The sequence below is a fragment of the Podarcis melisellensis genome (genome assembly GCF_964234715.1).
Source record: "Podarcis melisellensis genome assembly, chromosome: 10".
NCBI lineage: Eukaryota > Metazoa > Chordata > Lepidosauria > Squamata > Lacertidae > Podarcis > Podarcis melisellensis.
This window is the reverse complement of record NC_138542.1, coordinates 31,849,105-32,074,308: the sequence shown is the minus strand read 5'-3', so window position 1 is coordinate 32,074,308 and position 225,204 is coordinate 31,849,105. Positions and strand designations below refer to the sequence as shown.

At 40.8% G+C, this 225,204-nt stretch overlaps 8 protein-coding genes and 5 long non-coding RNA genes across 36 annotated transcripts; 4 read left to right on the top strand and 9 right to left on the bottom strand.

The window, feature by feature from the left end:
* Nucleotides 1-4,566: 4,566 nt before the first annotated feature.
* On the bottom strand, nt 4,567-41,446 carry FRS2 (fibroblast growth factor receptor substrate 2). Of its 2 annotated transcripts, none has more exons than XM_081928062.1 (7): nt 41,290-41,446; nt 18,595-18,694; nt 17,806-17,897; nt 16,904-17,090; nt 12,136-12,294; nt 11,740-11,903; nt 4,567-11,454 (listed from the first exon to the last, which is right to left on the bottom strand). In XM_081928062.1, the coding sequence occupies exons 3-7, from the start codon at nt 17,869-17,871 to the stop codon at nt 10,465-10,467; spliced, it is 1,566 nt and encodes a 521-aa protein (XP_081784188.1). In that variant the 5' UTR covers nt 17,872-17,897; nt 18,595-18,694; nt 41,290-41,446; the 3' UTR covers nt 4,567-10,464. The 2 variants fall into 2 exon arrangements, with proteins under 2 accessions (XP_081784188.1, XP_081784189.1); XM_081928063.1 differs by lacking the exon at nt 41,290-41,446 and adding an exon at nt 25,964-26,102.
* An 11,321-nt stretch (nt 41,447-52,767) lies between these two features.
* YEATS4 (YEATS domain containing 4) lies at nt 52,768-59,311 on the bottom strand. Its single transcript, XM_081928115.1, has 7 exons — nt 59,046-59,311; nt 56,426-56,545; nt 55,872-55,938; nt 55,690-55,784; nt 54,721-54,813; nt 54,557-54,644; nt 52,768-53,543 (listed from the first exon to the last, which is right to left on the bottom strand). The coding sequence occupies exons 1-7, from the start codon at nt 59,094-59,096 to the stop codon at nt 53,374-53,376; spliced, it is 684 nt and encodes a 227-aa protein (XP_081784241.1). The 5' UTR covers nt 59,097-59,311; the 3' UTR covers nt 52,768-53,373.
* Nucleotides 59,312-59,615: 304 nt separating this feature from the next.
* LOC309379515 lies at nt 59,616-60,273 on the bottom strand. The gene is made up of 2 exons (XR_014172524.1): nt 59,945-60,273; nt 59,616-59,894 (listed from the first exon to the last, which is right to left on the bottom strand). It is a non-coding gene; the product is annotated as an uncharacterized lncRNA (long non-coding RNA).
* Nucleotides 60,274-63,328: 3,055 nt separating this feature from the next.
* CPSF6 (cleavage and polyadenylation specific factor 6) lies at nt 63,329-90,918 on the bottom strand. 5 transcript variants are annotated; one of them, XM_081928051.1, is made up of 11 exons: nt 90,760-90,918; nt 87,131-87,340; nt 86,481-86,584; nt 85,815-85,960; nt 85,281-85,454; nt 84,238-84,730; nt 82,190-82,282; nt 80,902-81,017; nt 78,462-78,615; nt 77,517-77,709; nt 63,329-68,140 (listed from the first exon to the last, which is right to left on the bottom strand). In XM_081928051.1, the coding sequence occupies exons 1-10, from the start codon at nt 90,817-90,819 to the stop codon at nt 77,520-77,522; spliced, it is 1,740 nt and encodes a 579-aa protein (XP_081784177.1). In that variant the 5' UTR covers nt 90,820-90,918; the 3' UTR covers nt 63,329-68,140; nt 77,517-77,519. The 5 variants fall into 5 exon arrangements, with proteins under 5 accessions (XP_081784177.1, XP_081784176.1, XP_081784178.1 ...); XM_081928050.1 differs by having other exon boundaries at nt 63,329-68,106; XM_081928052.1 differs by having other exon boundaries at nt 63,329-68,106; nt 77,517-77,706.
* Nucleotides 68,481-76,701, top strand: LOC309379204. The gene is made up of 2 exons (XR_014172398.1): nt 68,481-71,176; nt 71,222-76,701. It is a non-coding gene; the product is annotated as an uncharacterized lncRNA (long non-coding RNA).
* Nucleotides 90,919-91,539: 621 nt separating the features above from the next.
* Nucleotides 91,540-101,962, bottom strand: LOC309379207. 2 transcript variants are annotated; one of them, XR_014172406.1, is made up of 3 exons: nt 101,685-101,956; nt 100,831-100,963; nt 91,540-91,579 (listed from the first exon to the last, which is right to left on the bottom strand). It is a non-coding gene; the product is annotated as an uncharacterized lncRNA (long non-coding RNA). The 2 variants fall into 2 exon arrangements; XR_014172405.1 differs by lacking the exon at nt 91,540-91,579 and having other exon boundaries at nt 100,777-100,963; nt 101,685-101,962.
* A 65-nt stretch (nt 101,963-102,027) lies between these two features.
* On the top strand, nt 102,028-134,691 carry CPM (carboxypeptidase M). 3 transcript variants are annotated; one of them, XM_081928085.1, is made up of 9 exons: nt 102,028-102,068; nt 105,443-105,599; nt 116,320-116,417; nt 124,029-124,201; nt 126,190-126,374; nt 127,391-127,561; nt 129,975-130,127; nt 133,681-133,829; nt 134,341-134,691. In XM_081928085.1, exons 2-9 carry the CDS (start codon nt 105,446-105,448, stop codon nt 134,578-134,580), a joined length of 1,323 nt encoding a protein of 440 aa, XP_081784211.1. In that variant the 5' UTR covers nt 102,028-102,068; nt 105,443-105,445; the 3' UTR covers nt 134,581-134,691. The 3 variants fall into 3 exon arrangements, with proteins under 3 accessions (XP_081784211.1, XP_081784210.1, XP_081784212.1); XM_081928084.1 differs by lacking the exon at nt 102,028-102,068 and adding an exon at nt 105,176-105,297; XM_081928086.1 differs by lacking the exons at nt 102,028-102,068; nt 105,443-105,599 and adding an exon at nt 110,748-110,766.
* A 2,430-nt stretch (nt 134,692-137,121) lies between these two features.
* On the bottom strand, nt 137,122-150,387 carry MDM2 (MDM2 proto-oncogene). 4 transcript variants are annotated; one of them, XM_081928081.1, is made up of 11 exons: nt 150,364-150,387; nt 148,158-148,248; nt 147,847-147,921; nt 147,388-147,521; nt 145,419-145,468; nt 144,197-144,264; nt 144,016-144,076; nt 142,555-142,715; nt 139,718-139,867; nt 138,898-138,975; nt 137,122-137,740 (listed from the first exon to the last, which is right to left on the bottom strand). In XM_081928081.1, the coding sequence occupies exons 2-11, from the start codon at nt 148,224-148,226 to the stop codon at nt 137,189-137,191; spliced, it is 1,398 nt and encodes a 465-aa protein (XP_081784207.1). In that variant the 5' UTR covers nt 148,227-148,248; nt 150,364-150,387; the 3' UTR covers nt 137,122-137,188. The 4 variants fall into 4 exon arrangements, with proteins under 4 accessions (XP_081784207.1, XP_081784206.1, XP_081784204.1 ...); XM_081928080.1 differs by lacking the exon at nt 150,364-150,387 and adding an exon at nt 148,732-149,144; XM_081928078.1 differs by lacking the exon at nt 150,364-150,387 and adding an exon at nt 148,638-149,143.
* Nucleotides 150,388-152,747: 2,360 nt separating this feature from the next.
* SLC35E3 (solute carrier family 35 member E3) lies at nt 152,748-161,793 on the bottom strand. The gene is made up of 5 exons (XM_081928098.1): nt 161,102-161,793; nt 159,552-159,662; nt 157,792-157,950; nt 156,462-156,544; nt 152,748-155,303 (listed from the first exon to the last, which is right to left on the bottom strand). The coding sequence occupies exons 1-5, from the start codon at nt 161,489-161,491 to the stop codon at nt 155,117-155,119; spliced, it is 930 nt and encodes a 309-aa protein (XP_081784224.1). The 5' UTR covers nt 161,492-161,793; the 3' UTR covers nt 152,748-155,116.
* Nucleotides 161,175-170,196, top strand: LOC309379199. Of its 6 annotated transcripts, none has more exons than XR_014172383.1 (5): nt 161,175-161,194; nt 165,994-166,038; nt 166,778-166,920; nt 169,029-169,102; nt 169,302-169,409. It is a non-coding gene; the product is annotated as an uncharacterized lncRNA (long non-coding RNA). The 6 variants fall into 6 exon arrangements; XR_014172384.1 differs by lacking the exon at nt 161,175-161,194 and adding an exon at nt 162,073-162,241; XR_014172382.1 differs by lacking the exons at nt 161,175-161,194; nt 165,994-166,038 and adding exons at nt 162,248-162,431; nt 169,891-170,196 and having other exon boundaries at nt 169,302-169,376.
* On the bottom strand, nt 164,173-188,169 carry NUP107 (nucleoporin 107). Of its 2 annotated transcripts, none has more exons than XM_081928014.1 (28): nt 187,628-188,169; nt 185,545-185,624; nt 184,883-184,975; nt 184,105-184,220; nt 181,954-182,086; nt 180,940-181,043; nt 180,166-180,293; nt 179,179-179,227; nt 178,784-178,855; nt 177,944-178,032; nt 177,289-177,367; nt 176,116-176,229; nt 174,973-175,063; nt 173,909-173,985; nt 173,037-173,096; nt 172,352-172,497; nt 172,191-172,239; nt 171,316-171,385; nt 170,956-171,074; nt 169,503-169,541; nt 169,007-169,157; nt 168,360-168,466; nt 167,443-167,545; nt 167,189-167,349; nt 166,757-166,882; nt 166,152-166,265; nt 165,321-165,488; nt 164,173-164,532 (listed from the first exon to the last, which is right to left on the bottom strand). In XM_081928014.1, the coding sequence occupies exons 1-28, from the start codon at nt 187,651-187,653 to the stop codon at nt 164,425-164,427; spliced, it is 2,772 nt and encodes a 923-aa protein (XP_081784140.1). In that variant the 5' UTR covers nt 187,654-188,169; the 3' UTR covers nt 164,173-164,424. The 2 variants fall into 2 exon arrangements, with proteins under 2 accessions (XP_081784140.1, XP_081784141.1); XM_081928015.1 differs by lacking the exon at nt 187,628-188,169 and adding an exon at nt 187,241-187,466.
* Nucleotides 188,170-191,478: 3,309 nt separating this feature from the next.
* Nucleotides 191,479-215,679, bottom strand: RAP1B (RAP1B, member of RAS oncogene family). 7 transcript variants are annotated; one of them, XM_081928127.1, is made up of 8 exons: nt 215,656-215,679; nt 202,349-202,435; nt 200,492-200,560; nt 199,303-199,359; nt 196,917-197,057; nt 195,771-195,914; nt 193,291-193,406; nt 191,479-192,726 (listed from the first exon to the last, which is right to left on the bottom strand). In XM_081928127.1, exons 2-7 carry the CDS (start codon nt 202,403-202,405, stop codon nt 193,320-193,322), a joined length of 555 nt encoding a protein of 184 aa, XP_081784253.1. In that variant the 5' UTR covers nt 202,406-202,435; nt 215,656-215,679; the 3' UTR covers nt 191,479-192,726; nt 193,291-193,319. The 7 variants fall into 7 exon arrangements, with proteins under 7 accessions (XP_081784253.1, XP_081784252.1, XP_081784248.1 ...); XM_081928126.1 differs by lacking the exon at nt 215,656-215,679 and adding an exon at nt 214,508-214,639; XM_081928122.1 differs by lacking the exon at nt 215,656-215,679 and adding an exon at nt 214,365-214,500.
* On the top strand, nt 214,795-219,049 carry LOC309379210. The gene is made up of 4 exons (XR_014172409.1): nt 214,795-215,347; nt 217,019-217,097; nt 218,650-218,748; nt 218,996-219,049. It is a non-coding gene; the product is annotated as an uncharacterized lncRNA (long non-coding RNA).
* Nucleotides 219,050-225,204: the final 6,155 nt, after the last annotated feature.

The window sequence follows — 225,204 nt, the reverse complement described above, 5'->3', positions numbered from 1 at the left end:
GACTATTGAATAGCTAATTAATGTGATGTGTACTTAAAAGCAGATTATCTTTACAGTTGACTTGACTGTAAGAAAAAGTACAAAATACAAACACCTGAAAACACCCTTCTCCCCATCCTCTCAAGAAGCACTGAACACTTACATAGTAAAAATCAATGTTTTATTGCCATGCTACAATTCGTATGAAGCTGGCACTGGTGAGGGGATGTTTTCAATATTACATAATACATTTTGAAACTGACATCATCTGGTAAGCTCAATGACAAAGCACGCCAAAATTAAATGGTAGTATATGAATCTTGAAAAACAAAACATACTGTGTGTAGTATAAATGTCATTTTTGCTCAAAAGGAAGCATGGAATGTTTGAAACAAACCACAGTCGGGGAGGGGTGGTTTGAAACAAGTTTGTGAATTTTTCAGAAGGATTTTGGCAACTCTTTAGAATTTTTTATTTTTATAAAATAAACTCTAGAAAGCTACTTTTATACAAAGTCGCTATGTAGGATGTCTTTATGTAGGAAAAAAATTATAATGCAAAATTAGAACAAATAACAACAACAAATTTACAGTATTTTACAATGTAATGACAAAAAAGTAACATACAAATACAGTTTTGGCTTTCATAGAAATGTATATTTATGCATTTAATAAATGCATTTGTGGCACACTGGTGATTACAGGACTGTTATTGTCTGTTTTCATGCTAAGATTTTAGCTGGGCTGTACCATAACTTCGGAACCACAGTGCAGGGTTAGAGAAGCAATGTTTCAGAAGACATAGCTGAAGGTGATGCTACAATGAAATGACACGTTTATGTTAAAAAAAGAAAGGCACCATACTTGCTGGTTGGGACATGCCATAATATGGTATACCATACAAACACTATTTCCTTTTAAAAAATGGAAGCATTTCCTATACATTCAGTAGCAATCAATGCCTTACAAACAAGACAACTGCCTGCATTCAAGGTTTGGCAAATATCAGGGGAAATATAGAATCAGTACCATATATGTATCTTTATATAATATTATATATTTATATATATGTATATATTGCATTGGAAATTAACAGGGAGTTCAGGTTGTTGACATCCGTTGCTAAACAAAAAGTATAGAAATTCCTGAGTGAAGGACCTTCTCCATTTTTAAGATCATTTGTTTCACATACAATACCTCAAAAAATCAAAGCACTAAGGAACGTGAAATTCAGAAAGTAACCTCAGGTCTGACCATAAACGGGAACAAAACTTTTTCAGTTACATTTTCAGGTCATTTGCGAATATATCAAAAAGCAACATCATCCTGTTTGATGATGATACCTCATGTTCTCAGCTAAGACAATGTGGACATAAAAGCTCTGCATGAGAAGACTTTAATTCCTAACTCTGCCCCCCTTTTTTCACTGCAAAGAGATTCTGGAACAGAGGGATGTCACTACCAATGCAAACTTGCGGCTCATTTCACACTACTGTGTTAATTTCTTTGAAACAAGAACAAAGTTGTCAGACATGCCTCATGTCTCTCATATATTATGGCCTTAATCAGATTTATATTGATGTGCTCCAGTCCCTAGCCGCAGATCAAGGTTCTGGCCCCATTCACTGACACTTCTGTGGTAGATTTCAAAGGAACTGTTCATGAAGAAAGAAGCTGTTCTATGGTAGGGCCTTTGTGAACATACAGGAAGACTGCCCTGTGCCACAGGAACCAACAATTTCATTCTTAATGACAGTCACGGGACAGATATAGTAGAAGACATGTACATCAAACATATATGTTACCAGCCTTAAACATGATGAGAGTATTTCAACTGTGCTTTGTAAATACAGTTCAAAAAGTAGCTTTGTTTTTAATTAAAATTTCAGGGACAGTAAAAGGAACTTCATCAGATATTAATTTCTACTTTCCTTATTTCACACAAAAGTCTATGTTAAACTGGCGTAAATTTTGGGCAGGATCCAGAAAATTGTGAGGAGGAAGCTTGCAGAAGTGAATATACCCATGCACTCTTCCCTGTTCCACATCTCCTTTAGTCATAAAGGCAGTGCTTTTTTTCTGGGGGGACATAGGTGTACGCATACCCCTAAATATTTTGTGAATCTAAGTTTGGCCTCATTGAGGGACAGTAATTCAATATGAGTAGGAAAATGAGAGTACTCCTAAACATTTTTTAAGAAAAAAAGCACTGCATAAAGGTGATTCTCTTAGTGCTGCAGGTGGTTGTTGGGGGAGATGGGAAACTGCATAATAAACAGAGCAACCACTTGCACAAAGTACCTCTCCTAGGAGGGTCCTCTGAGCCTCAGGTATGGCTTTTCAAGGGGTGGAGGCAGAAGGAAAGTCCTGTTTCATGAGCTTCTTCCCACTCACCGTTCTCTGTACCCAGCTTAGTATACTGTCATAATAGCCCAGCAAAACTATTGACAAACATTTGAGAAAAATCTTGACCATACCTTAAGTCCAAAGTCATTCCACTCACTAGATTTGATAGTTAACACTGGTATGCATCATCTAAAAGAAGTAATTTCAGACTGGATAACAATGCAAGTTCAAGTTACACTTTCTTTCTTTTTTCTTTTTTTTTTACCTTGAAACAAGCATCAGAAACATTCATTTGGAATATTTTAAATTAAAAGAACTGTAAAAAAATAAATTGGGGGACGGAATGTAAAATAAGGTGAACAGTTGTACAGAAGGATAGCATTTTATATGACTGTTAAAGGTGTGGAACTCTTTTATTGATTTTATCAAGTCATGCTACTGTGAAGAGAGAGCAAAAGGTAAATACAGTCACTGATCATTTTACTGCTCGTATTGTTATTATTACTTTTTAAGAGATGGGTTTTAGGTTCCTTGTGTTTTTGGATTTTAAGAGGTGGGTATCTGCTTCAACCTTTACTTGGTAAAATTAAAAGGGATCAGCCTTCAAGAAACAGAAAAAAGGGATTTATGAATCCAACACCGTCACCACAAATGTGTCCTTTTAAAGGGAGATCACAATCAATACTGCTTAGGTCTAGCCCAATATAAATCTGTGTATCATCAAATGCTGTTAGAGAAATAGTACCACTGACAACTGAAATTTCAAGCAAAGTATTTCTATCTTGTCTGTTTAATAAATGAACTTTGTACAATCTATGCACGCTACATGTGTCAGCACCAACACTTTCTCACATTGACTTCCATCTTTCCTTGGCCCACAAATAAAATCTGGGGAAGGAAGTATCCTGTGCATATGTGCTCCCCACATCCAGATTGCATGCAATTGCACCCATATACTTTCTAACTTAATTCCAGGGTGAAGAAAACCCCCAGTAAGCATTAAATAAGAGGAGGAAAGAGAGAACAGGATACAAGACAACTGTGAAACGTGGTTGTACATAGCTGGTGCCTGGGACTGCAGAGTGCTCAGGTGTTCTGCCAGGATCGTGCAGTACTCAGATGCTCTGTTTCTATTATAAGCCTTCCTAATTGTTAGTGACTGCTTGGACACTGAGGAGAGGGCACCAGGAGGGAGGTTGGAGACTGACTTGGAAAGAGATCAGTGATCTGGGGCAGCCTGTAATAGCCAGATCGAGAGTCAGAGGCAGGAGAAGCTGCAGGGTTAGAAAGGAAAGAACAGGTGCAGGAGGAAGACAGGTCAGGCTGGTGTAGAGAAAAGGACTTCCACACCTTCTCCTTCTGCCCTCACCTCTCCTGCTCCACTGTCTCCCAGAACCAGCAGAGGACTGAAGCAGGAGGAGCAGAAACAGGTTACATGAAAGCAGAGTCATTGCCTCTTTGCACACAGGTCGGGAGCGACAACTGCCTCATCCAGTGCAGGCCTAGGAGTAGCTGAGAGATGCAGGGCTGATAGGCATGCATTTTCCTCACTTTTATGTGTACATTTGACAATACAGAGTTAATTCATCACTCTGGACATTCCTTGCCTGACAGGGCCGTGACGCTGATTTTGTCAGAGAAGTGAATGGGTGCAACAATGCAAGTTTGCTGAAAATTGTAATAAAAGTGAACGGAGAATGAGAGGTGAAGCAGCAGTCACAAAGAGGGGAGAACACAAGATTCAATCGGCACCAACCACAGAATATGCTGATATTAACACACAATGTTGTGCAGGAAAATTGAGCACCACCATAGAATTCATAGGACAGTGTTTACTGTGCCCACTTTTGCATGAGTATCCGGTACAGTGGTACCTCGGGTTAAGAACTTAATTTGTTCTGGAGGTCCGTTCTTAACCTGAAACTGTTCTTAACCTGAGGTACCACTTTAGCTAATGGGGCCTCCCGCTGCCACCGCGTGGTTTCTGTTCTCATCCTGAAGCGAAGTTCTTAACCCAAGGTACTATTTCTGGGCTAGCGGAGTCTGTAACCTAAAGCGTCTGTAACCTGAGGTACCACTGTACCACATTGTACAAAGAAAAAACAAAATAACCCCAATACAGCAATCAAGCTTGTAAAGAGTTTTCCCTACACTGATACTTTCTCCACTTATCTGTGTTAGGCGTGGCATTTTTTTGCCTTTAGTATAAAGCACTTTACTGAAAAACAGGTAGATATAAAAAGGTGGTTGGCAATATTATTCTCTTAAATCACATTTTACTAGACTGCTATTCAACTTGGGCTCATCAGCTGATCAATTCAGCAGAGTATCCTGTCCAGGTGATAGGTGGTTAAGGCTGAGTATGTGTTCAGTATCTCTGCATGACTGCTGCACAAGCACAAAAGGTACAATCGGACCCAGAAATCTGGCACCCTGGGAATCAGTACCAGCTTCTTTTATTGTTTTCAAAGAATCTGGTAGCTGAAAAAAAAGCTTGGAAATATGTGAAATCTATGTTATCTAAGGAAAGTCAGGACTTCCTGTGACCTAGGAACCTCATTTTAGTGCCTGCCACAGCTCTTTGCTCCTATTTCTCGACACTTGCGTCTACAAACCTAAATAGCCTCCATCCAATTAGCCCTCCCATTCTATTCTGTTACGGTCTTCCAAAATACAGTTCTGTTAGGAAAGCATGCAAAATCAGCATATGCACATCTGACTGGTGTAACAACAGAATTTGGATTTTGCTGACACACACAAAAAACCCTGGAGATGGAAAATTCAGAGAGTGAGATTTATGAATTTAAAGGTAGTAACTGAGGAGTTTCCAGAATATGCACATGTTCCTTAGCACCTTGTTTTTGTAAGTATGTCAACCTATAACATCATGTCTTGTACTTTTCACAACTAAAATTATTACACTGTAAAGACTTCAAAATGAAGTAGGTGTACCTACTCTGTGCCCTTCTGTGATATCCAAATGACTGGATGATTTACAGCTAATGTTATAATATAAAGACAGCAGAGAAATGGTGTCCTGTGTACTTTTCAGGCAAAAAAAAATGTGGATAGATAGTATTACTGAAAGGTTATTGCCACTTTTTGCAGGATATTGTGGAGGAAATGTCAACATCATGCAAGTTATTTCTCCAAAAAGTATGTGTTCAGTGCTCTCCTACTAAGCACATTGCAGATCCAATGCAAACATTAATACTGATGACAAACAGAGACTCAAATCTGCTAATGATGACTGCATCCCAACTTTGATGAGTCTCCAATAAAGTGCATATCTTGTCATTTGATAGCAGCTAATTAGACACACTGCCTCCCTGAAGAGACAGAGATAAAACCATGAAAGCTATTTCAGATGTCAGAAAAGGATAAAGAGCTACCCTAGTTTCTTTCAAACATACATGCAAGGAGATAGTGTTCAGGTACATAAGACACAAAAGATGATTAAGGGGAACAATGCAAGACAATTGATCACATCTAAGCTTTTCTCAAAAATAAATTATGATCGTATCCTCTTTCCTTTTACATTCTACTGTATATTTCATACTACCTATTTTCCTCAAGCAAAATTATAGAGCTTAACACCATGCAGTACTGCCAATCAGGATCCAGTTAGCTGAAATATATTTTAACAGGATTTCAGATTATCCTGACGCATTCAATGTACAGTTGCTTTCAGAGAGTATCAATACTCCCTTAACTTCTCAAGTACCAGGTTATTTACTTCCAAGCACCATTCATTGATGGACAGAGAAAAAGAAATAATTTGTTTCCAAAACAATTCACAACATCCCATTCCTTCTGTCATTTCCAACATGAAAGATTCTAGCTGTATATCTGACTACATTCTCATATAAATATGAGCAGGAAGGTATTTTTAGGCAGCTGAGTTCTTAAAATGTTATCGAAATGAAGGCAATATTATAACTGAACAGAAAAGCAGCTTTGCCAGAGTCTTTTTTATATACTAAGCCAAAACAATAATTTAAGTGATTTTTTTGGAGGGTTTGTATATGGAACTCAACTTTTTTTGCAAGACACTTAGCTTTTTTTAAAAAAAAAAATATTGATCTGTTAACATAGCTTTGTTCAATTTGAAGGAAATGTATATAGAGACGTGATGGCCTAAAAGAAAAAAACCTGAATTATATGCATTTTTCCTGTATGTTAGTTTCTCATCTACAAGAAAGTTTTGGGAAACATAGAAAAAAATTATGCAGCATTTTCTTTCAGAATGAGGAAAATACTTTTTAAAAACCAGTTTTAAAGTAAAATCACTATGCAGTCAGTTCACAGTGTTGAAAATCTCTCAGACCAAGGTAGTAAATGTTAGTGATAAAAGCACTGCTGCTATGATCGGAAAAGCAACACACTAAGACTTAATTCAAAATTCACAGGAAATTGGTCCTTGTTTGAAGTCCATGAAGTTCCAATTGAAAGTTTATAGATTCAGAACCTATGGATCTTTCAGAGCAAAAAAACCACAATTTATGCTACTATCTGCATACTATATTTACTGAGATCATATGGGCTATAAATAAAACAAGTAACTGTTCAGGAGAGATAATTTTCTCTGCAGTTCCAGTGAATGCTTCAGCTGTTCCTATGCATGTTTACTCAAAAGCAAATTCCACTGAATTCAGTGACGCTCAAGCCAATTAACAGAGAAATCTTTACCCTGGCCAGGTAGGAACAGGGCAGAGCACAGAACTGACCAGAGTGGAAGACAGGATTTTAATTTTTAAGCTACTTTGCTAGTTGTGCCTCCCCCTTTCCTCTAGCAATGTCCTGGTTTGGGCGTCCTACCCTTGGTATCACCAGCAGAAACACCACTAGCATTAACTACTCAATCATCACCATTTCAGCATAGGCCCATCCACTGGTGGAGCCTGGCAATGGGATACCTCCACCATATCATAATCCCTCTTACAGCACAGATCAGGGGGTTGGAGCTGGTCTGTAACTTTGCATGGGTCTGGATTCCAAGTATAGTAACTGTTTAAGTATAATAACCCTATAATATATTATTAACAGACTATCCAAATGTAAAACCGCTATTATATTATAGGAACGTGTACTTCCAGAGCTTCTCTCTTAAAATATAGCATATTCTGTTTCCGCATGAAAATATTTAAGTTTACAAAACTATTTTAAGCCCATGCTTTCCTTTGTTCACTACAATATTGATCGCTTCAATACTGTATTTCATTTCATTTTTTCCTTATTTTTCCAAGTGAACATTGGAAAGGTACCTTCAACATGGAATTTTAAACTGCTGCACCCTAACCCTGGATAGATTTGCAATTATTGTTTAAATAAAATAAAGATGTTTATAACTTTAAATTTCATAAATAAACTAAACAGTACCAATATGTTCTAAAACATACTACGTTTTGTGTTTTTAAAGAAGGAAAGTTTATGTTTGATAAGATAGTATGCTTATATATATATATATCCATTTTTTACATAATTTCTGGAATTCTTTTTCTGGTGAGGAAAACACACCAGAATTCCACCCCTGCCCCCAGGATCCTTTAAAATGTCTTGAAATTGTTAGATCTCTCCATGGTCTCACACCAGTTTTTAACAGCTATTTTTTCCTTTGCAATTGCAGGCTCAGCTACTCTGTGTTGCTGTGATGTTGCTTTGCAAGCTTCTTTTACTGTGAAACTGAGGGACGACGGGATAAATTTACCAGGGAAGATCAGCAGGTGCCAGATATACCAGGAATATTCAGTGATAGTTAAAACTAGCAAACAAAAAGGGTTACATTTATCTATCCAGAGATATTACTTCCAGATATTCTCTGCATATTCAGTAGCTCCTCCATTCAAAGACTTGCTCTGCCGGCAAACAAAACTTATGATGGAACACACTGATGTCAATAACAGAACCATATCACAAAAAGCACATTAGGGCAGCACTGAAAGGATTTCATGCTTAGAACCCTAGGCAGATACCCCATTGCAGATGTTTAGGACTGGGATCTCTGTTTCACAGAACCCAGATGCAGACAGGAACATAGGAAGCTGCCTTATACCAAAAGTCACATTATTGGTCCATCTAGCTCAGCACTGACAGCACAAACTGGAGCAGCTATGCAGGGTTCCAGACAAGACCTATCTGGAAATGTTAGGGACTGAACCTGGCACCTTCTGCAAGCAAAGCATGTGGTCTACCACTGAGCTGTGGCCCTTACCCAACTCAAGCAAACTATTACTTGTACAACCACTTTACCGGCTTGTTTTGGTAAAGCATAGGATATATTCAAGCCCAGCATTCTGACTGCTACATTGACCGGCAAATGTTATCTGGAAGAAGCCAATACATGCTCACATCTCTATACGCCCCTCTCTAAGGTGCCAGGGAACTGTTTGTACTCAAAACATCTATAATGCACCATTCCATTTGTGCAAGTAAAGAAGGGCTTTCTGATAAGGGGCAATATTATACGTGGGCCTCCCCAAAAGCTTTCCCATAACAACATGGAAATTGAACAAGAGGCAACATATAAAACACAATGAACAAGAGCTATATACAGAATTAACAGTACGCAACTTAAAGGCTGTACAGGAGAGATGGCGACGCAAAATGAAAAGCAAGAAAGAGCAAAGACATTTTACAGAATGGAAAGATCTGACCATACATTAAATGTAATTGCGAGTTACTTCACAAATATCTGTACAACTGTACAGGAAGAACCTGAAGCTGCCACTTGGAAGTCTGTAGTGGATCTAAGCCAAGGCCAATTTCAGATTGTGATGAAAGGGAACACTGACGTAAAGAGAACCCTGGTGTGACCTCTCGCATGCGACAGTGGCAAGTCAATCCTGAAGCTCTTTTCTCAGGATGGTCTGAAGAAACAAATCTAAGCTGGAATCCAAAGAGCTCTGTGCAACCGCAGCAGATAGTACTTCTGCATCTACATGGAACGGTTGCTGATTTTTTTCTTTCAGCTGCATGGGATGTTGCTCTCAGTAGGTTTCTGGGAGCAGCCCTTTGTGGGGTGGGGGGCATAATGGGACAAGGAGGGCTCCAGCAGTAAGTAAAGTCAGGAATGCCATCCACTGCATCCTGGCCAAAAACAATTTATAGCTCTTTATCAATTCATTCCCATACCATATTCTTTATGCCACCTTTACACACAAAAAAGTGTGAGTTTATCTTACTTCCCTGCTAAATGGTACACTTTCTTCAGATTAGTCACTGCTACGTTTGATTTGACAAAGCAAAAAGCAAAAAACAAAACCTTGAACTGCAACACAGTGTCTTTCTGAAGTGCAAATGAATCTGTGACAAAACAGCATTTTTAAAAAATTACTACCTGCTGGATTTATGGTCAGTGGTTTTAAAGTGCATCTGGTCATTATTTCAAGGACTGAAACCAAGTGCTAAATGATACTCTAATATATTTATGAAACTGCTGATTTCATCCCTCCCAAGTCAGCCACTCGTAAGTAATGGCACTCTACTCAGTATTAAAATTTCAAATTTAGTAATTGACTTTATTAATAGACTTACACAGTGCAGGACCGTCACAAGCTGCTCCTACTGGAAGGGCTTTAGAGTATGACAGCTGCCTGTCATCCTCTCCCATCAACTAAGCACTGATTTAAGCCCACACATGCTAGATAAAAGGAATTTGTACCCTGTTATGGCTCAACCCAAACTGACCAGAATCTCTCTCGTTGATGCCACATGATGCCATAAATTCAACTGGAATATGTGAATCTACGGACCTATGCTATGAGAGAAAATACTGACCTGCTTGTTAATACGAAGTTTCAGGAGGCATTAGAAAAAGTGTCATAATGCCTTCAGTGACTTTAGGCACATGGCCAAGTCTGCCAGAACTGGCATGTTACCCAACTTTCAGCCAATGCAATAGGCACTATAAGAAGATGGCAACACTGTCTGAAAGCTGTTAACTACCATTGTAAAATGAAACAGTGTTATTCAATACTCTTTCTATCTTAAATTCCCTTTAAATAAGCACATGACATGAAGCATCCAGAAAAAATCTATCAATCTATAACATGTGGTGTAGCACTTTAAAATCAAAACAGAGCATTCATTTTTTAAAAAAACTTCAAAAAGGTGCAAATGATTTAACTAATGCTTTCCAGGCTCACATAGGCAGGTCAGTACTATTATGTCTAGTTTTCCTAGAAGTACCGTCGTCACGTGGCAGTGCTTTCTGCAAGCTTGACATAGCAGCTGTTCTTTCAATGTCTATCACAGCATACAGCTCTGTGCGCCTGGTTGGAGTCTGTGGAAGTGGCGTGGTAGGAGTTTTTGGAGTCTGAGGGTTGTCAGAGTCACTGCCACCTTCCAAATCAACCTGTATATAATTGAGCTGCCTGTGTTCTGAACTTGGTCGCCTAATATCAAAGTTAAAGACCGTTGGGGTACAGTCCCGGCGTCTTGCATATTCCACTTTGTGAGCACTTGATGGCACCGTCACATTCTCTGTATTGACATAATTATGCATGGGGTCTAAATTATTGTGATAGCCATTCAGAGATGGTGTCTTTGGTCCTAAACTGTCATCCTCCTCTTTACTTAGCTTGTGGGCTTCCCAAACTGGAGGCAAAGATGGCAGGTTTTCATAATTTAGCAATGCAGTTCTCCTCTGAGCGGAATTGTTGATATTCTGGGTATCAGAGGTACTGGATGATATCAGACGACCTCTCCTGAGTCCTGGGGCACCAGGGATAGACAACCTATTTACATTTTCATACGCTATTTTGTTACCAGAGGAAACTTCTTTGCGTTCGTCACTGTCGTACCCAGTGTCCCATTCATTGTTACTACTCGCGCTAGCTTGAGTACTGTTGGCACTAGTTTCAGTACTGTTTCCACCACCTTGAGTACTGTTCCCATTGGATTCAGTTTTTTCTTTTTCCATTAACTGCCTCTGGACAGGCGTTGGACCCAAAACAAATTTGACTCCTTCAGGTTCCAGTACAACCTGGGCATCTCTGTCATCTGGACAAGTTTCATCTTCCCTTGCCTTGCTTGTTTCTGCATTAGAAACCCTTCGCTCCAGAGGTGTACGCACACTTGGCCTGTTTTTTCTTTCCTCCTGTACACCTGTTGTATTCACATATGTATGGACCTGCAAAAGACAGAACAGCGTGTCAGCTGTGGGGTCACATGGCTACGTCACACATTGTCCAACTCCATTTTTCCTTATGACCACATTTTCGGTCATATCCCAAAGGGGTAGGTACAAGGCAACATGAACTCAATCCAGAAACCTGCTTCAGAGCACTTCTACCATAGAGAACAAGACTGGCAACAATTTCAATAGAGATTTATATTATCACAGCAAACATGAGAAAGCGGAAGAGAATTAAGACTGGGATATGACAACTGTGAAGTCAAACCCCAAATCACTTACTTGCTCCTCTGCTACAAGCAAGGGATGTGTTGACTCTTCGCCTACTGAAGGAAGACGGGCACTCCCTACGGAAGGGTGTCTGCTGGAGGGATGTGATGAAGCATCTCCATAGGAAGGATACCTTGGATACCCATTGGGTAGACTCTGCCCACTCAACCCAGGTGCTGATTAAAAAGAAAATCCAGTTACCCTATTGTATTGAATGGCACTCTTTTATTATTTGCTGTAACATGGATACTTGGGAAATAATAGCAGATGTGGGTGAATTCACCTGCAATATTCATCATCTGAAATCGATGAGGTCTAAATCTTATGATGACTTTTAAGACACTTCAAATGAGAACATGGCAATTGAGCTCAAGTGTCATATTCAACACTCAGAAAAAATAAACTTACTGGTAGGTGTGCGGGGTGTTCTTGGAACGTCCATCTCTGTTTGATGTGGATTCCTTTCTACTACAGGCTCCTCTACCACATTTATACTATTATTCTGCATGATCTCTTGCAACATATTAAATAATTCTTCAGCACGAGCACACTTGAAGGCAAATATTCCTACAACAACATAGAATCTGTTAGATACCTTTAATGAATAAAGTAAGCTTCCAATAACAGGTGTTGTACAGTCCATTTAAGCACATACCTGTTAATAAAAAAGACCTATCAAACTAAATTATGTTAAACCCCTTTTATATATATATATATATTGAAAAGTTTTAAATTCCTCATGATCACAGATTTAAACAAAAGGTAACGTGAATAAAGCAACAATAACCAGAGAGAGAAAATTCAGGAAACAAAACTTATTGGTAAGCAGTAGTCCCTGAAAGAGCACGGTTTTGCTGCAGCAAAATTGTATTTCAGATTTTCTGCTCGATATTTGTAACAAAATCAATATAAAATTCCTATACAAAGAGGTAAGAAGGATCTGACAAAGGGTACAAGTTTATGTGAAGGTTAAGGGAAGAAGGAATATAAAACAGATTTGGGTGATACAGACAAAGCCAATTTGGTTTAGGTCTCAAGGATAGACACAGAAACAAAGTAGACAATACCATGGATTTTCCTCTAGTATTGTTCCACTTTGTCTTTTGACAGCAGAGGGAGCCCAACTTACCATCATCAGCAAAGAGAACCAGTGCAGTTGGCAGCTTTGGATTATTCTTCCATTGAAAGCATTAAGTTAAAGTTGACATTCTTGTTAACAAGTATGTGTTTTTGCTACTGCTGAGCTTTAGCTTATCTAACATATCAAAACTATTGTCCACTACTCTGTTTCAGCCAACACAATTAGGTGTGGTAGCAGATTGTAAAACCTGAAAATTTTAGTAAATTGGTTGCGCAGGAGTACCTTGAGCAAATTTCAAATATAATAACAAAAAAGTTCTAGACAGTATCTAATTGTGTCATGCACACTCTCAAATATTCATGTATTTAGTAATGAACTAAATTTGGCATTATCTCCACAGTTGTCTAACACTTGCACTCAACAACTCATTTATGCTATAAAACCTATTCAGAGAATGGACTGTGGTCCACAGTGCTACAAAAACTCCATATTTTTCCAAAGTAGCTGCTAAATAAAATAATGAATACACCAAAATTTGTCCACAACAGAAATGGAATCCTTTTCTTAATGGGCTTTGAGTACAATTAGTGGTTCATGGTCAATGTTAGCCATACTTAGAGTAGACCAGTGTTTCTCAAACTTGGGTCTCCAGCTGTTTTTGGACTACAACTCCCATCATCCCTAGCTAGCAGGACCTAGGTCAGGCAGGTAGTCAGAAAACAGCTGGAGACCCAAGTCTGGGAAACAGTGGAGTAGACCTACCAACATCAGTAAATTACTCAAGTCCATTTCAATGGTTCTGCTCTGACTATGAAACACTGGAAGCTCTTGTATTTTATTACAACAGCTTTTGAACTTTCTGTCTTCAGACAACTGACAATTCTTTTCCAACTGAACGTGTACTGACGAACCCTAAGCACTTGCCCTGAACATCTGCAGAGGCATGAACTAAACACAAGCCCTATAACTCATCCAACATTCTTCTGTGGTATAACTGGTACATAGTACACTCATCTAATTATATCCTTTAACATCTGTGAAACTGTGGGTTGTATCCAACCCAGTTGTCCCACTAACATAAGGATTTCCACCTGGCAATGCAACTTTCTTTCCTTTTCCTCTCCCAAATCTGCTCCTGAGGGCTGGGACAACCCCCAAACAGATTTGGAGGACATATGAGAAAAGGAGCTGGAGCTCCATTGCAAAATGCAGAAGCCCTGGCACTAAAAGGTAAACTTTACTGGATACAAAGCATTGTTTTGAATACTGACTTTTGCATTTAGAAACATTTTTAAAAATCAAATTCCTCTTTGTCCCTGCATTTTAGGAAATGACTAGCAAGTTATTTTATAGGAAAGCTCGCCCACCATTACTGATGCTCTCACTGAGGGACACCCAAAACACGGCTTTTACAGCGATGCTTTTGCTTAACTAACATATTAACCTGTTATATAGAAACAAGTTCCATTAATGCAACTTTCATGACAATCCTAAATATGCTTTATGGAACACAATACTACTTTGTATGTGGGCGCAGTGGGGGGCAGAGAGAATGTGACTTTTCCCAGTAGCAACCAGTAGTGTCATCTGAACCTCATTAGGAATCAGGGGGCACATAAGAAAACAGCCATAACTGAACTGATTGAGAAGACGCTCATTCCCCACAGCAATTATTTATGCCTGCTTCAAGAGAAGTTGATCTAAAATGGCAAAATGCACTGAATCTATGTACTTGTGATCATTTTCAGAACAGAATGTAATTGTAAGATTTGTGACATTCCACTGTTATTTGGTAGATATCTTCTTTTTTATGGAGCCCTGCTTTGCATTTTAAGAATTATGGTTCAACTGATACGACCTTTGAAAATGCTTTCATGGTCCACCAACTAGAGATGACACTGTGAAACTGTAGCTCATAATGTTTGGGTACCTTAAATATACGGTACACTGTTGGGAAATTAAATTGTTTTCCTTATGATTGCTATTAAATCGAGAACACTTAACACCACAAATAAACACAGTCCCTCACACAAGTCGGAACACTGATGCTTACACAACAGGCTGGAGAGAAAAAGGATAATTTTTGCTAGTTACAGAAGACAAACCATATAAAGACACTTCATTCTGCCACATTTAGTAATACTTAATGAGGATTAAGTGGGGATCTAAAGCATTGTTAAACAGTTGTCTCCAAATACATATACTTGCTTTCAAAGGTTAACCAAGAATGGTTGAAGATTCTTCTGATAAATTTTAGTACAAACCAACCAACCCATCATGAGCAATAAAAATGGCGCTGCACTTTTGAGGATTTACAAATGTTCCAATTTATATCACTCACCCATACCAAAGTTTTAGGGGAGAGATTAGAGCTGAGATATGATTTACAAAAGGCAATTTATGTGAGTTCCAAAACTCAAACCCACAAACAAGGCATGAAAGCAGCAACCCTCTCCTATTTCTCCCCAACAACTGAGCGTCTTTCAGTGTGGAGAAGAATAGCCAATGACACAACTAGCATCCATGAAGTGGTTCTTAAAAGCAATGTAAAACAATAGCCATCACCAATTATTATAGTATATGATTGTTGCTAGGATAAATGGGAAGGAAGAGAATCATAAGCATCTTGGAGGAAAGGTGGGATATAAATGTAAGATCTAAAAAGTTAAGCACCTTTGAAGAGGGATACTGTAAAGAGCTTTTTGGAATTCCCAGGCATACCAAGCCAACTGGATTACCTACATATTTGCTAAAGCACACCAAAACTTTGAGAGTACTTCCTTTTTCAGAAGCCATACCGAGTCTTCCTCAATTATGTTCTTCTATGGATTGTATCCAATTGTGCCCATGCATGGACTTCTGCTCACAAAACAAGCCTCCACCTTCCACTACTCCCACCAGCATACTCCCATTTGCTTCAGAGACTTCCCCAACCCTCTGGAGCAGATTTGGGGGGCACACAGGAGAGAGGAAATAAAAGTGAGGTCCTTTTGTGCAAAAAGAAGTCTGCTTGTGCAATGCTGGCTTCCAACCAGCATGTTTAATAAGTCTAGGTTTAATTATGCCTTCAACCAATTTACTTGGGATGGAGGTTTGGCTAATAAGCCTGTAATTTCCTGGCTGTCCATTGGTTCCCTTTTTAAAATGTGTGGCATTGGCTTCCTTCTCTAGCAAGGAGGCCCATTTTTAGTGACAAGTTCTCTGCCTATTATTTTTAGATCATCAGTAATATCACATCTGACCTCTTTAAGAGGGTTGTTAATTTTTTGTCAAGTTTCCATATCTTGTCACCTCTATTTCCCTTCTAATCCCCCTTCCCAAAAAACCCTGATTCAGATGTGGATATGTACTAAATAGCCAAGAATGATATCAAACATCCATTAGCTTCTCTGCAATCTTGTTATACTCCTTCAGTTAACCTTCTGTCCAACTGCTTTCCTGTATGTTGATATTCTATTATTGTAAGTAGTTTTGGAGGCCCTGAGGCACAAAGGTAAGCTATTAATATTTTAAAATAAACAAGCAATTTATCCAAGCTTTTGACATAAGTGCTGCAATATATTCAGTATGCAATTGACTGATCTCTGACACACATGATTGTAATCCAGTATCTTCCACCACCAGCACCCCCAAAAAAACCCCAACAAAAACAACCCAGTTTCTGAGCTTCCATGCTACTGGGGAAGTTGATTTAGAAAGTGAGGGGTATTTCAGAAGTATGGCAAGATGGTTAGCAGGTCAAAGTAAACTACAAGGCTAGTGCAATTTCCCTGAGTGAACCAAGTAGCTCCATTTTATACGAGTCAGCATATTCTCATAGACAGGTAAGATATGGGTCACTGCAGAGGTCTTACTAGCATATTGAAGTATTAAGTGATGATTGATCATTTTAAGGTTCCTACTTGGTGATCTGAATAAATCCTTTTCTGATTTCAGAAAGGTAACCTGGATTTCATTAAAATGAAGGGGAGGTTTTTTTGTCTGTTTGTTTTAATTCAGACCAACTGTTGTGCAAAATACAGGTGTTTAGTGACTACTCTCCCTTTCTCTTTTCTAGGTCTTCTATAGGAACAAGCAAAAAGCTATTATACATACCTGGTCCAGTTTGGCATCTTCGACCACTTTCAAATGAGAAAAGATTGGAATCGTAGCCATAACGGCGCAGACAGAGGTAATGCCATTTGACAGAATCCCGTTTACGGGTATACAAGATTAGTTCTGTGTCTGTAAGTTCCATTATACCAGAACCCAACTCATTACCGTCATCATCCACATTAATAACCTATAAAATAAAATTGATACTATATATTAAAAGCAAACATTCATTTATTAAGCCACAGTCATGTAACTTACCTAACTCTACTGAACAAATATTTGATACAAATATTTAAAACTATAAAATAAATCTATAAAACTAACAAATAAATTTGGCTCCCTGATATAATACAGTTCAAATGTATTTTATTTTCCTCTTAACATGGAGCCATGACTATGCAGGCTACATATATTTCCACCCTCCCTCTAGGCATTTCAAGACTGGCTATTAGTGGTGGTTAACTATCTTTAGCTAATAATGCTAAGAGATGTGAAGACAGAAATCTTTTTTTTTTAAATGTTTTTATTGGTTTTTACACATAATAAGAACAAACAAAACAAACATAAACATTAAAAACAAACAACAAAAATTGACTTCCCCATGCCTTCCCTTCGCCACATCCTTGTTTTACCATTTTTTCAAGCAACTCATCGATCAGTCGTGAAGACAGAAATCTAGGCTATCTCTGTGGTAATTAGTCAAGAGTCGGATACTATATGAAATACAAATACTATGGCTTAATTTATTTTTGAACAACCTATCTACTCAAAAAGCAAGTCCACCAAGAGAGAAAGAAAAATCCAAACATTTCCAAATTGCCCTACTGATTTCACATTTTCTGTCCCTAACCTGCCACCACATAATCTGAATTCTGTGCCCATTAAAGGTGACAAGACCCTACCTTGAATTTGTTTCGATGGTTATCAGGGACTGCTTCTTTATCTGGACAGCTACAACAGCTACCCATGACTTCTTTAGAAGACCATGTGATTGCTAAAACCAAAGTAAAAGAGAATGCATTTCAAAAAGAGAAATGAAAACAAACATGCAAATGGCATATAAATTGACTATATACCCAAACCATTAAAGAACATTGGCAGAAGAAAGACAATTGTACATCAATGGAGACAGACAGAATATAAGCATGCATTGTACAAAACTACATTATAGGGTGAGCTCCAACACGGCATGACTGAATGCCCACTAGGGCAGTGGGATTCCCCAGTCTTCCTTCCCCCCTCCAGGCCCCACATCCCCCCAAATCTGCTCCAGGAGTAAATTGGAAGTCCTGTTGCATTAGTTCATTTTATGCAAGTGAGTGGACATAACCGGATCTTACTCACAATAAGATCCTGGAAGTCCTGCTCCTTGCCTTGCTGGTCTATTTCCACCTGGCTTGGGACCTCCAGCTACAAAAGTTGAGGATGCTGAACAGACTTTTGGCCTGGGGATTTGTTTAGTATTTGTTGCTGTTACTGATATTATTTTTTCGTATTTCTTTTTAGATCTTATTATGATTTATTTGAATTGTCCGATTTGGTTGTGAACTTTTCGTAGTGTTTTGGTTACTACATTTGTAATTATATATTTATTTTCATGTTGCAAGCCGCCTTGAACATGGTTTTTAACTATTCAGGCAAGTTCAGAAGGTGGTGAAGAGAAACATCTGGCCAAAGGTACATACACTCACCTAGATTTGGCCATTAATATTTCTAGCCTCTGGTACAGCATCAGTACTTCTGTCATACTTCAAAACATCATGTCGCCCTTCCACATAAATGAGTTACGACCTAAAAATCAAAGTTTTAAAAACAGTCTATTATAGAGGCTCAAGAAAGCTGTTTTGAATAAAAGTTGGTTCCGAAAGCAAAACAAATTAGATAAGTAATATTTGCAGAGAATAAGTGTGCACACATGTGCTGGCCATAACTCATTCTAAAAGGGGTAATTCATAAAAACACTATATTTTTTGCTGTTACAGTATTTTTACCACCATTCTGTTCTTTAACTGAGGATTGCTACTTAATCGAGAAACACAAATAACATAAAAGACAGCATACGATATTGCAAAGATGTCTTCTGCTGGAGGGGTGTGTGGATCAATTATTACATTTACTTTTCAACAATTCCACCAGGTTTCCGGCTGACCGCTTGCAATGTCTACTAGAAAAGCACCCAAGTGGCTAACTGAAGCAGCCAAATTATATACGTAGCTAGCACTGCATTGAAGGGAAAGAGGAGGTCTTTTGACATCACATAAAGCTTCAGAACTGCTCCAAACATCTATCAACTCCTCTCTTCCAGTTTTGAGCTAGATTCGCATACAGATTCTCTGAGTGTAAATTGGGGACTGTTGCCTAGTCTTTTCCTGAAGCAAAGATCTTTCAGCTTCTTGCTTTCTCCTAGCATTTGTTCCCAATATCTTCTCAAAGTCAGCCTCTTACTATGCTTGTTCTGTATGCTGCTATCTTAGAAGAACTACGTCTTCAAAGAATATACTACATATTGGTGCAGTATTATGTAGAAGTTCTTGTTCAAATGTGCAACTAGAGAACATCTCAGATGAGTCTCACATATAGCACTTGCAGTCACCACGTTGCAAAAGCAAATCAGGTCTGGTAAGTGACAGGAAACCTTTGGTATGCTATCTTGGGATCCATGGTGGAAGAAATGTGAGACATAAATGTAAGAAAATTAATATTTAACCAACTCCCCTATAAAAGGTCCTAATATGTACATCCTTTCCCAGACTGGATTATTGTAACTCGCTCTACGTGGGGCTGCCCTTGAGACTGACCCAGAAACTCCAGCGGGTGCAGAATGCCGCGGCAAGACTCCTTATGGGGTCTTCGCTACGAGATCATATTCATCCAGTACTATACAAGCTGCACTGGCTCCCGGTGGAGTACAGGATCAGGTTTAAGGTGCTGGTTTTAACCTTTAAAGCCCTATACGGCCTAGGACCCTCGTACCTACGGGACCGCCTCTCCTGATATGTCCCGCAGAGAAATTTACGGTCTGCAAATAAAAACATCCTAAAGATCCCAGGCCACAGAGAGGTTAGGCTGGCCTCAACTAGAGCCAGGGCTTTCTCGGCCACGGCTCCAATCTGGTGGAACGCTCTGTCACAAGAGACTAGGGCCCTGCGGGACCTGACATCTTTCCGCAGGGCCTGCAAGACAGAGCTGTTCCACCAGGCCTTTGGTCAGGGCGCAGCCTGACCCCCTCCTCTGGCAACCTGCACAGAATTTTGCTTGATGGTTGCCATTAATTTGATTTTAATTAATTTTATAATGAATGTTTTTAGAATGTTGAACTATTTTTGATTGTTGTTAGCCACCCTGAGCCCAGCTTCGGCTGGAGAGGGCGGGATATAAATAAAATTTATTATTATTATTATTATTATTATTATTATTATTATTATTATTAACACAACACAAGGTAGTAATGATGTAACAGGTCTACTTCTCTCAGAAGCAGAATATAATGTGCACACTTTAAAAAGAACAAATGCACCGACTACACGTTAACTTGCATTGCAATATTACAAATATTCATTCTGGGGCAAAAATATGATTCCATTAAATGAAAACCTTTTGATAACTAAAAAAAATGGGTTAACATTGTGCAAATCCAGTGTAGGATCCAAAGCAATGGATTCAAATTTCAAGAAAGGAGATTCCAACTAAACATTTGGAAGAACTTTCTGACGGTAAGAACTGATCGAGCATAGAATGGGCTATCTCAGAAAGTGGTGGACTCTCGCTCTTTCAATATTTTAAAACAGAGGTTGGATGGCCATCTGTCAAATATTCTTTAGCTGATATTCCTCCATTGCAATGATTTGGCTAGAGATGACCCTTGAGGTCCCTTCCAACTCTACAATTCTGCGATTCTCAGCTTCCTTTGATGCTATCCTCCAAAAGAGCTGAAAATATGTGTTGTGGTCACCAACAGTGGTTTACCAAAGCTCCATTCAACATTTTTGTTTCTGCTTCAGTGTCAAGAACTAAGCCCCACCCTTCATTTGTGCAATCTAGTCTGTTTCTATTTAAACAGATACTTGGGTCAGTTCTTTTCATGTTATGTAAATTAAAATCAAGTACTTCTGCTAAGGCTGTAGTAAACATAAATTAATTCAGCACAGATGGACCAAATTATCCAGATCAGAACCTGGCTCTTATTATACAGCCACTGTTATAAGAAGATTTTTTTTCGCTCAAAAAGCTGTTTAATTATGTGTATTAAATAAAGCATTACTGTTTTCTAAAGTAAACATTCCCACTGGGCATTCCTTTCATCTTGCATAATTATATTGCATTGGGAAGACTTCGTTTGTGTTCTCTAAGTTTACATACAGCTATTACTGCTTTTTTTATACAGCTCACACATCTGTTCCACAATTCTAGAGCAGTGTTTCCCAACTGGGGGGCCATATGGCCCCCGGGGGGGGGGCAGGATAATCCAAGGGGGCCACAGGTGAACATTATGTAAATGAGGGGCACAGCAGGGGTCTAGGAGGTCACAGAGGGAAGTGAGAAGAAAAGAAAAGAAATATTTTTTAAAAAAGAAATCCTGATTGGCTGGCTATCTGCTTGGCCAATCACAACCAGGTAAGGGGGCATCCCACCAAGAGGCAGCCTACCTTTTTGCCACCTGCATTTTCTTGGAGCAGTCCTGGTTTGTTTCCAGCAAGAGAGGGTGATTGCTGAGGCTCCCATTTTGCCCACTGCTTGTATCGGCCGCCAGCGCTGGGCCAGGTGGCAGCCTGGGCCTGACTCTGCAAGGCGCGGAGTGTAATCCACCCCAGCGTCTAGCAGATCAGGGCCTTCAGATGTTGCCAAGGGGAACAGCAAAGAACCTGCACAAGCAGCGCTGACACCAAACCCTACATATAGTAAGTAAAATAGAAACATCGCCACCTGATTCCCCCACCTCTTTCTACCAGTAGGATGGGAGGGGGCACAGGAAGGAAACATTTGGAAGGGAGCTATGATCAGAAAAAAATGGGAAACACTGCTCTAGAGCACAGTCTTTCAAAACATCACAAACAGAAAAATATCTATGTCTCCTTTCTTTGTCACCAGAGTCTTCTTAAGGGACTCACAAGAGGGTCCCATTTTCATTGCCAAACCTTACTTAAAGGTTTGGTGAAACAATCTGTTCAGCTTTATCTGTTGCAGAGCACACATAAATTATAGAGTAACAATATGGGCAATAGTTACCATGGATTTAAAAAGCAAATGTTGCTTAATATGAGTCAACCATTCAAAGAATATGCCTATGAAGTTTATCCTACGATAGAGTGCAAATATATTAGTCTGATCCTTGGATAATCAAGTTCTTAACTTTGACTAATTCCTAGATTCATTGTTGCCTACTACAAATGCAAAGCAACAATATTTATTGTAATTGAAGAATACTATAAAGGCTGTGATTATTTATTTTGATAAACCTAAGCACAGATGATGGTAGAGAGCTGGCAACTGAATGTTTGGTTCCATTATACTGCTATAGAAAGTATCCATTTTAAAATGCTGGACCCTGAATGGCAGTTCTGCAAACAAAATGCCTTTTTTTCTTTTAGAAATATATATGGAGTGCCGTCCTATTCACTCAGAACAAAAATAATTTGCATCATTATTGGAGGAAACAAATATCCAGTGGCTAAAAAGGGAGAAACAAATCATGGGCATACTTCCTGGTTCTAGTCACTGAAACTAGGGATACCTAAACTAACAGAAGTGATTGATTTAAAAAAACCTGCTGTCTTAAGCCAACTACATCTCACTAGATCAAAATCTAGCAGACAAGCAGTTAACCACCAATGAACTGAATACTGATTTTAAAGATTGTTTTGTTTCTCAGAGAGGGCCTGGCTCTTCAACCAAGACTTCCTCTTGTGGCTTATTTTGAGAGAAACAAGCCAGGATTCTGGCTTGTTTCATTCTGCCTTGGGAAAAGGAAGAGCAGGGCAAGAGCAATTTGTCCAGCAGCACCCTTGGTCATTCATGGCAAGCCATAGTTTGGCTTCCTATAACATGTGAACCAGGCCACTTTTTCATTCAAAGGCTAAGAAGGAATGCAGGAATTGAAGAAACTTACAAAGATAGTATTAGATTTGCCAGTTTTTAAAGACTTTTTTTTTAACTAGAAGAACTAGCAAAAACAAAAAAACAAGCACACACCACTTTAGTCAGTCTAAAGTTTTAATATACAATAAGTGACTGTTATAATTTTCTTGTACCAGAATACAAAGAAGATGCTTAAACGTACTGTATAATGAATAAGCTGAGAGAAGTCAACAAAATAAGGTATTTACTAAGATTCAGACCGAAGTGCCAAAGCTGCCTGTTTTCAGAACATGAAAGAGAGACTACATTCAGTTTCAAACTTTATGAACACATTCCTCAAATACCAGTAATATTAAAGGTCTTAGTAGAAGCAAGACCTTTTCCCCCAACCTTAACATCACAGTTTAATCCTTGGAACAGCTGATTAAAAAATGCCTGTAGTTTAGTTGAACTTGTCAGTTTGAGGAGAAAATCCAACATTCTGAAGGAGAAAAGCTGAAATCGTGAAACAGCTTTTGCACTATTGATAAGTCTGAAACTTTTAGAAATCTCACTTCCTGTTTGCTCCTTCAAATTCTAACATTTCTGCTGCAACAACATACAGTAATTCTTAAAATGGTTATTTAACTCATTTTCACAAGGCCTGCACCATTTCATCATTTGAAATATTCCTTTGGTTAATATGGGTTACAAACTTCCGACTACAATCACAGAATTGTAGAGTTGGAAGGGACCATAAGGATCATCTAGTCCAACCCCCAGTGTCCTTTCATATTGTCCAGGTTGAGTGCTAATATTTACAGGAGAACCCCGGTTAGTGTCTCCTACCCAATAAGATTGCTATGGTGGGGAATCATGGGTGGGCTTTATGGGTGTGATCCCACGCCTCTGCAATGACATTCCTTCTAAACCATGTTGTATCATGACATTGTTCTCATTTTATCATCGGGTGAATACACACATCAGCAGGGGGAGGGGGCTTTGAGAGAATGGCTATTGCCATTTGGTTTGTATGTAATTTATGTTGGCTTGTTTTAATATAGTTTGTTGATTTTAGTTTTATTTTTTGTATTTCTACCCTTGGACCTGCAGGTGAAGGGTGGTCTGTAAATATGATAGATAGATGATAGATGATAGATAGATAGATAGATAGATAGATAGATAGATAGATGCCTAGTTTATCTTTTCATCTCTATCTTTTGAATATATCGTTTAGAAATAAAATAATTTAGGTAACAAAAAAGCCAGTAATATAAAAAATCCATATGACTAAATCTACAGTTCCTTTTGAGATAAGTGTTATCCGAAGAGGGATTTGAATGTTCCTTGTCCCTGGGAAAGCCAAGTCATCAAAATCCAGAGGTTGGAGGTATCAATTATCTCTGCAGTTACAAACTGCGCAGTGAGTCGCTCATCACTATTCCTCAAAATCACAAATGTACTGTTTTTCATAGTACACTCCAAGTGCTTTGGCTCCTACGAAAATGAAGTAATTGGAAGCCTCACACAAGCTTCAACAGAATTGTAAATTGCTACACACCGCCCACATAGCTTTGAGTGCTTGAGTGTGTGTGATTAGGAGGGCTGATGCATGATCACACCAAATTCCTTCCCTTAACTCACAGATCAAAAACTTGCCCTCTCAGCTACATTCTTCTTTAAACAGTCACTGTTACCCTGGCAACCCTATGCTGCTGACACAGGCAGCTGGTCCATTTAAAGTCAGCCCTAGCTGGCAACCAAAATGTTTGTTCAACCAGTTGGGAATAGTTTCTCTCAATTCCAGAGAAGTTGCTGCTTTGTACTTTTCAACGCCACCCCCATTTAAATGTTTTCATTTTGACACATTTTTTTAAAATACAAACTTAAACTACTCTGATTATTTATGCACTGTTTTATTCTTAGAAATACAAACTTACTGCAAAGCTTTAAATGCTCAAATATAAGAGGGAAGGAGAAGCAATCAGATTCTTTTGTCTTCTGCATACATCTATAGTACAGATTGTTGTAAATATGAATGGAAGCCTTCTGCAAAAAATTATCTGAGTTCAAACCCCGTTTCATGAATTTCTGGTAGCCAAAAAAATGTATTTTTCCTGAATCAAGATTATAGAAACACATTTCAGTTACTTTGTAAGTTATCTCATAGAATACAATTTGTCTGCTTTGACTTTTATTGGTAAAAAGAAGGGGGAAATGCAGTCCAGATATTGAGGTCCTTTCTTAATAAAGATAGGAATGAAATTACAAATCCTCCAACTGTCCCTGCCAGACAAATACAGATAATGCGCCAACTTTATTTCAAGTGCTCAAAGATATCCAGTTCTGCCCATTCACCCTCCCAGTTTAGTGCAATCAAGGCTTTACTTGATTAGGTAGAAATAATTCCTTTTGCTAACCACTTAATTTTATTGCTGAGATAATCAAATGGTACAAGGCCATAGCATGGGCTAACACTCCATGGCTCTGAAAAGAAGGGTGGCCAACTTCTTAAGTCTGTGAAGATCTCTCCATTAACAGTGGTAGAAACACTGGAGAAGATTTTTAACAGGATTTTATGAGGTTAATATCAACTAAGCACTTGTGCGCCACCTGGAAAGCACACAATACAAATGCAAAGAACTTTACAACCTACAAGTAGGCATTGCCAAAGCATTCTGCTTTCTATTTACATGCTTTTTTTGAATATGAAATGTCTTAAGAGTATTTGGGGGGGGGGGGAACCTTCCCACACCTATCATGAGGAAATCTTTATGCTGAGAGTTCTTATACTTTACAGTGCTAGCATACTAATCTTGACTGTTTAAGCAACCAATAATAAAAGCAAACAAGCAATAATCTCTACTGGGTGTGACTGAAACATGTAAACATCGGTACTGAGTCAAACAGGGTTGATTACTATTGCAGTACACAGAAAGAAGTAGCAGCAGACTTAAAATTGGGCCTTATGCCATTTACAATAATGCACACACAAAAGCCAGTCACCTGCTTTTTCTTGTCTCCTGTTCCTAAACCTGGCTGCACATCAGGGAGATCCTCTCCTTCCATTTTGGCAACCATGCCATATCCAATTCAAATCATTCTTACTTGCTTTTCTTATTAGTTTACTGGCAGTCAATACATTTTTCTGTATCAAAAAATTAAATACACAAACTGTTCAGGAAAAAGTAATTGGATGGACAGAATACGTGTCACTATGTTCCACTGTCCATTGCATTTCTCTTGCAATTGAAATTGCTTTCATGCTGCATACAGAGTTGTCTTAGGACATTGACACCTCAAGATAAAAGTAGTTGCCTGGTGGGGAGGGGAATATTTCTTGCTTGGATACTTCTAGAATCCAAAGAGATATTTAAGCTTAGGCTCTGTTGAACTGGATAGGAGGACTAGTGTGTCATCTAACAACAGTGTAAGATTCACAGAATTGGAAGCAGTTCTTTATTTTCACTGCTGGTGCCAGAATCCTCTCGTTGACAGAAATAGCATGCCAAAAGTACTTATTAAGGAGTAAGATAATCCAAGTCAGTTCCCATACAGATATTTTCTTGTAACCCCAAATTTTCTGGAAAGTATTGTTGGCCAAAAGCAGCCTCTACAGAAACTAGTGAGTTAACCTTGTTGGACTGTGATGATGCAAAAGTAGCTCCAACATGCTATCCTACCGCTTGTCCAGCACCTAGTACTACTTGGGAGAGACAAGGGGACTCTTCAAATACCTTGTAGACCTCCAATAAGCTTTCTTTTCCCTGTCTAGCCACAAAAGCATGCCAATCTTTGTTGTTTACATACAGAGCAGAAACCTGCTGGAAATCCCTAGTTCTACAGAAAAAGGTCCATTCTAATATCCCATCTGTGCAATTTCAAATTCTTTAAACAGAACACTGTGAAGGAACACTCACAGACTTATGAACCCCGCTCCTGACAGTCATAAAATCATTGTAAGGAACCCAAGGGTCATCTACTCCAACCCCCTGCAATGCATCCTCCTCTATATAGGTAAAGGTAAAGGGACCCCTGACCATTAGGTCCATTTGTGGCCGACTCTGGGGTTGCGGCGCTCATCTCGCCTTATTGGTCGAGGGAGCCGGCGTACAGCTTCCGGGTCATGTGGCCAGCATGACTAAGCCGCTTCTGGCAAACCAGAGCAGCGCACGGAAACGCCGTTTACCTTCCCACCGGAGTGGTACCTATTTATCTACTTGCAGTTTGATGTGCTTTCGAACTGCTAGGTTGGCAGGAGCAGGACCGAGCAGGACCGAGCAACGGGAGTTCACCTGCGGACCTTCTGATCGGCAAGTCCTAGGCTCTGTGGTTTAGCCCACAGCGCCACCAGCGTCCTACTCCAATTAGTCCAGTGAGACTTCAGGGGTGAGTCTGAGCTGAAATGGGTAGACATGGAGGAACACTTGATATGACTGCAGCAAGCAACTTTTCTTTGTTATCTCCACTCTATAGCTGCCTTTCTACATATAGCACCAAAGGTGGCTAATGGTAATAATAAAAATACAGTAAGTACATTTTATAGTTAGTAGAGAACACAAATCAAAGCCACATCACACATAAGATGAGCTGTAAAACCTATTAAGGCAAGCTGCAAATTAAGAAGTCAAGTCAGCTGAACCGGCCTATCTAGGTTGCTTTTTTAAGTCTTTGTCAAGACAGTGGAAGGGCACCTGAAATTGGCTAAGCAGCCTTCCTAGGGAAGGACTTCCAAGCTTTGGGCACAGCCACCGAAAAGGCCCCAAGCCCTATTCACTAGGAGGTACTGTACATAATTACCAAAGACCTGTTTTTGCTCCCATGGTTCAAAGACAGCCATTGCCACCATAAATATCCCAATCTGTAATGGTCAGGAAAAGTGGGTGGGAAAATTGATGTTCACACTTACCATATCTCTGAGAAAAAACAGCATCTAGGCTCCAAGGAGAATGGAGTGTGTAGTTAAAAGGTATGAGTCTGCCTATCAGCTGAGAGAATTACCGTATTTTTTGCCCTATAGGACGCACTTTTTCCCCTCCAAAAATGAAGGGGAAATGTGTGTGCGTCCTATGGGGCGAATACAGGCTTTCGCTGAAGCCTGGAGAGCACAGCTGTCCGAAAGCCTGGGGAGACCGGCACGGCTCCCTAGGCTTGCGGATAGCAGGCTGTTCTGGGGGCTGGGGTCGGGGCTCGGGCTTCCCCTGCGCCAGCCCCGTGCCTGGGGGGGGGAAAATATTTTTTTCCTTTATTCCCCCCCCCAAAAAAAACAACAACTAGGTGCGTCCTATAGGGCGAAAAATACGGTGCCTTATTTTTTGCACCATAATACTCACTTTTTTCCTCCTAGAAAGTAAGGGGAAATGTCTGTGCGTGTTATGGAGCGAATGCCTACGGGTGGCGGGGGGGAATCTGCTGCAGTCGTGAGCAGAGGATCCATGGCTCCCCTTCCTTCCCTCCTCCGTGGCTCGCTTTGAAACAGCAAAGCGGGAGAGGAGCCGCTTACACAGGTGTAAGCGGCTCCTGTCTGTCTGGTTGGCTGCTTTAAACCGTGCTCTCTGTCCCTCTCTCCTCCCCACTCAGCTCACTAAATAGCAGCAAAGCTTTTCAGCTTTCTAAGCCGGGGAGGAGGGAGAGAAGCAGAGCCTGCTTATTTTAAAGGAGCAAAGCGGGAGAGGAGAGGAGCCTTCTCCGCTTATACCCCTCTTCTGCATTATTAGCAGCATCCTTCTCCACACACCCCACGCATGCTCCTTGTCCCTTGAGTGCTTTTCCTTCCCTCCCCACTTAAAACGTGGTTACAAAGCACGGATCCACATGGATCCTCAGGATTTTTGCATTGGGCTACCCCAAACTCACCGTCAGATCACATGTCTGTGACCACAGTATGAACCACAAAAATCATACATCCACTGTTTCGTTTAGAATATTTTTTTCTTGTTTTCCTCCTCTAAAAACTACGTGCGTGTTATGGTCAAGTGCGTGTTATAGAGCCAAAAATACGGGTACTTACCAGCAAGCATTGCTTAGCTTCAGCACTGAGAATGGAATACGTTCTGGAGAGGTAGAAAACTAACTGGCAACTCCCCTAAGGCAAGTTCTCACCCAACTGTCTTAATAATGGTTCAATTTGCTTGTGGTTTCCAAGATTGCCACCTGGTGAATCTTTAGGAAGCCAATTTTCAAATTATTAATGCTAGTGCAACAAAGTGGAGAATATACCAATAATTCATCTGAAAGGCATCACTTTTAATATTAAGATAAACTTGCTATACTTTTTAAAAAATTGATCATTTAGGGAATAGCAGCAATTCCATGAACTCAACATCAAATCAGCTATATGGAAATGCTGATAAGTCTGCCTCTTACAGGTATTAAGGAAGCTGTTGTTCTGAATGTTTCATGAAACAATCATTTTATTCTTTCTTACTACTGATTTTTGTACACTGCTAATGAGCAGGGTATAAATGCTTCAGATAAATACAATCTGTTTTTATGCAATACAAAAGTTCACAAGAGAGAGAGAGAGAGAGAGAGAGAGAGAGAGAGAGAAAAGAAAAGAAAAGAAAAGAAAAGAAAAGAAAAGAAAAGAAGTTCATGTCTGAAAAATAACCAGAGTGGAGTGCACAAGGTTTTAAACAGAACTTAAGATTGATCCCTTGCAATTTACTTTAGGTGAAAATTTTGCATCATTATTCCTAAACACATGACACAAAGTCAATCTGTTGAAACTAGTGGAACAAACTTCCACATACTGGGGGAGGTGGATTACAGTATTAGTAATTCCACGCTGTACAAGCCTTTAGATCAGAGCTGGAAGAATGTTTCAGATTCTTAGACATGAGCCTCAGATTAAGGACTATTTCTGCACGTAAACATGTTTGAAGCTCACATTTATAAGGTATAATGTACTTTAAGAGTCTTACTAGGCTGTTCCTGGCCCAGAGCTAGCTATGCTTTTGAATAGCCTTACTCTTTTTTTCTTCCAGCCACTAGTAATGTTCCACATATTGCAGAATGATACTTTGAAATTTCAACTCTTTCAAGGCAAGCAGGCAAAAGTGGAAAGAGGCCATTAAGTTGCTGATCAAGAAATGCTTCTAAACCCTCAGCCTAGTGTAGGGGTTCCCAAACTGTGGTTGGCAGGCCACCAGTGATCCATGGGCTTCATTCAGGTAGCCCACAACATCTCTGTTAATAATTTGATACAATAGAAGAAATTAAAGAAGCAAGAAAATACAATAAAAAGCATACAGCATCTAGCAAAATGCACCGTAATTGCTACAGCAGGCAGAAATATCATTAAATGATCCACGAAAACCCTTAGCAATTTTCAAGTGGTCCATGGAGGGGAAGTTTGAGAACTACTAGTCTAGACTCTAGTATGTATAGCCTGCTGAGGAATCAGGCAACAGAACTAAAACAGTCGTGGTTTTATTGTGTGATGCAAGAACATTAGAAAAAGTCTGCTGTTGGACTTGTCTTAAAGCACTGCAATATCTAAACAGCAATTCTCTACACATGGCAGGGCAGTGGGCTTTTGCACCTCCAATATCCTATGCAATTGAGAAGTAAATGTAGTCACTATGCCCCACTGGGCATCATGTCACATCATGTCAAATTAGACATGTAGCTTGTTTGTTTTTAAACTTCCACCACTTTATTTTGAGTCAACTAAGGCACAGTTCTTTTCCATATCAACAGCCCAAATTTCTTCTCAGTCTGATCTTCTACATTTCATGAACACACACTTCATATGCTGATTTCCAGCTTCCACCTATCTTTAAAGAGAAATACAGGAAAAAATCTACCTTTGTCATTCATAGCTGACGCAGACTGATATGAGGCTGTCTGCAAACAATAATTAGGAGCAAAATCCCAAAACCTCCAACTCTGGCCCCAGCGCATACTATCTTCCATGGAAATTCACCTTGCATCATTTCTAATTACTTATTCACTTGCTTTCTCAGTCACATTAACTATACAACTAGCGTATACGGTACACCCACACCTCTACGGAGTACAGGGGTCTTTCTTTGGCTTATCTCTTTAAGCCACTGGTCATGCCAGGTGTGCAAAAGGTTAACTCTGTAACAGACATGCGAGAAACAATTTGTTTTGTACAAACAGTACTCTTAGGGTACATCCAGTGAAGACAATTACACACTATGCACTTTTAAAAAAATAGAATCTCCACACCAAGAAAAAAGTGAACTAGGAATTCACTCTTAATGTTGCACTTCTCCTGCATGTGTGTAATTTACTAAACTCCTATTCTGCATTACTTCTACAAATTTATGGTTTGGGATTTTTTTGTCTGCGCTACACGTCTTTCATGATAAGGAGATGGTGTTAAGAGCAAGGGTGCTAACAACTGTGCAAAACAGTAAGAAGTAACTCTGCATGGCACACAAGCTCACCCACCTAGCCCATTTAGGAGCAACGTAGCTTGTCACAAACAGCATCTGCAAGTGTTCAGATATCTCTAAAATCAGGAGGAGGAGTCTTTTTAAAGATGAGATTCTCAGGACTGTGAATACACTGACATGAAGAGCTGTGCAGTTACTGTGAAGGTTGATAAACTTGTCTCTCATTGAGATTTTTCATATTAATGTAATGTACAGTATCTGTTTTGTAGGAAACCATGGCAAAGTCAAAATCATCATCCTCTGCAAACCCCTTTGAGAAGATGCTATTCAAACTAGCTTAGACATTTACATATTAGGCTTGCTGATCAAAAGGTTGTGAGCTCCCTTTGCTCAGTCCCTGCTCCTGCCAACCTAGCAGTTGAGCACCACAGCCCCAGAGTCGTCTGCGAATGGACTTAACTGTCAGGGGTCCTTTACCTTTTTACAGATTATTCATTTTGAATTAAAAAACATAGTCCCTCTCCTCCCCAAGCTAAATTTGAATTGGTGGGGGTGGGGGGCTTAAAAGACAGAGGGCAGGATCCAAGTAGTTCTGTTACCATAAGAAGAACTTCCTTCCCCCTTCATCTCCCCATGTGCCTGCCACAGTCTCCCCAAATCTGCTCCAGAGGGTTGGGAGAACCCCAATAACATATTTAGGGGATGTACAGGGAGACAAAGTTCCACTGCCTAGCCAGAAGTCCCTACACTAATGGAAGCATTTCACTGGATACTTTGCATATCTTCCACTTGCTGAAATAAAATGGTCTTGTTGTGCTGCCTGAAATATATTCAGAATTATCAGGGCCAATGATTAAGAGTTGCAGAATGGGCTGGAAAAAGGGATAATGGAACGGATTTGACCAAATGAAACTTAAGTAGAGAAGCTTAGAGGGCAAAGCCATAGTTCTAGCAATCATCACTCAGTGCCAGCCATACTATTTATTGTGGTACTGCTGTCAAAACTGGAAATGGCTACATTAATTATTACTAGTTAATACTATTATTCTTTATATGATTTCTTACCCACCATTCACCATGATGTGCCAGGGCAGGTTACAACAATTTAATTTAAGCAAACCTCACCCTTATTGAAATACAACACAATAAAGCCAATAAAGTTAGCTAAGCATCACTGGACTGTCAATATTTCAGTCCCGAGCTGGAAAAATATTGTTCTCTTGCAATATTGTTCTCTTCTCCCATCCCCCCCACCAGAAATTTATTCAATGGGTTGGTATTTTTTTCCTTCAAAATATTCTTTGAGAATGGCAAAATTCATTATGAAAAATTAACTACCCATCAGCTGACACAGAATACCAGAAAAACAAAATAGCTCTGCAAGAAGTGTTCCAAGTTGCTCTGGGTTTCTGTTTGGAAAATAAAATGCAGAGTATAAATAAAAACTTAAAAACACTTTAAACAAAAACTTTAAAAACAAAGCTTTTATTTTCTTACATAAAACTTCTGAAGCATTAGCAGTGTACCCTCAGATGGACTTTGTCAAAATAAATAACTACATAAACAAACAGTATGGTCCCTTGAACAGCCCACTCTTAGCTAACATGTTTGGAACTGACTCAAATAAGGACATTTAAACAGGCAATTAATGAAGTCCATGCATATTATTCCAATAATATTCACACTGAGAGCAGGCTATTGTTCCCTACTCAGACCTTATTGTTTAGGTTTTTCCATGGTTTAGTTTTTTCTCCTCCTAGGAACAAGTCAAACAAACCTAAAACCATTTGCAGCTACATCTTTTTAATTGGTGTAGTATACAACCTACTTTGGAAAAACATTTGGCACAGATGAACCTAAGTGCTTAGTTGCTCAAATACAGTCTCTTATTTATCCCTCCCCACTAGGAAAGCTTGATATTTTTCAGTGCATAAAAGCTAACACTATTTTCAGCTCTTGGGTTAAATCCAAGTTTTGACATTTTCAGTGACTAGCATTTGTACATATTTGTGATGGAAAAGCAAAACACAACCCTGATGAATCACACACATGTATTTAAGTAGTTGGTTAAAAGTGAAATATTTATTTTTTAAAAAGATTATATAATCCAAGGACTTCCATCCTAAAACATGCTTACTCAGAAGAGAACCCCATGCCTATATAGCGGGATCTACTAGAACAGGGATGTCCAACAGGTAGATCGGGATCGACTGGTCGATCCCTGGGAGGCTGCAGTCGATTGCTGTCGATTGCGGGCTCATTTTCCTTTGCTTTTGCCTAAGAGGACCCGGCTCAGATTTTTTTGTATGTTGTCTATTGTGTGTTTGTGAGTACTGGTATGATTATTTTTATCCTGACTTTCCATAGTTGTCCTCTCACCACCATTTTATTCCCACTACTATCCTAACATGTAACGTAAACCGAGAGAAAGTAAGGCAGGTCAGTCACTCATTAAGTCTCTTGGTTAAGCAGGAATTTGAACTTGTGTCTTAATCATCTGAATTCCAGCAGTCTAAATATGCCACCACCCAGGCTGTGACTAGGTGAGTAATTCTCAGGTTAATCACAACAATAACCCAACAAAGGCTTATTGTAACAGAGCTGTTACAGATGTTATTAAAAATAAACAATTAAGCTGAAGTCACAGAAGGAAAAAGGGTAGTAAGTAAATGTTATAATTCCATGAGAAAAGTGAGAAGTAATCATGACTATGGGCTTTGACTTTTGCAAGATAAATGCAGCTACCTGCCACTAAACTAAGGTTGTTGTTTTTATTTTTTAAAAATCACAGTAGCATGTTTTTAACTTGTCACAGATTAGCATGATCTAGTAACTAACAGATCAGTTACTGTAATCTAAAGCATATTATACATGTCAATAATTAAGAAAACTGATTAAGAAAATTGCCCTTCTCTGTAAATATCCCATTTAAAAATGGGAAAGAGAAGAGTGAGTACAGTCCAAATTTCTACTCTAGCTTGGAGAAGTCCCTCAAAACAAGGATCTGAAAATCTTAGGTAGTAGGTATCGGCAAATTGTAAACATATACCTTGAAACATCCACTATGACTTCAAAAACTTTCACCTCACAAAAAACCTGAGCTAAAATCATTCTATGAAACAAGTTTCTGGATGTTACGGTACTTTGCAACTACATAGCAGACATATAGGCAATACATTACAATTGAAACTTATTTGCAACCACACACACTCTTCTGCTTCCCATCTACTACTGCACAGCCAAAGAAGAAGAAAAAATACAGAACCTCAGTTGTTCTATCCTACTGCTCCCAGCTAAACCACTAAAATGTGTAAATGATCTACCGTCTATCCTGCAAAATGACACATCCCTCTCAAAGGTTTGGATGGCAGACCTGTACTTGATTACAGCCAGCCCACCAAGCCAGCCTAAAAAAACTACTTACCAGCAACAACAGGCCACATAACAGACACACAAATAAAGGGACCAAATTTGGCAACAAACTGAGATGCCAACTTTGTCCCCACATGTACTCAGGCAATGAGAATGTCAATCACAACATTATGTTAATAACTGGTGTATCTTCCAATACCCTGCTGCATTCCTTCTTTATGCAAGAAAAATAAACGGACACAATCTGACATCAGAAATGGAAATATCCAAAAACCAGTGAACATTTCAACCCACCAAGACACTCTGAAACTGACCTTAAGATGGCCATATTGAATTAAAAGAAAAAGGAAGACTGCAATGTGAAACCACCAAAATGCAACTCATCAGACAATTCAATTTCATCAGTTCCGGCTTGAATTGAGATTATGATTTGTTATCACACTATATTTGTTAATAAACTTACCAACTCACCAGTAATGCCTGGTTAACTAGACAGGGTAACTATTTTTCCTTTGAGGACATCACCGTTTTCTATTCTCCCTGATCCCATCATCCTCTGAATTCACTCCTCTATATCCACCTTCCCCCATTTATATGTGTGCTTGCCAATTTAGGGTTAGACTTGGCTACCATTCTGGAATCAGCGTAAGAAAAGCTCCAATGCAGACCCACACATTTCTACTTTCTATGCTCACCATTGATGATGCTATTTGGCCACCTTTCTCCCAACATCAGAGTGGTAGTGGTGGGCAATGATCTCAGCCTGCTCGGAGCTTCAACATTAGGTGAAAGAACTGGAGCCAGAGCAACTCAGTCACACAATGGCCAAAACATCAAGCTCCAGACCTTACAGAAGGGGAGATAGAAAGGTTATTTGGCTGCTGTTGGCCAAACAACAGCAATTGAAGGATTTTACATTTTTTTGACTTTGCATCCAAAGCCAGCCAAAAACGGTGGAGCCCCGATAATATGAAATACAATTATATGACTAACATTTTCACAAGTAATAAAAACTGATGTTCCTTAAGTAGCTTTGACAGGCTCACACACCACCTTCTCAAGGAATGACCCATCCAGCTGCCTAAGCATGCTTTCCCCCCAATCTGGCATCACTACTACTGATGTAGGAGCTTTTTCTCTCCCACCCAGCAGCATATTTTTAAAATAAATAAATGAAAGCATTCAACGGATGGTAAAAAATGTTTGCTAGTTACAAACACACAGTTCAGAGTGTTTGCAATTAGACAGGTATGAAAAATAAATTCTCTGCAATCCAATCTGTTTCACTTTCCTGTACCGCTAAACAAACAGCTTGCCACAGCTGCAAATGGCAGATATGGCCATTAAAGTAATGCAGCAAACACTAGATAATTTTTCTTTAAACATTTTTTTACATAAAACTCAATTTGACATTTCTTGGAAAGAAGAGCCAATTTTTCTCTTGCCCTAATATTTCTACCCTCTGATATTTCTTCTTCCATCTCTGAAGTTGGCAAGAGATCACTGAATGACATCTCTGTCTTTACTGACTCAAAGTCAATAAATATTCCATGGCATTAGATGCCCCATAGAAACAGGGGGGAGGGGAATCCATTCCATTTGAAGTCTTTAGGCATTGTTAAAGAGAAGTAACAAGAATAATTCATGCACTTAATGTCACATGTGCAGAGTAATACTATTCTCACATTACACTGAGTGGGACCAAAGATATGACAACCTCTATGATAGTAGAGCAGCTGACTTGTTCAATGCATGCTCATCCCAGGAATAGAGGGGGAAATATACAACCAGGGGGGAAAAACTTAAAGATGCAGAGTTCCTGTAAAAGCATCCACCATTCAGGGACTCTGCTGACAACACCAACATGCCACCCATAAAGGCAACCAATGAACTCACAATGAGGCATACACACCCTGCACCACCAAACACAATATGACCCCATAGCACCAGCAGCACACAGGCAGCATAGATCCTGCTATTGCAAGTTCCCATGCAGCCCAAAAGATAGGAGCTCAAATGGAGTTACCCTTCTCACAAGTACTAATTTATGACACTTAAAGGGAAGGAATAATAAATACAACACAGCACCCTCATAGCTCCCTGGAATAAGGATTTAAGCTCCACCCAGGAAAAACAGGATTGTATCCAATGCAACACTGACTCAACGAAGCTCACACAAAGAGAGTCCATCACTGCACCTCCACCGCAATCCATTGAAAAGCACCTATCAAATGTGGAGGCATTCTCAAGAAAAGACTGGGATGATGGCACAGAGGGCTGAAGCAGGAAGGATGAACAAGGACAATATGGTGGAGATACCCTACCCCACATCCTAGGTCTTACCTAAAGATCTACTGACCCTCAGGAGAAGCTTCTGATGGGTGAAGGGGTTGAAGGAGGCACAGGAGATGGGGAATTCCCCTTATGCTAGCATCCTTTACCAAATGCTGCACGGGATGCAACCCAAATGGTTGTGTCAAGTTTGGGGCAAAGACTTTCCCAGCAACAGAGCTAGGCAAAACAAATATTTTTTAGTAATTAAAATTATGTACATAAAATATTATATTGACTATGAAGTAAAAATGCTTTAGATGAGAAAAATTTAAAACACAAATATATATCCATAATGTTATTTCCTCCCATGCTATCATTCATTAATTTTTATTAATGTAAACATGTAATTCCAAATACACATGAGTATATTTATACCTTTACAACAACTAAAAACAAATAATAATAACAATAATAATAATAATAATACATATTTAAAAAGCTAATTGAGTCCAATTTAGGAAACTGAAGACTACATTAACATTGGATTAGCCTTCAACACAAACAATTTACAAGATCTTACCTCTTTGATTAGTTAATCATATTACATATGAAAATAACCTTTCTACAGGTGTGTAATGTGTATCAGCATAAACTTGCATTGACCTGGTTGTACAAGTTGTACACTGCCAGATGTTCATTCAGCATTCCAAGATTTTAGTGATTATCACTTGGATTATGCCACACCCCTGGCCTTGCCTTTTTAAAAAAAAAATAACGCTGTCATTCTCGAAACAGAAGTCATCTGAAAGACTTACTTTAAACAATTGTAACCAGCCTTAATTTTTTTTAATCAACTTTAGAAAAAGTGCGTATTTAAGTAACACATGCAGTTAATTAAAAATAAGATCAATTTACTTTAGAAATAAGAGTTCAACAGTTAAGGAACATGGGTGCTTTCTGTACCCCCTGTACATAAGAACACAAGAGTCCTACAGGATCAGACCAGAGGCCCTAGCCCAGCATCCTGTCCTCAGACTGGCCAACCAATTGCCCATGGGACACCTGCAAGCAGAACCTGAGCTCAACAGCACTTTTTTCACTAGCAATTCCCAGGAACTGGCATTCTGAGGCACCTTGCCTATAACAGTGGCGGCAGAACATAGCCATCATGGCTAATAGCCACTGATAGCCTTATCCTCCATGTATTAATCTAATCCTCTTTCAAAGCCATCCAAGTTGGTGGCCATCAGTATCCTTTTGTGGAAGCAAATTCCATAGTTTGACTAAGCACTGTGTGAAGAAGTACTTTCTTTTGTCTGTCCTGAATCTACCAACCTGAATCTTCATTGGATCTCCATGAGTTCTAATATTTTCTCTGTCTACTTTTCTCCACACAATGCATGATTTTCATAGAATCAGAGAGTTGTAGCGTTGGAAGAGCCTTTGAGGGTATTTTGTCTAACCCCCTGCAATTAAATGTCTATCATGTCCCCTCTGACTCATCTTTTTTCTAAACTAAAATTCCTGAAATATTGTAACCTATCCTCATATGGGAGTTGCTCGATCCCCTGGATCATTTTGGCTGCCCTCTTCTGAACCTTTCCCAGTTCTGTCATAGCTTTTTGAGGTGAGGCAATCAGATCTGTACACAGTATGCAAAGTGTGACCACACCAAAGATATGTATAATGGCATTATGTTATCAATTTTCAGTGCCCTTCCTAATGAACCCTAGCATAGAATTTGCACTTTCTACAGCTACTGCACATTAAGTCCACATACATCTGCATCCAGTCATCCACTACAATCCCAAGGTTGAGAACGTTAGAGTTATTTAAGAACTTACAAGTAGATGCCATCCAGACGCAGTGATTTGTAAGTTTTTATTTTTGTCAATAAGAACTTTGTCTCATTGCACTGCTATTTGCCATTGTTCCTCAGACTCCCTTTCTGTTACAGGGACCTGCCAAACTATCTTATGCTGTGAAGACAAGATGCAAATAAAATTCATTCAACTTCTCCACAACTTCCTTATCTTCCTTTAGCACAGCTTTGAATCATTTCTCATTAAAAGATTGAACCACCTCCATAGATGGTATCCTGCTATTTAGTGTTTAAGAGCATGCTATTTGATTGCATTTGAACTTGTGCCTACTGCCTTAAGAAATGCCTTTATGGTGCTCAGATGGCCGCTACAATAAGGTTTCATATGACAGACTCTGCATATGTGACCAAGCACAGGTGGGAGACATCACACAATACTTGCCAATCTTTGTGCCTGTCTAGTTGGCCCTGCACATGGAATCAGCAGCATTTCACAAGAATCTACTTCGAAAGTCCTGGCTTTCAAACCCTACCTAGCAATCTAAATTTTATTTCCAGGAACTCTCAACCACATTTCTCCATGTCACTGGTGCCAACATGCACCATGACAACTGACACCCCCCCCAATCCTATCTACCAGACTATCTAGGCAACAGACATCATCTGCAACCTTCATTCGAGACAGGCAAGTCACCCTGTTGTCTGCACATCCACCACAAAACCAGCATCTATGTCAGGCATCCCCAACTTTCGGCCCTCCAGATGTTTTGGACTACAATTTCCATCATCCCTGACCACTGGTCCTGTTAGCTAGGGATCATGGGAGTTGTAGGCCAAAACATCTGGAGGGTTGCAGGTTGGGGATACCTGATCTATGTTCCCAATGATCATCACCCACTACCAGGATCTTCTCCCTGCTTGCAGATAAGTAGCTTCCACCTGTCTTCCCCAAGATTCTCCCTGTCCATGACAGAAGGCAAGCTGTCATCCCAGGCATGGGACACACCAATCACATCCCCAAAGGGGACTCAACTAATACTGATGTGATTAAAGATTAAATTTATATTTCAAATATAAGAAAGAGTTGAACTTGTACCCGTCATTCCAATGTTCAGTATTGCATGGCTCTACTGAATTGCTATTGCATTCTTCCAAGCAAAAATAAATAAATAAATTATACCCCAAATGTATCTCAGTGTGTCCCCAAACATGTTCATGTGTGTGGTGCCAAAAAAAAAAAAGCACTTCAGTATGCTTCCCTGTATCAGTTTTTATAAAAACTTCTATGGGAAACATTTTTTATCATAATACTTTCTATTTGCTGGCGCAGAACAAAATACTGCCAACACCAGGGATCATTTTTTGTCCTCATCTCCTTTTGGTTTTCAGAATAAAGTCTTTGTATGGGCACTTAAATCTTCTTCCCTCAATCCATGTTCTTCTCCTAACACTATACATTAGCTGAGATGAAAAAAGGCCTATATTCTCAAAACAAAATTCAGATTCAATTGGTATTCATTTTGTCCCATAAGTTTTTCATGCACAACGGGGCGCAGGGGACACCCCCCCAAAAAAAAATCTCTAGATGGTAACTACAGTAGCTAAAATGTGAAGGCATTGCTATATTTTATGCAAGTGACAATATTCTGGAAGAATACAGTTCTACTTCTGCGTAAGTTTTGCCATGAAAAGGCAGGTGAAGATTTTCTTCCAGGTGAAAACAATATACATGCACTCACTGCCTTTCTACAGCCAAAACACACATAAGCAACTTTAACCACGGACAAACGGGAAGGAGTGAATGGTCTATGGAGGTTATTCTCCACTCCAGCTAGATAGGATCCAGGAACAAAGTGCCTCTTAACCAAAAAACCAGGAGAAAGAAGCTAGCTGACCCCCGAGACCTACACCTGGGAAAGAAACGCTTGGCGTCAGCACACCTCGACGGTCGCAGCCTCCAAGGCAAATCACCCCGTGTGATTACAGGACCATCCGAGCCCCGGGAGGTGCCCAGCCTTAAACCGCAGTCAGGGCGGCAGACTGTTTACACCAGTCCGCCGCCGCCGCCACTTACTCACCCCACCAGAAGCGCTTCACGTTCTGCACACCAAGCACTTTCTCACACACTCACACACACACACCCTCCCTCAGGCACCCGCCGCCCTTCCCACCCCTCTGCCCCCTCTCCCGAGCCTTGTCCCGGTGTCTGCAAGAGCTGCCGCCGCCTTCCCGCTTCTCTCCCTCGGCTTCTCCTCCTACCCACTGAGGGGGAATGGGCGGGTTTTTTTGGGGGTGGGGGGTGGAAAGAGACACACGCACAGCCCGCCTTCCCACCCCGCCACCTAAAAAAGAAAGCGGCCCCCTCAGCCCGCCAAGCCAGGCCGAGGAAGCGAGCGGAGAAAGCGGAGGGAGCTCCCCGCAATGGAGGCGCCCGGCCCGGGGCAATGGGGGGGGGGGGAGGAACTGCCGCCACCGCCAAGGCAGATTTCGGCGCTTACCTTCGTCATGAGGCCAAGGCACCTCCGGGTGGCCGAAGGGAGCAGCCCGGAGGAGTCCTTCGCTGCCTAGTCTCCAACCCCGAGAGCTGCCGTTTCCCGAGAGCGGCAGCCACAGGCCTCGCTCTGGGCCGGACTCTGCCCAGGACAACTTCCTAGGCCAAGCGGGCAACTCCTTCCGGAGCAAAGGAACAGAAGGGCTGAAGGGAGAAAGAGCGCGAGCGGGGGCGCGGAGGAGGGGCGGGGGGAGAGCGCCGGTCTCCCTCGGTGTGGGGCTCCTCGCCCTGCCCAGCGGGAGAGGGAAGGGGGAAGAAGAGAGGAGGTTGGCGGCGGCAGTAGCAACCGCCACCCACAGACCGCCTAGGCCTCGCCTTCGAGGGCGCCACCTTTCGCCGTTGCTATGCAACGCCTGCTTTAGGGATGGGGGGGGGGTGGAAGGCGTTTTGCAAGCTCCTGGAAATCACAGCACCAGGAAAGGGGGGAGCGTTTTTTTCAGGGCGGGGGGGGGGTCACTGTGAGCGCGACGGTTATCCCCTGATTTGCATGTCAACGAAATCGCCTCCTGAATAAATACGCTCGGGCTGCATTCCTATGCAATTCTCCCTTTGCTGAGGGAATTCAGTCAAGAGTCCTGCGCGGCTCCTTAAAAGAGCCTAGCTAGCGAGTTTTGTTATATCGTGGTTTTGAGTCCACGTAAGTTTATGGCATAATAAATGCGTTGGTCTTCTTACGTTCCACACGGCTCTCAGTTGGTTTTGCTGTAAGACTTACTACCACCATTGATTTCTTCTTCTTTTTTCTTCTTCTTTTGAGCTGCCATGCATAGGGTTGCACTGTTGATAAAACAGTTTACATACAAGTGTACTGGTTTCTGTGGTTGATCTTTGCAGAATCCCTTCTCTCCAAGGGCATGGGGGTCAGTGCTTAGGAAGAAATTGGAGGCTGCATTTTTACCTTAGATTTTACTACAACAAGAATAATAAACAAAAACCACTGGAAACTCAAGAGATAATTTCAGCCACAGCCATTTTATTAGAATCAACTGGCAGTCATATAGTAGTGAATTGCCAATGACTGGTAGAGCAGTAAGCAGGCTGGACTTTGGCTAGGAAGTCCTGCATTCCCATCTCTGATGAGCCATCAAGTTTGCTAGGTGACCTTGGGTCAGTCACTGCCTGAGCCTAGCCTAAGGGATCATGTGCCAAGCCTGAGCAATCCCCCAGCCCCCCAAGTATACAACATTGGTAAATACCATGTCAGCAGATGGTTATCACTGCTGCTGTGACATTGCTCTCCTACGTTCCTGCTTTACTGCTTCCATATGAACCTGTTCAGGCACTATGTCAAGCAACGGAGGCCCTGCTGATTCTACCTACAGTGGTGCCTCGCAAGACGAAATTAATTCGTTCCGTGAGTCTTTTCGTCTTGTGATGTTTTTCGTCTTGCGAAGCACGGTCCGTCGCAACTGCGCCTCTTCAAGCGGCTTTAGGGAAAAAGCGAACAAACTCGCAAGACATTTTCGTCTTGCGAAGCAAGCCCATAGGGAAATTCGTCTTGCGAAGCGACGCAAAAACCGAAAAACCCTTTCGTTTTGTGCGTTTTTCGTTTTGCGAGGCATTCGTCTTGCAGGGCACCACTGTACTCCTCTGAAGAAATAGTAGTGTCTATGCTCACCCCAAAGAGGCTCCCTGCTCATTTTCCATGACTTTCAAATAATAGTTTGGGGCTTAATTTTTATCCGTTGTGGTTGATCTGTTACTCTGTGTTTTATATTTGATGCTTATTGACAGACTGATTTAAAGTCACGTATGGTAAATCTCCTGGAGGTTCATTGATAGAAAGGCAGGATATAACTATTTTAAATAAAACAAAATGACATAATTTTGAAAATAGTCATACTGGCACAATGTGCACAGTGAGCAAAACTAATCACAGTTAATACTGAATTTCACCAAAATGGATTATTATTATTCAAACTAATACTGAATTTCATCTGAATTACTATCCAAATACTGAATTTCATCTGAATTACTATCCAGATTTATTTCCAGTTTTACCACTTGTGATGGCCTGGGACTCGGGCTCGGGCTCAGAACCAGAGGAATCTCAGTCCACACCGGATTCTTTGCCTCAGGCAGTGTCTGAACCAAGTCTGGGGCCTGATTCTGAAGAGCCTCAGTCTGCACAGGTTCCCCTGCAACAAGGACCAGCTGGGCCGAGTCAGGGACCTGAGCCTGCCCTGGCTCCAGATTCAGGGATTACCTCATTACCTCGTTGCCTTCAGCTGGGCAATCACTTATAGCTGCTCCACTACCTGTTGGGTCAGGAGAGGCTGAAGTGACCTCTGGGTCTTGTAACCCACCAACATCTCCTGAGCTGCAGAGACTAAGGTCTGAGAGAAGGAGAGACCTGAGTACTCGCGGGAACAACATTGCTGTTTGCCAGAACCTGCCTGGGAGCCTGTGTCTGACCTTGCCTGGTTTCCTGCTTTGTGTCCTGCCTTGGCCCTGTTGGACTGACTCCTCGTGGAACCTTTGGATTCAGGACCGGACCTGGACCCCGTGGCTCGGACTACCCCCAGACCCAGCACACCACTATTAACTGGCCCAGTTATATTTATAAGATGTGTAAGTTGATCCTTTGTGTGTTGATTCCAAAGTATGCCCTACTGAATTTAATGGGGCCTAGTCCCAAGCAAGTGCACACAGGACTCCTACAGCTGTTACTTTATGCACACATTCATGGAAGAAAGTCTCCTGAATTCAGTGGGACTTGCCATTTTGTAAACATGCATTGGATATGGCTGCTGGTTTGTGCCTGTAATTATTATTTTGTATTATGTTATCTGTCCTATGCCTTCAAAGATTCCAGCAAAGCAATATTGGAGATGAAGAAATGTCCCACAATCTGGTTATGGAATTCTCTGGCACTCTCTGAATTTTGTCATATTGCTAGATCTCTGGTGCTTATATAACCTGAATCTTCCGAGAAAAGTCAAACCAATTGGCATGTGAAAGCTAATTTGTGCTATTAGACGCTTTTGTTCATTAAATGTTGTCTTGGTAGCTATATGCTTTCAACTGCCACATTGTTTTTCCTTACTCTATTTCATAAAGTGTATGAATAAAAACTACTGGGAAATAGCATTAGTAATATGATCAGATTTGAGTTACAAGCTCCGAGTGAATCTGAACTTAGAATACAGTTTATCTTTGCAGATCATGGCATAGGCATAAGATTGAGATAACTATAATATGACACTATATCCTCCATGATACCATCAAACAAGCCTCTATCCACCTGCTGAAAGGCATTCAGGAATATCCTGAGTTCACACACATCTGACTTAAGGATCAACACATGCAAATTTAGTTGTCAAGTGCAGGATACTCAAACTCCTCAATGAAGGTGATTTGGAGGCAGGTCGCAGACAGAGATGCCTAGGTTCAAATAATTGCTCCCTATCAAAGTTTTTCACCCTTTTTGTTAAGCAGACAGGATGGCCAGTTTTAACCATTTGTCACTATTCTGAAAGGACTTATGGAAATTGTTGTTGTTGTTGTTTAGTCAATTAGTCATGTCCGACTCTTTGTGACCCCATGGACTAGAGCATCTTCCACTGTCTCCCAGAGTTTCATCAAATTCATGTTGGTCGCTTCTATAACACTGTCCAACCACTTATTTCACAACCCTCTCCCCTTTCCACTGGCATGCCTTGGCAAAAAGGTATTTAAAAGCCTGGATTCAAAGGCTAGTTGGCTCTTATAGCTCCAACAGGGCAGCCCTTACTCAGTGCTCCCCAGGACTCAGCATACTTAGGCTTCGCTCTAAGGGCAGGTATACTCACCCCTCCTTCTACTAGTGTGGCTTTATTATGGCAAAAGTGTCATGCCCATGCTCCTGAAGGCCTTTAGAATAGTTAGGGAATCTTTTACTCTTTAATTAAGGTGTGTATGTATCGTAATTTGCTACCTGCTTAGACTGTAACTTTGCTGTCTAAAGCAGCATTTTCTGTCACGCCTATTTTCTATAATAAGCCAAGCTTTCTTTATTTCTTTGTGGGTGAGCTTCTTGTGGGCATAAGGGTAAGGGTTAGCACCCATCCATAACAAGCACACATCCTAACTCCAGCAAAAGATCCTAAAACCTCTCAGCAGTGTGTATACAAACATACATGAGCGCTGGCTGTGTACATGTGAGTCCAGGAACGCACGCGTAACAAAGCAACATATCAGATAAACGTTGCTCAGAGTTTTTATATTAGCACAATTTTTGTTATGCCAGAATTATTAAAATTAAATAGACATGTGAATTTATTATTTACCAAAATTACATATTTAGGAAACAATTAACTTCAGAATTTGTTGATAGGGATGTATCTAGTCTACCCGCAAGATTCTTAATATTTTTTAGTACAACTGGGACCATTATTCTATTTCATTGCACAGTGCTGGATAACCAAGGATTAGCTGTTGTTAACAAATAAAAATCTGTATATCATTTATTTCTATCTTGCTTAAGAGTTCATTTTCTAGTAGTTTTGTTAAAAATAAATAAAGCCACAACCAAATATCCTGCAAGAGGGTAGCCTTCTTAGGTCTTTTGTTCTGCATCCTGATTGTAGCCATGTTCTGGTCCGTACTTTTAAGTATGCTTTGCATTGCAGCCTTAAATTGCTCACATATCATTGTCTGTATGGTTGGGGCCTGCATCTGCTTCTCTTTCTCCCAAGGCATCTCAATCTTGACCTGTCATGCCCCTATTATTCCACTCCCTGCACTCTTAAAAGAAAGAACAGCTATTGTGTGGTGCTTTTGTGATGGAGATTAGACTGCATAGACTACATATTTTCACCTGTGACCTATATTGTTTTAGAAAGTAGCCAGCCCTGTAGTCTAAAGAGCAGTCAAGCAGCATAACTTGTTTTTACACTGTGGAATATATCTGCTAAATAAATTGTTCCTTATTCTTTCCCATGTTCTCCTTTAGTTTGCAGGAGTGCCTCATTCCTCACCAGATGATTTCCCACAATCCCTTGTGGCGTGTATCTGAGAGATGCACTCCTGCGCATAAAAACAGGGCTGCATTTAAAGTAGTATAAGCACCCTCCGCATCTTTTCTGGACCCCACACATTACACTTTTCTCTGACGGCAAAAATACACTCAAATAACTGACTGTGAAAGCAGGCAACCTTCCATATCTGGCATGAAATTTACCATTTTTCTCCTATTACAAGCATTGTGGCTGGCGAAACCCAGCCAGATGGGTGGAGTATGAATATTATTATTATTATTATTATTATTATTATTATTATGTTCTTTAGAATACTTTCAGGCAGGTGGGAAGAGAGCCATTCCTTTTATGCCATATGATAAAAAGGTACCACATTCAGAGCTCTGATAAATGCAATTAAATACTTATAGATGATTATTACTCTGCTGCTGTCCCATCCCTGTCCCCGTCCCTGGCAAAGTACTACACTATCACTTACTGAGCATAATGGTTAATTGGTTCCTTGGGAAAGAATTTCCACATATTTTTAAACAATGTTCCTCTCATCTGAAAGTTGCTAACTAGCCAGCAATGTGATCTTAAGTATGGTTACAGTGGTACCTTGGGTTACATACGCTTCAGGTTACATACGCTTCAGGTTACAGACTCCGCTAACCCAGAAATATTACCTCAGGTTAAAAACTTTGCTTCAGGATGAGAACAGAAATCGTGTTCCAGCGGCACGGCGGCAGCAGGAGACCCCATTAGCTAAAGTGGTGCTTCAGGTTAAGAACAGTTTCAGGTTAAGAACAGACCTCCAGAACGAATTAAGTACTTAACCCGAGGTACCACTGTACTTCTAAATTCCACGGGATTAAATGTAGTTACTCCATGGTAAATTTGTTTATGATTGCCATCTAGGAATCCTGTGGAACCAAACCAACAGAGACTATTCTATATAATGGGTATATGCTGAAGCAGCAATATTTCCTATCATGAGAGAGAATGCTGTACTTTTATCCCTGCATGTACCATTCAGATGACACAGTGTATACAATGGTGCATGATGTCTCTTTGGCCAATATATATTTCTCCGCAACTATTTTTACACTTACAAAGGATGATAAGAGCTTATATTACAATATATTACCGAACAGAAAATACAACTGGGAGATATTTATCAATGAATCTATAATAACCTCCTTACAGAGTTAAGATCTACAAACGTTTTCCTCTCTGTGAAATCTGGTAGTGAAGTTCTGTCAGCAGATCAAAGCTCTCACCTCCTTGTGTGCAGCCCCCAGATTTTCCTTCACAGTGCTTTATCATATTCTTTTAGGTTTGCTTTTAAGGTCCTTATTAAACTGCTGCTGGGAAGCATCCATTTTTTGCTGAACTTACTATTGAGATACTTGGTTTTCAAAATCACATGATTGGCTTCATCTTGGCTCGCTCACCAGCTCACAGTTTCTCTCCAGGGAAACAAAAATCCTACACTTTTCTCCAGTGTTGAGCATTCCCTACTTCCCTGTGAAAAGTCTGGTAGCAATGCTACGTTTGTTTCCTTTACAGAATAGTGCACTTGACTAGAGACTTACGGTATAAACTGATTCTTGTTTTATTTAGCTATAAACATACAAATATTGAAAGCAACCGGAGTCCTAAAACCAAGCAGCAAAACTGTAGGTCCTGAATTGCTGGAAAATAACAATAAAGATTTTTTAAAAGAACACTTACCAGTAGTTGGTCTCTAAGGTGCTACTGGAAGGAATTTTTTTTAATTTTATTTTGTTTCAACCACCACCCTGATAATTCTGCATAAAATTCCTGGACACCAGACCCCGCAGTTCTCCCTCCACCCAAGGCTATTCCCAATCCAGGCATAAATTCACATCTCAGAACTCTCAACTATCTCTGCCTCTGTGTTAAAATTGAAATTAAGATCCTATTAAAATAATTTATTCACGTAAGTATTAACATTTTTTTCTTCTTTTTGTTTTGGTAATGCTAAATTAACTAATTTCCTGGCAAACCTCCATGTGATTTAAATGAAGAATTTTTAATTTTTTTTAAGTTTGACCCTTGCTTCTCCATCTTTAAATGTTGCATGTGGGGGAACACCCTGTTGCAACTGTTGCAATGTCGCTTATTTTCCATTGTAGGAAAATGAAATGAACAGTGCATTGAATCCTCTCTCTTTTTTATATATATAAATTTTATTGTTGCAACACAAACACACACAACACTAAAAAGAAAATGCAAATACGAATATAGATACAAATGCTAAACAAATAATAAACATATAACCATATTTCACTTCTTGTTTTCTTCTAATTGACTTCCTTCACCCTCAGCGCAGGTCTACTTTAATATTTAATAAACTGTTTCCTTCTCATTTCATTTTCTCCTACTTTTCTTTTTATTTTAGACTTTTATACCTTAATTTGTTTTGCAAAAGTTAATCAAAACAAGTCCAGGTATTAATTTGAGGGCACTGCTTTTAAAGATAATCTCTCTATTTCCCCCATTCCTTTTGAATTTTTTGTTTAGACTGATCCCTAATTGCAACTGTCATTCTAGCCAACTCAAGGTAATCAATTAATTTTTCTTGCCATTCTTTTTTTTGTTGACTCGTTTTTCCAATTTTTGGCAACTAGGATTCTCACCGCCAATGTTGCATACAGGAATATTTTTTGTTTTCCCATGCGCTTTGATTCTATCTCCAGGGTCAATTTCAGAGAATAGCATTCATTGCTTTTTGGTCCCCTGGCAGTTGTGCCACAGGGTACCATCTTGTCCCCAGTGCTGTTTAACATCTATATAAAGCCGTTGGGAGCATTCATTAGGAGATTTGGGGTGAGGTGCCATTAGTACACTGATGAAACTGTTATAATAATTTTAAGGTCTTATATATATAATAAATGTTCATAAATGTACCAAGCAAAAACATATATAAACCACATGTCTGAAGCAGCACAGGAAGACAGTCCTGAAACCATTTTAACTCCCAAATTGACCTAATGTTTCTCTGCAGGGAAGGAGGAAATGAAAAAATATTCCCATTGTCTCAGGAATTAAGTAATTACCATCTCAAAGGAATGGCCAGACTACCAGAAAAGGCAATCAGTTAAGGCATTACCAGGTAACCTGGCAGACAGGAAAAACAACAACATTCAAATTTCTGTTGTAGACCACCTTTTCTGTGATGTAGGTATGATGTTTGTGGAGGGTGGTCTTGGCCTACACCTTCTGTGATGTATGTATGATGTTTCTGGGGGGTGGTCTAGAGTTTGAGGGTGGGCAATTTGAAAATTCTACATAAGGGCTGGCACACCTTTTTCCTGGGTCCTCCTCCTCTCTGCTGCATGTGGGGGAACACCCTGTTGTAACAGTTAATAAAGATCAGGCTTACTAGCTGCTTTGCTTCTCAATATTCTCTGGTTGGTCTCTGTTATTTTCTCCTACTGATAGAGAACCTACAAAAGGACTCTATATGGGCTCCTGCGTATCCTATAAGGGAAAAAGGAGCATTATTATTATTTTTTACTTACATCAAAACCCAGTTCTGTTTCTCCGTAACATCCAAATGAGAAAGATGGTGCCTAGACTCAGTGGTGAGTTGGATGAAGGCCAACAAACTGAGTTTGAATCCTGGCAAGAGACACTGTGGGTGGGTTGTTCCTGTGTCCAGATAATTGGTCAATTATCTGCTTTGCATGGGTGTGGCCAAAAGTGGATGTCACTATCCCACAATCTCAGGCATGAAGGCAGGACACAAGCACTCAAGGCAGGAACACAGCATCGCCTCTGCTGACTTATGCTGATCAGCTGAAAGGTGATTATTGTTCCCTTTCCACTCATTCAGTGCTCAGTCTGATTGGGGAAAAGGCAACCCCCCCATTAGGGCAATGGGTTTCACCCACCCCAACACAATATCTATTTTAAATATAATTTTTGGCACTTTTGCCAAATTTGGAGGCAAATTTGCCCCAGAACTGATAGTTGACCCTGTGTCATAAACCTCAGGATTAAATCGTATTGAGCATTCAATAATATTTAAACTCTGCCAACTTTTTTTTAACAACCGAACTCTGGAATGCCCAGTTTTGTTGCTTGAGCTCTTTATTTTCTTTTATCAGCGTTAAACAGAGGCTAAAATTCAGCATATCATCACTTTAATAAATTTTTAAGGTACTAAAGCATCTGAATTGTAGAAGCCATTTTATTATGGGCCTTGAGAGAACTTTTGCCCCTTTACCAAAGGTTCCCATTAAAAACAGAACAGCAGTGATTTTGTACACAGCTGCCACCTACTGCACAATGTTGGAACAGCTGATCAAAACTAATGAAGGCGTTTGATGCATAAACACAAATTATTAGAGTAGAACAATGTGGTTAAAAACTGATTCAGTAGTGGTGGGTGGGGCATAGCCATCAGCTTTGAGCCCAGCTGATGGCAAATATCACAAATCTGCACTATGTATGAATGAATTTCTTCTCATTTCTCAACTCTTCTAATTTGGCATCATCCAGATTGGCTCAAAACTCCTACTGCACTAAATAGGATCACATGCAACTGATTTTCTTAAGTACTGTTCTCCCTCTTGAAAGTTTGCCTTTTGGCACAAAGCCATTTATCTTTTCCAATTAGAAAATAGTAGGTATGAAAAACACCCCCCCTCAAAAAAAACCTACATTCCCTAAGAAAACCCAGTAAATACAGTGACACCAAACTAAATAGTATTAAAGAGAGATTAAAGGACTTCCCTGGCTTTTTTTCTGGCCCACGTAGGACCAGTCTGGACAGTTGCCAGTGAAGATTTGATGTTTTTATCTCCAAAAAAGTTTTTGATTTGAGTTTCTACTGAAATGAGGCTGCATTTTAATTTGTACTTAATCTTGTTTTTAAGTTGTATTTTAATCAATTGTTTTTACCTGGTGTTAGCTGCCCTGAGCCCAGTCTTGGCTGGGGAGGGCAGGGTATAAATATTTTTTTTAAATTATTATTATTAGATGGTATGAACAGATATTCAGTTCTAGAAACCCCCAATACATACCAATATATTTAAGGATGTTTTGTACCTTACACACACACCCTTTTATGTTAAGGAATCCAAGGAGGTATACATGTGGTTCCCAATAATCTTCCATCCAGGTACTAAGCACTCAGAACCTGCATAGCTTCAGCATGGGGGTGGCCAGCCCCGATTATAGTACAGCGCATTTTTAAAAAAAGTTTTCCCTTGGGTAAAATGGACTAATGAACCGGGGGCAATGGCTGACTCCATAGCATTTGGCTTAAGTTAGATGGAGCTTTCGTCATCATAAACTTTTTCTGGCCCACCTACTCTCTCAGGTAATACATTCTTTATTATTATGAATCTCTTAGGTGGCCACACAGTTTGTGGGCATAAGTTTTACAAGAAAGAGCTTAAAGTACTCTTGCCAACTTTCATTCATAGTAGACGACAGCATCAGGGAAGTTAACATGCTATGGACACTACAACCCAACTCAATTCTCTTATTCCTCATTTTAGATACTTTATGTTATGCTGTGGTCTGAATTGGGAAAGAATGCAAAGCAGAAAGGGAAGTTTGACTTTAAAAACTGCAAACACAAGCACAAACTCTTAATTGTTTTGATGGATCGATCCAAGGTCCACCTAGTCCAGCGATCTTCGCAAGAATCCCAGCAGTCAGCAGACACTATAGCCAGGAAGACACTTGAACACTTTAAAATGTGGGGATGGAGCAGGCACATGCAGGCAAGACTTACCCGCAGTGCCCATCAGCCCCTGAGGATCCCATGTTTGAGCAAAGGTCTGCAGCAGGCTTTTTTTGTGCCTCTTTCAACACAGAGGGGTCTACTTGCATTCATACACATGTGAATTAAAAAAACCCCACATTGAAACATTTCATGTTCAGGCAACCCCCAGAACACAGCTCAAGTGCTCTATTCAAAATATGCCTTTTGTCCACCTATGCCTAGAGACACCAAACATTTTGGGCCTGTGGACACATTTGAAAATGAGAGAATTCATTTTGGGCAAACCCCAGATATACCACAACCTATTATACTGGATAAAATATGCTTCTTTCTATCCTCGTTTCAGCAGGAGGAAGGGACCTTGTTGGTGGCAGGGATGGCCTCTGCAGGCAGATGTGTGTCCACTGATGTTACACTCATGAACCCTAACCTATGCACTGATCTATCTCTATCTCTGATCTATCCCATGCATAGGGGTGTTTTTGGGTTTTTATTTACACTACACAGAAAATTAGGAATTTGCTAATTTTCATCAAAGTTAGTGGAAGAAAGATATTTAGTAATAGGTATGAGAATTGCACCAGAAAGATTAAATGGAATTATGTTCAAATTGAATACTGTCAGGTGGCATGATAAATCTTACAGATAATTTATGATAAAATAACTTTCTGTCCATATCCTATTATATTTTCAAGTACTAAACGAAAAGTATACAAGATGCTTCCCATACAGTACTTTTATTCAGGAAACTCAAAGCAACAAACATTGTTATTGCCTCCAATACCCCATCAATAATAATCTGATTTATAGTTTGTCAATGTAAAACCCACCAATAATTATTCTTTGTCCAACAGTAGTTTTATCAGATAATTCTGACTAATCTGGAAGCAGAGGCAGACTATATATCAATAGAGTTATGATTTTCCTCTTATATTCAGGTCAATGGAGTGTATCAAGCAATCAAATGTTACTCTCATTAAACACCAATATTGTGAAATATTTTCCTATAAAGCTCAGTAAACTACAATATGAACACACTTGAATGGGGTATAGTGTACCATAAAGGTAACTTGATAAATAAAACTTAAATTTTACATCACGCTATTTAAAGAAAGATGGAAAGACAATTGTAATTTAAACTATGAAAATAACATTTTATTATTAAACATTCAAGTAGTGAAATATAACACACTAAATTTTCCCCTTTCCTCCCCCCCCAAAAAAAACCCTGGAACTTATTTTGCCCTTACAAAATCTTAGAAGATACATTATTGGTTGCATGATATCAACAGGTTTCACTTTTAGTCCTTTAATATGTAGCTATTTATTATATGTCTTTAGACTGATCATCATCCTCAAGTTTTCTGATTTCATTTTTCAAGCAGTTGATCGTTTCACGGCTTGCTTTTAATCTTTCTTTAAGTTCAGCAATCTCAAAACTGGTTTTCTTCTTGGCAGCTTCCAGCTTCTCCCTGGTTTTTACTTCTACATTGGCAACTGAGAGCAAGAAAGACATATGCAGCATTTTGCTAAGTTAGGAGAATTCCAAAGCACAGCTGAATAATTAGAAAGCATAATGAATTCCGTTTGATCCATTGTATATTGTTTAGAATATAATAGATTAAAACAGGGTAGATGGGCATTCAAGTGTGAACTTCTTTGCATGTGTCTGACCAGCTTGATTTCCAAGACAAAATTTGCTCCAGAGAGTAGGACCTGAATCAATGAGACTTCCTGACAGTATTATAAATATATTAAAAATATTTCTAATTGTGTTGCATTTATATATAGCAAAGGGAAGTCTATAGCAATTAGGTATATTTTAATCTAGTCAACTATGTAATAGACTTACGTTACAAAACAAATATGGATTTTGAATTTGATGTTTGTAATTCTTTTTCAGTTTTGGAATAAAGTTTTTTGAAAGCAGAGAGAGAGAGAGAGACTTCCTGACAGTATGAACTGTTTGCCAATAGAGCGGACTGCCTTTGAAAATAGGGCAGTCTCCTTTGTTAGAGGTTTTTAAGCAATGGCTGGGTCACCTATCAGTGATGCTGCAGAGTGGCATTCTTGTGTAGCAAGGGGTTGGACTAGATTACTTTTGAGGTCCTTTCCAACACTCTGAATTCCTACAAAACTATTCAGGTCAGCTGTTGTATATAATTCATATTTAAAGAATCTAGAATTTGTATACTGTTAACAGGACTCTTTGTGGGTAGAAAAACCATGTGCTTTTTAAGTGCTGTAATTCTGCTTTGAGGGCTTACTTTATTGCATTTCAAAATTTCTAGTATACAGAGCTAAGCCATTCACATTTACTGCTCTATATCTGGACTGATAGCAACAGTAAGAATCAGATTTCTTTTTCTAAGGGAACTGGTCACTGTATACTATCCATCATAATAAACATTTCTTTCAAAATATACTTCATGTAAAAGATATAGCAGACAGTTCACAAAAACACGATTTCAAGTAAAGTTCATAGAAAATTCACACCTATTAGCACTTACACTCTGTTTCATGCTTATAAGCACCGAGAGTTAACTGACGAGATGTAGTCAGCAGCTGTTGCATCATAGCAGTAGGATCCTGAAATATCTAATGAAAAAATATTAATAAATTTAATACATCAGCTACAATGGATAATTTCCCCACAATACGTTTATTTTCTTACCATCTCATCATAAAATTCAGAAACTACAGTTTTCTTCCCCAGGATTGCATTAGTGTCAGACTGAAACAGCTTCAGCAAGTGATACAGAGTTACCTGTGCAAGACAAAAATAATAATAACCTGTACAGCTGTTATTGAGTGTTTTAACTGTCTACATTCCATGGTCATAGTGGCCAGCACAAAAGGAGCATTCATTCAGGGTAAGAATTTACCATACTGCTTCTACCCGGACACTGAGGTCCAGCACCGAGGGCCTTCTGGCGGTTCCCTCACTGCGAGAAGCCAAGTTACAGGGAACCAGGTAGAGGGCCTTCTCGGTAGTGGCGCCTCCCTGTGGAATGCCCTCCCACCAGATGTCAAAGAGAACAACTACCAGACTTTTAGAAGACATCTGAAGGCAGCCCTGTTTAGGGAAGCTTTTAATGTTTGATGTATCATAGTATTTTAATATTCTTTTGGAAGCCGCCCAGGGTGGCTGGGGAAGCCCAGCCAGATGGGCGGGGTATAAATAATAAATTATTATTATTATCTAAATAATTCAACTCATTTTTAAAAAAACCAACAGTACTTTGAAAGTATTTCCCCCACATTTAATGCTCTTAAACTGGCCTGGTATAAGCCACTGGATAGATAAAACAACAGTATTTAGAAAACTAGGGTTCTTTACAAACCAATTAAGTGTATAATTAAGTATACAGATACTGCTTAGCACACAAATTAGGGGTGCCACTAATTTTTACACACTGGGCTCTTTTCCCTTTAACAGTGGCTTAAAATACAGAATTTCCATAGGTCTCATTTCTCTCATCATAGGTCAAACTGCATACACTATAAACAACTTTTAAAAAACAAAGGAATCTTTCCCAATGGACTGCTAATCCCTAGTCAAACTGAAACAGAATTTGGCTTCTTCAGAATAACCAGGTATTAAAAATAGATCTTTGCTATTCATGCTAATATGAATACTCACAGGTCTTTCATTAGGATCAATAAAAAATATCTTGATGATGATTTCAAATTCACCCCAGCCTGTTTCAGTGATTTCGTAAGGTGGCTTAGTTACAACTAAGAGAGAGAAAAAAAGTAACATAAGCCATTTCTTCTTTGAAAACTATTTCATATGTTGTATCAACTAAATTTTTTAAGTCATACCTCTTAATGGATTACCATAACTTTCATGTAACTTAAACTGGATTTTCTTTACATATGCAGACATATCCTGGAACAAATAGCCAACCATTACTTACACATTCAATAATATACTTTACAGTGTTTCATTGTGCTCTTCTATCCCGCTTACCACAGAAATACTTATGAGTATTAGCAGTATATAAGCTGCTGATTCTTGTAACATTTGTGTGACCTCTAATCTGATTTCCCCCAAGATGCTTTCTGAAACACGCCATGAGTCTATTTACTGAAAAGTTAAGCACATTCCACACACAATTCAGACAGCAGTCAAATACCCTATTTCTTTAGACTGAAAGCTTTCCAAAGGTATTCCTTATATTTGTTCCTATGTATTCACATTTTTTAAAATTTTACTGTAGAGTTCCTTATATTGAAAGCTGCATACATAGGTATCCTAGTTTGATATCTAAAACATGAGCAGTGTTCAAGAGATCAGGATTGGACAGAAAACAATTAGAATTCACACAGGTGTACACATATGTTATATACAGTTATCCAAGAATGATTCTGTTTACCTCATTTCTGTAAGGCTTAACATAAACTGTCCACTGATGTGTATGTCCATCTTCTTCTCGTTTCTTCCCAAAATAGCGTGCAACATTTCCATAAACAATAGGTTTCACAATAGTAACACCCTTCAAGTGAGGAAAAGAGGCATGACAATGTTTTTCAGAAATCTGCTTAACATAAAAACTTACTTTCTATATAAACTAATCTTTCCTGCATTATCTACCAAAATATATACTCCGAGAATGACAGTAATAATGTCACTGGTTTTTGTTCCAACAAATTCAATGTGCCTAAGTTTAAATCTATTTCTTTCTCTTAAATTTCTAACTAGAGTAACTTTCAAAACTTGCTTCATAGATACAATTTCCAAAATTCACTATAATGTTGAGGAACCAATTGGGTGGTGGGGCAAAAATTACTCCCCTCCCCTAAAATATACACTATGTTTTTGCTAAGGAGATCTGGCTTTGGCTCCCTTCAACAAGTCTGACTGGGAACATGAACACACACACGGAAACTGCCTTGAGCATCATGATGAAAGAAAAGATAGACGTAAGCCAACAAACAATCGTGTTATGGATGAAGACTCAAAACATAATGTGTGTGGTCCAATCCTACAAACACTTAGCCAATTAACTGATTTACAGCCTTCTGAATGACTAAATAACTGCACCCAATTAATGAGACACACAAAAGAAAGATGAAGAAATTCACGTCTAGTTATTTAGGCAGCTATGTTGGGGCAGGATTATTTTTGATTGCTCAGAGATTCCACAGAAGAGGGGCAACTGGACCATGTGAGTACAGGGAAGGAGGTTTCTAACATATTTACAGCAATTCCTGCATTGCAGGGGGTTCGGCTAGATGACCGTCGGGGTCCCTTCCAAATCTACAATTCTATGACTCGCTGGAGACTGAATTTGTGAGGCAGCTGAAGAAACTAGCCAGGAAGCCCTGGCCTGTGAGGGACCAACAACTGTTTGCTTCCGTAATCCATTCTAGGCCAGGAGCTGCAGTGGTACCTATTGGAACATTAAGAGAACTAAGCATTAAGAGAAATAAGAACTTTAGATACACACTTTTGTAACCATCACATCAGTGTCTATTTTAGTATATTTTAAGAATATGCTGTAAGCCGCCTCAAGAACGTTGGATAGTAGGCAGAGTACCAATATTCAAAAAATTTAAAAGCCCCTTACAAACAATGCAGTATGTGCATGAGGTGCCTAAAAATGCAACTAGTTTGATCAATTGGTCCTCAATGATGAAACCTGCATATCTATAAATATTAAGATTCTAGGTCTCTGGAAGGGAGGGAGGGAGGGAGGAAGGGAAAGAAAGAAAGAAAGAAAGAAAGAAAGAAAGAAAGAAAGAAAGAAAGAAAGAAAGAAAGGTTTGAAACGGTTTTGAGGACTCCTTACCTGCAGTGTCTAAAAGCCACTCTCTCTCTCATATATGTGTGTGTTTCAAATTAAATTTTACAAAAATATATAAAATATAAATAATAATAAAAAATTCCAAGGAATCTCCTGGACTTTCATCCTCCCCTTTGTGGGTCCTATCATTAATCTTTTCCTCCCACATCTTTTACGGTACCGTAATTCAAGTCCTTTACCTCTTCCAGAATTTAACCTTAAACTACAAATGATATTCCAAGCCTACTAACGATTGTTTGCAATGGTCTTTAAGGTAAGGTACGTTATAAATTTTCCCCTTAGAAGCCATTATTTAATGGGGTACATACACACAGACCAAGGCAAAGAAATCCAGAATCCATCTCCAAAAGCAGCCACTTATAATGTTATTTGAACGACGCTAGTGGAGAGTAACAGGCAAGTGGGATGGATGGGAATATGCAACAAGAGGAGGCAAGCCCAGAAGCACAGAAAAGCGGCGCTGCCTTGGACCACTTGTCCTCTGCAGCCTTCTCTTGTCTATTGCGATGGACACAAAGAGAATCTCCGTAACACCTGGAATCTTTTTAACTGGCGGCACCAAATCGAACCCAACAAAGGTCCGTATAGTTAAAGCTATGGTTTTCCCAGTAGTGATGTATGGAATTGAGAGCTGGACCATAAAGAAGGCTGATCGCCAAAGAATTGATGCTTTTGAACTATGGTGCTGGAGGAGACTCTTGAGAGTCCCATGGACTGCAAGAAGATCAAACCTCTCCATTCTGAAGGAAATCAGCCCTGAGTGCTCACTGGAAGGACAGATCCTGAAGCTGAGGCTCCAATACTTTGGCCACCTCAAAGACCCTGATGTTGGGAAAGATGGAGGGCATAAGAAGAAGGGAACGACAGAGGATGAGATGGTTGGATACCATCATGAGTTTGACTAAACTGCGGGAGGCAGTGGAAGACAGGAGTGCCTGGCATGCTCTGGTCCATGGGGTCACGAAGAGTCGGACACGACTAAACAACAACCGAATCGAACTCGGGATCTTCTCAACGCAAAGCGAGCGCTCCGCCCACCAACGACTCTCAGCTCCGCACTCCGACGCACCCACAGGGTTTCGGAACCTCCCTGTCACTCAAAAGTAACCGTTAGGGAGGCGCAACGGTTTCGAATCCGAGCGCGCCGAGCTGGCCCCGCCTCAGCCTCCTCCCCGCTCCCGGCTCCTACCTTCACTCTGCCCCCGGAGTCAGGCCCGAACTCAGCCATTCTCTTGAACATATTGCACCGGGGGGGGGGAGGAGTAAGGCTTCCTCACGCCGCTGTCGAGCAGCGAGGCCGAGCTAGTAAGGTCTGGCCTCCGCCACCCGCCAGTTCGCCTCTGGCGGCGGAGAGAAGAACGCGGGGAGCAACGGCTCGCGACGCCCTCGAGCCGCTCTCGGAGGCGCCCATTCACCTCCCCTCGGCGGCCGCTCAGCGCTCAACAACAACTTCCGGGTGAGGAGAGGAGCTGGGGGGGGGGCCGTGTGGCGGCGGCGGCGCCTTCCTGCCTGGGCCTCGTGACCCGGAGGTGAAAGGCGGGCGGGACTAAATCGCTGCTTTCTGAAACAGCAGCAAACGTTTCTGGGTTTTTCTGGGTGTGTGGAACAAAAATGCAAATTAAAAAATGTTTATGAATTGCTAAGCCTTTTGTTTATTGGGGCGGCTTGCTTCAAAGCGCACTTCACCCCAATGGATGTGCAAAACTGTTTTCTTTTCTGACTCCCACAAAACAATGCGGCAACTTTTTGGGGGGCTGCCTTTAAAAAAAACAAAAAAAAAATTGGGACGAGCCTGGGCTGCCCGCATCGCTGTGCTGGGGAGCCAGAGATGTCCTGTCCTTAGCATGCTCATTCAGCAATAAAGCTCTATATAACGGTGCTTGCGCCGAGTTAATTGCGTATCAGACGTGGGGTGGGTGGGTGGGTAGAAGAGGTTCAAGTGCTAATAATTCATCAGTTTTGAGTGATGTTGGGCCTCGACGACTCTCAGCCTAATTTCCTTCAGAAGCATCTGATAAAATAGGAAGAACGGGAGAACCTTTTATATTGTCCTGAACGTCCTGGAGGAAGGATGTACAGTAGAAACACAACTAGCGTCTTAGGCCTCTGCAGCTTTCCGGCGGCTGCAGGATGTAGCGCTATGCCAAGTGAAGACGATTTCCTAAACCATGAGATTGCATACTGGTGCAAGGTTTATCCTCCCTTATATGGTTTGTTTACCTTATTAATACCGTGCCCTTTCCTTAGGAGGCATGCTCAACTGATACTTGGTTGAATTGGTAGCTAAATAGCTTGACTTACTACTAAATTAAATTACTGGATTAAAGACTTTCTGATAGATCAGACACAAACAGTGAGGATTGGATGTGTAACATCTAATTCCTTAAAAATCAGCACAGGCACACCACAGGGATGTGTGCTAAGTCCCTACCTGTATACGATTGTGTATCATCTGACCCGTCTACTGCAATTATTAAGTTTGCAGATGACACCATTGTAATGGGTTTAATAACAGGTGGAGATGAATCAGCGTATAGAGGGGAGGTCCGAAAAATATCTACATGGTGCCTAGGGAACAACTTGCACCTTAATATCAGCAAGACAAAGGAGATGGTGTTGGACTTTCGGAGGAAAAGAGGAGAATTAGCCCCGCTGTACATCAGGGAGGGCTGTGTGGAGAGAGTCTCTTCCTTTAAATTCCTAGGAGTTTATCTCAGTGAAGACCTTACTTGGAAAATAAATACAACCCAGGTGCTTAACAAAGCCCAACAGAGACTCGCATCTCCTCAGAGTACTGCGGAAGAATGATGTCAATCAACATCTGATGACCTCCTTCTACCGTCAACAATAGAAAGTGTCCTTTCATACTGCATCACGGTGTGGTATGCTGGTTTGACATCTGATAGGAAGTGCCTACAGAGGGTGGTGAATACAGCACAAGATATTATGGGCTGTCCTGTGAATCCATTGGATGAAATAGTGGAAGAACATTGCCTCAGGAGAGTGAGGAAAATTCTCAGGGATGATTCACACCCTGGCCAGCACTTTCTTGATCTCCTGCCCTCAGGCAGAAGATATAGAAGCATGATTAGTTGCACCAACAGGGTAAAGAACAGCTTCTGTCTGTGGGCTGTTAAGCTGCTGAACGAAAAGATAACAACAGGGCAACTGATTTTCAGGTTTGGTGGGTGTGCGTCAGTAAAAGAGGGGAATTAAGACTAAGAGAGCTGAGTGGGGGTGCTCGTGTAATCTCACTGTATACAAGTTGTACAAGTGACAAAGTATTTCAATTTAAATCTTGGCAGTGGAAGTGCTGGACAGTTGTCTTGCCTCAGTAATGGACTGGACAAGAGCCAACAAAATGAAGCTCAATCCAGAGAGGACTGAAGCACTGCCAGTGGGTGGTCTCCTAGACTGGATGGATGGGATGTTGCCTGCTCTTTATGGGGTTACACTCCTAAAGGAGCAGGTACACAGCTTGAGGGTACTTCTGGATTATTTGCTGCTGACTGAGGCTCAGCTCCTTTCATCAGCTTCTGCTGGTGGCCCTATCTGGACAGGGATAGCCTAACTACTGTCATATACACTCTAGCAACCTCTAGGTTACAGTCCTATCTTGGAAGTCAAACAGCTTGACTCATGAACATCGCAAACCCGGACGGGACGGTTCCAGTTTGCAAACCCTTTTTGGAAGCTGAACGTCCAACGGGGCTTCCTCAGTTTCCAATTGGCTGCTGTGAGATACACAGGAGTCAGGAATAAGTACTGCATTCAGGTTTCAGAGCAGAAACATACTGCTGCTTTCGGGTGTAAATCAAGAATTGTTGAATTGTAAGGGGTCCCAAGGGTCATCTAGCCCAACTCCCTAATTGTGGTGCTCAATTGTGTATACCCAGCTTCCTCAGAAAGTTCAACTGGTGCTACCCAGAGATGAAGACTCCGACTCATTCTGTGAGTGCTCAGCTACTAACAGCATTTAATAGCTGCACATGGTAGCAGTAGGATTTATCTCATGCATTTTCTCTAAGTGCCCTGGTTATCTAAATTCTCCCTATTAGATATATCAATGCTCTTAAAACCTAATGAGACTGAAAGAACTGCCTACCCCCACATTTGCTATGATACACATAGCTCAAGATGTTAACAAAAAAAACCACCTTAAAAAACCACCTGTTTTTGTTTCCTAGCACTATCATTGCTGGTAGTTTGGAGGAAATTCTTCACCAAATTGTTATCTGCTCTTTGTTGCCTATATGCCTACCTAAAAAAAACCCTTATTTGTAGTTTTACTAATATAATTCTATCCCTTTCATGTGTACAAATAAAGTCATTTTGTTATGCCATCTAGACCTATGTAATATTCCTCTCATTCTATTGTTTTTAATGCCGTTAAATCTACAGGAGTGATGGAACACATTTACTACTCTGTTCACCTAGTGAAAGGTGAACATGTAATGCATGTCTTATTTTTATTTTGATAAATTTTCAATTGAAGGAATGGGTTTCCCAAAACCCAAAAACTGATCTTGCAGTTTTAAACTGCACCCAAATCCCCATTTTTCCTTAGCTAAAATGCATAAACTTGAGCCATTGAGCAAATCCATAACAAGAACAAAGTTCTCTCCCTTATCAGTCCGTGGCGGCAATGAGTGCCAAGTTCCAGAACAGCAGGGATGATGCGTGTGTGCCTTATCTTATGTGCCGACCACAAAGACGTGAGTCGTCCACGTCTGGGAATAACACCAAAGCGTGTTCCCAGAGATGGTGACCTGTGTCCCAGATAAGAGTAGGAAGAGGAAGATCCTTTTATGGTCAGAAGTACAGGAAGGAAGATCCTTTTATGGTTGAGAGTACCAGAGCAGGAACATATGTGATGTCAACCTGCGTACGTAGGCAGACGTGGTTGGGCTCCTAGGGGAGGAGTGAGAGGGTGCCTGCAGGATATATAAACTGCATGAAACCTGTCATTTCTTTGGACTTGCTGTGGACTTGATCACGCAAGTGCCTTCTGCTATCCGGAGAGCAGAATAAACTCTTTCTTTGAACCAACTCGGTGTCATTTGACTTCCTTCCTCCTGTCCCGGAGCAACACAGACCCAATCGGTGAACTCCATTAAGGCTACACAATCAACTTGTTCTTAGTGTTTGGTAAGCTGCTTAGGTCTTTGTTGATTTAGTATATATTACCAACAGCTGAGGCTTTCCCATTCCAGCAGTTAAATAACAGTCAAGTTGGCTGTTTCTATACAGCAGCAGAAACCGATGAAGACTAAAACCTGTCACTAATAGGTACCATAACCTGCTACTGTTTCCATTTTCTCTCTCAAGCTACTTTGTTCAACAGGTGTCATTTTTCATTCCAAGTAAGAACCGCTTCATATTTCACAACCACAATCTTATTAAATAGTGTACACTTTAATTTTTTAAAACGCCATATACTTCGCATAAACATAATACAAGGTAGACTTAAGCTTTCAGCAAAATGCACTTTATTTTTCTTCAATACAAGGTAACTTCTTTTGCAGTTTAAAGACCAATAAATGGATGGACAGCAAATTCCTAATAGTTGCCTAAAGACTGGAAGGAAAGGTAATTTAATTTAAAATATATGGAAGTGAAAAGAATTTTGACAAGCCAAAGTTTGAGATGGAGTTGGCATTTTTAAAAATAAAAAATCACATATGCTAATGTGAAAGGACACCCTCTTCTTACCTTCTGAAGACATTTGAGTGTCCAGAAACTCAACACTACCAAGATGTTCTTTGAGCCTTCAGGTATTAGAAAGGCATTGCCCATTAAAAAAATGGTTTGCTTGCGCATCAATAAACCTAAAACCTGTAATGTAAGCAACTGTTTACAAACTATAGCAAATGGTATTATTCTTTATTTGTGAGTACACATTTGGGCAAAACTTAATGTAGTGAAACCCAACCAAAATCACGTAAAAATCTTTAAGGGAACATAGTTGTTCCACAGGCACTCTGGAAAATAAAACACTGACAAAAATGAATTTTAAATGCAATACACTTGCAATGAATAATCGTAAACCACTGTATTACATTTATAAAGTCAATCAGAAAAAAAACTATCAATGTGAAATTCATCCCGAAAGAAGTGTGAACAACATGCTACTCTCAGTGGTGACCTGGGTTAGTATTTTAGCTGAAGGTTTTGAAAATGATGCTTAGCATGTTCAAGTACTGAAGTGAGAAACTGTCCCTAATGTGGTGTCAGAAAACTCACCCATTTAATGCTACTTGTATAAGACGAGATCACAGATGTGCCCAGACGTGTTTTAGTGCTAGATCCTCCTCCATTACAGCCAAATAGAATTTGGATGCTGAATAGGCTTTTGGATACAAGGGATGTCTCTAACACCAGTCATATTCAGAGAAGATTCATTGACATCAATGAACATTACTGATTTTTGGTCCATTAATTTGCAATGGGCCTACTCTTGAGTAGAGCTTTGGTTGGATACAACACAAAGTTTCTCAGCTGACAGAAACTAAATCGCCTGATGATGGTTGACTAAACCTGGTTTTCAACTGGATATTGAGCCAAAAAGGCTTGAAAGCTAAGCTATTTAAATAGTACACAATACATTATTATGGGCAGTGGCATTCTTTTTGTTTCAAGTTAAAAGTTGAAACTACAAAGAGAGAGCAGCTTGAAATGAGATTCATGGATTCTAGGATATGCATGTGATTGCTCCTGTGTGTGTATAAAATTATAAGGAGCACTAAAGTCCAATATATAAAATACTCCTAACATGTTAAAGCATCTTGCTTGTTTCCTCCCTTCTAAAAATCAGGTTTTTAATAATTTTCTTATTTTCAAAAACTCCAGTCTATTCTACTAACATGTTTCTCAGATTACTAAAAACTATGAATATTTCAAACATTAGAAAATTGTAAGTTTTACAGAGGATGCTTAATGCTGTAACTTTTTAAAGCTGCATTTTAAGGCTATATGTTCTCTGCATCATTAAATACCTACCAAGTAAACAGTGTGACTAAGATCCTATATATAAAACTTGGAAAAGTTTGCTTAAACTGTACATGAGTGAAAAATGAAAGCTTGTCCAATATTTACATGGATTTTTTAACTGAAGTCAATCAATACACAGGACATTTAAAGCTTGCCTTTCATGTTATTGGAGAAAGCACTCAAATATACAACTAAATAGACAGTGAATAGTCAAAAGTTATTTTGGTTTGCAGTGCCAGCTGTAATTTCTAGTTAGTATCAGAAATAGCAACTTCTGCAACACTGCACAACATTGCAAACTTTTATTACAATACCACTGTGGGCAGATGTCAGCACAACTATCCAGGAGGAGGCCACCAGTCAGATAATTTATTTTAAAATAGCTATTAATGCTATCACTTTTATCTATTAAAACCTATATACAGATTATTAAGTACCTCCTGAAATTTATTTACATTTTCTTAACAGAAACAGATTTAATATAGCCACCAAAGCCCACTGCAGTAGCAACCAAGACACTACTCAGATTTTAGTTTACTATCTGGCAACTATTTACAATATTATTTCATCAGGAGCATTGTTTATCAGGCTGGAGATAAATGCACAAACTTCTTTCTAGAGATTATCACAAGTAAAATGCTTTCACTTTTTTTGTCTAAACATCTTTGGGCTCCTTTTTAAAAAAATTACTGAGAAAACTGAGAAGAGTTCTTGAGAAAACAAGTTTTACTCACAAGACAACTACTATGACTCTTTACTACTTACACAAGTTAAATGTTCAGCCTACACATATCAAAAAGTTATTTCATGGTTTGATTTTTGGCAGCTCCATTGCCAGCAATGGAAATCGCTATAGGAGAAAATGTAAGACAATGAATACACAACAGTATCTCCGGGGTTCATACAGAAAGCTAAATTATGACTTTAAATTATTTTAATTTTGGTTACTGAATATTTGAAATTACTACTCAAATAGCATTTGCACGCCTAACTTACCTGTTTTTCCTCCATCTTGAGCCATTTCCAGTACAATTTAATCCAGATTGTCTGCCCACATCCCAGCTAGTTAAAAGCAATACTACATTGGATTTCTTAGAGTTGGAACAACCACCCCAACATGGACATACAATAGCAAGGTACTGCAGCAACATCCAATTTCCTGATTATCTGGAGTTATCCATAGACAGAACTCACATTCATCCCTGCACAAAGCAAACAACCCCAATGTATACATTATCAGGTTTCGTAGGACTAAAAAGTCATGCAAACGAGAAATCCCTGATATTTTGCTTCACTTCACTTTGATTTCTGTGTATAATCAAACCCAAGAGTAAAATGACTTTAGGCGTTATTGTCAGATAAACAAGTTGTGTAAAGCATTGTGGGTTCAAAATAATATTTCAAAGTAAGCCCAACATCTCACATACGAAACGTGGTAAATTAGGAAATCTATTAACAAAGCATGAATGGACCATAAGAAAACTTTCAGCGTACAAAATGGCTAATAGTTAAAATAACCATCTACTCCAGTTATTAAACACAAGTCAAACAATATTGGCCAGGAAAGAGTAAATCAGCTGCATTGACCTGAGCTCTGCAAATGTCAAGCGGATTCTTCCAACTATATAAATCTTTAGTTGTATTGGGATACAGCCTTTGAGACGGTAACTTGAGTGCTTCCATGTTTAGTAAGACACAAACAGTGTGATTTTATACATGTCTCTAAGGTCTGACTGATACACTGTCTTTGTTATACAGTTAAAATATTTTATATGTACACCTAAATAAGTAAAGTGGGAATGTGACGAACATGTTTGTAAACACATCTATTACACAAGTGCACTGGTTAGGAAGTTGGGATTGGTCACGGTTCTGTTAAGGGTATGCTTGATGGTAAACTTGAGTTTGATATTAAAACATGTAAAGTGGTCTTCATTTAATTTAATATCCAAGTATTTGTATACCACAAGTAATTTTACTGAGTATTACATGTCATAATGCTTCAAATATTTGATCAACAAACTTTTAAAACTATAGCTGAAATAATTAGAAAGTAGGCAGGAACTAGCAAAATTTGGGAAAAAAAATATTTTTAAAATAAAACAGTCTACAATCAAGCAACATGTGCTAAACCTATGATTAAAATGTGCTCTCTTTAGTTTGTGGGGTGCATTAGATCACAAACTAGTTGTTAGGGCAAATTATCACACTATTAGTTATACAAGGGATATGTATGCATTTTCTTTTTATGGACAGGGAATTTTGTTGCTCCAAAAAGCTTATTTGAAATCTTGATTATTATTTTTAAGGAGAAACATTTTCTTCAGTTACTTAACTGGCATATATATCTAGGTACAGAATGACTAGTGTTCTAGAGGCAGGACACAGTATTAGCACTAAAAACTGTAAATTATTGCAGCATTATTTAAAAGTGGCCAATTGTATGCTTGAACAAAGTATTGAGTGTTGCATATCGCAACAGACAGGCTTCAGTAAACCAGAATTCAACTTCAGACTTCATATTCTTTAAAGAAAGTTCAGTCTATTTGAATTATTACAGAATGTTAATCTACAGTTTTTACAGATTTGCGCACCTTTCAGCAAATTCACAAGCCATCTATGCAAAAAAGCTACAAATTAAAATAAAATGTAACCATTATTCTAGTATCAATATCAAGTGTTTGACAACTGCTAATCATTCAGCAAATACAACAAGTTGATGCATATGCAAAAAATATGCTATGTTTTGTTAGAGACATTGTTATAACACCATTAAATATTGCTGAACACAAGACGCTCCCTGAGGTGTAAACATCAAATAACTTGGAACAGCTTTACACATCAGCCCCATTAAACAGTTTATTACAACACTACATCTATTGTAATCAGATTGATGCTCTTTACAGACATTATCATTTGAACATTTAAACAAGAACTACTATAAAAACAAGCATTTACTAGACTTTTTTCAATTGCTTGCACATTTTAATTGTCAAATGTATATAACCAGTAATAAAGTTGCAAAAAGCTATACGTTTTAAATCACACAGGTTCCTTCAAATAAAACAGCTAAGCAACATAAAAAGGTAAGAGAGCTACTGGTTACCATGTATGCAGATTTGCCTTATTCAGATCTATTCCTGTTCATTTTATCCATGAATCTTTACAGGCTCTGTTCGATCACAAGAAGCAAACTGCTGGACAAGCCTCTTTCCGTGAAGTTAAGTTTCTTGTCTGGTGAGGTGTTCCTCTTCCTTCAGCTGTAATGTGTCAAAATTTGTGATGTAGATTTTGCTACGTCCCACAGCAAACAAAAAATGTTGGTTTAACTATACATACACAAATCGTGCGCCAATTTCAGAATAATGGAAATGTAAATAATGAGACCGCTGCTACTGGCTCGAAAATAATCTAAACTACAGCTTTCAAGAAAGTAGTCCAAAAATTTACAGCAATGCAGAAAAAAATAATCTTTGGCAGCATTCAGATGTCATGCTAAATCATTAGTTCAGTATGACATGAAAGTGTCTAGGTGAGCCTTAGACATGCATTCTCCACTGGGAATAATAGTTCAGAAGAGTTCACTTCCACCTTTACTTAACCAGTTTTACCATTTCACCCTAACACACATAATTTGTCAGTTTGGATAGAATGGCAATTGTGCTAAGCAAAAGTGGAAACCTTTACATTTCCCCTTCTGACCATGTGGTAGGGATTGGGGGGTGGGAGAGTGTGCATGGGCCTGAGGCTTGCCTAGATTTATTCACATCACACTGAAGTGTGGTTTAGTTTGGCACCCAAGCACAGCCATTGATAACTACAGAAAATGTTCCATTTTACAAAACTAGTAAAGAGGAACATTTCCTCTGCTCAAAAATAAGAAAAAAACAAAGAATAATGCGGTAGCCAAATTGGTGTATTGCATTAGTTTTAGCTGATTTGTAAAATCATAAATGAAGCTATGCAACAGCTAAATAGCACACAAAAAGCCAGAACTTTATCACAAAAATAGTTACATTGATCTCACCCTTTTGTCCACATTCAGTATTGAATAACTAGTGGAAGCCAGAGAGGCGGCAAATAACAGATTCATATACTCAAATATAAATGTGGAAAAAATGAGGGGGGTATGGCTCAGTTTGGTGCATGGCTGGAGGTAATGGGTGACCAGCTTTTACTTGGTTAGAATCTCCATGAGGATGTTTATAACCAACAGCCACATTAGTGATTGCCATTCTTTGGAATGTTTAGACCAGTTCAAATACTGTCACCTTTTATAGCAAGAGATCTGTACAATTTCATCCTGTAACTATTAGCATCTTTCTGTGCTTTGGAAGAGACATTGATGAAGTTTTCATGGGATGAAAGCTACACTAAAATCAATGACCAGGATCCAAAAAGCTATTTTAGGCAAACCCAAGGGCTTCTTTATACACTTTTTTAAAAAACCACTTTGAGCTGCAGACCTCATGTTATAACACAAACATTTTTGAAATCTCCCTGTTTCCAAAGAAACTTGCCCCAGTGCACAAACTGAAGGGATGGTGATGTGGAGGCAGGAACCCAAGTTGAAAGCCACCTTTCAGAGTTCTTTGGATCCTGGCCAATAAGATTAAAGGAAGCTCCACACTTTCTAAAATTGACATTACTGCTGCATATACTACCACCATTACTCTTAGGAAACAAAGTACAGTCATGCCTTGGTTTTTAAACAGAATGCATTCCGGAAGTCTGTTCGACTTCTGAAATGTTCGGAAACCAAGGCGTGGCTTCCGATTGGCTGTAGGAGCATCCTGCAGCCAATCGGAAGTCGCGCCGCACATTCAGCTTCCGAGGCAAAGTTCACAAACTGTAACACCAGGTTTGTGACGTTTGACTTCCAAGTTGTTTGTGAACTAAGCTGTTCAAAAACCAGGGTAGGACTGTATGGATAACATACCTGCATCTCCAATTACCCATATCTGTGCATCAGAGAACCCTAGTTCAATCAGGGTTTCTTTAGATGCAGGTTAATACATGCATACTGGAAAGCAAGTAGTGGCTACAGCAGTCATGCCCGCAGAGCCTTCCTTAAGAACATTATGCCAAAGATATGAGGAGGGGTAAACAGTTACGTATTAAAAACCATCACGTTGAAGAATCAGAACTACTTATGTAAAAACCACAGTAAATAGATAATAGCTCATATGCACAAACATTACTCAGATAACTTTAAACATACATTTTCCATTCCCAACTTTATTTAGAAGCTAGCTCCACTAATTTCAATGGTGCTTACACCCAAGTAAGAGTGCAGCCTTAAACTCTACGCACTCTTCCTCAGTGGTAAGCCATGCTGAACCCAATGGAACATACTTCCAAGAAATGGGTTTAGGATGATGCAAAACCTTTAATAACTACAACGCAGTAAGTAATTTTTCAGTGGTTCACATCTATTTCCAAAAGCTTTTAAAATAGCTTAAAATCAAATTTGCAAAGAAGCACATCAATAAGTCATTTCAAATTCAGGCATATTAATATAGTCAGAACATATAACAGTATGCAGCTGTCATAAAGTCACCCTTAGGGGAAAAAAAACTATTTAGATTAGAAAACAAATTTATGATAATAATGAGAACTTCAGAAGTTTTCCTCTTCCCACATACTGTTTTTAATAAAGTCTAGGCTATATAACTAATCAATATGCAGGATTAGGATAATTTCTTTAGTTTCTCAAGTATTCAGTAATGACTAAGTATTCTGCTTTTTGACATCACCAAATCCTTGGTTCTTTTAAAGCTTTTAACAGTAAGGCGAATCATATTGTTCTTCAGTAGCAGCCAACTGAAAAACAAGTTGGTAGTGCACTTCAGTTTCAGAAGAGTGAAATGACAGCTGCAAAACTGCATACTGGGATTTCCCACTCTTGCAACACTCTTATATTCTGTTGGTATTAAGTGTCTTTACTGCTTCTAAAGGAATTCTGAACAGGAAAAAAAATGTCATTGTTGTACCATAATGTGCTATGTGTCTGTAGCAGTTTTCATTTGAGACAGTAAATACATTTTTTTAAATGACTGTCAACACAAGAAATTTTAGGTTTCATTATGTGGAAAGTATCTTAGGGATTATCATGAATTGATACACATTCTGTTCTTTAAAAGTATTTTAACATAAATAGGTTAATGAAGACTTACTGAATTCCATTGCAGTAATCTATAATAGCTACACCCAAATGAATGGTATAATACAAAATAGGCTACAAGCATAAATTCTTTTTGCAGTGATTTAGACAAGGAGTTAATAGCTTTACATGAATATTGCTATTCAGTGAAGTTGTTCTAGTTTCCTGTTAAAATTATAAAAAAGCACCAATAACTTGATTTTTAATATGAGTTTTGTAGGAAACCAGTCTCCTTTCTTCACAAAGTATTGTCTCGTGTCTAAAAATCAAATTATAAATTTGAATTATAGAACATTTTAATTTAGATTTTTATTGGGTGAATGTGTTCACAAGGTAACTTTTTCTCTGCTGTGATATGCAGATAGAAGCTGTAAAAGCAATGACCTTTTTTGCTATTCAAAGGGATGTGCAATTAACATCACTAAACAGCAATAAAACCCTAGCTACTCCTTTGAGTACCCAAGCAATCCTTATTACTAAATCACCTCAGTGAAGATATAAAAATAAGCTTGGTTTAGGAACTGGAAGTAAGATCACATGCATCTCCTCACCCCTCCCAGCCAATTCCTTGTCTTACATCAATCCCGCCCCCCCTCACTGTAATCTGCGTTAGCAATGACCATTTGTAACCTAGGTAAATGAATCATCCTTGTGCTCCAAAAGTCACCTGAGAACACTGATTAAATTAGGTTGTCAAAAATGAGTTGAAGAGTGTCCCCTGCACTGGCAACAATCTACGTCTGTAGGCCAAATACAGAGAAGAGGCAGGGGAAAATTAATGCAAGGTGAAGGACACTGATGGCCCACACACAACCCCTAAACCTAGTTTATTTTTATATCTGCAGGAGAATGAATTTCCCTTTTACCTTATTCACTAAGTTCAAAGTCCATATCTGTAAATCGAACTTCATACAAAAGAGACTAACATTCATATTATAACACAAGAACTTCGGCTTGTATCCAATGCTACACCAGCGGTGTTCTGCTGGCACAATGGAACTTCTACTTCTCCTCAACCCCCAATCTGCTCTGGTGGGTCCCCTAACTCTCCAGATATGAGTTTGAGGATGGGTGGGTGGGTATGGAGGGGACAAGTTAGAAAGAGAGACTTTGTTGTGTGACAGAAGTCCATTGCACCAGCAGAGCTGCAGCGCTGGACACAAATCTTATTTTTCAATCATACACTGATGCAACAACTTGAAATTGCAAGTCAATATTCTGTGACTCTTTAGGTTTGCACTTTTATTTACAACAAGCTATTTTTCTAATAACTAGTCTTTCATATTTTGGCATCTCTCCCCCTGCAACTATTGTGCTTAATATGTGTATCAGTCTAACCTTAACACTCAACAGCATCTTAGGGGTGTATGGGGAAATGCATCCAACCAACTCCCCAGCTGCTTAAGCTTTCATAAAACCATATCATTACTCAATTTATTAACTAGGCACAGTAATAACTATCAATTTAGTGTTGTGTGTTCCAAGTGAAAAAATGTGCTAATCTGCCTAATAAATTTGGATCACAGTTCTGAAGCTACTTCCACTTACTCTAGTAACAGGAATTTTGCAGATTTGTAGCATTACAATACATTTAGTCAGAAATGCACATTATTTAAACCCTTAGTAGTGACAACCCACTTCAATGCACAAAAATACTCTCATTAAGGGTTTGCTATAAAAGCCATTTTCCCTTTTGCATATGTCACAATTTAGTTATAGTCTATTTTTTATATATATGTTCACACTGAGGCATGACAAAGACTAGTATAACTCAGACTGCAACAAGTAAAATGGTGAATACACAAGTTTCTTTGTTAAAAAAAAACAAAACACAATTTGTTCTCAAACCACAATAAACAAGAGTTTCAGGCCAGGTCACTTCCCAAATAAGGTTTTCCAACAACTTCAATACCCTGCCATCACAAAAATTAAGCCACTTCAAACTAGAAAGGATTGAGGATCTTCAATACAGCTTCTTGTACATCTACTGAACAAAGTATTTTGTACTAACTAACAATTATGAAAAACAGACAATGAGGAAACTGGATTTTCATGAAGCCCATAACACAAACTTAACAGCAAATATTAACACGTTGGGGATTATGCACTATACCAGCAAGTACTTATTTATTTCACAATCAACACTAAAAATTTGTCAGAAATGGTAGGTGGTTTTATCTGCATTATTTACTGAATTATTTACTCTGCAAATGCAATTTGTAACCTATGAGCTCCAAATAGCAGCAGTGCAATCAATACTATAAATAAATGTGTTACAGCAAAAATGATGTTTAACCATATGGCCTCCTACAATGAATTTCAAAAAACAATGTGAGTTTCAAATACAAATAGCAACATGTATTTTAGGAATGAAGATTTTTAAAACCAAGGAAAATATATAAAACTAGTCCTTACAGAAAGTAATTAACTTCCTCTTAATATTGTTGTATTCATTTGACACACAACATATAATTGCCCTACTTCAATGCCTTAATGTGTATAGAGTGTATGCACAGTGCAAAGTGGGACTGGAGTGGTGTGACCTTCACTGCTTGTTTTTGAGAGGCTGGGATCTCACAGATTTGACCTATGGGCTTAGATTTCATACCTGCATAATGTCCAATGAGTGGATGGAAGGCGGGCTCAGGAAGGGTAAACCATGTTCACAAACACTACATATTTTCAACACACATCACAGGGTGTGAACAGGAGCATTCACTCAATTACCTCTCATAAACACAGACTTGTAACAATATTTTTTCAGTATTCTTACTACACATATAAAAGACAGCTTGTGAACACACTTAAAAAAGAACAACAAATCACTTTTTATACAAACTGGCCTCTTGGTTGGCACACTAAAACAACTCTTAGCATTTGAAGAGTTTTGCTTATGGTGGTTTGAGAACAGAATACAGAAAAGTGTTATGTCAAAAAAAGGGCTCAAACTCAACATACAGGTCAATCAACATTAGGGTGCTTCATTCTTTTTCAATTCCATACCAATCTACTTTGACTTTAATAACCACAAATTAACAAATAGTATGTAGCATTTAGACTTCTAAAAACTGACAGTTTAGCTGATGTATTATTTTATTCACATCAGAGCCTAAGATCAATCATTATGAATTTCCTACAGAAGAGCACTTGCTTAGGATAAAGCATGAGATCAGTATGTACCTTATCGCATGTGATTATTTAGTTTTCATGTCTGAAGCAGTCCTAAGATTGTTACTGTTCTATCGCTACACATTCAACCTTTGCTGCTAACGTTTGCTCTAAATATGACCCAACACAAACATGTTCATGATCTGCTTGTGGTTTGCACATAAGTTGCCAAAATTTCTAGCAGATCAGTACAAGAAAATAGGTACATCTGAAAATATTCACAATTTTCTTGTACTTTTATATTGACATTATACAAAAGACGTAACAAAAAATGATAAGAGTTTCATGAACACGTTCAAAATAACCCAGTAGCTAGAAATATGTTGTCAATTCACACATCATGAAGTATAAGCATATTAAAGAGAAACCCCACTATGGGATCATTCAGTGCACCATTCAATAACCACCAAACAAGAAGGATGGAATTGTACATCTGATTTCAGAGATTCAGCTCATCTCTATAAATATACTAAAGTGAGGGTGACAATGGATTGGATCCAAAATATTGTGAGGGAAAACAACATGCATTTGCACTGTTCCATGGACTTTCTTGCAAAAGAAGTAGTGCAAAACTTCTCACAGTGCTCCCCAATGTGACTGATCAAAATATCTGACTGTTCCACTACAGATAAAATTTAGTGAATTGCTACAAATATTCAACAATAAATTCTACTTCGGGTTGGATTTGGAGAAATGTGTAAATAATGGGGCTGGTGGAAGATGACCTCTCCACCCTCTGCAACCCCCCACCCCAGGCTCCCCTGCCAGTTGTGGGATATTAAACAATGGAATAGATTGTGGTGTGGGGGACAGAGAGGAAAGAGGGAGCCCAGCAATCTGGGCAGAAGTAACCTTCATAAGCAAGAGCTCCCACTTACAAAGTTGTCTCTGCCTGTTTTTCGGACATTTCTTCTTTGGTCCCAGCTTGTCATGCTAGAACTCACCCCATTCTGTGATGACCCTTGACCCCTTCCCACAAGGGGTGGAAGCTTCCACCAGCTATGATACATGGACATTTCTCTGGATTCAACCCTTCATAAACTACCTTCACATCATTCACCAATTCAACAAATAATAGGGAGAAAAGTTATGTCATTCTGCTGCCGGAAGCACAGTATATCTACTTAAATCTTTAGTCACTAGAGAACACAGAGATTAAAGCAATAAAGTGACTAGCTTCCACAACAGTGTCTAGTTTAAAAGGGGCATAGATGTGGGTAAAAATCAAATTATGATTTTTAAATTCTCACCTTTACCCTTCCAATGTTATAAAAGTATAATCTTTAAGACAGTGTAATGGAATTTTAGATGAACATACAAATTGGAATGGAAAATTGTATCTCTCACATAAGTAGTGAAAAATAAACCTTATAAGCTTAACTGTGTGTTTATGTGTGTCTATAAAAGTAAATTAAGCAACTGTTCTATGGTCACCTCAGAATATGACTGTTTCCTCAACTTTCTTTATATTAGTTTTGCACCATATAGCACAGATTGTACAAGTACAATAAGTACATGAAATTTAAAGCTTTGCCCAAAATAAACATCTACAAGAGAACACAGGTTTTACTTTACAGAAACAAAATACCATTTTAAGTAACAGATTTTTTTTTTTACAGTGATGTGATTAAAACACAACACTTCATTTGAATCCTATCTCCTTTTAGCAGACATTTTGCATCCCAATTCCTTTTCAAATCAAACTCAAATACTGCTTATTTTGTTATGGGACAAATTTGACTTATATCCATGTATGTAGCGTACGAGTACACAAACATGAAAATGTAGCTATTCTAAAACAAAACCCAACACTGCTTTAGTGTTTTAAACATTCCATGGTTCTTCAATCACCCTCACAATACCCTAGTATTCATGCAAATTAATTCCTCCAGAGTTAAAAGATTGGGACATCAAATTTTATGCTTAGAAATGATGTGTATACTGGTCTGTGACTGGGAAGGTAATTTCATATTTCTGGCACTGATTTTTAAACATGTAACACATTCTTTTGGTTTTAAGTGTCTGTGATAAGAACTCCCATCATCAAATTGAAGATTCCCATTGTTACCATAAGGGCAATGTCATCACTGATTATAACCAAAGAAAATGTATTCTGTCTTAACAGTAACATCAAGAGTTAATGAGCAAAGCTTGGATGTGCTATAAATTGTGTAACTGAAAGGTTTATATAAAATAGTAATTTCAGCTTCATGCTAGTTATAAAACTCAAAGGACACAAAATATTTTAGACCAATTATAAAACTTATTCAAAACTATTATGCCTTCCTTTTAACTGACACCTAGGCCAGGACCCAAAGCTATACTTTAGAAGCCTAATGGAATGGGCAGGCCAGTGGGATTTTTGTTTTTCTTTTAAAAGCAAACCACCCATACCATAAAAAGGGCTTGCCATATCACATTAGGAGGCTACTGTAACAAGAAAGAAATTCAAAGCTACTCCCCGTTAGAAATGCATTAGTATTTTCCTTTGAATCTTGGTACTAGGCTTTCCAATAAAAAGAAATACAAAACAGCTAGAACTTCATTCAATATCTATTGATTTGAATATGCAACTGTATAACCTGCATTCTGGAAACTACAGTTAAGAGGAACAGGAAACCCTAGCGTAACAGCCACACCTAAGGTCTGAATACGTGTGGGTTTTATGTATATTGTGGGCAACTGAAAATGGGCTATGATCCAAGTGTTAAATGATCCATAAAGTTGAGATATACAGGAATTTAGGTACCGATCACACAATTTGTGTAATCTTATTTCCTCTGACTATGATTAATATAAAACCAAGGCCAAATGCTTGGATTAAAGCAATTTAAAATAGACTTGTGGCCTAACTATGTGATTCTGTTTCAAATAATGCAGCACCTCATAGGACTATATGCTGGACTCCACTATCAGTGCAATGTCACAACATGTTGCACTACAATAGTGGCGGCAATTTACCCCGGTCACTGGTGCCATCATAAACCTTCCGAGTAGCCACCTTTGGCATGTTGTTACCATGCAAAGATATATGTAGGCAAGACCACTGTGCTAAATGGTACCCCAAAGCCTGAAAGAAAGTTCATGTAAATTTGAACTGCTAAATTTAATGAGAACCAGGCTGCCATTAAAACAGCAAAATCACACAAAGACATTTCACACACCAGAAGGTATTTCTTCAGTTAGCAAAGGGAGGGAGAGAGAAGAGAAATGACAAGATATTAACACTTACCTGAATATAACATCACTATCAGGAAAGTGTTCAACATACCATAAACCTTTATTCTATAAAACTATAAAGTTTTTTTTAAAGCCTCATTAAAACATGAATATACCTACCTCTTAACGATGACGATACTCTCGTTCTCTATCGCGCTCTCTGTCGCGGTCTCTATCGCGATCACGATGTCTCTCACGTTCACGGCTTCTTTCCCGGTAATAATCATCATGACGATCTCTGCTACGAGATTTGTGGCGCCGGCTCTTCTCTCTTGATCTGCTGTGGTCTCTCTCTCTTGATCGCTCACGTCTTCTAAAAGGAATTACTTCATTAATTCTCTCAAATTGCAACATTTTGCTGCAATAAACACAACACACTGAATTTGTTTACTTCCTTTGGTATGAAGAACCCTGTCTCAATACAAAGAAATTGTTTAGATGAACTCTGGCAATTAGGTTCACTGTGATATTACCATCAAGTAATAGTTCTGCTGCTAATGTTGTTTATATGATTTCATGACTTTTATTCTATTTTTGTCTCGAAGCTACGTTAGGAGCCTTTGCAAAGCCAAAAGGCAGGACAGAAAATTCCTTTAATGATAGTGTGGTACAGGTGTTCAGAATTGAAATTTATTCCATTCCAAGTCCAGCTGATGTTCAAGATAATGGAATTTCTATGCTTTTTCTACTCTTAACTTTCCTACCAGCTATTGTAATTTGTGTCCCTCCTTGATAAAAGTCACTTTAAGAACTTACAATGGTTTTTTCAACAGTTTAATTAGGTTTTAAGATACTGTGAAGTTGTTCAAACCTTGGTTTCATTAGAAACTAACCTTCCAATTACATCTGCATTTTCCTAACCATGAAATTAAGCTTTACAAAAACTAGAGCTACATCAAGTTAATTATTTTAAGTGATATCCAAGTCACACACTGAATAGACCCACTAAAATCCATACACTTAAGTACACTGCATGACAAATAGGTCCATTCCTTAATATAGCCCCACAACTCTTATCTGGAACTTTATTCAAAACTTTCCCCCATTTTTATACAAAAGGTTTACCTTGACCCAGAACCATAAGACTTGGACTCAATTCCATGGAGGCAATCTTGCAGAGAGCTAATAAGTACTTTGCAACGATCATCAGCAGACACTTTGGACTGTTTAATTAATGAAATTGCAGTCACCAAGGTTTCTATAGCACTTCCATACTCCGCTGAAAATTGATAAAACAATGTGAATGAACAGTTTTTAATTAATCCTTAACATCAGAATATCCCTTCCCATTGTCCAGCCTTTTTCAACTGTTCAAACATAGATTGTTCAACTTCATACTGACCTGGTCCGCACATTTCAATAAGCCACAGTTTAAAAACAAACTATGGTTTAATGTGAACAAGTAGTGTGTGAGTTCATGCCATTCAAAAGTTCCCATGACACCCTTCCCCTACTTCCCCAGCTGCCATGCCACAGACAAAACAAACTAGACTCTTTTGACTTGTCACATTGCCGAAACTTGGGCTCATGATTTGCTTCTCTCTGAATGAACCACAAGCAACATGACAAGCCAAACGCTTGTTTCATCTGTGGTGCAGTAGCAGCAAAAGTGGAAAAGAGGAATGGCACAGGAACTTTTGAGCAGTGTGTACCAGCATGCTGCTTGTTCATATTAAACCACAGTTTCAAACGATGGTTTAATGTGATGGGTGAGCTAGACTACTATAGCAGGAGGCTAATATGACTGAATAGTCCTCCATAAAGTATGTGACCATCTACATTAGAAAAAATAGATAGAATGGAAAAGTGTTCTTGCTCTAGCATTTTCATGATATACTACTTTTCTCTGTGTAATTCGTTTTTTGGTAGGGGAGCATTCAATTATGCAGGCCCCACATTCAGTCGGAAGTGGTATAAACCACACATTTACTGCTGTTTGAAGAATCTAGGCACATGCTCTATATTAGACCTTTCCAATTCCAAAATGAAGTGCTTAGGTGGCATTCATAACTAAAGTAAATTACAATAATGTCAATAATCAGCAAAAGCAAAGCTACAAAGCAGCTATAGAAAAATAGCCCATAAAGCTAAGAAAAGTATTATTTTAAGCAACAGATAGTTAAAAGTGTGCTGAAAGCGTAATCTTTTAGCTGATGACAGAACACTAAGATAAGGGAGAGAAATTAACGTCCAGTGGCAGTGAATTCACTTTCTGGGTGCCACAACAGAAAAAGGCCAATCATGTGCTCCCAACACCTGTATTTTATAAAGTGGAAACACACGGTAGGGCCTCATCAGATTATTTTAGTGGACAGGCATATGTATGCATGCATGCAGAGACAATCCTAGATACAGTGGTACCCCGCAAGACGAACGCCTCGCGAGACGAAAAACTCGCAAAACGAAAGGTTTTTTCGTTTTCGAGTTGTCTCGCAAGACGAATTTCCCTATGGGCTTGCTTCGCAAAACGAAGCTTGCCCCGGGGACAGCGGGTCTTCTCTTTTGAAGCAAGGGGCGGCGGGGAGATCGTTTCTCCCCACCGCCCCTTGCTTCAAAAGAGGTCCGGGGGCAGCTCTTCCCGCTGCCCCCGGACCTCTTTTGAAGCAAGCGGCTGCGGGGAGATCGCGTCTCTTCGCAGCCGCTTGCTTCAAAAGAGATCCCGGACCTCTTTTGAAGCAAGCGGCTGCGGGGAGATCGCGTCTCTCCGCAGCCGCTTGCTTCAAAAGAGATCCCGGACCTCTTTTGAAGCAAGCGGCTGCGGGGAGATCGCTTCTCTCCGCAGCCGCTTGCTTCAAAAGAGATCCCGGACCTCTTTTGAAGCAAGCGGCTGCGGGGAGATCGCTTCTCTCCGCAGCCGCTTGCTTCAAAAGAGATCCCGGACACCTGCCCCAGCCGCTGGGCTTCGTAGCGCTGCTGCGAAGCCGGGCGGGGGGGCGGGAACACCTGCCCCAGCCACCCCGCTTCGGAACGCTGCTCCGAAGCGGGGTGGGGGGGGCGGGAACACCTGCCCCAGCCGCCGGGCTTCGTAGCGCTGCTGCGAAGCCGGGCGGGGGGCGGGAACACCTGCCCCAGCCACCCCGCTTCGGAACGCTGCTCCGAAGCGGGGGGGGGGGCGGGAACACCTGCCCCAGCCGCCGGGCTTCGTAGCGCTGCTGCGAAGCCGGGCGGGGGGCGGGAACACCTGCCCCAGCCACCCCGCTTCGGAACGCTGCTCCGAAGCAGGGGGGGGCGGGAACACCTGCCCCAGCCGCCGGGCTTCATAGCGCTGCTGCGAAGCCCGCGCCCCCCAGCCTTCAGAAGAGGTCCGGGGACAGACTGTCCCCGGACCTGGTCTGAAGGCGGTTTCCCTAGGAACGCATTAATTGATTTTCAATGCATTCCTATGGGAAACCGTGCATCGCAAGACGAAAAAACCGCAAGACGAAGAGACTTGCGGAACGAATTAATTTCGTCTTGCGAGGCACCACTGTATCACATCAGACAATCATAAAGAAAATATACTGACCAGCACTTGCATCTGATACAGCTCTTGAAATGGCACTGCTAGAGATAGCTCTGTTTCTATTCATGATTTCTTCAAATTCTGCTTCACTTAAAGGCGTCCTTGCAGCATCTATTTCTCTGCAAACACACACAAGTTCAAAACATTTACCTCCAGCGAGTTAGGGAAGTACAACTGTTTTAACAATTCTAGTATGCAATTTTAAGCAAAACAACAAATCAGAGGAAGCTTTTTCTAAACCAAGATATTTACAATGCAAAACCTGCAGGCTAGAGAGAAAAAGTACACTACCACAGTAGCAACAACTCTGTTATTAGTGTGAAATGTCAGATAATCTACTTATGTTCTGCTTTCCATCTTCAGAAAGCTCCAACAGATAGTTACAAATCTGTCAAGCATGTATATGTATCACTGAGGCAGAGAGATCTGTAGCCTGCTCAAATCAGTAAATGAGTCTTTCAAAGAGTTCTGTCCTCAACGTATACTCTAATCTGTCATAGTGAACATAATGAATAAATGTTGCCAAGCATTAAGAATGCTCTGTTCTCTAAAGATATTCATGCTTTTAACATAAGCATAATGTGCCAGTAGTTAACTGTTTACTTAACTGAAGTTAGTGACAGAAATATACTTATTCTGCTTATGCCCCCTTGAGCTCTGCAACATCTGCCAGTCTCTGCTTTAAACAGAACATCTGGAGAATGACAACAAGACTAGAGAAGGCCTTTCTCCTCCTACAGGCACCTCTACTATGCCTCAGGATGTACCACCCAACTTCCTCCTCCAGTTTCTTTGTGGCACACACTAATCTAGATAATGTAATATATTTGACTGAAGCTAGAAAGGAAGTCATGCCTTAGGATGAGATTTTAATCTTTGCTGGTGGTAACCAGTTGCTGTTCACCTGCTGATGGAAGACATCTGTCAGATGAATGCGAAGGAAATTAATTATCAGCCAGTCTTCAATTCCCCAACCCTCTGGAGAAGATGGGGAGGCGGCAGCTCTAAGGAGTGAGGAAGAATTGCCAAAGGTTGCCTCTCTTCCTGTTCTGCTGATGGATACCTCCGATCAGCAGGGGAACACCAACTGGACTATGTTCTCCATATTCCTTCCAGCACTATAAAATTATATGGCTTTACGTGCTTTTAAGAAATGTTTTCTTGCGAGTGTTAGTTCTTTTGGTAGAAAGAAAATGCAGAATGATAAGCAATGCTATCCTCTTAAGAGCAAGAAGTGGATCAAGATCCTATAGCTGATTTAGCATAAGAGGAAATGTCTAAAAATTCATACCTCCCTGCGTTTTGAGTATTATTTTTCGTTTGTCTCCAATACAATGGCATATGTAATTGTTCTCTTATGGGCATGTTATTTCCAGTGAAACGCCTATGATATATAATTGACAATTTAAATATAGTTATGGACTGTAGTTGAGATCATCATGAAAATATTGGACATTATGTGCAGAGATTCTACTTCTGCTTTCAACCCCCTCAGCCCTCCCTTGTTTATTAGAGTATTATCTTGACATACAAAATATTAAAAAGTTTGGTTTTATAAACTATGGGTTCTCAGCATAGTCTTCCAAGTTATTATGCCAAATGCTCTAAATTTCTAAAAAGCTGAATGATAACATTTTAGACAGTAATTCCATGAACCAATTAACAAAGCAAGAAACAATGTTCTCAAGTAAAAGACTAGGAAGGTTATTTGACAAAAAAATTATCCCAACAAAGCCTCTGTTATATGCCACAACATACAAGTAGATTCTTATATATCACAATCTATAAACGTCTAAAAATGTGGTATAACATGAACATAAGACAAACAGCAACAAAGGGAAATTAGCAGCAAAGGGTAAGCCAACAGGAGTTTATTATGTAAGTCTGGAAAAGAAAAGGTGGATGTAGACAACTGATGCAGCAGCTGACATAAGGTCATCATGGGATTTCTAAGCATTTCACCCATAATAACAACTCGCAAGTTGAGTGAAGACACAGAATTTAACTATCTCCTGAATAAAACTTGATCAACAATCAGGGTTCCTCTTTCACTTAAAAAACAACTCAATGATTCCTCATATTGTCTGCCATCTGATATGGTTGTCTGAATCCATCAGAGTAGTCATACAAAGATTACTCTAGGGCACTGGAGTTGCAAGGAAGATGTAGGTTAAGCAGAAAGTAAAGCAGGACATCTCAAGCTGACAAACAGAGTGTTTTCTTATTAGAGACCAAAATTTGTTCATTTAAAAGAACGTACATTTATATTAATCTTTACACTGTGATTTACTTTAAAGGAACTAAATTGCAACTTTCAGCTGGTGAAGAAAACTTGAATAGCTGAAAAGTTAACTATACATATACATACACACAGAGGTATGAGAAGCTTACAAATGTAGCATTTGTTTAAAGAAATAAAAGAAGCCACCAATGAAAACAAAATAAAACAAATACTAGACATAGCTGATGAAAATGAGGAAGGTCTAAGTACTGTTTTTAACACACTGGTTCTCAAACTGTGCTGTCACCCACACCCCTTGGGAGTTCACAAAACACCTGCAGGGGAGAACATAGGATTAGATCTGAAGCCTTCTTTCATTGTCAGTCAAGATGTTGGTAGGTTAAATATCCTTTAGCAAAGGATACATTTTGCACTGGATTTGTGGGCATGATTTGGCAAAAACCGCTGCCTTGTTCCAATGATGCTTTCTTGGGGTGTAGTTTTAGGACGTACAATCATATAGTCGTACCTTGGAAGCTGAGCAGAATCCTTGGAAGTTGAACAGAATCCGTTCGACTTGCAAAATGTTCAGAAACCAAAGTGTAGCTTCTGATGGGCTGCAGGAAGCTCCTGCAGACCATCAGAAGCCACGGAAGGCCTGTTGGATGTTCGGGTTCCAAAGAACGTTCGCAAACTGGAACACTCACTTCCGGGTTTGTGGCGTTTGGGAGCCAAAATGTCTGAGAATCAAGGCGTTTGGGATCCAAGGTACGACTGTATATTGTTCTATTCTGTTTCCTAACGCCTGGGTTGGATCAGTTCTCCACTTCACAGATCTTTGCACACAGCAGCAAGCTACGTACACTGCAGCAATCAATTATCTCTATACGGTCTGTTGTGGGACTGATGGTTTTTGGGACCCTAGAAATCATGCATTCATAAGAGGGGAGCCAAGCTCAAAACATTTCAGGAACACTGGTTTAATATTATTCCCACATTTGAGAAACACTTTTCTGATGTAACCTTACTTCCTTGAAGGAAATCAAGCCTCCTTATTAAGACTCTTTAAGGGTTTTTAAAGAGGAATAAAGATGCTATCAATGAGGAAAGTAACTCACCTGCCTGGTGGACCATAATCACCTCTGTCATAAGGTGGAGGCCGGCCATATGGGTCTGAAGGTGGTGGACCACGGCTGTCTGATGTAGGTATGCCACTGTTGGCTGGCGGGGGGAAGAAAGCTGGATTCACGTGTGGAGCTGGTGGGGGAGCACCTGGTGGAGGCCCAGGTAAGTGAGGAGGAGGAGCCAATGTCAGGGGTGGGCCTAGCGGACCAGGTGGACGAGGGGGGAAAGGACCTGGAGGTGGAGGAGGGCCCTGTTGTGGGGGTGGAGGACCTGGCGGAGGACCATAGCCTGGAACTGGAGGTGGAGGGCCAGGGGGAAGTGGGCCCAGGGGAGGTTGACCAAAGGGTTGCCCTGGAAACAGAACTGGAGGAGGGGGACGGTCACCACGATTAGGGGGACCCGTTAGTGGAGGAGGTAGAACCTGGCCAGGTGGAGGGCCTGGAGGGCCTGGAGGACCTAGGGGTGGACGTGGAGGTGTCTGTCCAGCTAAATGGGAAGGAAGAAAGAAAAAATAATGCCTTCTACTACTTCTAGCAGAACTTTCTCCAAATTTACAGAAACATTTGTAGAGTATTGAGAAAGCTTAATATGAGTATTAAATATAACAAGAACCCACATGTTATCAAATAATCCGGCAATTCTCATGGTGGAAAGGTAAGAGGTGTCATCTACCCCAGCTACTTGCATTCCACAACACGCCAATGCTAAAAACTACCATAGGTTTCTAATGTTTTACAATAAAGCTTGTAAGTTTTGAGTATAGATTTAGGGGAGAGATGAATGTCCAATGAAAACATCCAATATTTCAGCAACAATTATCAACAGAACTAACACTATACACTTGTGGTTCTGTTTTATTATAGTGTTCTTTTATACTGTGTGTGTTTTAACTTAAGTTTTTTTTTATTCAGTATAGAATGTATGTCATTATAAAATAATCCTACTGTCCAGAAACAAAGTGCAATAACTGGCAAATCAGATTTCAATATCTTCAACTATACATAAAGGCGGTAATGTATAACACAAAACATTTTACCTGGAAAAGGTGGTGGGGGTCCTCCTGGTCCAGCTGGTCCAGGAAATCTATCCCCTCCTGGAAGGGCGCCTGGAAAACGACCCCTCCCTCTGTTACTTGGTGGAAACGTTGCCCGTGAACTGCCTCCAGGAGGACCAGCTTTGCCTTCACCAGACATCTGGCCTGACTGTGTAGCTAAAATAAAAAAAGTGTTCAATATAAAACACTTGGCTTATTTTTATGCTGTTCTTATATTATCAATGTGATGTTTCAAATGTATAGGAACTCAAATTAGCTGGCATCATTCATGTTTTTATCACTAAAAAAATTAGTACTAGAGAAAGTAAGATCCATGTCTTTCTACAATATTCTTAAAAAGTCTACAGAATCTATAGTTTGAGTAGTGTTATTTCATTTCAGTAAACCAAGCCTTAGTCAGCAGATTCTCAGCACTTAATAGCCAAATACAAACACATCCACAATTGCAAAATGGTAATTTTCCCATCCAAAACATGCTCTTTCACTTCACCGTGAGTAGCTGGGAGCAACACTTACTTTTTCTGGACTGCAGCTCAAATTGACTCAGAAACTGCTTATTACAAGGAGTAACAACAGGATTTTGACCATGCAATTCTCGTTTAGGCAACAGATCCATTAGTTTTTTGGAAGATGCCTCAGATCCCACACCTACAAGAGCAAACCTGGAAAGAAATAGACGGGGGAATTATGTATGGTGGTGATGGGGCCCTAAGAAAGCATCACTCAATTGAAATGTTTTACAATAATTTTAGAAGGAAGACTTAAGAGTCAGTTTTTGATTCAAGAATTACCTAATACCCCTGCCCCCATATAAGCCAACTGTAATAGGCTACCACACATTTCCTAATAATTTACTCTGTGAAGTGTAACCCTCATTTACTATTAGCAAGACACCCAAACCTTCTAGCAATCCAGCTTTCATTTTTGTCTCTTAAGCCTCCTTTCATGCCGTACTCAGAACCAGTTGCTTCACCAACTCCTTTTCTTGACCAACACAGTCTCAACTTCCTTTATGGTCTGTCCAGTTAAACTCACTACTCCTCCCTTAAATCTTGTTCTAATCCTGTCCCATCTTCTTAGCTACATTCTCTCAAGCAAAAAAACCAAAAACAGTGTCCTGTACAGCCTGTCACACTGTAGAACAGAAATGGGAATGATGTTGAATTTAAACAAAATTCTTACCCCTTAGATTGGCCATTAGCTCGGTTTTCAAAAAATTTTATCTCCAAAATATCATTTACACCAAGTGAATGAACTGCTTCAGTTAAATCTTCATCTGTGGTCCACTGGAAAATATTTGTAATTGAAATCTCATTTCTGAACATAATAGCAAAAACAAAATAGAAGCAAAGCCACATCCAAAAAACCCATTCATTATCACTTTTCCACTGCACTATTCAAGGGAACAGATAATACAGCAGACGCTAAGTGCATCTGATGCATACAATATAAAAGCTTTTTTTAAGCTAAGTTGGTTTGACTTATTGTTTTCTAAAGTTACTGGAAAGATTCCTAATGCTCAGTGATATAATTCAGCAAATTATGTTTAAAATAAGCAACGAATTTGTTAATTTACATAGACTTTAAGAAGCAGTGATTACAAACTCAAAAGTCCACTTTACAGTCATTACCTATAGCAAAAGAGGAAGGGTCACAGCTCAGTGGTAGACAATATGCATGCAAAACTTTCAGGTAGGACTGGGAAACATGTCTGTCTGAAGCCTCTGAGGGCTGCACCTAGTCCAGACAATAGTGAACTAGATAGGTCAATGGTCTGAGTTAATGCAGTTTCTTACAATTCCTATTGCAGCAATAACTAGCGGAACACTTACCCAAGTAAGATTCCCAATGTACAATGCAATTCTCTTTCCTGTATACGTGTAGACAACATTTGGTGCTGATCCTTTGCCTACATCATCTCCAACAGATGGTGGGAGAGAGTCCATATAATCACGATCCTCTGGAGCATCGCCGTTATTGGCAGATGGAGAAATGACGTCGTCATACAGATCTATTTGATCATGCCCACCATACTCAGCCTCCTAGAAGACAGAGGTAATTGAATGTCATACTTTTAGTTCATTTTTTCTGGAGAGGCTTGAATAGAAATTTATTTATATATTTATTTCATGGTATTTATATACCATACCGTCATAATATTTATTCCAGTGTAGTACAGTATATATTACATTTAAAAAAACAGTAAAATATTCAACAATTAAAAATACCAATTAACAAATAATACAAGTAAAATATTAATTAACAAAGAGTGAAAACTTCATTTCCAGTGTTTAAGAAACATAGCACCTTGAAGCTAGAGGTAACTGAAGTCAACAAAACAGTACTAAACCAAAAGAATTAAATCTATTAATCCAATGAATCTCCTACTCATCGCAATAACCAAGATAGCCTAATAGAATTGGCTCAAAAAATTAAACAGAATTCTAGAGTTTATAGTTCATTACACATGTCAAAGAGGCCATTAAAAGGTGTTAATTACTAAAGCACCACTGTTATCTTTTATTCATTTTTCTCAGGCTCAATGTGGCTTACACCAATTTCATCAAATATCTTTCTCTGGCCTCCAAAGGGCTCAATCTGAGAAACTTGTATCTAAGAGCCCAACTACACAGGATGATTTTTCCCTAAGTTTGGGGTTTTTTTACAAAGTAACCAAAAGTAGCTTTAAACTTTGGTAGAAGACTTGAAGGGGTCATCCTCAGCCAATAACTTGCTAACTCAAAAATTATTCACCAGTTTGCTCTTTTGCTCACAGCGGAAAAGTAGTGGTCCCATTTTTTCTCCCAAATATATGAGGAAACAGCATGCGCGCACCCACCTACACCCACCCACGCACCCTCCTCTTTCCATTATTGTCATGACTACTTTCAAATTTTTGGTGAACTGCAGTTTGCTAAGTGTGATAAGACAGATAACAAAGACACCTATTATGTCTGCAATAGTGTAAATGAGAGGTGTAGATGCTACAACAGATAAAAATGTGTGCAGTGAACTTCAAAAACAATGTTCAATTTGCATTTCAATTTAGACAGCCAGATTACGTTACCTGAGGATGACACATGAATACAGTATAGCATCTACACTGAGCAACAAATGCACATACACCTCCTGCACAGAATTTTTGGGGATGGGGGAACAATTTATATGTACCTCCACATTACCATATGTCCATAAAGAAAGCTATGTAACCCTTTCTTTACAGAATTAAAAACAGTGAGACCACAAAGTTGAGCTTTCTATGTGATGGCACCTACATCATGAAATGCTTTCCACATAAATTTTTTTGCTCGTCTCTCCTTGCTATGGTCTTCTGCCACCAAGTAAAACTGGCTTTTTCAAAGTGCACTACTATATTGCTTTTAGTTAGCCAGTGAAGTTTTAGCTGGCTAAGTTTGCAGTTTTATTAATATTTTATACATAATAGTTATTTTGATTTAAATTATGTAGTACTTCAAGTTATTGACAGCACAGAATGTATTACCAAATTAAAAACAGAAAAATAGAATTGCAGTGCTATATACTTCTAGAACTTCTAAAAGGGTGTTTGATCACCTCACATATAAACAGGTCTCATAAATTGACTATAAATATAAATTTTAAGAAGAAACAAAACCCTGTCCCCTCCAGCACATCATTTTTACATTTAATAAAGCCCTCCAGGAGTTTGAGAGCCAAGGTATGAGGATCCAGAAGCCTTCACAAGTATTAGAAACTCCCCAATTCAGACATTTGCCCTCCAATTCACGAAGGACTTTAACCTCTGTATTGATGACACACTGGAGGGATCGGACTTTTCAGTGTCCCCTTGCTTCTCCTCACATTTGCTTCTACCTGAGGAGTCTGAACACATAAATAAGACCAAGGACTCCAATCCAATGGAGTAAGTCAGTTCCGCAAGCTCAGAACACTAGTTCACCTACACTCCCTTCAGGTCTTCAGTACATATAGAAGGAGGGGGAAGGAACAGGTGCACTTGCTCTATGACCCACCACCTGGGTTGTATGTTTCCATCACCAACTCCTTCAGTTGGATGGTGATTGATGTAGGGAGCCTCCTGTCCCCACAGAGGCTTCTTGCACATTTTAGAACTCTGGATTTTCCAGGGTTCTAAATAACACAGGAAGCCTCAAGGAGGACAGGGGGCTCCCCACTTTGAACAGAGCAACTGAAATGCAAATGGGGGGCAGACCTAGCATATTCATCCATGTAGTGCCCCTCCCTTTACTAAACACAACAGTACCTGTAATAACATGAAAAGATCAGCCTTTGAATGCAGATACTCAAGTTACTTTTCCGCTTTCCCCTTTAGTACAATTAGTTTCACCAGTTAACTTTTTAGATTCATCGCCAGCAGAAACGAAAACTAAAAAGAGTTTGAAACACCACTGAAATATGGGAGAAAACAAAGAATATGCTTTGAAAAGGCACAAGAACTACTCCAAAATAAATAGCATAGAAATGCATTCTAGGAACACTTCCTTGCTCAATGTGAGTCTTTTCAAAATCTCCACAATACTCTTTTCAGACTACATAAGAGAATAAGGACAAAAATGGGTGAACAGATGACTACGTAGAAGCTAAACCAAATAGCATCAAATAGCATACTCAGTGAACTCACTGATTGGCAAAACAGTTACGGGACAGAAACAACACTCTACTTTTTTGTCCTGCTGCCCCATTTCTCATAGACTTCACAGGAATAAACGCCTCTGCCATTTTCTAAGCTTGTAAAAAACATACCCATACAGCCTTCAACAACCTGTGCAAACCGAGCTATTAAATGTTGAAAACGCAACGTCTGCCGTACCGTCACGCGTGTTGATCAGGAAACTGAAAAGAGGCGCGAAGGGAGGCTGTGCTGCGAAGCACCTTTCGAGGGAACTGCTTCCCATCTCCCTTGGCGCCCTCGGCTTCTCGGAAGCCTCGTCTCCGGCGCAGCCTTCCCGAAGGAGGCTAAACATATTGTCACGCCTCCCCGTCGCAGCCTCCTCCTGGGGGAAGCGGCTGCAGCCTGTGTCGGAGCCTCTGGGCTCCAGGCTCCCTCCTCCTCCTCCTCCCGAGGGGGGAAAGTGGGCAAGAACCAACAGCGCTACAGGAGGCTCCGTCTCCGGGCTCATTGTTTTCCAGAGCCTGAGGCCTCGCAGGGGAGGGAGAGGAGGCGGCGGCGGCGGCGACGCGCACTCAAAGCTAGGCCGCGCCCCCTCCCTCGGCCCTTCTCTTCTTCCACACGAGCTCTCCCCCCCCCCCGGCGCGCCAGGCGGGAAAGCGGCAGAGGCCTCTCGGCGAGCGCCGCAGACAACAATGGCGGCGGCTTCCCTCCGCTGGGCCGAGGCCTGCAGCGAGCGCAGCCAGTCAGAGCCTCCCTCTCTCTCCCTCCCTCCCTCATAGCCCGGCCAGGCCTCCCCGCCGGCCTCCTCCTCGGCCCCCGGGGCCTCTCTACCTGGTTGAATTCCTCTCCCACATCGGCGTAGATATCTATGTGGTCCACGCCGTCCGCCATATTCCGCCTCCTCCTCCTCCCCGCCTCCCCGCCGCGGCCGAAAGCCCCGCCCGGCTCTACAGCTGCCGCAGCCTGCCGCCGCCGCCACAGAGGAGGGGGCTTAGCGCAGGGAGCGACGTGAGGCGTCACTTCCGGACGCGAACCCGCGGGAACTTCCGGCGGGTAAACTGCGCACTAGCAGCGCGTCCCCCCCTCGCTGCCACGCCCACTGTGGGGGCGGGGCCTGCTTGGGTCGTGAAAACCCCTTCAGAGCAAACGAGGGGCTATATTTCCCCACTCTTCTGATTCGTCAGCGGTTGGGAGGCAGGTTCCTTAAAAACAAAGCGGGGGGGGGGGGTGTCTCTATACCGTGCCCAGTCGTGGAGCTGGAGTTGCCAATATATATATAACGGTCTGACTCGAGGTACTTTTCTGTCTGCCTAATTTATATATATATTTATTTATATATATATTTATATATATATTTATACACACACATATATAGTGTTGTTTATATATATATGTGTGTGTGTGTGTGTATATATTAGGCAGAAAAGTACCTGAGTCAGACCGTTGGCCACCTTGCTCAGTGGACTCTTCAATGGCTGGCCATTTGCAAACAGGAGTGTTTCACAGACCTTACCTGGAATGAACCCGGGACCTTCTGTTTGCGGAGCATGTGCTCTAGCAGCGAGCTGTTGGCCCTTCCCTTATTTCCCAGCTGGAGATTTGCTGGAGCAAATGCAACGTTCGGAGGAGTCAGCTGCTGGATCAGACCTCCCTGTGGGCACACGGAAGAGAAAGAGAAGGCGCTTTTGCAGAAAACTCTCTTGCTTTCTTGTTCGAGAACTGCGGCTCCAGAGTGCCTTCGCTCCTGCTGCAAGTCCCATGCACAGGCAGCAGGAGGAACCAGGAGTGTGCGACAGGGATTGGCAGCAAGAGGGAGGGACAAACATTATAATGATGATCGGGGACATTTGAGATCCCAGTGACAGCGAAAAGCCAGTGCTGCTGATAGGATTCAAAGTCCCACAAATACATATTAATGATATATTAAGCCTCTTGTCTCCGGAGGATATAGAAGAACTAACATGAGATCCCAGGGACTGTGTAAAGGGCATTTGTCCCATCCTTGTGGTACAATTCAATACATGCATGTGTATGTATTTACTTCAATGTCTGCTTATAAATATAAAGGAAGCTAAAGGACAATGATCCATCTTCCTGTTTCTGGAGAAGGAGAGGAAGGACCCTGTAAGTCTCCACTGTACCCAGAGAAATGATGCTGGGACTCTGGCTGGAGCAAAGAATTGTATCCAACAAAATCCTCCTGTTAGAAAAAAAGCACTTCAGCTTGTGCAACAAGATTTCCTCTCCCAGCATACCCTGTTTGGGGAGTTGCCCCATCACTCTGGAACAGATTGCAGGAGGCATGCAGAAAGAAGCAGTTCCATTGCACACGTAGAAATCCCACCGCTAAAAGGATGACTTAATTGGGCACAATACAGTGTGACATTACATGTTTACTTAGAGGTCCCATTCTCTGATAGGGCTAAAGGTAAAGGGACCCCTGTCGTGGCCGACTCTGGGGTTGTGGCGCTCATCTCGCTTTATTGGCCGAGGGAGCCGGCGTACAGCTTCCGGGTTATGTGGCCAGCATGACTAAGCCGCTTCTGGCGAACCAGAGCAGCACACAGAAACACCATTTACCTTCCCGCTGGAGTGGTACCTATTTATCTACTTGCACTTTGACGTGCTTTCGAACTGCTAGGTGGGCAGAAGCAGGGACCAAGCAACGGGAGCTCACCCCATTGCAGGAATTCTAACCGCCGACCTTCTGATCAGCAAGTCCTAGACTCTGTGGTTTAACCCACAGCGCCACCCGCGTCCCTCTGATAGGGCTTACTCCCACATAAATGTGTATAGGATTCCATACTGGTAGCCCCGTCCTCTATAAGCTTACTTGTAAAAAATAAGTCTCACCCCACCTGCCTGTCAAAGTGGAGGACTCTGGATCTAGCCCACCAGCTCCCCACCGCTACTTTACCTTGTGCAGTGCACTGCCTAAAATTAATCTCCATCTTTGCTAATATAAGGACTATGAGGCATACCTTTACTTGTGCTCTGTCCCTGAAGCAGCAATCCTAATCCCACTTCTTTGGGAGTAAATTCCTTTCAATTCAACATGAATTACTTCTAAGTAGATATGGTTAGGACTGTGCTTTTGCACACAGGAACCTGCTTGTTATTAGAGATAGATTCAACCATCTGTTGAGTTTTTCTTCCATAGAATCAGTAGTTTCTTTTTCCAAATAGTTTTTGGTACAACCTGAATTTGTGTGTGTGTTAAGTACAGCCTTGTCTATCATAAGTAAGAAGCAGGCTCTGTTAAGAATTATAACTGTGTCTCAGATGTGTTGTAGAAAAATTCAGAGACCATACATAGTTTAAAGAAATTGAAGGGAATGATTTTAAAAAAGAAAAACTCTGTAAAATGGTCATACACTGTTGCCACAGTAGATGTCACTAAAGCTAAAGTAACATTAACCAACTTCAAAACTAATACAGTATTACAATTCCTTCCTCCAGATCATAAAGTATAAAAACTCCATATCTGCCGGATTAGACCAGATGTCCATCTAGTCAGCATTCTACTCTCACAGTGGCCAACTAGATGCCTTTGGGAAACCCACAAACAGGATTTGAGCACAACAACACTCTCCCTCCTTGTTTTCCCCCAGTAACTTGTATTATAGCAGGCTTCCTCAACCTTGGCTCTCCAGATGTTTTGAGACTACAACTCCCATCATCCCTGGCCACTGGTCCTGCTAGCTAGGGATCATGGGAGTTGTAAGCCAAAACATCTGGAGGGCCAAGGTTGAGGAAGCCTGTATTATAGGCATACTGCTTCCTACACTTGTAGTAGTAGCCATTAATAGCTTCATCCTCTATTTATCTAATCTGCTTTTAAAGCTATACAAATTGGTAGTCATCACTGCGTATTTTCTTCGCCTGTGGGGCAGAGCCTGCAAACATCAAGATCTGCAGGTCCAAAAAATGGCAAAACACAAAAAACTGGACCTCCATAATAATTAAATTAGGCTGCAAAGTTAATTTTGAGCCCCTTTGCAAGTTGTGTCTCCATACAATTCCATGGAGTTTGAACTGCCAGAATGCTTCAGTTGTTACTTGTGTTAGCAACTTGGACAAGCTGTCCTAAAGTTAATACAGAAGTTCATTTAAGGTTAGCAGTTTAACAGGGTACATTAATTTATTTGGGCAAATATACAGGAGCTTTTGCTCACTCCATATTCCCTTCTTGTGGTACAATAAGCTATAATGAGTTTGTGGTAAACCGTAAGACAATACTGTATTTCCAAGACTTGCTCAGTTTTCCAAAGGACAAAGAAAGACTCATTCCAAAAAAGACAGCCTCACCAAATGTATTGTCTTTAAGTTTGAATGCCAAGATGAAGTGTTCATGAAAACAACTGGCTGGTTTTGTGCATTGCCACATGGCAGTTGGCTCTTCTTCTCATTTCCAGCTTTTGGGATTTATTATTTTGTACATACTCAGGCCAAAATGAAATACTCTGAAATATGAAATATTCAGTTGAATACACATACACTAATGGGGGGTGGAGGAAATTTGGACTGTCCCACATGCTGATTTATTTTAAACAAAAATAGCTTTAAAAAAAGTTACAGATACATTACAAAAATGAGACAGATCAATATTAGACATGAATACACTTAGGCAAGAATAGCCAGCTGCACAAAGGTAAGATGGAGAACACTTAGCTTGGCCATAGTTTTGCATTCAGGGTGAACAGCTTGGAGCATGCTATGCAGATGACAATGTGCAATCTACAATGTGCAATCTTGAAAGACCTACATTGGCTCCCAGTACGTTTCCGAGCACAATTCAAAGTGTTGGTGCTGACCTTTAAAGCCCTAAACAGCCTTGGCCCAGTATACCTGAAGGAGCGTCTCCACCCCCATCGTTCTGCCCGGACGCTGAGGTCCAGCGCTGAGGGCCTTCTGGAGGTTCCCTCATTGCGAGAAGCAAAGCTACAGGGAACCATGCAGAGGGCCTTCTCGGTAGTGGCACCCGCCCTGTGGAACGCCCTCCCATCAGACGTCAAAGAGATAAACAACTACTGGACATTCAGAAGACATCTTAAGGGAAGTTTTTAATGTCTGACATCTTAGTGTATTTTTGGTCTTTGTGGAAGCCGCCCAGAGTGGCTGGGGAAACCCAACCAGATGGGCGGGGTACAAATAATAAATTATTATTATAATATTATTATTACAATCTATTTCTGCCTGGCAGATATGAGGCATTACTAGCTGTGAATTAGTGTTGCCCTGGACAGATGGAAATGTGAGAGAGCGCAGTGAGAAGGCCTTATATCATATCCCTGGAATCTCTAGTGAAGGGATATCAAGTAAAAGGGCTGGGACCTGGGAGAACCTTTTTGCTTGACAGCTACTGTCACAACTCACTTTCTGTTGTTTTTTTGCTGGGCCAAATGTTTAATATAATTCTATAAATCTGCTCTCCAGGAAGCAAAACAAAATGATTAGAATGTAAAACCTTATGCCGGATTCACAGTTATTTCTCAGCTTAATTCTTACACAGACTACAGTAGGGAAGAACTTCTGCATGAACCAGAACCAATTGGCTAACTAATTCTAGAAAGGAAATGCTAGTCTTGGTATACCAGTAGGGATAAATCATCAGGGTGCCAGCCTTTCTTAAGCCAACAATTGAGAGGCTGTTGCATAAGAACAGACATTTTTCACAAATATGATGGCTCTAAACTGTTTTGGCTCTAGTCCTGCAGTGTTTGGGAAGTGTATTGACAAGGTTGCTAGGAGAAAAATGAAGAAGCCATGAACTGTGAAACAGAAGGGAAGTTTCCCCTCCAGAAAAGGGAAGGAATAGTTCAAAAGGGTCCGGTTAAACAGTTAATGAAATGTAAGGGTAGGCAGTATGTCACCCCAACACAACAGAGTGCCTTTTATAAGTCAATCAGTGGGGCATTGTCTGATGGTGACGGTATCATTTCAGACCCTACTTTCCAAACCACCATGAATGGTCTTCCCCAAAAGATATGAGAAATATCGACACCCTGTGTTGGCATAATCATGGAGCATTAGAATATAGTTTATGATAGTACAGTCTAGCAGAGCAATTCTATACTTGCATTGCTCCAGATCTGGAGATGTGCTGCAACTACGCTAGTGGAACAGCCTCTGCACCCCGTGCATGCTCAGCCCACATGTTGTTGGGGCCCTCATCAGGTTGGTGGGACACTGTCCAAACCTGGCCCTGATACAAAACTCCACAACCTCGAGGCTTGGGAAAAGAGAGACCACGACTGCTCTGTGGCCCAGCTCTATCAGTGGGGGTCTAAGAAAACACTTCCTCTGACACTACAGAAGCAGATCAAGGCTGGTGAAGAGGGCTAGATTGATGTGCTTCACCTGCATCCATCTGCCTGTTTCTATCTGCTGCTCCACTGTTTCTTATGAAGCCCTGAAATATGTAAACCAGCCCTCCTTAGATGCCTATACATTGGTACCTCAGGTTAAGTACTTAATTCGTTCCGGAGGTCCATTCTTAACCTGAAACTGTTATTAACCTGAAGCACCACTTTAGCTAATGGGGCCTCCAGCTGCGGCCGCGCCGCCGGAGCACAATTTCTGTTCTCATCCTGAAGCAAAGTTCTTAACCTGAGGTACTATTTCTGGGTTAGCGGAGTCTGTAACCTGAAGCGTATGTAATCTGAAGCATATGTAACCCGAGGTAAGGTGAAAGATGCAAGGTGAAAGATACAAAGCTGTGCCTAAACTGACACAAACATTATTCCTTGCTGTCATGGGAATGGTACAGTAGTTCAGTTATCATGTTAATTCAGCTCAAGGATGTCCTAACCAGAAATACTTGGACCTTGGGCCTTTTTTGCAGTGGCTCTCAGTTTGTGGAATAGCAAAATTTTCAAGGAGCAGGCCGGCCCCCTCAATATTTTGTGGCCTGCAGTGGGTGTCACTGGGCCTCCCTCTAGTTGCGGCAGATTCTGTCCTGTCTCCCTATGGCCATGGCAGGCCTTCTGGCCGGCCACATGACATCACTCACATGTCATGCATGTGACATGACACGTCACAAAGTTGGGCAGAACCCAGCACTCGTGCTCCCCAGGGAAGCTCACCTGGCAAAAATGTTCACAAACCAGGCCTTTGGCTGATTAACATTTTATATTCCTTTTAAATGTGTTTCTGGGAGGGGGCATTATTGTTTTGCTTTGTTTTTGTTTTTATTACGTCTCTTATGTTTTCATTTTTAAATTTTATGCTGTGAACTGCTCTAAGACCTTCAGACAAAGAGCGGCATGCAAATTTAAATAACAAATAAATGCAGGATATAAATTGAATAATAAATTTTTAAAAAAACAAGAAAAATGTTACATTTCTTAAGCAAAATAACTATATGTTTCAGTAGAGGGCACACAACCCCGGCCCCCTAAAAAAGAGGTGCTAAGTGATAAATTATTTTGTCTTAATAGTTTGTTAGGACAACACAAACATCTATCGTGAGAAAAAAAACATTGTCAATAGACACCATCTGTGTCATTCTTCCTGTACACATTGGTTCCGAGAAGTAGATGTTTTTCAGCTTACTTTTCATGATTTCCGTACTATCATTTTCCCAGGGGGATTTGTCTCCTATTTGCAAGATTAATTGTTTATGTGGACTTTCCCAGGGTCCCTTTCCCTTTATTCCTCTCCCACTCCATCCCTATATAATATGAATCTCTGAAGCCCAAGAGAACCTTAGCCAAATCAGCATTCCATCTCTGCCCTGTTTCCTCCAAACTGCAGAAATGGAAAAAAGTTAAGCTATAAATGGTTCTTGTAAAAAAAGATACAAGGCATTGTATCTTAAGAAAGACCTCTCACTTTAGGATAGTGTTTCTCCCCACTATATCACTATGAAAAACTTGTGGTATTGTAGGCATTTAGCACCCATCTATATTTTATGATCATTTATTTTTATAATACTCCAGTATCTTTATATGGTGCAGGCATTTATTTGGTGTAGACTATTATTTCAATAGCCTGGGAAGTGCTGTGCCTTAAGGAGCAATCAAACATCAGCATTAATCATAGCAGTGTTGGCTATTTGCAGTTTAGTTGCACTGCAGAAAGCTTGCTGGGGAGACCACGCATTACAAGGAACTCAAAAATAACTTTAACAAGGTTTTAACAACAAAAACAAAAACTCCTTTTACACTAAATATATCAACAAGCATGACCCAACCACCAACCCATCCCCCAGGATACTGAGACAGCTAGTGCTGCTCTTTATATACTATACCCAATTGCTGACACAGCTTAATTAACACCACTTAACAGCACCTGCTATACTCCTTCACAGCTTTAAAACTGGGTCATATTATTTGCTCTGGCCCTTAAAGACATGCACATCTAGTGGAACAATAATGAACCTTCAAATTTAAAAAGACCATTCAACAAGCAGGTGGCACAGCAGTTAACTAAATAAATAGGATAGATAGACATTTGCAAATACACTACAGCACTGTCCTAACCATGCCTACTTGGAAGTAATTCCTATTTGGTTCAGTGGTGCAATGGAATAGGGTTAGTATTGCAGCCTGTGCATTTACCGTGGGCAGGATTCAAGTAATGTGCCCCACCAGCAGAAGCCCATGCAAGGGCTTCCTGCTAGTGCAATGTGGCTTTCCCATTCCTTGCACCCACCAAATTAACTGGCAGGGGTCAGATTATTCTGTCAGGCAAGCAGAATTGCTTGGGCTGACTGAGTGAGCTGCATAGTGCTATGTTGAATTCCTCCCCATCCATTTGAAGAAGTCCTGTATAGATACAGTGCACAGAAACTAGAAGCGATAAGTTAATTTGTAGGTAACTAAAGTTTGCACCAGAGATGCCACACAATCTGTTATAATTGGAGCACCATGTCCCATCAGTTATACTGACATATTAGTTTTGTTTTAATTGGCGAGTGTAACCAGTGGAACATTCTCATGGATAGAAGGTAAAAAAGAACGATTCTATCCTTAATGTAGGCTCATTGCTGGGATAGGATTGTACCTAAACTTCCTTTTTCACAATGCTTGTATCCTGTTGCTTTGTTCTTTTCTGCTGAGTATTAGCCAGATCACAGGGCTGCTACTGATGAGTTCTCTTTTAATATAGATTTTTAGACGTATACTGAGCTTTTCACCATGTCTGGTGGCTTAAAACACAGAATATACACAATTTTGAACATAAATTAAAACATTGGAGAATGAAACTTTAGAACACCATTCATGTCATGACGGCCTGAAATAAAACCGTTTTAAACCTGATGTCAGAAACTTAGCAGTGAAACTTGCACTGCACCCTTCCACGAGACTAGCCAGTAGTTGGGTCCGAAGAGGAAGTCAGGATCACAAGACAAATGAGGCTGTACAAAGGCCAAGCCAAGAAGCCAAGAACACACCAGAGCCTGTAAAGACCTCATTGCTTGAGCAACGCTCAGCAGGAATAATTTACTCCTGGTGCCCCCCCAAAGACATGTCTGTGGGCAAAATGGGAGGACTTCAAAGTACCGTGTGGGGTGTTTGAAAGTCCCATGCTGGTAGATGAGACAATCAGTTTCCACTGGATATATTCTTTTTCCACTTTAACAGCTGTTTCGATGGAAAGTGCTTCCCCCTCCTTGAGCAAGGGACACTTGGTGGGAGTGTGCCTTGCTCCAGCAAGGGATCCACCAGGAGCTCACTTTAAGCTCCTGGTTGTTCCTTTGAAGCCCCGTCCTTACCTGCCACACACCTGATATTACATCATCATGTTAGATGTAGGGTGAGTGGACATAGTTTAGCCAAAATGCCCTTGCAAGTCAATTGAAGAGACCTGGCAGGCCTGAGGTTCTCCACCTCCGGGATAGATTATGAGACCTGCTGGTATCATATCCAGTAGGACTTTACAGCGGATGAGATATCAGGTGTCCAATTGTTATTTATATACGCAACAGGTACAAAAAGGAGTGCTAGTTTTTCATCAGAATTGCTGAAAGCACCAGAGTCTGACAAGATCAGAAGCCCCAAGATATCTCTTTCCCAACCTTCATCTCCAGATGATGTCCTCATCTCCCATAGGCCCACCCCACACATTTGTGTTTGCCCACACATAAAATTAAACCCTATTTTTTTTACTCAGGCCCATGCACCTAAACTTACACTGCTCTGGGGACACCTGGCAATCATCTTCTGTTTATCAGGTGAGTGTGCTGGAATCATCATCTGAAGTTGTGTCCATGTGGTGTGGTAGATTACCTTGTCTTCCCCATCCTGACCACAACATTAGTTAATCAGATGACCAGCTTCAAGCTGCTAGTTGAGACTTAGCAGCACTGCATTGTTTTTCTAGAACAAAATGTAGGAACACTGCACATCTGTCCGACTGCTCTATGCATTCCTTGTAATTCAGCTAGAGTGTGATTGGTTGGGCTCTCTTTGTGTGTCATGCACCCAGCTCCAAGCATGTATGCTTGCCTTAACTCATCCCTGCATGGCATGATAGTGATCCACCATTCCAAACACCAGAAGAATATTTCAATACCAGATATTTTCAGTAGGAAGTCATTCTTAATTGCTAGCCTAGCTGCAGCAAAGTGTTGTGCAATACACAAGTTGATTTTTCGCAGCTGGATTGAAACGAAGAGGTTCTACTTCAATCAGAGGGCTCCCAGTATAATCCTTTCTGGTATTTTGAGTGGTATCGGGGCAATAATATGCAATGCTGTATCTGTTTGCTCCTCATTGTCTTGCACTAATCTGTGTGCGTTTCTCCTAAGTATACGGTTCAATGGAATTTATGATAGCCTGATTCCTCCTATGAGTTCAGTTTAAGAGGAATGAATGGAAAAAAACTGAACAGTGCCGCTTTCCATAGTATATCGAGGACATTTACTGAGTAAATGAAAAATTGGGTCTACACACCTACCTTCTGTTGCTGTTTTCCAGCGGGCCATCCTCATGCAATAGTAGCACATTGGGAACCAGAGTCCTATGGACTGTGAATTCAGCCTGGTCAACTTATTTCTTAGGCAAGCTGATGAAATGGAGCTGAGTGACCTCTGAAAGAAAAGCAGAAGACTATGTGAAGTCAGAAGGAACTCCCATCAGCCCAGCAAGAAGGGTAATGGGTGATGGTGTAAGAGGTGTTCTTTACATGAAGAATGGTGACCAGTCTATTCAGAACAAATGCTTAGCACGGATAAGGCATAAGGAAAGCCCACCAGAAACCTCTCTCTTCAGTGACCTCAGCGCACTGGGCTCTAGGGCTCCCGGGCTTATAAAACCTTAACTAGAACTGCTCCAGGTGAACTGGAACACATAATACATAGACTAGTATTGCAGATGGGTTTGTAGTCCAATAACATCTGGAGGGCCACAAGTTCTCCATCTCTGTCTTCACAGTCTCAGGGGACCATATGCTTTGGAGCAGAGGATAAAGGAGGCCCAATGAGATTAAAATGGCACTGTAAGCAAATAATCTATTTAAAAAACCAAAACACTTGTACCACACTAAAAACAATCACTCGAAAATGCCAGAGCAAAGGAAAATAGAGTTTGCAGGCCACCTCTGCTAAATGCCTACATGTTGAAGAGGTGCTGCTGAGTTAAGGGAGATGGGGTGTCAGTCTCTAGGTGTGTCCTAGAGACTGGTGGAGCATCATTCCCAGGACCCAGAATGCTCCTTCTTTCCAGAAGCAGCACCAGCTGTAAGTGGCACCCACTGGGAAAGCTGATACACGAATGGGATGTGCTGGGAAGGAAGGGAAGCAGAGCACATACCATGTGGAGTTTTCCGACAGCTGACAACGTGGGAGCACTGCTCCCACAGCTGGCCTCTGGCCTCCATCTGTGGGTTCTCCATTCCTGCCCTCTACCAACTGAGCGAAGGGGTTTTCCCATTCCTTCTCCAGGCATCTGGCTTTATATGTTGGCCTGGTTCTTAGTGGGGCACTGCCTACATATTTAAGTGGAAACTAGGAGCTTGTGGGTCTTCCCTTATTTAATGTGGTTTCCTCTCCGGCTACCTGATTGTGCAGAGTTCGGTGTGTGTTCTAGGTTCTTTGACAACATGGGAGAATTCTCTGGTTGCCATGAGTTCACCAGTGTGTTCTCTGCCGGGGTGATATGATATGAGGGCATCATCGGTACACAATGATATGAGTGGTAAGTGGTGCAGGAGTTACCATGGACGTTGCAAGCATGACGCATGTCGCTGCTACCGCACCTCTCATTCCTTCTGGTATGGTTTTGTTTTCTAGTTTGCTGTTGGGTGCACATTGGATTGTGTCTATGTTATGCAACAGAAGGCTGATATAGATGTGTAATATCAGCCAGTGGCTGTAATAGTAGCCAGGGACTGGCTGGATGAGGAAGAGTAGTGGGAACCACCTGGCCAAGAGTCCCCCAGGAAAGACACAGAAGAAGACAACTTAGATCTTGGTGGTGGGACACTGGAGAGCAGTCTGCAGAAGGGATGAGCTGAGAGGTGCTAGAAGCAGGAGGTTTGAGCCATCACGGGAGGTCTGGAGAAGGAGGCCCTTCCAGGGCAGGGTTAGAGGCTGAGAGTCACAGTGTGAGTGCAGACTCAGATAGAGAGGAATCAGAGGTTACCCTTGCTACACAGCAGCAGAACAGTCTCAGTCTTGCTGGCTCTCCTCCCCATCTGATACTCTACTCAAGGAGAATCCTGCACGTTGCTGAGCAATGGCCTAGACAGGACCAGAAGAGGAGCCCACTCCCTTGGCACAGCCTTCATCTGCTTTGGAGGGGTCCAGAGTGAGAGTCTAGAGGGGGCAAGGGCGGGGCTAGTGGTCAGTTTCAGCAATGTCTCAGCTGGGTTAAGATGAACCAGAGGACTCTACTGTGTTGTTATTTTCTGCTAATAAAAAGCTAATTGCGTTCTGTGTCTTCCGTGCTTCCCTGCCTTGTGGTTGACCTGGGCTCGCTTGACAGCTCCTTGACACAGAGCAAGACTTTAGGTTAGCTCTGTATGTTCTGCAACTTCCCTCACTCGCAGCTACTCTCTTTTTCTGATTCATCACATGGGGACAGACATTCAACTTCAAACACAGAGATTTCTTTGGATAATAAAAGTACTTATTGTGCTAAATCCATACCTTGGCAACCTCTACTTTGTTTGATTATTAGCCTCGTATTTCCAAGCCTTAGGGCTTAGAGTATTCATGGCAGGTATTAACAACAGTAGCATGCAATCTTATCTCAGTGTTCTAAATGCATTCTAATTCTCACATGTGTTCTAATCTACAACCTTAGAAAAAAATGAAAGGCACTCTCCATCTGATAACTCTTGTAAAAAAAAAAATTAAGTAAGGGTTAACCTTAATGTTTCGTACACAATGCATTGTGGACTAGATACTTCATACTGGGGAATATGAACATTTAGCATGCACCTTTTAAAAGTGCCTTGATATGTGTGTGACATGCAGATAAATTATTCCTCCCACTCCTCTTTCTCAAGTATGAGTATTGGTTCATTGACTTAGCAAACAATCAGTGAGCCTTATTTTCTGCTAGGATGCCTATAGCAAATGCTGGCCCACAAATGGCCAGAGGATGGAGCAAGCTTGTTTTCTCCTGCTCCAGAAGCTAGGACCTGAACCAATAAATTCAAGTGACAAGAAAATACATTCTGACTAAGCATCAGGAAGAACTTTCTGATAGCAAAAGTTGTTCACCAGTGGAACATACTCACCCTGAGATGTGATGGACTCTTCTTCCTTGAAGTTTCTTAAGCAGAGGTTGGCTGGCCATTTGTCTTGTATAATTTGGTTGAGACTAGACAACCCTCAGCTGTACAGTTCCCAGGATTCATCTCCAAGAGAGAAACCTTGATTGAGGTAGTTTATTGCATGGTGGATAGCTTAATGAAAATGTCAACCCATTATAAGGCTGTTGGAATTTGCTTTTTTTTTTCACGTGTTGGGGATTATTTAAAATTAAACTACCCATATCAGAATGCCCTTATACAAATGGTGTGACCTCATTTAATAATTTGCAGAGTTCTGGTCTTTGTTGTGCCTCCAAAAGGATACTGGAGAGCTGGAGAAAGTGCAGAAAGGTGCAAACAAAATGATAAAGGGCCGGAGCAAAAGGGGCTGTTTTAGCCTAGAAAACGATTGAGTAAGGAGGGCAATGATAAGAGGTTGATGGTGCAGGGAAAGTAGTAAGATGGAAGTTTCTCTCTCAATACAAGAACCTGCAGTCAGCAAATAGTTAAACCAAGGAACTCACTGCCTCAAGATGAGGAGTTGGCCCCCCAACCTGGACAGCTTCCCAAGCTTGATAAAACAAATTCATTCATTGCTGTTTATGGCAATCTAGACAGGACGGCTCTGTGCTGTAGTTAGTGCCTCCTGCCTTGGAATGCCAGCTGCTGAGGAAGGCGATTGTGAGAGCACAGCATCCTATGCGTGTTCGGCTTGTAGGCATCTGACAAGCTTATTTGGGAAATGGGAATGAGGGACATTTTGATCTGGAGGGCCTTTTTTACGCTCTGTCATCTTTCATGTGAATCATGTGAATACTAATAACAAGTTATCATGGGGTGGATGGACGGACGATGCTGACGCAGATTTGGCCCTGCTTGGTTTTTGTCAAGAAACTGCAACACAATCAGTGGTGGAATGTGTTTGTGACTTGTGGTGGAGCTGGGCAGCTCAGTTGGATCATCATCATAATAATAATTTATTATTTATACCCCACCCATCTGGCTGGGTTTCCCCAGGCACTCTGGTCGGCTTTCAACAAAGAATTAAAATACAGTGCTCTGTTAATCATTAAAAGCTTCCCTAAACAGGGTCCACGGCCGCAGGTTCGATCCCTGCATGGAACAACTGCATGATATCCCTGCATTGCAGGGGGTTGATGACCCGGAGGATCGCCCTTCCAATTCTATAATCCACATTAGAGAAGAAGCGCGCCAACCCCCGGCGGCGGGGCGTGATTCAACCCTGTCGCTTGGGAGTGTGCCGGGGTGGTCTCCCTGGAGGTCTTTCCGGCTCCTGCACACGTAGCAACTTGCCCGCCGCGATCCTTTCCCCCCCAGGGTTTCCTTCTTGCCGACTGCCTGCCGGGCGCATAGGCTGGTCGGAGCTTGATAAAGACGCCGTGGGAGTGAGGGGCGGGTCCCCTCTCACGCTTACTGGCTGCCTCCGGCGTCACTCAACCAGCCGGGGCGGGGCTCGCGCGGAGGGGTTGGCCCAGCGCCGCTTCAGGAGCGCCTGGAGCAGCGCCCGGGCTCAGATTGCGCTCAGAAGCAGCACGAGCAGCAGCTGGGAGCGTGGGCGGCGGCGGCGGCGGCAGCAGCAGCAAAGCGCGCGACGTGTCCCGTCGGACTTCCAAGGAGGGAAGCGCCTTTGCTGCTGCTTCTGAGGTAAAGGAGGCGCTGCGGGGAACTTGTTCCACTTTTGCCTCCAGCGCTGAGGAGAAGGCAAGGAGCTCCAGTGCCGCCCTGGGCTCTCTTACCTGCCCTCTTCACCTCACTCTCTGACTTTCTCGCTCCTCTTGCTTCTTTCCAGGAGATGGGCACCCTCAGCCTCGTGCTCCTGCTCCCTTTGGTGGCCGCGCTGGACTTCAGCTACCACCACACGGAGGAGCTGGAAGCTTTCCTGAAAGCTGTGCAGAAGGACCACAGCAACATCGCTCACTTATATAGCATTGGCAAGTCGGTGCAAGGTACGGCTCCTACTTCTCTCGCTCTCCTCCCTAAGGGTGCCAACTTGAATTTAAAAAAATTGGGGGGCGGAGCAGGTAACCCCCACATTGCATAGTTAATCACACCCACACCATTTCAAAAGCAATGCCCATCAAATCGGTGTGTGTGTGTGTCTTGGACCAATTTCATTGGGGGGGACTGAAGGGACGTTGGCTCCTATGCTCCCTCCATAATGCATTCGTGGACCAAAGGGGAAATTTAACTGGCCTGGGTAGGGAGAGAGGTATTAACTGCCAGTCATCTCCCCTAAAAGTACAGGTTGGTGGACTGAAATGCCAATGGGACTTAGCATGCCACATTTCAGTGGCTTCTTCCGACAGAGTGAGCCACGCTCAAACCCCCATGAAATCTCAGCAGTGGGGTTTTCAACAGGTCCTACCCAAGATCAACCTTTTCTGGTCAGTCACCAATTTGTTTAGGGCTGAGGTGTACATTTTCTGTACGCTCGAACGCAGTATATTTTCATTTCTCTAAATGAACCCTCTGGCATTCAAACTGTTTTTGATGGGTTGGGGGGATATTTCTGCCATTTAGCCCTTAACTGGAATGATTAACTACTTAAAATGCACTTTGCAATACATGGGCCTTGAAGCTATTTTTAAAAGATACAAGTTCCACTTTAACACCCCCCCCAAGGACCCTTCTACATTATTATTTGTCTTTATAATGCAATCAATATGCAATTGGTACCAATTTGTTTAGAAGGATCCAGATATATTTTCTGCAGCTAGCACATTTTGCTGTGAGGGGAAGCAACACTTTCAGAATGCTCAAATTACATTTTCCTTGGCTAGTGGCTATTGATACTTTATCCCACTAGAAAACTTGCCTATTATAAGTCAACATACTATTTGGAATTATGTTGTATGATTACTGACTAGTACCTGCCCTATGATATCAATAGCTGGTAAGTGGCACCTTCTCTCTCCATGCTATTCTATGAAATTTCAAAATAGCAATTGCTTAGGTTTAGGTATATTGTATATTTGTTCTGAAGGCAGTTGCTTCTACAGGTAGATGTACTGTTTGAGTATGGTACAGCTCATATACACTTTTGAGAGAGAAGGCAGAAACTGCGTGGTGACTACCTCCACTTAAGCAGTCCATCTTAATACTTGGTTAAGACATACATTTCAATCAACATGGCAGAAACTGAGTAATCACATTTACTACCCTAGCAAACAGATGCATAAAGATCAAACCACACATTATGCTGGGAGAAGCATAGCTGATATTTCTCTCTGTATGTATGTGTTGTTTTTTCTGAAATGCAGCTGTGGAAGACGGGGAACCTGCATTCCCAGCACCTACCCTTACTAAAACAGAACAGATGAAAGGATTAAACCATATAACCTTGGCTACTGCTCTGAACAAATTTGTAGCTCCACATTATGAAGTAGAAAGACAGGATATTAAATCATGGGCTTCCTTGTGTAGTGTGTTGTCTGTCCTCTGATTAGCTTTAGGTGGGACAGCATAATTATGACATTGTGAACAGGTGTCAGTGCCGGTTTACTTCAAAATTTGAATAATTATTCATCACAGTACATAAGTTTGCCAACAACTGCTCACTGGCAGGTAATTATTTTTTATCTAATGAGTTGTAACTTTTATCTCAGCAGATAAACTGCTGTCTATAGTTAATACATGGTGATTTTTTAAAAACAAACTATCTAAATTGACCTCTACATAAACCGATGAGTTCTGGTAGGCAGAGTATTCTGTCTATTTGTTACGCCACAGGAAAACCCATTTAGGACCAAGTTATTTGTACTTGTGCAAATTTATGCCATGCTCCAACAAGTGTCATAGTAAAATTAAGACCAAATAGTTTTTCCTTTCCTAATGAATGACAGTTATTCTAAGAGAAACAGCATCAAGTTACATTCTTGAGAAGTGCATCATCTGTCCACATAATCCTATTTAATCTGGGTTTGCTAGGAGTAATCTGTAATTGTATGCGCGGAGGCTTCTCAACAGGAAGAAGCAGCTACTGTGATTTTATCATTTTGGGTAGAAAATGTTAAAGGGAAATATGCACAGTGTCGTATTTTGTAATTGTTTAGAAGAACAATTGAATAATAATAATAACAGCAACAATAATTCTTTTATTGTTTATACCCCTCCCATCTGGCTGAGTTTCCCCAGCTACTCTGGGCGGCTCCCAACAGAATATTAAAAACACGATTAAACATCAAACATTAAAAACTTCCCTACACAGGGCTGCCTTCAGATATCTTCTAAAAGTCAGAGCGTTGTTAATTTCCTTGACATATGATGGAAGGGCGTTCCACAGGGCGGGCGCCACTAACGAGAAGGCCCTCTGCCTGGTTCCCTGTAACCTCACTTCTCACAGTGAGGGAACGGCCAGAAGGCCCTCAGAGCTGGACCTCAGTGTTCAGGCTGAACGATGGGAGTTTGAGACGCTCCTTCAGGCATACTGGGCTCAGGCAGTTGAGGGCCTTAAAGGTCAGCACCAACACTTTGAATTGTGCTTGGAAACAGTGAGAGCCAACGTAGGTTTTTGAGGACTGGTGTTATATGGTTCTGTCAGCCGCTCCCAGTCTCCAGTCTAGCTGCCACATTCTGATTAGTTGTAGTTTCTGAGCCACCTTCAAAGGTAGCCCCATGTAGAGCGCATTGCAGTAGAACAAATTTTACAGTAGGATGCAGGTTCCTTTACATTTCTGAACAAGTGGCAGCTCTGTGATGGGAAGCGAGGTTGAAGAGATAGTGTATCTGATTTAGGCATGCTCTGCCAGTCACAGAAGTTGGTACCTTATATTCCAAGTAAATACACGTGTATGTTTCTACACTAGAAAATGCCATCATTTTATTGAAAAACACGTGAGTGCTTATCTCTTTCAGTGGCTTTGAAAATTACTTAGCCTGGATGATTCTCACCCTCTGCTGCTGATTGTAAACAAAAACATGGCAGAGTGGCACACAGAGTTTTATGTGTAGGGTTGTGACTTCCCTGTGCTTCAATTAGAGCTTTTTAATAATTCTGACATTAATGTTATAGTGTCTAGGGATTCTGAAAAAAAGTTGGTTAATTGTAATGCAGACTCCTTCTGCTTCATGATTAATATCTGTTGAGAGCATGATACAAAAAAAGGAGTTCATTGGAGGATTATACCATAGTCATTAAGTGAGCAACATGCGGTGCGTTAAGAAAATATGACTGTAATCTTTTCAATTGTAGTTCTGTCACTCAAAGGTGTTTGAATGCGTATATAGCAGGCATGTGCCAAGTAATATATACATATAAAATACCCAGGTAATAAACAATGCAAAATTCCTCTCTGGAGGTAAAGACCAATTGACCCGCAAATAATGTATTACACTTACCTATTGTCAATAATTCAACCAAAGCACAACTTAAAAAGACATAGGCACATATCCATTTTAATTGACTTCCTTGGTGTTAATTGTTTTCGCAACAGTTTTTGGCTTCTTGTCAGAGATGGCTGTGCCAATTCATTTGCACATATTTATTAAAATCAGTCTGGGTCCTAAGAGGCAGAAGGAACTGAACCATGCTTTGGAGGTCAAAAGTCTCATTCAACTTTTGTAAAATAAAAGCTTCCACAGATCTTTTTTTTAATTCTCGATCAATGTACTCATTAATGCATATCAGTTGATGGTGTAGCTACAGCAGGGCACAGGGAGAAGGGGGATTAGGGATGACTAAAGCCCTTATCCTTTGCAAATATGCACATCCTGAATGGTAGTGGGTGAAACTCTAAATAAATGGCATATTCAGAATACATATTTTTAATCCATCTGATTTCAAGACCAGCAGGGAACTCTTTATTGCTGCAAGAGGGAATGCCCTTGCACTTCCGCTTAAATTGCAGAAGAATAGTTATGGAATGTGTGCATGAAGGCAATTTGAATGCTTCTGCATTAAAGGTTCCCCCATCATACATGAGACTTTGGCTTTGTTATGTTGGTCACACTGTGCCTCCAGTTCCTGTACCTACCTGTCCTCTAGAGGTGGCATACAAACTATTGCTTTCCTTTTCCCCATAGAAGAGAAGGGCAGTGGTTCACATGATCACCAGTGTCAGGGACGGGAGGTGGGGTGTTGTTGTTTCCCAGCTGAATAAAGCACTGTAGTGTAGCATTTTACTTTCTCCTGTTTTGCCATTCGGTTGTATGGTGGAGGCCAACCTTGCCCCTGAGCCCTGGCAGTGGGCACTCGAGTTTCCTTTGACACCTTCTTTGCATTCCTATTGCAGTTCCTGGATCCATTCCTTCTCCTCTGCCCATCGTCATGAGGTATTTTGCTGTGTGTGTGCCTAAACAAAACCTTGAATCCTGTACACATGTTAAAAGCAAACTCATTTTCTATGTATGGGCCCTTTGGGAGGCAAAGCAACACCATCTACTCAAGAGCAAGTTTTCAGCGGGCTGTGGAAATCCTAATGTTTCAGTAATACAAGAAATATTTAGCAAAACAGAACTGTGTAAGTGAGGGCAATGGGACCTAAGAACAGCCCAGTGATGGCTAAACATGCTTAGTTTTCACAGTACAGTCATACTTTGGGTTGAATGCGCTTCGGGTTGAGTGCGTTCGAGTTGCGCTCCGCGGCAACCCGGAAGTAACAAAGCGCGTTACTTCTGAGTTTCGCCGCATGTGCAGACGCTCAAAATGACGTCACGCACATGCGCAGAAGCGGTGAAAAGCGACGTGTGCGCGTGCGCGCAGACGTGCCGTCGCTAGTTACGTTTGCTTCTAGATACGAACAGGGCTCTGGAACGGATCCCATTTGTATCCAGAGGTACCACTGTATGCTGACTAACTGTTGTGGGGGTGGAAAACGAGGGGGAGTGAGAAATAGGTGCTATTAAACAGAAGTTCTATGAAAATGCATGGCGGGTTAGAGCCTTGAACACTCAAAAAGAGTATTCCACATTGCAATAGTTTCAGGTCTCAGTTGTAGTTCATTCAATAAAGAAAATGTGAGTTAAGTTTCCTGCAAAGCTGATCACATTCTCCTCCTTTTCCCCTCCCCACCTTTTACACCTTGATTTTAATTCCATTTACTTGGAATGAACGGCCATGGAAACTGATGGGTCATAGTTCCAAATAGATATGGCTGGAATTGAGCTGCGACTCAGGTGAGCCTTGCTAAAACAACTTGTATACCTAGCTGGACCCTGTAGTAGGGTAGAGGAAGGATGCAATCTAGGTGTGATTGCACCTCTAATGTTTAGGTGCCCATAAATATTTATTACACACCCATTTGCTTTGAGAAACAGTACATTACTTTTACCCCTCATATCAGCTCAAGAAACCATTACAATCTGACCCAGATAACGAACTCTTCAAGAGTGCTGTCTGTGTCTCTGCTAAGTACAGGGTGTTGTCTGGCCACATTAACTGTTTCACGATGAAGCGTCGTTTCAGCTTCTCTTTGTTACTGCTGAATTTATATGTGTGATTTACGAAGATTGCATTTTATTACTGCTGCCGTGCCCTTGGTATGGAATGAGCAGAGAAGCAGGCATAATTTAAAACATTTCAAGGGTTCCTCCTATAGCCTGGCTAGCTTCCTTTTTCCCATTAAAGGGAATTGTGGAAATGCTAGTTTTGGTTGTTACATTTGTACCCTGTCCTTTCACCAAATTTTGCTAAAATAATAATACAAATATTGGATTAACAATAGTTTGTGCATTTTAGTACTGGAGTGTTGAAGGCGAATTTTAATATGTTCAGTTTTGATCATGGGACATCATTACAAGGTGATACATCTTTACTATTCTTCTATTGTCTTGTGAAAGTTACTATCAGTACAATGTACTGAAACATGGTATGTGCGAAGGTGTCCCAGAAGGATGCAAAACAGAGCCAGAAGGATGCAAAACAGAGAGAGGGTCTTGCGTGACTACATAGCGAAGGTTTACGTCCTTGGCTTAGCAGGCACTAACATATTGTGAACATCCTTAACAGGCCATATTCCTTCCACACTAGCCGGGGAGTTAAGTCCTATGGAATTCAGTGGGACTTACTTCTTAGAAGACATGCATAGAATTGTTCTATAAACTAGGCTGAGATTGGGCAAGCTTTTTAAACCTAAACCTGATCATGAAAATTGCATAGAGTTTTAATATAGAAAATGCCCAAGCAGATCCACACTCTGGGACTGAAGATCTGTGTCAAACTTTCTCCATACTTTCTCAATGGGTGCCTTCTGTGTCACACTTTTTAATGCCTGCTAAGAGCTTTTCCATTCCAGGAAGCTTATGCAGGCAATTAAGGGTACATTCCCCACAATGATCTGTTGATGTTTGTGTTTAATTTCCTTTTGCTTCTAACTTGTTTTTAACTTTTTATGATGCTATTGTTTTGTTTTGATATTGCAAACTGCTGTGATATATTTTTATGATACAGCGGTATGTAATTTATTTCTTTAAAAAAACGAATACATATAATTACTTCTGTCTTTGGAAGCAGGCAGAGTACATTCGCTTAAGAATCTTCACCGCTCTCTGCAAGTTATTTTAAAATGTCTGTTGGCTTAATAGATACAAAATGAGCCAGCAGAGTAAAAAAGAAGTTGGTAATATGTTTACTCATACATAAATTTCTGACTTAGCCCAGGAATCTTCTGTAAATCAGAGGAAGTAGATGTTGTTTTTGAAAACAACTTTTAATTTATGTACAACTGTAGCCTAATTGTAAGGAATCAGGGGGTTATTTCACTGCCCACAGCATGCCTTTACCACCTCCATCCTAGAGCCTATGTTTAGTTTCCAGTGGCTAAAGTGTATATAGAGGGGGGGGGGGAGAGGGAGTGTTATAGAACATTATGCCATTTTTCCTTTTCATAGCAGATTGGTTCTTCTTCCCCTGTTATCTTTGTAACTGCTTTGAGGTCTTTTATTGACCAAGCAGTACATACATTTTGTTAAATGAACAAATGGTTAAATAAATCTGTAATAGAAGCAAAACTCCCATTGACACCAAGTGGGAGCTTTCCTTTGGCAGCAAATAGCAGTTGTGGAGGTTAGGTTGGTTCAGGGATGTGAGCTGTTTCTTTGCTGCTTGTTCCTTTGCTGACACCATTATTTCCCCAGCCCCCCCCCCCGTTTCCCCTCTTGTGACAGGGACAACTTTTGCGTGTTTTGCATAAGGGTTTTCTGCCCTATTGAGTCAAACAAAGGCAGAGTGACAAACATATTTTAAGGTGTAGGAAGGAATTGAGAGCAGAGCACATGGGGCGGTGAGGTTTAATCTTTCATATCCCAGTTGCAATTCCAACAAAGGTCATCTCCCACATTCCTCTTAAGGCTTGCCAGGGGGAATCTCTCTTTTTCTAAAACTTTTCTAAAACTCATAGCCACATGGATGAGGATGAGTTTTTAGGGCAGGGGGATTGTGGTAGTGGGGAGTTTAAATCTTCAATCTCACACAGACACTGCAATTCTGATTAAACTAACCATGTCCTGCTCTTATTATTTTTTTTACACCCTAATGTTCTTTCTAATTACAAGTTTAGTATGGCATCTACCTTAGCGTTTATAGCACATTAGCCAATTATAATCTGTCTTCTCTTTTTTTCTCTTATGTCAGCAAGCTTCTAGTATTGATATAAATGACTGTCACTCCTCAGTAACCTTTCTGGAAGTATCTTAGATTTCAGGTCACCCTGTATGTTATGGTAGTTTCACTTACAAAAACCACCTTATCCCTATGACCACTCTTGCATCCGTTTGTTAGCACAACAGAATCCTCTTTTGGTGATAAGGACTACATAGATATTGAAATAGGTAAACATGCTTGGTAAACTTAAGTAAATAAGTAAACATGCATCAGATTAGGGTAGATGTAAAGGGATGAAGACCCTCATAAAGTATTCTGGAGACTCTCAAGCTGATTTGCAGACAGTTTCATTGTGACGCGAAAGTTTGGTAATAGAAACTAATAAGTAGCTGAATGGTTAGGAAAGTTACATCTCTACCAAATACACTAATGACTAATGAAACATTCTCACTGCACAAACAGCGGCTCATAGTTCCTTTCAGTTATAGATAGAACTTAATGCTAGATCAACATTGCTATTTTCAGTGCTTTCATTTTCCAAAGGAATGAAAGCAAAGTTTGTCTTGATGTCTGAAAGAACATCATGTTTCAGGTGTCTCACTCCTTCTAGCTTAATAGATACAGAATGAGCCAGCAGAGTTTTTTTAAAAAAAGTTGGTGATATGTTTACTCATACATAAATTTCTGACTTAGTCTGTAAATCAGAGGAAGTAGATGCTTGTTTGTTTTTGTTCACATAGCCTGTATGTGAACTTTTTAAAATCAACAGCAATACTTTATGTACTGAAAACTGCTAAACAACGCAGCATTCACATGGGCTCCGGATCCTGACGGAAGGCAATCACAAAAGTTTAAATATAAAAAAGCAGTGCAATAATCCTGTATATGTCCCCTCAAAATTCAGTCTCATTTGTTTCTTTTGGGTTTACTCCTTCCCAGATATGAGTTCAGAATTGCAGCCTAACTGTCTGATACAACCAAGTGAAGCTTAATATTATTTAGCTAAGTGTTTTGGCTTCCTCCGTCAGCAAAATGTAACATAGTCCAATGCATGTTTACTCCAATGTATACAATGGGTCACACTCCCAGTTAAGCATGTGTAGGATTGGAGCCTCTGAAAGATAGTGCCAAAATACATGTTATTTAATTCACACTTTTTACAAAATAGTCACTTTTTGGGGGGTGGGGGTGGGAGACAGCCACATGGTGCTGTTTGGGAATGTGCTCTTGATCTGAGCCCCTTACTAGTTTGTTGCTGCTATTTTCCAGCTGCTGTTTGCCCTCAGAGGTGTTGGTTGCTCCCAAAGGCACAGTTTTCTGCAAAAGCAGCTGAGCAAGTGAATTGGTCAGCAGTTGGGTGGCAATTACTAAGTGGGAAATTACCAAGAAAGCCCAGACAGTCACATTTGATTTCGAAAGAGGAAACTTGAAAAAGAATGAAAGGGATAGGCTGAAATTTAGAGTCGGGATATTCAAATCCAGGGATAGCTAACATTACACCCTCCAAATGTTGCTGGACTCCCAACTCCCATCAGTCCTACTATGGTGCTGGGAATTGTAGTTCAGTAACATGTGGAGAGCAACACATTGGCTACTCCATGTCAAATCTCTTCAGGATGCTTAGAGGTTATTTAGAATATACTAATGTATTATATTTATACCTCAAATAAAATATTTGCTATGTTCAGCAGAGGTACAGATAAGAGAATAGCAGTGTGGATCATGCAAAGAGTCAAGCTAAGAAATGCAATGCTTCTTTTAGAAAGTGGAACTTTTGCTCAAATGAGGGGGGGGAGGAAGAGAGATTATTGCAAAACTAATGTAAGTTGCCAATAAAACTAAAAATAGAAAATGAGGATGTGTTGCTAAAAACACCCATACAGTGGTACCTTGGTTGTTGAACAAATCGGCTCCTGAATGCCGCAAACCGGACTGTTCTGGTTTGCAAACTTTTTTTGGAAGCCAAATGACCGATGTGGCTTCCGCAGCTTCCGCGGCTTCCACTTGAGTGCAGGAAGCTGCTGCAGCCAATCAGAAGCCGTGCCTTGGTCTCTGAACTGTTGTAGTAGTAGAACGGACTCCCACAACGGATTAAGTTTCACAACCAAGGTACCACTGTACATCAAAAGCAGAAACAAGACAGGGAGGCGGTTGCACTATTAGATGAAAAAGGTGGGAAACGATTAAGAAACAAGAATTGGTAGGTTCCAGAGATGAAATTCTTGTTACTGATCTATGTATGATTTTTGATAAGTACCCACACCAAAACCAATAATTACATCAAAAAAAGAAATGTTACTGAGGTAGAAACAGCATGGCTTCTGCAAAGGGAAGTCCTGCATCATCAAGATTTTAGAATTTAATGGGTGGCAGCAAATATATAGGGCAATCTGATATAATTTATATGGCATTCTGAACAGTAGTCTTGAGAGACAATGGAGTGCGCCTCCAGAGGTGAAGTCAAACCATTGCATTAGCAGCACTGAAATGACCGCCCTGGAGTGCAAGCCTGGGCAGAGTGTATGGAGGTCCTGGGCAGCTCAGTCCGCCTCATAGTCTGACCCTGTAGTTGCCTTTAGCTAAATTTGGTTTTTCTGGTTTCTGACCAAAAATTCATGCCAGCTTTTGTTTGTTAAGAAAGTTAATTCTTGTGCCTTATATGGTATTCTGTTGCTTTTTAGTAAGCTCCTTTTTTTGCTTTACTTTCCCCCATTATTCCTTTGCAGCTGATTTCCTGTTGATATATTTTTAAAGTCTTCTTCTGTTAAATAAGTTTTGTTTGTAGAAGTGGGCTAAGCTTTTAAGACTAAGGAAACATTTATGACAGTTTTTATTTAATAATATTGTTTACGTTTTATTTTTGGCTTAAGCTAAAAAACAATGTTTGGGTTGCAATTCTGTACATAGTTACTCACACTTTAATCCCAGTAATTGCACCAAAAAATTCCATGGTGAATTGCAGCCCAACGGCTTATCAGTCAGGAAGATCCCGTGCCTGTTATTCTAGGAAGTTTTTTTTTTTTGGTGGGGGGATTCAGTTGAGCCAAAGGAGATATAGCCCTTCATTTGTTTACTTTGCATTATTTTGCCATGGTGTATATATAAAAAAATTTCTTTTCCACTTAAAGGTAGAGACCTGTGGGTTCTTGCTCTGGGAAGGTTTCCAACCCAACATAGGATTGGCATACCAGAGTTCAACTATGTTGCTAATATGCATGGGGATGAGGTACGTTGACTACTTCAATTGTTGTGGTTTCCTTTACAGCATTGTTTGCCTGATATCTTGGAAGCAGCTGAGATCATATACTCATGGAAGTCTTAAGTTTTTGCCAAATTGCTAGAGATGCATTTAACATTTCTCTCTTTAGGGATTCAGAATTGAAGGATGGAAGTGCCGTGGTGGAATTGAAGAGAGAGAAATGTGCTAAATATTATCAAAGGGCCTGTCACACGTAATATTTAGAAGGTCCATCTGTTTCGATCATTCCTCAAGACTGGGTTTTAGACTTTCTTTACCTCAGTTGATAACAGCTGAAGAAAACAATAATGGAGAGAATGATACATATGATCTTCCTGGTGAATTTCCTAGGACCCCTAGGAAACAAACAAATGACAGAAAAAGCCATAATGTGACTTAACTTTGTGGATTTTTGGCAGCCTTCAGTAATAATTAGAAAGAGCATACCAAACAATAATTGTCCTGCTAAGTTCTCCAAGGCTAGTTTTATCTTGTTGCCAAAGCTGAACGTTGATAACATCAATGTGGTTGAGACAGCGTCTCAAATGGCAGCATGAAAAGAATGATACATTATGAAAATAATGTGTTAATAGTAATCAGAGCTTTTTTGTAATGCTAGTCACTAGTGCAGATTACCATCACCTCTTTCTCTTTGGTGCCTATGGATTGGACAACCATTGTGTGCTAGCATTTATCAAGATATTACTACTGGCACCTCATTATTTTTTTTTAAAAAGAGCACTAATTGTACTTGGATATTATGTGTGTATGCCTTCTGTAGTATGATTATAGTAATAGCTAGTATTTCCTCTATTTTAACCTGGAGTGGACTGGAGCTTTTCTCGTCTCATTCTTTTCTACTTTAATTCTTTTTCTCTTCAGATGTATTTCTTTCCTTTAAAGCAGGGGTCAGCAAACTTTTTCAGCAGGGGGATGGTCCACTGTCCCTCAGACCTTGTGGGGGGACCGGACTATATTTTGGGGGGGAAAAGAAAAAAAGAACAAATTCCTATGCTATTCCTATGCTATTCCTATTCCACAAATAACCCAGAAATGCATTTTAAATAAAAGCACACATTCCACTCATGTAAAAATAGCAGGCAGGCCACACAAATAACCTAGAGATGCATTTTAAATAAAAGGGCACATTCTACTCATGTAAAAACATGCTGATTCCCGGAATGTCCGCAGGACGGATTTAGAAGGCGATTGGGCCGGATCCGGCCCCCATACTTTAGTCACCTACCCATACTTTAAAGTCATCCATGAACAAATAATGTCAGCAGGCTTTATGCCCAATGTATTTCATATGGACTGCCTGGAATTTGAAAGTAAAGGCCCAACCATATGGGATCAAATGCACTTTAAAGAACTACATTAAATTTGTTGTGTTTTAGTAGAACTGAATGGCACTTGATGTTGCTGATTACCTTTCTGTTTCCCCTTCCGCTGAACTCCCCCCCTTTCTTCTACAAATGTGGAAAGAAATAAGTGTAGATTATAATGTTGACATGACTCAGCTCCAGTCTTTCCTAAAAGGTTTATTTGAACTATCATGCATTGACGTTGTTGGCAATTTTTATTTTCGATAGGTCAAACTTTTAAGTGGGGTTGATTATTCTATTTTGTCAGTAATCCTGGAGTTTTTTTGTGCTTTGATCCATTTGCATAATAATTTATTTATAAAAGACATATCTAATCCTTAGAGGAATGCCTATACAGTAGAAGATAATTATTTTAATCCAATGGAAATATCTCTCACAGCATCACAATAATGAAAATCCAGACTTTTTGGCAAAGTTGATGAAGGTTTTTTTTAGTTTTGGCAAAAGTTGTTGAGCTTTTTGGGCAAACTCGCTTCTTAAAAATAAGCTTTTTTAGAGCTATTTTTATGGAAAAACATGGGTTGCCATACGTCCAGATTTTCCCAGACATTTGCCCAATTTCCACCTGGACACTGCTGCTTCCCAGATATCCAGGAAAATCCAGACATATTTGGGCATGGAAAACAATGGATTTTTGGGCAAATTTTTAAACAAAATTCTTAAAAATGTTAGGGGAAAATATTGACAGATTCTTATCTACACTCTGAAGTGCAGCATGTATATATTGGTCAGTGCAGTAAGGAATAATTGTGGAATGTCTGGGGTTGACTGTGGAGGAGAGAGAGGTTAAGCATTTTGGCTACACAATGGTTCCTTTCTGTGTTCTCAGTTCATTCTCAAGTTTCAGTCTCAATTCAAGTGGCCTGACTGAAGTGATGCATTTTGCAGGTAGAAAAAACGTTAACAGTCGCACAATGCTAATACTGGAAGGGAAAGCAGAATATTTTGCATACTGTATTTAAAGAGAGAAATACTGTACAAGCAGTTGGTTCCTCAAGTAAGGAATGTGGAAGGGACGGGGAAAGAAGGACCGAGAGCTGACCTGGCAGCACTAATAAATCCATTAAAATGATAACCAGGAAGCCCTTTTCTAGTGTTTAGGCCTTCACCAGGTTTTCACCATGATCCAAACAAGCGGTGACAGAGCTTTCCCAGTGGCTGCTGTGGAACATCTTGGCATTTATGTTTTGCTTTTTAACTTTCCATAACCATCTGTATAACTCAAGTACTTATGTGGCTTGTCTGGTTGCAGTCGATCCTCAACCCCACAGATTTATCAGCTGGGGCATTTGGCCACTTCATTCATTTTGGGAGCGAACCAGTCCACATGGCACACTCTGGAATTTGTCCATCAAGATTATTGATTGATTGAATTTTTATACCACCCCTATACCCTCAGGTCTCAGGGTGGTTCACAAAATAAAATCAAAATATAAAACCACAAAATACATAATCAAAATGACAACAATGACAACAAGCCAATAACACACCCCCCCCCCCGAGATCCTCAGGTGTGCAGGGATTCCACACATACATCTTATGCACCGAGAGCTCTTAATCCTGTTGGGTGGCTAAAGGTTTTGGATTCTCCTCCTGCAATAGCGAGGACTAAAAAACTCACTCTCTCTCTCCCTCTCTCTCCCCCCCTCTCTCCCCCCCTCTCTCCCCCCCCCTCTAAATGCTCAAAACTGGTTTATTATATGGATGTGATGTCACCTATACAGCTTCTAGCCAGGGAAAGCTTCATAATATGGGGAGTGTTTCTTACTGAGGATACCAGGAAGGCAAAGAGCAGTTACCGTGGTTGTCTGCTTCCAGTGAATTCTGGCAATTCACTCTTCACAGGTTGAGGGATAGCCTTTAAGGAGTTTGCAGGTTACAGAGAAGAAGATAAAAGAGACTGGCTAGCTCAGGGTAAGAGGTTGAGGATGTGAATTTATACAGGTAGGTGCCACAATAACGGAAAACAACCCGCTGCCGTAACAAAATGCTATCTTAATATGGATTGCAGCCCCTACTCTTCCAAGGCACACTTCTTTTTCATCCAGACCCGGGAAAAGGAGAACCCAGCATGTAAATCGTTGTGTACTCCAAAAAACAAATTCAAGTCTGATTAAAAAATAAAAATAAGGACAATCTCTCTCTTGACAGCAGCGAAGCAACAGCATTGTTCTCAGTTGTTGCTGATGGGGAGAGGCCTGACTGCGCTAACAAAGAAGCATTCTTTTTAGCGGCGCTTGACAGTGCCAATATGAGCATGGCTTTTTTTAAGCAAGCAAACAAAACCACATATGACCCATATCAGGGTGGGTTGGGGGGGAACAACAGGAAGAAGCCTTGTGGGAAGTGTCTGCCTGTCTGCTGTGAGATATATATTGCAATGATAATATTCAATTTGCATTACTGATGGGCTTACCAAAGGCTAATTTTATTACTTGGTGGTGTGTGGTTTTAATTATTTCCATACCATGAAACTTGTGTAAAACTATAATTTAGTTCTATGCAAATTGAACCAATACCATATTATGAGTCTGTGGCACGGGTGAAGTAGGCTAACCTTGTCTAAATGTGAAAAATGAAAAGGAAGGTAAGCCAAATAGTGCATTAGGACCCCCCCCCCAATTCAATAGACTTGTCTATGAATTCACTTTTGGGGGTGGGGGGAATAGATCTCTTCTCCCGCTACAATTAAGGGAGTGGAAAGAGGGACCAAGGAGCCATCAGATCCACTCACCAGCCCAAGGCAGGACCATTCACCCTACTTTCCCCACACAGAGTACACTATGCAATTCACACCACACTGCATTCTGAGGAAAGAGAGGATGCACCGCAAAGCCAGTAGTTTCAGATTAAGGATTTCACATGATGCCAGGTGATTGATAGAGGCCTGTGGGAGTTGGTGGTGGTAAGGCACTCTAGTTCAGAAAGGTTCCCCAGTCCTAGTCTTGCCATTCATAAAATACTAACCTATTGATTTCCTTGTGCTAATTCTCACTTCTGTACTTTCCTCATGTGTGGGGCCTGGCTTTTCATTAATTCCTCCCCTCCCCCAGTGATACTTTAATTGCTGTTTTATGGCTTGGCCTAGTTTAGTTGCTGCTGTTTCTGTTTCTGTTGAATGTTTATTCCATAGTTTTACTCTTTTCACTGTGCATGTGTTGCTCTGCGAGATTATGCTAAAGGGTAATTATGAATAGATACCTGCCAACCTTTCTTTTCATCCTTCTTTAAGGACTCATGTCTTCTCTTGCATTTTCCTCTTGATGAGGCACTGCTTCCTTTGAATAATTTTTATTGTCAGCTAATTGTAGTATAGGTTTAATTGTAAACCCTTTAGTTATGCCTAGCCAAGTTTTCCTTATTCTGCCTATCTCGTTGTTGTGAGCATTGCAAGCAGCAACCCGTGCTTTTTATTCATATACAGCACATAGTATATGTTTGGTGCTTTAATAAATAGCTGTTGCTGCTGATCCCCACAACATCTCACATTATTTCCTTGAGGTTGCAGTTTGACACAGAACAACTGCTTCAGGAGCAAATAGGAATTAGATCCCTACTTTATCATTCATGTCTGAATACAAATACTACAAAGTTCCTCAGCTGGAGTGAGATCATGACGGTACCAACAGGACAAAAATGACTTATATCTAACAAACTTTATAATTAGGCTTGGGAAAATTGGCTGCAAGGGGAGCCTATTTCCAAGGCTAATTGCTGTGCATGGCGGGCATTTTCAGAGGAGATGAGCCTCTCTTCCCTCTGTGCTTTAACTCTCCTGCTGAACTGTATGGCACTATTAATTAGAATTGCAAAAAAGTAATTGGAAAAAAGCCTTTCATGATTAAATGCTCACTAGAATATGCTCATCATCACCTAGGAAAAGTGTCAGAGGTCCCACGGTAGGAAAAAACCTAGAACATCTCCCTTTGTTTTTTTTGTGCACCGTGGAATGTGACTAGATACATGTTGAAGAGCTACGGTGACATTTATAAGTGGGAAGGGTGGTGATGTTCTGTTTTTGCAATAGGAACTATTTTTACGATGCAACATTATGTCATTGCTAATCCTATTTAAAATGTTGAGATGGAAGCAAACATCCATTGAACTATGTATTATCCTATTATGCCTCTGAGTGCCTACTTTACTGGCTTGCTTGGGCCTGCCTAGCACTGGCATTCAGCATTTGGAAGGTTTACCAGTTCTGCTCCATAGTAATAGACAGAACGGGACATTTTTAGCATGTGATATCAAAGTGCTTTCTGACCCTTTGCCTTTTCCTCTCTTGTCTCATTTCTGCTTTTGTCTCCATCCTTTGGCCTAACATAGCTTTGCTTACAAACTTGGATGACGTCTTACTAAGGGGCTGCTTCCTCTAAGTGTGCACATATAATTCTGTAGCTGAGTTGGTTGTCTTATCATCCTGTCAGGTAGTAAATAAAAGTTGTTTCCAGTTAACACATAGGTGAGTGTGGAAACTCTTGCCTGAATCTACCTTTGGTTTTTTAGTAGGATTCAGTCATTAAGGAATAAGTCAGGAGAGTCATTTAATCCAGGGAGACTATGACATGCTTATTAAACTTTTGCCATACTCTCTTTTTTTATTTTCCTGCTGAAGCTTCCCTTCCTTTTAGGCATAGCAGTTTCTGAAATGTGTCCTGTTTCATTAAAAATCTGTATTAAAGTTCGTCCTGTTTTGGTCATGAGCAATGTTGAACGAAGTAGAGCTATGTATTTTACAAAACCATTCCAGGTCTGTTAACTAGAAAATAAAAATACACAGTCTTCCTCTTGCCTATCTATTCCAGAAACCAGATCTCATCTGGCAGTAACTGAAGTGAACTTGTAGGAAGTCTACAGCATTCCAAAGTTTCAGAGTTGGACACTTTATTACGCAGTATAGTTTTCATTGTAAGAACACAATGTCTGCAGTATAGACAAAAGAGAATAGAATGTGCTGGTTTAATGAATGTCCAGGGTACATAGCAATACATTATGATATTTATCTGTGAAGTCCCCAAGAGCGGAAAAAATTATGCTCTTAAATTTGCTCTTAAATCTGTAGTTAAAGAAATTAGATTAGCTTCAACCAGAGCCAGGGCCTTTTCAACACTGGCTCTGGCCTGGTGGAACGCTCTGCCTCATGAGACCAGGGCCCTGCAGGATCTGATTTCTTTCAGCAGGGTCTGTAAGACAGAGTTGTTCCACCTGGCCTTTGGCTTGGAGCCAATTTGATTCCCTCCCCCTCTTTCTTTTTCCTTCTCCTCCTGTAATGAGGCTGCATTTTAATATTTTAATGTTTCAATATTTTAATGTATTTTAATCTTGTTTTTTAAGTTGTATTCATTCAATTTGTTTTTATTATTGCTTGTTAGCCATCCTGAGCCCGGCCTTGGCTGGGGAGGGCAGGGTATAAATAATAATAATAATAATAATAATAATAATAATAATAATAATTATTATTATTATTATTATTATTATTATTATTATTTATTTGGACTACAACTCCAGTAAGCTCCAGCTACTGTGACCAATGGTCAGGGGTGATGGTTGTTGTGGTATAAAAGCTCTGAAGGGCATCAGGTTGGGGAATGTTAGGCTATAACATCTAATTCTCAGGCTTGTGGTCCTTGCTGAAAACTGCTGCTTACTGTGATAGGGCCAGCTCACACTGTGAAAATGTTTCCATTCAATGTGTTTTGGTTGTCTGTTGCCATATGTGTGCATATGATTGTGTGGGGAATGTAAACAAATACAGCTACAGGGATTTTTCCACTCACTGCTGCTTTTCTCCAGCTGCAGTGATTGGGAGGGAAAACTCATTGTTCGCTAGCTGTGCCTGTGTCTGCGTCCTGTCTGGTTCACTTTCCACATGGATAGCATTGCTTGGGCAACGGGTATTTTGGCTGGAACTGGTTTTCAGTGGGAAGCCTCACCCAGGCCCCAAATGCACTAAAGCATTCACTGCCACAGTTTTTGCTCAAGCCATAAGAAAAGTATCGCTGTGTTTTTCTTGGCTGTTTGATTTATGGGGGAAATATATTTTAACCCAATTCATCTTGGCCATCATATTCTGCTTGCTAGTTTTAGGAATATGGCGCTTTGTATTAGGTCTGCATTATGTATTACCTTTGTACCTCGGGCAAACTAAGATCTGTGTTGCACCTTATTGTCCATTGCATTTAAAACACACACAACTCTGTGCTTCTTAACACAGGCAGTCGGGAGGGAGTTGCTGCTCCATCTTATAGACTTTTTGGTAACCAGTGATCAGCGTGATCCGGTCATTACAAAACTCCTTGACAGCACCCGAATACACATCCTGCCTTCAATGAACCCTGACGGATTTGAATCAGTAATAAATGCCAGCTGTGAGCCTCTTTTGGGCAGGTGAGAACAGAGCGAAAATTGTTATGGGGAGCACCTTAGGGTTTGCTTTCAATACGTTTCAGAACCCCACATTAGATTCACCCAAAGGCTTTTTACCTTCTGTTCCTGGTTCCAGGACCTCAAACTCCAAGTTGTCTTGAATCTGGGTCCTTCTAGGACGGGGGTGAGAAAACATTTCTCCTTCTCCTCCTTCTTCCCTGTTAAAAAAAATAAAACTATAGAAGAAAGAGAAAGAAATAAGAGAAAAAAAGAGCAAAAAAGACAAGGATATAATATAGTACACTAAATATACCATATTGGCCCGAATATAAGCTGAACCCGAATATAAGCCGCACCTTTAAAATTGGAGGGGGGAGGAGAAAAAAAGAGAGAAAATCCCCAAATATAAGCTGCCCCATTCCTCACTACTCCTGGCTACGTACTGGGGGGGGGGCAATGCTACGTTGCTGGCGGCCTTTCCCCTTCCTTGCTCTCTCCCTTCCTAGCCTTGGAGAGGGTGGGGAATGACATGCGGGGCAGGCACCGCTTTGCTGCGCTCCTGGCACTGTTTGCCCTGCGCTCCTGGCTGCACACCGTAAGGTTGCAAATATAAGCCTCACTTTAACTTTTCACGGTCGGAATTTGGGGAAAAAGTGAGGCTTCTATTCAGGCCAATATGGTAATAAGTTACAGTTCCATACATAATAATGATACAGCTTTTAAAGGACATCTGCAGGCAGCCCTGTATCAGGAAGTTTTTAATGTTTGATGTTTTATTATGTTTTTATAATAATAATTTATTATTTATACCCCGCCCATCTGGCTGGGTCCCCCCAGCCACTCTGGGCGGCTTCCAACAAAACACTAAAATACTTATTAAACACTAAAAGCTTCCCTAAACAGGGCTGCCTTTAGATGTCTTCTAAAAGCTTGGTAGTTATTTTTCTCTTTGACATCTAGTGGGAGGGGGTTCCACAGGGCGGGCGCCACTACCGAGAAGGCCCTCTGATTGGATCCCTATAACTTGGATTCTCACAGCAAGAGAACCGCCAGAAGGCCCTCAGGACTGGACCTCAGTGTCTGGGCAGAATGTTGTTTTTATGTGTGTTGGAAACCACCCAGCGTGGCTGAGGCAACCCAGCCAGATGGGTGTGGTATAAATAATAAAAGTTGTTGTTAGGCTGCATTTTTCATATCTTCAGGTGCTCTAGTGGCATGGGTGCTACAAACGCTGCCATGCACTGCAGGGGTGTTTGAGTAGCACCTAGGGGTGGTTGTTTAATTCAGCCTCTGCTTACTCAACCACCTTTCCCAATCCTTGAAAAGTATGGCTAGAGGTTATAGCTGTTTTAGTTTCTGTATCAGCTGTTCATTCGTTCTTTCAACTGGACCTAGATGCTGGAGGATAATGAGGACTATGAGGTACCCATTGGATATTCCATTCATTAACCCACCTGTTAAGCAAGGCCAATAATTAATTAATCCTGCAACTGCACTATTGCTGGTGGTCACTCAGCTTTCAGCTGACCCACATCCTGCTGGTATTTATTCCTGGAGCACAAACAGTAAATCAAGACAACAAAGCAAGCAAACAAAAAAGACAAAACAAACTCTGACAGGGTTTCCAACAAACAAAAAGGAAGAATTCTGCAAACGATTAGCCTATCTCCTTGAAATACAAGATTCTTCTGCAGTAGGCAAGGGTGGGGAGATCTTTCAGCCTGAAGGCCATGTATCCTGGGGAAAGACACCAGAGGCAAAAACAGGCAGAACAACATATGAAATGTTTACCTTTGTACAGTAGGCTAGTCTACAACTATCCTCCATTTAGGCAAGCAAAAGGCATTAGTAGGATTCAAAGATACAAAAAGTTTGAGAACCCCTGCCATAGACAGCTTAAAACTATGTCTGAATAGCCAACCGTAACCAAACATTTGCATCCTAAACTCACTCATTTGAAAGTATGTTCTAGATGACAGCCTAATATATATATTTTTATCCCTCTTAAGATTCAATGCTAATAATAAAGATCTGAACAGGAACTTCCCGGATGCCTTTATCCTAAATACTCATGACATCCAGCCAGAGACTGAAGCGATAATGAACTGGTTAAAGAATGAAAGCTTTGTCCTCTCTGCTAATCTGCATGGCGGGTCACTGGTTGCAAGTTACCCTTTCGATAATGGCAATTCAGGTAAGCTATTGCTTGAGCGTAGGGTCACTAAACCTATTGGCAACCCATAGCTGATGTTGCACGATACACAGGCAAAGGCAGGTATTCAATTCTGTCTATAATACAAAGTATTTGAATCATTTGATCTCGATCATATAGACCTGTTTTGAACTCCCATCAGCACCAGCCAGCATAGCCAATAGGGTTGATTGTTGTTGTTTAGTCATTTAGTCGTGTCCAACTCTTCATGACCCCATGGACCAGAGCACGCCAAGCACTCCTGTCTTCCACTGCCTCCCACAGTTTGGTCAAATAACTAAGAGAAGCTATGAACTATGCCAAGCAGGGTTGATTATATATATACACAAAACAGGAATTCATAACATGGAGTCTACATCATAGCACCGGTCAACACCCCCACAGACATCCAGCCAAGCCACAACAGGGCACAGTTACAGTGGTACTTGCTTTCCAGCGGTTCTCAACCTGTTGGTCCCCAGATGTTGTTGGACTACAACTCCCATCATCCCTGAGCTCTGGCTTTGCTAGCTAGGGGTGATGGTAGTTGTAGTTCAACAACATCTGGGGACCCACAGGTTGAGAAAGGCTGCTTCACACTGCCATTGATCTAGTCTAGAGGGAATTTGCTGGGCCAGTAATGTAAATTTGAAAACGTGGCAAGCTATACATGCGACAAATAGTGGCGGGAGTGGCCCGTCCTGCTTTGCCACCTGAGATGTTGTGGAACTCACCAGAAACCAGCACCACCGCTTCTTCTCACTTCTCTGGCAGCAGGCAGAGCACACTGGGGGATTCCATCACTTGAGGCAGCTGCCTCAGTTTGCCTCATGGGTGAGCCAGCCCTCATTTTTTAGCAATTCTTGTACTGGGAAGGATTTCTAGCGGTAGCCAGAAATGTGCCTATGCTTGTAGGATGCAAACTATATATATTAGTTGTGATATGTGTGTGCAGAAACCCAGGCAAATGCAATCTACACTGTAACCAAATTTCCATTGTGGTTGCTTTCTTTCCACAGTTACTGTTAATTTTCTGGATGAGAGCCGAACTGTGGATAATGATGTTTTCATGCACCTGGCGAGAACATACTCCGAGAAACATGCCACAATGCATAAAGGGAATGCGTGTAACTCTGTAGAATACTTCCCAGACGGCATTACAAATGGATATCAGTGGTACATGCTTCAAGGTAAGAAATTCCCCCGTTGTTCCCTAAGCGCTCTCCTCCTTTTTTGTATATTCTACGCTGCGTACACAGGTATAAAAACAAACGAAGGAATTTAAAACAGTAAAAATCCACAAAGCAATAAAAAAAATACTGCAGCGATCCAGTGCAAAGCAATGCATAATACATTGCAATCAAACACAGTGAACACCTGCAAGATCAGTAGGCCATGGTGGGGAGACAGGATCCAACTGACAAGCCAAATCCTGAGCTCTTCCACTCCCCTTTCCCAGCCATTTTGACTGGCTTGTTGGACCACCACTGGAAAGCACAGCAGCAAGAGACTTTTTCAGGTGGTTCACAATTTAGCGGAACCACCCAGTACGGGCCACATGTTCTCCTGCAATGATTTTGCAAAGTTTTTTGCAGATAAAATCGCTCAGATTCGGGAAGAAGTAGACTCCACCGTGGGAGCAGGGCCAGGGCGGGAGAGTGCTAGAGTTCTGTCTAGTCAAGTTGAGTGGGATCAATTCCAATCTGTTACCTCCGAGGATGTGGACAGGCTGCTTGGACGAGTGAAACCAACCACCTGTCTCCTGGATCCTTGCCCATCCTGGCTTATAAAAGCTAGCCAGGAAAGACTGGGCGATGGGCTTCGTGGGGTGGTGAATGCTTCCCTCCGTGAGGGAGCCTTCCCAGACCCGCTGAAAGAGGCAGTTATTAAACCGCTTCTTAAAAAACCATCTTTAGATGCGGCCACGATGGCCAACTATCGCCCAGTCTCAAACCTTCCATTCTTGGGCAAGGTGATTGAGCAAGCGGTTGCTGAACAACTCCAGGCATGCCTGGAAGAAGCGGACCATTTGGATCCCTTCCAGTCGGGATTCAGGCCTCATCATGGGACTGAAACCGCCTTGGTCGCACTGGTTGATGATCTCCGGCGGGCTAGGGACAAGGTGAGAGCTGTTTCCTAGTTCTGCTGGATCTCTCAGCGGCGTTTGATACCATCGACCATAACATCCTTCTGGACCATCTTGAGGGGCTGGGAGCTGGGGGCACTGTCCTACAGTGGTTCCGCTCCTTCCTCCTGGGCCGTGTTCAGAAAGTGGTGGTGGGGGATGAGTGTTCAGACCCCTGGGCTCTCAATTGTGGGGTGCCTCAGGGTTCTGTCCTCTCCCCCATGCTTTTCAACATTTACATGCAGCCGCTGGGAGAGATCATCAGGAGGTTTGGGCTGGGTGTTCATCAGTATGCGGATGATACCCAGCTCTACCACTCTTTTAAATCAGAACCAGTGAAGGCGGTGAAGGTCCTACCCATATACCTTTTGCAGTCTTCTTGTTGGAAAAGTGAGTGGAAAGGTGTTTCCTTTCCTTCTTACTTCATTGACATGAGCTTTTAAGTTGCATGCAGCTATGTAGTGGGAGTAGGAGACCAAGAAAAAGTGGGAGGAGCCTAGTGCCGGTGTAGTAATAATAATAATAATAATAATAATAATAATAATTTATTATTTATACCTGGCCCATCTGGCTGGGCTTCCCTAGCCACTCTGGGCGGCTTCCAACCAAATATTGAAATACAGTAATAATAATGGCTTAAGACAATGGTTTTCAACCAGTGTGCTGTGCTGTGGCACCCTGGGTGCCGTGAATGATGCTCAGGAGTGCTGCAGGCAACACTGGCCTCCGTCCCTCTTTCCTTCCCTGCCTCCCTCAGATGCCGTCTCACGTTTCTGCCTCCCAAAGGCTTGCACAACTGTTTGTTGCAGCAGCCCTGGCTATGAGCTCCCCAGGCAAATTGTGCCTCTGGGGCTGGCCAGGGGGTGCTTACCAGGCCACTGTGGGGCAGGGCAATATGAGGAGGCACCTCTCTTTGGGGTGGGGGGTGGGCAGCTCAGAGACCAGGGGCAGCAGCTGTGGCTGCATGGAGGACCCCCAAGGAGAGGGAAGAGGAGAGGAGCCTGAGGGAACGCTCCACAAGGGATGGTGTTTGAAAAAGGGTGAGAAGCTGCCAGCTCTGCAGGCAAGGGGTGACATAACTGGGCTCCTGAGCCCCACGGGGGTGCTGCAGAAAGAATGTAGCTGCGTCAAGGGAGCTGTGGACTCAAAAATGTTGAAAATTTCTGACTTAAGAGAAAACTGTCCATGCTTAGTCATTTGCCACTGGCAGATTCCACAGGACAGTCTAGGGCGGAAGAAGCAGAGGGCAGCGGTAGCAGATCAACAAGCCGAAGTGACAGTGGCGGCTGGAGGACTGGAACAATGCTGACTTTTCTGCTGACCAGCTGTTTGCTGCTCACATGCCAAATCAGCTTCCTGGGGACATTTGAACCAAGGCTGATGAGTTGAGGCACCTGGCAAAGGAGTTTAGGAGAGTCTTTAAAATGCTAACTTTTTCTAAACGGCATTTAAACTATGCATTTAAATATATACTTTAGGTGGAATGCAGGATTATAGCTACGTCTGGGGACAGTGCTTTGACATCACTCTGGAAGTATCATGTTGTAAATTTCCACAAAAAGATGAGCTTCCATCCTTCTGGAATGACAATAAAAATGCTTTGATTGAATACATTAAACAAGTTCATCTAGGTAAGATGGCTCTACTCAATTTTCTTTTATCATAGCTAATATTCTGGTTTTCATGTGTTGTAAACAAAATCTGCCCTTATGCCAGTATGGGGTACACAAGAGCCCTTATAGAGTCCTTTGTAGGATCTCCATCAGTAGGAGAAAATAACAGAGGCCAACCAGAGAATATTGAGAAGCAAAGCAGCTAGTAAGCCTGATCATTATTAAACTGTTGCAACAGGAAAGAGTTGCACACATAGGAAAGAGGAGGAGGACCACGAACCATGTGCGCTTGCCTTTATATAGCCATTTTGAAATTCCCTGCCCTGGAGCTCAAGACCACCCCTCCATACATCATACATACATCACAGAAGGGGTGTAGCCCAAGAACCCCCCCCCCACAAACATCATACCTACATCACAAAAAAGGTGGTCTACAACAGAAATTTGAATGTTGTTGTTTTTCCTGTCTGCCAGGTTATCTGATAATGCCTTATCTGATTGCCTTTCCTGGTAGTCTGGCCATTCCTTTGAGATGGTAATTACCCAATTCCTGAGACAATGGGAAGGTTCCCTCACCCCCTCCCTCCTTGCAGAGAAAACATTTGGTCAGTTTGGGAGTCAAAATGGTTTCAGGACGGTCTTCCTGTGCTGCTTTAGACATGTAGTTTATATATGTATGTACGTGTTTGCTTGGTACATTTATGGACATTTATTATATATATAAGACCTTAAAATGTTTATTACACATGTTGTATAATAAGCTCCTTAAAGAACAATGAAGAAAACATCTCTGATAAATATTGTTTACTGTAATAGGAGTTTTTACAGATCTGCATGCAAGCGCTTTAGCGTTCTAATTAGTATGGTAATTGCTCAGGAAGGGGGCTAATAGTAAAAGATTTCTGAGAATGTGCTGCCAGAAAGTGACGGAAAAGGTTTCAGTTCTGTTTCGAAGAACAAAGCAATTTTACCCAGTGAAAATAGTATGAGGATTGGTAGTGTTCAAGGAAGAGAGGAAGGAGTCAGTGACTCTGCCCATCAACTAGGGGGCAGATGGGGAACCTGTGGCCCTCTGAATATAGTTGGGCTACAGCTCAAGTACTGAGCTAGTTGGGCTAATGGGAAACAGATAGCGACCGAAGTGAAAACAGATCAAACTGATGTGTACCAGGATTTGCAAAATCGAATTGAAACACAGCTGTTTTTTCAAAGCATGTTATGTGTACATACTTTTAGTGTTACAGAAGAGTACACTCCAGTGGCAATGTTCACGCATGACCCCTATTTACATGAGCAGGAAGCCATGTTTGCATGCTATGTAGTGAAGCAACACTGCCCTCCCATGGATTGCCAGGGGCAAAACTTTTAAGCAGGCTAAGACATCAAGTTCACTTCCAGACATGGCCTGTTCATTGAGCATTGAGTTCTGATTCGTTTTCAGAGGCAGTCATATGCATTCACATCAAGCATTTTCCCGTCACTCTTCCTTATTTAATTTTTACAAATTGTTTTGTTGTGCAGATCCAGTTTAATTGTCCAACTTGGGTTTGCCACTGTGTGGTTGAATCCCACCCACAAAAGAGCAACAGTCTGGAATCAGCTTAATTCTGCTAATCCTAATATTCAGAATAAGGTTCTCCCCTCCTACAAAAACAAGTTTCTTCAAGTTCCCTTAATTTAAAACTAGGTTTTCTCTTCTGGCAGTGGTGGCTAACTTCAGGAAGTTTATTAGTATTGTTGCAATTTAAAAACATACAAATCACCATATTTTCTTCTTTAATGTACAAAACATACACAAATTCTGTTCATTCATCTATCTAATCTCATTTCACTAATAGTCGACTTCCTCCTACCCCTGTTACAGCTTCTTCATTTCTTTTTATTTCCTTATCTTTGTATTGCATTCTAACATGCTTTCATCCTTTTCCTTATAAATTATATTCCTCTTATTTTTCCTAATTCCATTTTATAAAAACAAATCTATACACATCCAAATATTACTTTGAGAACCATATTTACACAGATAATTTTTAAAACAATCCCATTCTTTTTTGATTTTTGTATTCGAGTGGTTTCTTACTACCTCTATCAATTTGGCCAGCTCCACATATTAATATAATTTCATTTGCCACTTTTCCTTCATTGGCACCCGTTCTCCTTTCCAGTATTTGGCAACTAGAACTCTAGCCGCTGTGGTTGCGTCCAGAAACACTCTTTTGGGGTTTTTAAAAAGATATTTATGGTCATGGTGCCCAGTAAGAAGGCCTCTGGCTTTTTAATAAATGTTTGAGCATTTTATTTACCTCTTTATAGACTATGTTCCTTTTTTTTAAAATTTGGGGACAGGTCGACCACATGTGGAATAAGGTTCCTTCTTTTTGTTTACATCTCCAACATGTGTCCGTGTTGTTTTTATATATTTTAGCCAATTCGCATGGGGTTATATACCACCGGTATATCATCTTCATAAAATTTTCTTTTATTAAATAACATACCATGAAATTTAAGTCTGTTTTCTATAGTCTTTCCCAATTTTCCATTAATATTGGATAGCCAAAGCCTTGTGCCCATTTCACCATAACCTCCTACACTTCTTCATCTTTAAGTTGCCAACCTAATAATAATTTGTTTTTGATATTTTCCTATTGTTTATTAATACTTCTTTCTCCAATTTTGATATCTGTTTCTCAAATCCATTTTCTTGTCTGATTTGAAGATTTCCTTCAATTGATAATACTGTTGCCAAGCCAATCCTACTTCAAGAAGTTTTTTGTTTTGTTATTACGTAACATTTTTTTTTACAGTTCCTGTGTTCCCTACTTTGATGCCAAGTTTTCTCGTGCCCCTCCCATTTGTACATTAAAAAAGAGACCATATCCACATTGATATGCTCTCTGCAGGGGATTGTGGATCAACACAGCCCTTGGCCCATAAAAGGTTAATTGCCCTTATGTTACTGTGTTTTGAGTCTGTACATTTCCCCCATACTTTGAATTTACAAATTTAATAAATTGGATAGTCAAGCTTTTTTCCTAATAAACAACAAAAAATATCCTAACCAGTACAAGCAGTAGGTAGATAGATCTTCCACTTCAGTGCTCCATACATGCATTGCCATGGCTTTTGTCCAGAACTTCATTGGAATTGTAGAGGCATGTGCTAGTCATGTTCTAGACTTCTAAGGAAGAATAGTGATTTTGCCTCCACTCAAGAGAAGTGTTTTAGTTCTTGTGTGAATATGTTGAGGAGAGGCAAGTTTCCCCCCTGTTCATCTACACAAATTCACTATATCCATTATTATCCTTAAAGTAGCTAAAGGTAAATTTCCTTCCCCAATAAAAATCAAAACATCAGCCAAACATTTCTTCTTTTGGAGAATGTGCATACAATACTTTAGCAAGTGTTTAAACACGTTACTATAGAATGCATTTGGTGACAAAGGGCTGTTACTAGATTGCGAGTGGCTGTGCCATTTGCTCCTGTTGCTGTACTTCCTTGGCAGAAAACTTTTCTAGTTACGTGCCAAAATCGAAAAGAAATGGCTTCTTCCTCTTTTGACTTCTTGCCATAGGTGTAAAAGGTCGTGTTTTGGATGAGAATGACGAACCTGTTCCAGGTGTGATAGTGGAAGCTGTCGGAAGGAGACACATATGTCCTTACAGAACCAACAAAAATGGAGAATATTATCTTCTCCTCCTGCCTGGCACCTACACACTTAATGTAAGTCATCTTGTCTTTAACCTGCAAGCTGCTGTTCTGCTAAACATGGCCAAAATCCCTAGTTCTGTGCTCTTGTGGAGGAGGGTGGGCTAGTTTTTCCTTCTGGTGCTAGTCCCCTTACACCTCATATGGGGACCAGGCCCTTAGGAGAGAAAGGGAACTGAAAACTCCTATGCAGCATTTTAGAACCCCAGAATGTGCAATTTAAGATAGAGTAGGATTGCTGTGCTGATATGGCATCACATACTTCTCTGCAATGTGGCCATGGAATTCTAGGCTCCATGACGGATTCAGCAAACACATGTCTAAAGGTCAATTTATGAATTAAAAAGATAATGCCATCTTTCCCAAAGCTTACCCTAGTGTTTAAAGGAGTGACTTGCTTACACTGAGGTCCTTTCCACACTTATATTAGGAGGGAAGAAATTTATATACATTCAGATTCCACTGTGTAATTAAAATGGTCTACATACTGACAAACTGCAAACATTTTTTCTTTATTGGTCTTTAGGCAACAGCACCTGGCTCTAGCTCATTGCTACAGGAACTGCATATACCAGACGGCAGATCACAGTTCAGTGCCCTCATGTATGACTTTGTTGTCCCCCATTTACAGACCAGACCCGAGCCTGCTTCATGCCCCACAGACCCCCTTTATTCTTCAGATTATGATAAAAACCAATCTGCCACACTGAAGCCTGCTATTACCTCCTTGGTTTTAGTTAATATCTTTTATGCAGTGTTGAGATGAAACTTTTATGTGCATATATATATATTCATTCAAATGGACTGGACAATCTTCTCTTGACAATCAAAAATGGGTTATTTCAGTGTAATGTAATAAAGTACTGTATTACATAAAGTATACGTTTCTTAAAGAGAACAACTAAATGTGCTTTGTGCTTGGCACAAAAATATGCAACAGAATTCGATTATTACAATTCACTATCCAGCAATTATGCTAATTTTTTATTAAGACATTTATGAACCACTTGGTTTCAATGTTTGATTCTACCAGAGGACTAAGCTACCTTCTTTTTCCAATTAGCACCTCATAAAAATGCATGAAGGCCTCCTAATGAGGATACCAAATTAGTACCATGAGGTTGCAATCCTAAACATAAGGGGGAGGGGGCCCTACTGGACACTACAAGACTAACTTCTGAGTACAGCTGGGTGGACTCTGTGTTTGGTTATAATTACAACAAACTTCCATGCACGTTTATTCTGCCGTTACTAAAGCAGCATAGGGGGTACCAGTGGCCCCTCCAGGTGTCAACTTCCTTCAGCTCAAGCCAGTACTCAGGTATGAACAGGGTATCAATTTTCAGCGATTTACTAAAAAGATACAATACTGGTATTCAGTGCCATTGTTATGGTAGCCAAAGTTGGAGAAATCTCATGTGCAAAACCTTTGTAATAGTGTTTTGGATGCCCTCCTGATGATACAGAAACAGGTGGTTGGGAGAGATCATGACCCGTTCCTGCCCCTATACAAGAGGACACAGTGCATAAAAATAAGGAACCAAAATAAGCAATCTGCTATGCTCAAGTCCTGCTTGGCCGCCATGGGAACAAAATGCTGACCAGATGGGACCTTTGGTGTGATCCAGCAGACTCACGTCCTTAACATAAAATACAAAATGTTTTGATCGCATGATTTAAATACAGAAGGTAACAAGCCAGTTAGAGAAAGCAAACCAGTGAGATTTACTGAAAACTGGGGATTTGTTAAATTCAAATTTTGTACATTTATTGCACTGAATTTCAATATTTTACGTTTTGTTCAAATGAACTAAACCCATTACAATGGCAAAAATGGAATGTTAAGTCTCTTGCTAACAAGACTATACATTTAAAAATCATTTGAGGATGAAAACAAAATTTAATTTCAGTTTAACAGACTTTTAAACCTTTACCAGAGAAATGCAGATATGGTGGCTATGATTCAAATAAACCCTTTAAACACACTTCACTGGATTTTGCAGACTAGCTATTATTTTCCATCATTCAGGGAATACAGTGGTGCCCCGCAAGACGAAAAACCCGCTAGACGAAAGGGTTTTCCGTTTTGGAGGCGCTTCGTAAAACGAATTCCCCTATGGGGTTGCTTCGCAAGACGAAAAAAATCTTGCATCCCCCCCGCGGGGTTTTTTCGCTTTTTTCTTCTTTTTTAAGCCGCTAAGCCGCTTATCAGCTGATCGCTGGAAGCCGCTTGACAGCTGTAGCGCTAATCCGCTAAGCTGTCAATGGGCTTGCTTCGCAAGACGAAAAAACCGCTATACGAAGAGCCTCACGGAACGGATTAATTTCGTCTTGCGAGGCACCACTGTACTGATTTCCCCCATTAACACTTCCTAATGGTCTTTGTTGCAGGCCTGGTAAAAGCGTGTAGGCTTCCAGAAAGGGTAACTGGAGATTTAGTGCTGGAGATCTGTGAGCTCTTCATTTAAAATGCTGCTCTCTACCTAGCCCCAGAGGAAATTTATTCCTCCTGCCTGAACCATGTATGTGCGAACACTGACATTAACACTAACAAAGCTGCACTGGCACAACCTGCCACCCCAAACTGCAAATGACTGCACAGTCTTCAAATACACAAATGGAGGCAAAAACTGTGGGCTGTAGCATGTATGAAGAAGATAAAGCAAATAAAAGGGGGAATGAAACTAGGTTAATTTGTATTCTTGAAAACTTAAGTAAAATATTTATTTAAAAAAGGGAGACTAACCAGGCTTCCATCTATCTTGGATTCAAACCATGCTTGAGGGACAAAAATGTTGTTTCTGCTAATAACCAGTTACAGTGCAATGGATTCCAGAGAGGAGGTGAAATAAATACCCACAATCCCACAGCTTGCTTCTGATCCCTTAACCAGAGTTAAGAGATTATCAGGCTCTCTGCACAGAGTTTGCCTTACAGCCTTTTGGCTAAAATCACTTTTCTGTAAATGCAAGATGTATCTAGTCTTCAAGCATGGTTGAAAACAATGGAAGCTAGTACACTTTTTTTTAAATACTGCAATTTCAATCTCTTCTGAATAAAGAATGCAATTTTTAGACACAGAAGATTTGGACTGGAAGAATAAGACTAAAAAGATCTCACCACAAACACTAAATCCGTTCATTTGTTGCCATGCTTCCATACATCACTTTGCTTGGGCTAACTGTTTGCTACTGGGGCTAAAAAGGAGGTCGTGAACATTACAATTAAACCCATCGGCTTCAGCACAATGTTGTCTCTTGTAGGAAAATCCTGTGAAGAAGGTATAAAAACATTTGTAAACTTTCAATATTTTTTGTACAAACTTTTATTTTAGGGCTGTAGGGTTTCTTGAAGCAATTCTGCTTGTATCTCAGTTAGCAAAAATAAGTTAGCAGGATCATCTCAATTGGCTGCCTGCAGACCAAACAAGGCTTGTTCCGCTTCTTTAGCTTTTTTGCACATGTGAAACATGACAGGAGGTGTCCCGTTCTTCCGTGAACTATGCAACCATTTTTGGGCCGAGTTTGGCATATGACACAGGGCTCCACACCAGAAAGGGGTAAAACTAAATCAGTGCTTTCTTCTTTGACTTCAGCCTCTTCCTTCTCAGGTTCTTTATAGTCTTCTTGGCTTCCACAAAGCATACTGCTAGATGTAGATGGCTGAGAATAGTCCTCACTTTTCTGAGAGTCAGAGCTCTGTTCTGAGTCGTCCTCTGCTTCATCTTCAGGTGTTTTCCCTTTCTTACAGTCAGGAACATCAAAGCCCTCCTCGAGATCCAGTGGTGTGTCATCTTCAATTTTGCCCTCTACAGACTTTTCCGTCTTCTTCTCAGGAAGCCAGTCTTCCTGAAGAGCCCAGCATTTTGGGCAATGGCGTGGAAGAGGCGGGTTCATTTTATTGCACTTGGAGCACTTCCAATAATCCTGTAGTAAATTAGACATGAAACAGTTAAGCTACCATTTACCAAAATAAAAAAAAGCAAAGATCAACCATTTTTCTCCTCTGCACAGTCAAAAAACATTGGTGATATCACCAGATTAAGACATACTGAAATCAGTGGGCTTAGGTCCACTGATTTTAGCGGCTCCATTTCAAGTACTACGAATACTGGATATCATATGCAGATATTACTACACCCACAAGGGGAGGAGGAAGGATGCTCAAGATAGGAAGCATGGGCTGCAATTCCACTAGCCTTCAGCATCATATAAATATTAATTGTGCAGACTGTGGGCTAGCAGGTCTATCAATTTATGTTGCTCAACAGAGGAACAGTTGCACTAGTAGAAAATTGTTTTGCAAGATGTGCAACAAAGTTACCAGCAACTTGCTTATAGTTTTGTGAAACAACGTTCCATTGGTGCAAACCATTTCACCAGTGCTATACTGTACTGCCAAGCAACTTAGTGCTACAGTCAAATCTCAGCTCCTGAATGCCAAAAAAAATGGAAGTAAATGCTCCGGTTTTCAAATGTTTTTTGGAAGCCAAACGTCCAACGCGGCTTTCGCTTGAGAGCAAGAAGCTCCTGCAACCAATCGGAAGCCGCGCCTTGGTTGTTGAACATTTCGGAAGTCAAATGGGCTTCTGGAACAGATTACATTCGACAACAGAGGTCTGACTGTAATACATTGCATAAAACCCTTTGTCTAGCTGGCATCTACTGGGGAAAAGTTGCATGACTAGTTGGCTCTTGTGCATTGCCTGGTCAAATCTGACCTCTCTCATTGGTATGACACCTATAAATTATAAGAGATCAACAGTCTATTCCTACTGTCCAACACACCCAGTATTCCTAATGTTCGCTGCTTTTGATCTGCTATTTTACTGTTATTTGCTTTGGACATACCCATTTTCCAGCATAGCCTACCCACTAAAGCAACCTTTCTCAACCTTGCAGTCCAAAACATCTGGAATGCACAACTCCTATCAGCCTCAGCCAGCGTGGTCATGCGGTCTGTGGCTAATTGGAATTGTAGTCAAACATTCAGAGGGCGCCAGGTTGGGGAATGTTGCTCTAGCATATACAAAAGCATCTAATTTAAAAAGCTGCAATTTACTCTAAATGAAGACGTTACTTACACCTGGTGAAATTTCAGGATCATCATCAAATGAATCCACATCACTGTCTTCAGTCTGATATATAGTTACCTCATACATCTGATAGAAGAAAATGTTTAGATTCCAATTACACAAATATGCAAGGCGTCAGAACTCCAAAGAGACAAATTGTACTGGTGTAAACACTGTATTTCTCTTCCATGAATTACTGAGGTATGATGCAACTGGTTCCAACACTGCAAAAGATCACTGTGGTCCTCTCTACCATTAAAATCAATTGACTCATGAATGGCTTCAATATGTATTGGGACTGTACTCATTTGATTCCAATCATACTTGAAGGTTGTGTTAAATGGAATCCGCTAGACAATACTATATCAAAAGGACAACTGCCAGACAATACTATATCAACAGGACAACATAATTTACCCTGTTGAGAAATTATGCAACTTTTTTTTTTTTGCAAAAACAAGTAACTGTAAAAACTGCAGAGGGGAAAGAAGAGGATGGTATGAAAAATTGTCAGAAAGCTTAACAAAGACTTCAAGTCAGTCTCTATAATCATCTTCTTTTTTTAAACTATTTGTCAGATAACTATTTGTGCTTCCCAGAAACTTTTAGGAACTATAACAGTTGGGGGGGGGGCTTACAAGAAAACCCATAAAGCATATTTGGAGAAGGTCCACAGGACAGTGGCAGACAGAGCACATATTTTGATTCAATTCCAGTTAAATGGATGTCATTGGAAAGGCTTTGGTCTAAGATGCGAGTGGCTGCCAGTCTGAGTCAAGTGTTCATAGATTTTCTTCACTACCATTCCAATTAACTTTAAATCTCCTACCTCATCATCGTCTTCTGTAAGCTCAGATTCTTCTTCATTGATACTGTAGTTTTCTGAACAGATAGATTCAACCTCAAACTCAACACTGAATTGATCCGAAACAGAATCCTCATCCAGCCAGTCCGCTGTTTCACTTAAGCTGTCATGATCCTGGAAGAGGTAATAATGTCCTTTTAGTCAAGTTTGTAACTAGAACTAACAGTAATGAAATTAATGGCTTTGAATTCCATAGATAGCCACCTATTTCTGTAAAATACATTGTTGAAATAATCATGGAAATAAGGGAAGAGCTGCTTGAAGAAACATAAATAAACCTGTGTCAGTATGGGGAGACTAATCAATTGCGGCAAAATTCTGTGCAACTTGTTTTTATTTTCCAACCTGACTAGTTTGTTACCAGTCAGAGATGAATGAGCTGAGGCAGAATTCTAGTGAAAGCAAAGCTGATCTTTTATTATCTGTTGCAACAGTCTTTCTCTCCCCGTCCCTCACCCCTAGTCAGGAGGTGAAGGACCCAGAACAAGGAAAAACCCATCTTTTTAAAGGTTTGCATTTTTGGCATGGAGGAGGACACCCTCTTCTGCAAGTGTCAGGGTCACCTGGGATAAGTGTCATGGTTACATCACATACTAGGTGGTCAGGCAGACCGGGGTGTCAAATGCCTGAAGATCAGCATGTTTCACAAAGTTCCAGACAGAGTTTATACAAAGTATTGACACTGAAAATAGAGCTTGGGGTAGTCAACATGGTAAGAGGATCCGGCAGGATCCGGAGATTGATTTTATGTAGAGTACCTGAGCAAACAGGGCAACCTTCTAGGGGAGGGGTCTGCAACCTTTAAGACAAAAAGAGCCACTTGGACCCGTTTCCAAAGAAAAAAAAACCTGGGAGCCACAAAACTCGTCATCATAAAAATAATTTTTTTGTCACTTTTTATTATTTCTTTGTTTGACCCCTCAGAATTACTCCTCCTCATAAAAATAAACGTTAAATTAACAAGTTACCTTTCTGTGTGTGTGTGTGTGTGTTCTTCACTCCCCTTCAAAACAGTGACCAGCATACATGCCCCCTTTCAATGCAGTGACCAGCGTACATGCCCCTTACAATGTAGTGGGTGGGCGGGAAGGTGACGTCGGAATGGTGCGTGACTAACGCACGCACCGCCCCCATGCGACGTCACAGCCAGTACAGCACCGGCCACAGTGGGGAGTGTCGGGGCGCACAATGCGCCTCCTCCCCTCACTAGTATCCGCCCTGGAGCTGTGGCAAAGGTGTAAAAGAGCCACATGCGGCTCCAGAGCCGCGGGTTGCCGACCCCTGTTCTAGGGTGACTAACACGTTGCAGATTCTGGGAGCTTCCCTGATGGGCATCCTGCCAACATGACCCTAGGCTTTGGGGATTATGGAAGACCCAAAGATTCTCACAATGCAATATAACATACACACACACTATAGGCTCAAGAATAATACATTTACAAGTGATCTTATACCTAGTTTCTATATAGAAATTCAGGTTTTCCTTGTTTAAGCAGGCTAGAGTGAAAGTATCTGGCTTAAAGGTTGAAGAAAGGTGAGGGCATGTGTAGGGTGGTACTTTGAGCTGACGTAAGGATATACTTATTTCATGTGCATCCTGGAGACGTGGCAGGGCACACAGCGATGAATAGAGAGGGGGAAAGGGGGATATGCAATGGGCATTTTTCTGGTAACAATCCTCCCTTTGGGAGCATGGTAAGCTTTTCCTATGATAGGATACATATCACTACATATTAGTAGCTGTCCAAATATGAATAACCAAAAATATGTACCACCACGTTAAATGTTTTGCTGCAATGACAGTCTCCAGAAAAAAACATTATCAATGGGGTTTGAGAGAGAGAGAGCAAGCAGGGGTATGGGCCGCTGCACTGAAGAGATGAAACTGGAACAGTGGTTTACACGAACAGGCTGACACAGTGGGACATTATGAGTTATGTGTCTCAATTCACCCAAGAAGGTATGAAGTGATTTTAAGCTTTCAAGTTAGATCCTTATATTTGCTTTGACTAGGGTACTATACATTTCTGAAAACACTTAGCAGTAGCAATAGTAGTGGTGACATGTCATCCTAAAATGTCACTTAGAGCTCATTCTGTTTTAACAGCTCCCACCTAAGTATTCAAACACTAATTTCGCTACATAATTGGAAGAAGGTCATCCATATGGGAAAAGTTCAAACTTTAATAGTCAGCAATTCAGAGAAACTCTCTCTTTTCTGATGCTGTTATTTCTGTTCAGCAGAATTTGGTTTCATCGTTGAAAATGGTCATAACCATTACCAAATGGAAAAGATTCAGGCTATGACCAAAACATATTGGGCGTGGGTGCAAATAGTTTTCAGTAGTTGTTCAAGTATTCTAGACAGCTTAGCACATAAAAAACCCATTAATGGACCTTACTGTTTCTGAATACATGAGATGACTGAATACTTCCTGTATTTTTTGGGGGGGGTGAAGAATAGCAAATTGCAGAGAAGGGTAGCCTAGAGAACTTCTCTCTGGCATACTACATTCTGTATACACGGGGACAATTCTACAGTACACTGGAAAGGCAGGTGAAAAAGAGGGCAGGGTTCCAGCTTGTTTAACAGCTGTGCAGAACAGGCAATTTCAGCAGGTATTTTGCATGACAAGCTATAACTTCTGAATTTCACTCTTCCACACAACTATGAAAAGTGCAGGAGCACTGTCCTCTATTTCATCTGGTGATACAATTTTAAGACACAATGAGAACCTAAAAAAAACAATGGGGGAGACTTAAAGAAAATAGTTTCCTCATGAAAGTCCATTACTACTTACCGGACTTGATGAAGAGCCTGTGGAACTGCTGATGTTGCTAAGATCACAAGGTAAACCGCTTACTACACACCATGAAAGACTTTCATCAAATGTAAGGGAAATGCTGTCTGATCTATGCCGTTTCAGTCTTTCATCATTCTTATCTTCTAAAGGACTTTCTTCTGCAGGATTAAAAAAACCCAACCTCTTAGCAAATACAGTGGTACCTCAGGTTACAGACGCTTCAGGTTACAGACTCTGCTACCCAGAAGTAGTACCTTCGGTTAAGAACTTTGCTTCAGGATGAGAACAGAAATTGTGCAGTGGCGGTGCGGCAGCAGCGGGAGGCCCCATTAGCTAAAGTGGTACTTCAGGTTAAGAACAGTTTCATGTTAAGAACCTCCGGAACGAATTAAGTTCTTAACCCAAGGTACCCCTGTACTTCTACAAGCTTTGCAGTTCCTGATTTTGGTATGGGACTTCTTGGTTCAGTCTCTCTCTCCCTCTCTCTCCTTTCGCCATGTTATCCCAAAGCATCCAAAAGTACTGATGCCCCTAAGACTTCTCACTGCAATAATATAATTTTCATCACTCCACATTTACTGTATAGTGTTAGAAGCTTGCACAGAAGCTACTGGCATTCCATTGTAACAAGCACAGCAATTATATAGCACAATCAGATACATATCTACTCAGAAATCATTTAATTCAATGGTGCTTACACCCAGGTAAGTGAATATAGGACTGCAGCTGTAAAGATGCATAGGAAATCGTACATTTCAGGTGTTAGAAGAGATAGTATGTAAATCTCTGAGTGAGGTCCATATTCTCAGTACAGCACACTTGCTTTAAATAACTTTCTCAGTCTCAGGTCCCATTTGGGAAATGCAAATAATCACTTCCTCTACAATGCTATTATGGCAAATGCAAATAACTATAATGTACACAAGTACTGTTATGAATATTAAAGTAACAATTTCAAAAGGCTGGAGAAAACTGACAAGCAACTCAAATACAAACAGCTAACGTCAGAAGCACTTGTGGGCAAGAAGATTTCAGTTTTCACAAGTTTCTTGGGTGATAAACTTAGATGAAATAAGGATTATGTCCCCACAAAAACTAGGGAAAAGCAGGAATCCAGGAGTGTTTTTTGCCCACACCGACATCCAGTTATAAGTTGGCAGCTATATGTCTGCTCATAAAGGATGGTAAGCTATGACAAGTTATCACCCAGCACATCGGAGTGAGATGTGCAAAAACAGAAGGTGTGGAACTTAGGCCATGGCTTGAAGGGTTGCTCTACTGGGATTTTCAAATAATCGCTTCCACCAAGACACCAGGGAACCAACCCTCAAGCCTGAAGCAGCAAAAAGTCACTCTCCTCACAAACATTTAACTTTGTGTGTTCTATCACTGACCTGAGTTTTGGATACGTGAGCTACTATAAGCATTGAAACCGATAAAGCAGAAGGCTGGGCTCACCTGTTTCACTGTGTGCTCTTCTCCTAGAAGAACTGGCTTCACTGGATTCTTGCACAGATTCCTGTTTAATTAAAAGCAAACAAATAAGCCAAACCCCTCAGATATCTCTTTAATCTTTACCGTTCCAGATGTTACACTTCAAAGTATGGAAATAAAGAATGTAACGTGCAATTAAAATTACCTTTATAGTATTTCCATTTTCTACTTGCCACCTGGACTGATTCACAGATGTGTTAAAATTACTAGAGCCTTCAAAAAGAAATGCATATTGGAAGTCACCAAAAAGGGACAGCAGGAGGTTCAAATACACATTTAAGAACAAACGGATTAATACACTGCAATTTCATAAATATAAATTGCTCAAAATCCTAATTCAGGAATAAAGTATGCATTGGAGTAATGCACAAACATGTGAACAGCAAAAAAAATGTAATAAACTATAAGACAAATCAATGAAGCTTATTTATTGCTTTATATGAATTAATCCTCAAATTCAAGATCTTTTCTATGTTCATCATTTAAAAACTGAATCCAACTAGAACAAATTTTGAGAAATTTGGGGATAGAAAAGGTTTACAACTGGGAATCACACTTCTATTTTGTATGATTTGTGCGTATGATTCACAAATGACAACAACTGCATGGTGGCAAGCAGGTGCATTCTGGAAGACTGGGTTCATCCAGACATTTGGATCTGTTCAGGACCTTAATTGTGCTATTTTAATGAGTGGAATACTAGTTCTATTTTCAACCCACATATGTGTAAATCAGCTTTCTTACTAGCCACTTATTAATCACCGTTTTAACTGTTCCTATTTATAATTCTTGGGAAAAGCCCAATCCAAATAATCCATTTTAGGTGGGGCAGTACAAACTCCCAGCTGTTCTTTTTATAGATTGTTGGTTCTAGTTTTTCTTTTTTAAAAATATGATTTTTATTATATTTTCTGTTTTACAATTCCAAATAAACATTTTACATACTTAAAGATATCAATGACTTCTCTTCCTCTCCTCTTTCCATGGTTCATTTTACATATCTTATATCCTTGCATATTTTACAAAAACTATACCAATTGTTTTTCCATTATTACATCCATCAAAACCTATTTACACTGTTGAATTTATGTATGCAATTATTTTCCATATAGTTTCAGTTACAGCTGAAACAGGATACATGGATTATCCCATTTACTATTTATTTGTTTTCCATCATGGAACCCAGGGCAGCATACATGAAGTTCTTGGGTAGTTACCAACCCAGACACTATCCAGAAACTGACCTGCTTAGCTTCCTCAAGGTGACGTCAAACCAACCCAAATCAACCTTACTGTACAACTTAAAATTATCACATCCTTCCCTCATCCAGGATAAAGAAAAGCATCATTATAGCAAACTAGCTTACCTTGCTGACTGACTGCTGTCAGGTTTTTAGAAATCATCAAACGTAGTTGTCTAAAAAAAAAAAAAGTTAAAGTTTATGAACTAGATATTTATATGCTTTCGACACCTTGGTTAAAAAAAACCTGGACCCACCCCATGCCGAATAGCAGTTCAAATTATGTGATCTTTCCCCTATCAATTACCTACCATATTTTTTGCTCCATAAGACACACTTTTTTCCTCCTTAAAAAGTAAGGGAAAATGTCTGTGCGTCTTATGGAGCGAATGTGTGGTCGATAGCTGGCTCCTTTTCTGGCCCTGCCCCCTTCCCCAGGCATCCATTGTTGAATGTTCTGCAGACGGAGGCTGTTTCCCCAGCGACATGTGACTGGCTGATTAGATTAGCTGTATGGAAACTGTAGAAACTGCTCCCTTTCCTTTCCTAAAGAAGCCGCAGAACTATGAGTTGAACCCCATAAAAACAGAATTTTTTCCCTTTGCAAAGCAAGCCCACCATTTTTCACCTGATCCTCAAAAAAACAGGGTGTTTCCCCTTTGCAAAAGAAGCTGCACAACTGTGAGCTGATCCCCCCCAAAACGGGGCTTTTCCTCTTTGCAAAAGAAGTTGCACAACTGTGAGCTGATCACCCCAAAAATGGGGCTTCCCCCCTTTCCTCCTCTAAAAACTAGGTGCCTCTTATGGTCAGGTGTGTCTTATGGAGCAAAATTTGTATATTAGCTTCTGATAAAATACAGAGGGTCATATTATGTCAAGTGACCCAATATTTTTACCCCATGTCTTCCAATTTTCTTAATATGTTGTACACTTGTTGAATGATCAAAAGTAAGTTTAAAACTAAAATTTAAATGAAATGAAGTACTAACAATAATTATTTAAAAGTGTTACTTCTATCATGCAACAGCAAGCTATCCCTCTGCTTTGAAACAATTTTTAAAAGAAAAACCTGACTAGCTTTTCAGATACCTTTTAATTGAATAATTTTCTAAAGAAATGCCTGAAGTAACTGATATTATAGTTTGAAGCCTAGTTTATTCTGTTATATTTTACTCTAAGAAGACCCATTTATCCTAAATAGAACTCAATAAGGCAAACATGTACAAAATATTTCTTTCTTAATGTGATCCCATTGAGATCCCAAAATGAAATTTTGCAGGTAGCTCTTAGAAATATTAACTAATCAATACATTTTGGGGGACTTTTTAATCATATTAATTTTAATCACTTTTAAAAATTTTAAATGTTGTAACTTAACGTTAAAATTTAAAGTAAACCCATCATGTGACATATCATGTTAAAGCCCATGAAGTTCTGAAGAGATTGGTATTTTTAGTTTTGAAACATCTCAATTCTGGGCTGAGTTTTAAAGGTTTTTGTGTAGTCTGGTGGCAAGGCCAAAACTGTCAAATTTTTGAAATTTAAAACCCTCATAACTCAAACATGGGATGAAATAAAAAATTAACATTTTAGATTTAAACTTAGTTGTGATCATTCAAAAAGTGTACGAAATATTTAAAAAATTGGAAGACATGAGGTAAAAACCTGGATCATTTGATACTGATTGAACCTTAAAGGCTAGAGCCTTTTAAAAATAAAGGATTTAAAGGCTTTGCTTACTTTACATCAATGCTACTGAATGGGGACAACACAGTAAGTGGGATTCAGGTCTAAGAAATAAAGGCACAGAACTGGACATCCCAGTCACCAGGCAACTCATAGGAGCATCTAAAGGAGGAATAAGCACTCTCCAAAAGATCTTAGATACAACAGGGCTGCTTCAATATGTAGGCCTGGTTCACACATCATGGTAAGCCAAACAGAGAACAAACCTTGGCTATAGATAGTGGTTAAGGAGAGCACTTGGTGTGTTGGGGTGGAGGGTAGAAAACTGAATATCTGGCATGTAAGAATGTGCCAGTAAGATAACACATGTGCTCAGCATTTAATACCAGGCTGTAAAAAATATTTTTACCTGCATTCTTTTATAGAAAAACTCTGTACTCCAAAGATATCACCCAGAAGATCATTTGCACAGTGGACAATATGTTGCTGCTTTTCATCATACAAACGTTTAGACATAATATATTGACCAATATAGAACATTACCTGTAAGAGCAAAAATAAAACAATGCACTTTTATGTAATACAAGATCAACTAGCACACTTCCTAGTTGAGCTCAAGAGTATTACTATACACATTTTAACTAAAATTGTTTCTCATCAAGCTGTAGCACAATCAAGAACTTGAACCTAAGGTTCAGTTATGCAGGTAAAAAGGCAGAACTGAGAATAACCTACAGCGATAAACTTCTATTTAGCTTTTAAGCCGTTTTGTTTAATTGCCATTTCATTTTTATATGAATTTCTATTGATTATTACAGGTTTCATATTAAGTTTCACCACAATATTCTGTGCAATAACCATAACTTACCTCCTTCATAGTAAAAGTCTCCTTTTCTGCACCAGCAAGCTTCAGAAGTTGCAGCAGCAACGGCTTGGGTTTAACCTGGAAACATAAAAAGACGCAGCTCGATTTAAACGGTGATGTTCCTGTTCAAGATTTTGCGGGGGGGGGGGGAGGCGGTAGCACCATAATAAAACGAAACAAAAAACCCACAAAGGAAGAGGCAAATCCTTTAAATGAAACGGGTTTGCGTGGTCCTTGCAGGTTTCCTGCAAACCTAAAAATCTAACATTTGCACTAGAGTCCCCTGGGGAAAGGCTCCCCCCGAGAATACTGACCAACTTCTCCGGACGCGTTTGGCTGCTGCCAGATGTGCCCTCGATGGGCTGGTCGGTAGTAGAGGCCATCTTAGTCGTATTGCACGTTTCCCTGTGAAGATTAGAAGGAACTTCGGTTAGGTTCAGCGGTTACGGGTTTATGTCCGTCCCCCCCCCCCCAGGTGTCCCCGCCAACAAGCGGAGCCGCATAAAGCCCTCCGCTCGCCCGTCTCCTCACCCGGGTTAGACCGCCGCTTCCGAAAGAAACGCAGCGAAAGGCCCCGCCTGGGGTCGAGTATGAAGAGCGTCGCCTACCGGCCGGACTACGACTTCGTCCGGGGCAAGTCCGGGCTTCGCTCCCCTGGCTGACCGCGGCCCGACATGCCCGAGCATGACTCGCACGATCAACACTGAGTCAGGCGGGAGGGGAGCCCCGACGCCGCCATTGGATCCTCCTCCCCACATAAACACACACACTGCCCTTTCCCTCCCTCTCCGTACCTCAACGGGTCCCCCTCAGGAAGGGCCCTCGCCTCAGTTCTCCCAGGCAGGCTCCGCTTCACCCGCCCACACGCAGGGCAGGGCACGCGTCTACCTCAACCGCCGAGGAGGCCGAATTCCACGCCGAAGGCCGCCATTTCAGGCCCGACAACGCGGCCATGCCCTGCCTGGGTTTTGCCGCGGCGCGAGCAACTGGCTTCTTGTGGCGGCGTCTCTCGAGCGCCCCCGTCGGCCCTGCCCAACCCGGCAGCCGGTTCTTTGCGCCAGTGGCGCGCTTCACGGCCTTTCCTGCAGTGCTTCGGGGGCCGATTCCCCCCGCTCGATAGGGTGCGTGTTGAAGCGGGCCTATTCCGAAGGAACTGTCGAATACATTGTCCGTGAAATGCCGCCGCGGCCTTGTCTTTCAAGGAGCCTGTCCCGACGCGGGTTCCTCCTTGGCGCCACCCCAGGAAGGAGCGGGGCGCCTCGCGGGATGGGAGGGTGGCGACGCGGTGCCTCGGCTGCAAGGCGGCCTCCTCACTGCCACGCTGCGCTTATACCAGACAGTTATTGGCTGTGCTCTTCACTTGTAGTGGCGGGGTGTGTGTGGAGAGTTAAAGTCCTGGGTATGTTTGTTTTTTACAACGCTGAACATTCCTGCGGTTGGGACCCCGCTACGCAGGTGAGACTCCTCTTCCGACCTATATTCTCAGCTCTGGCCCAGATCACACCATTAAAGTGACACATGCAGCTGCATACGCGCCACAGCAATATACACACATGCTCAAACCCTCAACCTGATTATGTGCGTTTGTTTTTTGTTACCAGGAAAATGCCCATTGCATGCCCCCCCCACTTTCTGGTTTCTATACATCTTGTTTTGTGCTGCCCTGCGTCCCACCACATGTCCCCAGGATGCACATAAAGTAAGTGCGCCCTTATGTCGCCCAAAGCACCACACTACATATGCTCTCCAGGGAATCCACCCTGCTCCCCCTTACCTGTTTTTCTGGTTCTAATGGAGGCATGGACCACCCCCCCCACCTTTCTTCTTCATTTACGCCAGATACTTTCACTCTAGCCTTGTTAAAAACAAGGGAAAGTTTAATTTCTCTATGGAACAATGTATAAGAATTGTTTAATAAATGTCTACACCCTCCATAATCCCCCTTGACTGAGATCATGTAGGCTGCTACCTGTTGGATTAATTAAGGTTGCAAACCTGCACCTATTTCCTTAAGTAAGCCCCACTGCGTTCAGTGGGAATTGCTTTTGAGTAGACAGTGCAGAGGACTGCAGTGTAATTGTGCTATTATCAGCTACAGAGAGAAGGAGCGGGTAGTATGCCCCAAACAGTCAAGATCTGCTAATGGTTAGCAAGAGTTGATTCCCAAAGACAACGACCACACTTTTAGCAGGTTCAGGTTAGGCATGGACACTGTGCAAACACTACATCCAAAAGAAACTAGGTTATATGGATAAAAAGGGGATGGGGCAGATAGAACAGGGAGAATGCAAAATTAGAACGAGAAATAATACCCCATACTTGTACTTTTTTAGTTCCAACAAAAACCTGTTCATGGCTCACCTCATTAGCCCTTATCAGCCAACATTCATAGAAACATTGAATTGTAGAGTATGGATCCCAATGGTCATATAGTCCAACCCCCTGCAATGCAGAAATTCTGCCCACAGCCATCCCTGGGTGGGATTGAACCTCCAACCTGGTTAACAGCGACATACTGACCCATTGCGCCAGGCTCAATTATGGGCAAGTGTTTTTCTAACCTCTGCCCTTTCCTCCAGCAGCCCTTGAGATTTTATCAAGTTGGAAAAACTAGCTTACTTTTGAAATAGGATTTTAAAGGAGGAAGTTGGAAGGTGGGGCAACAAATTATATTGCTTCTGTGAACAGAATGCTGAAGGCTATAGCTTGTGAAAGAAGTCACAAGGTCTTAAAAAAAAAAAAAAAGAAGTGCTGTCCCAGCTAAGTCACACACCAGGCTAAACGGCATTTCAGAAATTATTAAGATGTTTTTGCTTTTTAAAAACCCCCAGCAGTCATGTTGTCAATGAGGAAGTTAACTTTCTGAACAAATTGGCATCTTGTGGAAACAATACATGAAAACAAAGTCAGTGAATTGAGAGAGAATTGCTTGTTACTTAAGCATAGTTACCCACCAATCACTAAAAGTACTAAAGTTGCTTGTAACATAATGAACACTCCTCATTTTGGCATATCTCCAGTGGAAAACCACCATGGTGACAGTGTGCTTGCTTTAGTGTTACCCTAAGGGCACACAGTACCCAAGCATAAGCCATGCAAACTTGAGTCCATGTCATGCACGATTGTGCAGCTTTCAACTATTTGTACAGGTGAAGGGATAGCAATAGGAGGCAAAGGTATTGTTTGTGAATTAAAAGGTAAAAGGTAAAGGACCCCTGGACAGTAAAGTCCAGTCAAAGGTGATTATGGGGTTGCGGCACTCATCTTGCTTTCAGGCTGAGGGAGCCAGCGTTTGTCCACAGACAGCTTTCCGGGTCATGACTAAACCGCTTCTGGCGCAACGGAACACCGTGACAGAAACCAGAGTGCATGGAAACGCCATTTACCTTCCTGCTACAGCAGTACCTATTTATCTATTTGCACTGGCATGCTTTTGAACTGCTAGGTTGGCAGGAGCTGGGACAGAGCAACAGGAGCTCACCCCATTGTGGGGATTTGAACTGACCTTCCAATCGGCAAGCCCAAGAGGCTCTGGTTTAGACCACAGTGCCACTGCGTCCCAGTAAATCAGTATACTCAAGAGTTGCAGATCAGATAATCCTACTCTGATGCATAATAATAATAATAATAATAATAATAATAATAATAATAATAATTTGTTGGAAGCCGCCCAGAGTGGCTGGGGAAACCCAGCCAGATGGGCGGGGTATAAATTCATTATTATTATTATTATTATTAATGAAACAAGTTACTGGCAAGGTTGATTAAACAGCTGAGTTTCAAAAGGGATCCTTGAACAAATTCATAGACAAATCCATAGACAAATTTCCCAAACAAAGCTAAAGAGAAACACATTAGGAGCACACTATATTCTAATAAGTGCATCAAGTAGATTAGGTAAAATTGTGGAAAAGTGCCACGTATTTAATTGGGTGCGTAATCATGTCATTTGTACTGACATCTGATTCCAAATATTTATTGTGTCCTAAAACATCAGGCTCAATTCACTTGGATTCCCAAACCCCCAACCCATCATGGGCTTTGACCCATGTTAGATGGGGATTCAGTTCCCTAATTCTTAATTTCTGAAGCAAATTCCAGAGATTTCCCCACAACCCAATTCATCACCTCGCTCCCCATGCTTACTGTTTTTATACTTCATTGAACCACTCCTCCAATCCACTCTCTAACCTGGATAACAAAACCACCTTCCACAAAACCCAGCAGTGAAGGAACAGAGACTAATGAGGTTAGCTGGACATAGCAACAGGAGAGGTAATCATCTCTGTCTTTGGAAGTCTAAGCTTCATAACCTCAGGACAGCTCAGAGGGAGTTTAACGGTGTTTGTAGCCATGAAGAATTTGGTAAATTACAGTAGGTAAAATGTGCAATGTGCCTTAAGTATATTTTCTGCCTCATACATTCTAAACATTTGCACCAGGCAGCAAGACATTAAGGAATGTAGGTTGCTTCTGTTCTTATGAAAGAGGCCTGTGTGTCTCTAAGACAGAGATCTGATTCAACAGGAAAGTGTAGTGCCTCTACTATTTATGGTTAATGTACAACCAAAACAAAGTGCAGAACAGCTGAGATGTACAAGTTTTTGATAAAGATTGGGAAGACAAGATGTCAATTTTGCACTAGTGGTATGGTTAGAAATCTGTTTATGGCAAAGTGAGCATATGACTCATAACTTCTCATCCTATGATTATGAAATATATATAGGGGAACATCAGATACAGAATTGCAGAAGTGCACGTAATAATAGTTTTGCATTGTAGAGGCAGCAACCTTTAACAATACTGTTTTCTTAAATGAAAGCACCACCACCATACCCATAGCTCTTAAATAACTTAAAAGGGAGACAAATTATACTGTTTCAAAGAAAGTCCTTAGGCAAGGCTAATAATTAAGAACTCTTTTATTCAATCAGCGAAACCAAGAATTTAAATAAAACCTCTCTTCATTCTAACTACAGGATGCGTACATTTGGGTTCTTAGTTTGTGCATTTCATTTACATTTTCTGCCACTGAGAAGACCAATTCCAGCGTTCAGCGCCATTTGTACCTTATACATTCTTATTGTACACTGTATTTACAGTAATATCCTACAACTTCAAACCATGTTACAGTTGAATGAGATAGAGAGTTTAACCATTTTATGCTACCTTTTCAGACACAGAATTGACTTGCAGGAACATTATACCTCTTGAATCCACGTTGTTAGAGGCTACTTTGTGTCTTTATAAAGGCATCTGAATTAGTCTTTTGTTTTAATTAAACAGATCCTTGTGGTGTATTTATCTTTCAGAAAAGCTTGTGCACAGCACAAAATTAGTGCAAAATTATTTTGTCAGTGCATACATTGGAACAATACGCACTTCAAGATCATGCTGTTCTGAACATATTTTTCTGCAGCCTATTTTTAACGCTAATTACAGATATTTAAGAAAGTAACTAATTTTGTAAAGTATCTAAAACTGTTAGACATGAAATGAAATGGTCTATCAAAATAGAGGACTCTACTGAAGGGTTTGGGCTACAAACACAACCAAAACATTTGAGAACTGAATAATCATTGAAAACTGGCCCTTTTCTGAGGTGGTTGTTTCTACATCGTATTGCTCAAATCACTGAAAGAATTTGGGATCTAAGATTTGCATCTTAGTTGTGAAGAGACACTTTTATCAAAAGAAATTAGTATACAGCTCATTTTACAGGAGTTGCAGAATTCAGTTATTTGTTCTTGGTCACGTCTTCCTAAAACTACATAGACAGAAATAAAATACAGGCAGTATATGAAGTTCTGCTTTTGATCATACAAGGCGTTTTTTACATACATACATACATACATACATACAAACAAACAAACAAACAAACAAACAAACTTTTAATGTATTTATCAAATGAACTTTGTAGCTTATGAGGCAAAAACTATATACCCTTTCAAAGCAAATTTCTTTTTGAAATCACAACCTTCTAGTTTTACATCTCAGGCTTACAGTTTCAGTCTTTTCCATAGTTTTTTCCCCTCCTGAAAGGCTTTACCACCTGACTTAAAATTTTTGCAGAAATCTTGATTTGTCAGTTAAGACATAATCTGCAATTGTCTGGAAGCATTCCCATCTTCCTGTTCAACCCTGTGTAGTTCCATTATAAGAGGCTGGAGCAGACTGAATCCCTTAATTATGTTAAGGGACCTGAGGATCTTAATTGCCACCCTAGTAGTTCCCCCCGCCCCCTAAAGCAAATCCTCCTACTGCTTAATTGTCAACATTGTTAACTTTACCCTGGGTTAATCTTAACCAGCAGTTGAAACCCAAGAACTGAAACTGATTAAAAATCATGGTTATTTACCAAATGCTTCTTGGCATTAGCCATGGTTGACCCTGGTATAGATGCAATTCTTAATCATGCTTAAAGCTTGGGGATGGATAGGGGGCATTACAAAAACTCAGTTCAGGAACAGGAAATACTACACCCATACTGGCCCAAGGTGGTTGACTAAGGAATCCACCCTTTTCTATGAAAAATTCTAGGACCCTGAAAGGTGGGCATGAAGAAAAGCATTTCAGATTACAGGAGCCAGCCCTGCAGCCAGTTATATTTTTAAAGAGTTTAAAAATCTGATCATGCTGCAAAGGATCAAACTGTTTTAGGTGTCTTAATAATACTAGAATACCGTAATTTTGCTTAACTGTAAATGAAGAAAATCTAATTCTCAGAAACAAATGCTTTCTATTGGATTGTTAAAAATAAATCTATGCATGATTATGTTATACAATATTTCATTAAAAAAAAATACAAGAAAAAACAAACAAAAACAAAATTTGATTTTCCATTCTTTACCAGATCAAGAAGATACAATGTTCATTTGACTTCACATTATCAGCGGACAGCCTCCTTTCTAGAAATGGTAATACTGACATAATCAAAAGGGCAGAATGAATTCCTTTGGCAATTAATGTCACATCTAACTTGATGAGTCCATTTGGTATGAAATAGTTGAGTTCTCTTAAAATTGCCACTGTAATTATGAACCATATTTTAAATATAGAAATCACTTAGTAGAATAGAAAAAAACACCATAGGCCAAGATTGTAGAAGTTGAGTTTTTGTAGTGCTTGGTTTTTTAAAAACTGATCCTTTATATAAAAATAACAGAAATGCACTTCCTTAACAGCAACTGGGCGCATCTATTTCCTTATTTTGCCTGTTTCAAAACTAGTGCATATTTAAAGGACTCATTCACCATCCATATCAGTACTTGTTCTATGGACGCTGAACCAGCTTGCTCTTGCCCCCTTCTTGCTCACTAAGTTTGAAGTGGGTATAAGCTAAAATTCCAAACAATGTGCATGTAATCCCAAGGCCTTGATTAATTGATAAAGGATCCTTAAATAAGAGGTACCCTCCCATGAGGGTGATGCAGAATTTGAAGTGTCCGAACATATTATAGCTATACAGATCTGTTAAGGTGCATATACTTGTCAAATGTAAAACATGCGCAGTTCATTTTTCCACTTACTTGTAAGTTGATACAATCCTGTGGAAGGTTTGGCTGCCTAAACCCTATTGCAGTCAATAGGCTTAATAAGCTGCCTAAAAGTGCACAAGGTTGCAGCCCATGCCTGCTACCTAGGTATCCCCATCACTTGCTTAACCCAACTTCTGATTATTTGTTTCTATACCTCTTAATAGATCAAAAATATCTGTAAGTGGTGTACAGCACACTGAAGCAACAACAGACAACTTAAACAAGCCTGAGTCCTTACTCAGGGTCCAGACAAACTCAGCTCACCTACAAGTCTCACAAGGAGAAGAGTTCCTGAAAACAGCAAACATCACCCTAGTCTCTCACTCTAGACTTTCTTTTCTGGACAGGTCCAAGGTGGATGGGACTTCCTCAGGTTGCCACAGTAGTGTCCCATTCAGCTGCACTCTCCACACTCAGTTCCAGCTACAGCAGTTTGCTGAGTTTCCCAGGGAGTCCAAAGGATGGGGGAAGGGCTCCCCTTCACTCACAGCTCTTTCTTCACCCTTTCCTCTCCCCCTCCAGCTGCTTTTTGGGTTTTAGCTACATCTCAGCTACTATAATCGACACTTTTATGCTTTATGTATAGCAGATCATTACCTACAAACTAAAAATTCATTATTGTGATTTTAAGGGGTTGGTTTTTACCTATAAATCAGACTGTTCCATCATGCTGGCCACTTCTACCTCCAGTTAAAAAGGATCTCAAGCAGCAGAGCTGGGGGAGACGTGTGAAATACTGGAGGATGCTGCCAGTCAGAACAGACAATGCTGGACATACGTGGGCCAACAGTCTGACCTGGTATAAAAAGGCTTCTTATGGCTGGTGGGTTGGAGGATTCTCCATAGCAACTTTTGTGACCAGTGAGGGGTGCGGACAGGAGAGGGTAGAGTAACAGTTACATTCCCCCACCACAGCTGAAGTAGCAGGACTGCATTTTTGCAGTCTTGTAATCAGAACAAAACATGTTCGTTAGTTGGCTGGCACCCTAATTTCTTTATTAAATATACCAGTGTGAATACTGAAGATATATTTTTTTCAACTGAAAGTGAGAAAGAGGACTAAAAAAGAGAAAAGGATACGTGACTGGTGAAGTATTCCCAATGATCCAGTAAATAGATAAGTTCACCATAAAGGCTATGATTCCAGACAGCAGCACCATAAACTGTGGGTAAGTAATAGACACACAAAACAAAACATGAGCACTGCAACATGTTTCAAGGCATCACTACATTAAAACGTTTGATCAGCTGTACAACATAATACAGTATAGCAAATTCACAATCAAATAAGCAAATATGGATTGTAAACAAACAAAACCCATACTGGTTTGCAAAGCACAGTGTTCTTCCTGGAAGTGGTTTGAACAGTTACTACAGGAAGCATGAATTCTCTTTGACCCTGGCAGACAACTTTGGGCCTTGATTGGGCCAGAAGCCACAATGCCATTTTTTCATTCCCAATAATTCCACATTAACATAATGGATTCTTATGTTGTTGGCATATACATTGTACAGATGTTGGCTGCCTTGGGAGTTTCAATTGTTTTATGTCACTGCTGGGAAAGGTTTTATTTTTTTATACTGATTTTTATTATTACAGCATTGTACTCTATTTTGTATTACTGTATGCTTATATATATTTTTCAAGCTGCCTAGAGAATCTTATGTATTGGGAACCACCTAAAATTAATCAATCAATCTAATTCAAATGGAATATTAATTTTATTTTAAAGTTTTTGTTAAGATTTTTTTCTTTGAAGAGTCTGACATACCTGTTCCCAAGGAGGATAGAACCATCAACTTAGCAGACTTATTACTAGAGAGCAAATGCAGTTCTATCCTATGTTTACTCAGAAGTAAACTCACATTATATTTGGTACAGTTCGCTCCAAGTAAATTCATACAGGATTACAATATGAGATGGGCAGAACAATACTAACCGGGCAGATACACTAGGGGCAGATATGTTGGCATATCTTCTGTGTAAATCAAGTCCCGCTGCTTCTGCCCAAGAGGTCTGTGGCTGGGGAAGGGTGAACATTACTTTACTGCCCTTCCATCAACTCCTATAGAGTGAATTTAATTACACCTGTATTTTGGGTGGTATAAGCTGCACTGACCTCTATGGGCTTTAGAGTTCATGAGTAGCTGGACCTTCTTCATAAAATCCCCATGATTCCAGTAACTGCATGTCCAGATTTACTTACTTAGGCCAGACTGTAACTGCAAAACTTGGGGACACTCCCCCACCCTCTATTTGAAGTGGATGCTCCAGAAATTATATTTGGCTAAGCGGTTTCTACTTGGAGCACCACTGTTACTATGGATTGTCATTTTGAAGATACTACTCAAATATGCAGGCTCAAACTTTATTATTTTTTTTAAAGGCAGACACAAAACAAAGGCTTACCACAGCAGAAAGTGTCCAGGGACCAAATATTCCACCATCGCCAAATACTGGTTCAAAGAAGGGAACGACACACAACAGCATGCCACAAGACATGGGAGCTTGATAGTACAGCAACTGCATAGAGTTTACCTGTAGCTCATGTTGCTTGGCTCCTACCCACTAAAATCAAGAAAAATACATTAATAACCTGTGACATCCAAGTGTAATAAGTTGTACAGAATCTTTTAGCGCCTTCTACAAAAATGGTAATGTAGATATATACATTAACAAAAATCTATACGTACATTAGAGGACAGCTAAGCCCAATTTATCCAAATTTGGGAGGAAAGCTGAAACATTTGGAACTTCAATGGATTTTTCTTTACACAGGCTTAAATGACACAGGGTTTGGGTTTCTGAGAGTTTCAGTATAGGTTTAGATCATCAAGAAAAAAAATGCCATGTTTAACTACGGAGTCAAATTACTTCCCGAACAAGCATTAATTTTAACTGATGGTTATAACAAAAGATATTGGTTTGCAAGTACTTCATATAATTTTTTTTAATCTTGCAGTACACAGAAGCTGCAAAATTGTAGCTGCTTAGAGAGCAGAAAACTATCTGTTTGGATCTCTTCACATGCAATGATATGAATCAAGATGGTGCTTGGAGGTCAAGACTTCTAAATAAGCTTGCAAACATGGCTGGGCTCTGATTTTAATTTATTCATGTATATACTGCTTAGTGTCAAAATAGGCTTCTAAGTAGTTTGCAAAGGATAAAAACTATTTATACAAACACCCACAATTAAATACAAAAGAAAATAATTCAATTAAAACTCCACAGCAATTAAAACAGGTGACTTGGGTCAAGAGACCAAGTGGATGCCTGTCCACTTTCAAAAGCTAACAGAACACTAACACAGATGGAACCTCTTGTATTTCAGCATAGAGTGCATTCCATAACACTGGTGCCACTAGTGAAAAAACCCACCTCAGCAGCAGCACAAACTATCAGACCAGGACAAGATTAACCAGTTTCCATTTGCTGATTTTAAAGCTGTTACTGGGCAATGGAGGGGAAGTTTGTCTCAGGTAATCTGGTCCAGAGTTGTACAGGGTTCAATGCGCCTAAATTGCTTGTTGCCTGTACAAGATCAGAACAGGGACTCCTTCCTTTTAGAAAAAAAGCAACCTAAATTCAAGTATCCCCTCTCTCATCCCCATTGTGTCTGGTACCTCTTTTGGACTCTTAATCCTAGCCAGTTTATTCAGAAGTTAACCCACACTGGGTTCTTTGGGCCTTCCTCCCTAGTAAGTATGTTTAGGGCTATAAGCTCCATATTATCACTTATAAGACCTAACTTCAGACATTTCTCCCTATTTCTTTTTACATAGAAAAGTAGCCTTTAAATCAATGTGTTTGAGAGATGGCCATGATTGAGTTTTATGAGGCTGTAAGCGTGGAAATGTTAATATGTTGGTTTGTTTAAAATCCAGATTTCACTTTGAATAAAATTTCCATATTTAACCCCAAAATAAAGAATGTAGCCACATAATACACATTTGCCTACTGCTTGCAGACAAATAGTTTGGTGTCAGTGACCACGGTTTCGTATTTTACAGTTGTCAAGAGTGGTAAATGCACAACAATATATTAGTGGAGGACCTGCCATCTGAGATAGACAGAAAAAAGGTAGAAGATTTAGGAGTGTTACATCAAGACAGTTATTATTTTGAATCAAAAACTGCATATGATAAAAGGTCATTTTTTTTACTTACCACTTGATAAAGAGATGTAACTAAAACACCGAGGGAAGCAAATACCATGCCAAGAAAGTTAAATTTCACATCATAATAGGAATTTAGGAAAACGCCTAAAGTAATAGGAATCTGTAAAGGAAAGGAAAAAGAATGTTACATGTTCTATGCATTTGCCGCTCATACAATTCAACAGAATAAAACTTTTCTTATCTACAAGCCTCAAAGTCCAAACTTCAGCTGTCACGTCCAGAGATGCTGTATCAATATATAATTTGATGGAAGAAAAAGAACACCACGAATAAAAGTCACACATGCTATTGAAATGAAAGCAGTTACCACTAAAAATGCATCTCCTACTCAGAACATTGGGCAAGTTTCTGGTGAGATACAAGATTTTCTTCAAGAAACAGCCTAAAAGACCACTGTTTTGCACAAGTGCTGTAGCAATTGCATCATATGCAGCTCACGAATATACCTTAGTGACTGTGGTACATCTGAGGAAATAAACACACATAATCTAAAACTCAAGTGTAATTTTTGTTTCAATGCTATTTTTTTTTGCTCTTATGGAAGTTTATGCAAATTCAACTGACATTAATTTACTACAACCCAAACAATTAAGATTTATTAAATCAGGTAACAGCCTTAATTGGGGAGGTTTATATGCTTTTCTAGTTTTTAAACCTCTATTGTATGGTTTTTATCTTTTCAGTGTTGTAAACTGCTCCGATATGTTTTGTGCTTTAGCGGCATATACTTTTATAAATAAATAAAAACAACAACAGCATGGTTAGCAGTTCTTAACTGAAATGCACTGATATTGAAAATGCAGACATCTCACTACTTCCTAACCTTTCTTATCTCCTATACTTCACAACCTCAGCTGTCCACCTTCTCCATGAGCTACAGAAGACCAGCATACTGCACTATGCTTTTGAAAAAGGGAAGGGTCACCCCTTATTTAACAGGACTGGGCCAAGAAGGCATTTGCCTTCCCGGAACATCACTTCCCTGCATTAGAAACGGGCAATCCGATTCTTTCACTCAGAACCAGCGAGCAGGGTCGTCCGCGCCAGGCCCTCCTCTATTCGGGCAGCAAGCCTACCCAGGGCAAACGCAGTAAGAAAAAGAAAGGGCCTCTGAGCCTGTGCAGAATGAATTAACGGCCTTCATAAACTGGGACAGGAAAAAAGGCGGGAGAGGCTTCCGGGTATCCCTTCAAAAGCCAAACTCTGGTTTTTTGTGCGTAGGGGTGCCAACTTGAATAAAATTATGGGGGGGTGGGCAGGTAAGCCCCACCCACATAATGGATCACATGATCACTATTTGAATGGCAATGCCTATTAAATGGGGGGCCCCTCAAATATTTCATTGGGTGGGGGACGAAGACCCCTCGGCCCCTAGGAGCTGGCTCAAAGTGTTTGAGGGCAGCGATCGCCTGGACGTGCGAGAGCGGCTGGCTCTCCTTTCCCTCCCCCGGGCCTGAGGAAGGGTTTCGGGGGCCGCTCTGCCGGTGCGCAATGGCCCCCCTCCCGCCCTGGCTCTCTGGCTCCCGCCCTTCTCCTCACCAGGGTGAGCTTGATGCGGGCGGGGAAAGTCTTTCCGTAAGCCACGCTCTGGATGAGGACGATGACCGGCGTGGTCATGGCCTTGGCCAGCTGGTAGGTGCCGATGGTGTTGTTCTGCAGGGACAGATTGGTGAAGACCACGAAGCCGCAGAAGCTGAGCGCCAGGGGCAGCACCTGGCGGGGCCGCAGGCTCTTGGGGGAGAAGATGCCCAGCGCCTGGCACACGTACAGCCCCAGCCAGGTGACGGCGAAGTGCACCAGCGTCAGCGTCAGGTTGGGGAAGCCCATCCGCACGTACAGCCACTTGTTCAGGAACACGATGCAGATGGACGCCGCCAAGTTCACCAGCAGACCCGCCGCCAGGCGGCCCCGATCCAACGCCGGGCCCATGCTGCCGCCGGCCTCCGGGCCCAGCTCCTCGTCCGCAACCGGCGAGGCAGCCGCAGTAGCCACCGCTCCTGGGTGGTAAGCGGCGGCGGCAGCAGCAGCACTGGCCGCCGCCGCCACCACTACCACCGCCTCGCCCACCCACTACCGGGCCACGTGGCTCCGGCGTAGGATCTTCCGGGGCCAACAGGCCGCCGGCTCCGCCCTGGCAAAGAAGGGGCTCGCCTCACGGCGGCCCTCTTTCCCCTCAGACACTCACACGGGGCGGAGTCCCGCCCCTCTGGCAGGCTTAGCGGAGAAGAGCCTCCGCCTCTCCCTCCGTAAGAACAGAAAGAAACGAATCCTTACTTTTCCCTTTAGCTCGGGAGAAACGGGACGCCTGTGCATAGCTGTCAACGTTTCCCTTTTTTAAGGAAAATTCCCTTGTTCCGAATAGGATTCCTCGCAAGAAAAGGGAAAAGTTGACAGTCATGCGCCTGTGCCGAATTGCGAACCCGCCTCGAAGAATTCGAGCGGGACCGTTGCCGCCCCTGAGGTGAGCTCGCGCGTTCGAACGACGTTTCGAATGCCACTCCCTTAACGGCTGTTTAACGGCTACGCGCTGCTGAAGGCGCCTTAACGCAGCCCTGTTGTGCCGCAGTTGCTGGCTCTCGGGCAAATGAGTTACCGGGACGACTGAAAAGCGTTGGGCTAGTGGGGGGGACAACGGAAAAATAACGGCTCCTTCCCCGTTTGACAGCGTAGCCAGCAAAGGTGGTCCATGGCTGAAACTCTTTAAGGTGTATTTGTTATTTTATAGCGGCCTTCCAGATTCCCCCCCCCCCCGCCCCCAAACTCCCATCCGTCCTGACCATTAGGAGTTGGATGTCCAAAAGAATCTGGAAGGTCTCAAGCTGAGAGGTTGCTTCAGGCATTGCAGAATCTTCTAGCTCCAGGCAATGGGGTAAGAGACAAAATACTGGAGGCATTTCTATGGGCTGAATTGCCAGGAACGATTTGGAAGGGCACAGGTCCATATCAGGCTGTTGTTTTTTAATATATATATTTTACACACATATATAGACACACCCCATATGTAAATAGGTCTGGTTCTTTGTTTCCAAACTGATAGGCTCTCAACTACTCAAGGTCATTATTAGAGGGATTACTGAAGAAATACCAAAATTTGAGGGTGAGCTGAGCTAAGACTGCCTCATACATAAGATCCTTTTGGCTTACAACAATACAAGTCTGCATAAATATACACACTCGCTGGCACCTACCAGTCATTTTGTGTTTATAATGAGACTTGTAGGCAAGAACAGCATTTGTGAACTAGAAAAACAATATATTTTTTTTGTCTACAATAGATTTTGTCGTATCCTTATCCCTGCCTGGAGCAAAATGTGAGATATAAACATACATAACGGTATTCTAGCAGAGTCCACGTTGTTTCCATTATCAAATGGAATTACGTTTGCTTGTAGTTGCTCAGTTGGTAGAGCATGCGATTCCTAATGTCAGGGTCATGGGTTTGAGCCCCACACTGGGCAAAAAAATTCCTGCATTGTAGGTTAGACTAGATGACTCTTAGGGTCCCTTCCAACTTACAGTTCTATGAGTCTATGAATTAACAGTGTGAGGTGTGTTAATCTGAATTTATATGGTTTATCTCTGTAGATCATGGCATAAGGTTGACATAATTCTAATATGACATGAGACCTTCCATGATGAGTTTTGGTGACCCTAATATGACATGAGACCTTCCATGATGAGTTTTGGTGACCGTGGAACAAGCCTGAGTCCAGCTCCCCACTGAAAGGCATTCAGGAATATCCTGAGTTCACACACATCTGACTTAAGGATTAACACATGCAAATTTAGTTGTCAAGTACAGGATACTCAACTCAATGAGATTGTGGAGAGATGGTCAGGTTCAAATAATGGTTTACTATCAAAAGCCTTTCGCCCTTTTGTTAAGCAAACAGGATGGCCAGTTTAATCTATTTCTCACTAATTATGGAAATTGTAGGAACCACTCATTTCACAGCCCTGTCCCTTCCCCACCAACAGCAAATAGACCACCACACCACATCCCCACAAGGCACTCCAGGGGCAGGGCCTAAGGACTGAGCCACTTCAGGATCTTGACAGCACTGGACCAAAGTGCTATGCCAGCTCTAAGCTGGTGTGCCTGCCTCCTCACCTTCTTTCCCAGCTAGCATGCTCGGCAGAACTGCCAGTGTGGTGCTCCAAACTCCAGTAAACCCCACTGAGAAGTGGTGTGAGCTAGGGTTGCACCCTAAATTTTCAATCTGTCCTTGCAATGGATTATGGGTACTTTTTCTTGATAATCAGAAATTCTGTCAAGTAAGTAGCCCGACACTAAGGCTGGAATCCCAGTGATGCTTGTATCCTAAGCCTCCATTGTTTTAAGCAGCAGTGTTTTATATAAATACATGTATATATCTGGAATGCTTCACTCTCACTTGAAAGTCACACAAAGCCTTTGGTTGTCAGGCTGAATATGGAGAAAGGGCTTCTGTTCTGAGAAAAGGTGCACAGGCAACAGGATTTTTACCTGGAAGACAGTAAGCTGTACTCATGAACAACTGTGGGGGTTTAACCATGTGATCTAGCAAACAAGAGGCATCTATTTATAGTGCATTTTGCACATTTATGTGCTAAAGATACTTATTTCCTAGTAAACCAGTCATTTCAAATTTTATTGGAAAAAAATACAAATGTCAAAACGGTTTGTCATTTTACATACATAGAAAGTCACTTTGCTAGTGTCAATGCACTGCAACATCTTTAAAACAAAAATTCTATGCCAAACTTTGTGCGTTGAATCAAAGGTTTCCTTCCCCTTTCACCTGGAGTATGAGAACCTTTGGGCCCAACCTTACATTTACTTGTGCCACCATTCAACTTTTTTATAACCTAGAATGGTGGAACTAAGACTGGATTTCATATCCAAGAGGATCAAGACCTTGATCCAAAAGCATGAGGGAAGACTCCCTTAGCTTCTGCAGCAGCTTCTGGAGTTCATCCTTAGAAAATACCTGAAGAGGAAGATAAGAATAACTTAAGGGTATAGATACAGATACCACTGTAAGCATTTATTATATGAGGAAAAAAGTTAAACCGTCTGAGTACAGGAAAGGGTGATGGTATTTTATCTAAAATAATCCTAAAACCTGGGGCTGACAATTTTAATTCAGTTCAGAAATGCTTTTTAAAAAAGATACTCTCCCAAAAATATACAACCGGGGCCCCACCTGTGCATTCCCTAACTAGAAAGTTGGCTTTCTCAAAAAAAACCCCATTAAAGTACATAGTCATAAGGACTGTTCACTCTCATGGGTGCTATACTGACTGGGACTGTCTGTTCCTTTATTCTGTTAGTGTACTAGTGTCCTGCATTATTCCAATTTATTTTGGAAATGCTAAAAGAAAGCCCCTAAATAATCATACAGTGTTGTATCCAGTACTGCACCAGCAGGGTTCCACTAGTGCTATAAGACTTAGGTTGCCTTGCACCCCCTCCAGATTTGCTCCGAAAGGTCAACCAACTCTTCACAGCTAATTTTGAGGGCATGCAAGTGTCTGGAGAGGAAGTTCTGTTATGCGCACCTAACCTCTTTGTGCCAGCAGAGCTGCAGTGTTGGATGTGTGCCACACCCAATTTCTTCCCAGAAATTTTAAACACTATTTGATAGTGTGACTAATGTATTGTGGGCTTTGGAATTTGACAAATACAGACAATAAGACAAAAGTGCTTGTTACAGTGTGGATTATTTCAGCTAGATAGGCAAGCAGAGTATTTAAAACTTAAAGCAAATGAACTTACCATGTAGAGTTTATGTCGATCTGATGAAATCAAGTCAGCAAGCCTTAGGTCTTCCTGATACTGTCTTGTGCTATGCAATACAGTATGAAGGAGGAAGCACATCATTGGCAAACAGAGTTTTCGCAGCAGGATCATCTGATGGGTACGCTCAGGGTCATCTTCAGCACCCTTGGTAAGAAAATGTGGAATAGTCGTAAACCAGAAGTGTCACATTCAGTTTTAAGAAACTCTACTCTAGTGTTTAACAATCATATGGAAACTCAAAATTGAAACATCATGATGCTAAATCCTGCACCAACACAACCATCATGGGAGGTTATTAGTGGCAACTAGTCATGAAGATTATATTATCTCCAGTATCAATGGCAGTAAGCCTCTGAATACCAGTTGCTGGGAATCACAACCAGGACAGTGCTGTTGCGCTTATGTCCTGCTTGTGGGCTTCCCATAGGTAGATAATTGGTCAATGAGATAACAGAACACTGGATGAGAAAGGCCTTTGGTCTGACCCAACAGGGCTCTTCGTATAGTCTTAGGATGCTGAACTCCAAAAACTAGCCAAATTTTAGAAGATACTGCAATAATTCAAATTTACAGTTTGAGTAAAGTATTAGCATTTTAAAACCATAGTTGTCATCCTGCAGTTATTTCTTAAATACCGTAATATTCCTAGGTTTTCCACGGAACAAGCATTACCAAATCAGCAATCAAGCCATAGGTAAATGAAAACTAAGCAATGGCACTGCAGCATGTTAGCCTGGGAAGCAATACTGCTAGGCTATTACTGGATAGGGGCAGCTTCACAGTCTACTTCAAATATGTAAGCACTACCTCTCTGACATCAACCATCCATCCTCCATCAACAAACAGCAAGACATTGTACATTTTTTCTTTCACATCAGCTGTAAGGGCATCCAGGAGACCTTTCCAAATACCATAGTCCATCTGAAAAAGAAAAGTCAAAGTGAATCTTTCAAATCTTCATAACACACATTGTTTCTTCACCACAATGTATTGCATGCTTTTCCATTAATTTAGGAATAAGCTCAGAGTGGGGGTGTTACAGCACAGGTTATTCCAGAGTAAGTGGTGCAGCTGACATTCTTCTACACTGCACAGTTTTAACAGTTTGCCTCTCTTCCGCAAAAGAGCAGATTGCTGGTTATTTAACTGCAGTTGTCAATGTGCAGTTAAATTTGCCAATGAAGTGGAACCCAGAGTTTTGTCTTACCCGCTTGTTAATATTATGAACTTGGTCTATCCAGTTTAATTAGATGACTTCCATTAGTCCTAAGCTGGCACAGCCAATCATTCAAGGTTAATATGAGTTGTCATCCAACATCTGGATGGAATCACATATGTGATCTCACTAGCACAGGGTTAGCCAATTGGCAAGATAGAAGGATGGGATAATTTTACCTTTCCTTTCTATTTACCTCATATTTCTTCTCTTTAAGTTCATAGGCAACTTCTTCAGTGAAACTTGCTTGTAAAAGCTGACCAGGCTTCTGTGGCACCGAGTTCATGTGTTTAAACCATTCATTGAAGGCTTCATGGGCTTCCTAAATTGGGTTGGAAATGTTTAGACATTTTCATGTAGGTAAGTGTACACAGTTAGGCATAGTAATGGGTTTGTTGACAATCCTGATCCTTGGCAGACTATTAAATATGCATCTGAAGACCATTGATTTAGAGGAGATGGGGCCTGGCTCTAGAATGCTAGGGTTTTTTTTTTTTTTTAAAGGGTCCATATGCTTGAATAGAGTGCATTCCTCTCATGTCTGAGTAAGATTAGCCCACACTCAACATATCTGATTAGGAGGCAGGTCTTCTAGGTATCTCTTTTTGGACCTAAGTCACAGTCTTACCAGGTAAGCTCTAATACATAAATGCTCTCTAATAGCGTTGTCATCTTCAGCTGGAAGTGGACTATCCATTCCTTGCTCTTCCCATTGATTGTATATTTCTGCTATAGAGTCTTGTGGAATCTTTATAAACACATCCTTGGCTGCTTCATGTTTCTTTGATGCTGTATTTAAAGAGTATCAGTAAGTCATTTTCAGATTCATCATACTTCCTTAATATTTTCTCTAGTTCAAACTGATGGCTAATATTGTAGTACCTAAGAATTTCCTCATTATAGCATTGCTTTGTTTTAGTGCTTCAGCCCTCTGAGCAGGATTGAATACCAGCCAGTCAATTACATCAATCTTCAGCTGATCTTCCTAGAAAAAAAAGTTCTCTATTCAGTATATATAGTAAACAAATTTACTAGTCAGCTTTTGAGGATATAAAACAAATTAAAGACAGTGGTCACAATCTAGAAAACTACATGACTCGCTTAGCATGGCAAGCAGAGCACTAGACCTATGCTTCTCTAACAGCAGATTTCCATCATTGCGACAAAATGCATTTAAATCTTCAGTGTTTCAAGAACAATTTGTGACTAAGGCATGAGTATTACTGTTCCAAGAAAAAGCTTTGTTTGACTTTCAAACACTCCATGGTATGTCCAAAGTAGTCTGGGTGGTAACCACAGATTTCACAATATAAAATCTAATATAAAGTTACTTTCATAGTAACTTTTCCATGGATGCCTATCAAAATCTTTACTTTCAAACAGTGGAAGTATTTGAAAAACTAGCAGTTCACTATTAGCCAGCCTCATCCACCATTCATTTGGAACATAAAATTTGAGTTATTCATCCGTAATCTTGGCACAAATAATGTTTAAGTACTGGTGAAAAGCCATACAAATGTGTATTTTGGTGGACAGCATAAATTACAATTAAACACTCAAGAATTGCAACATGAGAAAATAATCCCAACTCTCCCCTTTTACCATAGCTTTGGTCTGAATCCATGTCAATACTAATACTATGAGCAGTACTTGGCACATACTGCGGTCAACAGAATACAAGGGATACAATTTATTTTAGAATTATGAGTATCTCTTCCACAGCTGCTGATCCCCCCCCCCCCCAGTCTTCTCTATTTGGGGAAAAAGTGTTAAGAAACACAGTTAGCACCACTGTTCACCTCTGTTGTGCCTGTATCTATTGCAAGATCATGATGAGTGAACTCGCTAGCATCTTTCTTGCGAATATTTTCAACAACCGTTTTAGTGATAGTTGCTACTTCCAGACCTTTAAATAGAAAAATATACAAGAGTTAGATATGAGGAAACAGGAGGAATTTTAAATAAATGTCACGAAAAGAAAAAAGGGCACATCCACTGAGCAGGAGTACCAATAAGGATACATCAGCAATATTGATAAATATGCTCAGTTCGGTTAGATTGGTATTTTTCAAGAACAAAGGGTTGTAGAAAATGGTGGTGAGGATTTCATAGCAGGGCAGAGTCTCTCTTTAAAAAATTAAAACAAGTTTATGGGTGCTTCAAAACTAAATCCAATGCTGAACAAATTTAAAGTTATTATTTATAGTTTAGTATTCAACTGACTATTACTCAGAGTGGACCCGTGACTAACTCAGGTGTATTAATTTCATTTTGTGTTCTTAGACTAAAAGTTAGTTGAATACAATTGGTAGTATATACGACAACTGAAATACTGCAACTTGGACATAGCTGCTTAATAATACTTGCCCACTTAGAAGATGTAATTAAATGTTCCCCAGGAAAAGAGAATACCACTCCCAAATAAATCATTCATAAAATTTCTTACCTGCCTCCTTTGCTAACTCTAGGCAATGGTGACGTTGTTCTGTCTCTGTGACATCTTCCAAGAACGTAGCATACTGAGCAATAGCTACATCCTGAGGCAAGTGGCTGACATAAAATGCTATAAGATCTGTGTGCTTCTCACATATTAACCACTGCAGCATAAAAAGATATTTAAAAAGAAATTTGTTTTATTGCATTGCCCAATTTATATTTCATTTGTGTACACGAGAGAAAATCAGAATAATTTATCTCTACATGTTTTTAAAAACTGATAATGCTTTTTTTTCTTTCAGCAGTTATTCTAATGACACTCTGCAGTTACGAAGACAATCCATAAGCTATTTGTATAAACAATGGTTGTCCTTGTGAAGGTGTGTTAAAAATAGGCAAAATATTTCAGCAAATGGTTTGCTATTTGTGTTTCCATTTTAAGAAATGAAAACTGTTCAATAATTTTAGAGCTTATTGTAGATGATACATTGCATCTAAAGACTTACCTGAATGTATGTTTTCAAAACGTCCACCGATACTTCTTCCTTAATGGAAAAAGTTACTAGGTTTAATAACATTACTTAAGAATGTCAATTAAATTTCCAAGTCACTGTTACCTTTCTATACTATCTGAAAATCGCTAGTTACATCCAGGTCTCTTTAAGACAAATGACTGAGTCTAGATTGGAACCAAATGAGTTACAGTTGAGCATTGTCAGATGTCAGGCATTCCATAACAGGTGACACTATTCTTACCATGTGATATTTGATTATCAGTCATTCCATCTTAATACCTCTGGGAGGGAGAATAGCTTTGCAGCATCAGCAAAAACTAAACTGGAAATTTTTTACATTACAACTGGAGTTTTGTTATATTAACCTTGCACGTTTCAGGGATAGACAGAAAATGAAGACTATGAGGATGCTGACGTTAACTCACACACAAGAAAGGCTTTAGTTCTTTTATGGATATTTTCTTGTACAACAGGACCTGATTTTCCCATAATCGGCAGGTTACTCCCGCTGTAGAGGTACAGATATTGTTTGCTTACACAGAAATACATCTTTTTTACCATTCCCTCATTATTCTATATTTACACAAAATGTTACGGGTTTCTTGCTTAGCCCAAACTTTACTTGAAAGGAAACCATTTAACTAGACAAAACAACTGACAAATTAAATTATGGTGGAAAAATACATATTGCAAATTATTCTTTATAACATGCATGGGGAATCTCCTGCCCAAAGGCCAACTTGGACCGTGAGGTCATTCCCCTCTATGTTTGACATATCATCAGATGCAGAGCAGGGGAAGCCATGGCTACAAAGGAACGATGTGGAGCCTTCAAGTGCACACCTGATTGTTCCTCTGCAACTGGGGGCTTGCATTTGGTGTCAAATGCAAGCCCCGCTGGGACAGGGTCTCCTAAGTGGAGCTGATCCCTGCTGCAAGTGGGGGTTTGCATCCAGGACTTTAAATCCAAAGCCAAATGTTAGCCTGCTGGGATTGTGAGCTGATCCATGCAAAGGAACAAAGAATTTTAGCAAAGGGTAATGTTTCACCTAATGTCAGATGAGCTACCTCATTCACCTGTCTAAGTAGCCTGTCAGCTCAATACAGTTCCCCATAAGTGCTTTATAGTCAAATATCAATTGCGATGTGTAGGTGCTTTCTGTTGAAACAGTTCTCAGACTACTATTTTTAATTAAACTAGCATTACATGCCAAATATTGCATGCTTCTTTTTACTACTAGCAAAATGGGGAGGGAAAGAAGCCACTAAAGAATCACTAGCAAAAAGTTTTCTCTTTGTTGTGTTGCTCTGGTCTGTTTCCCTTCCCATCTAGCTCTTAAACCCAGCCTGGTAGCTAGAGAAAAAGAATGATTAGGTTGCACAAGTGAAAGGAGAGGAACCACCAGTTCTTTCCTATATTCCAGGCACCATTACAAGAACTTACTTTAGTCTGTAGTCCCAAAGTGCGAAAAAATAAAATGAGATGGGTCATGAACCGAAGCAGGTGCCCTGGGAGCACATTTCTGTCTTTGGAGAGCCATTTGTTAAATTCTTCCATCAAACCTGAGAAAATAACAAGTTTCAATTCACCTTACCACTAATAAACAGATATTTTGGGGGGGGGGCTTGCTGTGCTTTGCTTTAAATGGATAGTGTAAATCAGGGGTCGCCACCCTTTTTGGACCTGCAGGCACAACTTAAATTTCAAGAAAGTGCTGTGGGCACTAATCATAAAATAGCTGCCATTGAGGCACAGCATAACACAAAATTAGTGAAAGTTCAATTATCGCTAAAGCAAACTTACCATCCACATCTCCCAGGATAATGAACTTCTGAATCACATGATAATGTTCTTGATGCTCTTCCAAAACTCTCTGAAAAGCAGTTTATAATTTGTGAAGACACACCATATATCCATAAAGATTCAGACAACAAAAGAGGAAGTACTTCTTTGCAGAACACATGGTTAAATTTTATTCACCTCTATTTTAAATAAAGCCAAGGTAAAATAGAAAAGAAATAAATACAAAACAAAAGTAAAAAACAAACCAATACAGAATAAAAAAAGAAAAGCAGGGAGAAGAAGATGACCTATTGGTAAATTGCTGAAATAACCTTCACCCTATTTTTAGGAAATATGAACATTAAGTTCTTATTTTCATCCAGAATGGATACACAGGAGGAGACCATTTTGTGCACAACTGATTGAAGAGTAACTGTGATGTGTGCACTGGTTTCGGCAGTGGAATGGGGTGGGATGGGCTTATGCATGACTGCTGACAAGCGCAATGACCCAGAACACAAACTCCGCACAAGCAAGGAATTGCCTGTATTCTGAGGTTCAGATACATCCAATATGCATAAGTAATCCACAAGTGATAGCCAAAAAAGTAAGATTACTAGGGAAACACTTTCCTGAGACCTAGGTAACTTTCATAGTATGGAACTGCCTGCAGACTTTTGGGCTTGAATTATACTATTAACTATTTAGGGTTTATGTTATAGGATTATATTAACTAATTAGGATTAAGGCTGCACTCCCATATCTATTTACCAGGAAGCAAGCCCCACTGAACAGAGAGGAATTTACTTCTGAGTAAACATATACAGGACTGCCTTGTAAAAGTGTGCAATAAAAGAAAAAAAGTTTTCTCTCTTCTGATTAAGATTCAAAATTACCTTTTTATCTGTTGCTTGAAGTTCTTCAAACACCTTTTCTAAAGTCCAGCTTCAAAATATAAAGGGAAAAAAATACATTCAAACATGTAAGTGAAACTGCAGTTAACAGCAATTAATCCAATATTACATAATGGCTAATTAAGTAACAAATAATAACTGACTTTGTTTCTAAATACTCTCTGGGGAGGTCTTCTGTCTCTTCTGTGGTCATCACTGATGAACGGATTTCCTGTTCAACAAGTGTGTCCACCATGATCCTGAAATGTGCCCAAACAGTATCTTCCCAGGTGTCACAAACTGGAAGAAGCTTTAGGTTGGCAAAGGAAAATAAAGAGAGCCAAAATTAATAGTTCTGGAATAAGCATATTAACAAAAGATGTGAGCTAGCCTGGCCGCATTCAGATTTCAATGTAAGCCACTGCTTATTATGACAGGAACAAGCTGCATGCCAAGAAGCTTGTCATATCGCAATGCACGTGTGCTAGTCTCAACTTATGTTTTTATCTCTGTGAAATCATTAATAATGCTAAGAATTAATAGGAAATACAAGAGAACTGTATTCAAAATGTCATTAAAATGTTAACAGTTTTTGAGCACAAATAAAGGCTAGCCTAGCTTGTTTGCCTGCTACTGCAAGCAAGCACAAACTTAGCTGTAGTAAATTCCGAGCACTATCTTCTGGTATAAAAGGAAGTAATCTACCCTATTTGTGAAGCCCTGAAAGACCCAAAAAGCACACTATACTTTTTAGAGTTCCCCAGTCACAGCAGCCTGTGTGTTGGCTGTTCTCTGTCTATTCTGCTAAGCTGTCTCAACAAGATGTTATTTTATTAATATATATCATACCTGTTTGAGGTTTCCACTGAGTGCTGCATAGATTGCTCTCTCGTATTTGTCAAACTGCTCCTAAAATTGTTCAAAAATATTTATTTGTGATCATTATATTTTGTTTATAGCTATTTAAGAAATGTACTAAACACTAATTCACTCAATCATGATACTCGGTATCTTCTGAAAGGTTCAGAGAACAGTTTGTAATATAGCATTAGTTAGTTAATCACATACATCAGCCACCACCAGTATACTTAATACAGCATCTAATACAGGAACCATTAACTTCAGTGGGTCTACTCTGAGTAGGACTAGCATTGGCTACCACTCCATCTCCAGTTCCTTATTTGTTAATAAATTAACAATTTCTATTAATATCAATTGATTAGTTATTGCATAAAATACTATTTACCTTCAGGTCTGTTTAAGCCCGTGTTTCCCAACCTTGGGTCTCCAGCTGTTTTCGGACTACATTTCCCATCATCCCTGACCACTGGTCTTGCTAGCTAGGGATGATGGGAGTTGTAGTTCAAAAACAGCTGGCAACTCAAGGTTGGGAAACACTGGTTTAAGCCATACTAATGATATGGTTAGAAATTTAGTGGCAATAGATTATATCCAGCAACAGTAAGACTTCCCCCATTGAAATAGAATAGAAAGCAATTTTCAGTTATTTATCCTTCAGCTGCCCAGATCTGCTGCAGAGGGTTGCGGTAACATCCAGAACAGTTTTAGGGAGATGTGGGCAACTGCAGAGGGAATAGCTGAAAATTGCTTCCCTTTCTGTTCAGCTGGAGACACTGTTGGATACAATCCAATATCTACTGAAAGTCAATGACAGAAAAAAATTCCTTAAACAGAATCTATTACAACTGCATGCTTCTTACCTTTTCTGCCAGTCTCCAGCAGCTTAGTTTCCAAATGCATCTGTATGGATTCCCTTCTACAGGTTCCAGCTCTGTTCCTATGTGTAGAGAGTAATTTTATATGTGGTTAATTCAGCAACTTAGGAGAACTGTACTGTCCACCAAAAGATCCACTTTCAGTTTCTCTGAAACTTTCCTCAAAGAGCAATCAAGATGCTGAAGGCTATCTAATCTGATAAGCAAAGCAGTCTCACTATCTTACTACAGCTATGTTCAAGTAAGAACAAAGGGTACATCTAAATGAGAATGCCGATAGAGAAGGAACGTTGGTAATGAATCGTGCAGACAGTTTACTGCAGGGTCCTCAAGCCTTTCAACTGGTGACAAGAGCAAGCCAGCAGTTCAAGTTGGGAGTTAACTCGTTTCTTAGCAAGAGCACAATCTGCACAGACTTGGCAGTGTATCGACTAATAAGCACAGCAGCTCATCCCCGGTAGGTCTTCTTCCCATAGATCAGTTGCCAAGACAGAAAGTCCCCACCTCTCCAGAGTTTTTCCCAAGCAATTGGAGACTATATTTTGAAAAAAACAACGAACGAATTCCTATGCCCCACAAATAACCCAGAGATGCATTTTAAATAAAAGGACACATTCCACTCATGTAAAAACATGCTGATTCCCGGACCATCTGTGGGTCGGATTTAGGTGATTGGGCTGGATCTGGCCCCTGGGCCTTAGGTTGCCTACCCCTGTTATAGCTCCTCCAAACAATGATTTAGAAGTCTGAATGTAGCCTGTTCCTGGATATCAAGATCTACCTGCTGTTATGCATATTCAACCCAATATATCTGGACCCTTATTCCAAAGAAAATACCTAGGCAGGGATTATAGCTAAGACTTTATAAGCTTATCCTATCCTCTTTTTGCTAGACGGACCCTAACCACTTCATCAAATTTTCACTAAATTTGATGGTATGCATCTTCAGATGGTTCCAGAATAAATCTTTGAAAAGACAGGTAAAATGAACAAATGTGCACATAGGGCCATGCATCTTTTTTCAGTTTCTGTGTGTTTCATTTAAGTACCTCCGTTCACATTAGGATCATGGTACAGCTTCCACCCTTCAAGCGTTGCAGCTCTCCAAGCCTGTCCACATCTTTTGCACAATCGTTGGGCCTATAAAGTAAGCAAAGGAAGTGGGCGAGTTTTGAGAGAAACACATTTACCGTATTTTTCCATGTATAAGACACCCCAATGTATAAGGAAACCCCTATTTTGTTTTAACTGAAAATTAAGTTGTTTAGCTTTTGGGGAGTGGGGGAGGTTAGTTCCACCAATCACACACCTGTCTGCCCAACCACTTGCCACAGCTACTGCCGATTGCACAGCTCGCCACAGCCACCAATTGCCTGCCTGCCTTGCCACAGCTGCCAATCGCCTGCCAAATCGCCGCTGCCAATCTCCTGCTTGCTGCTGCCATTAATTGCACATCCCCCCTCTGCATTCACTATCCATGTATAAGACTACACCCAATTTGTGCCCTTTTTTTTTTTAGCAAAAAGCATCGTCTTATACTTGGAAAAATATGGTGCATTCTACTCATGTTAAAACCACACGACATGCAAGGACCTGATTATTGTGATGATGGTGACAATAATGCTGTAGTGCATCTCCAGTCCCCTGAATGAATGTTCCTGTTCAGGGTTCCAGCCACCCTGGATCAGGAGCCCTGAAGTGCTCTTTAGGGCTTAGAAGGATAGTTCAAACAAACCAGGATCAAACCTTGGCTTCAGATCTTGTTTTGCTAACCTACACTTAGAATAAACTACAGTTTCCTAAACTCAAGTTCTATGGCTTTTCTTATAAAAGAGTGTGCATATGCACGTGTAGAACTAGTTGTAGAACTTTGTGAAGTCAATTTCAGCATTCAAGCAAACAAGCATGTGAAGATAGATAATTAAGTCTTTTTTGCAACTTTTGTTTGTGATTCTACTCTCAAACTTAATAGCATAATCCATACTTATTTTCTCACTAATGTAGTTTTTGGCACTTAATAGCATTTTATGGACCAAAGATCTATGTACAAATATGCCCATTCTGCAGAGGTTCCACTCGATGCATGCAAGCCTTTATAAACTGTATGTGTGCATGTGCATGCATGTGTACCCAATGACTTACACACACCTCTTCCCCATCCCTTTAAGTAAATGGAAATACATTTCTTTTACCTCATCCGTCATTCCAGCTCTAATGAGAGTGAAAAGGAACTTAAGTAACCGTGCATCATCTTCCCGATCCAAATCATCAAGTGGCATTTTCTGCCTTATCGGAGCATCTGGGTCCTAAATAGAAAAACTGCACTGATTCTTTTGAATTGCAAAAGCACATTTCTCCCTGCATATTGCTTTTAAGCTAAGTCATTGAAAAGGACAGGAGGTTCCTGTTGGAGGCTGTTCTGTTTCCCATTTCCAGAGGGACAACAGTGTTAGTCTCTGCCAGCAAAAACAACAAAGACCGCTACATTTACTATGGCGTAAGCTTTTGTGAGCTAGTACATTTCATCAGATGCATATATTTGTATTAAAACATTATAGGCTACCTTGACTTGTTACATTTCTGGGTTATCAGCCAGAGTATATCTACTCTTGTTTTGGTTTTATTAATTAATTGCCTAACTCTGCATAAAATAGTTGCACAGTAAAATCTCATACGAGGAGACATAGGGTGGACCATAGTTTGATAAAGTAGGGCAGTATATCTCCAGTTAAAAAATATCTACCCTGAATACTGATGAATTTTCATCAAACAGAAAACTGCTAATTGTTCAATTAAGGTAGGGGAGAGGAACCTCTGGCATGTGGGCCAATCCTGGTCCACCAGGGGGTCTGCTTTGGCCCACAAGACCATTTCCTCTAAACAAAGCCCAACTGCAAACCTGTCATTACTGGTGACCTCAACTGATGGGCAGGAGGACAGGATTTAATCCTGCATTGCCTGCAAGATCCTCCATTGCACAGACAAGGGAGCAGGATTTAATCCATGCTCATCAGTGGAATGGAGATCCCTGTGCAAAACCACCATCTGAAGCAGCTCTCACTCGCAAGCTACTTCAAATAGGTTTTTGAAAGGCCTGAAGATAGCCAAAGGCTCAAAGAGAATTGCAAGGGCTGTCGCAATGTCTTTTACAAGACTCCCTGCTTCTTCTTGATCTTGGAAGCTTAAAAGGGAGTTGTGGGGAGACTTGGAATCTCATCCTGCTCCCCTTTTAAGTCTGAGATCAGGGACTGGGGCGGGGGGGGGGCTTGCAAAGCAAATAAGGCAGATCCTGATAATAATAATAAAGGATCTAAAAAGATTCCCCATCCCTGATTTAACATCTGGAATTAGTAAACTCCACTTACTAATTCAGTCACTAGTGGCCTTGAGCTCCCAGAGAAAGTGTTTAATTGTCGCTGCTTCAAGATGTGCAGAGTATTCTCCCTGAAAACACAAGGCATATCATTACTTCAACAGCAATACATACTAAAGTAAAATATTCTATTGTCAACACTATAATGCATTAAGGTTCTTTAATTATATTTAATTAATTAGTCCTGATTTTTTAAAAAAAACATTAACTAAGCTTTTTAAATTACAGCTGGTGAAAGTTGATGCAGTGTTTCAGCAGATCTGTCTTCAGCAATTCTATGGTGTAAGAATAATGCACAGCAATAATGTAAAGCGTAATTTTTATAAACCGTTTATGAGTTTCATAGATTTAATACCTACCATATTTAAAATAAATTAAAGCCCAATATAAATAACAAATTTACATAAAGTTTATTCAACATGCTTTTTAGGAATCATCACAACAATGATATAGCAAAAAAAAAAAAAAAAGCAGTATTTCCATGTCTCTCATATTTAAAGAACAGGGATTGTGTCATGTAATAATTATAAAAAAACAAACAAATTTTTTTCTTGAATCAATTGCTTGAGATGTTTGTGTAGAATATGGTATAAAGAACCAGCAGCATGCAAATATCAAGAGTGATCAGTAGTTGGTCAATAACTTACCAATATACAGACTTTGCATAAAATTCAATATTATCAGAGAAGTCTCCAACTTCATCCTTGGCAATGCTCTCTAGCCAGTCTACCACCAACTGAAAATTAAACTAAACTTAACAATAAGGTAAAACAAGACCTTTCCGCAATTTCCACTTTGATTATGGGGTAGACAAAGATGCATCAACCCAACACGGTGCAGGGTCCTCTAAATTCTATGGCATTTACTCCCAAAGATGTAGTCATAGGATTGCAATCTCTATCAAATGCTGCCTTTTTAAGCCTTACAAAGAGAAATAAAAAGTGTTCTTGCAACACATATGGGAAGTATCCCATTGGTGTTAAGGAGACTTGTTCCTAAGTACAGTGGAATCTTGGTTCTTGAACACCTTGGTACTCGAACATTTTGGCTCCCGAACGCCAAAAACCTGGAATTAAGTGTTCTGGTTTTCAAATGTTTTTCGGAAGCCGAATGTCCGATGTGGCTGTCAACTATTGTTTCCGGGGTGTCTGCGCCAATCGGAAACCGTGCCTTAATTTTCAAACATTTTGGAAGTTGAACAGATTTCCGAAACTGATTATGTTTTAGAACCAAGGTAGCACTGTAAAGGTATCATATATATATATATATATATATATATATATATATATATATATATATATATATATATAAAACACGCAAGACAATCAGTTCTGACCTCTTGCAAGAGGGATGTGTTCTCCCTTGATGGCTTGTTGAACAAGGAGGGAGGGAGAGAAAAGTGGGCGGGCCCTTTTCTGATGCCCTAACTACCACTGGCATGTGCCCACCCCTGACAGATTACTCCACATCCCTACTTTGTGTCATACCTGGCTTTGTCGAACCAATGAATCTCTCTGGAACAGACTGTTTATAACAGTCTTTTCACTAGCATTTATAGCCTAGGGAAGAACAAAACCTATGTTCAAATGACTGAAGCATGATTCATGATCAAAAATTATTTTCTATTTGAAACACTTTGAACACTTTAACCATATTTGACAATTATATGCTTAACAGTGCAGGTGCTTAATAGGACCCCCCCCAAGAACAAATATTGTTAAAGCTGATCCACATCAACTATGCTTTATGAAACTAAGAATACAATATGCTTTATTAGTTCTATAGTTTTTATCTCTATTATGTATTTTTAACAATGTAATACTACGGTAAAAAGCAATGTGGGTAAGTTGTCCCTTAGTAGAAAAAGACTGACAAAACTTACTGCAAGGTCAAACATGGTTTCTTCTTCTAGAGCAGACTGTATCCTATCCCTGGATTTAAAGCAAAGAAAGAGAAAACAATATTGAGGATTAGCATTGCATGTTATTTCTTAGCTACATATATCTCGTTGAAATCCACAAGTACACATAGGGCACAATTCATACACAATGTCCAGAAGGGTCTGAGGGCCCTATATCCCCTTCACCCCACTGGCACAGATACAGTGATAAGACAATTGCAAGGTCTGTGTGCACCTGCCATATCCCCATCCTGGTCTCCCTCCTTGTACCTTACAACTTGTATGTGCTCAAAGTTCTACTGAGGATTTTAAAGAGTTCCTATTGAGGATGCAGTTATAGTGCAGTTAGATTTATTTTTTTTAATATTGGACAATATCCAGGGTTAGTCATACTCAGAGTAGGGACACTGAAATCAATGGACTTTAAGTCCATTGATTTCAATGACTCTACTCCCAGTATGACTATATCACCCACTGTATTTGGACATGTTCCAAAGTAAGTGACATTGTGTCATTCATTCAACTGCCACATCCTATATTGGTTTGCTAATGTCTGCCAAGCACACTTTAACTAACCTAATCACTGGAGGCTCGGGTGGCTGACTTTTTTCAGTTCCAGCTGGTTCACCAGCTAGAACCCCTCGATCAGCACACTGGCTGTGCAAGTCTAAGGATACACATGCAAAATCTTGCAGGAACTCGGATGGCCCTGTGAGATTGCGAGAGCATCTCAAATCTGGCATGCTGGGAGGGCCTCTTCCCCTCAAGAAAGGCTAAGAGCAGACTTGGCACAAAAAGAATTTTAAGCTCTGTCTTGCTTGGATTTAACTTCTGCAATTTCAGCCAGTCAGCCTTCAACCACATATGGCTCAAATCACACAAGTTAAATGTACATTAGGTGTGATTGTACTGCAAAGTAAATTTAAGTGTTGAGAGGAAAAAATACAAGCAGGCTTTCAGGAGAATTACCTGTAAATTGAGGATAATAGTCTCCAAGTTACCATCTCTTGCTTGAGAAGCCACAACACACTGGCAGTTTTTGAAAATTTCTGCTGCCCAGGAGTAGCTCGGTACACTATTTTTTGAAGAATGTTTACCTGGTATTTAAAAAACAAACCAACATTTGGGTTATATCATCTTTTCTTCTCTCACACAATATTTTATTCTTCGCACAGTGGAATTTGTGTAATGCTTTACAACAGAGGTTCAGAATTGGATCCAATCAATGGGTGACTTACATCTATAAAAAGTTCAAAGGGGATTGCCACCTCCTTTGAAGGTGTGCCCCCAGCACTCTCTGTCAGCTGATTGGCACTGACAGGAAGCCCTGCTTGCAAAGGAACAACCAGGGGCTCACTTGAGGCTCCCTGTTGTTCCATTGTAGGCATGTCCATACCTGCCCCACACTATCGGGTATGGGGTAGGTGACCCTGCTTTATACAGCATAAGTAAAAACAAAGTAATTTCCTGCTGACAGTAAGAAGAATACAAGTAGAGAGGAAGAATGGAAGATGCACTGGTAACGGGATTAATGCAACTGGTAAATTTGTTGCTTTATACAAAATGAGTCTGTACAGAAGCTATTTTTGAGAGCTCTCTGTACAAACTACAGGCACTCTCAACAGTAACCCTCTTTTCATATATACGACAGTGACATTGCCTGTACTACTCTATGCTTACTCACTGAGAGAAAATGATTTTGGCTCAGCAAGTAATGAATACATAAGGGATATAACAATATACCTGGTTATTGCAAGTATCTTCGTACTCATCTACAAGTTCAAAAATGGTAGTGGAAGTGTGTTTTAAAAGGGAATGTAGAAAATCAGAGTACATACTCCTCGTTGCTAGAAGAAGAAATGTGTTAATTAGAATAACCTACTTTAGAACAAGTCTAGCTTGTAACAAGTTCACCTTTATTATATTTAAACACTCATAGTGCCTACGTTTTGTACACATATCAAAATATATAAAACAAGATTTTTAAAATAGCTGTACAATAAGCACAATGTTTCAAAGCACATTTGATAACACATTCTCCTTTGCAGATGTTCTTTAGAACAATAAAATGGAAGTATTGATGGGGTGAAACTGACATAATCTAAGCATTCCTTAAATCAGTGGTGGGGAACCTCAGTTCCTATCATCCCTGACCATTGACCATGCTGGTTGAGGCTGATGGGAGCTGGGAGTATAGCAACACCTGGAGAGTCACAGATTCTCAGATTCTCCGTCTCTGACTTAAAGGGGGGAAAGTCAAACATTTAGACACAGGAAAAGAAATGTAGCTAAATAAATTCTCAGCACTACAATTCTGAAATCATGTGCCAAAAACAAACCCAGAACTGTACAAAAACAACATAAGGCCTGTGGAAATGTACAATGTGGTTTAAACAACTTCCTAAGATGTACCTATTTTATATATGACAGTTAGCGTAGTATTTATTATGGCTGTCCCCGGCCATGGTACTGTTCTTCCAAGACTATGATCTACTTTGAATCATGGAATTGTAGAGTTGGAAGGGACCCCTAGGATTATCTAGGCCAACACCCTGCAATGCAGAAATCTTTTGTCCAACATGAGGCTTGAACCCTGACCCTGAGATTAAGAGTCTCATGTTCTACCAGCTGAGCTATCCCTTAGATGGGATGAAGAAAAACTAGACCAGCTACTTATCCTACAACAGGATACCTTATGCATTTAACAACAGGCATTGATGCTGTAACACATAGCAAAGGCAAAAAGTGAGCTCTCACCTGCTTCCCCAGGATCATCCTCCTTCAACAGGACAGCACTCTTAGTGATATCTTCTGTACCACTGTACTCTAAATTTGTGAACATGATTGAATGTTGTGGGGAGAGTGAAGTTGTCCAGTCATTGTCATCTAACTAAAACACACAATATGATACACAGAATAAAAACCCTATTAATATCACTGCAGTGTGTATCAATGGTATGACATTGTGATTGCTTATGTACTTTTTTCTTCAGAAAGTAGTTCTAGCAAAATTGATGGCCTATTGCAACACAGGGGGTTGAAGCTGATTAATATGCATTTCCCTTCAATTTCAGATTTCAATGTCAGCCATCTATTACTTATGGTGGAGTCCAATCCCCCTTTGCATTGAACTTTGTGTGCTGACAGGGCAGAAGGAACCCTTAGCTCAGCCCCATCAGCCTCTACCAGCCTTTGCCTGCAGTGATGCCAGCATCAGTCTGCCATTGAAGAGCTCCTTGTTCCACCTGCCAAGTGTGTGACTGGGTAAAATTGCTACCAGCCAAGTTCCTGGCCAGTGGAGAGGTCCAGGACAGCTCTGTTAAGCCCTGCCAGCCAACACCAAGAGTTTCGATTGCAGACTTAGTTAACAGCAAGAGTCAATAATCACCATTGTAGATATTGCAGTTTTCATGAAAATGTACTCTGGTTGAAATAGGGATGGGATGATTGAATGTAGGTGGTGATTATTATTTTTTCCTTCAAATAAAGGAGTCGCCTGTAATCTTGTGTCTTGCTCCAAAAAGGGAGTTTTACAAAACTGCACCCTACTGGTACATGACTCTCCTATGCATTCCTAGATTTCCTAATGATGTGAGAGGAGGGGGAAAAGTTCCTTCTAGCCATTCAGTCTTCTACCCATCTAAACACTACATATTATCCTTAAAAGGTGTGCTGTCAAGGCAAGCTTTTATGACATACAAAATGACAGCAAATTATCAAGAAAGATGGTGAGAACCCAGCTTCAGTAGCAGTAAATCATTATCCCCACCTTCCATCTACATGAGGGCTGAAAACTTCTTACCTTAAAAGACTGACTAGATTTTGCAGTGCTCAATATGACAGCAGGGGAGACAGTGATAGACTAGCCCAAGAGCAGTAGCCAGGGCAACAAGCCTCTGATATCATAATCACATAATAGGGAGCAGTAGCCTCAGTAACAGTAGCTAAAGCAACAATCCAGTGATGTCACAATGATACAACAGGGAACATTTTCTGTCTTTCTAGTTTCTGGACACATTGAAGTATATCTAAGAATTTAAAAAAAAAACAATCTTAGCTGCTCTTCTCATCACTCCTTCTAATAGCAAACTCAGATGAGTGAATGCTGATGGTCAGAGCTGAAACAGGGGCACTGAGTAATAAAAGGGAGGTAACATGTTACCTGCCAACCTAGCAGTTCGAAAGCATGTCAAAGTGCAAGTAGATAAATAGGTATCTCTCTGGCGGGAAGGTAAACGGCGTTTCCATGCGCTGCTCTGGTTCACCAGAAGCAGCTTAGTCATGCTGGCCACATGACCCGGAAGCTGTACGCTGGCTCCCTCGGCCAATAAAGCAAGATGAGCGCTGCAACCCCAGAGTCGGCCATGACTGGACCTAATGGTCAGGGGTCCCTTTACCTTTAACAGCATGTTTAGACCGAGTCCCAAGATTTGATAAAGTACAACTTAAAAAAACAAACTAAGGTGGCCAGTCCAGTGAGGAGTGAGCATGTTCAGTAGTCACAGAATATAGTGTATCAATTGGGAAAGAAAAATGGAAGTTGTGGGATGAAAACTCCCTGTTCCCAGGAATGGCTGAAACTCTTAACAAGCACACATTTGTTAGGAGAGTAAAGACATTTCTCTCCTAAGCATACTATATTATTTTTGATTCTCTAGATTAGAATTCTAGTTACATTTTCACAGGTACCTCACTTTAGAAAGGACCAAAAAATATATATATTAACCTGCAACTTTATGTACACTACTTGGGAGAACACCTCACTCGGTACAGTGGGACTTACTTCTGAATAAACATGCACAAGATTTCATAGACTCAGAACTTCAGAATTGGATTTTGGCTGTTAAATGTTGCAAAAGTACCCTATGATGGGTGAAAGCTGCTCATTTGTACTTTGCATGTTCTTACCATAGACACATTTCCAAGGTGCCCAGGAGTATGCACAAGATAAGGAGATTTTCCTCCTGTGCCCATGATGGTGGACATATTCAGTTGATTCATGGAACTCCGACTCTGTGGAGTAACTGGAGAAAATTTGTTTTTAATATTTTTTTTTAACAGGAACAGGAGCAAGACATGGCAAGGGGTGGGGTAGCCCCTTGTTGAAACTAATACATTATTCAACTCAGCAGAGAGATGAAATAGTGAATAAAACTTCACCCTCTTACAGAAAACCAGTATTGTGCTTAGTACTTAATTCTATTTTAATTAATTTTAACTAAACTATTTAGGAGTGGAAGGAATAGTGGATGTGAACACTTAGAAGTATAGTACAGTGGTGCCCCGCAAGACGAACGCCTCGCAAGACGAAAAACCCGCTAGACGAAAGGGTTTTCCGTTTTGGAGGCGCTTCGCAAAACGAATTCCCCTATGGGGTTGCTTCGCAAGACGAAAAAAATCTTGCATCCCCCCGCGGGTTTTTTCTGCTTTTTTCGCCCTTTTCTTAAGCCGCTAAGCCGCTTATCAGCTGTTCCGCTGATAAGCCGCTTAACAGCTGATCGCTGGAAGCCGCTTGACAGCTGTAGCGCTAATCCGCTAAGCTGTCAATGGGCTTGCTTCGCAAGACGAAAAAACCGCTATACGAAGAGCCTCACGGAACGGATTAATTTCGTCTTGCGAGGCACCACTGTAAATTTAAAGTACTAAAGTGTACATCAAATAAGGCAATAGGTATAAAAGATCTTACAGGAGCGTGAAATCCTCCCCAGTCCTGGAGTCCTGGGGACTGTCAGTCCTCTTGTTGTCATGCCACTTGAACTGTCATCCAGAGAAGCAAGGACTAAGAAAATAGAATCAAGCTAAGAAAATAAGCTTCAAAGTTCTGTCTCAGTTTGCAGGTGTCCCTGGCCATCTTAAAGTATAAGTTCTGGTAAACACAGTCTATGTCATTATTCCTCCAAATTCCATCTTTCCCAGGAAGCCTATTGCTTAAGTGCAGTTTTTCTACAAACGCAAATTGAATCAGGTGGAGGATATGCTGACAATTAACAGGATCAGAACAAGCATATGTAGGTAAATGTTACCTTTCCCACTATTGCTGCAGTTCTGAGAAATATCTCATTTTCTGAAGCTGATACTCACTTTGGGTGTGAATTTTAATAGCTTCAAATCTTAAAGTGTTTTTCGCCTGGTCTTACTACATATTTGTCACAAAAAGTAACAAATCATGAAGCAAAATAATGGTCAAAATCATATTGAATTATATTACTATGTGTAACAGAAAATAAATTATAAGTTACTCTGCACTGTCCTGAATTATATAAAAAAGACATTATCATTTAAAGAGATAATGTCTAGCTCACAAACCATATGAGTATACTTTTAAGGAAAACCAAAGGAAAAGGATACTAGAAACTTTTTTTTTAGAACTCTGCTTCCGAACTGGCCGAGTTGCTTCTTGTGGAGTAGGCATATTTTGAAAATCATTCCTGAAAAGAATACAAACATCTAATGTTATTGAAGCTACCAACGTTGAGTCTGACCAAACTGCGGGAGGCAGTGGAAGACAGGAGAAGTCACGAAGTGTCGGACACGACTAATCGACTAAACAACAACGTTATTTTATTTTAATTACTTCTAAATAATAAAAGTTTAAAGTTAACCTAAAATTTCATATTATAATTTGAAACAAGAGACACTTCCAAAAATAACTGAACGAAATTGTTCTACAATACCTGATCTGTATGTGTGAAATCTGAAACTTTACATCTAATAAAGAAATATCCTCAACAGCAAAATTCTAGCAGTCAGTTATAATAATCTTCAACAGAACCAGATGCTGAAAAGAAAAGAAGACTCTACTTGCACATTAGATAATTTCTGCCATCTTTGAACATTTAGGGGTGCATCAGTATTCACCAATCTCGGAATTCACCTAGGGTACTGTTCCTATACAGTTTACTAGCATTCTTTTCCCAATAGCTGCCAATCGAATGCCTCTGGAGGCTCAGAAGCTGGGCATGAAGATGATGGTTTTCACTGTTATTTTCCACAGAATCATCTTGCATTCAGAGGCATACATCCACTAAACCTGGATTTTCTACTTACGTTTAATGGCTAATATATGGTGATAGACAAATTCATGAATAAAGTCTTTTTTAAAAAAGCAATCTTTAGGTTGTGGGCTTCACAGCACCTTGCAGCAATTAATTAATTATGTGTTCTGTGAAGATTGCAACATGGTTTTGTGACACTGATAAAAAAATATGTTTTTCCTTTTCTCTCTGCAAACATGGGAAATTGTGGGGAGGAAGAAAAGCAATTTGAAGCACGGAAAAACTTTGCCTCCTATCAAAGGAATGGCTAATTTTTGGGTGGGAAAATAATTTTTGAGATTTAGACCCCACCTCTCTACCTTGAACTAATTTTGGGGTGTCTCTTCTCCATCTAGTCCAGCATTGTAGCAATGGCCAGCCAAATGTCTCTGTGAAGCTTGCAACACAAAATGGTAGCAAGTCACCTCCAGCATCTGATACTCAGATGGCCAGGAGGCTCCATTTCACTTGGTCTGTGAAGTTAAGGATAGGTGGTGGGAGATTGCTTTGGTAACATGTGCTTAAGTGTCATGACAGAATGTGGTTATTTAGCTCCTTCAACCTAAATGTATGGTACCAGGGTGGGTTACAAAAGACATGGGGTCATAACATAACATAAACATAACACAAACTAAAAGCAACAGTCCAATCAGATAGTAAAACTCAAACTGATGTTGACTAAAACAAATAATTTGGCCAGACACCTAAATGATACCGACAAGACCGCCAGGCAAACCAGCCTAAGGAAGGCAAGGAGCCACCACTGAAATGGCCTAGTCATCTGCCTGCAGCACTTCAGAAAGCAGGACAGCCAGAGAAGGCTTCCAACATTTCAAGCACCTTGGAAGAGAAAGTAGCCCAAGAGATATGGGGTGGGGTCCTAAGCCATGGAGGTTTAGTGGGGTTTCTAACAACCTGACTTTGCGGGAGCCCCTCGTCCTAAGCGCCCCACCTTAAAACCACCAAAGGAGCATATGTGAACGGATGAAAAGTGGAACTGTGGGACTCACTGCCACAGGACGTGGTGGTTGACCATGAGTTTGGAGCGCTCTCAAGAGGGGATTAGGCAGCTTCATGGATAACAAGGCTATCAGATGGGGGACGGCTGTCAAAGGGCAGCTCAGGGAGGCTGCCCAATATTGCCCTCATGTTCCCTGTGGGAAACAGGAGGGCTGGGCTGGGCAGGCCGCTCCGTTGCCTGGCAACCTTCCGAGCGCCTATCAGCTGGCGCGCGAGGCTCAGCTAACGGCTCTCCTTCCCTCCCACACATCCAACGGCCGCGCACGGGGACAAAGCCCACGCTCGCTGCAGGCTCCCCACCCCCACCCCGTTTCGCGAAGCGCACCGGCCGCACCAGGCAGAGAGAACACCTCTCGCCTCCCCTCCCCCTCGCGTACTCTGTCAAAGGAGCCGACTTGTCCATCTCGGAGGCGCGCGGCAGGCGGGCCCGGCGCCGGTTGCCGCTTCTTGAGGCTTCCCGCTCCCCGGAAGCTCGTGACCCGGAGCAGGAAGTGGAAGAGTCAAGGCAATGAAAGCGGAGGGGGCGGGATTTGTGGCAACGCCTGTCTTGAGACGAGAAGCCGCCTGAGGCTCACACGGGCCTACATGTTTCAAGGCAGAGAAGCCAAAGGGCAATGGAAGCCTGGCCTGCGGGGGCCGTCGCTTGGAGCTCTTCGTACAGAGAGACAAGGACTCTTCAAAATTTATTACTGTACTCACCATGCCGGCTTCAACGGCTTCCTGTAACGGTCGACACAGACAGGCTCCTGGGTAGGAAGGGCGCCGCCTGTCGTTTGGGAGGACCATTCCGATATAAACCCATTTCCCGACGGCAGGCGCTGAGCGGATGCCCGTGTTAGGTTTGGGACTGCAGAACTCGGCAAAAACCTCGGAACTGGGCATTATAATTTCGGATATATTAAAAGGACGAGGATGCAGAACGGATCCTTTCATTACATTTTACCACGGAAGTGACAGGCTTTGAACATCAGCGGCTGGGCTCTCAGGCAGAAAAGGAAATGGGTGTCTTGAGGATTTTATTGGTTTTATAATAGCATCCATAGCTCTTATGAGTCTAGAGCAGGGTTTCCCAAACTTGGGTGTCCAGCTGTTTTTGGACTACAACTCCCATCATCCCTTGCTAGCAGGACCACTGGTCAGGGATGATGGGAATTGTAGTCCAAAAAAAACGGAGACCAAAGTTTGGGAAACATTGGTCTAGTTAGGAGGAAACGGCTTCCAAGTATAGCTCAAGCTACTTCATTACTGTCATTGAAAGGCCTGGTAAGCTACCTTTGTATGGGTGCATAACTGAATATTTCACTGGTAGCTTCTATGTTGAAGGGCCTAGAAGAAAGGCCCCTACAATTGTATTCTCCTTTCTGTGTAGCTACTAAAAGCATGGAAGGAGTCCTGTCTTCTAGTACATTTGGTTTAGACCTGCTAACCTTTGCTAAGCTCCCCTCTCTATTCTGAACAAAAACACGGTGTCAAAGAAAAATCAATTTCCTTTATTAGCATTGAAATTAGGTTTACAGGTAAAGCATCCCAAATATCCACCCATTACAATTAAATTGGCAAGAGATTAAACAGTTCTCTTACAGAGCAAGAACTGGGAAGACATGTCACAGAGAGAGTAGGGCAGGCTAGCTAATGGGTTTACACTAAAATGCATGTTAACAGTTGCTAGTGTAGCAGTAGGGCTGGTCATTCATACATGAAGCCATGGAACTGTTCTTTCAATACAAATCCAACACACACAACCCAGACAGAAAAGACAACCCGGCAAGTGGAAATGCTAGGAGATAGCGGTGGCTTCACATTGAAAGCTTCTGCCTTGACAAGGAGACGCCACCAGAGACAGGGTTGCTTCTGCCAATGCGAGCTCCCCACTCCGCATCAGTACAAATGTCCTTTAAGATATCCTGACAGTGATAATCCTAACACAGATGTTGAACTGCAGATCCACTGAGCGTGGATAAGTTAGAAACAAACTAGGCACAGAAGCCAGTAATAATATAAAAGGAGAAACTCTTCCCCACAAAGCATGAACTTACTAGTTTTGGAAGTCAGCTTTTACTCAAGAAGCAATATTCTACAGAATGTGAACATTAGGCAGCTGAAGCAGCTTGCACAAATATTGCTACCTATCTGGCACTATGAGGAAGACCCATGGTGACAGATAGGAAGTATTTGTATTGTGAAAGTTTAAGATTGCTCCTGAAGGAACATGAATTCTGAAATGCCTTGAGCTGTAATAAAACCTCTTAGGCACTTTTGAGAACAAGTTTCTCCCACTGCATTCTTCTTGGAGATGTTTGCTTCAGATTTGCTGTGCCAAGGGAGACAGAAAGTACACTATCATGAAAGACAAGTAGCTAGTAATACCTTGCCAAAAACCTAATCCTGTGAACTAGGATAAGCAGAAGAAATACAGAACTGTACTGAGTTTGAAAAGGGATGTTACACAGTATGTATTAACCTGGAAATACTAGCCTTTTAAAAAAGTGAGCAATGAATTTGAGGGGAGGGTTACGATTAACTGCAATTATCAAAACACAACCAGTTATTTAAAAAGACACAGGCAGTTTGGTGTTTATTCTTTTTTAAAAAAACACCACCACCATGGTGAGTTATGAGTTTGGTTCCCACTAAAGACTCACATTTGAAAACCCAGGAGGAACTTTTTTGGGCCAGGAATACATACTGTATCTTAAGCTGCAGGAAGGCTGTTGAGTCTTTCCTGCAACTTTAAGGTACATGCACATACACGTTTAGGGTTGCTTAATGTTACAGCCTGTAGTGTTCTGCAAATGAACAGCTGTGAGGAAATAAAGAATGAGATATGAATAAAACAATCCTATCCAAAAGCTGTGACAAAAAGCATAGTATGTACGATTGTTTGGCACTATATTTTATACTGTACAGAAAAGTCATGCACAATCTCTTAGGAAATGCTGTAGCTGCAGAACCAAGACTAATGCATTTTGGTGTAGTCATCCTTTCTCATATGAATGCAGTTAACCAGCTACGTTTCTCTGCTGGCTCCTTTTCTACCTAAAATCCAGTGATGGTGAGAAAAAAGCCCAGCTGCTTCAAAATTGGCAGAGCTCTGCAAAAGCCCTATTTGGAGCATGGGAGGACTAGAACTGGCAAGAGATTTCTCCCACACAGGGCTATGTACAAGGCTGCTTTGTATAGTAGTCCTGCCTGTCCAGACTACCAATAAGTACAGCAGCACACACAAGTTATACTCACCCACGAACAGAGTGCCAGAACTTACCAGTGAAACAGACTTCTTTCCAACCAAAGGATGTTAATGAGCATTTTTCTGTATAGTTAAGATTCAGTTCTCAAAGGCAGACAAGGTTGCAAGAAACTACCAACCAAGCAGTAACCCAGGCCATAGAATCAACTAGTGCCTGTGCTATCTGCTTCACAGTTTATCAAAAAATGAAAGGCTTTATAAAAAGCTGAACCTTTTGCCAAGTCACCTGCATGCAGCTGGTTTCTTTAGCTAGGATTAGAAAAAATCCCAATCCTGTACTGTGATTCAGCATTCTGAAATACAGTTCCTGCCCCAGTAACTTCAGGTTCTTGTGACTGGACTTCAGTAGCCAAGATAAAACAAATACCCAACTCATGGTTGGTCAACTTGCACTGTCCATATTTTTGCGAACTACAGCAAGCATATGGGGAACCTTGCCTGTACATTTCAGATACCCCACGCTTCCATGAGTTTGTGGCTCAATTAACCTGGTATTTTTTACTTGAGAACAAGCAGACTACATAGGATTCTTTATGCATAGCCAATAATAGTTTTGAATTATCTTGAAAGAAGCAGCTTGTAGGACTACTCCATTTGCGCATCTGATGTCTTTCAGGCCTCAAAGTATTTGTAAACTTAACATAGTTCTAGGTTTAGCATATACCAGTACCCTCTTGGGACAAAGAAGGTTGGTAAAAATAATCTCACTCTCTTTTTCCTTCTATCACATTTCTTAGCAAAGATACTCAGCAACGGAGGCTGACCTAACTCTGGAATGTTTCCACTGAAACCAGTAAATTATGGCAACATTAGTGGTCAGAGCACATCCATGATTATTTAGGAGAATGTGTAAGTAGTCTGACTTGTATAGGATGGACAAGCAATGATTCCTTGGGGTTTCAAATTCTAATTGCCAAACACACATTTTAACACATTACTGATCTCACTGAAACATTACACAAAACATTCAATTACAGGTAGTTGTAATGCAAGCCCTTGCATGGCAATCCAAATTTATTGAACTACTGATGCTAAGTCATACAAAATTGCACCACTTTTAATTAAGGCTTTTAGTTTACATTTGGCCACCTCAAAGCAGTTGTAACATTAGGTTGGTCAATTTAAATACTGTGGCTCCCTGTTGGATTTTACACGCAATCTTTACACCCAAACGTTAATGCATACAAAGCAACAAGGCATTGTTAAATAAATCTGCAAAAAGGTAATTACTGCAACTTAGGCCCTGGGACCAATTACACATGATTAAAATTACTTCCCACATTCACATCCACAGTACTCGTCCACCATTTAACATCTCAACCAAAACGTTACACATGTAAAACAATCACTAACAGGCAAAAGTACTAAACCTGTATATTTGGTATTGCAAATACACTTATGCATGAGCAAGCAAGGGAATTCACAGTGAGAATCTACAGCTGCAGAAGCCAAAATGATTTACAAAAAATTGTTAAATCATTAAAAAATTGTTTTAAAATATACACTTCTTGTTGTAGACCCCCACTGTACACACAACTATAAACATTGTTCCCTATGTAAACAAGGAAAAGGAAACATACAATAAAAGGTTGAAAAATCTGGACATTTCCTTCCCAACAGATATTAAAGGCAATGTCTTTAGACAGACATTATACTGAAAGGACTCATTTTAAAGACTAGATCACTGTCTCCACAGGTTTTTTATCCTAAAATTAAAAAACTATATAGCTGTTGAGTTAATCAAAGCGCTTTTGTACAATACAATGGTGATCCTGTATTTTTCTTTTAAAAAAGTTACAATAAGCTACAAATACCGATGAAGCAAAGTTATCTGGAGTAGTCTATATAGGAGCTCTTTGGACTTTCTTTTATTACGCTAAAATAGTGGTGCTTTTCGGATTTACATTATTGTACTCTCCAATAGGAAGTATGGGGTTTGTTGCAGTATACAGTACAGTTTTCATACATGTACAACATTGGTGGATGAACAATGTCTCTTATCAGTAATACTGGATGTAGGCTCTGGTTTTACCAGTTGCATACATTTAGATTATTTATAAGTAAAAATCTCTCGTGACACTGGAAAGTGATTAGAATGTGCAAACTGATGTAGTAGCTGTCATCCATTTCGCAAAGGGTACCACCACAGGAAAGTCCATTTTAAGATGTTGGTAGGTTTAATAAAGTTGGAATGCTGGCACTGTTGTAGTCAGCAACAGTTCTTCAGACCTGGAACATAAAGAGAAACAGAGATTAATACTCAGATGGTATTTAAGCAATGGAAGAGAATCACTGTATTGAAAAAAGATGTTTCATACATTAAATGTTTCAGTTGCATTAAAATTTGTTTCCCATTTCAAGAGAGGGTTCAATTCCAACTACCCCCAAGTGAAATTCTGCTCCCAGAACAGGATTTTTCCACCTCTTTCCTACTGCAGCCCCTGAAAAGCTGTTCCTGAGGTCTGAGAGAAGTGTCACAGGAGGTTGCAGCAAGAAGCAACTGGCAAAAAAAGTCAGATCCCCCACAACATTGGCAGAAGTACCTTTTATTTCCTCAAGGCTATATCTGAATCCCAAGCCATTAACTTTGAATTTTTGACCCATCCTATAAAGAGCTGGCAATCCTTCAAGCATATTCAAGTGAACATGGATGCAGATATAGTGTTATAATTTAAAACCAGATTGAAATGATCAAAAGCATCTCAGCACGGCGAATGCAAATAAATCAATCATTTAAAAATACAGCACTACTTGTTGCGGCTTTCAGTGTGGCAAGACTTTGCTTACACTTACCTGGCTCAGTGCTACAGTACACACATATATTAAAGTAGCTGACAAGATGACTTTTTGCGTGCTTTCCCAGGTACTGGAGTTTTTCTGTTAATTTGTCGCACAAGGTCGTAGAAGATCTGTGAACACAAAGTTTGCTTCATATATTCAATGTTTTCCAAGTGGGATCATTTTCAGGCTTCATAGCTTTTAAACATGACATTTAAATATCACTGCAGATATCTGCTGCCACAAACGAAATTCTGATGTGTAGCGCTTATATTCTGCCTTCCAGAGTTCTTAAAATTGACAACTGCTACTTTTCCCAGTTTTTTTCCCCCAGAAGTGCAAATCATGCAAATAAGACCCTGATTCTTTTCAAGGGGGTTGACAGACAAGACTGAGATTGCAATCCTAAACACTTTCTAAGGAGTAGCACCACTGAAGACCCCTTATTTCCAAGAAATGCACACAATACGCTTGGATTTTAAGGAAGCTTTACTTTACATACAATTCAGCATGAATATTTGGGGACTAATTTCCTCCTATGTTAAGCAAAAGAATCCTGCAAATATTTTGGGCCTGTTTTGTACATCAGCAGTAGGGAATGTCTGGCCCATATGAGGCAAGTAAAGACAGTTTCAAAAGGAAAATCAGGAGCCTTAAGTGTGCTCTCAATTGTTCTTTGGAAAGCAATGCTGATCAAAGTCCCACTTGAAGTCCACCAGAGAAATGCATCCATTGCTTGCATAGTTTGAAATCAAACCACTCGAGCAAAGGAAGTAAAGTTTGAAATCAATGATAAGATGCAGAGACAAAAGAAAATACAGTGGTGATAGTGACATAATGTAATTGACAGGTGAACAAACATTGCATTAAGGAAACAAAGTAGGAGATCCTGATCCAGTTCTATGGGCCAAATAATGTGAATAGGTCTTTAATAAGATAAAATGTTTTAAAGCCTTACAGTTTCATATAAATTCTAGACTATGTGCACATAAAATGAAGCTTTTCATTCAATAGCTGGCTATGTTTTAGAGTAAATATCATCCTGAAAAGCTAGTTTCCCCACACAAAAGTTGTTTCAAAAATTCTTTCTGCCCCTACTTCCACAGACCTGCTCAATTTTTGCTTGAATAATTTTTATGCGCAATTCAGGAGTTCCCTGGGAAACACGGGAAAATACTGCATATAACCCATAAATGATAGTTGCTCTTAAAGAGCTCATGCTTTTTAAAAAAAGCTGTTGGAACTTTAAGGCATTCTGACCAGTTTCAAAGAAAGAAATTCCATGGGGAAAAAAGATCAAATGTGTTGTCAGTTGTAATGTGCATGTCCCCCAAATGTAGTCCAAGATTGCCATTTTAAGTTTTAGGAATAACTAGAACAGTCCCATCACCAATCATGTCTTCTGCAGCTGCATATCTTTACATCAGAGAAGCCAACAAAGAGTCATCCAATCTGTTCACATCATTTATACAGTGGTACCTTGGGTTACATATGCTTCAGGTTACAGACTCCGCTAACCCAGAAATATTACCTCGGGTTAAGAACTTTGCTTCAGGATGAGAACAGAAATTGTGCTCCAGCGGCACGGCGGCAGCGGGAGACCCCATTAGCTAAAGTGGTACTTCAGGTTAAGAACAGTTTCAGGTTAAGAACAGACCTCCAGAACGAATTAGGTTCTTAACCCAAGGTACCACTGTACAAGTTTCCAAAACAGGATTATTAATTTCTAACATTTAGAAGCATTCAAACTTCAAAGGAGCAGTTGTTTTGGCTTTAACAGAAGACAATGCCATGGTGAATTAGATCGTCTATTTCCAGAAGGACAGCCATATTGTTTTTGCTCTAATAGGTTAAATTGGGTAGCCAACATGATGTCCTCCAAATTCCCAACCATTATTCACAATGGCTACAGCTGATGGGAGTTGTCGACAACACCTAGAAGGCATCACGTTGGCTACCCCTAGGCTACCTCTTGTGGCACCTTGAAGACCAACCAATCTATTAGTCTTTAAGGAGGTACAATACCCTTTGCTGTTTGGACCAACTAGTCTCCCTCATTCTCATGAAGTGGACTGTTGCCTATGAAACCTCATGCCATTAGTTAATCACTTTCCAGAGGTGACAATTCTCTCCCTACTTTATGCCAAGAACAAAAAAGGTATCTCCCCTTTTTGGAGAAGTGATCTCTTCCCCTTTCTGCTGGACTTTTCCAGAAGCAGAGATCATCATTCTGCCTTAGCATTAAGACAGAGGTAGAATTCATAACAACTTAGACAGGTTTGCCAGACTCCACCTGCATTTTGTTGAAATGAAACAGGATATGTCAGCAACGAATGACATATCCCACTGATTTCAATAGGAATTAGGTACAAATTTACGTCTAATTTTACACTAGACTAATGAAGGTGATTAAAAACTCACAAGAGCTGATAACAGTGGTGGTGTGGGTTTGGGATAAACAAAGTAAAATTAAATGTGTAAAATTATTTATTTACCTCATTAACATTTATTTTTGATTTTGCAGAAGACTCTAAGAATGCACAGTTATTCCATTGCCTTGCTAAATTCTGTCCTTGTTCCTTTCCCACAACTCTTTCATCTTCCAAATCGCACTTGTTGCCAACCAGAATCATTGGTACCTAAAATGATAAACATTAAGATTTAAAATGTAAATTAAATAACTACTACTGTGAAAAGTTAAATAATTTCCGATACTAATCAGTCACACTCTGAAAGTTATATCTGAAGTCTTAATTGAAAACTGGATTCTTACACAATCAAACTAGAGGTAATGCATTTAAAATGCATCGTACCATTAAAGTAATTTTAAGACATCAACATTTGAGAATGAAGCCACTAGTAGCTTAGATTTGGAGTTCTCAAATCCAAGTTATACAGCACTGGAGTTCTGTACTTGAATCTACATTTCATTTTAACATAACATTTAGGGCTGTTATATTATCTAGTAAAATAATCCACTGCCTTTGTATGATTCACCACTTTCTGAACCTAAAAGAGCAACTTATTCTAATGAGATAATTGGAATCTGAGACGGAGCAATATGGCACAATATAGTAATGCAGTAAAGCAAAGCACCAGCTTCTTTTGAATCCAACCAGCAGTGCTCTTCCTTCTGGCTCCAAATTAACATCACAGACAGTACTCATTGTTTTGTAATGTTTTAAAATGGCCAGCTGCACACACATCTCTACTTAATCAAGGAATTGAATATCCAAGCATTGTTTACGTTTTCAAACGCAGTATGAATCCTGCTAGTCTTGGCCTGTGTGCATAGTTTATCTTCCCAAGTCCCATTTTAAATAATAAAGTCCCACTTAAAGAATATCTTTTATATTTATGATTCTTGCTTATTCTGTCTTTAAAGCTTTGATAGTGAATTTGTGCTAGTTCAATTACATTTTTATACAATAGTCATAAAAGTAGCAGATGATCTTCTGTTGAGTAGCCACATATCAAGGAAAGAGACAACAGGAATCCCATTTTCACCCAAGGCAAGTTACTATGCATACATCAGATCATGTCCTTATTGTAGAACACTGGCTATAGAAGAGCCATAAGCTGTGCTTCTAAAGAGAACCTCCACTTGCCATTTGCAAACAATGCTTAGGAAGACTGCTTACATCATCAGTGTCTTTGACTCGAAGAATCTGTTCTCTTAGATCCTGCAAATCATTAAATGTGGACTGTGCTGTGATGGAATATACTAAAGCAAACCCTTGACCATTTTTCATGTAGAGGTCTCTCATGGCTGTAAACTGTTCCTGTAAAACACAATGACAGAAATGGAGAACTCAGAACAGTTATCTGACAAATGCAGCCTGACTTATGAGGACTGATCACACAGCAATTTTTTCCCCTAAGCATGAATTTACTTTTCCTATCCTGTTTTTTCTAAACAGGAGCTGGCTGGCTTTCTGGACATGTAAAATAATCAGTTGACACTTACTCAAAATAAGCTGGAAGCATTGTGTCAAGAATTACAGATTTACAGGGGAAAAAGGCACCAGTCTAACAAGCAGATGGATTAAACACACTGTAAATTAGTAGTGAAACTTCAGAGTTCCAGCTATCTTTAGTCAGTTAACATTTTTTCCCCCATCTTTTCAAATTCTTTTCAGGCAGCATCTTGTTCTATACCGGCAGTGGGGAACCTCCATCCCATGGACCAAATTAGGACCAGGTCTCCCCATTTGGCTTGTGAGGCACCCACCTGCCCTACACCTATCATCATATATGACATCAGGTCTGGGGCAGGTAAACACTCAGCTGTGCCAAAAGCTGATCAGTGGCACTTGTAAAGCCCTGTGCACAGAGGTGCTGATGATCAGCTTATCTTCAGGGCTTGTATATCTGTGTAATATACCGAGCTTTGCTGTTCGACAGTTTGCAAAGCCCTGTGCACTGTTTTTTTGCAAGTGCCACATATGGGCTTATAAAGCACTGAGCCTTTTCCTGTATGGTTTTTGACACCAGGTGACTGACAGGTAGTCAACCCCAATTTTCAGTTTTTAGAACAGCCTTTTCCTCCTAAAAATTAGTGGTATAATGAAGGCATTCAACGTTAGTAAAGTTGGGTAGTAAAATGGATACAGAACAAAATCAAATATATAATCAAAGTTGTATTTAACGTATCGAGAGAGCAAATATTCATGTGCGCTGCTCTTTAGGCATGTTTAAATTGGGTGGTACATGGCTAAGTCATACTCAGTGTAGACCCATTGGAATCAATACACAAGTTAGCCATTCTTGGCAGGATACCACCTCAATGGTTTATCGTTTCAGTGCCTTCATTTCTCCCCTTTAAATAATGTAAGGGGGGGGGGGAGATATTATTTAGTATTTTAAAAACCCCAGGTACATTTTTGAATTTATTTACAGCATTTCTGTCCTGCTCTTCAGCTGAAAAGAAGTTCACAGACCAGACCGACCCATTGGTATTTGCTTGCATAACAATTAAATCACATGAAATACACCTTCTTGCTTTCCCCCCCTTAGACAAATATTTTCAATGAACTACTTTGGGCTACCGCAAACACTTTGAGATTTTTACACAGCATGTAATATATTACACCCCTCAGGAAACATATTGTTATGTATATATATTTGTCTATATAAGACAAATAGATATGTTAACTTTAGTTGTGATTGATTTAGGACAGCAGAAAATTTTCTGGGAAACGCACAGCACTGCTTCATACATGGTGTCAGAACTGACAGACTATCTATGAATGATATTGGGAAGGTGGTGGAAAGCTGAGTGAAAAATACCAACTCAGCGAAGAGCTGCACTATAAAAGGCATAGGCAAGGGACTGAAAATAAAGCTGCACCTTCTGCAGAACTATGGTGCAGCCACATGTTTTTTTCTGTGTGTGTTTTTTGGGAGGGAGTCACAGGATGGATCCAAAGATTGCTGTACTGTTTCTCCTTATATGCAAGATATAATTAGTACAGGTTTACGTATGCAGATCAGTTGCTCTACATGTACAAGCTTCATACCATACCACAAGCTTAGTGTGCCTGCTGAAAAACAATTTTTAAACAGATGCTGAACATCAAGATGCTGAAGTGATTGTGTGTGAGCATTTAATACCTTTCAAACATGTACAGAAAACTAACCCTCTATCATTTTAGAATTCAATGCTCGTTTCCTCCTCCTCCTCCACTGATATTACCCCTTCTACTTACCAATAATGTCACTTATATAGTTTTGTCAAATAGGTTAGGAAAGAAGAACAATTTATTTGTAACTTAGCAAAGAATGACAGTGACATGCTGACTGTTGTCAAGAGACACTGATAGTTTGTTCTGTAGCTCATTTTTTTAAATTCATGGATAACATACACACTCTCAAATACACAAAAATGAAAACAATCATATACTAATGGTCTTATGAATGTTTACAGAAATTAACTGGAATGACTTATTCTGTAGCTCAATCTATTGCTCTTTCATTTGTAAAAGTTGACCTATAGTAGTTTTACACTTAAGTCTTATTTTTACATACCGTTCCTGCTGTGTCTAAGATTTCAAGCATACATTGTTGTGCATCTACTTCAACTTGCTGTCAAAAAAGAAGACACAATTTTGTACTGAAGTATAAACAGCAAGACTTCAAATACTCATTAACTTGCCTTTACAAGTTATACCCACAATGCACAAGATTATTTCCCTTACCATAGTCAAAGCAGTTGGCAGGCTGAAAGAGAGTTTGAGAGTTTATAATAAATAGCAAAATAGATATGTTAATTTTGCTTGGGTCGGGGTTTATTTTGTAGCAAGAACTGCACACTAAATTCCAGCAGAGGGGAAGGCGAAAGCAGAAGAAGAACAAGATGACAGCGAAAAAGTGTTTGTTACCATTTAAGGACATTAGGGGGGGAGCCCATTTTTCCTAATACCAAATACCCCAGTCCACCACTCCCAACAACCCCAGCCAGAATATCCAATGGTTAGGGGTTACGGGAGTTTTATTCCAAAACAGTTGGAGGACACCAGGTTGGAAAATGCTCAAGTAATGTGCTACAATGCAGGTAAAGTGCATGCCTTTTAGAGCTCAAGACATCTACTGTTTGCTATTAACACAATGTTCCTCTTGACCATAGTGACTCATTTTAGTTCATACTGCTATAATTGTGTCTATATGATTTATTCTTATGTTTTAATTACAACCCACCACATTTTTCCTTTTGGAAAACTCAGAGCACTTCCTGGCCTCTCCCATTCTGGCAGTGAACTGGTCCACCCTCACTTAGCTTCATGAAACATCACTGGGTTCTTCCAGATCATTCACGGAAAGTTGGTAGTTTTTTTTTGTCACTATGGTATAGTAAGTTGTGGACAGTTGCTTTGTTCAAAAGTGCTCAGTGCTCAAAAGAGAGCCCAATAGCCTTCATGACACAAGCTAACCAAGCTGCCCTACTTTTATTTTTTGACTGCCGGAAGCTAGGTCAAGCTTCTTTCCATCTCGAAAAGGACCTATTCCAATTTGACTAGAAATGCCTGTAGCCTTCTCAAGTTGGGTTGGATTGTAACTTAGCCACATCGAAAAACAAAGCAGGTAACTTTCACTGTTGTGAAACAACATCCCCAGCTTGTCTCAACCAAGTACATTTGGGTGATAGGCTACTGTTTTCAATAACACAAAAGATGCTATTCACTTAAATGTATACTACAACTTAAAATAATGTGCATACCTTTCGGTAGGAGTCTTCTATCGTAGGATCATACTTTTCAACAAATATTCCTTGAACAAACTGTACAGTCTACAACAAAAACAGCATTTTATATATACATACCTTTTTAATGCAATTTTTTATAAATATTCCTATTAAAAACAACATTTAAACTGCAAACAGTTCATTACACATATAGAAAACACAAGTTGTTTCTAGCTTGCTGCCTATGTTTATATTAAGTTTCTTCAGAACACTGTCATGTCAATTTAAAGGTTGAGAGCCAGCATTAGTTTTGAACTTTGCTTCAAAAAACAGAGAAAAAACTGTTCAGCCTTGAACAATGAAGGTGCTACTAAACTCAGTTGTACTATAAATTACATCAGCCACTATTAATTGATTCAGACAATGCCACGGTGTGTCTCTTTCCCCCTTAGAAGGTGCTTAAATCTGTGTCTCTTTTTTTCTTTACTACCACATATTGAAGACAGGAAGCCTTCAAGGGAGCTGCGCTTAATCTTATTGCATCTGAGTGACATCTGCACTCTCTCTGCATATGTATCTGATGGCATGAGGCTTTTATGTACTGAAAGTGCAATGGGACTTCCCATTCATTTCCTCTGGCTCTGTAGTCTCCCAGATCTTCTCTAAAGAGTTGGAAGACCTTCTGGAGTTGAGGATGAGTGCAAAGGGAAGGGGAAGAAGTGGAAATGTGCTCATGCAATTTTGGGTATCACCCTCCACACTCTGCTTTCCTACCAAAAATAGAATAAAGACTAGCATAGGGTTTCTCTGACTGACATTTACCATTAAGTAGTGTTTGCTCTGAATATCCAAACCCCATGCTGAGACACATTCAAAGGGTCACCAGATTTTGAGTGACTTCCTCAGTGTCTCCCGATTTTTGAGGCTTTTTCCAGCCTAATTTTAGACAGTGAAAATTCAGAATGCATTGGGGCAGATGATCTCACACCCCTAGTAAAATCTCTTTATTGGTGACGGAGGTAGTTTGGAGTCTTTTTTCCCTTTTTAAAGCAAAATAATAAAACAAAAAGGTTATACAAATTCTTGTCATGATGAAGTGACAATAAGTTGCATTACCTTTTATAAATGATTGAAGTAACTCAAATGACTAAGGTTTTTAAAAATGAAGCCTAATTTTAGGCCCAAATAAGGTGCTACAGACAGATAAGAAGAGCATCTATTAAAACATTCTACCTGTTAACTTTTGGAATTCATGTTTAAGCATTAGTATAATTTATTGGAAGCTGACCATTGACCTATTTTTGAAATATTGTTCAACAGAGATTCAAAAATAAATGAACATTTTGTTTGTTTCTGCAACAACCACTTCTACTTCCAATTCCAGCTTCCCAACATTGACAATTTTTACTGTAGCATTAATTTTTTTCTTAAAGCAAAATGAACAGCTTTCCAACCCTCAATAAACACAAAAAATAGGGCACTCCATTGACTGTACTGACTGAACTATAGGTAGGTTAAAAATAGATAAATAAAATTGGTATTTAACATATGTATACACACAGATATATACCGGTATATGTGCATATGTTCATATTACACACCTGAAATGCTTTCCAGCTGCCTATTAACGTATTGGTTGCTTAGAATGTTTAATAGAGAGAGTGATGCTTACAGCAGGATAATTGTGCTTTCCTTGGATTGCTTGCCAGGATCTGGAATCCTATGACTTAATACTAAACACATGCTTCGCACATAACAAAACTGGACTCGGGCACATCACAGTGCACAGAAGTCACCTGAAACATCCAGACACATCTTACTGGGAGTTTCAGATGAAATATACAAGTTTTAATGCTTAGACATATTCATAAGAGGCCAAAAAATATCACTCACCAATGCAGACTTTCCAACACCTCCTGAACCAAGAACCACTAGTTTATATTCACGCATGGTGCTAGTGTTGAGTCACCGCCTTAATACCTACAAGAAAAAAAAAAGAATCTGTTACACTGAGCTGCATATGGCACAAGTTTGGCTTATCATTTTTATCTTCTATTAGTACAGAATACAGAGTGTTCAAACAAACAAAAAGTACAGATAGCTTGTTTGAAAAGTATGTTGGAAGAAGTTTAGCAAATATCGTAGTCACTTATCCACTGCAGGTAATATATCTAGCACAGTGTCCTGAGACAACTATAAAGTCAGTGTCAGTTGAGATACCCTTTTGGTGTAACCTTACATGTCTGGGATCATGTCTTACTATTAAAATAAAATGTTACAAATACTGATTTTACCTGGGAAATTTTCCCCAGGAAAAAGTAAGTATCAATAAAAGCAGCACCATAAAAAGAGCAGCAACATAGCATCTGTAAAGAAAAACATTTTAACCCAGTGCTAAGAGATGTTAAGAGGAATGGTGCCAGACAGATCTTTCTGAGGGGGGAATTCTAAAGATGGGATACCCTGACCTCCCCCCAAAAAGTCGTACACCCAGTTGCCACCAGACAAAACACCAAAGTCAAGGACACAGTGACAGGCCTCTAAAGGTGATGTTAATGTACAGGCAATTAACATATAGGAGCTAGCCATTCTTCAGAATGTTTGAGTGAAATGGCAAAGAATTCGGCATGCTTCACATGGCTTCCTCCACTAAAGCAGCTGGCCAGGTTTAGGGTGCAGAAAAGTCCAAAAAAAGGGCGGGGGGGATAGGCCACCACAATAATAGGGGTAGGGTGGGGGAGGGGAGGTGTAGTGGCCTAAATTCGAAAGCTAATGGGAAGGATCCTACAGGAGTTGGGGAGGCGAGAAAAGAAGGGGCTATATATTGTCAATATATTGTCCAAAACCAATTTGAAGTCCATATCATGATATTGGTTTCATAATTTTTGACCTGGCAATATATTGCGAATCAATGATGTGTATTTGTGCTATGCAAAAATCACAATGTGGAGAAATTGTGAAGCCAGCAGAGAGAGAAAGCATTCAGGTCCTTTTTCAGTAGATACTGAGGGAGAAGTTTCCCCAAAGTCCTGCCCGCCCTCAATTGCTTGCTCACTCTTTCTCACTGCAGCAGACAGAGGGGAGGAGGAAGCCCAGCAACAGCAAGCCAGGAAGGGCAGATGCAGCCCATGGAGGAGGCAGCAGTGACTTTACTCTAGAGTCATGCGGGGAGTCATTTCTACTCCCGCACCCTCAGCGCCAGTCAGCTGACCCATGCTGCGGCGCAAGCGGTGACAGTTCACTTGGGAGGCAGAAGGCAATTTTAAGTTCAAGTCTCAGTCACATACATCATGACAGGACTTCAGAAATTGCTCACACACAGACCATTCCCTATCGTGGAACATGTCTAATGCCTAGCTTCGATCACGGCAGCAGACATCTTGGCTTTTCATTACCAAAAGGCTACACTCAAGTCAGCCAAGCATAGGAAGTCTAGCAGCAGGAGGAGCTACAACAACAACAGAACAGCTGAGGGTGGCATTAGGGGGTTAGGGGGAAAAAAACTTCATTACTACCTACTAAATCAGGACCCATATACCTACTGAGCTGAAAATAGCCAAATGCAAAGTTGAAGTTCCGTTCTACCTTATTAGATTTGCAAAACCAAGTATATATACAAGTATATAACAAGAGTTATGCAAACAAAACTGATGTGTGTGCATATGAGAAAAATCCATATCTAATGCTTCAGACTAGGTCAACAGTATCATAAGTTCACCAGTTCCACCAACTGAATTGCCCAACATACACTGCCCTAGCTTCAAATGCAACTGAAAGCACCCAAGGAGCATGTGACAGAAGAGTGTGTGGGAAACTGATTGACAACAGGGGCACAGAATGGAAAGTTGGGTGGAGTTAAAGCAGGGTAGAGGAAAACTTTTTTGCCTCTGGGGACCAGATTCTTATCAGGATTGGCTTTGTGTGCCAAAGTTGATAGGTGGGCACCAACCTATCAATGATATGATGTCATTATGCACCACAATGGTTTTGCAAGTCTTTCCATGCCTCTCATTTAAACCCAATACCAGTTTCCTGGATTAATGCTGCAAAGCAGCTTTTGAAACAGCCTCCATGCCTTCCTGTGATGTGCACCCACCAGCTACACGCCTCTCAGTGATGGAACTCTGAGCAGGGCTTCCAGCGATAACCACTGAAAACAGGAAGTTTTATCTGGAAGATGGTCCTTTAAAAATCCTTGTCCAAAGCAATTTAGTGCTTCGAAAATGTGGGTTACAGCACATGTGCCTCATTTGAATACATAAGTATGTGAACTAGATAGAAGAGGACTCATCAACATTCTGTTTTCATTACACCACTTACTCAGATTCTTCGCCAAGTGTTCTGACAAGAGGTCAAAGAAAATATTTTGCATGTGTGCCTAAAAACATGAATGCCACAGTTGCGTAATTCTGTGTCTATACATTCTTGAATCAAGTGAAACCTCAGTCTTGAGAACAAAAGTGCTCTCATCACTAAGTAGCCTTTTCATCCACATCCATTATCTACTGGGCAACATACTTTCTCTCCTTGCTTTGTGATCTCTTCACTACAAAAGTACAAAGCAATAGGAATGTGCTTAGGTTACATAGAACACTGGGGTGGGGTGGGGTGGGGGGAGAGACTGGTGAAGCTGTCAGGGAGAATGTAGTCCAAGCTAATCTTGCTCAGCACACTGAATTTAGCTTTGGGCTTCATGTAGAAGAGTCTGTACAGGGTAAAAGTTATTCATGAGGTTAGAAAGATAATACAGTTCCAGACTGGTTCTCACAAAAGTGAAATTGAACTGATGGTTAAAATTTGCTTGTGTGATCCCAGAAACAGGAATATTTTGGAGCAGCTTACAACAGTTAAAAAAGATCTGACAGTTAACAAATCATTAAGTCATTGTCAAACATGTGTTTTATACATGAAACCATTTTTGGAAATAACTTATAACCCAACTTCCTTTCTAAGAAAAGCTAAACTAGACCAAAGTGACAGATTAGCAATAATTAGGCCTTCCTGTTGTGCAAGTTCCACCGAAGTCGTGAAAGACATCACATTATTTACGACGACCTTAGCAGAACAATTTGAGCATTCATCCTAGTAAAATTGAAAGCAGCACAGACCTTGGTTTTTGAAAAAAGTGGATCGTTTGCTAATATGGGTCTTTTTTACTAGACAAAGTGAGCAGGCTTAGTATTATCTGCTGAAACAAATAAGTTCTAGCTCCTAGATGCAGCAAGCTGCATCATTTAATTGCCACTTCCAGCTTGTGATATTGATTCCCTGCTGTGCAAAAAAGCCTTTGTGTTGGATTCCCTTGATGTGAATGGCCTTTATTGACATTAGATGATGCTCTGTCCAATTCAGGAACTCTGATGCTATCCTGTTGTGACTGAAGTATTTTGTCTTTTACGCAGAACAATCAGATTTCACATTACTACCAAGCACTAGGAACGCCCCCCTTCAACCATGAGCTAATGAGCTTTTCCAGAAAACATGCTCCCTCTTCATTTGATTATTTATATTGGTCCAATAGTAAGTGTGTGTCTGCCTGCCAACTATCTGACTAACCCTTGAACAAGAAGGCCCAGAAACCACTGCTGTGTTTAGTAAACAGCACATACATTCAAAAAACTTTTGTTTCAGAACTAGCTTATGGATAAGTTTATTTACTGGGCTACATCAAAGTTTACTGCATGTAGACTATCACATAGTGCACTATTTTTAGCCGCCTCTACTCAGATAACATTTTGCTTTGTGTCAACTTTAGAGAGAAAGCAACCATAAAGCAATTGCATAACAATATCACACAGAGCATATTAGTTAAGTTTTAAGGTGTTCATGGAAATTCATTTTAATTTCTAACAAAAACATTCCTATAAAATAGTTACATAAACCACTGATCATACCGCATGACACCCATATTTAATTTTTTGAGGGACACATATATCATTTTAAGTCTCTGGGATATCAATTATTGTCCATTTTTGAGACAAACAGTGCAATACAGAAGTCAACTGGCATGTTTTTATGAACACTATCAGTGATGTTTCTTGCACATTTCCTGGATGAGGTTTTCAAAAGCGTCAAAGCAAATATAGTCATTCAAAAATTAGTATTAATTAATTAATTACCTTCCAATAACAGAAGCATCATTAATATAGATGTTCGCAGTCAGAAGTAGAAGTTGAACTATATGGGTCAACAAAATTTAGCTGACTATGTAGCCAGCCAAAATTTATTCTCACTATAACCCTGTGGGAGTTCTGCTGGTGTAAAATCCTTTTGCGCTATTTTGAGTAATTCCCTTCTCCCCCTAAAGCCCTGTACAATATACATCCCATTGTTCAGGGCTCCCTGATCCAAACCCTCTGGACAGAGTTTTGGGGGGCCAAGGGGCTTCAGGGGAAGGAAGGGAAGAGGAAGATTAGATCTTTACACCACAGATAAATATGCTACTGACTCTGGGCCTGCACTCTTCCACTAGGGCCTCCCCAAGTTCCTGGAGATTGTTTCCCAATCCCACCCCCCAGCAGCGAGAGAAGGTGAAGAGAAAGATCAGTTGCACAACCTGATATCCACTCATGCAGTCTCTGGGTACAACCCTTAAAGCAGAGATATGCATTAAATATGACCCTAAGTAATAATAATAATAATAATAATAATAATAATAATAATAATTTATTATTTATACCCCGCCCATCTGGCTGGGCCTCCCCAGCCACTCTGGGCAGCTTCACCTGAAGAGGGCAAGCATCTGATAACTCAGTTGGTTAGAATGTGGTGCTGGTAATGCCAAGGTTGCAGGTTTGATCCCCCATAAGGGACAGCTGCACAGTCCTGTATTGCAGGGGGTTGGACTAGATGATCATCAGGGTCCCTTCCAACTCTATGATTTCACTATCTATGATTAAAAATCAAGAATTTTTAATTCAAAAACTTTATACCCATGTTGCAACATCTACTCTAGGTGTTGTCTCCACCAATTTCAGAGCATCCAATAACTGTTCGATCACTCGGTCCTATATTGACTTCAAAACTGTGGAATCTTCAATGTGGCATTCCTCGGGGTTCAATTTTATTCCCAATGCTGTTTAACGTCTACATGAAACCAGTGAGTGAGGTTATTCAGTTTTGGAGTAAATTGTCAGCAATATGCTGATTATTACACACAGCTCTACTTCTCTTTTACATCTGTGTTGCTTCAGTAACAAAGACAAACCAATTACAGTGAAAGGAAGAGGTCACTGCCTAGTAGCCCCCCTGGATTATCAGGTGAATTTAAGACCAGGAGTTAACAGGATGACACAAAGCAGTTCCATATAGGGCAACCCATTTAAACTCCTCAGCTGGAGAAGCCCTCCTTATAAAGGAAAATCACTCCATGCATATTTGCATATAAAATAAGCTGCATGTATATGATGAAGTATGTAGATTGATTTATAGAGTTCAGCAGCTCTTAAATTCACACAGAAATAATCATGCTTGCCCTGCATACTAGCCTCGGCCCAGTATACTTGAAGGAGCATCTCCACCCCCATCGTTCAGCCCAGACTCTGAGGTCCAGCGCCAAGGGCCTTCTGACGGTTCCTTCACTGCAAGAAGGAAAGTTACAGGGAACCAGGTGCCCGCCCTGTGGAATGCCCTCCTATCAGATGTCAAGGAAATCAACAACTATCTGACTGTTAGAAAACATCTGAAGGCAGCCCTGTTTAGGGAAGTTTTAATGACTGATGTTTTAATGTATTTTGAATATTTTGTTGGAAGCTGCCAAGAGTGGCTGAGGAAATGCAGCCAGATGGGCAGGGTATAAATTATTATTAATATTATTATTATTGCCATAGAACTCAATACTACCCAACTACCTTGTTTATTTCTACTATCCTTCAACTATTTTAGTCTCCCTCCCACCTAATCTACACCCTTCAATCAAGTCTTTCTGCTCCCAACATTCCAGTTTCTTTAAATATTATGTCCTGTGTTGTCCTCCTACCTTCAACACATTGCCCCTACAAGTTATGCTCTCTTCATTAGACTTTCTGTAACTCCTATTGCTGGATACTAAGTTTTTCTCATTTCCTTGGGATAGGCTATCAGTGGTCAACAACCATTTAAGACAAAAGAAAATGCCTCCACCCTGTGTGAGTTATCCATTCTTAATTTTAAAAGCCTGATAAAGGTAGTGGTGAGAACCAAAGTGTGTTCTCAGTAACCACCACTTTTGAGGGCAGACACTTCTTACACACCATTCTGATTCACAAACCGGTCAAATATATTCAATTATGAAAGCTGAGTAAGTCCTGCAAATTTGCACATTTATTTGAGCTATGGAATTTGTCTCTGGGAAGTCTGTTCTTTGATGAACAAAGTGGCAAGGCTTTGAAAACTTAAAGAGTTTGAAATCTGTGCTACAATTGCTGTTCAAAAATTTTAAGAAACACCAACATAAGAAAGCCTGCACATGCACTGTTGACCTTATAAGGTGCTCACCCTGTCTACTGCCCCAATCAAGCCCATGTCCACAAATGTTCACAAGACAATTCACCATCACCTAAGAATCATTAGTATGTGATAGCAGGAAAAATTTTTCCCTTTATTCCCCCCCAAAAAAACTAGGTGCGTCCTATGGGACAAAAAATACGGTACATACCGCCCAATGGATTGGGTGGTTTACTTTGAATTAGAATATTTGCAAAGAATGGCAAAAATGTGGAGGCAATGAACTCCACATTAATGTCAAAGAGGAAATGGGGGAAACTGCATTAAGAGGATGAATAAGGGGGAAATGTAAACTGCCATGTAAACTCATGGTTGGCTTGAAAACCATGTTGGAATGATAGGATATAAAATTTGACAAATATAATTGAGACTTGGTAAGCTGACCACCTTTTTTCTTGATATTAATATTCTATTAGCCAAGACTGGCACAGTTTAGTTGTTGCAAGAATAAAAACCAGAGAACTATTTAATTAATCATTCACATTTATAGAGTCTTTACTCAATATTATAGTTATAATTCATTATAATGTTATGGTTAACAATGAAATTAATTTGATTTTGTAATTAACCAAAGTATTAAGTAGCATCTTTGCAGATGTATCTACTTTCTTCTTATAAAGTTAATGTTTTTAAAAAATTCTGACCAGTATTTGAAAACTTTTTCTATTGGTCCACCAATAAATAAAGAAAACTTTAAAAAGGCCAAAACCTTCTGATTATGATGTATGGAAAGGTCCTCCTTTCTTTTAGATGTGTCTTCCTTTGAACAGCTACATGCAGCATTCTGTCAGTTTACTGATTTCTGACAAGGAAGAAAACTCCACTGTTCTCTGACTGCAGACTCACCAAGAATTTAGAAGTCTGCTATCTTAATAAACTTCCGCTAGTTATATAAATTAGAAGTGTTTTAAGTATGCTGTATCACAGAGATTATTTGAGGTTTCAATAAACGTTTTCACCTATAAACTGTGAATACATTTATTTAGGCAGCAATATTTATCAATTCATGGCAGCATGAACACGCTTCTTCACAATTATTTTTACTACCTAACTTTGTTCAATGCATGTTACCTAAACAACCACCTAACTGCCATTTCTATCACATTAATCAAAGTACAGTCATACCTCGGGTTGAATATGCTTCATGTTGAGCGTGTTCGAGTTGCGCTCCGCGGCAACCTGGAAGTAATGGAGTGCGTTACTTCCGGGTTTCGCCGCTCGCGTATGCGTAGATGCTCAAAATGATGTCACTCGAATGCACAGAAGTGGCGAAAAGGGACGCACGTGTGCAAAGATGTGCCGTCACTAGTTATGTTTGCTTCTGGATGAAAATGGGGCTCCGGAACGGATCCCATTCATATCCAGAGGTACCACTGTACTAAAGATGCCTTACTGCCACCAAAAGGAAAGCTGATTTCTCTTAAGCTGAATTTTCAAGAGTTCACCATCTGAAAACAATATTTGGAACCACATGCTAAGCACAGCCACTATTATATAAACTATCCATCACTTTGCCTCCAACATAGGCGTCAACACCATCTCTTCAACTTATCAATTGTCAGGAGTTATTCGATACCATTTAGATTACAGTATTTTTTTCTATCTTCCATGTTTTAGAATTAAAAATACAAGTTGAAACTGCTTCAATACCATGCAGCCAAACACAATTTCTATGAATGTGCATATATCTGTAAAGGGGGCAAATGTATGGGAGACCTTTCTCTGTGTAGAGACCAGGTGCTGAAATGAATTGGTGTTAAGGCACAAACTAGATAGGGACGGTCATATTTGTTTATTCAAGTGTATACCTTTTTTAAATTTCTCTAGGCTAACTCACTTTCAATATTGAAGTTCAGCTGGGAGAACACTGACCAATCATGGACGGGGGAGGAGAATTCAGCTCTCCTCAACCTCTTGCCTCTTTCAATGAGAAAATTAGCCACCACTGCCAACTTTATATGTAAACAGGGAAGACATGTGAATAAAAATACGCAACTACTCTCACATGCAGTTTGGTCCTGTTGCATTTAATTGGTTCTGAAGCCCAACTGATAGTTATATTTCAATGTCTTGCACAATTGGTCCTTTATGTAATTTCATGTTCTTCGCCTTGTTTTACAAAACTCAAGTTCAAGTCATTTCTTATGTTTGTTTCTTCTTGTTTGATTTCTAATCATTCTTCGGACATCACATCACAAGTGCGAATACAACTATACAAAAATTGTCATGATACTGAAAAATGTAGCAATTACTTTCATATTGAGCCAGGTAAATCCTTTTACTGTACTAATACAGTCAAACCTCTTCTTACGTCTGCCTCCGCTTGCATCCATTTCGCCCAACGTCCGCAGCAAACCCGGAAGTAACTGGTGGGTTTGCTGCCATTCACGCCTGCGCGGGAACGGCAACTGCCATTCACACATGCACACACAATGGCGCCTCTCCCAGCGACCCATTTCGACCTCTGGAACGGATTATGGTCGCACCCAGGTAGAGGTTCCACTGTACCTGATCAAAGCAAGGAATGCATACTGATGGCAATGGGTTTCAACTGGCTAAACTAGTCTGCAAACTCCCACATCTAGTTCAACACTAAACTAAAGCAGTACATGTTCTGCTTCTAGAAGTCAACCAATAAAGCTTCATACATCTAGATAACATACTAGATGTATGGCTTCAATTCTAATATTTTTCTCTGTGACTTGAAGGAACTTCCATTCACAGAACTTCAGCACACAGAACGAGTCCTTCCAAGAGTAATTGTACTTTCCTTCCATGAATAGAACTCCTGTTAACAGAGTAAGAGCTTAAGATGCAAGTCTATGTTTACAACAAAGCATTAATTTTGAAGATGAACTAGTATTGCGCAAAGTCTGCTATTTTATTAGGAAGAATAAAACAAACTTCCCATATTGGAATATTTGCTGCATATGAAGATTCAAATATTTTCTCAAGGAAAAATTGAGAATACTGGATCTTATGGAATCCCAAGTATTTATAGAAAACCAGTATTCAAATCGACGTAACTGAAGAAAATTGGTGAAAAAATATTTCACAAGCCACTATGCTAGCCATTCTAAACCCATGACCGGTCAATATATTTTTTGGGGGGGAGGGGGGAGGTTATCAAGGAAAAATAAAATTCACATTAGCAGTTCCACTGCTATAGTTGGTGAAGTTGTCCATTGCACTCTTATACTTAAATTGTGATTTAAAGTTGTGTCCTACCAAATTCTCATGGCTCAGGAAGGATTATTGTTCACATTTACAACAATATTCTGCTGGCTTAACTGAAAGTAACAAAAGTAAAGCAGAAACAGAATGGTCTTCCACTGCTTCTGCTAAACTTCCAGGTGTTGTTTGATAAGTCCTTAAGGGGAAGAAGTTTCCATATTTTTGGAGTAGTCAAAAAATTATCTATATATCTTTGCCACTCAAGAAAGAAGAGCAGGGCTGCTCTTGATAGAACAGGCTCTTGTTAGGATAAAGGGAATCAGAAAGTATTTGATTATAAAACTATTAAGGGCTTTATAGAACAAAAGTAACATAAAGAAGTATGCCCAGAAAGGTGCAAAAAGCCAGTGCATGAGATTTATGCCACTGACACATCCCATTGAGAGATAAATTTCCAAAGCCTCACCATTCTGAACAAGTTGAAGCATTCTAAACAAATCTTCATCTAATCTTCATCTATAATCTTGCAAGAAGAAACTATAGTAGTCAAACTACAGAAGTATCAAAGCCTGAAATATTAGATTTAATGTCCGAGGAGGATAAAATTGGTGAAAAACATTTCCAGGCACACCTGTATCCTTTCTGAACATGGTGCTAGTTTCAAGAGCACCTCAAGGCCACTCTCCACCTCCAATGAAATTATGGGGTTTGACAATCATTTTAGGCTCATTTGGATTTAGTTTCTTAGACAGGAAGTTACTCTCAGATACTGATATAGGACACATCAACTAGAAACTGTACAGCCATTCAGCACAGCACAAGAAAGTGAAGAGAGCCTGTGCGTTAGGCAGAGATGCCACTAGAACCCAGAACAGTTAAGAAACATGGCCACCTCCTGTGGCACATTGGGTCAAGTGTATCTGGTTATTAACCAAAAGGTTAGTGCTTGGAGCCCACTCAGAGACAGCTATGGGTAGGAATCCAACACTGCAGGTGTTGGACTAGATGATCCTTGGGGTGCCTTCTCACTCTACAATTCTATGATTTATTAGAAAGAGGTGGTGGATAGCACTGACTTCCATTTTGTGAAGTTAACTTCACTGTGCCAAGCTGGAATTGCTCTAGTTCCTCTTAACCTGACGCCTTAAGCCTATTTTAATGAAAATTAACACCCACTGACTTTAGTGCAGCTGCACTGCATTGAAGTCCAAGACATCAGATATCTCATACTTGCTAGAAATACCACAAGGGGGGGGGTAGTAGTACAGTACAGGGTGGATCCCCACACCCACCCTCAATTTCGCTCTCCAATTTGTCTGGCTTTCTGTAACGGGGGCAAATCTGCAATCAATGCAGCACTCCCCCGTCAACTCTTTCCGAGCGGTCCCCCTCCCCCCCCCCCAATATATATATACAAATGTGAGTTCAGCAGAGCAGGACCCGGATCTCAATTCAGATTCGGCCCGATTTGACGCCGAATCTCCCTTACGCGGAGTCTGACCCCGCGTTCAAATGCCGCTCCTTCTTTTCTTCTTCCTTTTTTTAGGGGGATGCGAACAGATTCTGGCAAGAGGCTGGAAAGCGGAAGAGGCCTATCTCCGCCTGGGAAGCGGCCGCCCTGCTTCCCCGCTGGGGCGGAGAATGGAAACAGTGAGCCGCTTCGACCCAGCCGGACTAGGCGGGGCGGCGGCTTCCAGCAGAGGCCGACGCCACGGGAGTCCGGCGGAGTTTCTTCCCGGCTACAAGCAGGGCGGGTGGGGAGGGGGGGTGGCTGCTGCTGCTGCCGCCGCCCTCTCCTCCTTACCGGCAGGTCCCAACTGCGGGCGGCCTCGCCAAAGGGGCTCCAACTTTCCCCTTCCGCTCTAACTTCTCCTGGGGAGGCGGCCATAAGGAAGCGACGGGGTGGGGGGAGGAGGGAGGGAAGAGAGAGCTGAGGCAAGAGGAGCCCGGCTTCCCCACCCCCCTTACCGAGGAGGGGAGCGGCCGGGCTCGGTTCCGCCTCCGCCATGTTCTCTCTCAGGAGCCTTGTCCCGCCTGCAGAGCGGAGCCGCCGCCGCCTCCCCCCCCCCCCGGAACACACATCCCGGCTCGCCCTCGCCGACGCCCCCCACCCCCACCCCGCTCGTGTCAGGCACTAACCGCCAACCGCCAACGTCCCCTCACGCGTTCGGCGCCGGGCCCACTTCCCCGTCGTCGTCCTCCACCCCCCCCTCCGCCGTCACTCCCGTTGCCGCCGCCGTCTCTTACCTACCGGACGGCGCTGCCGCTCCCCGCGTCCGTCGCCGCCTCCCTGGCCGAGCCCTCGGAGTCCTCCCCGCCCGTGCGCGCGCGCACACCACACACACACACACCCGCGCGCGCGCGCAGACTCCCTCCCTCCTCGCTGCCTCTTGCCTGGGCGAGGCTTGGAGCCGCCGCCGCCGCCGTGACGCTGCACGCCTGAGCCTCACTCTGGCTGCTTCCCTTCTTGCTCGGTCCGGTGGTGATGAGGGAAGGGAGGGGAGGGGGGAATGACCTCTCTGCTCCGCACCCAGCGCGCACGCGCGGCCGGCCGGCTCAGTCCTGAAGACACTGCAGCCTTCCCCCACCCCCCGCACCGCCTTACTTCCTTTCTCTTCTCCGCCTCTCTTCTCCCCCGCCCCACGACACACGCACACACATGCCGTCCCGCAACCTTACGCAGGGCCCCCATCCTGCCGCAGCTCCAGCATGCAGCCCCCAGAGAGAGAGAGAGAGAGAGAGAGAGAGAGAGAGAGAGAGAGCGAAGCCGTCGCCTGCAAACGCATGGAGAAGAAGCGAGCGAGCAGCACCCCATTGCCAAGGCGCTATAGTTAGCGGGGAGGTGGAAGTGGGGGACAGAACGTGGTGTGCAAGGGAGAAGTGCGGCTGGAGGGCATGGAAGGGAGAGCAGGTTCGATCGCGCCACGTTTTCGGGCAGCGAAGGAGGGTTCTGTAAGGAGAACGCCGGCATTCTAAACATCCTTACTAGGAAGCCCCATGGATCAGTTCCGAAGGGACATGTTTAGGACCACCGGATTGTTGCATCTTCAGTGGCCACTCCGTTCGAGACTCTTGCTAAATGATCGCGATGTAGAACGCCGGGCAGTTTTTCATGCTTAGGAAAGCCATGCTCCTTTCGCGTCCCCGCCCAGTTTCCCCTTCTGGGATGACATTCCTCATCTACAGACTCCCCAAGGGGCAGCTCTTCACGGAACTGTTGGCAAGAATAGCCCGGTCAGGCATCCATCTCAATGTGGGAAAAGGACTGCTTTATGTTGTGAAATAATTCTGTGCAGAGTTAGGTATTGAAACGGAGTAGGGAGGCACGCCTAACTGGACCACGAATTCAGAATAAGTCATGAACACTTAACAGCACAGCCCTAAGGATGTTGCTAAATCCTGCTGTGTCCAGTGGGACATACTGCCTGGGAAAGCATGCATAAGATTCCAACTTAAGGTCCCGTTGAAAGCAAAAGGGACTTGGGCTTCAATCCTGTTCACACTTAAAGGGGGGGAGCACTGCAGATTTCAGCTGGACTTACTTCTGGGTAGACATGCACAGGAGGTCTCCTTGTTCTGCTGGTTTGAATGGGATGTTCGTCACACCACTCACTTTCGGGGGATTGGGATCACACTGTTGTGCAAAACTGGCAGGAAATTGCAGTGACAGTGACACTCCCAGGAAAGGGAGTGGGTGTGGTGGCAAAGGAAAGGCAGGCAGTTGCTGACATCAAATACAGAAAAGAAGAAAAGCTGCATTTCCCTAAAGTGGCTCTCTTATCTTTCGTTGTTTATAAATGATATTTTTACAGCCTGATCTTAATCAGTTGACAAAGCAATGAAATCTACTTATCTGCAAACTTGGTTAGGATAGGGCTACAAATATACTGTACAAACTGATTGACATTTGTCACTAGTTTTATCTTAACCAAATACTCTGTGGCGTAAGAATAATATAATCAACATATTCAGAAGCTGAGACAGGTCCCAAAGTTACCCAGAATGCCCATCGCTATGAACTTCGGCTCAAAATGCTCAGATGATCCTGTACTCTGGCCCATTTTCTTAAAAGAAATCATTTTTCGTAATCCCAGCGGTCTTATCAACATATCATGATCGTACAGTAAAAACTGTACAGAAATTCAGAAATAGTACTTCATCTAAAAGCACATTTTAGTGTTTGAATAGTGGGTGAACATTTAATCCTAACCACTTTTAATCCCATAAAATTCCAAAAAGGCATTTGGCGCATATAAATGATTAGCACCGCCTAAATTCAGTTTACCACATAAAATAAAAGTGCCTCATGATCTACTGAGATATAAAAGAATTCGGCAAAGCAATCCTTACATTATACTGGAATTGGAAGATATGTTGCTACTGATGGATTTATTTATATATATTTTTAAATGCACCAGATCTGGGGCTGGCGTAAAGCTACACACATGGCCATGAACTGAAGGGACATAAAGGTATGACATCTCTGCTGCTCCTCAATGCCACCCACATCCAAATTTTTCTTATGGGCCAGCATGACAGCGTCATACCAGGGCCGCTTATTCATTCATTCCACTTATATTCACCTTCCTTCCATTATGTGACTTCCCTTTTAATTCTCAGCATTTCCCATGGACTTTCAGTAGCCCAAACAATACTATCACCAAAAAAAATCTCACTGTAATTTGTGGATTTGAGAGAACACAGGACAGTAAAGGTTCAATCTTATGTACCCTTTCCCAGGAGTACACCATTGCTGTTAGTGGGTCTTCTGAGTAGTCATTTAGGTGATTACACCGCAAGGATTTCCATGGACATCCTAATTCAGTATTTACTCCCTTCAATTAAGACTTCAGCTTTCGGCGGGTATTGATGAACCATTTTGTTTAATTTTTTACATTTAATCAGGTAATGACTTTGGGGTGTGGAACATCACTTCTGAGCCTCCAGATGCTGCTTATCTAAGGAACACTGCACCTTTCTCTAGGTGAACACTATAGTAGATTAATAATAATAATTTAAATGCAGGACCTCTTTTCATAGCATATGTTAATATCATGGCCTTATACTTGGATCTGATCAGCTGTGATGAGCGGCTATTTTCTCCTGTTTATGTAGTGACAAATGACAATCATTTGATAATTCATACATACGTAAGGTAAAGGGACCCCTGACCTTTAGGTCCAGTTGTGGCCGACTCTGGGGTTGTGGCGCTCATCTCGCTTTATTGGCCAAGGGAGCCGGCGTACAGCTTCACTTGCATCTCCAGGTTAAAGGTAAAGGTACAGGGACCCCTGACCATTAGGTCCAGTCGTGGCTGACTCTGGGGTTGCGGCGCTCATCTCGCTTTATTGGCCAAGGGAGCCAGCGTACAGCTTCCGGGTCATGTGGCCAGCATGACTGAGCTGCTTCTGGTGAGCGCACGAAAACACTGTTTACTTTCCCGCCAGAGCGGTACCTTTTTATCTACTTGCACTTTGACGTGCTTTCGAACTGCTAGGTTGGCAGGAGCAGGGACCGAGCAACGGGAGCTCACCCCGTCATGGGGATTCGAACCACTGACCTTCTGATTGGCAAGTCCTAGGCTCTGGTTTAACCCACAGCACCACCCACATCCCTCTAATACTTACGTAGCCTTACACTAAAAAATTTATAGCATCTACCACATACTCAAAATCACTTAGGTGCAGTGCTGGGCCCACTTAAAGCCAATGAGCTGATCAGTGCTGTAAACCCCATTGGTTGCACTAAGACATTCTTGATGTTGAACTCCCTAGCATGGCCAATCCCACCTGGTCTCTGTGTTGGTGCTCATTGGTGCCCTGCTTGCCAAGAGTGTGCTTGAACTTCCGGTTGTTGCTTTGCAGACACATATCCACACCTGATATCACATAATGTTGTCCAGCGTGGGGCAGGTGGGCATGGAACGGGATAAATGGCGCAATGGCCAAATTAGGATCCCTACTGGACCTAGTTAGCTTTGTGGACCAGAGATCCCCCTCTGCTGGTTTAAAGGCACAAGACTCCTGCCAGAAGAAAGGAGGCTAAACATACAGCATGAGATTATGATATTGACGTCTGGTGATGCTTGGCCGTTAATAGGCAGTAGTGATTAAATGTATCCATGTCATGTTATCTTGTGAATGTGTCATCATTTGCTTCAGACACCATTTGTGGTTTATGGACACTCAAGAAATTTAATCTAATGGCTGCTGTGTTCCCCTCGCCTTACAAATGACAGTGACTATCAATGGCTTTCTAAAGTATTTACACAATTTGATGAAACCACAATAGTTAAATGTCAATATGTGCAGAAGGCTTAATAGGCAAGATGTATTGCCTATTACTTCTCTGTATGAAGTTCACCCATAGACTGTAGAGGACATTTATTTATAACCCAGAGTGGGTTAGCTCATGCCATAGCTCCCTGTGGTACTGATAATGATATAGTAGAAGCTGGTTTAATGAAAAGATGTTCCGAAAATCAAGTTTGGGAAGGTGTTTAAAAACAAACAATTGCTGTATATTCCTGGATTCAGAGAGGAAAGGAAGTTTAATTAAACTGCCCTATCGAGAAGAACTGTAATGATGAAGCATGATTAAAGTGATGTGGCAGAAACTGCAAACAGAACAGGAAGGTGAGTAGGATTGTAGAAATGTACTTTTAAAGATCGCTTGCCTAAGACAGTCTATTTATTGCACTGTTTAGATGGCTCAGTACTGCTATTCTGAAAATTAAAAGTGAAAAATTAGATTTAGTTTGGGAACTGGGGGTGTTTTAAAATATATTTCCCCCCATGGTATTGTAGAGCATTGTATTCTCTGTATGCATTTCTTGGAGCCTCAGTATATTAGATTTCTTTCTTTCTTTCTTTACCGGTTTAGAAAATATACTGAAACAGAAGTCAAAGAGTGGAACAAAGAGAAAGAAAATGGAAGTTAATTATTGTCTCTCATGTGTAGGGCAGCTGCTTTGGTGGGGGCAATTTGCTTCAGCAAAGCCTACCAGAAATACCTTCTCTGGGTATTTCACTTTGCCAAGTCTCCTCCCCAGACACACCAAGAGCAGGGCCTTCTCATGCAATTTCTTTCCCATCCAAACTTTCACCACTTCATGGCATCTGCTATGTAGGGGTTCAGCTTAAATTTTTGGGCTGTCATCCAGCTCATGACTGTTTGCAGACATAGGTCGAGTGCCTGCCCAGCTTCACCTGGTTAAGATGATAGGGAGAAATGGATGATGTTCGCATGCTGGTGACACCTCACCCCAAATTCCCTGAGGACCTCTCTCAGTGGTTTCATAGAAATATTAAAAAGCACGTGGGGCAGAACCATCTGCCGTGAAGCCAAGTGGACTCCCTCCACACTCCCATACCACTTCTCTCTGGAACCAGCCCCATAGGTAGAAGTGGAACCATTGTAATTCTGGGACTCCTACTTCCAATCCACTAGGCAGCGGTTCTCAGCCTGTGGGTCCCCAGATGTTGTTGGACTACAACTCCCATCATCCCTGAGCTCTGGCCTTGCCAGCTAGGGGTGATGGGAGTTGTAGTTCAACAACATCTGGGGACCCACAGGTTGAGAAAGCCTGCACTAGAGGTTCAATGGCAGTCGTTCTCAAACCCTTTGCAGTGTGGGAACCTTTTACTTTAAACAAAACTGGGTCGAACCTTTGCAGTAATTCCCCCCCCCAACTTTTTTTTTATAAAAAAGCAGCAATGCTGAGACTTTGAAAAATGGAGCTTTCATTGCCCTGATCTCATCTAATGGGAGCAGTTTCTACCACTCCTCCTCATCTAGCCAGTCCCTGACACATGTTCTGGATTAGTTGTAGTTTCCATGTCACCTTTAAAGGTCTTGGGTTACCAAATTGGTCCCTTGCTACTAAATGTTGGAGACCCCCGGTCTACACTAACCACAGTACTCCAGGATTTCAGACAGCTCAACCTGGAGATGAAAAGGGACGCGGGTGGCGCTGTGGGTTAAACCACAGAGCCTAGAAATTGCTGATCAGAAAGTCGGTGGTTCGAATCCCCGCGACAGAGTGAGTTCCTGTTGTTCGGTCCCTGCTCCTGCGCACCTAGCAGTTCGAAAGCACATCAAAGTGCAAGTAGATAAATAGGTACTGCTCCAGAGGGAAGGTAAACAGCGTTTCTGTGCGCTGCTCTGGTTCGCCAGAAGTGGCTTAGTCATGCTGGCCACATGACCCGGAAGCTGTACGCCGGCTCCCTTGGCCAATAAAGCGAGATGAGCACCGCAACCCCAGAGTCAGCCACGACTGGACCTAATGGTCAGGGGTCCCTTTACCTTTACCTTTAACCTGGAGATGCAAGTGATTTTATATGGGACCTTTTCCAAAGTGTTTGTTCCCCTTCTTTGTATGGCCCAAGCAGTTCGCATATGGAGTCCAGGGTTAATTGTTTCTGGTGCACCCCTTCAGTGCCTCCAGATGGCTCTCTGCCAGCAATGGAGCCAAATTAATATATCAATCATAGCAAGATTGTGGTGCTGCTATCCTAGGAAAAGAAGCTCACTCCAGTTGTTTTAAATAATCAATATGATAGGGATCTAAAAGTCTTCTTTAAAAACAGTGAAGCCAAGCAGCTTCTTTTTTATCTTGTAAATGCCACTCAAAATATGTATCAAGTTACCCAGGATTGTTAGGGTAAGCAGAATATAACAAAAGAGACTGGCAAGAGTTCTACTGCAGCAAGCTTTATTGTGCAAAGCCCAGTCTATTATTCTCAGATCATGTAGATGAATTTCTGACACAAAGCTGATGTGCCAGCCTGGCTGGATGAAGACAAAACTGGCTCTTTTTTTTTATTTAATAGGACCAAAGAACCTGGGATAACATTTCATGCACATCGATACCTTGAGGGAAAATATTGAACAATCTATTCATTCCAGACAGTTGCATGGAGGGGCACTTCGCAAACCCAAAGCATTAGCTCATCTGCATTATTGCACATCATAGCTCAGAAGTAGTATTTTATTAGCGGATGGCCATAAACGGCATTGTATAACAACCTGACTCTTGGCAAATAAAATGGGAACTGTTTGTCCCTCGCTCCTTTGAATCATCCCCACACAGTTCTTTTCATTTGTGGCATAAGCTGGTGCTACTGATTAAAATCAGTCGCATCCATTTCAGCAAAATAGCAGACTCCTGCCACCCTTTCCCGAGTGATGGGGATTTCATACTAGCTGTTCCTAGTTTGGAGGAAAGAGCACCTTTGGTGTCAAAATGTCAAAATCTGTCTCTTTATGAAGGTTTAGTGACAAGGCTACAGCTACCACGAGACAACCTCCGAGCGTCACACTTCCCAAAGTGAATTGTGTGAGTTACCAGTGAATCTGAGGGTTTTCAACAGTTTCGAATGCGAGAATCCCAGAAGTCTTCAGATTGCACCCGTCATTCCTGCAACTATAGTTCCTGTCTTCTGATACGGGGTGTTATGTACTGAAGTTCTCACTCTGGGCCAGCAGGGGGAATACTGTAGATAGTTTTCACTCAGGTCCACATATGCAAATAAAGGATCGAAAGTGACGTTCAGTGATTGGATAGTTACAGAAAACGGTTACTGTTGCGTTCTAGTGGAGCTCTATATAAGCAGGCTGGCTGAACCCTTCAGTTCAGTTCTGTTCTGGCCTGTGAATAAACAAGAGCTGTTTGAAGAATCGCTGGAGGACACCAACAACCTAGCTCTACTTATGATTAGGGCGGCATCAGGAACCCAGGCAGCACCCCGCAATTTGTGCCTCATCCATCTAAATACACTCTAGAACACCCAATTAACCAGAACATGTTGCCCAGCCTGCCTCAAAACTACTCATTTTCAAATTACATAGGAACATAGGAAGCGGAGTCAAACCATTGGCCATCTAGCTCAGTGCAGCTTACACTGACTGCCAGCAGCTCTCTGGGATTCAGGGAGGGTTCTTCTCTCCCAGTGCCCCCTCACCCCATAGATTACAAGGATTGAACCTGGGACCTTCTGCATGCAAAGCAGGTGTTCTACCAGAGAGCTGTAGCCCTTCCCTGGCTTAATAATAAGTGGATTCCCCACTATGCAGTGCTTTCTTTCCGGAAAAAAAGATGGGGGAACTCACCACAAAGTTTGTTTCTTTATTGTGGTCCCAGTTGCAGTGCTACACCCACCCACCCTGGGCAGTGGCTAAATGTAAGATGTGATTAATAAACTCAAGCCGACGATGATCTGGATTAAAAAATGGCCACGGCTTTATTGATTACAGATATAGGTGGATTTTTGGCTCAGGCATTGGGTGTATATCCATTCTGGGTCTGCCCCTCCCCCCCCCAACACCCGGCCAACAACAAGAACAAAAAGAATTACCGGTATTTGACTTTTTAAAAGTTTTTAAAAGGTTCACCCAAGTTGCTGCTCAAAAAAAAAAAAACTTCTGCCACTACGCATGCCTAAATGACATATTGAAAACTTACAGCAGATGTGAAAATGCAAAACTATAATCAGGAAAGATATAAGAAGATAAAAAGAGGAAGATCAAACAGGAAAATTAACAGGAAGGCAATTCTCATTATACCTAATCTTAGATGGTACGTGAAAGGGTGCATTTTATCAAGTGAATAGTTGTGGGCATTTAATATGAATAACATGTACACAACTTGTACATGTACACAACTTTTTATACCCCCTCCCTTTAAACCATTTTCTGTGTTTCTCTGTAAATCTGTGTGTGTGTGTGTGTGTGTGTGTGTGTGTGTGTGAGAGAGAGAGAGAGAGAGAGAGAGAGAGAGAGAGAGAGAGAGAGGCTCTGGTATGGCAACTGACAGTGCGATGAAAATTTGTTTAATGCACATAGTTCATTTGAAATAGCTAAAATGCGTGATTGATTTAATTATTTACCCAGCTTGGCTTGAGAAGTAATCTACACAGAGCTCAGGTACACTAAAGTGGTATAAATGGAAGTTTTAGAAATTAAAAAGAGGGGATGTGGAGAAAGGTACTACTGGTGAAATTTTTTTATCTTACACCAGACAGTTGGAAATAACTAGGTTGGAATAAAGAGAAGCTAGAGTGTCAGATATAGAACCAGATTTTAATATTCAGAAATGTAGGAATTAACTGATTCCAGACTTTAATGTGGGCTTAGGTTTTTAAAAAAGGAAACAAAAAGTAGCCTCATTACTCCTCTGTACAAGGGGATATATTTCCATGGCAGCAACCCCGAAATTCCATAGCAACATTAATCTGGTTATTTGCCAGAAAGCCCATTTTACAAGGTAAGTAGAAACCTCAACTTTCACTCCTGCCTTTCAATGAAACAGCAGTAAAAACTAAAACTCCCTGTGGAAATTCTCAATTCTGTAAGATGAAGGGATGGATGATCATTTTACAATAATGGTCATGCTATGAGTGGCGATGGTCAAGTGGCAATGGGCAAACAGGATCGCATGTGGCCTTGTGGGGGAGAAGACCACAGTTAGTGTGGGCATCCACACTAGTTCATCCTTTAAACCATGATCCCTGAGGTCAGCTACTTTAGCCAGAGCCCAGGTTCACCTGGTCCATGAATGGTCCATGAATCCAACGCTGTGAGGCAAGGGTGGAGGTCCACATTATCTTGGACAGACCCTTCTGGGGGCTGATGGGTGATGCCAAAGTAGATGGATCAATGGATGTAACTGTTACCTTTGTACAGCAGGCTAAGATGCAGCCGTAGGAACGCCAGAAGTTTCTACATCTACCCACCTCTCTCTGGTCAGTCAGGCAAGAGCCATTACTACAGTTAAAGGCATATCCCATCTAGACAGCCCTGTTCAGGGAAGTGTTTAATGTGTGACATTTTAATCTATTTTTAATCTTTGTTGGAAGCTGCCCAGAGTGGCTGGGGAAGGCCAGCCAGATGGGCGGGGTACAAATAATAAATTACTATTATTATTATTACACAAAAGCATTCAAGGAAGGCATGAGGGAGGGCCAGCGAGGGGTTGGGGGGATGGGATCTAGAGAGATCCCAGAGGGCCACATAGAAAGGCTAGGAGGCCCCATTTGGCTCCCAGCCCTTGAGGTTCCCCACCCTTGCTGTAAACTTTGAAACAGTCCTGGCCAACCGTTGTTTTTGCTACTGCCTTGCTATCTGGTCCAACCACATTTCCCGCCCCCCTCTCAGGAGAAAGTGTGATATTGCACGCTTTGCTATGCATAGGACCATGCAGCATAGACTTGTTCTCTTTGGGGCTTTGTCCTTTTCTTTAATATTAAAATTTTTATAGAAAGTATTTCATTTATAAAGAAATAAAGTGATACAAAGGGGGGAATGGGGAGAAAGTGAGGGGGGGGGAAGCAAAGATGTGTATAAGAAAGATAGGGGGGGGAAAAGATACAAAAATCCAATGCAATATACTCCCATACATTCTTATATAAACTGATATAGTGTTATTATCCTAATACATATGTAGATGTTAACAGCCTACTACATTCTGTATAAACTCATTCCAAATGTCATATTTGTCAAAACAAAGTCTGCATCTATAAGCAATCCGTTTATAAGTTGCAAGTGTTGTCTTATTGTCGGTCCATTGATTGAAAGGTATCATTTGTTTATTCTTTGGGACTTTGTCCTTGACGACCTGTTCTGCACTCGCCTTGAAAATGACGACATAAAAATGAGGGAAAGGTAAAGTACTGACCCAAATGCCATGTCTTTCAATAATACATGGAGATTATGCTCCATTTGTACCGGAAATAGGAACACCACAGGTTCTAGGGGCTCTGGCTTCTTGCATCTTGCTTGAGCTCTTACTTTAGCAGAGAATGAGGAGGGGGCGCACATCCATAAACTGTGAACTGCAGAGCATGCAGGGTGCTGGGAGTGATAAATGAAGCGGGTCACACCTCTCATAAGTACTGTCTGTGGCTGTCTGCAGCGTCTGACAAGCAATATGGCCTCAGTTGGCAGCCAGTACTTTTTTCAAGGTTAGGTGTTTGCTGTTAGTAGATGGGATTTTGGAACCTTTGAAACCCTGAAGTGTTCAGAGGGAGATGCACATTCAAACGACCGGCTCAGTAAAAGAATGCAATTGCCACAGAGACGTCAGAAGAGCCCTA

Coding starts and splice junctions, on each gene's coding strand:
- FRS2 (XM_081928062.1), bottom strand. CDS start 17,871: ATGGGTAGCTGTTGTAGCTGTCCAGATAAAGAAGCAGTCCCTGATAAC. Junction 12,295..16,903: donor AAGATGCCAAACTGGACCAG/GTATGTATAATA, acceptor ATGTTGTTGTAG/GAATATTTGCCTTCAAGTGT. Junction 11,904..12,135: donor AACACCCCGCACACCTACCA/GTAAGTTTATTT, acceptor CTTTTTAATCAG/CACCTGGGTTGAGTGGGCAG.
- YEATS4 (XM_081928115.1), bottom strand. CDS start 59,096: ATGTTCAAGAGAATGGCTGAGTTCGGGCCTGACTCCGGGGGCAGAGTG. Junction 55,785..55,871: donor TTATGGTAATCCATTAAGAG/GTATGACTTAAA, acceptor TCTCTCTCTTAG/TTGTAACTAAGCCACCTTAC. Junction 54,645..54,720: donor CTGAATTTTATGATGAGATG/GTAAGAAAATAA, acceptor TTTTTTCATTAG/ATATTTCAGGATCCTACTGC.
- CPSF6 (XM_081928051.1), bottom strand. CDS start 90,819: ATGGCGGACGGCGTGGACCACATAGATATCTACGCCGATGTGGGAGAG. Junction 85,961..86,480: donor GCTAATGGCCAATCTAAGGG/GTAAGAATTTTG, acceptor ATTTCTTTCCAG/GTTTGCTCTTGTAGGTGTGG. Junction 84,731..85,280: donor ACCCCCACCACCTTTTCCAG/GTAAAATGTTTT, acceptor CTTCCCATTTAG/CTGGACAGACACCTCCACGT.
- CPM (XM_081928085.1), top strand. CDS start 105,446: ATGGGCACCCTCAGCCTCGTGCTCCTGCTCCCTTTGGTGGCCGCGCTG. Junction 124,202..126,189: donor TGTGAGCCTCTTTTGGGCAG/GTGAGAACAGAG, acceptor ATCCCTCTTAAG/ATTCAATGCTAATAATAAAG. Junction 127,562..129,974: donor TCAGTGGTACATGCTTCAAG/GTAAGAAATTCC, acceptor TATATACTTTAG/GTGGAATGCAGGATTATAGC.
- MDM2 (XM_081928081.1), bottom strand. CDS start 148,226: ATGGCCTCTACTACCGACCAGCCCATCGAGGGCACATCTGGCAGCAGC. Junction 144,077..144,196: donor AAAATGGAAATACTATAAAG/GTAATTTTAATT, acceptor TTAATTAAACAG/GAATCTGTGCAAGAATCCAG. Junction 142,716..144,015: donor AAGAGCACACAGTGAAACAG/GTGAGCCCAGCC, acceptor TTAATCCTGCAG/AAGAAAGTCCTTTAGAAGAT.
- SLC35E3 (XM_081928098.1), bottom strand. CDS start 161,491: ATGGGCCCGGCGTTGGATCGGGGCCGCCTGGCGGCGGGTCTGCTGGTG. Junction 157,951..159,551: donor TTACATCTCTTTATCAAGTG/GTAAGTAAAAAA, acceptor TCTTGATTTTAG/TGGGTAGGAGCCAAGCAACA. Junction 156,545..157,791: donor CCTGGACACTTTCTGCTGTG/GTAAGCCTTTGT, acceptor ACTTACCCACAG/TTTATGGTGCTGCTGTCTGG.
- NUP107 (XM_081928014.1), bottom strand. CDS start 187,653: ATGGACAAGTCGGCTCCTTTGACAGA. Junction 180,294..180,939: donor AAGATACTTGCAATAACCAG/GTATATTGTTAT, acceptor TTTAAATACCAG/GTAAACATTCTTCAAAAAAT. Junction 172,498..173,036: donor TCAGTGGAAACCTCAAACAG/GTATGATATATA, acceptor GCCAACCTAAAG/CTTCTTCCAGTTTGTGACAC.
- RAP1B (XM_081928127.1), bottom strand. CDS start 202,405: ATGCGTGAATATAAACTAGTGGTTCTTGGTTCAGGAGGTGTTGGAAAG. Junction 200,561..202,348: donor GTGTTGGAAAGTCTGCATTG/GTGAGTGATATT, acceptor TTTTTGTTGTAG/ACTGTACAGTTTGTTCAAGG. Junction 197,058..199,302: donor TCTTAGACACAGCAGGAACG/GTATGTAAAAAT, acceptor TGTGTTTTACAG/GAACAGTTTACAGCCATGAG.